This window comes from Anarhichas minor, unplaced genomic scaffold (assembly GCF_050575085.1).
Source record: "Anarhichas minor isolate MPS153535 unplaced genomic scaffold, ASM5057508v1 ptg000028l, whole genome shotgun sequence".
NCBI lineage: Eukaryota > Metazoa > Chordata > Actinopteri > Perciformes > Anarhichadidae > Anarhichas > Anarhichas minor.
In genome coordinates, this window is record NW_027466474.1 from 17,417,396 (window position 1) to 17,688,290 (window position 270,895).

The following is a 270,895-nucleotide window of genomic DNA, read 5'->3' on the forward strand; positions in this document are numbered from 1 at the left end:
CTTGATTTGTGCTTGTGGGGACACCAGGTTGGAGGAGATGTTAATTTGATTCAGCCACCGGCTGTTGTTGCAACGGGGGAAAACGCCACCAGGAGCAAGGCGGCATCCGTCTTTATCTTAACGGCAAATTAGATATCCCGCTGATATTATGGCTGCTGTTGAAATTCGCCGTCTCTTTTGCCTCCGTCTTTCTATCTCTCACTAAGACATAAGACCGTCTTTATTTCTCTTGACTCCTCTTGTCCTCCAGCATTTCATTTCTTTCTTTTCCTGTTTGTCTGTTCCTTGTGACTGGGAGAGGGGGGGGGACACTTTTCAAAGCTGTAGGCTTGGTGTGACACACACACACACACACACACCTGCTCAGAATGCTACAGAACGAACTTTTCATCGTCCTGATTCACCTCCTCAAATCAATTCAAAGATAAAGTGACAGGTCCCACAGCGTAGTGCACCGTAGCCTTTTGTAAAGCAGTTGTCCCTCATTACTTAACCTGTGACTCACTCTATCTCTCTCGCTCTCGCTCTCGCTCACACACACACACAAGGCAGAGAGGACTAATGAAATGCACATTGTGGCTTCATTCTGTCATTTCAGAGGAGCCGGAGCAGTGGTGCCTGGTGGCTCGGCGGACTGGGACAGATGCCTCGTTGTGATAGCGCTGCTTTTGGTTCAGGTTCAGGTCATTCCCTCTGCCTTTAACTCACATCACCCATCCCTCTATTTTGTGCAGAGTATCTGCAGTTTTCAGAACTGCCAAATGTAAAAGTTATTGCTATATGCTGAGCATTTACCTTGTGTCATAGCTTTCCTACCACGGGGTCTTATTCTTGGCGACCCCTGCTGTTGCCTGTTCAGCAGTGTTTCTTATAATTCACCTCACCTCACTGTGTGGCTGACAGCTTGGCCATCAGTGCGCCCTGGTAACACCTGGGCCTGGTGTTTCTGGCCAATACAATCAGGGCCCCATTACTCTCTCTCTTTCCCTGCAGGCACTCTTCTGGTTATGTGCTGGCTTTAGTACAATTCTCACCGCCTATACTACTGACACTAGGCCACTGACGTACAATTCCCAATGTCTTTTGATGTTTCTTCAATGATTTACCTAAATTATCATGTTGTCTCCTACTTTGTCATGGTCTAGAGCTGGGTTGTGACAACTAAAACTGGTCACACTAGCTGTCTTAGAAAAGGTTTCATGAACCTCGGATCATAGTCTTTTCTCACCAGATGACAAATCAGCACCCTCTGTTATAAGTTAAGGCTGTAATACATTTTTTATATCAACTATGAATCAAATGACTACATGTTATATATGTATGTTGTCCTGGAACACTGTCACAACTCTGCAGTTTCCCTCATCTCTATACGGAGCATTTTTGCTTTGGTTTTACAACATAGAGCTATACTGTTTGGGTTCACTCTCACTGCTCTCATCCGCTTCGTTTCCAGATGCAAGCAGCTGCTAATAAATCAACTGCACACAACCTAACATCCCCTCTTCAGCGATACATCAAAGTTGGTGATTTAGCAGCTCAAGACTCAGATAATCCCCTGAGGAGTGGTAGAGACAAAAAACAGATCAAAAAGGGAGTAAATATTGGACCTAGATTCGCTAGGTCGTCAGAAAAACTCCATATGATTGCAAATGTTGAGTCCATATCTGCTGGATGTGTCCATAAGCAACACCTGTAAAGGTGATGGATAGAAGTGACAGTGTTGTATTTGCATTTAGTTTCTGCAGAGGCCAAACAGATCAGTAATGGAGGCTTCATATTTACTGCTCTGCAGGTCTGAGACAATAACTACATTTGAATAGATAATTAATAAAAAGTTTGATCTGAGAAAAACTCAAACACAGTCCATCAGGATGGAGAGAACCCTGTGTTTAAACGTGATGGAAGCAGGTAAAGTGACTGATATAGTGAATTGGTACCACCTGTTTCTCTTTGACATAAATCATGTACACAAACACATTTATGCATCAACATTTTAAATGTTTTGTGTGATTAACATACTGAAATAAGTAAATTTGAGCCTGTACTGGGCTGGATTAATTAAGGGTTGATTCTTACCAAAATCCTTAAACTTTTCAAAAGTTTGAGGTTCTGCCTTTTTGTTGTTGTTTTTTATTCATCATTTATCACCATTCAAAGGCACCAGCTCAGGTATGTCACTTCCATCTGTAGCAGCTCATCCAATTTGGGTACAGTGATGAAATCTAACACACCCTGCACCAGTCTTTACCGAGATTACTACCAGGACATCTGTGCTTTTGTGCACACCAAGCTGCTGGCTGTAATTAATCAAAACTTATTCCACACAACTTCCAGTTTATAGAGGTCATATCGTCACAATTCTATTCTAAAGGACACAGAGATCCCAGTGGTCCATCCTGCTCCAGGCTTTCTGTTCGCCCTACGTCGCTGAACTTCCCTTAGGATGCTACATTTCCAACAAGTTTCCCAAAAGTCCAGCCTGAGGTATCCTTTTTGTAATTGCTGGAGAAATATCTAGGTCTTTGGCTGTAACACACAGCACGATGGGCTCGTGGATTATCGTGGTTGTAATTGTTTTTGATTAAATTTAATAGCTGTGTCACAAGAAACCTTTTTTTCTTTTGTTGAAAATCCAGATATCTCAGGTTGAGTCTTTGCTGCTTTAGACTATCCCACCTAAAAGAAAACACAATTTTGGGTAGAGTTGAACTTAGGCTCTCGGAAGATTGCCATCCAGCAACCTTAAAGCTGTAGTACTTTGACTTGTCCCCCCGTAGAACACCTCGGGGTGGAAATGCAATTGATCTGTCTGCTACTTTGACGTTGACCTGAAATCGACAGGGTAGAGTGTGAATATAAAAGCCAACATGATCGCATCCCTACTGGTCATATTTTGCCGGTTGGGCAACATCGCTAAAACGATGCCACCACTCTACTTCTTAATTGCCACTGATGTCTAGTCCAAAGAAAAGTCTACAGGAAGTCGGAATAAAGCTTTAAGAGACTGCATTTGGAGGCTGATATTGTCATAGCATTTATGATTTTGACCTTGTGGTTTATTTGCTCACACAGCTGTGTAAGAATCAGGTAGCCTATGATTTATGTTCCATGCTAACTTTATAATATGATCTATATTATTCATTTTCGCAAGAAACGTACTTATCATATCCCCAAGCGTGATTGTTTCCTTAATAACATTGTTTTGTCTGACTAGTCTTGTCATTGCCACACTGACAACATTTCTATGGATATTATAGAAATTACTGTCGGACACTGTACAAATTACCTGCAAATAAGAATTGCTGTGTTTTCGTTACCTTAGAATGAGCCTTTTACATCCACATAGAGAGCGGGTCTTCTTCACGGAGCTGGCCACCGTGATTCTAAGGTAGCCCAGGACGGACACACAAGCTCTGGCTCTAGATCATTTTAATTATTCATTATTTTCACATTTTCACATCAGCCACCGAAGTTCTCCTACACACTTGGCACACGCCAGAAGTTTCAGTTAGTCGCAGTCTGCAACCTCACCGCTAGATGCCGCCAAATACCGCAAACTGCATGTTTCAAGCACAGTTTATTATTAGCACTTTTTATTCTCTTAAAGCCAAGCTATTTGGCTGTAAAACATATCTGAACTGCTTCACAAACTTCAGCGCAGGCCTAGAATGTGCACTCTACGTTGTAAAATGAAAGAAAGAAAATAGTCAAAAATGGAATTAAAACAAAATTTGGATCAGCCAGGGCAGCCATAATAACTGAGAATACACCTGCACCTCAGTACAGAAATAACAGAGACTGTTTAATGAAGAGAACACAAAGACAGCTTTTCACGGATATCGTCGGAATCATACAAGGATATTATTGGCCAGCTTACGATCCATATCATGTCCTGACCAAGTCTAAAACTAGGATGTAAAAGATCGTAAGTTTAAAATTGACAGCTGATGTCGAGGACATGCATGGACCGGAAGTTGAATGAAGCTGAATAAAGTCCAATTTTAAAATTTGTATTTTATATTGTTATAATAAAAAGCTCAACCCTCAGTGTTTGATTCTCAATGAGGACGCAACAGCTTTTACTTTGAGCTTCAGAGGTGACAGACAGACGACAGCCAATAATGTCCCAGTCAAAGGTAGTTTAAGTTTGCTGTGTTCTGCAGACTTCTGGCAATCACACACTCTCCATAGAGTTCTCAAGAGCCTGACTATTAATCTAAGAGAGTGTGTGCGTGTGTGTGTTTAGTTAAGTGGTGCCATCAATCTTCATTGAGCTCCTTCAGGGGAGGGAGTGAGACTACCTTTCTTTATCAGCCATCACACATGTCCATCTGTCCCCATCTGTCAGAGAGAGTGACGGAGACACACAGAGGGAAAGAGAGAGTGTGTGTGCATGTGTGTGTGAGAGTTTAGTTAAGGCCAAAAGAGAGTGCCTGCTTAATTGGCCTTCGCGGGGCAGGGGATGTGTCAGAGTCGGGCTGTGTGTGTGTGTGTGAAGTATTTATGAGGACTGGCATTGGTCTTTTGTAGACCCATGATGAAAAAGCCCCGTTTCATTCTTCTGTTTCATCTCTATTACCTGCCAGTTTCCCTGCTATCAGGAGGCGATTAACCTTAGCGTCGCACAAAGACTAGAAACACAGAAAAACAGCTGGCTTGGCTCTCTTTAAAAAAAGTAAAAAATGCCCACCAGCATTGTAAAGCTCACTGATTACCATGTTTGGTAAATCAGTATATATTTCTTTTTAGGGGGAGTTTCAGTGCTGTAACTATATTTATTAGTGAACAAAACAGCTGGTCTTGTGCGGTTTCCAGGCAACTGGAGCTTATACACTGTGCCCAGCACCCAGCAGCAGACAGACAAAGTTAGCACCTAGCTGGTGAATGATGAATATTTTTGGGAACAGAACGCAAATGAGAGTGAATACGTTCATCAAATGATTCTAATGTTGCAATATAACTGCCAGATGTCGGCAACAACTTACAACTTAATGTTAGATAGTTGTGTGGTGGCCCGTTCTTCATTCCTCTTCCTCTGTACTGAGCCACGTTATGGGGCTCTGTTTCTGACTCACACGTTGAACCATCTAAATAATGACTCTTGCAGACGCTGCTTTCTTTGCCGTCACTTGATTGATTTTATTTTCTCTTTTGACAAATTGAACCAAAATATAATCTGTTAAACGTGAGGTCAAAGACTGTCCCGATGCCCCTTTCCACACAAAGGAAAACCAACCCTCGAGACTCAGTCCCACCCCTTCCTCTTATGCCAGCTGATCCTCATCTGGTTAATCACGGAAGTTCCTAAAGAAAAGTAATTATACTGAATCCAAAATGTAGCCTTCGTTCATAAATTAAAGGAGTCACACAAATATATTAGCAAAAATGAGAAATTATGATTTGTAATCAAAACTAAAAATATGGCTCTAACAAGTTGTGATGGGCAGGTAACACCTTGCATGGTAGAATGATGGTGAATGATGACATGTAGTGTTAAAGCGCTTTGATTGGTCAGAAGACATTAAAAGCGCTATACAAGTACAGTCCATTTACCATTCAAAAGGGTGAGTGTTGTGTGTTTACAGCTTGTTTTCCGCTGCCCCCCAGGAGTTAGTTATTGCAGGATTAAAAGTGTGACGCTGGAGCGCAGAAGTGATTAGCTTAGCATAGCTCAAAAATGGAAGCACGGGGAAACCATCCAGTAGTACAAAACCATGTAAGAAAATAGACACGTTTTTATAACTAGATTAAATGTCTTTTAGAATATGTGGTAATTTTGGTGATGCCTGTCACAACTACAGTGCAAATTCTCCGTGCCAAGTTGTCAAATACGGCAGCTTGGTCACTGGCCCTACACATCAAACCGCGACGCTCTACATGGCCGTAGTTATAGCGTGGAGTAAAGAAGGAAATCAGGTGACGAAGGATAAAAACAAAGGACTTTCACCCAGGAGACTTTAAACAAGTTGTTTCCTTTGTAAAGACAGTGTACTTGGAAAACTGACGCTAAAGGGGTACGTAGAGCATCACAGTTTGAAGTCTAGGGTCACTGACTAAGCTGCTGTGACATGTTGGGAGTGGGAACGTACCGATAAATACATAACCACGGCTACCAGTGCCAACAATCAATAGAAAGATTGCTTGTATTACAGAAAATAACCACTTATTTCGATGTATCTAGTGATCAGTGGAATACAGTGAGGAGTGGCACCCGTCACCCCGAGCACAGAGTGAGTCAAACTTTACAATTCATTGCAAAGCAGAGAAGGGCAAACCACATGTGGAAGCCACAATTTGAGACAACAGGCCTGTTGGGAAGAGATTTGTTTTTTTGCTGGCTAAAGTAATCATTACCACAGCGTTTCTGTAATGCTGCCTTTTTCAGTCATGCTTACATTGTGTGTGTGGGGACAATTCTGTCCTGTTTTAATAGCAGGCCTCTTTAAAGTGAACGTTTGGCAAACCTAGTTTTAAGTCATGTAACCATTGATTCATTAAAAACATGCATTTGTGATCAAATAAATAGTATCAGATACAAAGACTTTGGGTGAATTGCACTCAATCCGCGTGGCTATCTTTACCTCAGAATGTTTTCCATCTCTCATCCTTATTTTATTAGGGGGGGCTCTAAAATAAAAAGGCAGAGACGGTAGCCGTCTCAGAATTGGCTGTTTTCGTTGCTGGGTCGTGAGAAGGGATTTTCAGCTGCGTTGGGAGTCAGTGTGCGGTGACTGATTCAAATACACAGCGGACGTCCGCACCGGGTCCCGACACACACACACACACACACACACACACACACACACACACACACACACACACACACACACACACACACACACACACACACACACACACACACACACACTTTGTGATCTAGAATATCACATGCAGCGTTTTCGGGGTCAGAGTTCGGTTCACGCTGCAGGCCAGTTTTGCATTGCAGAGAACATCTTAACACTGCTGTATGCTGTGAGCGTGAGATAGTGAGATGAATAGAGGCGTGTGTGTGAAAAAGGTATATGTGATATAAGTATCCACAGGGCAGTATATGTACATCAGAGAGGGATGCAGCACAGTTAAAAGAAACGGCATGAGGAGGTTGGAGGCTGTCCAGTGTGTATTGGTCAGTGAAGGGGCAGCATGTGATACCGAAGTGATTGCGTGCTCTATTTAAGTATGTGATCAGAAAACATGTATGGTAGTTTCACCTCAGTTACGTGTTGTATGTTTCCCTCAAGAAATGCTAGATTTGATATATTGTGCGTTTTTTCCATCACAAATCTCCTATGTCGAGTTCAAGCGCCAAAGAATTTCTGTGTAACTCATTAACGCAGCATCTGTCATAATAAATGTTAACCACTAATCATTCACTTGTCTCTCCTGATTGAAATACAGTTTTTCGTATCTGCATCATCACCACTGCACTGAATCAAAACACAAACCGGCCAGACAAAGCTTAGGTCGACTGGAACACTTCATGACGTTCACAATAAAAATGGCCAAAAGCGAGTCTCAGTTTAACTTTGGAGGGGTGTGTGTAAAAACTCTATGACCACCGGCCAGTTTGGATTGGAATGGATCACCGCTTACACCACTCCAGCTTCCTCTCCATTTTCCTCTCGTGTACCAGCAGAGATTTTAAGATAAAAACTGTTGACTGTGTTGGGAACATAGAGGAGCGTGTTTGGTTTATCAGCATCTAAGAAACTAAATTCTTGACATCAATAGAAATATTAATGTCAGTAACAATTATTAATGATTATTAATAACAACGGGGCACCACCCTGCGAACAGGGACCAATAACCAAACAATAAAACTAAGTCTCATAATTAGCGTTCACTCATAATGTCAATAGTCTGAGTACTATTACACATTCAGAGTGAAAGTGAAGGTTTAAGTTCGAGCACAGGCCACTACATCCAGTTATTATTACACACATATGCACAAGTAATCACAGACGACTGCTCTTTAAAATATAACAGAGTTTATTAAATAAAATAATAAATGATCAAATCAAGTACTATCAAAATCAACAAACACTATCATACAATTATATATCTAATACCTAAAGTCAAATGAATAAAGTGGGGTAAGGATATGTATATAGATATATGTACATGTGTGAGTGTGTGGAAACAAAGGGGGGGGGCCTACTCAAACAGTGATGGTACGTAACCTAAAAAGGGGCGTGTGAGCCTACAAGCAAAGATGGCGGAGTCTATTGACCCGCGACAAGATAGCTGAGAGGTGGCTACGTGTAACCACGTGGGACGGCGCACAATGTGGGTTGGGACAATAGATTACGCGACCACGTGTCTGAGAGGTTCACCCAAAATCAGTGAATCGAACTATGTGTGTGCGGGTTAGTAGGAAGAGGGAGAGAGGGAGAGAGGGAGAGAGAGAGCGAGAGAGGGGAGCTCGGTGCTGCAGTGAGAATGTGAGGAACAGCTGATCACTCGTAAACTCTGCGGTCGGATTCTGAACCGACCGGTCACGCTTGTACGGTGATAGTTGCGGTTCTAGATCTCACTCACAGAGCCGATTTAAAGAAGAGAATAAAACCAAAAACAAAATAAAATAATCCCCAAAACAAACAGATCTTTATCACCGCGGTGAGATGCGAGTATTGCTCTCTTATCACCCCGAAACTCGGTCGGCGAGACGAGGCTACGCCACCGTGGTTTTGGTCTTTGAAATGATAAAATCACAACCTCCACATCCACTAGCAGCGACGGATCTAATGCAAACAGTTATAGCAGGAAATACACAATATAACGGGACTCCGTGGTCCGCGATGCTTGCGCAATAACACTTTATAACACGACCGTAACTTAACGTAACAAGATACAGGAATAACAACGACATAACGAATAGGCTAAATTAAGCTAATGCTATGCTAAGCTAAGCTAGGCCCAGATACCAGTAACTCTTACTTGTAGAAGCTTTGTTCGGTGGGGTACGTTTCCCGTGGTGGGGATCACTCGGTCCTCGAGTAGCTGCTGGCTCTCGGTGGTGCGGCCTCGGGGCTGGCTGGCGCAGACTCGGCCTCCTCGCTGCAGAGAGGGGCTTTTTAACTTCGGCTGAGGGACGAGGTTTGGGTCGTCCTTCCCGGAAATCTTCGGCGAGGAACGATTGTTACCTTCTGCCGGCGGTGTGTACACAAAAAGGGTGGGAGAACGGGGCATAGAAGTTATCCGTTCTCGCACTACAGGATCCAAAACTCAAAATAAAACACAGTCTGTTCGACCAGCGAATGTTGCATGTGACCTGATAGGATTTGATGAGGCCGCGGTTCCTCGTGGATCTTCTTGTCCCCTGGACGAGTCCGGAGTGAAGAGGCCTTGTGGACCTCCTGACACCAGCGCGTGTCCGGGGTGAAGAGAGCCTTGTGGATCTCCTTACACCAGCGGTGTCTGGACGGAAGAGAGCGAATGGCGTTTCCTGCTCGCTTATAAACCAGGTCTCGAACAGTGGGGGGCCATTTCTTGGCCAATGGGGGGCCAGGATCAAGTTTTGGCTGTGCTGGGAGGTGTAGTCATTCATCTTGGAGTTTCCATCAGACGTTGTATGACAGGACGGAGCATGGGTGCTTCTAGACTAGGGCCAGATCCCAACAACTGTTTCACGACCAATCTCCTCTCACTCCCGTCCAGGCAAGGTTAGCTATTTACTTTTGTGTTCCAGTCTTTGTGCTAAGCTAGGCTAAATAGATCTCATGAAAATGAATATCGATCTTCTAATGTGACTCTGATCAGGAGTGTCTTGTCCTCTCAATTAGGGAACACAGTTCTTGCTTTGTGGCCCTGAATCAAGATGTTTGTTTAAAACCAGATCACCAACAACACTTGTCAAGTGAAACCCGATATGTATTGGCAGACTGAGTAGAAATTGGCAGGAAATTGTGCTTCCTTTACTCCGGATTTTGTTCTCTGGTGCTCCGACCCAGAGGTGAGAGGAATTTATTCCTCCCTCCGGTGTGGATTGAGAGTATGCGAGACATACAGTGGAAATACTGTCTTTAAAATGTTAAATGCTGTCAGTTTAACCACCACAAACCTTAAGAGCGCTCGCAGGTGTTCAGTGCAGAGAGATCTGATCGGGCTTTGTGAGCTCAGTGGGTGTGGTTCCCACACCAGCATCTGCCCGGGAGGCATTTCAGAGTTGCAGGGTCCGTCTTGCACCTTTTCGTCTTCATTTATTATCGTGTTTGATTGTTGCATCCCCCCCCGTTCATTTTCGAAATGGCTGCAGGTTCAGCAGGGTGTCAGTCACACTAATTTCATCTGCACCTATCGTCACAATCAATTTTGTTTGTTGACACGGTGAATTATCGAAGCAGGAAGGAAACAGAAACAAATAATCGCTTGAACCTGGCGACCTGCTGAAAACAGGGACGAGTAAGGAAGGAAAGCACAAGTGTGTATGAGATATAATACTATAATATAAAGATATAATATAAAAATGTCGATACATATATACATAACATACGGTGACATTTCATTTTAGTTGCTGATCTTATCTTAAAATGTGCTGGGTTAATGGCGCGCTGTAATATGTGTGTGGCTGTGATGCTTTGCCGCTTCAGCGCAGCAACATGAACATGGAGGCAAACCAGTTTGGGCAGCGCCGGTGTCAGAGGGACAATTGGAGTAGTCACAGCTGGTGTCTCGTACTCACACACCAATTTCAGCCTGTCAGACTCAGTACGGACGACGGCCAGGAGCACAACAGGAGGTCCGGTAGTGGAGAGTAGACACACCTGCCCACTGTGTGTCGCCTCCACTCTGCCAGCTGCCAGACCGGAGCAGCCGTTCCATCTGGCATATGTCTCGCATTCAAATGAGAACGTATAAGCAGACACAGTGTGTCAGGTGGACATGGAGCACATTTACACCTGAGGCTGCAGTCTTGTAGTAATGTACAGTTATTATCTTCATCCATTTTAACACACTGTATGTGTCAGTCCAAACTGCTTGGGCAGATTTGTTGGTTTGATCCAACAACACGAGGGTGTAGGTACCCATATACATAGGGTGGGGACCAGTGGTGGGCCGTCAGGACCAGCTAAGCCTTCTCTGCTGGCCGAAACAGAATCACAAAGTTATAGCTATAATTGAATACATTTTCACAAATACACTACATGTATTATAATTTCTTTCCCATTAGCTTATTTTCTCATTGCACAGCTCCTGTCTTCCTCTGTTGCTCTGCTTCCAGCCTGCAGCGCTGCTTCCAGCACAGCTTGTTTTAAGGAGAGCTTTTATCCAATCAGATTCAGCCTCTATGTCTCTATGTAAGGAGAGAGGCCCGATGTCCTCTAGGTAGACTTTGCAGATAAAAGTACATGGGGACGATATTGTTGATTGTCATAGTCTTCAACCAATCAGATCTTTAGTTTGACATGTTGGGCGTATTCTTTGACGTGCCACTGCTACCCAGGTAGCCTGCTAAGTACATCTGCATTAACGTGCGCCGTGATTGGTCAGTGGGCCAGCGTGACTTTTGTCAAACAGAAAGCTAGCTAGCAGATCTTAGTGTTTAGTAAGAGTTCAGGTTGAAACATATGTAAGTTATGACATTTTGCTTGGTGTAGATTCTTTTTTTTTTTTAACCTAGCTTTGTTTTTTAACACTCAATGGCTGAAGGGGGAGAAATGGATTTAGGAGTTACTGACTTTGTTAACAAAGAAATGAGGATGGACTTTGTCTTTGAGTGAAGGCAGCTTTGGTAAGTGAACTGCTTTTGTTTTTTTACATCTGCAGTAGCGTTACTACTGTGTTCATTTGTCTATCATGTCGTTTTTATGAATAATATGAATGGCTCGCGCTCTAGCGCTGCAGTGTTGCTGGATTGATTTGTTGCTTTGTTGTCATATAAATACATGTGACTGGTTCTTGTGAGTTTGTGTTAATTACATTGATTCTGACTTGTCCGTTAATGACGAAGCATCCCGTCATCGCGGGGTTAGGTTCGGACATTTGATTCTCTGTTTGCGCTTTTGTTTTCTTTTACAAAGCAAGAATGATGATCTGGAGAAATGGGGATTGTGTGGCGATTGCTTTAGCCCTGTTTGAATCAGTAGCTGCTGTAGTTTCCCCGCTAAGCTAGTTTAGCTTAGCCTCGCTGAAGACACGTGCGGTGCTTCAGCTGTTTTTTGTTATTGTTCCTGGTTCAAAGGGTCACACAGCCCGTTGTCTCCTACGTGAGCGCAGTCCACTGAAAACATTATATTTCCCACAATTTAAGCTTCTGCATTTTCCAAATGCACTAGTATTATTCAAACGTGTTTTTGGTTCGTAAGCCTCGTACCAAACGGTTTAATACGAATATGTGTATTGTTACACCCCTAACAAATAACTGTAGCTTGCGCGTCATAATGAGATTATTAGGAGCTGGTTCAAGTGTAGTAGGACAGCACAGAAGGCCCAGGTATAAAATGCACGGCCCGCCACTGGTGGGGACATATTTTGGGAGGACAGAATTGTTGACCAATTATCGCGCAAACTCGTTCCCATCATCTTTGGAGTGAAGTCGTATTAGATCACTCGGATGTGCCCTCCCAGAAGCTGCGTCTCCAAGATGAACTAGCATGCTAGCATTTGATTGGCTGAGAGGGAGGGGGCTATCTGAAGGCTCGCGTCTTGTGCGGATAGCGTACTCACTGCAAGACACGGAGGACGCAAGAGCTGATCGTTGTGCTTCAGTTTTTTTGCACTTGTGAAAAGTTTGGACTGGGCGTCATTGGTCTAACCAGCAGCTCTGTGTCACTGTCTCTGTGTCCCTCTCACATTGACGTGAATAAGTGCCAGGTGTACATTTAAAAAAGTTACTTGCCCAAACAAAAGACAATAAGGGGACAGAAAAGAAAATCATTTCTAAATGTGTTATGACTCAGCAGAGATGACATTAAATGAAAAAAGTTGATCTACAGGAGAATAAATATTTAAGCGCCAGAGAGAGCAATTAAATATTGAGCAATAAGAGCCTTACTGCCTTATGTTCCATTCCATCCGCCTAAATTTAGTGTTTTTACATAAATAAAGACATTTCCATCATAAATTGGTGCAGAGAAAATCACCAGAGTGCAAGAAATGCAAGTGTTCGATGCTCAATATGTTATGGGGGAGGACCCCAGATCCCACCTTTTAAAATGTGTCCTCCACAATGTAGAAACCAAAACCACGCCACAGCAGCAGCAGCAGCAGCATCATTAAAACACGCACACACCTGTGGGCTCTGAACACGAATGATTCGCCAGTGTGGTGTCTTTTTCTTGTCTTTACTGATCCTCTGTGGTCACACATAACGACTATGTGCTGACATCATTTGTCTTCAATAAACTTACTTAAATAAACGTACTTAAAACACCACTTGGATGTGTCCCAATTAAGATAAGAACATGAACTTTTGTTCTTGTTGTTGTTTGGTAGGAGAAATGAGAGTACAGTGAGGAATTAAAGTCATGAATTAGACTGGTGTCTCAGTGACGGATAAGATCTCATGTGGCATCCTGCCAACCTCTCCAATCACAGTTATATGAAATAATCTTGGATCCGAGGCCAAGAGACAGAAATCAAAAGAGAAATGAAAAGAAATGAAAGAAGTGAGGGAAAGTAATGAAGAGAAAAGAAAAATGGCAGCTGAAGAGAAAAAAGGAGGGCTGAGCCGTCGCCAGAATGAGTCATCAGGAGGACAAAAAGAGAAAAAAGAGTGAGAATAAAAAATGAAGGGGAAACACTTTTAGAAGGACTGAGAGAATGCAGAGCGGTGTGAGCTTTAATGAGAGAATGTGGAGGAGAGAAAAGCGAACGGGGACAGGTCTACATATGGAGCATTGATATGGAGAGGAGACAGCAGAGATAAACAGAGAATGATAGAGACCAGATCTAGCCTGACAGTACGGTCCAGTGGCTGACTGCTGTTGACAGGAAGGAGGGAAGAAGAGGACAGGATTTTCCACTCTCTGAGAAACAACAGATACACGAAAGTAAATTAATAACGCGATGGGCCATCTGTTCTTCGTCTGACCCCTTGTAACCGGTCTAAAGGTTTTGAAGCCTCAGTCAGTAGCAGCTTTATGTTGCCCCCTGCCGAAACCAGGCTGCCTTTTCTCAGTAGCGATTCATCACAGTGAAATCCCCTCTTCTCCTCTTGAGTTTGCTTACTTTACTTACCTTTTGATTCAAGTAAAGTGGCACCTATGAAAGACTTACTGCGACTTAGTGCGTTAACCCCCCCCCTCCATGGTCATCTCAACCCCTCTCCCTCAACGCTCTAATAACCTTTGACCTCGCCACTCCAGCCAGAACAAAGCCTCCCACTTATGGCTGTGGACTCATTTTGTCAAGATGGCCCCCGCTGTCACCTTCTTCAAACCAAATTACAGTCACTCACAGGCCCCCTCTCGAAGCACTTCTGACAAGAGCGTCACAGAAGTAAGGCCACGGTGGCTCTCGTCAACAGAGTCTACAAGTGCTACTGTGTGATGGGATATACCAGCCTCATGGAAATGGGTTAGAGGAGACCTGCTTCACCCACCAGTAGGTTGAAAAGGCTGTTAGCATCTAATCACCTTGGTGATCACCAATACAAGAGGATGAGGCTGAACTCCGATACCTAACATACTTAACTTGCGGACATGACTATGTTAAGTAACAAGCAGGTTTATTTGATACAAAGCCATGATCTTTTCCTAAACCTAACCAAGTAGGTTTACTGCCTAAAGCTCAATCTCAGAACCCATCGGCTATCGGTCTGAAGATGGATAAGCCTCTGGAGGCAAGGGGCTATATTTCTCGGATTTAAATATTGCTCCTGTGACTGATTGTTCTAAACTCTTTAGTTGGCTTCTCTGATTGCTCTTTGTGGAACCATGAACATTGACAGTTGACTAATTAGCTTAGAGTGTTTTCAGAACAACTGGGCGGAGCAGGAGCAGTTCCCTAAAAACAAGGTAGTGTGGCCGAGTGGTCGAAGGCGCTGGTTTTAAGCTCCAGTCTCTGTGGAGGCGTGGGTTCAAATCCCACCACTGCCATTCTTTCTGGACTTTACTTTAAGATTATTGGAAGAAATGCATACACATACCCATTGTTGTGTTTGTGCATCTTCACTTAAGTTAATGTGTGTGCCCAGTAAGTGCTCATTGTAATTACTTCACGGCAGAGTGGTTCAATGCTTACTTCTATCCATACTCACATTGTCATGTTCTCAAATGCCTAGGCATTCATTCCAACTAGTGTGTTCGTGAAATATCTTGTGTCTGCATTGCTTAAGTGGACACTTTCAAGATTCTTATTTGGAATTGGGGAAATCACTAGAAACAAGTTCGCTGCAACATCCAAGAAATGCATATTTTTGTAACCAGTCAGCTGCTGAAATATTGGTTCCCACTGATTCCCAAAGATTTCCACGACAACTAAAACATATTTACAAGTCCCACTCCCCAAAAAAGCAAGCAGAGTGGCGCAGCGGAAGCGTGCTGGGCCCATAACCCAGATGTCGATGGATCGAAACCATCCTCTGCTATTTGTAAGTGCTTTAGATAAGGTGAATTTGTCTATACTTTCAATCCATTCTCATAATTCAATGTTTTCAGTTGACTAAGCAGCCATTGCCCCAAGTGTATGAAGGAAATGTTTTCTCCCTTCAGTGCTGCAGTGGACATCAAATATTCGTCTCAAGAAGCTGATGCAAATGTAGCATTTACAGGTAGTGTGGCCGAGTGGTCAAAGGCGCTGGATTAAGGCTCCAGTCTCTCAGGAGGCGTGGGTTCAAATCCCACCACTGCCATTAACAATGAAAGGTACCTGGTAAAGCCAAAGATGTGATTCTCTGACCTCATACTGACTTGCATGCATTGCTAAGTGAACTTGTGTGAAGCAACAATCATTAGCAGAAGGATGAGTGGTGATTCCATGCTGGATCTACCCTTTCCATCATACTCAAGTTGCCATGCTTTTAGATAACTAATCAATCATTGCCCAAAGTGTTAAACTTGAAACAGGCATTCGCAGTGCAATGGAAAACCTTGCTAACGGTCAATGTCTTATTCATTTCAGTTTGCAAACACTTGTCAAAGTGAGGTCAACTGTTAAATGTTGCTCCTGTGACTGATTGTTCTAAACTATTTAGTTGGCTTCTCTGATTGCTCTTTGTGGAACTATGAACATTGACAGTTGACTAATTAGCTTAGAGTGTTTTCAGAACAACTGGGCGGAGCAGGAGCAATTCCCTAAAAATAAGGTAGTGTGGCCGAGTTGTCGAAGGCGCTGGTTTTAAGCTCCAGTCTCTGTGGAGGCGTGGGTTCAAATCCCGCCATTCTTTCTGGACTTTACTTTAAGATTATTGGAAGAAATGCATACACATACCCATTGTTGTGTTTGTGCATCTTCACTTAAGTTAATGTGTGTGCCCAGTAAGTGCTCATTGTAATTACTTCACGGCAGAGTGGTTCAATGCTTACTTCTATCCATACTCACATTGTCATGTTCTCAAATGCCTAGGCATTCATTCCAACTAGTGTGTTCGTGAAATATCTTGTGTCTGCATTGCTTAAGTGGACACTTTCAAGATTCTTATTTGGAATTGGGGAAATCACTAGAAACAAGTTCGCTGCAACATCCAAGAAATGCATATTTTTGTAACCAGTCAGCTGCTGAAATATTGGTTCCCACTGATTCCCAAAGATTTCCACGACAACTAAAACATATTTACAAGTCCCACTCCCCAAAAAAGCAAGCAGAGTGGCGCAGCGGAAGCGTGCTGGGCCCATAACCCAGATGTCGATGGATTGAAACCATCCTCTGCTATTTGTAAATGCTTTAGATAAGGTGAATTTGTCTATACTTTCAATCCATTCTCATAATTCAATGTTTTCAGTTGACTAAGCAGCCATTGCCCCAAGTGTATGAAGGAAATGTTTTCTCCCTTCAGTGCTGCAGTGGACATCAAATATTCGTCTCAAGAAGCTGATGCAAATGTAGCATTTACAGGTAGTGTGGCCGAGTGGTCAAAGGCGCTGGATTAAGGCTCCAGTCTCTCAGGAGGCGTGGGTTCAAATCCCACCACTGCCATTAACAATGAAAGGTACCTGGTAAAGCCAAAGATGTGATTCTCTGACCTCATACTGACTTGCATGCATTGCTAAGTGAACTTGTGTGAAGCAACAATCATTAGCAGAAGGATGAGTGGTGATTCCATGCTGGATCTACCCTTTCCATCATACTCAAGTTGCCATGCTTTTAGATAACTAATCAATCATTGCCCAAAGTGTTAAACTTGAAACAGGCATTCGCAGTGCAATGGAAAACCTTGCTAACGGTCAATGTCTTATTCATTTCAGTTTGCAAACACTTGTCAAAGTGAGGTCAACTGTTAAATGTTGCTCCTGTGACTGATTGTTCTAAACTATTTAGTTGGCTTCTCTGATTGCTCTTTGTGGAACTATGAACATTGACAGTTGACTAATTAGCTTAGAGTGTTTTCAGAACAACTGGGCGGAGCAGGAGCAATTCCCTAAAAACAAGGTAGTGTGGCCGAGTGGTCGAAGGCGCTGGTTTTAAGCTCCAGTCTCTGTGGAGGCGTGGGTTCAAATCCCGCCATTCTTTCTGGACTTTACTTTAAGATTATTGGAAGAAATGCATACACATACCCATTGTTGTGTTTGTGCATCTTCACTTAAGTTAATGTGTGTGCCCAGTAAGTGCTCATTGTAATTACTTCACGGCAGAGTGGTTCAATGCTTACTTCTATCCATACTCACATTGTCATGTTCTCAAATGCCTAGGCATTCATTCCAACTAGTGTGTTCGTGAAATATCTTGTGTCTGCATTGCTTAAGTGGACACTTTCAAGATTCTTATTTGGAATTGGGGAAATCACTAGAAACAAGTTCGCTGCAACATCCAAGAAATGCATATTTTTGTAACCAGTCAGCTGCTGAAATATTGGTTCCCACTGATTCCCAAAGATTTCCACGACAACTAAAACATATTTACAAGTCCCACTCCCCAAAAAAGCAAGCAGAGTGGCGCAGCGGAAGCGTGCTGGGCCCATAACCCAGATGTCGATGGATTGAAACCATCCTCTGCTATTTGTAAATGCTTTAGATAAGGTGAATTTGTCTATACTTTCAATCCATTCTCATAATTCAATGTTTTCAGTTGACTAAGCAGCCATTGCCCCAAGTGTATGAAGGAAATGTTTTCTCCCTTCAGTGCTGCAGTGGACATCAAATATTCGTCTCAAGAAGCTGATGCAAATGTAGCATTTACAGGTAGTGTGGCCGAGTGGTCAAAGGCGCTGGATTAAGGCTCCAGTCTCTCAGGAGGCGTGGGTTCAAATCCCACCACTGCCATTAACAATGAAAGGTACCTGGTAAAGCCAAAGATGTGATTCTCTGACCTCATACTGACTTGCATGCATTGCTAAGTGAACTTGTGTGAAGCAACAATCATTAGCAGAAGGATGAGTGGTGATTCCATGCTGGATCTACCCTTTCCATCATACTCAAGTTGCCATGCTTTTAGATAACTAATCAATCATTGCCCAAAGTGTTAAACTTGAAACAGGCATTCGCAGTGCAATGGAAAACCTTGCTAACGGTCAATGTCTTATTCATTTCAGTTTGCAAACACTTGTCAAAGTGAGGTCAACTGTTAAATGTTGCTCCTGTGACTGATTGTTCTAAACTATTTAGTTGGCTTCTCTGATTGCTCTTTGTGGAACTATGAACATTGACAGTTGACTAATTAGCTTAGAGTGTTTTCAGAACAACTGGGCGGAGCAGGAGCAATTCCCTAAAAACAAGGTAGTGTGGCCGAGTGGTCGAAGGCGCTGGATTTAGGCTCCAGTCTCTGTGGAGGCGTGGGTTCAAATCCTGCCATTCTTTCTGGACTTTACTTTAAGATTATTGGAAGAAATGCATACACATACCCATTGTTGTGTTTGTGCATCTTCACTTAAGTTAATGTGTGTGCCCAGTAAGTGCTCATTGTAATTACTTCACGGCAGAGTGGTTCAATGCTTACTTCTATCCATACTCACATTGTCATGTTCTCAAATGCCTAGGCATTCATTCCAACTAGTGTGTTCGTGAAATATCTTGTGTCTGCATTGCTTAAGTGGACACTTTCAAGATTCTTATTTGGAATTGGGGAAATCACTAGAAACAAGTTCGCTGCAACATCCAAGAAATGCATATTTTTGTAACCAGTCAGCTGCTGAAATATTGGTTCCCACTGATTCCCAAAGATTTCCACGACAACTAAAACATATTTACAAGTCCCACTCCCCAAAAAAGCAAGCAGAGTGGCGCAGCGGAAGCGTGCTGGGCCCATAACCCAGATGTCGATGGATCGAAACCATCCTCTGCTATTTGTAAATGCTTTAGATAAGGTGAATTTGTCTATACTTTCAATCCATTCTCATAATTCAATGTTTTCAGTTGACTAAGCAGCCATTGCCCCAAGTGTATGAAGGAAATGTTTTCTCCCTTCAGTGCTGCAGTGGACATCAAATATTCGTCTCAAGAAGCTGATGCAAATGTAGCATTTACAGGTAGTGTGGCCGAGTGGTCAAAGGCGCTGGATTAAGGCTCCAGTCTCTCAGGAGGCGTGGGTTCAAATCCCACCACTGCCATTAACAATGAAAGGTACCTGGTAAATCCAAAGATGTGATTCTCTGACCTCATACTGACTTGCATGCATTGCTAAGTGAACTTGTGTGAAGCAACAATCATTAGCAGAAGGATGAGTGGTGATTCCATGCTGGATCTACCCTTTCCATCATACTCAAGTTGCCATGCTTTTAGATAACTAATCAATCATTGCCCAAAGTGTTAAACTTGAAACAGGCATTCGCAGTGCAATGGAAAACCTTGCTAACGGTCAATGTCTTATTCATTTCAGTTTGCAAACACTTGTCAAAGTGAGGTCAACTGTTAAATGTTGCTCCTGTGACTGATTGTTCTAAACTATTTAGTTGGCTTCTCTGATTGCTCTTTGTGGAACTATGAACATTGACAGTTGACTAATTAGCTTAGAGTGTTTTCAGAACAACTGGGCGGAGCAGGAGCAATTCCCTAAAAACAAGGTAGTGTGGCCGAGTGGTCGAAGGCGCTGGTTTTAAGCTCCAGTCTCTGTGGAGGCGTGGGTTCAAATCCCGCCATTCTTTCTGGACTTTACTTTAAGATTATTGGAAGAAATGCATACACATACCCATTGTTGTGTTTGTGCATCTTCACTTAAGTTAATGTGTGTGCCCAGTAAGTGCTCATTGTAATTACTTCACGGCAGAGTGGTTCAATGCTTACTTCTATCCATACTCACATTGTCATGTTCTCAAATGCCTAGGCATTCATTCCAACTAGTGTGTTCGTGAAATATCTTGTGTCTGCATTGCTTAAGTGGACACTTTCAAGATTCTTATTTGGAATTGGGGAAATCACTAGAAAGAAGTTCGCTGCAACATCCAAGAAATGCATATTTTTGTAACCAGTCAGCTGCTGAAATATTGGTTCCCACTGATTCCCAAAGATTTCCACGACAACTAAAACATATTTACAAGTCCCACTCCCCAAAAAAGCAAGCAGAGTGGCGCAGCGGAAGCGTGCTGGGCCCATAACCCAGATGTCGATGGATCGAAACCATCCTCTGCTATTTGTAAATGCTTTAGATAAGGTGAATTTGTCTATACTTTCAATCCATTCTCATAATTCAATGTTTTCAGTTGACTAAGCAGCCATTGCCCCAAGTGTATGAAGGAAATGTTTTCTCCCTTCAGTGCTGCAGTGGACATCAAATATTCGTCTCAAGAAGCTGATGCAAATGTAGCATTTACAGGTAGTGTGGCCGAGTGGTCAAAGGCGCTGGATTAAGGCTCCAGTCTCTCAGGAGGCGTGGGTTCAAATCCCACCTCTGCCATTAACAATGAAAGGTACCTGGTAAAGCCAAAGATGTGATTCTCTGACCTCATACTGACTTGCATGCATTGCTAAGTGAACTTGTGTGAAGCAACAATCATTAGCAGAAGGATGAGTGGTGATTCCATGCTGGATCTACCCTTTCCATCATACTCAAGTTGCCATGCTTTTAGATAACTAATCAATCATTGCCCAAAGTGTTAAACTTGAAACAGGCATTCGCAGTGCAATGGAAAACCTTGCTAACGGTCAATGTCTTATTCATTTCAGTTTGCAAACACTTGTCAAAGTGAGGTCAACTGTTAAATGTTGCTCCTGTGACTGATTGTTCTAAACTATTTAGTTGGCTTCTCTGATTGCTCTTTGTGGAACCATGAACATTGACAGTTGACTAATTAGCTTAGAGTGTTTTCAGAACAACTGGGCGGAGCAGGAGCAATTCCCTAAAAACAAGGTAGTGTGGCCGAGTGGTCGAAGGCGCTGGTTTTAAGCTCCAGTCTCTGTGGAGGCGTGGGTTCAAATCCCACCACTGCCATTCTTTCTGGACTTTACTTTAAGATTATTGGAAGAAATGCATACACATACCCATTGTTGTGTTTGTGCATCTTCACTTAAGTTAATGTGTGTGCCCAGTAAGTGCTCATTGTAATTACTTCACGGCAGAGTGGTTCAATGCTTACTTCTATCCATACTCACATTGTCATGTTCTCAAATGCCTAGGCATTCATTCCAACTAGTGTGTTCGTGAAATATCTTGTGTCTGCATTGCTTAAGTGGACACTTTCAAGATTCTTATTTGGAATTGGGGAAATCATTAGAAACAAGTTCGCTGCAACATCCAAGAAATGCATATTTTTGTAACCAGTCAGCTGCTGAAATATTGGTTCCCACTGATTCCCAAAGATTTCCACGACAACTAAAACATATTTACAAGTCCCACTCCCCAAAAAAGCAAGCAGAGTGGCGCAGCGGAAGCGTGCTGGGCCCATAACCCAGATGTCGATGGATCGAAACCATCCTCTGCTATTTGTAAATGCTTTAGATAAGGTGAATTTGTCTATACTTTCAATCCATTCTCATAATTCAATGTTTTCAGTTGACTAAGCAGCCATTGCCCCAAGTGTATGAAGGAAATGTTTTCTCCCTTCAGTGCTGCAGTGGACATCAAATATTCGTCTCAAGAAGCTGATGCAAATGTAGCATTTACAGGTAGTGTGGCCGAGTGGTCAAAGGCGCTGGATTAAGGCTCCAGTCTCTCAGGAGGCGTGGGTTCAAATCCCACCACTGCCATTAACAATGAAAGGTACCTGGTAAAGCCAAAGATGTGATTCTCTGACCTCATACTGACTTGCATGCATTGCTAAGTGAACTTGTGTGAAGCAACAATCATTAGCAGAAGGATGAGTGGTGATTCCATGCTGGATCTACCCTTTCCATCATACTCAAGTTGCCATGCTTTTAGATAACTAATCAATCATTGCCCAAAGTGTTAAACTTGAAACAGGCATTCGCAGTGCAATGGAAAACCTTGCTAACGGTCAATGTCTTATTCATTTCAGTTTGCAAACACTTGTCAAAGTGAGGTCAACTGTTAAATGTTGCTCCTGTGACTGATTGTTCTAAACTATTTAGTTGGCTTCTCTGATTGCTCTTTGTGGAACTATGAACATTGACAGTTGACTAATTAGCTTAGAGTGTTTTCAGAACAACTGGGCGGAGCAGGAGCAATTCCCTAAAAACAAGGTAGTGTGGCCGAGTGGTCGAAGGCGCTGGTTTTAAGCTCCAGTCTCTGTGGAGGCGTGGGTTCAAATCCCGCCATTCTTTCTGGACTTTACTTTAAGATTATTGGAAGAAATGCATACACATACCCATTGTTGTGTTTGTGCATCTTCACTTAAGTTAATGTGTGTGCCCAGTAAGTGCTCATTGTAATTACTTCACGGCAGAGTGGTTCAATGCTTACTTCTATCCATACTCACATTGTCATGTTCTCAAATGCCTAGGCATTCATTCCAACTAGTGTGTTCGTGAAATATCTTGTGTCTGCATTGCTTAAGTGGACACTTTCAAGATTCTTATTTGGAATTGGGGAAATCACTAGAAACAAGTTCGCTGCAACATCCAAGAAATGCATATTTTTGTAACCAGTCAGCTGCTGAAATATTGGTTCCCACTGATTCCCAAAGATTTCCACGACAACTAAAACATATTTACAAGTCCCACTCCCCAAAAAAGCAAGCAGAGTGGCGCAGCGGAAGCGTGCTGGGCCCATAACCCAGATGTCGATGGATCGAAACCATCCTCTGCTATTTGTAAATGCTTTAGATAAGGTGAATTTGTCTATACTTTCAATCCATTCTCATAATTCAATGTTTTCAGTTGACTAAGCAGCCATTGCCCCAAGTGTATGAAGGAAATGTTTTCTCCCTTCAGTGCTGCAGTGGACATCAAATATTCGTCTCAAGAAGCTGATGCAAATGTAGCATTTACAGGTAGTGTGGCCGAGTGGTCGAAGGCGCTGGATTTAGGCTCCAGTCTCTGTGGAGGCGTGGGTTCAAATCCTGCCATTCTTTCTGGACTTTACTTTAAGATTATTGGAAGAAATGCATACACATACCCATTGTTGTGTTTGTGCATCTTCACTTAAGTTAATGTGTGTGCCCAGTAAGTGCTCATTCTAATTACTTCACGGCAGAGTGGTTCAATGCTTACTTCTATCCATACTCACATTGTCATGTTCTCAAATGCCTAGGCATTCATTCCAACTAGTGTGTTCGTGAAATATCTTGTGTCTGCATTGCTTAAGTGGACACTTTCAAGATTCTTATTTGGAATTGGGGAAATCACTAGAAACAAGTTCGCTGCAACATCCAAGAAATGCATATTTTTGTAACCAGTCAGCTGCTGAAATATTGGTTCCCACTGATTCCCAAAGATTTCCACGACAACTAAAACATATTTACAAGTCCCACTCCCCAAAAAAGCAAGCAGAGTGGCGCAGCGGAAGCGTGCTGGGCCCATAACCCAGATGTCGATGGATCGAAACCATCCTCTGCTATTTGTAAATGCTTTAGATAAGGTGACTTTGTCTATACTTTCAATCCATTCTCATAATTCAATGTTTTCAGTTGACTAAACAGCCATTGCCCCAAGTGTATGAAGGAAATGTTTTCTCCCTTCAGTGCTGCAGTGGACATCAAATATTCGTCTCAAGAAGCTGATGCAAATGTAGCATTTATAGGTAGTGTGGCCGAGTGGTCAAAGGCGCTGGATTAAGGCTCCAGTCTCTCAGGAGGCGTGGGTTCAAATCCCACCACTGCCATTAACAATGAAAGGTACCTGGTAAAGCCAAAGATGTGATTCTCTGACCTCATACTGACTTGCATGCATTGCTAAGTGAACTTGTGTGAAGCAACAATCATTAGCAGAAGGATGAGTGGTGATTCCATGCTGGATCTACCCTTTCCATCATACTCAAGTTGCCATGCTTTTAGATAACTAATCAATCATTGCCCAAAGTGTTAAACTTGAAACAGGCATTCGCAGTGCAATGGAAAACCTTGCTAACGGTCAATGTCTTATTCATTTCAGTTTGCAAACACTTGTCAAAGTGAGGTCAACTGTTAAATGTTGCTCCTGTGACTGATTGTTCTAAACTATTTAGTTGGCTTCTCTGATTGCTCTTTGTGGAACTATGAACATTGACAGTTGACTAATTAGCTTAGAGTGTTTTCAGAACAACTGGGCGGAGCAGGAGCAATTCCCTAAAAACAAGGTAGTGTGGCCGAGTGGTCGAAGGCGCTGGATTTAGGCTCCAGTCTCTGTGGAGGCGTGGGTTCAAATCCTGCCATTCTTTCTGGACTTTACTTTAAGATTATTGGAAGAAATGCATACACATACCCATTGTTGTGTTTGTGCATCTTCACTTAAGTTAATGTGTGTGCCCAGTAAGTGCTCATTGTAATTACTTCACGGCAGAGTGGTTCAATGCTTACTTCTATCCATACTCACATTGTCATGTTCTCAAATGCCTAGGCATTCATTCCAACTAGTGTGTTCGTGAAATATCTTGTGTCTGCATTGCTTAAGTGGACACTTTCAAGATTCTTATTTGGAATTGGGGAAATCACTAGAAACAAGTTCGCTGCAACATCCAAGAAATGCATATTTTTGTAACCAGTCAGCTGCTGAAATATTGGTTCCCACTGATTCCCAAAGATTTCCACGACAACTAAAACATATTTACAAGTCCCACTCCCTAAAAAAGCAAGCAGAGTGGCGCAGCGGAAGCGTGCTGGGCCCATAACCCAGATGTCGATGGATCGAAACCATCCTCTGCTATTTGTAAATGCTTTAGATAAGGTGAATTTGTCTATACTTTCAATCCATTCTCATAATTCAATGTTTTCAGTTGACTAAGCAGCCATTGCCCCAAGTGTATGAAGGAAATGTTTTCTCCCTTCAGTGCTGCAGTGGACATCAAATATTCGTCTCAAGAAGCTGATGCAAATGTAGCATTTACAGGTAGTGTGGCCGAGTGGTCAAAGGCGCTGGATTAAGGCTCCAGTCTCTCAGGAGGCGTGGGTTCAAATCCCACCACTGCCATTAACAATGAAAGGTACCTGGTAAAGCCAAAGATGTGATTCTCTGACCTCATACTGACTTGCATGCATTGCTAAGTGAACTTGTGTGAAGCAACAATCATTAGCAGAAGGATGAGTGGTGATTCCATGCTGGATCTACCCTTTCCATCATACTCAAGTTGCCATGCTTTTAGATAACTAATCAATCATTGCCCAAAGTGTTAAACTTGAAACAGGCATTCGCAGTGCAATGGAAAACCTTGCTAACGGTCAATGTCTTATTCATTTCAGTTTGCAAACACTTGTCAAAGTGAGGTCAACTGTTAAATGTTGCTCCTGTGACTGATTGTTCTAAACTATTTAGTTGGCTTCTCTGATTGCTCTTTGTGGAACCATGAACATTGACAGTTGACTAATTAGCTTAGAGTGTTTTCAGAACAACTGGGCGGAGCAGGAGCAATTCCCTAAAAACAAGGTAGTGTGGCCGAGTGGTCGAAGGCGCTGGTTTTAAGCTCCAGTCTCTGTGGAGGCGTGGGTTCAAATCCCACCACTGCCATTCTTTCTGGACTTTACTTTAAGATTATTGGAAGAAATGCATACACATACCCATTGTTGTGTTTGTGCATCTTCACTTAAGTTAATGTGTGTGCCCAGTAAGTGCTCATTGTAATTACTTCACGGCAGAGTGGTTCAATGCTTACTTCTATCCATACTCACATTGTCATGTTCTCAAATGCCTAGGCATTCATTCCAACTAGTGTGTTCGTGAAATATCTTGTGTCTGCATTGCTTAAGTGGACACTTTCAAGATTCTTATTTGGAATTGGGGAAATCACTAGAAACAAGTTCGCTGCAACATCCAAGAAATGCATATTTTTGTAACCAGTCAGCTGCTGAAATATTGGTTCCCACTGATTCCCAAAGATTTCCACGACAACTAAAACATATTTACAAGTCCCACTCCCCAAAAAAGCAAGCAGAGTGGCGCAGCGGAAGCGTGCTGGGCCCATAACCCAGATGTCGATGGATCGAAACCATCCTCTGCTATTTGTAAATGCTTTAGATAAGGTGAATTTGTCTATACTTTCAATCCATTCTCATAATTCAATGTTTTCAGTTGACTAAGCAGCCATTGCCCCAAGTGTATGAAGGAAATGTTTTCTCCCTTCAGTGCTGCAGTGGACATCAAATATTCGTCTCAAGAAGCTGATGCAAATGTAGCATTTACAGGTAGTGTGGCCGAGTGGTCGAAGGCGCTGGATTTAGGCTCCAGTCTCTGTGGAGGCGTGGGTTCAAATCCTGCCATTCTTTCTGGACTTTACTTTAAGATTATTGGAAGAAATGCATACACATACCCATTGTTGTGTTTGTGCATCTTCACTTAAGTTAATGTGTGTGCCCAGTAAGTGCTCATTGTAATTACTTCACGGCAGAGTGGTTCAATGCTTACTTCTATCCATACTCACATTGTCATGTTCTCAAATGCCTAGGCATTCATTCCAACTAGTGTGTTCGTGAAATATCTTGTGTCTGCATTGCTTAAGTGGACACTTTCAAGATTCTTATTTGGAATTGGGGAAATCACTAGAAACAAGTTCGCTGCAACATCCAAGAAATGCATATTTTTGTAACCAGTCAGCTGCTGAAATATTGGTTCCCACTGATTCCCAAAGATTTCCACGACAACTAAAACATATTTACAAGTCCCACTCCCCAAAAAAGCAAGCAGAGTGGCGCAGCGGAAGCGTGCTGGGCCCATAACCCAGATGTCGATGGATCGAAACCATCCTCTGCTATTTGTAAATGCTTTAGATAAGGTGAATTTGTCTATACTTTCAATCCATTCTCATAATTCAATGTTTTCAGTTGACTAAGCAGCCATTGCCCCAAGTGTATGAAGGAAATGTTTTCTCCCTTCAGTGCTGCAGTGGACATCAAATATTCGTCTCAAGAAGCTGATGCAAATGTAGCATTTACAGGTAGTGTGGCCGAGTGGTCAAAGGCGCTGGATTAAGGCTCCAGTCTCTCAGGAGGCGTGGGTTCAAATCCCACCACTGCCATTAACAATGAAAGGTACCTGGTAAAGCCAAAGATGTGATTCTCTGACCTCATACTGACTTGCATGCATTGCTAAGTGAACTTGTGTGAAGCAACAATCATTAGCAGAAGGATGAGTGGTGATTCCATGCTGGATCTACCCTTTCCATCATACTCAAGTTGCCATGCTTTTAGATAACTAATCAATCATTGCCCAAAGTGTTAAACTTGAAACAGGCATTCGCAGTGCAATGGAAAACCTTGCTAACGGTCAATGTCTTATTCATTTCAGTTTGCAAACACTTGTCAAAGTGAGGTCAACTGTTAAATGTTGCTCCTGTGACTGATTGTTCTAAACTATTTAGTTGGCTTCTCTGATTGCTCTTTGTGGAACTATGAACATTGACAGTTGACTAATTAGCTTAGAGTGTTTTCAGAACAACTGGGCGGAGCAGGAGCAATTCCTTAAAAACAAGGTAGTGTGGCCGAGTGGTCGAAGGCGCTGGTTTTAAGCTCCAGTCTCTGTGGAGGCGTGGGTTCAAATCCCTCCACTGCCATTCTTTCTGGACTTTACTTTAAGATTATTGGAAGAAATGCATACACATACCCATTGTTGTGTTTGTGCATCTTCACTTAAGTTAATGTGTGTGCCCAGTAAGTGCTCATTGTAATTACTTCACGGCAGAGTGGTTCAATGCTTACTTCTATCCATACTCACATTGTCATGTTCTCAAATGCCTAGGCATTCATTCCAACTAGTGTGTTCGTGAAATATCTTGTGTCTGCATTGCTTAAGTGGACACTTTCAAGATTCTTATTTGGAATTGGGGAAATCACTAGAAACAAGTTCGTTGCAACATCCAAGAAATGCATATTTTTGTAACCAGTCAGCTGCTGAAATATTGGTTCCCACTGATTCCCAAAGATTTCCACGACAACTAAAACATATTTACAAGTCCCACTCCCCAAAAAAGCAAGCAGAGTGGCGCAGCGGAAGCGTGCTGGGCCCATAACCCAGATGTCGATGGATCGAAACCATCCTCTGCTATTTGTAAATGCTTTAGATAAGGTGAATTTGTCTATACTTTCAATCCATTCTCATAATTCAATGTTTTCAGTTGACTAAGCAGCCATTGCCCCAAGTGTATGAAGGAAATGTTTTCTCCCTTCAGTGCTGCAGTGGACATCAAATATTCGTCTCAAGAAGCTGATGCAAATGTAGCATTTACAGGTAGTGTGGCCGAGTGGTCAAAGGCGCTGGATTAAGGCTCCAGTCTCTCAGGAGGCGTGGGTTCAAATCCCACCACTGCCATTAACAATGAAAGGTACCTGGTAAAGCCAAAGATGTGATTCTCTGACCTCATACTGACTTGCATGCATTGCTAAGTGAACTTGTGTGAAGCAACAATCATTAGCAGAAGGATGAGTGGTGATTCCATGCTGGATCTACCCTTTCCATCATACTCAAGTTGCCATGCTTTTAGATAACTAATCAATCATTGCCCAAAGTGTTAAACTTGAAACAGGCATTCGCAGTGCAATGGAAAACCTTGCTAACGGTCAATGTCTTATTCATTTCAGTTTGCAAACACTTGTCAAAGTGAGGTCAACTGTTAAATGTTGCTCCTGTGACTGATTGTTCTAAACTATTTAGTTGGCTTCTCTGATTGCTCTTTGTGGAACTATGAACATTGACAGTTGACTAATTAGCTTAGAGTGTTTTCAGAACAACTGGGCGGAGCAGGAGCAATTCCTTAAAAACAAGGTAGTGTGGCCGAGTGGTCGAAGGTGCTGGTTTTAAGCTCCAGTCTCTGTGGAGGCGTGGGTTCAAATCCCTCCACTGCCATTCTTTCTGGACTTTACTTTAAGATTATTGGAAGAAATGCATACACATACCCATTGTTGTGTTTGTGCATCTTCACTTAAGTTAATGTGTGTGCCCAGTAAGTGCTCATTGTAATTACTTCACGGCAGAGTGGTTCAATGCTTACTTCTATCCATAATCACATTGTCATGTTCTCAAATGCCTAGGCATTCATTCCAACTAGTGTGTTCGTGAAATATCTTGTGTCTGCATTGCTTAAGTGGACACTTTCAAGATTCTTATTTGGAATTGGGGAAATCACTAGAAACAAGTTCGCTGCAACATCCAAGAAATGCATATTTTTGTAACCAGTCAGCTGCTGAAATATTGGTTCCCACTGATTCCCAAAGATTTCCACGACAACTAAAACATATTTACAAGTCCCACTCCCCAAAAAAGCAAGCAGAGTGGCGCAGCGGAAGCGTGCTGGGCCCATAACCCAGATGTCGATGGATCGAAACCATCCTCTGCTATTTGTAAATGCTTTAGATAAGGTGAATTTGTCTATACTTTCAATCCATTCTCATAATTCAATGTTTTCAGTTGACTAAGCAGCCATTGCCCCAAGTGTATGAAGGAAATGTTTTCTCCCTTCAGTGCTGCAGTGGACATCAAATATTCGTCTCAAGAAGCTGATGCAAATGTAGCATCCACAGGTAGTGTGGCCGAGTGGTCAAAGGCGCTGGATTAAGGCTCCAGTCTCTCAGGAGGCGTGGGTTCAAATCCCACCACTGCCATTAACAATGAAAGGTACCTGGTAAAGCCAAAGATGTGATTCTCTGACCTCATACTGATTTGCATGCATTGCTAAGTGAACTTGTGTGAAGCAACAATCATTAGCAGAAGGATGAGTGGTGATTCCATGCTGGATCTACCCTTTCCATCATACTCAAGTTGCCATGCTTTTAGATAACTAATCAATCATTGCCCAAAGTGTTAAACTTGAAACAGGCATTCGCAGTGCAATGGAAAACCTTGCTAACGGTCAATGTCTTATTCATTTCAGTTTGCAAACACTTGTCAAAGTGAGGTCAACTGTTAAATGTTGCTCCTGTGACTGATTGTTCTAAACTATTTAGTTGGCTTCTCTGATTGCTCTTTGTGGAACTATGAACATTGACAGTTGACTAATTAGCTTAGAGTGTTTTCAGAACAACTGGGCGGAGCAGGAGCAATTCCCTAAAAACAAGGTAGTGTGGCCGAGTGGTCGAAGGCGCTGGATTTAGGCTGCAGTCTCTGTGGAGGCGTGGGTTCAAATCCTGCCATTCTTTCTGGACTTTACTTTAAGATTATTGGAAGAAATGCATACACATACCCATTGTTGTGTTTGTGCATCTTCACTTAAGTTAATGTGTGTGCCCAGTAAGTGCTCATTGTAATTACTTCACGGCAGAGTGGTTCAATGCTTACTTCTATCCATACTCACATTGTCATGTTCTCAAATGCCTAGGCATTCATTCCAACTAGTGTGTTCGTGAAATATCTTGTGTCTGCATTGCTTAAGTGGACACTTTCAAGATTCTTATTTGGAATTGGGGAAATCACTAGAAACAAGTTCGCTGCAACATCCAAGAAATGCATATTTTTGTAACCAGTCAGCTGCTGAAATATTGGTTCCCACTGATTCCCAAAGATTTCCACGACAACTAAAACATATTTACAAGTCCCACTCCCCAAAAAAGCAAGCAGAGTGGCGCAGCGGAAGCGTGCTGGGCCCATAACCCAGATGTCGATGGATCGAAACCATCCTCTGCTATTTGTAAATGCTTTAGATAAGGTGAATTTGTCTATACTTTCAATCCATTCTCATAATTCAATGTTTTCAGTTGACTAAGCAGCCATTGCCCCAAGTGTATGAAGGAAATGTTTTCTCCCTTCAGTGCTGCAGTGGACATCAAATATTCGTCTCAAGAAGCTGATGCAAATGTAGCATTTACAGGTAGTGTGGCCGAGTGGTCAAAGGCGCTGGATTAAGGCTCCAGTCTCTCAGGAGGCGTGGGTTCAAATCCCACCACTGCCATTAACAATGAAAGGTACCTGGTAAAGCCAAAGATGTGATTCTCTGACCTCATACTGACTTGCATGCATTGCTAAGTGAACTTGTGTGAAGCAACAATCATTAGCAGAAGGATGAGTGGTGATTCCATGCTGGATCTACCCTTTCCATCATAATCAAGTTGCCATGCTTTTAGATAACTAATCAATCATTGCCCAAAGTGTTAAACTTGAAACAGGCATTCGCAGTGCAATGGAAAACCTTGCTAACGGTCAATGTCTTATTCATTTCAGTTTGCAAACACTTGTCAAAGTGAGGTCAACTGTTAAATGTTGTCCTGTGACTGATTGTTCTAAACTATTTAGTTGGCTTCTCTGATTGCTCTTTGTGGAACTATGAACATTGACAGTTGACTAATTAGCTTAGAGTGTTTTCAGAACAACTGGGCGGAGCAGGAGCAATTCCCTAAAAACAAGGTAGTGTGGCCGAGTGGTCGAAGGCGCTGGTTTTAAGCTCCAGTCTCTGTGGAGGCGTGGGTTCAAATCCCGCCATTCTTTCTGGACTTTACTTTAAGATTATTGGAAGAAATGCATACACATACCCATTGTTGTGTTTGTGCATCTTCACTTAAGTTAATGTGTGTGCCCAGTAAGTGCTCATTGTAATTACTTCACGGCAGAGTGGTTCAATGCTTACTTCTATCCATACTCACATTGTCATGTTCTCAAATGCCTAGGCATTCATTCCAACTAGTGTGTTCGTGAAATATCTTGTGTCTGCATTGCTTAAGTGGACACTTTCAAGATTCTTATTTGGAATTGGGGAAATCACTAGAAACAAGTTCGCTGCAACATCCAAGAAATGCATATTTTTGTAACCAGTCAGCTGCTGAAATATTGGTTCCCACTGATTCCCAAAGATTTCCACGACAACTAAAACATATTTACAAGTCCCACTCCCCAAAAAAGCAAGCAGAGTGGCGCAGCGGAAGCGTGCTGGGCCCATAACCCAGATGTCGATGGATCGAAACCATCCTCTGCTATTTGTAAGTGCTTTAGATAAGGTGAATTTGTCTATACTTTCAACTCATTCTCATAATTCAATGTTTTCAGTTGACTAAGCAGCCATTGCCCCAAGTGTATGAAGGAAATGTTTTCTCCCTTCAGTGCTGCAGTGGACATCAAATATTCGTCTCAAGAAGCTGATGCAAATGTAGCATTTACAGGTAGTGTGGCCGAGTGGTCAAAGGCGCTGGATTAAGGCTCCAGTCTCTCAGGAGGCGTGGGTTCAAATCCCACCACTACCATTAACAATGAAAGGTACCTGGTAAAGCCAAAGATGTGATTCTCTGACCTCATACTGACTTGCATGCATTGCTAAGTGAACTTGTGTGAAGCAACAATCATTAGCAGAAGGATGAGTGGTGATTCCATGCTGGATCTACCCTTTCCATCATACTCAAGTTGCCATGCTTTTAGATAACTAATCAATCATTGCCCAAAGTGTTAAACTTGAAACAGGCATTCGCAGTGCAATGGAAAACCTTGCTAACGGTCAATGTCTTATTCATTTCAGTTTGCAAACACTTGTCAAAGTGAGGTCAACTGTTAAATGTTGCTCCTGTGACTGATTGTTCTAAACTATTTAGTTGGCTTCTCTGATTGCTCTTTGTGGAACTATGAACATTGACAGTTGACTAATTAGCTTAGAGTGTTTTCAGAACAACTGGGCGGAGCAGGAGCAATTCCCTAAAAACAAGGTAGTGTGGCCGAGTGGTCGAAGGCGCTGGTTTTAAGCTCCAGTCTCTGTGGAGGCGTGGGTTCAAATCCCGCCATTCTTTCTGGACTTTACTTTAAGATTATTGGAAGAAATGCATACACATACCCATTGTTGTGTTTGTGCATCTTCACTTAAGTTAATGTGTGTGCCCAGTAAGTGCTCATTGTAATTACTTCACGGCAGAGTGGTTCAATGCTTACTTCTATCCATACTCACATTGTCATGTTCTCAAATGCCTAGGCATTCATTCCAACTAGTGTGTTCGTGAAATATCTTGTGTCTGCATTGCTTAAGTGGACACTTTCAAGATTCTTATTTGGAATTGGGGAAATCACTAGAAACAAGTTCGCTGCAACATCCAAGAAATGCATATTTTTGTAACCAGTCAGCTGCTGAAATATTGGTTCCCACTGATTCCCAAAGATTTCCACGACAACTAAAACATATTTACAAGTCCCACTCCCCAAAAAAGCAAGCAGAGTGGCGCAGCGGAAGCGTGCTGGGCCCATAACCCAGATGTCGATGGATCGAAACCATCCTCTGCTATTTGTAAATGCTTTAGATAAGGTGAATTTGTCTATACTTTCAATCCATTCTCATAATTCAATGTTTTCAGTTGACTAAGCAGCCATTGCCCCAAGTGTATGAAGGAAATGTTTTCTCCCTTCAGTGCTGCAGTGGACATCAAATATTCGTCTCAAGAAGCTGATGCAAATGTAGCATTTACAGGTAGTGTGGCCGAGTGGTCAAAGGCGCTGGATTAAGGCTCCAGTCTCTCAGGAGGCGTGGGTTCAAATCCCACCACTGCCATTAACAATGAAAGGTACCTGGTAAAGCCAAAGATGTGATTCTCTGACCTCATACTGACTTGCATGCATTGCTAAGTGAACTTGTGTGAAGCAACAATCATTAGCAGAAAGATGAGTGGTGATTCCATGCTGGATCTACCCTTTCCATCATACTCAAGTTGCCATGCTTTTAGATAACTAATCAATCATTGCCCAAAGTGTTAAACTTGAAACAGGCATTCGCAGTGCAATGGAAAACCTTGCTAACGGTCAATGTCTTATTCATTTCAGTTTGCAAACACTTGTCAAAGTGAGGTCAACTGTTAAATGTTGCTCCTGTGACTGATTGTTCTAAACTATTTAGTTGGCTTCTCTGATTGCTCTTTGTGGAACTATGAACATTGACAGTTGACTAATTAGCTTAGAGTGTTTTCAGAACAACTGGGCGGAGCAGGAGCAATTCCCTAAAAACAAGGTAGTGTGGCCGAGTGGTCGAAGGCGCTGGATTTAGGCTCCAGTCTCTGTGGAGGCGTGGGTTCAAATCCTGCCATTCTTTCTGGACTTTACTTTAAGATTATTGGAAGAAATGCATACACATACCCATTGTTGTGTTTGTGCATCTTCACTTAAGTTAATGTGTGTGCCCAGTAAGTGCTCATTGTAATTACTTCACGGCAGAGTGGTTCAATGCTTACTTCTATCCATACTCACATTGTCATGTTCTCAAATGCCTAGGCATTCATTCCAACTAGTGTGTTCGTGAAATATCTTGTGTCTGCATTGCTTAAGTGGACACTTTCAAGATTCTTATTTGGAATTGGGGAAATCACTAGAAACAAGTTCGCTGCAACATCCAAGAAATGCATATTTTTGTAACCAGTCAGCTGCTGAAATATTGGTTCCCACTGATTCCCAAAGATTTCCACGACAACTAAAACATATTTACAAGTCCCACTCCCCAAAAAAGCAAGCAGAGTGGCGCAGCGGAAGCGTGCTGGGCCCATAACCCAGATGTCGATGGATCGAAACCATCCTCTGCTATTTGTAAATGCTTTAGATAAGGTGAATTTGTCTATACTTTCAATCCATTCTCATAATTCAATGTTTTCAGTTGACTAAGCAGCCATTGCCCCAAGTGTATGAAGGAAATGTTTTCTCCCTTCAGTGCTGCAGTGGACATCAAATATTCGTCTCAAGAAGCTGATGCAAATGTAGCATTTACAGGTAGTGTGGCCGAGTGGTCAAAGGCACTGGATTAAGGCTCCAGTCTCTCAGGAGGCGTGGGTTCAAATCCCACCACTGCCATTAACAATGAAAGGTACCTGGTAAAGCCAAAGATGTGATTCTCTGACCTCATACTGACTTGCATGCATTGCTAAGTGAACTTGTGTGAAGCAACAATCATTAGCAGAAGGATGAGTGGTGATTCCATGCTGGATCTACCCTTTCCATCATACTCAAGTTGCCATGCTTTTAGATAACTAATCAATCATTGCCCAAAGTGTTAAACTTGAAACAGGCATTCGCAGTGCAATGGAAAACCTTGCTAACGGTCAATGTCTTATTCATTTCAGTTTGCAAACACTTGTCAAAGTGAGGTCAACTGTTAAATGTTGCTCCTGTGACTGATTGTTCTAAACTATTTAGTTGGCTTCTCTGATTGCTCTTTGTGGAACTATGAACATTGACAGTTGACTAATTAGCTTAGAGTGTTTTCAGAACAACTGGGCGGAGCAGGAGCAATTCCCTAAAAACAAGGTAGTGTGGCCGAGTGGTCGAAGGCGCTGGTTTTAAGCTCCAGTCTCTGTGGAGGCGTGGATTCAAATCCCGCCATTCTTTCTGGACTTTACTTTAAGATTATTGGAAGAAATGCATACACATACCCATTGTTGTGTTTGTGCATCTTCACTTAAGTTAATGTGTGTGCCCAGTAAGTGCTCATTGTAATTACTTCACGGCAGAGTGGTTCAATGCTTACTTCTATCCATACTCACATTGTCATGTTCTCAAATGCCTAGGCATTCATTCCAACTAGTGTGTTCGTGAAATATCTTGTGTCTGCATTGCTTAAGTGGACACTTTCAAGATTCTTATTTGGAATTGGGGAAATCACTAGAAACAAGTTCGCTGCAACATCCAAGAAATGCATATTTTTGTAACCAGTCAGCTGCTGAAATATTGGTTCCCACTGATTCCCAAAGATTTCCACGACAACTAAAACATATTTACAAGTCCCACTCCCCAAAAAAGCAAGCAGAGTGGCGCAGCGGAAGCGTGCTGGGCCCATAACCCAGATGTCGATGGATCGAAACCATCCTCTGCTATTTGTAAATGCTTTAGATAAGGTGAATTTGTCTATACTTTCAATCCATTCTCATAATTCAATGTTTTCAGTTGACTAAGCAGCCATTGCCCCAAGTGTATGAAGGAAATGTTTTCTCCCTTCAGTGCTGCAGTGGACATCAAATATTCGTCTCAAGAAGCTGATGCAAATGTAGCATTTACAGGTAGTGTGGCCGAGTGGTCAAAGGCGCTGGATTAAGGCTCCAGTCTCTCAGGAGGCGTGGGTTCAAATCCCACCACTGCCATTAACAATGAAAGGTACCTGGTAAAGCCAAAGATGTGATTCTCTGACCTCATACTGACTTGCATGCATTGCTAAGTGAACTTGTGTGAAGCAACAATCATTAGCAGAAAGATGAGTGGTGATTCCATGCTGGATCTACCCTTTCCATCATACTCAAGTTGCCATGCTTTTAGATAACTAATCAATCATTGCCCAAAGTGTTAAACTTGAAACAGGCATTCGCAGTGCAATGGAAAACCTTGCTAACGGTCAATGTCTAATTCATTTCAGTTTGCAAACACTTGTCAAAGTGAGGTCAACTGTTAAATGTTGCTCCTGTGACTGATTGTTCTAAACTATTTAGTTGGCTTCTCTGATTGCTCTTTGTGGAACTATGAACATTGACAGTTGACTAATTAGCTTAGAGTGTTTTCAGAACAACTGGGCGGAGCAGGAGCAATTCCCTAAAAACAAGGTAGTGTGGCCGAGTGGTCGAAGGCGCTGGATTTAGGCTCCAGTCTCTGTGGAGGCGTGGGTTCAAATCCTGCCATTCTTTCTGGACTTTACTTTAAGATTATTGGAAGAAATGCATACACATACCCATTGTTGTGTTTGTGCATCTTCACTTAAGTTAATGTGTGTGCCCAGTAAGTGCTCATTGTAATTACTTCACGGCAGAGTGGTTCAATGCTTACTTCTATCCATACTCACATTGTCATGTTCTCAAATGCCTAGGCATTCATTCCAACTAGTGTGTTCGTGAAATATCTTGTGTCTGCATTGCTTAAGTGGACACTTTCAAGATTCTTATTTGGAATTGGGGAAATCACTAGAAACAAGTTCGCTGCAACATCCAAGAAATGCATATTTTTGTAACCAGTCAGCTGCTGAAATATTGGTTCCCACTGATTCCCAAAGATTTCCACGACAACTAAAACATATTTACAAGTCCCACTCCCCAAAAAAGCAAGCAGAGTGGCGCAGCGGAAGCGTGCTGGGCCCATAACCCAGATGTCGATGGATCGAAACCATCCTCTGCTATTTGTAAATGCTTTAGATAAGGTGAATTTGTCTATACTTTCAATCCATTCTCATAATTCAATGTTTTCAGTTGACTAAGCAGCCATTGCCCCAAGTGTATGAAGGAAATGTTTTCTCCCTTCAGTGCTGCAGTGGACATCAAATATTCGTCTCAAGAAGCTGATGCAAATGTAGCATTTACAGGTAGTGTGGCCGAGTGGTCAAAGGCACTGGATTAAGGCTCCAGTCTCTCAGGAGGCGTGGGTTCAAATCCCACCACTGCCATTAACAATGAAAGGTACCTGGTAAAGCCAAAGATGTGATTCTCTGACCTCATACTGACTTGCATGCATTGCTAAGTGAACTTGTGTGAAGCAACAATCATTAGCAGAAGGATGAGTGGTGATTCCATGCTGGATCTACCCTTTCCATCATACTCAAGTTGCCATGCTTTTAGATAACTAATCAATCATTGCCCAAAGTGTTAAACTTGAAACAGGCATTCGCAGTGCAATGGAAAACCTTGCTAACGGTCAATGTCTTATTCATTTCAGTTTGCAAACACTTGTCAAAGTGAGGTCAACTGTTAAATGTTGCTCCTGTGACTGATTGTTCTAAACTATTTAGTTGGCTTCTCTGATTGCTCTTTGTGGAACTATGAACATTGACAGTTGACTAATTAGCTTAGAGTGTTTTCAGAACAACTGGGCGGAGCAGGAGCAATTCCCTAAAAACAAGGTAGTGTGGCCGAGTGGTCGAAGGCGCTGGATTTAGGCTCCAGTCTCTGTGGAGGCGTGGGTTCAAATCCTGCCATTCTTTCTGGACTTTACTTTAAGATTATTGGAAGAAATGCATACACATACCCATTGTTGTGTTTGTGCATCTTCACTTAAGTTAATGTGTGTGCCCAGTAAGTGCTCATTGTAATTACTTCACGGCAGAGTGGTTCAATGCTTACTTCTATCCATACTCACATTGTCATGTTCTCAAATGCCTAGGCATTCATTCCAACTAGTGTGTTCGTGAAATATCTTGTGTCTGCATTGCTTAAGTGGACACTTTCAAGATTCTTATTTGGAATTGGGGAAATCACTAGAAACAAGTTCGCTGCAACATCCAAGAAATGCATATTTTTGTAACCAGTCAGCTGCTGAAATATTGGTTCCCACTGATTCCCAAAGATTTCCACGACAACTAAAACATATTTACAAGTCCCACTCCCCAAAAAAGCAAGCAGAGTGGCGCAGCGGAAGCGTGCTGGGCCCATAACCCAGATGTCGATGGATCGAAACCATCCTCTGCTATTTGTAAATGCTTTAGATAAGGTGAATTTGTCTATACTTTCAATCCATTCTCATAATTCAATGTTTTCAGTTGACTAAGCAGCCATTGCCCCAAGTGTATGAAGGAAATGTTTTCTCCCTTCAGTGCTGCAGTGGACATCAAATATTCGTCTCAAGAAGCTGATGCAAATGTAGCATTTACAGGTAGTGTGGCCGAGTAGTCAAAGGCGCTGGATTAAGACTCCAGTCTCTCAGGAGGCGTGGGTTCAAATCCCACCACTGCCATTAACAATGAAAGGTACCTGGTAAAGCCAAAGATGTGATTCTCTGACCTCATACTGACTTGCATGCATTGCTAAGTGAACTTGTGTGAAGCAACAATCATTAGCAGAAGGATGAGTGGTGATTCCATGCTGGATCTACCCTTTCCATCATACTCAAGTTGCCATGCTTTTAGATAACTAATCAATCATTGCCCAAAGTGTTAAACTTGAAACAGGCATTCGCAGTGCAATGGAAAACCTTGCTAACGGTCAATGTCTTATTCATTTCAGTTTGCAAACACTTGTCAAAGTGAGGTCAACTGTTAAATGTTGCTCCTGTGACTGATTGTTCTAAACTATTTAGTTGGCTTCTCTGATTGCTCTTTGTGGAACTATGAACATTGACAGTTGACTAATTAGCTTAGAGTGTTTTCAGAACAACTGGGCGGAGCAGGAGCAATTCCTTAAAAACAAGGTAGTGTGGCCGAGTGGTCGAAGGCGCTGGTTTTAAGCTCCAGTCTCTGTGGAGGCGTGGGTTCAAATCCCACCACTGCCATTCTTTCTGGACTTTACTTTAAGATTATTGGAAGAAATGCATACACATACCCATTGTTGTGTTTGTGCATCTTCACTTAAGTTAATGTGTGTGCCCAGTAAGTGCTCATTGTAATTACTTCACGGCAGAGTGGTTCAATGCTTACTTCTATCCATACTCACATTGTCATGTTCTCAAATGCCTAGGCATTCATTCCAACTAGTGTGTTCGTGAAATATCTTGTGTCTGCATTGCTTAAGTGGACACTTTCAAGATTCTTATTTGGAATTGGGGAAATCACTAGAAACAAGTTCGCTGCAACATCCAAGAAATGCATATTTTTGTAAACAGTCAGCTGCTGAAATATTGGTTCCCACTGATTCCCAAAGATTTCCACGACAACTAAAACATATTTACAAGTCCCACTCCCCAAAAAAGCAAGCAGAGTGGCGCAGCGGAAGCGTGCTGGGCCCATAACCCAGATGTCGATGGATCGAAACCATCCTCTGCTATTTGTAAATGCTTTAGATAAGGTGAATTTGTCTATACTTTCAATCCATTCTCATAATTCAATGTTTTCAGTTGACTAAGCAGCCATTGCCCCAAGTGTATGAAGGAAATGTTTTCTCCCTTCAGTGCTGCAGTGGACATCAAATATTCGTCTCAAGAAGCTGATGCAAATGTAGCATTTACAGGTAGTGTGGCCGAGTGGTCAAAGGCGCTGGATTAAGACTCCAGTCTCTCAGGAGGCGTGGGTTCAAATCCCACCACTGCCATTAACAATGAAAGGTACCTGGTAAAGCCAAAGATGTGATTCTCTGACCTCATACTGACTTGCATGCATTGCTAAGTGAACTTGTGTGAAGCAACAATCATTAGCAGAAGGATGAGTGGTGATTCCATGCTGGATCTACCCTTTCCATCATACTCAAGTTGCCATGCTTTTAGATAACTAATCAATCATTGCCCAAAGTGTTAAACTTGAAACAGGCATTCGCAGTGCAATGGAAAACCTTGCTAACGGTCAATGTCTTATTCATTTCAGTTTGCAAACACTTGTCAAAGTGAGGTCAACTGATAAATGTTGCTCCTGTGACTGATTGTTCTAAACTATTTAGTTGGCTTCTCTGATTGCTCTTTGTGGAACTATGAACATTGACAGTTGACTAATTAGCTTAGAGTGTTTTCAGAACAACTGGGCGGAGCAGGAGCAATTCCCTAAAAACAAGGTAGTGTGGCCGAGTGGTCGAAGGCGCTGGTTTTAAGCTCCAGTCTCTGTGGAGGCGTGGGTTCAAATCCCACCACTGCCATTCTTTCTGGACTTTACTTTAAGATTATTGGAAGAAATGCATACACATACCCATTGTTGTGTTTGTGCATCTTCACTTAAGTTAATGTGTGTGCCCAGTAAGTGCTCATTGTAATTACTTCACGGCAGAGTGGTTCAATGCTTACTTCTATCCATACTCACATTGTCATGTTCTCAAATGCCTAGGCATTCATTCCAACTAGTGTGTTCGTGAAATATCTTGTGTCTGCATTGCTTAAGTGGACACTTTCAAGATTCTTATTTGGAATTGGGGAAATCACTAGAAACAAGTTCGCTGCAACATCCAAGAAATGCATATTTTTGTAACCAGTCAGCTGCTGAAATATTGGTTCCCACTGATTCCCAAAGATTTCCACGACAACTAAAACATATTTACAAGTCCCACTCCCCAAAAAAGCAAGCAGAGTGGCGCAGCGGAAGTGTGCTGGGCCCATAACCCAGATGTCGATGGATCGAAACCATCCTCTGCTATTTGTAAATGCTTTAGATAAGGTGAATTTGTCTATACTTTCAATCCATTCTCATAATTCAATGTTTTCAGTTGACTAAGCAGCCATTGCCCCAAGTGTATGAAGGAAATGTTTTCTCCCTTCAGTGCTGCAGTGGACATCAAATATTCGTCTCAAGAAGCTGATGCAAATGTAGCATTTACAGGTAGTGTGGCCGAGTGGTCGAAGGCGCTGGATTAAGGCTCCAGTCTCTCAGGAGGTGTGGGTTCAAATCCCACCACTGCCATTAACAATGAAAGGTACCTGGTAAAGCCAAAGATGTGATTCTCTGACCTCATACTGACTTGCATGCGTTGCTAAGTGAACTTGTGTGAAGCAACAATCATTAGCAGAAGGATGAGTGGTGATTCCATGCTGGATCTACCCTTTCCATCATACTCAAGTTGCCATGCTTTTAGATAACTAATCAATCATTGCCCAAAGTGTTAAACTTGAAACAGGCATTCGCAGTGCAATGGAAAACCTTGCTAACGGTCAATGTCTTATTCATTTCAGTTTGCAAACACTTGTCAAAGTGAGGTCAACTGATAAATGTTGCTCCTGTGACTGATTGTTCTAAACTATTTAGTTGGCTTCTCTGATTGCTCTTTGTGGAACTATGAACATTGACAGTTGACTAATTAGCTTAGAGTGTTTTCAGAACAACTGGGCGGAGCAGGAGCAATTCCCTAAAAACAAGGTAGTGTGGCCGAGTGGTCGAAGGCGCTGGTTTTAAGCTCCAGTCTCTGTGGAGGCGTGGGTTCAAATCCCACCACTGCCATTCTTTCTGGACTTTACTTTAAGATTATTGGAAGAAATGCATACACATACCCATTGTTGTGTTTGTGCATCTTCACTTAAGTTAATGTGTGTGCCCAGTAAGTGCTCATTGTAATTACTTCACGGCAGAGTGGTTCAATGCTTACTTCTATCCATACTCACATTGTCATGTTCTCAAATGCCTAGGCATTCATTCCAACTAGTGTGTTCGTGAAATATCTTGTGTCTGCATTGCTTAAGTGGACACTTTCAAGATTCTTATTTGGAATTGGGGAAATCACTAGAAACAAGTTCGCTGCAACATCCAAGAAATGCATATTTTTGTAAACAGTCAGCTGCTGAAATATTGGTTCCCACTGATTCCCAAAGATTTCCACGACAACTAAAACATATTTACAAGTCCCACTCCCCAAAAAAGCAAGCAGAGTGGCGCAGCGGAAGCGTGCTGGGCCCATGACCCAGATGTCGATGGATCGAAACCATCCTCTGCTATTTGTAAATGCTCTAGATAAGGTGAATTTGTCTATACTTTCAATCCATTCTCATAATTCAATGTTTTCAGTTGACTAAGCAGCCATTGCCCCAAGTGTATGAAGGAAATGTTTTCTCCCTTCAGTGCTGCAGTGGACATCAAATATTCGTCTCAAGAAGCTGATGCAAATGTAGCATTTACAGGTAGTGTGGCCGAGTGGTCGAAGGCGCTGGATTAAGGCTCCAGTCTCTCAGGAGGTGTGGGTTCAAATCCCACCACTGCCATTAACAATGAAAGGTACCTGGTAAAGCCAAAGATGTGATTCTCTGACCTCATACTGACTTGCATGCGTTGCTAAGTGAACTTGTGTGAAGCAACAATCATTAGCAGAAGGATGAGTGGTGATTCCATGCTGGATCTACCCTTTCCATCATACTCAAGTTGCCATGCTTTTAGATAACTAATCAATCATTGCCCAAAGTGTTAAACTTGAAACAGGCATTCGCAGTGCAATGGAAAACCTTGCTAACGGTCAATGTCTTATTCATTTCAGTTTGCAAACACTTGTCAAAGTGAGGTCAACTGATAAATGTTGCTCCTGTGACTGATTGTTCTAAACTATTTAGTTGGCTTCTCTGATTGCTCTTTGTGGAACTATGAACATTGACAGTTGACTAATTAGCTTAGAGTGTTTTCAGAACAACTGGGCGGAGCAGGAGCAATTCCCTAAAAACAAGGTAGTGTGGCCGAGTGGTCGAAGGCGCTGGTTTTAAGCTCCAGTCTCTGTGGAGGCGTGGGTTCAAATCCCACCACTGCCATTCTTTCTGGACTTTACTTTAAGATTATTGGAAGAAATGCATACACATACCCATTGTTGTGTTTGTGCATCTTCACTTAAGTTAATGTGTGTGCCCAGTAAGTGCTCATTGTAATTACTTCACGGCAGAGTGGTTCAATGCTTACTTCTATCCATACTCACATTGTCATGTTCTCAAATGCCTAGGCATTCATTCCAACTAGTGTGTTCGTGAAATATCTTGTGTCTGCATTGCTTAAGTGGACACTTTCAAGATTCTTATTTGGAATTGGGGAAATCACTAGAAACAAGTTCGCTGCAACATCCAAGAAATGCATATTTTTGTAAACAGTCAGCTGCTGAAATATTGGTTCCCACTGATTCCCAAAGATTTCCACGACAACTAAAACATATTTACAAGTCCCACTCCCCAAAAAAGCAAGCAGAGTGGCGCAGCGGAAGCGTGCTGGGCCCATGACCCAGATGTCGATGGATCGAAACCATCCTCTGCTATTTGTAAATGCTCTAGATAAGGTGAATTTGTCTATACTTTCAATCCATTCTCATAATTCAATGTTTTCAGTTGACTAAGCAGCCATTGCCCCAAGTGTATGAAGGAAATGTTTTCTCCCTTCAGTGCTGCAGTGGACATCAAATATTCGTCTCAAGAAGCTGATGCAAATGTAGCATTTACAGGTAGTGTGGCCGAGTGGTCGAAGGCGCTGGATTAAGGCTCCAGTCTCTCAGGAGGCGTGGGTTCAAATCCCACCACTGCCATTAACAATGAAAGGTACCTGGTAAAGCCAAAGATGTGATTCTCTGACCTCATACTGACTTGCATGCGTTGCTAAGTGAACTTGTGTGAAGCAACAATCATTAGCAGAAGGATGAGTGGTGATTCCATGCTGGATCTACCCTTTCCATCATACTCAAGTTGCCATGCTTTTAGATAACTAATCAATCATTGCCCAAAGTGTTAAACTTGAAACAGGCATTCGCAGTGCAATGGAAAACCTTGCTAACGGTCAATGTCTTATTCATTTCAGTTTGCAAACACTTGTCAAAGTGAGGTCAACTGTTAAATGTTGCTCCTGTGACTGATTGTTCTAAACTATTTAGTTGGCTTCTCTGATTGCTCTTTGTGGAACTATGAACATTGACAGTTGACTAATTAGCTTAGAGTGTTTTCAGAACAACTGGGCGGAGCAGGAGCAATTCCCTAAAAACAAGGTAGTGTGGCCGAGTGGTCGAAGGCGCTGGTTTTAAGCTCCAGTCTCTGTGGAGGCGTGGGTTCAAATCCCACCACTGCCATTCTTTCTGGACTTTACTTTAAGATTATTGGAAGAAATGCATACACATACCCATTGTTGTGTTTGTGCATCTTCACTTAAGTTAATGTGTGTGCCCAGTAAGTGCTCATTGTAATTACTTCACGGCAGAGTGGTTCAATGCTTACTTCTATCCATACTCACATTGTCATGTTCTCAAATGCCTAGGCATTCATTCCAACTAGTGTGTTCGTGAAATATCTTGTGTCTGCATTGCTTAAGTGGACACTTTCAAGATTCTTATTTGGAATTGGGGAAATCACTAGAAACAAGTTCGCTGCAACATCCAAGAAATGCATATTTTTGTAACCAGTCAGCTGCTGAAATATTGGTTCCCACTGATTCCCAAAGATTTCCACGACAACTAAAACATATTTACAAGTCCCACTCCCCAAAAAAGCAAGCAGAGTGGCGCAGCGGAAGTGTGCTGGGCCCATAACCCAGATGTCGATGGATCGAAACCATCCTCTGCTATTTGTAAATGCTTTAGATAAGGTGAATTTGTCTATACTTTCAATCCATTCTCATAATTCAATGTTTTCAGTTGACTAAGCAGCCATTGCCCCAAGTGTATGAAGGAAATGTTTTCTCCCTTCAGTGCTGCAGTGGACATCAAATATTCGTCTCAAGAAGCTGATGCAAATGTAGCATTTACAGGTAGTGTGGCCGAGTGGTCAAAGGCGCTGGATTAAGGCTCCAGTCTCTCAGGAGGCGTGGGTTCAAATCCCACCACTGCCATTAACAATGAAAGGTACCTGGTAAAGCCAAAGATGTGATTCTCTGACCTCATACTGACTTGCATGCATTGCTAAGTGAACTTGTGTGAAGCAACAATCATTAGCAGAAGGATGAGTGGTGATTCCATGCTGGATCTACCCTTTCCATCATACTCAAGTTGCCATGCTTTTAGATAACTAATCAATCATTGCCCAAAGTGTTAAACTTGAAACAGGCATTCGCAGTGCAATGGAAAACCTTGCTAACGGTCAATGTCTTATTCATTTCAGTTTGCAAACACTTGTCAAAGTGAGGTCAACTGTTAAATGTTGCTCCTGTGACTGATTGTTCTAAACTATTTAGTTGGCTTCTCTGATTGCTCTTTGTGGAACTATGAACATTGACAGTTGACTAATTAGCTTAGAGTGTTTTCAGAACAACTGGGCGGAGCAGGAGCAATTCCTTAAAAACAAGGTAGTGTGGCCGAGTGGTCGAAGGCGCTGGTTTTAAGCTCCAGTCTCTGTGGAGGCGTGGGTTCAAATCCCACCACTGCCATTCTTTCTGGACTTTACTTTAAGATTATTGGAAGAAATGCATACACATACCCATTGTTGTGTTTGTGCATCTTCACTTAAGTTAATGTGTGTGCCCAGTAAGTGCTCATTGTAATTACTTCACGGCAGAGTGGTTCAATGCTTACTTCTATCCATACTCACATTGTCATGTTCTCAAATGCCTAGGCATTCATTCCAACTAGTGTGTTCGTGAAATATCTTGTGTCTGCATTGCTTAAGTGGACACTTTCAAGATTCTTATTTGGAATTGGGGAAATCACTAGAAACAATTTCGCTGCAACATCCAAGAAATGCATATTTTTGTAACCAGTCAGCTGCTGAAATATTGGTTCCCACTGATTCCCAAAGATTTCCACGACAACTAAAACATATTTACAAGTCCCACTCCCCAAAAAAGCAAGCAGAGTGGCGCAGCGGAAGCGTGCTGGGCCCATAACCCAGATGTCGATGGATCGAAACCATCCTCTGCTATTTGTAAATGCTTTAGATAAGGTGAATTTGTCTATACTTTCAATCCATTCTCATAATTCAATGTTTTCAGTTGACTAAGCAGCCATTGCCCCAAGTGTATGAAGGAAATGTTTTCTCCCTTCAGTGCTGCAGTGGACATCAAATATTCGTCTCAAGAAGCTGATGCAAATGTAGCATTTACAGGTAGTGTGGCCGAGTGGTCAAAGGCGCTGGATTAAGGCTCCAGTCTCTCAGGAGGCGTGGGTTCAAATCCCACCACTGCCATTAACAATGAAAGGTACCTGGTAAAGCCAAAGATGTGATTCTCTGACCTCATACTGACTTGCATGCATTGGTAAGTGAACTTGTGTGAAGCAACAATCATTAGCAGAAGGATGAGTGGTGATTCCATGCTGGATCTACCCTTTCCATCATACTCAAGTTGCCATGCTTTTAGATAACTAATCAATCATTGCCCAAAGTGTTAAACTTGAAACAGGCATTCGCAGTGCAATGGAAAACCTTGCTAACGGTCAATGTCTTATTCATTTCAGTTTGCAAACACTTGTCAAAGTGAGGTCAACTGTTAAATGTTGCTCCTGTGACTGATTGTTCTAAACTATTTAGTTGGCTTCTCTGATTGCTCTTTGTGGAACTATGAACATTGACAGTTGACTAATTAGCTTAGAGTGTTTTCAGAACAACTGGGCGGAGCAGGAGCAATTCCTTAAAAACAAGGTAGTGTGGCCGAGTGGTCGAAGGCGCTGGTTTTAAGCTCCAGTCTCTGTGGAGGCGTGGGTTCAAATCCCACCACTGCCATTCTTTCTGGACTTTACTTTAAGATTATTGGAAGAAATGCATACACATACCCATTGTTGTGTTTGTGCATCTTCACTTAAGTTAATGTGTGTGCCCAGTAAGTGCTCATTGTAATTACTTCACGGCAGAGTGGTTCAATGCTTACTTCTATCCATACTCACATTGTCATGTTCTCAAATGCCTAGGCATTCATTCCAACTAGTGTGTTCGTGAAATATCTTGTGTCTGCATTGCTTAAGTGGACACTTTCAAGATTCTTATTTGGAATTGGGGAAATCACTAGAAACAAGTTCGCTGCAACATCCAAGAAATGCATATTTTTGTAACCAGTCAGCTGCTGAAATATTGGTTCCCACTGATTCCCAAAGATTTCCACGACAACTAAAACATATTTACAAGTCCCACTCCCCAAAAAAGCAAGCAGAGTGGCGCAGCGGAAGCGTGCTGGGCCCATAACCCAGATGTCGATGGATCGAAACCATCCTCTGCTATTTGTAAGTGCTTTAGATAAGGTGAATTTGTCTATACTTTCAATCCATTCTCATAATTCAATGTTTTCAGTTGACTAAGCAGCCATTGCCCCAAGTGTATGAAGGAAATGTTTTCTCCCTTCAGTGCTGCAGTGGACATCAAATATTCGTCTCAAGAAGCTGATGCAAATGTAGCATTTACAGGTAGTGTGGCCGAGTGGTCAAAGGCGCTGGATTAAGGCTCCAGTCTCTCAGGAGGCGTGGGTTCAAATCCCACCACTGCCATTAACAATGAAAGGTACCTGGTAAAGCCAAAGATGTGATTCTCTGACCTCATACTGACTTGCATGCATTGCTAAGTGAACTTGTGTGAAGCAACAATCATTAGCAGAAGGATGAGTGGTGATTCCATGATGGATCTACCCTTTCCATCATACTCAAGTTGCCATGCTTTTAGATAACTAATCAATCATTGCCCAAAGTGTTAAACTTGAAACAGGCATTCGCAGTGCAATGGAAAACCTTGCTAACGGTCAATGTCTTATTCATTTCAGTTTGCAAACACTTGTCAAAGTGAGGTCAACTGTTAAATGTTGCTCCTGTGACTGATTGTTCTAAACTATTTAGTTGGCTTCTCTGATTGCTCTTTGTGGAACTATGAACATTGACAGTTGACTAATTAGCTTAGAGTGTTTTCAGAACAACTGGGCGGAGCAGGAGCAATTCCTTAAAAACAAGGTAGTGTGGCCGAGTGGTCGAAGGCGCTGGTTTTAAGCTCCAGTCTCTGTGGAGGCGTGGGTTCAAATCCCACCACTGCCATTCTTTCTGGACTTTACTTTAAGATTATTGGAAGAAATGCATACACATACCCATTGTTGTGTTTGTGCATCTTCACTTAAGTTAATGTGTGTGCCCAGTAAGTGCTCATTGTAATTACTTCACGGCAGAGTGGTTCAATGCTTACTTCTATCCATACTCACATTGTCATGTTCTCAAATGCCTAGGCATTCATTCCAACTAGTGTGTTCGTGAAATATCTTGTGTCTGCATTGCTTAAGTGGACACTTTCAAGATTCTTATTTGGAATTGGGGAAATCACTAGAAACAAGTTCGCTGCAACATCCAACAAATGCATATTTTTGTAACCAGTCAGCTGCTGAAATATTGGTTCCCACTGATTCCCAAAGATTTCCACGACAACTAAAACATATTTACAAGTCCCACTCCCCAAAAAAGCAAGCAGAGTGGCGCAGCGGAAGCGTGCTGGGCCCATGACCCAGATGTCGATGGATCGAAACCATCCTCTGCTATTTGTAAATGCTTTAGATAAGGTGAATTTGTCTATACTTTCAATCCATTCTCATAATTCAATGTTTTCAGTTGACTAAGCAGCCATTGCCCCAAGTGTATGAAGGAAATGTTTTCTCCCTTCAGTGCTGCAGTGGACATCAAATATTCGTCTCAAGAAGCTGATGCAAATGTAGCATTTACAGGTAGTGTGGCCGAGTGGTCAAAGGCGCTGGATTAAGGCTCCAGTCTCTCAGGAGGCATGGGTTCAAATCCCACCACTGCCATTAACAATGAAAGGTACCTGGTAAAGCCAAAAATGTGATTCTCTGACCTCATACTGACTTGCATGCGTTGCTAAGTGAACTTGTGTGAAGTAACAATCATTAGCAGAAGGATGAGTGGTGATTCCATGCTGGATCTACCCTTTCCATCATACTCAAGTTGCCATGCTTTTAGATAACTAATCAATCATTGCCCAAAGTGTTAAACTTGAAACAGGCATTCGCAGTGCAATGGAAAACCTTGCTAACGGTCAATGTCTTATTCATTTCAGTTTGCAAACACTTGTCAAAGTGAGGTCAACTGATAAATGTTGCTCCTGTGACTGATTGTTCTAAACTATTTAGTTGGCTTCTCTGATTGCTCTTTGTGGAACTATGAACATTGACAGTTGACTAATTAGCTTAGAGTGTTTTCAGAACAACTGGGCGGAGCAGGAGCAATTCCTTAAAAACAAGGTAGTGTGGCCGAGTGGTCGAAGGCGCTGGTTTTAAGCTCCAGTCTCTGTGGAGGCGTGGGTTCAAATCCCACCACTGCCATTCTTTCTGGACTTTACTTTAAGATTATTGGAAGAAATGCATACACATACCCATTGTTGTGTTTGTGCATCTTCACTTAAGTTAATGTGTGTGCCCAGTAAGTGCTCATTGTAATTACTTCACGGCAGAGTGGTTCAATGCTTACTTCTATCCATACTCACATTGTCATGTTCTCAAATGCCTAGGCATTCATTCCAACTAGTGTGTTCGTGAAATATCTTGTGTCTGCATTGCTTAAGTGGACACTTTCAAGATTCTTATTTGGAATTGGGGAAATCACTAGAAACAAGTTCGCTGCAACATCCAAGAAATGCATATTTTTGTAACCAGTCAGCTGCTGAAATATTGGTTCCCACTGATTCCCAAAGATTTCCACGACAACTAAAACATATTTACAAGTCCCACTCCCCAAAAAAGCAAGCAGAGTGGCGCAGCGGAAGCGTGCTGGGCCCATAACCCAGATGTTGATGGATCGAAACCATCCTCTGCTATTTGTAAATGCTTTAGATAAGGTGAATTTGTCTATACTTTCAATCCATTCTCATAATTCAATGTTTTCAGTTGACTAAGCAGCCATTGCCCCAAGTGTATGAAGGAAATGTTTTCTCCCTTCAGTGCTGCAGTGGACATCAAATATTCGTCTCAAGAAGCTGATGCAAATGTAGCATTTACAGGTAGTGTGGCCGAGTGGTCAAAGGCGCTGGATTAAGGCTCCAGTCTCTCAGGAGGCGTGGGTTCAAATCCCACCACTGCCATTAACAATGAAAGGTACCTGGTAAAGCCAAAGATGTGATTCTCTGACCTCATACTGACTTGCATGCATTGCTAAGTGAACTTGTGTGAAGCAACAATCATTAGCAGAAGGATGAGTGGTGATTCCATGCTGGATCTACCCTTTCCATCATACTCAAGTTGCCATGCTTTTAGATAACTAATCAATCATTGCCCAAAGTGTTAAACTTGAAACAGGCATTCGCAGTGCAATGGAAAACCTTGCTAACGGTCAATGTCTTATTCATTTCAGTTTGCAAACACTTGTCAAAGTGAGGTCAACTGTTAAATGTTGCTCCTGTGACTGATTGTTCTAAACTATTTAGTTGGCTTCTCTGATTGCTCTTTGTGGAACTATGAACATTGACAGTTGACTAATTAGCTTAGAGTGTTTTCAGAACAACTGGGCGGAGCAGGAGCAATTCCCTAAAAACAAGGTAGTGTGGCCGAGTGGTCGAAGGCGCTGGATTTAGGCTCCAGTCTCTGTGGAGGCGTGGGTTCAAATCCTGCCATTCTTTCTGGACTTTACTTTAAGATTATTGGAAGAAATGCATACACATACCCATTGTTGTGTTTGTGCATCTTCACTTAAGTTAATGTGTGTGCCCAGTAAGTGCTCATTGTAATTACTTCACGGCAGAGTGGTTCAATGCTTACTTCTATCCATACTCACATTGTCATGTTCTCAAATGCCTAGGCATTCATTCCAACTAGTGTGTTCGTGAAATATCTTGTGTCTGCATTGCTTAAGTGGACACTTTCAAGATTCTTATTTGGAATTGGGGAAATCACTAGAAACAAGTTCGCTGCAACATCCAAGAAATGCATATTTTTGTAACCAGTCAGCTGCTGAAATATTGGTTCCCACTGATTCCCAAAGATTTCCACGACAACTAAAACATATTTACAAGTCCCACTCCCCAAAAAAGCAAGCAGAGTGGCGCAGCGGAAGCGTGCTGGGCCCATAACCCAGATGTCGATGGATCGAAACCATCCTCTGCTATTTGTAAATGCTTTAGATAAGGTGAATTTGTCTATACTTTCAATCCATTCTCATAATTCAATGTTTTCAGTTGACTAAGCAGCCATTGCCCCAAGTGTATGAAGGAAATGTTTTCTCCCTTCAGTGCTGCAGTGGACATCAAATATTCGTCTCAAGAAGCTGATGCAAATGTAGCATTTACAGGTAGTGTGGCCGAGTGGTCAAAGGCGCTGGATTAAGGCTCCAGTCTCTCAGGAGGCGTGGGTTCAAATCCCACCACTGCCATTAACAATGAAAGGTACCTGGTAAAGCCAAAGATGTGATTCTCTGACCTCATACTGACTTGCATGCATTGCTAAGTGAACTTGTGTGAAGCAACAATCATTAGCAGAAGGATGAGTGGTGATTCCATGCTGGATCTACCCTTTCCATCATACTCAAGTTGCCATGCTTTTAGATAACTAATCAATCATTGCCCAAAGTGTTAAACTTGAAACAGGCATTCGCAGTGCAATGGAAAACCTTGCTAACGGTCAATGTCTTATTCATTTCAGTTTGCAAACACTTGTCAAAGTGAGGTCAACTGTTAAATGTTGCTCCTGTGACTGATTGTTCTAAACTATTTAGTTGGCTTCTCTGATTGCTCTTTGTGGAACTATGAACATTGACAGTTGACTAATTAGCTTAGAGTGTTTTCAGAACAACTGGGCGGAGCAGGAGCAATTCCCTAAAAACAAGGTAGTGTGGCCGAGTGGTCGAAGGCGCTGGTTTTAAGCTCCAGTCTCTGTGGAGGCGTGGGTTCAAATCCCACCACTGCCATTCTTTCTGGACTTTACTTTAAGATTATTGGAAGAAATGCATACACATACCCATTGTTGTGTTTGTGCATCTTCACTTAAGTTAATGTGTGTGCCCAGTAAGTGCTCATTGTAATTACTTCACGGCAGAGTGGTTCAATGCTTACTTCTATCCATACTCACATTGTCATGTTCTCAAATGCCTAGGCATTCATTCCAACTAGTGTGTTCGTGAAATATCTTGTGTCTGCATTGCTTAAGTGGACACTTTCAAGATTCTTATTTGGAATTGGGGAAATCACTAGAAACAAGTTCGCTGCAACATCCAAGAAATGCATATTTTTGTAACCAGTCAGCTGCTGAAATATTGGTTCCCACTGATTCCCAAAGATTTCCACGACAACTAAAACATATTTACAAGTCCCACTCCCCAAAAAAGCAAGCAGAGTGGCGCAGCGGAAGCGTGCTGGGCCCATAACCCAGATGTCGATGGATCGAAACCATCCTCTGCTATTTGTAAATGCTTTAGATAAGGTGAATTTGTCTATACTTTCAATCCATTCTCATAATTCAATGTTTTCAGTTGACTAAGCAGCCATTGCCCCAAGTGTATGAAGGAAATGTTTTCTCCCTTCAGTGCTGCAGTGGACATCAAATATTCGTCTCAAGAAGCTGATGCAAATGTAGCATTTACAGGTAGTGTGGCCGAGTGGTCGAAGGCGCTGGATTTAGGCTCCAGTCTCTGTGGAGGCGTGGGTTCAAATCCTGCCATTCTTTCTGGACTTTACTTTAAGATTATTGGAAGAAATGCATACACATACCCATTGTTGTGTTTGTGCATCTTCACTTAAGTTAATGTGTGTGCCCAGTAAGTGCTCATTGTAATTACTTCACGGCAGAGTGGTTCAATGCTTACTTCTATCCATACTCACATTGTCATGTTCTCAAATGCCTAGGCATTCATTCCAACTAGTGTGTTCGTGAAATATCTTGTGTCTGCATTGCTTAAGTGGACACTTTCAAGATTCTTATTTGGAATTGGGGAAATCACTAGAAACAAGTTCGCTGCAACATCCAAGAAATGCATATTTTTGTAACCAGTCAGCTGCTGAAATATTGGTTCCCACTGATTCCCAAAGATTTCCACGACAACTAAAACATATTTACAAGTCCCACTCCCCAAAAAAGCAAGCAGAGTGGCGCAGCGGAAGCGTGCTGGGCCCATAACCCAGATGTCGATGGATCGAAACCATCCTCTGCTATTTGTAAATGCTTTAGATAAGGTGAATTTGTCTATACTTTCAATCCATTCTCATAATTCAATGTTTTCAGTTGACTAAGCAGCCATTGCCCCAAGTGTATGAAGGAAATGTTTTCTCCCTTCAGTGCTGCAGTGGACATCAAATATTCGTCTCAAGAAGCTGATGCAAATGTAGCATTTACAGGTAGTGTGGCCGAGTGGTCAAAGGCGCTGGATTAAGGCTCCAGTCTCTCAGGAGGCGTGGGTTCAAATCCCACCACTGCCATTAACAATGAAAGGTACCTGGTAAAGCCAAAGATGTGATTCTCTGACCTCATACTGACTTGCATGCATTGCTAAGTGAACTTGTGTGAAGCAACAATCATTAGCAGAAGGATGAGTGGTGATTCCATGCTGGATCTACCCTTTCCATCATACTCAAGTTGCCATGCTTTTAGATAACTAATCAATCATTGCCCAAAGTGTTAAACTTGAAACAGGCATTCGCAGTGCAATGGAAAACCTTGCTAACGGTCAATGTCTTATTCATTTCAGTTTGCAAACACTTGTCAAAGTGAGGTCAACTGTTAAATGTTGCTCCTGTGACTGATTGTTCTAAACTATTTAGTTGGCTTCTCTGATTGCTCTTTGTGGAACTATGAACATTGACAGTTGACTAATTAGCTTAGAGTGTTTTCAGAACAACTGGGCGGAGCAGGAGCAATTCCCTAAAAACAAGGTAGTGTGGCCGAGTGGTCGAAGGCGCTGGATTTAGGCTCCAGTCTCTGTGGAGGCGTGGGTTCAAATCCTGCCATTCTTTCTGGACTTTACTTTAAGATTATTGGAAGAAATGCATACACATACCCATTGTTGTGTTTGTGCATCTTCACTTAAGTTAATGTGTGTGCCCAGTAAGTGCTCATTGTAATTACTTCACGGCAGAGTGGTTCAATGCTTACTTCTATCCATACTCACATTGTCATGTTCTCAAATGCCTAGGCATTCATTCCAACTAGTGTGTTCGTGAAATATCTTGTGTCTGCATTGCTTAAGTGGACACTTTCAAGATTCTTATTTGGAATTGGGGAAATCACTAGAAACAAGTTCGCTGCAACATCCAAGAAATGCATATTTTTGTAACCAGTCAGCTGCTGAAATATTGGTTCCCACTGATTCCCAAAGATTTCCACGACAACTAAAACATATTTACAAGTCCCACTCCCCAAAAAAGCAAGCAGAGTGGCGCAGCGGAAGCGTGCTGGGCCCATAACCCAGATGTCGATGGATCGAAACCATCCTCTGCTATTTGTAAATGCTTTAGATAAGCTGAATTTGTCTATACTTTCAATCCATTCTCATAATTCAATGTTTTCAGTTGACTAAGCAGCCATTGCCCCAAGTGTATGAAGGAAATGTTTTCTCCCTTCAGTGCTGCAGTGGACATCAAATATTCGTCTCAAGAAGCTGATGCAAATGTAGCATTTACAGGTAGTGTGGCCGAGTGGTCAAAGGCGCTGGATTAAGGCTCCAGTCTCTCAGGAGGCGTGGGTTCAAATCCCACCACTGCCATTAACAATGAAAGGTACCTGGTAAAGCCAAAGATGTGATTCTCTGACCTCATACTGACTTGCATGCATTGCTAAGTGAACTTGTGTGAAGCAACAATCATTAGCAGAAGGATGAGTGGTGATTCCATGCTGGATCTACCCTTTCCATCATACTCAAGTTGCCATGCTTTTAGATAACTAATCAATCATTGCCCAAAGTGTTAAACTTGAAACAGGCATTCGCAGTGCAATGGAAAACCTTGCTAACGGTCAATGTCTTATTCATTTCAGTTTGCAAACACTTGTCAAAGTGAGGTCAACTGTTAAATGTTGCTCCTGTGACTGATTGTTCTAAACTATTTAGTTGGCTTCTCTGATTGCTCTTTGTGGAACTATGAACATTGACAGTTGACTAATTAGCTTAGAGTGTTTTCAGAACAACTGGGCGGAGCAGGAGCAATTCCCTAAAAACAAGGTAGTGTGGCCGAGTGGTCGAAGGCGCTGGTTTTAAGCTCCAGTCTCTGTGGAGGCGTGGGTTCAAATCCTGCCATTCTTTCTGGACTTTACTTTAAGATTATTGGAAGAAATGCATACACATACCCATTGTTGTGTTTGTGCATCTTCACTTAAGTTAATGTGTGTGCCCAGTAAGTGCTCATTGTAATTACTTCACGGCAGAGTGGTTCAATGCTTACTTCTATCCATACTCACATTGTCATGTTCTCAAATGCCTAGGCATTCATTCCAACTAGTGTGTTCGTGAAATATCTTGTGTCTGCATTGCTTAAGTGGACACTTTCAAGATTCTTATTTGGAATTGGGGAAATCACTAGAAACAAGTTCGCTGCAACATCCAAGAAATGCATATTTTTGTAACCAGTCAGCTGCTGAAATATTGGTTCCCACTGATTCCCAAAGATTTCCACGACAACTAAAACATATTTACAAGTCCCACTCCCCAAAAAAGCAAGCAGAGTGGCGCAGCGGAAGCGTGCTGGGCCCATAACCCAGATGTCGATGGATCGAAACCATCCTCTGCTATTTGTAAGTGCTTTAGATAAGGTGAATTTGTCTATACTTTCAATCCATTCTCATAATTCAATGTTTTCAGTTGACTAAGCAGCCATTGCCCCAAGTGTATGAAGGAACTGTTTTCTCCCTTCAGTGCTGCAGTGGACATCAAATATTCGTCTCAAGAAGCTGATGCAAATGTAGCATTTACAGGTAGTGTGGCCGAGTGGTCAAAGGCGCTGGATTAAGGCTCCAGTCTCTCAGGAGGCGTGGGTTCAAATCCCACCACTGCCATTAACAATGAAAGGTACCTGGTAAAGCCAAAGATGTGATTCTCTGACCTCATACTGACTTGCATGCATTGCTAAGTGAACTTGTGTGAAGCAACAATCATTAGCAGAAGGATGAGTGGTGATTCCATGCTGGATCTACCCTTTCCATCATACTCAAGTTGCCATGCTTTTAGATAACTAATCAATCATTGCCCAAAGTGTTAAACTTGAAACAGGCATTCGCAGTGCAATGGAAAACCTTGCTAACGGTCAATGTCTTATTCATTTCAGTTTGCAAACACTTGTCAAAGTGAGGTCAACTGTTAAATGTTGCTCCTGTGACTGATTGTTCTAAACTATTTAGTTGGCTTCTCTGATTGCTCTTTGTGGAACTATGAACATTGACAGTTGACTAATTAGCTTAGAGTGTTTTCAGAACAACTGGGCGGAGCAGGAGCAATTCCTTAAAAACAAGGTAGTGTGGCCGAGTGGTCGAAGGCGCTGGTTTTAAGCTCCAGTCTCTGTGGAGGCGTGGGTTCAAATCCCTCCACTGCCATTCTTTCTGGACTTTACTTTAAGATTATTGGAAGAAATGCATACACATACCCATTGTTGTGTTTGTGCATCTTCACTTAAGTTAATGTGTGTGCCCAGTAAGTGCTCATTGTAATTACTTCACGGCAGAGTGGTTCAATGCTTACTTCTATCCATACTCACATTGTCATGTTCTCAAATGCCTAGGCATTCATTCCAACTAGTGTGTTCGTGAAATATCTTGTGTCTGCATTGCTTAAGTGGACACTTTCAAGATTCTTATTTGGAATTGGGGAAATCACTAGAAACAAGTTCGCTGCAACATCCAAGAAATGCATATTTTTGTAACCAGTCAGCTGCTGAAATATTGGTTCCCACTGATTCCCAAAGATTTCCACGACAACTAAAACATATTTACAAGTCCCACTCCCCAAAAAAGCAAGCAGAGTGGCGCAGCGGAAGCGTGCTGGGCCCATAACCCAGATGTCGATGGATCGAAACCATCCTCTGCTATTTGTAAATGCTTTAGATAAGGTGAATTTGTCTATACTTTCAATCCATTCTCATAATTCAATGTTTTCAGTTGACTAAGCAGCCATTGCCCCAAGTGTATGAAGGAAATGTTTTCTCCCTTCAGTGCTGCAGTGGACATCAAATATTCGTCTCAAGAAGCTGATGCAAATGTAGCATTTACGGGTAGTGTGGCCGAGTGGTCAAAGGCGCTGGATTAAGGCTCCAGTCTCTCAGGAGGCGTGGGTTCAAATCCCACCACTGCCATTAACAATGAAAGGTACCTGGTAAAGCCAAAGATGTGATTCTCTGACCTCATACTGACTTGCATGCATTGCTAAGTGAACTTGTGTGAAGCAACAATCATTAGCAGAAGGATGAGTGGTGATTCCATGCTGGATCTACCCTTTCCATCATACTCAAGTTGCCATGCTTTTAGATAACTAATCAATCATTGCCCAAAGTGTTAAACTTGAAACAGGCATTCGCAGTGCAATGGAAAACCTTGCTAACGGTCAATGTCTTATTCATTTCAGTTTGCAAACACTTGTCAAAGTGAGGTCAACTGTTAAATGTTGCTCCTGTGACTGATTGTTCTAAACTATTTAGTTGGCTTCTCTGATTGCTCTTTGTGGAACTATGAACATTGACAGTTGACTAATTAGCTTAGAGTGTTTTCAGAACAACTGGGCGGAGCAGGAGCAATTCCCTAAAAACAAGGTAGTGTGGCCGAGTGGTCGAAGGCGCTGGATTTAGGCTCCAGTCTCTGTGGAGGCGTGGGTTCGAATCCTGCCATTCTTTCTGGACTTTACTTTAAGATTATTGGAAGAAATGCATACACATACCCATTGTTGTGTTTGTGCATCTTCACTTAAGTTAATGTGTGTGCCCAGTAAGTGCTCATTGTAATTACTTCACGGCAGAGTGGTTCAATGCTTACTTCTATCCATACTCACATTGTCATGTTCTCAAATGCCTAGGCATTCATTCCAACTAGTGTGTTCGTGAAATATCTTGTGTCTGCATTGCTTAAGTGGACACTTTCAAGATTCTTATTTGGAATTGGGGAAATCACTAGAAACAAGTTCGCTGCAACATCCAAGAAATGCATATTTTTGTAACCAGTCAGCTGCTGAAATATTGGTTCCCACTGATTCCCAAAGATTTCCACGACAACTAAAACATATTTACAAGTCCCACTCCCCAAAAAAGCAAGCAGAGTGGCGCAGCGGAAGCGTGCTGGGCCCATAACCCAGATGTCGATGGATCGAAACCATCCTCTGCTATTTGTAAATGCTTTAGATAAGGTGAATTTGTCTATACTTTCAATCCATTCTCATAATTCAATGTTTTCAGTTGACTAAGCAGCCATTGCCCCAAGTGTATGAAGGAAATGTTTTCTCCCTTCAGTGCTGCAGTGGACATCAAATATTCGTCTCAAGAAGCTGATGCAAATGTAGCATTTACAGGTAGTGTGGCCGAGTGGTCAAAGGCGCTGGATTAAGGCTCCAGTCTCTCAGGAGGCGTGGGTTCAAATCCCACCACTGCCATTAACAATGAAAGGTACCTGGTAAAGCCAAAGATGTGATTCTCTGACCTCATACTGACTTGCATGCATTGCTAAGTGAACTTGTGTGAAGCAACAATCATTAGCAGAAGGATGAGTGGTGATTCCATGCTGGATCTACCCTTTCCATCATACTCAAGTTGCCATGCTTTTAGATAACTAATCAATCATTGCCCAAAGTGTTAAACTTGAAACAGGCATTCGCAGTGCAATGGAAAACCTTGCTAACGGTCAATGTCTTATTCATTTCAGTTTGCAAACACTTGTCAAAGTGAGGTCAACTGTTAAATGTTGCTCCTGTGACTGATTGTTCTAAACTATTTAGTTGGCTTCTCTGATTGCTCTTTGTGGAACTATGAACATTGACAGTTGACTAATTAGCTTAGAGTGTTTTCAGAACAACTGGGCGGAGCAGGAGCAATTCCCTAAAAACAAGGTAGTGTGGCCGAGTGGTCGAAGGCGCTGGATTTAGGCTCCAGTCTCTGTGGAGGCGTGGGTTCAAATCCTGCCATTCTTTCTGGACTTTACTTTAAGATTATTGGAAGAAATGCATACACATACCCATTGTTGTGTTTGTGCATCTTCACTTAAGTTAATGTGTGTGCCCAGTAAGTGCTCATTGTAATTACTTCACGGCAGAGTGGTTCAATGCTTACTTCTATCCATACTCACATTGTCATGTTCTCAAATGCCTAGGCATTCATTCCAACTAGTGTGTTCGTGAAATATCTTGTGTCTGCATTGCTTAAGTGGACACTTTCAAGATTCTTATTTGGAATTGGGGAAATCACTAGAAACAAGTTCGCTGCAACATCCAAGAAATGCATATTTTTGTAACCAGTCAGCTGCTGAAATATTGGTTCCCACTGATTCCCAAAGATTTCCACGACAACTAAAACATATTTACAAGTCCCACTCCCCAAAAAAGCAAGCAGAGTGGCGCAGCGGAAGCGTGCTGGGCCCATAACCCAGATGTCGATGGATCGAAACCATCCTCTGCTATTTGTAAATGCTTTAGATAAGCTGAATTTGTCTATACTTTCAATCCATTCTCATAATTCAATGTTTTCAGTTGACTAAGCAGCCATTGCCCCAAGTGTATGAAGGAAATGTTTTCTCCCTTCAGTGCTGCAGTGGACATCAAATATTCGTCTCAAGAAGCTGATGCAAATGTAGCATTTACAGGTAGTGTGGCCGAGTGGTCAAAGGCGCTGGATTAAGGCTCCAGTCTCTCAGGAGGCGTGGGTTCAAATCCCACCACTGCCATTAACAATGAAAGGTACCTGGTAAAGCCAAAGATGTGATTCTCTGACCTCATACTGACTTGCATGCATTGCTAAGTGAACTTGTGTGAAGCAACAATCATTAGCAGAAGGATGAGTGGTGATTCCATGCTGGATCTACCCTTTCCATCATACTCAAGTTGCCATGCTTTTAGATAACTAATCAATCATTGCCCAAAGTGTTAAACTTGAAACAGGCATTCGCAGTGCAATGGAAAACCTTGCTAACGGTCAATGTCTTATTCATTTCAGTTTGCAAACACTTGTCAAAGTGAGGTCAACTGTTAAATGTTGCTCCTGTGACTGATTGTTCTAAACTATTTAGTTGGCTTCTCTGATTGCTCTTTGTGGAACTATGAACATTGACAGTTGACTAATTAGCTTAGAGTGTTTTCAGAACAACTGGGCGGAGCAGGAGCAATTCCCTAAAAACAAGGTAGTGTGGCCGAGTGGTCGAAGGCGCTGGTTTTAAGCTCCAGTCTCTGTGGAGGCGTGGGTTCAAATCCTGCCATTCTTTCTGGACTTTACTTTAAGATTATTGGAAGAAATGCATACACATACCCATTGTTGTGTTTGTGCATCTTCACTTAAGTTAATGTGTGTGCCCAGTAAGTGCTCATTGTAATTACTTCACGGCAGAGTGGTTCAATGCTTACTTCTATCCATACTCACATTGTCATGTTCTCAAATGCCTAGGCATTCATTCCAACTAGTGTGTTCGTGAAATATCTTGTGTCTGCATTGCTTAAGTGGACACTTTCAAGATTCTTATTTGGAATTGGGGAAATCACTAGAAACAAGTTCGCTGCAACATCCAAGAAATGCATATTTTTGTAACCAGTCAGCTGCTGAAATATTGGTTCCCACTGATTCCCAAAGATTTCCACGACAACTAAAACATATTTACAAGTCCCACTCCCCAAAAAAGCAAGCAGAGTGGCGCAGCGGAAGCGTGCTGGGCCCATAACCCAGATGTCGATGGATCGAAACCATCCTCTGCTATTTGTAAGTGCTTTAGATAAGGTGAATTTGTCTATACTTTCAATCCATTCTCATAATTCAATGTTTTCAGTTGACTAAGCAGCCATTGCCCCAAGTGTATGAAGGAACTGTTTTCTCCCTTCAGTGCTGCAGTGGACATCAAATATTCGTCTCAAGAAGCTGATGCAAATGTAGCATTTACAGGTAGTGTGGCCGAGTGGTCAAAGGCGCTGGATTAAGGCTCCAGTCTCTCAGGAGGCGTGGGTTCAAATCCCACCACTGCCATTAACAATGAAAGGTACCTGGTAAAGCCAAAGATGTGATTCTCTGACCTCATACTGACTTGCATGCATTGCTAAGTGAACTTGTGTGAAGCAACAATCATTAGCAGAAGGATGAGTGGTGATTCCATGCTGGATCTACCCTTTCCATCATACTCAAGTTGCCATGCTTTTAGATAACTAATCAATCATTGCCCAAAGTGTTAAACTTGAAACAGGCATTCGCAGTGCAATGGAAAACCTTGCTAACGGTCAATGTCTTATTCATTTCAGTTTGCAAACACTTGTCAAAGTGAGGTCAACTGTTAAATGTTGCTCCTGTGACTGATTGTTCTAAACTATTTAGTTGGCTTCTCTGATTGCTCTTTGTGGAACTATGAACATTGACAGTTGACTAATTAGCTTAGAGTGTTTTCAGAACAACTGGGCGGAGCAGGAGCAATTCCTTAAAAACAAGGTAGTGTGGCCGAGTGGTCGAAGGCGCTGGTTTTAAGCTCCAGTCTCTGTGGAGGCGTGGGTTCAAATCCCTCCACTGCCATTCTTTCTGGACTTTACTTTAAGATTATTGGAAGAAATGCATACACATACCCATTGTTGTGTTTGTGCATCTTCACTTAAGTTAATGTGTGTGCCCAGTAAGTGCTCATTGTAATTACTTCACGGCAGAGTGGTTCAATGCTTACTTCTATCCATACTCACATTGTCATGTTCTCAAATGCCTAGGCATTCATTCCAACTAGTGTGTTCGTGAAATATCTTGTGTCTGCATTGCTTAAGTGGACACTTTCAAGATTCTTATTTGGAATTGGGGAAATCACTAGAAACAAGTTCGCTGCAACATCCAAGAAATGCATATTTTTGTAACCAGTCAGCTGCTGAAATATTGGTTCCCACTGATTCCCAAAGATTTCCACGACAACTAAAACATATTTACAAGTCCCACTCCCCAAAAAAGCAAGCAGAGTGGCGCAGCGGAAGCGTGCTGGGCCCATAACCCAGATGTCGATGGATCGAAACCATCCTCTGCTATTTGTAAATGCTTTAGATAAGGTGAATTTGTCTATACTTTCAATCCATTCTCATAATTCAATGTTTTCAGTTGACTAAGCAGCCATTGCCCCAAGTGTATGAAGGAAATGTTTTCTCCCTTCAGTGCTGCAGTGGACATCAAATATTCGTCTCAAGAAGCTGATGCAAATGTAGCATTTACGGGTAGTGTGGCCGAGTGGTCAAAGGCGCTGGATTAAGGCTCCAGTCTCTCAGGAGGCGTGGGTTCAAATCCCACCACTGCCATTAACAATGAAAGGTACCTGGTAAAGCCAAAGATGTGATTCTCTGACCTCATACTGACTTGCATGCATTGCTAAGTGAACTTGTGTGAAGCAACAATCATTAGCAGAAGGATGAGTGGTGATTCCATGCTGGATCTACCCTTTCCATCATACTCAAGTTGCCATGCTTTTAGATAACTAATCAATCATTGCCCAAAGTGTTAAACTTGAAACAGGCATTCGCAGTGCAATGGAAAACCTTGCTAACGGTCAATGTCTTATTCATTTCAGTTTGCAAACACTTGTCAAAGTGAGGTCAACTGTTAAATGTTGCTCCTGTGACTGATTGTTCTAAACTATTTAGTTGGCTTCTCTGATTGCTCTTTGTGGAACTATGAACATTGACAGTTGACTAATTAGCTTAGAGTGTTTTCAGAACAACTGGGCGGAGCAGGAGCAATTCCCTAAAAACAAGGTAGTGTGGCCGAGTGGTCGAAGGCGCTGGATTTAGGCTCCAGTCTCTGTGGAGGCGTGGGTTCAAATCCTGCCATTCTTTCTGGACTTTACTTTAAGATTATTGGAAGAAATGCATACACATACCCATTGTTGTGTTTGTGCATCTTCACTTAAGTTAATGTGTGTGCCCAGTAAGTGCTCATTGTAATTACTTCACGGCAGAGTGGTTCAATGCTTACTTCTATCCATACTCACATTGTCATGTTCTCAAATGCCTAGGCATTCATTCCAACTAGTGTGTTCGTGAAATATCTTGTGTCTGCATTGCTTAAGTGGACACTTTCAAGATTCTTATTTGGAATTGGGGAAATCACTAGAAACAAGTTCGCTGCAACATCCAAGAAATGCATATTTTTGTAACCAGTCAGCTGCTGAAATATTGGTTCCCACTGATTCCCAAAGATTTCCACGACAACTAAAACATATTTACAAGTCCCACTCCCCAAAAAAGCAAGCAGAGTGGCGCAGCGGAAGCGTGCTGGGCCCATAACCCAGATGTCGATGGATCGAAACCAGCCTCTGCTATTTGTAAATGCTTTAGATAAGGTGAATTTGTCTATACTTTCAATCCATTCTCATAATTCAATGTTTTCAGTTGACTAAGCAGCCATTGCCCCAAGTGTATGAAGGAAATGTTTTCTCCCTTCAGTGCTGCAGTGGACATCAAATATTCGTCTCAAGAAGCTGATGCAAATGTAGCATTTACAGGTAGTGTGGCCGAGTGGTCAAAGGCGCTGGATTAAGGCTCCAGTCTCTCAGGAGGCGTGGGTTCAAATCCCACCACTGCCATTAACAATGAAAGGTACCTGGTAAAGCCAAAGATGTGATTCTCTGACCTCATACTGACTTGCATGCATTGCTAAGTGAACTTGTGTGAAGCAACAATCATTAGCAGAAGGATGAGTGGTGATTCCATGCTGGATCTACCCTTTCCATCATACTCAAGTTGCCATGCTTTTAGATAACTAATCAATCATTGCCCAAAGTGTTAAACTTGAAACAGGCATTCGCAGTGCAATGGAAAACCTTGCTAACGGTCAATGTCTTATTCATTTCAGTTTGCAAACACTTGTCAAAGTGAGGTCAACTGTTAAATGTTGCTCCTGTGACTGATTGTTCTAAACTATTTAGTTGGCTTCTCTGATTGCTCTTTGTGGAACTATGAACATTGACAGTTGACTAATTAGCTTAGAGTGTTTTCAGAACAACTGGGCGGAGCAGGAGCAATTCCCTAAAAACAAGGTAGTGTGGCCGAGTGGTCGAAGGCGCTGGATTTAGGCTCCAGTCTCTGTGGAGGCGTGGGTTCAAATCCTGCCATTCTTTCTGGACTTTACTTTAAGATTATTGGAAGAAATGCATACACATACCCATTGTTGTGTTTGTGCATCTTCACTTAAGTTAATGTGTGTGCCCAGTAAGTGCTCATTGTAATTACTTCACGGCAGAGTGGTTCAATGCTTACTTCTATCCATACTCACATTGTCATGTTCTCAAATGCCTAGGCATTCATTCCAACTAGTGTGTTCGTGAAATATCTTGTGTCTGCATTGCTTAAGTGGACACTTTCAAGATTCTTATTTGGAATTGGGGAAATCACTAGAAACAAGTTCGCTGCAACATCCAAGAAATGCATATTTTTGTAACCAGTCAGCTGCTGAAATATTGGTTCCCACTGATTCCCAAAGATTTCCACGACAACTAAAACATATTTACAAGTCCCACTCCCCAAAAAAGCAAGCAGAGTGGCGCAGCGGAAGCGTGCTGGGCCCATAACCCAGATGTCGATGGATCGAAACCATCCTCTGCTATTTGTAAATGCTTTAGATAAGGTGAATTTGTCTATACTTTCAATCCATTCTCATAATTCAATGTTTTCAGTTGACTAAGCAGCCATTGCCCCAAGTGTATGAAGGAAATGTTTTCTCCCTTCAGTGCTGCAGTGGACATCAAATATTCGTCTCAAGAAGCTGATGCAAATGTAGCATTTACAGGTAGTGTGGCCGAGTGGTCAAAGGCGCTGGATTAAGGCTCCAGTCTCTCAGGAGGCGTGGGTTCAAATCCCACCACTGCCATTAACAATGAAAGGTACCTGGTAAAGCCAAAGATGTGATTCTCTGACCTCATACTGACTTGCATGCATTGCTAAGTGAACTTGTGTGAAGCAACAATCATTAGCAGAAGGATGAGTGGTGATTCCATGCTGGATCTACCCTTTCCATCATACTCAAGTTGCCATGCTTTTAGATAACTAATCAATCATTGCCCAAAGTGTTAAACTTGAAACAGGCATTCGCAGTGCAATGGAAAACCTTGCTAACGGTCAATGTCTTATTCATTTCAGTTTGCAAACACTTGTCAAAGTGAGGTCAACTGTTAAATGTTGCTCCTGTGACTGATTGTTCTAAACTATTTAGTTGGCTTCTCTGATTGCTCTTTGTGGAACTATGAACATTGACAGTTGACTAATTAGCTTAGAGTGTTTTCAGAACAACTGGGCGGAGCAGGAGCAATTCCCTAAAAACAAGGTAGTGTGGCCGAGTGGTCGAAGGCGCTGGATTTAGGCTCCAGTCTCTGTGGAGGCGTGGGTTCAAATCCTGCCATTCTTTCTGGACTTTACTTTAAGATTATTGGAAGAAATGCATACACATACCCATTGTTGTGTTTGTGCATCTTCACTTAAGTTAATGTGTGTGCCCAGTAAGTGCTCATTGTAATTACTTCACGGCAGAGTGGTTCAATGCTTACTTCTATCCATACTCACATTGTCATGTTCTCAAATGCCTAGGCATTCATTCCAACTAGTGTGTTCGTGAAATATCTTGTGTCTGCATTGCTTAAGTGGACACTTTCAAGATTCTTATTTGGAATTGGGGAAATCACTAGAAACAAGTTCGCTGCAACATCCAACAAATGCATATTTTTGTAACCAGTCAGCTGCTGAAATATTGGTTCCCACTGATTCCCAAAGATTTCCACGACAACTAAAACATATTTACAAGTCCCACTCCCCAAAAAAGCAAGCAGAGTGGCGCAGCGGAAGCATGCTGGGCCCGTAACCCAGATGTCGATGGATCGAAACCATCATCTGCTATTTGTAAATGCTTTAGATAAGGTGAATTTGTCTATACTTTCAATCCATTCTCATAATTCAATGTTTTCAGTTGACTAAGCAGCCATTGCCCCAAGTGTATGAAGGAAATGTTTTCTCCCTTCAGTGCTGCAGTGGACATCAAATATTCGTCTCAAGAAGCTGATGCAAATGTAGCATTTACAGGTAGTGTGGCCGAGTGGTCAAAGGCGCTGGATTAAGGCTCCAGTCTCTCAGGAGGCGTGGGTTCAAATCCCACCACTGCCATTAACAATGAAAGGTACCTGGTAAAGCCAAAGATGTGATTCTCTGACCTCATACTGACTTGCATGCATTGCTAAGTGAACTTGTGTGAAGCAACAATCATTAGCAGAAGGATGAGTGGTGATTCCATGCTGGATCTACCCTTTCCATCATACTCAAGTTGCCATGCTTTTAGATAACTAATCAATCATTGCCCAAAGTGTTAAACTTGAAACAGGCATTCGCAGTGCAATGGAAAACCTTGCTAACGGTCAATGTCTTATTCATTTCAGTTTGCAAACACTTGTCAAAGTGAGGTCAACTGTTAAATGTTGCTCCTGTGACTGATTGTTCTAAACTATTTAGTTGGCTTCTCTGATTGCTCTTTGTGGAACTATGAACATTGACAGTTGACTAATTAGCTTAGAGTGTTTTCAGAACAACTGGGCGGAGCAGGAGCAATTCCCTAAAAACAAGGTAGTGTGGCCGAGTGGTCGAAGGCGCTGGATTTAGGCTCCAGTCTCTGTGGAGGCGTGGGTTCAAATCCTGCCATTCTTTCTGGACTTTACTTTAAGATTATTGGAAGAAATGCATACACATACCCATTGTTGTGTTTGTGCATCTTCACTTAAGTTAATGTGTGTGCCCAGTAAGTGCTCATTGTAATTACTTCACGGCAGAGTGGTTCAATGCTTACTTCTATCCATACTCACATTGTCATGTTCTCAAATGCCTAGGCATTCATTCCAACTAGTGTGTTCGTGAAATATCTTGTGTCTGCATTGCTTAAGTGGACACTTTCAAGATTCTTATTTGGAATTGGGGAAATCACTAGAAACAAGTTCGCTGCAACATCCAACAAATGCATATTTTTGTAACCAGTCAGCTGCTGAAATATTGGTTCCCACTGATTCCCAAAGATTTCCACGACAACTAAAACATATTTACAAGTCCCACTCCCCAAAAAAGCCAGCAGAGTGGCGCAGCGGAAGCGTGCTGGGCCCATAACCCAGATGTCGATGGATCGAAACCAACCTCTGCTATTTGTAAGTGCTTTAGATAAGGTGAATTTGTCTATACTTTCAATCCATTCTCATAATTCAATGTTTTCAGTTGACTAAGCAGCCATTGCCCCAAGTGTATGAAGGAAATGTTTTCTCCCTTCAGTGCTGCAGTGGACATCAAATATTCGTCTCAAGAAGCTGATGCAAATGTAGCATTTACAGGTAGTGTGGCCGAGTGGTCAAAGGCGCTGGATTAAGGCTCCAGTCTCTCAGGAGGCGTGGGTTCAAATCCCACCACTGCCATTAACAATGAAAGGTACCTGGTAAAGCCAAAGATGTGATTCTCTGACCTCATACTGACTTGCATGCATTGCTAAGTGAACTTGTGTGAAGCAACAATCATTAGCAGAAGGATGAGTGGTGATTCCATGCTGGATCTACCCTTTCCATCATACTCAAGTTGCCATGCTTTTAGATAACTAATCAATCATTGCCCAAAGTGTTAAACTTGAAACAGGCATTCGCAGTGCAATGGAAAACCTTGCTAACGGTCAATGTCTTATTCATTTCAGTTTGCAAACACTTGTCAAAGTGAGGTCAACTGTTAAATGTTGCTCCTGTGACTGATTGTTCTAAACTATTTAGTTGGCTTCTCTGATTGCTCTTTGTGGAACTATGAACATTGACAGTTGACTAATTAGCTTAGAGTGTTTTCAGAACAACTGGGCGGAGCAGGAGCAATTCCCTAAAAACAAGGTAGTGTGGCCGAGTGGTCGAAGGCGCTGGATTTAGGCTCCAGTCTCTGTGGAGGCGTGGGTTCAAATCCTGCCATTCTTTCTGGACTTTACTTTAAGATTATTGGAAGAAATGCATACACATACCCATTGTTGTGTTTGTGCATCTTCACTTAAGTTAATGTGTGTGCCCAGTAAGTGCTCATTGTAATTACTTCACGGCAGAGTGGTTCAATGCTTACTTCTATCCATACTCACATTGTCATGTTCTCAAATGCCTAGGCATTCATTCCAACTAGTGTGTTCGTGAAATATCTTGTGTCTGCATTGCTTAAGTGGACACTTTCAAGATTCTTATTTGGAATTGGGGAAATCACTAGAAACAAGTTCGCTGCAACATCCAACAAATGCATATTTTTGTAACCAGTCAGCTGCTGAAATATTGGTTCCCACTGATTCCCAAAGATTTCCACGACAACTAAAACATATTTACAAGTCCCACTCCCCAAAAAAGCAAGCAGAGTGGCGCAGCGGAAGCGTGCTGGGCCCATAACCCAGATGTCGATGGATCGAAACCATCCTCTGCTATTTGTAAATGCTTTAGATAAGGTGAATTTGTCTATACTTTCAATCCATTCTCATAATTCAATGTTTTCAGTTGACTAAGCAGCCATTGCCCCAAGTGTATGAAGGAAATGTTTTCTCCCTTCAGTGCTGCAGTGGACATCAAATATTCGTCTCAAGAAGCTGATGCAAATGTAGCATTTACAGGTAGTGTGGCCGAGTGGTCAAAGGCGCTGGATTAAGGCTCCAGTCTCTCAGGAGGCGTGGGTTCAAATCCCACCACTGCCATTAACAATGAAAGGTACCTGGTAAAGCCAAAGATGTGATTCTCTGACCTCATACTGACTTGCATGCATTGCTAAGTGAACTTGTGTGAAGCAACAATCATTAGCAGAAGGATGAGTGGTGATTCCATGCTGGATCTACCCTTTCCATCATACTCAAGTTGCCATGCTTTTAGATAACTAATCAATCATTGCCCAAAGTGTTAAACTTGAAACAGGCATTCGCAGTGCAATGGAAAACCTTGCTAACGGTCAATGTCTTATTCATTTCAGTTTGCAAACACTTGTCAAAGTGAGGTCAACTGTTAAATGTTGCTCCTGTGACTGATTGTTCTAAACTATTTAGTTGGCTTCTCTGATTGCTCTTTGTGGAACTATGAACATTGACAGTTGACTAATTAGCTTAGAGTGTTTTCAGAACAACTGGGCGGAGCAGGAGCAATTCCCTAAAAACAAGGTAGTGTGGCCGAGTGGTCGAAGGCGCTGGTTTTAAGCTCCAGTCTCTGTGGAGGCGTGGGTTCAAATCCCACCACTGCCATTCTTTCTGGACTTTACTTTAAGATTATTGGAAGAAATGCATACACATACCCATTGTTGTGTTTGTGCATCTTCACTTAAGTTAATGTGTGTGCCCAGTAAGTGCTCATTGTAATTACTTCACGGCAGAGTGGTTCAATGCTTACTTCTATCCATACTCACATTGTCATGTTCTCAAATGCCTAGGCATTCATTCCAACTAGTGTGTTCGTGAAATATCTTGTGTCTGCATTGCTTAAGTGGACACTTTCAAGATTCTTATTTGGAATTGGGGAAATCACTAGAAACAAGTTCGCTGCAACATCCAAGAAATGCATATTTTTGTAACCAGTCAGCTGCTGAAATATTGGTTCCCACTGATTCCCAAAGATTTCCACGACAACTAAAACATATTTACAAGTCCCACTCCCCAAAAAAGCAAGCAGAGTGGCGCAGCGGAAGCGTGCTGGGCCCATAACCCAGATGTTGATGGATCGAAACCATCCTCTGCTATTTGTAAATGCTTTAGATAAGGTGAATTTGTCTATACTTTCAATCCATTCTCATAATTCAATGTTTTCAGTTGACTAAGCAGCCATTGCCCCAAGTGTATGAAGGAAATGTTTTCTCCCTTCAGTGCTGCAGTGGACATCAAATATTCGTCTCAAGAAGCTGATGCAAATGTAGCATTTACAGGTAGTGTGGCCGAGTGGTCAAAGGCGCTGGATTAAGGCTCCAGTCTCTCAGGAGGCGTGGGTTCAAATCCCACCACTGCCATTAACAATGAAAGGTACCTGGTAAAGCCAAAGATGTGATTCTCTGACCTCATACTGACTTGCATGCATTGCTAAGTGAACTTGTGTGAAGCAACAATCATTAGCAGAAGGATGAGTGGTGATTCCATGCTGGATCTACCCTTTCCATCATACTCAAGTTGCCATGCTTTTAGATAACTAATCAATCATTGCCCAAAGTGTTAAACTTGAAACAGGCATTCGCAGTGCAATGGAAAACCTTGCTAACGGTCAATGTCTTATTCATTTCAGTTTGCAAACACTTGTCAAAGTGAGGTCAACTGTTAAATGTTGCTCCTGTGACTGATTGTTCTAAACTATTTAGTTGGCTTCTCTGATTGCTCTTTGTGGAACTATGAACATTGACAGTTGACTAATTAGCTTAGAGTGTTTTCAGAACAACTGGGCGGAGCAGGAGCAATTCCCTAAAAACAAGGTAGTGTGGCCGAGTGGTCGAAGGCGCTGGTTTTAAGCTCCAGTCTCTGTGGAGGCGTGGGTTCAAATCCCGCCATTCTTTCTGGACTTTACTTTAAGATTATTGGAAGAAATGCATACACATACCCATTGTTGTGTTTGTGCATCTTCACTTAAGTTAATGTGTGTGCCCAGTAAGTGCTCATTGTAATTACTTCACGGCAGAGTGGTTCAATGCTTACTTCTATCCATACTCACGTTGTCATGTTCTCAAATGCCTAGGCATTCATTCCAACTAGTGTGTTCGTGAAATATCTTGTGTCTGCATTGCTTAAGTGGACACTTTCAAGATTCTTATTTGGAATTGGGGAAATCACTAGAAACAAGTTCGCTGCAACATCCAAGAAATGCATATTTTTGTAACCAGTCAGCTGCTGAAATATTGGTTCCCACTGATTCCCAAAGATTTCCACGACAATTAAAACATATTTACAAGTCCCACTCCCCAAAAAAGCAAGCAGAGTGGCGCAGCGGAAGCGTGCTGGGCCCATAACCCAGATGTCGATGGATCGAAACCATCCTCTGCTATTTGTAAATGCTTTAGATAAGGTGAATTTGTCTATACTTTCAATCCATTCTCATAATTCAATGTTTTCAGTTGACTAAGCAGCCATTGCCCCAAGTGTATGAAGGAAATGTTTTCTCCCTTCAGTGCTGCAGTGGACATCAAATATTCGTCTCAAGAAGCTGATGCAAATGTAGCATTTACAGGTAGTGTGGCCGAGTGGTCAAAGGCGCTGGATTAAGGCTCCAGTCTCTCAGGAGGCGTGGGTTCAAATCCCACCACTGCCATTAACAATGAAAGGTACCTGGTAAAGCCAAAGATGTGATTCTCTGACCTCATACTGACTTGCATGCATTGCTAAGTGAACTTGTGTGAAGCAACAATCATTAGCAGAAGGATGAGTGGTGATTCCATGCTGGATCTACCCTTTCCATCATACTCAAGTTGCCATGCTTTTAGATAACTAATCAATCATTGCCCAAAGTGTTAAACTTGAAACAGGCATTCGCAGTGCAATGGAAAACCTTGCTAACGGTCAATGTCTTATTCATTTCAGTTTGCAAACACTTGTCAAAGTGAGGTCAACTGTTAAATGTTGCTCCTGTGACTGATTGTTCTAAACTATTTAGTTGGCTTCTCTGATTGCTCTTTGTGGAACTATGAACATTGACAGTTGACTAATTAGCTTAGAGTGTTTTCAGAACAACTGGGCGGAGCAGGAGCAATTCCTTAAAAACAAGGTAGTGTGGCCGAGTGGTCGAAGGCGCTGGTTTTAAGCTCCAGTCTCTGTGGAGGCGTGGGTTCAAATCCCTCCACTGCCATTCTTTCTGGACTTTACTTTAAGATTATTGGAAGAAATGCATACACATACCCATTGTTGTGTTTGTGCATCTTCACTTAAGTTAATGTGTGTGCCCAGTAAGTGCTCATTGTAATTACTTCACGGCAGAGTGGTTCAATGCTTACTTCTATCCATACTCACATTGTCATGTTCTCAAATGCCTAGGCATTCATTCCAACTAGTGTGTTCGTGAAATATCTTGTGTCTGCATTGCTTAAGTGGACACTTTCAAGATTCTTATTTGGAATTGGGGAAATCACTAGAAACAAGTTCGCTGCAACATCCAAGAAATGCATATTTTTGTAACCAGTCAGCTGCTGAAATATTGGTTCCCACTGATTCCCAAAGATTTCCACGACAACTAAAACATATTTACAAGTCCCACTCCCCAAAAAAGCAAGCAGAGTGGCGCAGCGGAAGCGTGCTGGGCCCATAACCCAGATGTCGATGGATCGAAACCATCCTCTGCTATTTGTAAATGCTTTAGATAAGGTGAATTTGTCTATACTTTCAATCCATTCTCATAATTCAATGTTTTCAGTTGACTAAGCAGCCATTGCCCCAAGTGTATGAAGGAAATGTTTTCTCCCTTCAGTGCTGCAGTGGACATCAAATATTCGTCTCAAGAAGCTGATGCAAATGTAGCATTTACAGGTAGTGTGGCCGAGTGGTCAAAGGCGCTGGATTAAGGCTCCAGTCTCTCAGGAGGCGTGGGTTCAAATCCCACCACTGCCATTAACAATGAAAGGTACCTGGTAAAGCCAAAGATGTGATTCTCTGACCTCATACTGACTTGCATGCATTGCTAAGTGAACTTGTGTGAAGCAACAATCATTAGCAGAAGGATGAGTGGTGATTCCATGCTGGATCTACCCTTTCCATCATACTCAAGTTGCCATGCTTTTAGATAACTAATCAATCATTGCCCAAAGTGTTAAACTTGAAACAGGCATTCGCAGTGCAATGGAAAACCTTGCTAACGGTCAATGTCTTATTCATTTCAGTTTGCAAACACTTGTCAAAGTGAGGTCAACTGTTAAATGTTGCTCCTGTGACTGATTGTTCTAAACTATTTAGTTGGCTTCTCTGATTGCTCTTTGTGGAACTATGAACATTGACAGTTGACTAATTAGCTTAGAGTGTTTTCAGAACAACTGGGCGGAGCAGGAGCAATTCCCTAAAAACAAGGTAGTGTGGCCGAGTGGTCGAAGGCGCTGGTTTTAAGCTCCAGTCTCTGTGGAGGCGTGGGTTCAAATCCCGCCATTCTTTCTGGACTTTACTTTAAGATTATTGGAAGAAATGCATACACATACCCATTGTTGTGTTTGTGCATCTTCACTTAAGTTAATGTGTGTGCCCAGTAAGTGCTCATTGTAATTACTTCACGGCAGAGTGGTTCAATGCTTACTTCTATCCATACTCACATTGTCATGTTCTCAAATGCCTAGGCATTCATTCCAACTAGTGTGTTCGTGAAATATCTTGTGTCTGCATTGCTTAAGTGGACACTTTCAAGATTCTTATTTGGAATTGGGGAAATCACTAGAAACAAGTTCGCTGCAACATCCAAGAAATGCATATTTTTGTAACCAGTCAGCTGCTGAAATATTGGTTCCCACTGATTCCCAAAGATTTCCACGACAACTAAAACATATTTACAAGTCCCACTCCCCAAAAAAGCAAGCAGAGTGGCGCAGCGGAAGCGTGCTGGGCCCATAACCCAGATGTCGATGGATCGAAACCATCCTCTGCTATTTGTAAATGCTTTAGATAAGGTGAATTTGTCTATACTTTCAATCCATTCTCATAATTCAATGTTTTCAGTTGACTAAGCAGCCATTGCCCCAAGTGTATGAAGGAAATGTTTTCTCCCTTCAGTGCTGCAGTGGACATCAAATATTCGTCTCAAGAAGCTGATGCAAATGTAGCATTTACAGGTAGTGTGGCCGAGTGGTCAAAGGCGCTGGATTAAGGCTCCAGTCTCTCAGGAGGCGTGGGTTCAAATCCCACCACTGCCATTAACAATGAAAGGTACCTGGTAAAGCCAAAGATGTGATTCTCTGACCTCATACTGACTTGCATGCATTGCTAAGTGAACTTGTGTGAAGCAACAATCATTAGCAGAAGGATGAGTGGTGATTCCATGCTGGATCTACCCTTTCCATCATACTCAAGTTGCCATGCTTTTAGATAACTAATCAATCATTGCCCAAAGTGTTAAACTTGAAACAGGCATTCGCAGTGCAATGGAAAACCTTGCTAACGGTCAATGTCTTATTCATTTCAGTTTGCAAACACTTGTCAAAGTGAGGTCAACTGTTAAATGTTGCTCCTGTGACTGATTGTTCTAAACTATTTAGTTGGCTTCTCTGATTGCTCTTTGTGGAACTATGAACATTGACAGTTGACTAATTAGCTTAGAGTGTTTTCAGAACAACTGGGCGGAGCAGGAGCAATTCCCTAAAAACAAGGTAGTGTGGCCGAGTGGTCGAAGGCGCTGGATTTAGGCTGCAGTCTCTGTGGAGGCGTGGGTTCAAATCCTGCCATTCTTTCTGGACTTTACTTTAAGATTATTGGAAGAAATGCATACACATACCCATTGTTGTGTTTGTGCATCTTCACTTAAGTTAATGTGTGTGCCCAGTAAGTGCTCATTGTAATTACTTCACGGCAGAGTGGTTCAATGCTTACTTCTATCCATACTCACATTGTCATGTTCTCAAATGCCTAGGCATTCATTCCAACTAGTGTGTTCGTGAAATATCTTGTGTCTGCATTGCTTAAGTGGACACTTTCAAGATTCTTATTTGGAATTGGGGAAATCACTAGAAACAAGTTCGCTGCAACATCCAAGAAATGCATATTTTTGTAACCAGTCAGCTGCTGAAATATTGGTTCCCACTGATTCCCAAAGATTTCCACGACAACTAAAACATATTTACAAGTCCCACTCCCCAAAAAAGCAAGCAGAGTGGCGCAGCGGAAGCGTGCTGGGCCCATAACCCAGATGTCGATGGATCGAAACCATCCTCTGCTATTTGTAAGTGCTTTAGATAAGGTGAATTTGTCTATACTTTCAACTCATTCTCATAATTCAATGTTTTCAGTTGACTAAGCAGCCATTGCCCCAAGTGTATGAAGGAAATGTTTTCTCCCTTCAGTGCTGCAGTGGACATCAAATATTCGTCTCAAGAAGCTGATGCAAATGTAGCATTTACAGGTAGTGTGGCCGAGTGGTCAAAGGCGCTGGATTAAGGCTCCAGTCTCTCAGGAGGCGTGGGTTCAAATCCCACCACTACCATTAACAATGAAAGGTACCTGGTAAAGCCAAAGATGTGATTCTCTGACCTCATACTGACTTGCATGCATTGCTAAGTGAACTTGTGTGAAGCAACAATCATTAGCAGAAGGATGAGTGGTGATTCCATGCTGGATCTACCCTTTCCATCATACTCAAGTTGCCATGCTTTTAGATAACTAATCAATCATTGCCCAAAGTGTTAAACTTGAAACAGGCATTCGCAGTGCAATGGAAAACCTTGCTAACGGTCAATGTCTTATTCATTTCAGTTTGCAAACACTTGTCAAAGTGAGGTCAACTGTTAAATGTTGCTCCTGTGACTGATTGTTCTAAACTATTTAGTTGGCTTCTCTGATTGCTCTTTGTGGAACTATGAACATTGACAGTTGACTAATTAGCTTAGAGTGTTTTCAGAACAACTGGGCGGAGCAGGAGCAATTCCCTAAAAACAAGGTAGTGTGGCCGAGTGGTCGAAGGCGCTGGTTTTAAGCTCCAGTCTCTGTGGAGGCGTGGGTTCAAATCCCGCCATTCTTTCTGGACTTTACTTTAAGATTATTGGAAGAAATGCATACACATACCCATTGTTGTGTTTGTGCATCTTCACTTAAGTTAATGTGTGTGCCCAGTAAGTGCTCATTGTAATTACTTCACGGCAGAGTGGTTTAATGCTTACTTCTATCCATACTCACATTGTCATGTTCTCAAATGCCTAGGCATTCATTCCAACTAGTGTGTTCGTGAAATATCTTGTGTCTGCATTGCTTAAGTGGACACTTTCAAGATTCTTATTTGGAATTGGGGAAATCACTAGAAACAAGTTCGCTGCAACATCCAAGAAATGCATATTTTTGTAACCAGTCAGCTGCTGAAATATTGGTTCCCACTGATTCCCAAAGATTTCCACGACAACTAAAACATATTTACAAGTCCCACTCCCCAAAAAAGCAAGCAGAGTGGCGCAGCGGAAGCGTGCTGGGCCCATAACCCAGATGTCGATGGATCGAAACCATCCTCTGCTATTTGTAAATGCTTTAGATAAGGTGAATTTGTCTATACTTTCAATCCATTCTCATAATTCAATGTTTTCAGTTGACTAAGCAGCCATTGCCCCAAGTGTATGAAGGAAATGTTTTCTCCCTTCAGTGCTGCAGTGGACATCAAATATTCGTCTCAAGAAGCTGATGCAAATGTAGCATTTACAGGTAGTGTGGCCGAGTGGTCAAAGGCGCTGGATTAAGGCTCCAGTCTCTCAGGAGGCGTGGGTTCAAATCCCACCACTGCCATTAACAATGAAAGGTACCTGGTAAAGCCAAAGATGTGATTCTCTGACCTCATACTGACTTGCATGCATTGCTAAGTGAACTTGTGTGAAGCAACAATCATTAGCAGAAGGATGAGTGGTGATTCCATGCTGGATCTACCCTTTCCATCATACTCAAGTTGCCATGCTTTTAGATAACTAATCAATCATTGCCCAAAGTGTTAAACTTGAAACAGGCATTCGCAGTGCAATGGAAAACCTTGCTAACGGTCAATGTCTTATTCATTTCAGTTTGCAAACACTTGTCAAAGTGAGGTCAACTGTTAAATGTTGCTCCTGTGACTGATTGTTCTAAACTATTTAGTTGGCTTCTCTGATTGCTCTTTGTGGAACTATGAACATTGACAGTTGACTAATTAGCTTAGAGTGTTTTCAGAACAACTGGGCGGAGCAGGAGCAATTCCCTAAAAACAAGGTAGTGTGGCCGAGTGGTCGAAGGCGCTGGATTTAGGCTGCAGTCTCTGTGGAGGCGTGGGTTCAAATCCTGCCATTCTTTCTGGACTTTACTTTAAGATTATTGGAAGAAATGCATACACATACCCATTGTTGTGTTTGTGCATCTTCACTTAAGTTAATGTGTGTGCCCAGTAAGTGCTCATTGTAATTACTTCACGGCAGAGTGGTTCAATGCTTACTTCTATCCATACTCACATTGTCATGTTCTCAAATGCCTAGGCATTCATTCCAACTAGTGTGTTCGTGAAATATCTTGTGTCTGCATTGCTTAAGTGGACACTTTCAAGATTCTTATTTGGAATTGGGGAAATCACTAGAAACAAGTTCGCTGCAACATCCAAGAAATGCATATTTTTGTAACCAGTCAGCTGCTGAAATATTGGTTCCCACTGATTCCCAAAGATTTCCACGACAACTAAAACATATTTACAAGTCCCACTCCCCAAAAAAGCAAGCAGAGTGGCGCAGCGGAAGCGTGCTGGGCCCATAACCCAGATGTCGATGGATCGAAACCATCCTCTGCTATTTGTAAGTGCTTTAGATAAGGTGAATTTGTCTATACTTTCAACTCATTCTCATAATTCAATGTTTTCAGTTGACTAAGCAGCCATTGCCCCAAGTGTATGAAGGAAATGTTTTCTCCCTTCAGTGCTGCAGTGGACATCAAATATTCGTCTCAAGAAGCTGATGCAAATGTAGCATTTACAGGTAGTGTGGCCGAGTGGTCAAAGGCGCTGGATTAAGGCTCCAGTCTCTCAGGAGGCGTGGGTTCAAATCCCACCACTACCATTAACAATGAAAGGTACCTGGTAAAGCCAAAGATGTGATTCTCTGACCTCATACTGACTTGCATGCATTGCTAAGTGAACTTGTGTGAAGCAACAATCATTAGCAGAAGGATGAGTGGTGATTCCATGCTGGATCTACCCTTTCCATCATACTCAAGTTGCCATGCTTTTAGATAACTAATCAATCATTGCCCAAAGTGTTAAACTTGAAACAGGCATTCGCAGTGCAATGGAAAACCTTGCTAACGGTCAATGTCTTATTCATTTCAGTTTGCAAACACTTGTCAAAGTGAGGTCAACTGTTAAATGTTGCTCCTGTGACTGATTGTTCTAAACTATTTAGTTGGCTTCTCTGATTGCTCTTTGTGGAACTATGAACATTGACAGTTGACTAATTAGCTTAGAGTGTTTTCAGAACAACTGGGCGGAGCAGGAGCAATTCCCTAAAAACAAGGTAGTGTGGCCGAGTGGTCGAAGGCGCTGGTTTTAAGCTCCAGTCTCTGTGGAGGCGTGGGTTCAAATCCCGCCATTCTTTCTGGACTTTACTTTAAGATTATTGGAAGAAATGCATACACATACCCATTGTTGTGTTTGTGCATCTTCACTTAAGTTAATGTGTGTGCCCAGTAAGTGCTCATTGTAATTACTTCACGGCAGAGTGGTTTAATGCTTACTTCTATCCATACTCACATTGTCATGTTCTCAAATGCCTAGGCATTCATTCCAACTAGTGTGTTCGTGAAATATCTTGTGTCTGCATTGCTTAAGTGGACACTTTCAAGATTCTTATTTGGAATTGGGGAAATCACTAGAAACAAGTTCGCTGCAACATCCAAGAAATGCATATTTTTGTAACCAGTCAGCTGCTGAAATATTGGTTCCCACTGATTCCCAAAGATTTCCACGACAACTAAAACATATTTACAAGTCCCACTCCCCAAAAAAGCAAGCAGAGTGGCGCAGCGGAAGCGTGCTGGGCCCATAACCCAGATGTCGATGGATCGAAACCATCCTCTGCTATTTGTAAATGCTTTAGATAAGGTGAATTTGTCTATACTTTCAATCCATTCTCATAATTCAATGTTTTCAGTTGACTAAGCAGCCATTGCCCCAAGTGTATGAAGGAAATGTTTTCTCCCTTCAGTGCTGCAGTGGACATCAAATATTCGTCTCAAGAAGCTGATGCAAATGTAGCATTTACAGGTAGTGTGGCCGAGTGGTCAAAGGCGCTGGATTAAGGCTCCAGTCTCTCAGGAGGCGTGGGTTCAAATCCCACCACTGCCATTAACAATGAAAGGTACCTGGTAAAGCCAAAGATGTGATTCTCTGACCTCATACTGACTTGCATGCATTGCTAAGTGAACTTGTGTGAAGCAACAATCATTAGCAGAAGGATGAGTGGTGATTCCATGCTGGATCTACCCTTTCCATCATACTCAAGTTGCCATGCTTTTAGATAACTAATCAATCATTGCCCAAAGTGTTAAACTTGAAACAGGCATTCGCAGTGCAATGGAAAACCTTGCTAACGGTCAATGTCTTATTCATTTCAGTTTGCAAACACTTGTCAAAGTGAGGTCAACTGTTAAATGTTGCTCCTGTGACTGATTGTTCTAAACTATTTAGTTGGCTTCTCTGATTGCTCTTTGTGGAACTATGAACATTGACAGTTGACTAATTAGCTTAGAGTGTTTTCAGAACAACTGGGCGGAGCAGGAGCAATTCCCTAAAAACAAGGTAGTGTGGCCGAGTGGTCGAAGGCGCTGGATTTAGGCTGCAGTCTCTGTGGAGGCGTGGGTTCAAATCCTGCCATTCTTTCTGGACTTTACTTTAAGATTATTGGAAGAAATGCATACACATACCCATTGTTGTGTTTGTGCATCTTCACTTAAGTTAATGTGTGTGCCCAGTAAGTGCTCATTGTAATTACTTCACGGCAGAGTGGTTCAATGCTTACTTCTATCCATACTCACATTGTCATGTTCTCAAATGCCTAGGCATTCATTCCAACTAGTGTGTTCGTGAAATATCTTGTGTCTGCATTGCTTAAGTGGACACTTTCAAGATTCTTATTTGGAATTGGGGAAATCACTAGAAACAAGTTCGCTGCAACATCCAAGAAATGCATATTTTTGTAACCAGTCAGCTGCTGAAATATTGGTTCCCACTGATTCCCAAAGATTTCCACGACAACTAAAACATATTTACAAGTCCCACTCCCCAAAAAAGCAAGCAGAGTGGCGCAGCGGAAGCGTGCTGGGCCCATAACCCAGATGTCGATGGATCGAAACCATCCTCTGCTATTTGTAAGTGCTTTAGATAAGGTGAATTTTTCTATACTTTCAACTCATTCTCATAATTCAATGTTTTCAGTTGACTAAGCAGCCATTGCCCCAAGTGTATGAAGGAAATGTTTTCTCCCTTCAGTGCTGCAGTGGACATCAAATATTCGTCTCAAGAAGCTGATGCAAATGTAGCATTTACAGGTAGTGTGGCCGAGTGGTCAAAGGCGCTGGATTAAGGCTCCAGTCTCTCAGGAGGCGTGGGTTCAAATCCCACCACTACCATTAACAATGAAAGGTACCTGGTAAAGCCAAAGATGTGATTCTCTGACCTCATACTGACTTGCATGCATTGCTAAGTGAACTTGTGTGAAGCAACAATCATTAGCAGAAGGATGAGTGGTGATTCCATGCTGGATCTACCCTTTCCATCATACTCAAGTTGCCATGCTTTTAGATAACTAATCAATCATTGCCCAAAGTGTTAAACTTGAAACAGGCATTCGCAGTGCAATGGAAAACCTTGCTAACGGTCAATGTCTTATTCATTTCAGTTTGCAAACACTTGTCAAAGTGAGGTCAACTGTTAAATGTTGCTCCTGTGACTGATTGTTCTAAACTATTTAGTTGGCTTCTCTGATTGCTCTTTGTGGAACTATGAACATTGACAGTTGACTAATTAGCTTAGAGTGTTTTCAGAACAACTGGGCGGAGCAGGAGCAATTCCCTAAAAACAAGGTAGTGTGGCCGAGTGGTCGAAGGCGCTGGTTTTAAGCTCCAGTGTCTGTGGAGGCGTGGGTTCAAATCCCGCCATTCTTTCTGGACTTTACTTTAAGATTATTGGAAGAAATGCATACACATACCCATTGTTGTGTTTGTGCATCTTCACTTAAGTTAATGTGTGTGCCCAGTAAGTGCTCATTGTAATTACTTCACGGCAGAGTGGTTTAATGCTTACTTCTATCCATACTCACATTGTCATGTTCTCAAATGCCTAGGCATTCATTCCAACTAGTGTGTTCGTGAAATATCTTGTGTCTGCATTGCTTAAGTGGACACTTTCAAGATTCTTATTTGGAATTGGGGAAATCACTAGAAACAAGTTCGCTGCAACATCCAAGAAATGCATATTTTTGTAACCAGTCAGCTGCTGAAATATTGGTTCCCACTGATTCCCAAAGATTTCCACGACAACTAAAACATATTTACAAGTCCCACTCCCCAAAAAAGCAAGCAGAGTGGCGCAGCGGAAGCGTGCTGGGCCCATAACCCAGATGTCGATGGATCGAAACCATCCTCTGCTATTTGTAAATGCTTTAGATAAGGTGAATTTGTCTATACTTTCAATCCATTCTCATAATTCAATGTTTTCAGTTGACTAAGCAGCCATTGCCCCAAGTGTATGAAGGAAATGTTTTCTCCCTTCAGTGCTGCAGTGGACATCAAATATTCGTCTCAAGAAGCTGATGCAAATGTAGCATTTACAGGTAGTGTGGCCGAGTGGTCAAAGGCGCTGGATTAAGGCTCCAGTCTCTCAGGAGGCGTGGGTTCAAATCCCACCACTGCCATTAACAATGAAAGGTACCTGGTAAAGCCAAAGATGTGATTCTCTGACCTCATACTGACTTGCATGCATTGCTAAGTGAACTTGTGTGAAGCAACAATCATTAGCAGAAGGATGAGTGGTGATTCCATGCTGGATCTACCCTTTCCATCATACTCAAGTTGCCATGCTTTTAGATAACTAATCAATCATTGCCCAAAGTGTTAAACTTGAAACAGGCATTCGCAGTGCAATGGAAAACCTTGCTAACGGTCAATGTCTTATTCATTTCAGTTTGCAAACACTTGTCAAAGTGAGGTCAACTGTTAAATGTTGCTCCTGTGACTGATTGTTCTAAACTATTTAGTTGGCTTCTCTGATTGCTCTTTGTGGAACTATGAACATTGACAGTTGACTAATTAGCTTAGAGTGTTTTCAGAACAACTGGGCGGAGCAGGAGCAATTCCCTAAAAACAAGGTAGTGTGGCCGAGTGGTCGAAGGCGCTGGATTTAGGCTGCAGTCTCTGTGGAGGCGTGGGTTCAAATCCTGCCATTCTTTCTGGACTTTACTTTAAGATTATTGGAAGAAATGCATACACATACCCATTGTTGTGTTTGTGCATCTTCACTTAAGTTAATGTGTGTGCCCAGTAAGTGCTCATTGTAATTACTTCACGGCAGAGTGGTTCAATGCTTACTTCTATCCATACTCACATTGTCATGTTCTCAAATGCCTAGGCATTCATTCCAACTAGTGTGTTCGTGAAATATCTTGTGTCTGCATTGCTTAAGTGGACACTTTCAAGATTCTTATTTGGAATTGGGGAAATCACTAGAAACAAGTTCGCTGCAACATCCAAGAAATGCATATTTTTGTAACCAGTCAGCTGCTGAAATATTGGTTCCCACTGATTCCCAAAGATTTCCACGACAACTAAAACATATTTACAAGTCCCACTCCCCAAAAAAGCAAGCAGAGTGGCGCAGCGGAAGCGTGCTGGGCCCATAACCCAGATGTCGATGGATCGAAACCATCCTCTGCTATTTGTAAGTGCTTTAGATAAGGTGAATTTGTCTATACTTTCAACTCATTCTCATAATTCAATGTTTTCAGTTGACTAAGCAGCCATTGCCCCAAGTGTATGAAGGAAATGTTTTCTCCCTTCAGTGCTGCAGTGGACATCAAATATTCGTCTCAAGAAGCTGATGCAAATGTAGCATTTACAGGTAGTGTGGCCGAGTGGTCAAAGGCGCTGGATTAAGGCTCCAGTCTCTCAGGAGGCGTGGGTTCAAATCCCACCACTACCATTAACAATGAAAGGTACCTGGTAAAGCCAAAGATGTGATTCTCTGACCTCATACTGACTTGCATGCATTGCTAAGTGAACTTGTGTGAAGCAACAATCATTAGCAGAAGGATGAGTGGTGATTCCATGCTGGATCTACCCTTTCCATCATACTCAAGTTGCCATGCTTTTAGATAACTAATCAATCATTGCCCAAAGTGTTAAACTTGAAACAGGCATTCGCAGTGCAATGGAAAACCTTGCTAACGGTCAATGTCTTATTCATTTCAGTTTGCAAACACTTGTCAAAGTGAGGTCAACTGTTAAATGTTGCTCCTGTGACTGATTGTTCTAAACTATTTAGTTGGCTTCTCTGATTGCTCTTTGTGGAACTATGAACATTGACAGTTGACTAATTAGCTTAGAGTGTTTTCAGAACAACTGGGCGGAGCAGGAGCAATTCCCTAAAAACAAGGTAGTGTGGCCGAGTGGTCGAAGGCGCTGGATTTAGGCTCCAGTCTCTGTGGAGGCGTGGGTTCAAATCCTGCCATTCTTTCTGGACTTTACTTTAAGATTATTGGAAGAAATGCATACACATACCCATTGTTGTGTTTGTGCATCTTCACTTAAGTTAATGTGTGTGCCCAGTAAGTGCTCATTGTAATTACTTCACGGCAGAGTGGTTCAATGCTTACTTCTATCCATACTCACATTGTCATGTTCTCAAATGCCTAGGCATTCATTCCAACTAGTGTGTTCGTGAAATATCTTGTGTCTGCATTGCTTAAGTGGACACTTTCAAGATTCTTATTTGGAATTGGGGAAATCACTAGAAACAAGTTCGCTGCAACATCCAAGAAATGCATATTTTTGTAACCAGTCAGCTGCTGAAATATTGGTTCCCACTGATTCCCAAAGATTTCCACGACAACTAAAACATATTTACAAGTCCCACTCCCCAAAAAAGCAAGCAGAGTGGCGCAGCGGAAGCGTGCTGGGCCCATAACCCAGATGTCGATGGATCGAAACCATCCTCTGCTATTTGTAAATGCTTTAGATAAGGTGAATTTGTCTATACTTTCAATCCATTCTCATAATTCAATGTTTTCAGTTGACTAAGCAGCCATTGCCCCAAGTGTATGAAGGAAATGTTTTCTCCCTTCAGTGCTGCAGTGGACATCAAATATTCGTCTCAAGAAGCTGATGCAAATGTAGCATTTACAGGTAGTGTGGCCGAGTGGTCAAAGGCACTGGATTAAGGCTCCAGTCTCTCAGGAGGCGTGGGTTCAAATCCCACCACTGCCATTAACAATGAAAGGTACCTGGTAAAGCCAAAGATGTGATTCTCTGACCTCATACTGACTTGCATGCATTGCTAAGTGAACTTGTGTGAAGCAACAATCATTAGCAGAAGGATGAGTGGTGATTCCATGCTGGATCTACCCTTTCCATCATACTCAAGTTGCCATGCTTTTAGATAACTAATCAATCATTGCCCAAAGTGTTAAACTTGAAACAGGCATTCGCAGTGCAATGGAAAACCTTGCTAACGGTCAATGTCTTATTCATTTCAGTTTGCAAACACTTGTCAAAGTGAGGTCAACTGTTAAATGTTGCTCCTGTGACTGATTGTTCTAAACTATTTAGTTGGCTTCTCTGATTGCTCTTTGTGGAACTATGAACATTGACAGTTGACTAATTAGCTTAGAGTGTTTTCAGAACAACTGGGCGGAGCAGGAGCAATTCCCTAAAAACAAGGTAGTGTGGCCGAGTGGTCGAAGGCGCTGGATTTAGGCTCCAGTCTCTGTGGAGGCGTGGGTTCAAATCCTGCCATTCTTTCTGGACTTTACTTTAAGATTATTGGAAGAAATGCATACACATACCCATTGTTGTGTTTGTGCATCTTCACTTAAGTTAATGTGTGTGCCCAGTAAGTGCTCATTGTAATTACTTCACGGCAGAGTGGTTCAATGCTTACTTCTATCCATACTCACATTGTCATGTTCTCAAATGCCTAGGCATTCATTCCAACTAGTGTGTTCGTGAAATATCTTGTGTCTGCATTGCTTAAGTGGACACTTTCAAGATTCTTATTTGGAATTGGGGAAATCACTAGAAACAAGTTCGCTGCAACATCCAAGAAATGCATATTTTTGTAACCAGTCAGCTGCTGAAATATTGGTTCCCACTGATTCCCAAAGATTTCCACGACAACTAAAACATATTTACAAGTCCCACTCCCCAAAAAAGCAAGCAGAGTGGCGCAGCGGAAGCGTGCTGGGCCCATAACCCAGATGTCGATGGATCGAAACCATCCTCTGCTATTTGTAAATGCTTTAGATAAGGTGAATTTGTCTATACTTTCAATCCATTCTCATAATTCAATGTTTTCAGTTGACTAAGCAGCCATTGCCCCAAGTGTATGAAGGAAATGTTTTCTCCCTTCAGTGCTGCAGTGGACATCAAATATTCGTCTCAAGAAGCTGATGCAAATGTAGCATTTACAGGTAGTGTGGCCGAGTGGTCAAAGGCACTGGATTAAGGCTCCAGTCTCTCAGGAGGCGTGGGTTCAAATCCCACCACTGCCATTAACAATGAAAGGTACCTGGTAAAGCCAAAGATGTGATTCTCTGACCTCATACTGACTTGCATGCATTGCTAAGTGAACTTGTGTGAAGCAACAATCATTAGCAGAAGGATGAGTGGTGATTCCATGCTGGATCTACCCTTTCCATCATACTCAAGTTGCCATGCTTTTAGATAACTAATCAATCATTGCCCAAAGTGTTAAACTTGAAACAGGCATTCGCAGTGCAATGGAAAACCTTGCTAACGGTCAATGTCTTATTCATTTCAGTTTGCAAACACTTGTCAAAGTGAGGTCAACTGTTAAATGTTGCTCCTGTGACTGATTGTTCTAAACTATTTAGTTGGCTTCTCTGATTGCTCTTTGTGGAACTATGAACATTGACAGTTGACTAATTAGCTTAGAGTGTTTTCAGAACAACTGGGCGGAGCAGGAGCAATTCCCTAAAAACAAGGTAGTGTGGCCGAGTGGTCGAAGGCGCTGGTTTTAAGCTCCAGTCTCTGTGGAGGCGTGGGTTCAAATCCCGCCATTCTTTCTGGACTTTACTTTAAGATTATTGGAAGAAATGCATACACATACCCATTGTTGTGTTTGTGCATCTTCACTTAAGTTAATGTGTGTGCCCAGTAAGTGCTCATTGTAATTACTTCACGGCAGAGTGGTTCAATGCTTACTTCTATCCATACTCACATTGTCATGTTCTCAAATGCCTAGGCATTCATTCCAACTAGTGTGTTCGTGAAATATCTTGTGTCTGCATTGCTTAAGTGGACACTTTCAAGATTCTTATTTGGAATTGGGGAAATCACTAGAAACAAGTTCGCTGCAACATCCAAGAAATGCATATTTTTGTAACCAGTCAGCTGCTGAAATATTGGTTCCCACTGATTCCCAAAGATTTCCACGACAACTAAAACATATTTACAAGTCCCACTCCCCAAAAAAGCAAGCAGAGTGGCGCAGCGGAAGCGTGCTGGGCCCATAACCCAGATGTCGATGGATCGAAACCATCCTCTGCTATTTGTAAATGCTTTAGATAAGGTGAATTTGTCTATACTTTCAATCCATTCTCATAATTCAATGTTTTCAGTTGACTAAGCAGCCATTGCCCCAAGTGTATGAAGGAAATGTTTTCTCCCTTCAGTGCTGCAGTGGACATCAAATATTCGTCTCAAGAAGCTGATGCAAATGTAGCATTTACAGGTAGTGTGGCCGAGTGGTCAAAGGCGCTGGATTAAGGCTCCAGTCTCTCAGGAGGCGTGGGTTCAAATCCCACCACTGCCATTAACAATGAAAGGTACCTGGTAAAGCCAAAGATGTGATTCTCTGACCTCATACTGACTTGCATGCATTGCTAAGTGAACTTGTGTGAAGCAACAATCATTAGCAGAAAGATCAGTGGTGATTCCATGCTGGATCTACCCTTTCCATCATACTCAAGTTGCCATGCTTTTAGATAACTAATCAATCATTGCCCAAAGTGTTAAACTTGAAACAGGCATTCGCAGTGCAATGGAAAACCTTGCTAACGGTCAATGTCTTATTCATTTCAGTTTGCAAACACTTGTCAAAGTGAGGTGAACTGTTAAATGTTGCTCCTGTGACTGATTGTTCTAAACTATTTAGTTGGCTTCTCTGATTGCTCTTTGTGGAACTATGAACATTGACAGTTGACTAATTAGCTTAGAGTGTTTTCAGAACAACTGGGCGGAGCAGGAGCAATTCCCTAAAAACAAGGTAGTGTGGCCGAGTGGTCGAAGGCGCTGGATTTAGGCTCCAGTCTCTGTGGAGGCGTGGGTTCAAATCCTGCCATTCTTTCTGGACTTTACTTTAAGATTATTGGAAGAAATGCATACACATACCCATTGTTGTGTTTGTGCATCTTCACTTAAGTTAATGTGTGTGCCCAGTAAGTGCTCATTGTAATTACTTCACGGCAGAGTGGTTCAATGCTTACTTCTATCCATACTCACATTGTCATGTTCTCAAATGCCTAGGCATTCATTCCAACTAGTGTGTTCGTGAAATATCTTGTGTCTGCATTGCTTAAGTGGACACTTTCAAGATTCTTATTTGGAATTGGGGAAATCACTAGAAACAAGTTCGCTGCAACATCCAAGAAATGCATATTTTTGTAACCAGTCAGCTGCTGAAATATTGGTTCCCACTGATTCCCAAAGATTTCCACGACAACTAAAACATATTTACAAGTCCCACTCCCCAAAAAAGCAAGCAGAGTGGCGCAGCGGAAGCGTGCTGGGCCCATAACCCAGATGTCGATGGATCGAAACCATCCTCTGCTATTTGTAAATGCTTTAGATAAGGTGAATTTGTCTATTCTTTCAATCCATTCTCATAATTCAATGTTTTCAGTTGACTAAGCAGCCATTGCCCCAAGTGTATGAAGGAAATGTTTTCTCCCTTCAGTGCTGCAGTGGACATCAAATATTCGTCTCAAGAAGCTGATGCAAATGTAGCATTTACAGGTAGTGTGGCCGAGTGGTCAAAGGCACTGGATTAAGGCTCCAGTCTCTCAGGAGGCGTGGGTTCAAATCCCACCACTGCCATTAACAATGAAAGGTACCTGGTAAAGCCAAAGATGTGATTCTCTGACCTCATACTGACTTGCATGCATTGCTAAGTGAACTTGTGTGAAGCAACAATCATTAGCAGAAGGATGAGTGGTGATTCCATGCTGGATCTACCCTTTCCATCATACTCAAGTTGCCATGCTTTTAGATAACTAATCAATCATTGCCCAAAGTGTTAAACTTGAAACAGGCATTCGCAGTGCAATGGAAAACCTTGCTAACGGTCAATGTCTTATTCATTTCAGTTTGCAAACACTTGTCAAAGTGAGGTCAACTGTTAAATGTTGCTCCTGTGACTGATTGTTCTAAACTATTTAGTTGGCTTCTCTGATTGCTCTTTGTGGAACTATGAACATTGACAGTTGACTAATTAGCTTAGAGTGTTTTCAGAACAACTGGGCGGAGCAGGAGCAATTCCCTAAAAACAAGGTAGTGTGGCCGAGTGGTCGAAGGCGCTGGATTTAGGCTCCAGTCTCTGTGGAGGCGTGGGTTCAAATCCTGCCATTCTTTCTGGACTTTACTTTAAGATTATTGGAAGAAATGCATACACATACCCATTGTTGTGTTTGTGCATCTTCACTTAAGTTAATGTGTGTGCCCAGTAAGTGCTCATTGTAATTACTTCACGGCAGAGTGGTTCAATGCTTACTTCTATCCATACTCACATTGTCATGTTCTCAAATGCCTAGGCATTCATTCCAACTAGTGTGTTCGTGAAATATCTTGTGTCTGCATTGCTTAAGTGGACACTTTCAAGATTCTTATTTGGAATTGGGGAAATCACTAGAAACAAGTTCGCTGCAACATCCAAGAAATGCATATTTTTGTAACCAGTCAGCTGCTGAAATATTGGTTCCCACTGATTCCCAAAGATTTCCACGACAACTAAAACATATTTACAAGTCCCACTCCCCAAAAAAGCAAGCAGAATGGCGCAGCGGAAGCGTGCTGGGCCCATAACCCAGATGTCGATGGATCGAAACCATCCTCTGCTATTTGTAAATGCTTTAGATAAGGTGAATTTGTCTATACTTTCAATCCATTCTCATAATTCAATGTTTTCAGTTGACTAAGCAGCCATTGCCCCAAGTGTATGAAGGAAATGTTTTCTCCCTTCAGTGCTGCAGTGGACATCAAATATTCGTCTCAAGAAGCTGATGCAAATGTAGCATTTACAGGTAGTGTGGCCGAGTGGTCAAAGGCGCTGGATTAAGACTCCAGTCTCTCAGGAGGCGTGGGTTCAAATCCCACCACTGCCATTAACAATGAAAGGTACCTGGTAAAGCCAAAGATGTGATTCTCTGACCTCATACTGACTTGCATGCATTGCTAAGTGAACTTGTGTGAAGCAACAATCATTAGCAGAAGGATGAGTGGTGATTCCATGCTGGATCTACCCTTTCCATCATACTCAAGTTGCCATGCTTTTAGATAACTAATCAATCATTGCCCAAAGTGTTAAACTTGAAACAGGCATTCGCAGTGCAATGGAAAACCTTGCTAACGGTCAATGTCTTATTCATTTCAGTTTGCAAACACTTGTCAAAGTGAGGTCAACTGTTAAATGTTGCTCCTGTGACTGATTGTTCTAAACTATTTAGTTGGCTTCTCTGATTGCTCTTTGTGGAACTATGAACATTGACAGTTGACTAATTAGCTTAGAGTGTTTTCAGAACAACTGGGCGGAGCAGGAGCAATTCCTTAAAAACAAGGTAGTGTGGCCGAGTGGTCGAAGGCGCTGGTTTTAAGCTACAGTCTCTGTGGAGGCGTGGGTTCAAATCCCACCACTGCCATTCTTTCTGGACTTTACTTTAAGATTATTGGAAGAAATGCATACACATACCCATTGTTGTGTTTGTGCATCTTCACTTAAGTTAATGTGTGTGCCCAGTAAGTGCTCATTGTAATTACTTCACGGCAGAGTGGTTCAATGCTTACTTCTATCCATACTCACATTGTCATGTTCTCAAATGCCTAGGCATTCATTCCAACTAGTGTGTTCGTGAAATATCTTGTGTCTGCATTGCTTAAGTGGACACTTTCAAGATTCTTATTTGGAATTGGGGAAATCACTAGAAACAAGTTCGCTGCAACATCCAACAAATGCATATTTTTGTAAACAGTCAGCTGCTGAAATATTGGTTCCCACTGATTCCCAAAGATTTCCACGACAACTAAAACATATTTACAAGTCCCACTCCCCAAAAAAGCAAGCAGAGTGGCGCAGCGGAAGCGTGCTGGGCCCATGACCCAGATGTCGATGGATCGAAACCATCCTCTGCTATTTGTAAATGCTCTAGATAAGGTGAATTTGTCTATACTTTCAATCCATTCTCATAATTCAATGTTTTCAGTTGACTAAGCAGCCATTGCCCCAAGTGTATGAAGGAAATGTTTTCTCCCTTCAGTGCTGCAGTGGACATCAAATATTCGTCTCAAGAAGCTGATGCAAATGTAGCATTTACAGGTAGTGTGGCCGAGTGGTCGAAGGCGCTGGATTAAGGCTCCAGTCTCTCAGGAGGCGTGGGTTCAAATCCCACCACTGCCATTAACAATGAAAGGTACCTGGTAAAGCCAAAGATGTGATTCTCTGACCTCATACTGACTTGCATGCGTTGCTAAGTGAACTTGTGTGAAGCAACAATCATTAGCAGAAGGATGAGTGGTGATTCCATGCTGGATCTACCCTTTCCATCATACTCAAGTTGCCATGCTTTTAGATAACTAATCAATCATTGCCCAAAGTGTTAAACTTGAAACAGGCATTCGCAGTGCAATGGAAAACCTTGCTAACGGTCAATGTCTTATTCATTTCAGTTTGCAAACACTTGTCAAAGTGAGGTCAACTGATAAATGTTGCTCCTGTGACTGATTGTTCTAAACTATTTAGTTGGCTTCTCTGATTGCTCTTTGTGGAACTATGAACATTGACAGTTGACTAATTAGCTTAGAGTGTTTTCAGAACAACTGGGCGGAGCAGGAGCAATTCCCTAAAAACAAGGTAGTGTGGCCGAGTGGTCGAAGGCGCTGGTTTTAAGCTCCAGTCTCTGTGGAGGCGTGGGTTCAAATCCCACCACTGCCATTCTTTCTGGACTTTACTTTAAGATTATTGGAAGAAATGCATACACATACCCATTGTTGTGTTTGTGCATCTTCACTTAAGTTAATGTGTGTGCCCAGTAAGTGCTCATTGTAATTACTTCACGGCAGAGTGGTTCAATGCTTACTTCTATCCATACTCACATTGTCATGTTCTCAAATGCCTAGGCATTCATTCCAACTAGTGTGTTCGTGAAATATCTTGTGTCTGCATTGCTTAAGTGGACACTTTCAAGATTCTTATTTGGAATTGGGGAAATCACTAGAAACAAGTTCGCTGCAACATCCAAGAAATGCATATTTTTGTAACCAGTCAGCTGCTGAAATATTGGTTCCCACTGATTCCCAAAGATTTCCACGACAACTAAAACATATTTACAAGTCCCACTCCCCAAAAAAGCAAGCAGAGTGGCGCAGCGGAAGCGTGCTGGGCCCATAACCCAGATGTCGATGGATCGAAACCATCCTCTGCTATTTGTAAATGCTTTAGATAAGGTGAATTTGTCTATACTTTCAATCCATTCTCATAATTCAATGTTTTCAGTTGACTAAGCAGCCATTGCCCCAAGTGTATGAAGGAAATGTTTTCTCCCTTCAGTGCTGCAGTGGACATCAAATATTCGTCTCAAGAAGCTGATGCAAATGTAGCATTTACAGGTAGTGTGGCCGAGTGGTCAAAGGCGCTGGATTAAGGCTCCAGTCTCTCAGGAGGCGTGGGTTCAAATCCCACCACTGCCATTAACAATGAAAGGTACCTGGTAAAGCCAAAGATGTGATTCTCTGACCTCATACTGACTTGCATGCATTGCTAAGTGAACTTGTGTGAAGCAACAATCATTAGCAGAAGGATGAGTGGTGATTCCATGCTGGATCTACCCTTTCCATCATACTCAAGTTGCCATGCTTTTAGATAACTAATCAATCATTGCCCAAAGTGTTAAACTTGAAACAGGCATTCGCAGTGCAATGGAAAACCTTGCTAACGGTCAATGTCTTATTCATTTCAGTTTGCAAACACTTGTCAAAGTGAGGTCAACTGTTAAATGTTGCTCCTGTGACTGATTGTTCTAAACTATTTAGTTGGCTTCTCTGATTGCTCTTTGTGGAACTATGAACATTGACAGTTGACTAATTAGCTTAGAGTGTTTTCAGAACAACTGGGCGGAGCAGGAGCAATTCCCTAAAAACAAGGTAGTGTGGCCGAGTGGTCGAAGGCGCTGGATTTAGGCTCCAGTCTCTGTGGAGGCGTGGGTTCAAATCCTGCCATTCTTTCTGGACTTTACTTTAAGATTATTGGAAGAAATGCATACACATACCCATTGTTGTGTTTGTGCATCTTCACTTAAGTTAATGTGTGTGCCCAGTAAGTGCTCATTGTAATTACTTCACGGCAGAGTGGTTCAATGCTTACTTCTATCCATACTCACATTGTCATGTTCTCAAATGCCTAGGCATTCATTCCAACTAGTGTGTTCGTGAAATATCTTGTGTCTGCATTGCTTAAGTGGACACTTTCAAGATTCTTATTTGGAATTGGGGAAATCACTAGAAACAAGTTCGCTGCAACATCCAAGAAATGCATATTTTTGTAACCAGTCAGCTGCTGAAATATTGGTTCCCACTGATTCCCAAAGATTTCCACGACAACTAAAACATATTTACAAGTCCCACTCCCCAAAAAAGCAAGCAGAGTGGCGCAGCGGAAGCGTGCTGGGCCCATAACCCAGATGTCGATGGATCGAAACCATCCTCTGCTATTTGTAAATGCTTTAGATAAGGTGAATTTGTCTATACTTTCAATCCATTCTCATAATTCAATGTTTTCAGTTGACTAAGCAGCCATTGCCCCAAGTGTATGAAGGAAATGTTTTCTCCCTTCAGTGCTGCAGTGGACATCAAATATTCGTCTCAAGAAGCTGATGCAAATGTAGCATTTACAGGTAGTGTGGCCGAGTGGTCAAAGGCGCTGGATTAAGGCTCCAGTCTCTCAGGAGGCGTGGGTTCAAATCCCACCACTGCCATTAACAATGAAAGGTACCTGGTAAAGCCAAAGATGTGATTCTCTGACCTCATACTGACTTGCATGCATTGCTAAGTGAACTTGTGTGAAGCAACAATCATTAGCAGAAGGATGAGTGGTGATTCCATGCTGGATCTACCCTTTCCATCATACTCAAGTTGCCATGCTTTTAGATAACTAATCAATCATTGCCCAAAGTGTTAAACTTGAAACAGGCATTCGCAGTGCAATGGAAAACCTTGCTAACGGTCAATGTCTTATTCATTTCAGTTTGCAAACACTTGTCAAAGTGAGGTCAACTGTTAAATGTTGCTCCTGTGACTGATTGTTCTAAACTATTTAGTTGGCTTCTCTGATTGCTCTTTGTGGAACTATGAACATTGACAGTTGACTAATTAGCTTAGAGTGTTTTCAGAACAACTGGGCGGAGCAGGAGCAATTCCCTAAAAACAAGGTAGTGTGGCCGAGTGGTCGAAGGCGCTGGATTTAGGCTCCAGTCTCTGTGGAGGCGTGGGTTCAAATCCTGCCATTCTTTCTGGACTTTACTTTAAGATTATTGGAAGAAATGCATACACATACCCATTGTTGTGTTTGTGCATCTTCACTTAAGTTAATGTGTGTGCCCAGTAAGTGCTCATTGTAATTACTTCACGGCAGAGTGGTTCAATGCTTACTTCTATCCATACTCACATTGTCATGTTCTCAAATGCCTAGGCATTCATTCCAACTAGTGTGTTCGTGAAATATCTTGTGTCTGCATTGCTTAAGTGGACACTTTCAAGATTCTTATTTGGAATTGGGGAAATCACTAGAAACAAGTTCGCTGCAACATCCAAGAAATGCATATTTTTGTAACCAGTCAGCTGCTGAAATATTGGTTCCCACTGATTCCCAAAGATTTCCACGACAACTAAAACATATTTACAAGTCCCACTCCCCAAAAAAGCAAGCAGAGTGGCGCAGCGGAAGCGTGCTGGGCCCATAACCCAGATGTCGATGGATCGAAACCATCCTCTGCTATTTGTAAATGCTTTAGATAAGGTGAATTTGTCTATACTTTCAATCCATTCTCATAATTCAATGTTTTCAGTTGACTAAGCAGCCATTGCCCCAAGTGTATGAAGGAAATGTTTTCTCCCTTCAGTGCTGCAGTGGACATCAAATATTCGTCTCAAGAAGCTGATGCAAATGTAGCATTTACAGGTAGTGTGGCCGAGTGGTCAAAGGCGCTGGATTAAGGCTCCAGTCTCTCAGGAGGCGTGGGTTCAAATCCCACCACTGCCATTAACAATGAAAGGTACCTGGTAAAGCCAAAGATGTGATTCTCTGACCTCATACTGACTTGCATGCATTGCTAAGTGAACTTGTGTGAAGCAACAATCATTAGCAGAAGGATGAGTGGTGATTCCATGCTGGATCTACCCTTTCCATCATACTCAAGTTGCCATGCTTTTAGATAACTAATCAATCATTGCCCAAAGTGTTAAACTTGAAACAGGCATTCGCAGTGCAATGGAAAACCTTGCTAACGGTCAATGTCTTATTCATTTCAGTTTGCAAACACTTGTCAAAGTGAGGTCAACTGTTAAATGTTGCTCCTGTGACTGATTGTTCTAAACTATTTAGTTGGCTTCTCTGATTGCTCTTTGTGGAACTATGAACATTGACAGTTGACTAATTAGCTTAGAGTGTTTTCAGAACAACTGGGCGGAGCAGGAGCAATTCCCTAAAAACAAGGTAGTGTGGCCGAGTGGTCGAAGGCGCTGGATTTAGGCTCCAGTCTCTGTGGAGGCGTGGGTTCGAATCCTGCCATTCTTTCTGGACTTTACTTTAAGATTATTGGAAGAAATGCATACACATACCCATTGTTGTGTTTGTGCATCTTCACTTAAGTTAATGTGTGTGCCCAGTAAGTGCTCATTGTAATTACTTCACGGCAGAGTGGTTCAATGCTTACTTCTATCCATACTCACATTGTCATGTTCTCAAATGCCTAGGCATTCATTCCAACTAGTGTGTTCGTGAAATATCTTGTGTCTGCATTGCTTAAGTGGACACTTTCAAGATTCTTATTTGGAATTGGGGAAATCACTAGAAACAAGTTCGCTGCAACATCCAAGAAATGCATATTTTTGTAACCAGTCAGCTGCTGAAATATTGGTTCCCACTGATTCCCAAAGATTTCCACGACAACTAAAACATATTTACAAGTCCCACTCCCCAAAAAAGCAAGCAGAGTGGCGCAGCGGAAGCGTGCTGGGCCCATAACCCAGATGTCGATGGATCGAAACCATCCTCTGCTATTTGTAAGTGCTTTAGATAAGGTGAATTTGTCTATACTTTCAATCCATTCTCATAATTCAATGTTTTCAGTTGACTAAGCAGCCATTGCCCCAAGTGTATGAAGGAAATGTTTTCTCCCTTCAGTGCTGCAGTGGACATCAAATATTCGTCTCAAGAAGCTGATGCAAATGTAGCATTTACGGGTAGTGTGGCCGAGTGGTCAAAGGCGCTGGATTAAGGCTCCAGTCTCTCAGGAGGCGTGGGTTCAAATCCCACCACTGCCATTAACAATGAAAGGTACCTGGTAAAGCCAAAGATGTGATTCTCTGACCTCATACTGACTTGCATGCATTGCTAAGTGAACTTGTGTGAAGCAACAATCATTAGCAGAAGGATGAGTGGTGATTCCATGCTGGATCTACCCTTTCCATCATACTCAAGTTGCCATGCTTTTAGATAACTAATCAATCATTGCCCAAAGTGTTAAACTTGAAACAGGCATTCGCAGTGCAATGGAAAACCTTGCTAACGGTCAATGTCTTATTCATTTCAGTTTGCAAACACTTGTCAAAGTGAGGTCAACTGTTAAATGTTGCTCCTGTGACTGATTGTTCTAAACTATTTAGTTGGCTTCTCTGATTGCTCTTTGTGGAACTATGAACATTGACAGTTGACTAATTAGCTTAGAGTGTTTTCAGAACAACTGGGCGGAGCAGGAGCAATTCCTTAAAAACAAGGTAGTGTGGCCGAGTGGTCGAAGGCGCTGGTTTTAAGCTCCAGTCTCTGTGGAGGCGTGGGTTCAAATCCCTCCACTGCCATTCTTTCTGGACTTTACTTTAAGATTATTGGAAGAAATGCATACACATACCCATTGTTGTGTTTGTGCATCTTCACTTAAGTTAATGTGTGTGCCCAGTAAGTGCTCATTGTAATTACTTCACGGCAGAGTGGTTCAATGCTTACTTCTATCCATACTCACATTGTCATGTTCTCAAATGCCTAGGCATTCATTCCAACTAGTGTGTTCGTGAAATATCTTGTGTCTGCATTGCTTAAGTGGACACTTTCAAGATTCTTATTTGGAATTGGGGAAATCACTAGAAACAAGTTCGCTGCAACATCCAAGAAATGCATATTTTTGTAACCAGTCAGCTGCTGAAATATTGGTTCCCACTGATTCCCAAAGATTTCCACGACAACTAAAACATATTTACAAGTCCCACTCCCCAAAAAAGCAAGCAGAGTGGCGCAGCGGAAGCGTGCTGGGCCCATAACCCAGATGTCGATGGATCGAAACCATCCTCTGCTATTTGTAAATGCTTTAGATAAGGTGAATTTGTCTATACTTTCAATCCATTCTCATAATTCAATGTTTTCAGTTGACTAAGCAGCCATTGCCCCAAGTGTATGAAGGAAATGTTTTCTCCCTTCAGTGCTGCAGTGGACATCAAATATTCGTCTCAAGAAGCTGATGCAAATGTAGCATCTACAGGTAGTGTGGCCGAGTGGTCAAAGGCGCTGGATTAAGGCTCCAGTCTCTCAGGAGGCGTGGGTTCAAATCCCACCACTGCCATTAACAATGAAAGGTACCTGGTAAAGCCAAAGATGTGATTCTCTGACCTCATACTGACTTGCATGCGTTGGTAAGTGAACTTGTGTGAAGCAACAATCATTAGCAGAAGGATGAGTGGTGATTCCATGCTGGATCTACCCTTTCCATCATACTCAAGTTGCCATGCTTTTAGATAACTAATCAATCATTGCCCAAAGTGTTAAACTTGAAACAGGCATTCGCAGTGCAATGGAAAACCTTGCTAACGGTCAATGTCTTATTCATTTCAGTTTGCAAACACTTGTCAAAGTGAGGTCAACTGATAAATGTTGCTCCTGTGACTGATTGTTCTAAACTATTTAGTTGGCTTCTCTGATTGCTCTTTGTGGAACTATGAACATTGACAGTTGACTAATTAGCTTAGAGTGTTTTCAGAACAACTGGGCGGAGCAGGAGCAATTCCCTAAAAACAAGGTAGTGTGGCCGAATGGTCGAAGGCGCTGGTTTTAAGCGCCAGTCTCTGTGGAGGCGTGGGTTCAAATCCTGCCATTCTTTCTGGACTTTACTTTAAGATTATTGGAAGAAATGCATACACATACCCATTGTTGTGTTTGTGCATCTTCACTTAAGTTAATGTGTGTGCCCAGTAAGTGCTCATTGTAATTACTTCACGGCAGAGTGGTTCAATGCTTACTTCTATCCATACTCACATTGTCATGTTCTCAAATGCCTAGGCATTCATTCCAACTAGTGTGTTCGTGAAATATCTTGTGTCTGCATTGCTTAAGTGGACACTTTCAAGATTCTTATTTGGAATTGGGGAAATCACTAGAAACAAGTTCGCTGCAACATCCAAGAAATGCATATTTTTGTAACCAGTCAGCTGCTGAAATATTGGTTCCCACTGATTCCCAAAGATTTCCACGACAACTAAAACATATTTACAAGTCCCACTCCCCAAAAAAGCAAGCAGAGTGGCGCAGCGGAAGCGTGCTGGGCCCATAACCCAGATGTCGATGGATCGAAACCATCCTCTGCTATTTGTAAATGCTTTAGATAAGGTGAATTTGTCTATACTTTCAATCCATTCTCATAATTCAATGTTTTCAGTTGACTAAGCAGCCATTGCCCCAAGTGTATGAAGGAAATGTTTTCTCCCTTCAGTGCTGCAGTGGACATCAAATATTCGTCTCAAGAAGCTGATGCAAATGTAGCATCTACAGGTAGTGTGGCCGAGTGGTCAAAGGCGCTGGATTAAGGCTCCAGTCTCTCAGGAGGCGTGGGTTCAAATCCCACCACTGCCATTAACAATGAAAGGTACCTGGTAAAGCCAAAGATGTGATTCTCTGACCTCATACTGACTTGCATGCGTTGGTAAGTGAACTTGTGTGAAGCAACAATCATTAGCAGAAGGATGAGTGGTGATTCCATGCTGGATCTACCCTTTCCATCATACTCAAGTTGCCATGCTTTTAGATAACTAATCAATCATTGCCCAAAGTGTTAAACTTGAAACAGGCATTCGCAGTGCAATGGAAAACCTTGCTAACGGTCAATGTCTTATTCATTTCAGTTTGCAAACACTTGTCAAAGTGAGGTCAACTGATAAATGTTGCTCCTGTGACTGATTGTTCTAAACTATTTAGTTGGCTTCTCTGATTGCTCTTTGTGGAACTATGAACATTGACAGTTGACTAATTAGCTTAGAGTGTTTTCAGAACAACTGGGCGGAGCAGGAGCAATTCCCTAAAAACAAGGTAGTGTGGCCGAGTGGTCGAAGGCGCTGGTTTTAAGCGCCAGTCTCTGTGGAGGCGTGGGTTCAAATCCTGCCATTCTTTCTGGACTTTACTTTAAGATTATTGGAAGAAATGCATACACATACCCATTGTTGTGTTTGTGCATCTTCACTTAAGTTAATGTGTGTGCCCAGTAAGTGCTCATTGTAATTACTTCACGGCAGAGTGGTTCAATGCTTACTTCTATCCATACTCACATTGTCATGTTCTCAAATGCCTAGGCATTCATTCCAACTAGTGTGTTCGTGAAATATCTTGTGTCTGCATTGCTTAAGTGGACACTTTCAAGATTCTTATTTGGAATTGGGGAAATCACTAGAAACAAGTTCGCTGCAACATCCAAGAAATGCATATTTTTGTAACCAGTCAGCTGCTGAAATATTGGTTCCCACTGATTCCCAAAGATTTCCACGACAACTAAAACATATTTACAAGTCCCACTCCCCAAAAAAGCAAGCAGAGTGGCGCAGCGGAAGCGTGCTGGGCCCATAACCCAGATGTCGATGGATCGAAATCATCCTCTGCTATTTGTAAATGCTTTAGATAAGGTGAATTTGTCTATACTTTCAATCCATTCTCATAATTCAATGTTTTCAGTTGACTAAGCAGCCATTGCCCCAAGTGTATGAAGGAAATGTTTTCTCCCTTCAGTGCTGCAGTGGACATCAAATATTCGTCTCAAGAAGCTGATGCAAATGCAGCATTTACAGGTAGTGTGGCCGAGTGGTCAAAGGCGCTGGATTAAGGCTCCAGTCTCTCAGGAGGCGTGGGTTCAAATCCCACCACTGCCATTAACAATGAAAGGTACCTGGTAAAGCCAAAGATGTGATTCTCTGACCTCATACTGACTTGCATGCATTGCTAAGTGAACTTGTGTGAAGCAACAATCATTAGCAGAAGGATGAGTGGTGATTCCATGCTGGATCTACCCTTTCCATCATACTCAAGTTGCCATGCTTTTAGATAACTAATCAATCATTGCCCAAAGTGTTAAACTTGAAACAGGCATTCGCAGTGCAATGGAAAACCTTGCTAACGGTCAATGTCTTATTCATTTCAGTTTGCAAACACTTGTCAAAGTGAGGTCAACTGTTAAATGTTGCTCCTGTGACTGATTGTTCTAAACTATTTAGTTGGCTTCTCTGATTGCTCTTTGTGGAACTATGAACATTGACAGTTGACTAATTAGCTTAGAGTGTTTTCAGAACAACTGGGCGGAGCAGGAGCAATTCCCTAAAAACAAGGTAGTGTGGCCGAGTGGTCGAAGGCGCTGGATTTAGGCTCCAGTCTCTGTGGAGGCGTGGGTTCAAATCCTGCCATTCTTTCTGGACTTTACTTTAAGATTATTGGAAGAAATGCATACACATACCCATTGTTGTGTTTGTGCATCTTCACTTAAGTTAATGTGTGTGCCCAGTAAGTGCTCATTGTAATTACTTCACGGCAGAGTGGTTCAATGCTTACTTCTATCCATACTCACATTGTCATGTTCTCAAATGCCTAGGCATTCATTCCAACTAGTGTGTTCGTGAAATATCTTGTGTCTGCATTGCTTAAGTGGACACTTTCAAGATTCTTATTTGGAATTGGGGAAATCACTAGAAACAAGTTCGCTGCAACATCCAAGAAATGCATATTTTTGTAACCAGTCAGCTGCTGAAATATTGGTTCCCACTGATTCCCAAAGATTTCCACGACAACTAAAACATATTTACAAGTCCCACTCCCCAAAAAAGCAAGCAGAGTGGCGCAGCGGAAGCGTGCTGGGCCCATAACCCAGATGTCGATGGATCGAAACCAGCCTCTGCTATTTGTAAATGCTTTAGATAAGGTGAATTTGTCTATACTTTCAATCCATTCTCATAATTCAATGTTTTCAGTTGACTAAGCAGCCATTGCCCCAAGTGTATGAAGGAAATGTTTTCTCCCTTCAGTGCTGCAGTGGACATCAAATATTCGTCTCAAGAAGCTGATGCAAATGTAGCATTTACAGGTAGTGTGGCCGAGTGGTCAAAGGCGCTGGATTAAGGCTCCAGTCTCTCAGGAGGCGTGGGTTCAAATCCCACCACTGCCATTAACAATGAAAGGTACCTGGTAAAGCCAAAGATGTGATTCTCTGACCTCATACTGACTTGCATGCATTGCTAAGTGAACTTGTGTGAAGCAACAATCATTAGCAGAAGGATGAGTGGTGATTCCATGCTGGATCTACCCTTTCCATCATACTCAAGTTGCCATGCTTTTAGATAACTAATCAATCATTGCCCAAAGTGTTAAACTTGAAACAGGCATTCGCAGTGCAATGGAAAACCTTGCTAACGGTCAATGTCTTATTCATTTCAGTTTGCAAACACTTGTCAAAGTGAGGTCAACTGTTAAATGTTGCTCCTGTGACTGATTGTTCTAAACTATTTAGTTGGCTTCTCTGATTGCTCTTTGTGGAACTATGAACATTGACAGTTGACTAATTAGCTTAGAGTGTTTTCAGAACAACTGGGCGGAGCAGGAGCAATTCCCTAAAAACAAGGTAGTGTGGCCGAGTGGTCGAAGGCGCTGGATTTAGGCTCCAGTCTCTGTGGAGGCGTGGGTTCAAATCCTGCCATTCTTTCTGGACTTTACTTTAAGATTATTGGAAGAAATGCATACACATACCCATTGTTGTGTTTGTGCATCTTCACTTAAGTTAATGTGTGTGCCCAGTAAGTGCTCATTGTAATTACTTCACGGCAGAGTGGTTCAATGCTTACTTCTATCCATACTCACATTGTCATGTTCTCAAATGCCTAGGCATTCATTCCAACTAGTGTGTTCGTGAAATATCTTGTGTCTGCATTGCTTAAGTGGACACTTTCAAGATTCTTATTTGGAATTGGGGAAATCACTAGAAACAAGTTCGCTGCAACATCCAAGAAATGCATATTTTTGTAACCAGTCAGCTGCTGAAATATTGGTTCCCACTGATTCCCAAAGATTTCCACGACAACTAAAACATATTTACAAGTCCCACTCCCCAAAAAAGCAAGCAGAGTGGCGCAGCGGAAGCGTGCTGGGCCCATAACCCAGATGTCGATGGATCGAAACCATCCTCTGCTATTTGTAAATGCTTTAGATAAGGTGAATTTGTCTATACTTTCAATCCATTCTCATAATTCAATGTTTTCAGTTGACTAAGCAGCCATTGCCCCAAGTGTATGAAGGAAATGTTTTCTCCCTTCAGTGCTGCAGTGGACATCAAATATTCGTCTCAAGAAGCTGATGCAAATGTAGCATTTACAGGTAGTGTGGCCGAGTGGTCAAAGGCGCTGGATTAAGGCTCCAGTCTCTCAGGAGGCGTGGGTTCAAATCCCACCACTGCCATTAACAATGAAAGGTACCTGGTAAAGCCAAAGATGTGATTCTCTGACCTCATACTGACTTGCATGCATTGCTAAGTGAACTTGTGTGAAGCAACAATCATTAGCAGAAGGATGAGTGGTGATTCCATGCTGGATCTACCCTTTCCATCATACTCAAGTTGCCATGCTTTTAGATAACTAATCAATCATTGCCCAAAGTGTTAAACTTGAAACAGGCATTCGCAGTGCAATGGAAAACCTTGCTAACGGTCAATGTCTTATTCATTTCAGTTTGCAAACACTTGTCAAAGTGAGGTCAACTGTTAAATGTTGCTCCTGTGACTGATTGTTCTAAACTATTTAGTTGGCTTCTCTGATTGCTCTTTGTGGAACTATGAACATTGACAGTTGACTAATTAGCTTAGAGTGTTTTCAGAACAACTGGGCGGAGCAGGAGCAATTCCCTAAAAACAAGGTAGTGTGGCCGAGTGGTCGAAGGCGCTGGATTTAGGCTCCAGTCTCTGTGGAGGCGTGGGTTCAAATCCTGCCATTCTTTCTGGACTTTACTTTAAGATTATTGGAAGAAATGCATACACATACCCATTGTTGTGTTTGTGCATCTTCACTTAAGTTAATGTGTGTGCCCAGTAAGTGCTCATTGTAATTACTTCACGGCAGAGTGGTTCAATGCTTACTTCTATCCATACTCACATTGTCATGTTCTCAAATGCCTAGGCATTCATTCCAACTAGTGTGTTCGTGAAATATCTTGTGTCTGCATTGCTTAAGTGGACACTTTCAAGATTCTTATTTGGAATTGGGGAAATCACTAGAAACAAGTTCGCTGCAACATCCAAGAAATGCATATTTTTGTAACCAGTCAGCTGCTGAAATATTGGTTCCCACTGATTCCCAAAGATTTCCACGACAACTAAAACATATTTACAAGTCCCACTCCCCAAAAAAGCAAGCAGAGTGGCGCAGCGGAAGCGTGCTGGGCCCATAACCCAGATGTCGATGGATCGAAACCATCCTCTGCTATTTGTAAATGCTTTAGATAAGGTGAATTTGTCTATACTTTCAATCCATTCTCATAATTCAATGTTTTCAGTTGACTAAGCAGCCATTGCCCCAAGTGTATGAAGGAAATGTTTTCTCCCTTCAGTGCTGCAATGGACATCAAATATTCGTCTCAAGAAGCTGATGCAAATGTAGCATTTACAGGTAGTGTGGCCGAGTGGTCAAAGGCGCTGGATTAAGGCTCCAGTCTCTCAGGAGGCGTGGGTTCAAATCCCACCACTGCCATTAACAATGAAAGGTACCTGGTAAAGCCAAAGATGTGATTCTCTGACCTCATACTGACTTGCATGCATTGCTAAGTGAACTTGTGTGAAGCAACAATCATTAGCAGAAGGATGAGTGGTGATTCCATGCTGGATCTACCCTTTCCATCATACTCAAGTTGCCATGCTTTTAGATAACTAATCAATCATTGCCCAAAGTGTTAAACTTGAAACAGGCATTCGCAGTGCAATGGAAAACCTTGCTAACGGTCAATGTCTTATTCATTTCAGTTTGCAAACACTTGTCAAAGTGAGGTCAACTGTTAAATGTTGCTCCTGTGACTGATTGTTCTAAACTATTTAGTTGGCTTCTCTGATTGCTCTTTGTGGAACTATGAACATTGACAGTTGACTAATTAGCTTAGAGTGTTTTCAGAACAACTGGGCGGAGCAGGAGCAATTCCCTAAAAACAAGGTAGTGTGGCCGAGTGGTCGAAGGCGCTGGATTTAGGCTCCAGTCTCTGTGGAGGCGTGGGTTCAAATCCTGCCATTCTTTCTGGACTTTACTTTAAGATTATTGGAAGAAATGCATACACATACCCATTGTTGTGTTTGTGCATCTTCACTTAAGTTAATGTGTGTGCCCAGTAAGTGCTCATTGTAATTACTTCACGGCAGAGTGGTTCAATGCTTACTTCTATCCATACTCACATTGTCATGTTCTCAAATGCCTAGGCATTCATTCCAACTAGTGTGTTCGTGAAATATCTTGTGTCTGCATTGCTTAAGTGGACACTTTCAAGATTCTTATTTGGAATTGGGGAAATCACTAGAAACAAGTTCGCTGCAACATCCAACAAATGCATATTTTTGTAACCAGTCAGCTGCTGAAATATTGGTTCCCACTGATTCCCAAAGATTTCCACGACAACTAAAACATATTTACAAGTCCCACTCCCCAAAAAAGCAAGCAGAGTGGCGCAGCGGAAGCGTGCTGGGCCCATAACCCAGATGTCGATGGATCGAAACCAGCCTCTGCTATTTGTAAATGCTTTAGATAAGGTGAATTTGTCTATACTTTCAATCCATTCTCATAATTCAATGTTTTCAGTTGACTAAGCAGCCATTGCCCCAAGTGTATGAAGGAAATGTTTTCTCCCTTCAGTGCTGCAGTGGACATCAAATATTCGTCTCAAGAAGCTGATGCAAATGTAGCATTTACAGGTAGTGTGGCCGAGTGGTCAAAGGCGCTGGATTAAGGCTCCAGTCTCTCAGGAGGCGTGGGTTCAAATCCCACCACTGCCATTAACAATGAAAGGTACCTGGTAAAGCCAAAGATGTGATTCTCTGACCTCATACTGACTTGCATGCATTGCTAAGTGAACTTGTGTGAAGCAACAATCATTAGCAGAAGGATGAGTGGTGATTCCATGCTGGATCTACCCTTTCCATCATACTCAAGTTGCCATGCTTTTAGATAACTAATCAATCATTGCCCAAAGTGTTAAACTTGAAACAGGCATTCGCAGTGCAATGGAAAACCTTGCTAACGGTCAATGTCTTATTCATTTCAGTTTGCAAACACTTGTCAAAGTGAGGTCAACTGTTAAATGTTGCTCCTGTGACTGATTGTTCTAAACTATTTAGTTGGCTTCTCTGATTGCTCTTTGTGGAACTATGAACATTGACAGTTGACTAATTAGCTTAGAGTGTTTTCAGAACAACTGGGCGGAGCAGGAGCAATTCCCTAAAAACAAGGTAGTGTGGCCGAGTGGTCGAAGGCGCTGGATTTAGGCTCCAGTCTCTGTGGAGGCGTGGGTTCAAATCCTGCCATTCTTTCTGGACTTTACTTTAAGATTATTGGAAGAAATGCATACACATACCCATTGTTGTGTTTGTGCATCTTCACTTAAGTTAATGTGTGTGCCCAGTAAGTGCTCATTGTAATTACTTCACGGCAGAGTGGTTCAATGCTTACTTCTATCCATACTCACATTGTCATGTTCTCAAATGCCTAGGCATTCATTCCAACTAGTGTGTTCGTGAAATATCTTGTGTCTGCATTGCTTAAGTGGACACTTTCAAGATTCTTATTTGGAATTGGGGAAATCACTAGAAACAAGTTCGCTGCAACATCCAAGAAATGCATATTTTTGTAACCAGTCAGCTGCTGAAATATTGGTTCCCACTGATTCCCAAAGATTTCCACGACAACTAAAACATATTTACAAGTCCCACTCCCCAAAAAAGCAAGCAGAGTGGCGCAGCGGAAGCGTGCTGGGCCCATAACCCAGATGTCGATGGATCGAAACCATCCTCTGCTATTTGTAAATGCTTTAGATAAGCTGAATTTGTCTATACTTTCAATCCATTCTCATAATTCAATGTTTTCAGTTGACTAAGCAGCCATTGCCCCAAGTGTATGAAGGAAATGTTTTCTCCCTTCAGTGCTGCAGTGGACATCAAATATTCGTCTCAAGAAGCTGATGCAAATGTAGCATTTACAGGTAGTGTGGCCGAGTGGTCAAAGGCGCTGGATTAAGGCTCCAGTCTCTCAGGAGGCGTGGGTTCAAATCCCACCACTGCCATTAACAATGAAAGGTACCTGGTAAAGCCAAAGATGTGATTCTCTGACCTCATACTGACTTGCATGCATTGCTAAGTGAACTTGTGTGAAGCAACAATCATTAGCAGAAGGATGAGTGGTGATTCCATGCTGGATCTACCCTTTCCATCATACTCAAGTTGCCATGCTTTTAGATAACTAATCAATCATTGCCCAAAGTGTTAAACTTGAAACAGGCATTCGCAGTGCAATGGAAAACCTTGCTAACGGTCAATGTCTTATTCATTTCAGTTTGCAAACACTTGTCAAAGTGAGGTCAACTGTTAAATGTTGCTCCTGTGACTGATTGTTCTAAACTATTTAGTTGGCTTCTCTGATTGCTCTTTGTGGAACTATGAACATTGACAGTTGACTAATTAGCTTAGAGTGTTTTCAGAACAACTGGGCGGAGCAGGAGCAATTCCCTAAAAACAAGGTAGTGTGGCCGAGTGGTCGAAGGCGCTGGTTTTAAGCTCCAGTCTCTGTGGAGGCGTGGGTTCAAATCCTGCCATTCTTTCTGGACTTTACTTTAAGATTATTGGAAGAAATGCATACACATACCCATTGTTGTGTTTGTGCATCTTCACTTAAGTTAATGTGTGTGCCCAGTAAGTGCTCATTGTAATTACTTCACGGCAGAGTGGTTCAATGCTTACTTCTATCCATACTCACATTGTCATGTTCTCAAATGCCTAGGCATTCATTCCAACTAGTGTGTTCGTGAAATATCTTGTGTCTGCATTGCTTAAGTGGACACTTTCAAGATTCTTATTTGGAATTGGGGAAATCACTAGAAACAAGTTCGCTGCAACATCCAAGAAATGCATATTTTTGTAACCAGTCAGCTGCTGAAATATTGGTTCCCACTGATTCCCAAAGATTTCCACGACAACTAAAACATATTTACAAGTCCCACTCCCCAAAAAAGCAAGCAGAGTGGCGCAGCGGAAGCGTGCTGGGCCCATAACCCAGATGTCGATGGATCGAAACCATCCTCTGCTATTTGTAAATGCTTTAGATAAGGTGAATTTGTCTATACTTTCAATCCATTCTCATAATTCAATGTTTTCAGTTGACTAAGCAGCCATTGCCCCAAGTGTATGAAGGAAATGTTTTCTCCCTTCAGTGCTGCAGTGGACATCAAATATTCGTCTCAAGAAGCTGATGCAAATGTAGCATTTACGGGTAGTGTGGCCGAGTGGTCAAAGGCGCTGGATTAAGGCTCCAGTCTCTCAGGAGGCGTGGGTTCAAATCCCACCACTGCCATTAACAATGAAAGGTACCTGGTAAAGCCAAAGATGTGATTCTCTGACCTCATACTGACTTGCATGCATTGCTAAGTGAACTTGTGTGAAGCAACAATCATTAGCAGAAGGATGAGTGGTGATTCCATGCTGGATCTACCCTTTCCATCATACTCAAGTTGCCATGCTTTTAGATAACTAATCAATCATTGCCCAAAGTGTTAAACTTGAAACAGGCATTCGCAGTGCAATGGAAAACCTTGCTAACGGTCAATGTCTTATTCATTTCAGTTTGCAAACACTTGTCAAAGTGAGGTCAACTGTTAAATGTTGCTCCTGTGACTGATTGTTCTAAACTATTTAGTTGGCTTCTCTGATTGCTCTTTGTGGAACTATGAACATTGACAGTTGACTAATTAGCTTAGAGTGTTTTCAGAACAACTGGGCGGAGCAGGAGCAATTCCTTAAAAACAAGGTAGTGTGGCCGAGTGGTCGAAGGCGCTGGTTTTAAGCTCCAGTCTCTGTGGAGGCGTGGGTTCAAATCCCTCCACTGCCATTCTTTCTGGACTTTACTTTAAGATTATTGGAAGAAATGCATACACATACCCATTGTTGTGTTTGTGCATCTTCACTTAAGTTAATGTGTGTGCCCAGTAAGTGCTCATTGTAATTACTTCACGGCAGAGTGGTTCAATGCTTACTTCTATCCATACTCACATTGTCATGTTCTCAAATGCCTAGGCATTCATTCCAACTAGTGTGTTCGTGAAATATCTTGTGTCTGCATTGCTTAAGTGGACACTTTCAAGATTCTTATTTGGAATTGGGGAAATCACTAGAAACAAGTTCGCTGCAACATCCAAGAAATGCATATTTTTGTAACCAGTCAGCTGCTGAAATATTGGTTCCCACTGATTCCCAAAGATTTCCACGACAACTAAAACATATTTACAAGTCCCACTCCCCAAAAAAGCAAGCAGAGTGGCGCAGCGGAAGCGTGCTGGGCCCATAACCCAGATGTCGATGGATCGAAACCAGCCTCTGCTATTTGTAAATGCTTTAGATAAGGTGAATTTGTCTATACTTTCAATCCATTCTCATAATTCAATGTTTTCAGTTGACTAAGCAGCCATTGCCCCAAGTGTATGAAGGAAATGTTTTCTCCCTTCAGTGCTGCAGTGGACATCAAATATTCGTCTCAAGAAGCTGATGCAAATGTAGCATTTACAGGTAGTGTGGCCGAGTGGTCAAAGGCGCTGGATTAAGGCTCCAGTCTCTCAGGAGGCGTGGGTTCAAATCCCACCACTGCCATTAACAATGAAAGGTACCTGGTAAAGCCAAAGATGTGATTCTCTGACCTCATACTGACTTGCATGCATTGCTAAGTGAACTTGTGTGAAGCAACAATCATTAGCAGAAGGATGAGTGGTGATTCCATGCTGGATCTACCCTTTCCATCATACTCAAGTTGCCATGCTTTTAGATAACTAATCAATCATTGCCCAAAGTGTTAAACTTGAAACAGGCATTCGCAGTGCAATGGAAAACCTTGCTAACGGTCAATGTCTTATTCATTTCAGTTTGCAAACACTTGTCAAAGTGAGGTCAACTGTTAAATGTTGCTCCTGTGACTGATTGTTCTAAACTATTTAGTTGGCTTCTCTGATTGCTCTTTGTGGAACTATGAACATTGACAGTTGACTAATTAGCTTAGAGTGTTTTCAGAACAACTGGGCGGAGCAGGAGCAATTCCCTAAAAACAAGGTAGTGTGGCCGAGTGGTCGAAGGCGCTGGATTTAGGCTCCAGTCTCTGTGGAGGCGTGGGTTCAAATCCTGCCATTCTTTCTGGACTTTACTTTAAGATTATTGGAAGAAATGCATACACATACCCATTGTTGTGTTTGTGCATCTTCACTTAAGTTAATGTGTGTGCCCAGTAAGTGCTCATTGTAATTACTTCACGGCAGAGTGGTTCAATGCTTACTTCTATCCATACTCACATTGTCATGTTCTCAAATGCCTAGGCATTCATTCCAACTAGTGTGTTCGTGAAATATCTTGTGTCTGCATTGCTTAAGTGGACACTTTCAAGATTCTTATTTGGAATTGGGGAAATCACTAGAAACAAGTTCGCTGCAACATCCAAGAAATGCATATTTTTGTAACCAGTCAGCTGCTGAAATATTGGTTCCCACTGACTCCCAAAGATTTCCACGACAACTAAAACATATTTACAAGTCCCACTCCCCAAAAAAGCAAGCAGAGTGGCGCAGCGGAAGCGTGCTGGGCCCATAACCCAGATGTCGATGGATCGAAACCATCCTCTGCTATTTGTAAATGCTTTAGATAAGGTGAATTTGTCTATACTTTCAATCCATTCTCATAATTCAATGTTTTCAGTTGACTAAGCAGCCATTGCCCCAAGTGTATGAAGGAAATGTTTTCTCCCTTCAGTGCTGCAGTGGACATCAAATATTCGTCTCAAGAAGCTGATGCAAATGTAGCATTTACAGGTAGTGTGGCCGAGTGGTCAAAGGCGCTGGATTAAGGCTCCAGTCTCTCAGGAGGCGTGGGTTCAAATCCCACCACTGCCATTAACAATGAAAGGTACCTGGTAAAGCCAAAGATGTGATTCTCTGACCTCATACTGACTTGCATGCATTGCTAAGTGAACTTGTGTGAAGCAACAATCATTAGCAGAAGGATGAGTGGTGATTCCATGCTGGATCTACCCTTTCCATCATACTCAAGTTGCCATGCTTTTAGATAACTAATCAATCATTGCCCAAAGTGTTAAACTTGAAACAGGCATTCGCAGTGCAATGGAAAACCTTGCTAACGGTCAATGTCTTATTCATTTCAGTTTGCAAACACTTGTCAAAGTGAGGTCAACTGTTAAATGTTGCTCCTGTGACTGATTGTTCTAAACTATTTAGTTGGCTTCTCTGATTGCTCTTTGTGGAACTATGAACATTGACAGTTGACTAATTAGCTTAGAGTGTTTTCAGAACAACTGGGCGGAGCAGGAGCAATTCCCTAAAAACAAGGTAGTGTGGCCGAGTGGTCGAAGGCGCTGGATTTAGGCTCCAGTCTCTGTGGAGGCGTGGGTTCAAATCCTGCCATTCTTTCTGGACTTTACTTTAAGATTATTGGAAGAAATGCATACACATACCCATTGTTGTGTTTGTGCATCTTCACTTAAGTTAATGTGTGTGCCCAGTAAGTGCTCATTGTAATTACTTCACGGCAGAGTGGTTCAATGCTTACTTCTATCCATACTCACATTGTCATGTTCTCAAATGCCTAGGCATTCATTCCAACTAGTGTGTTCGTGAAATATCTTGTGTCTGCATTGCTTAAGTGGACACTTTCAAGATTCTTATTTGGAATTGGGGAAATCACTAGAAACAAGTTCGCTGCAACATCCAACAAATGCATATTTTTGTAACCAGTCAGCTGCTGAAATATTGGTTCCCACTGATTCCCAAAGATTTCCACGACAACTAAAACATATTTACAAGTCCCACTCCCCAAAAAAGCCAGCAGAGTGGCGCAGCGGAAGCGTGCTGGGCCCATAACCCAGATGTCGATGGATCGAAACCATCCTCTGCTATTTGTAAGTGCTTTAGATAAGGTGAATTTGTCTATACTTTCAATCCATTCTCATAATTCAATGTTTTCAGTTGACTAAGCAGCCATTGCCCCAAGTGTATGAAGGAAATGTTTTCTCCCTTCAGTGCTGCAGTGGACATCAAATATTCGTCTCAAGAAGCTGATGCAAATGTAGCATTTACAGGTAGTGTGGCCGAGTGGTCAAAGGCGCTGGATTAAGGCTCCAGTCTCTCAGGAGGCGTGGGTTCAAATCCCACCACTGCCATTAACAATGAAAGGTACCTGGTAAAGCCAAAGATGTGATTCTCTGACCTCATACTGACTTGCATGCATTGCTAAGTGAACTTGTGTGAAGCAACAATCATTAGCAGAAGGATGAGTGGTGATTCCATGCTGGATCTACCCTTTCCATCATACTCAAGTTGCCATGCTTTTAGATAACTAATCAATCATTGCCCAAAGTGTTAAACTTGAAACAGGCATTCGCAGTGCAATGGAAAACCTTGCTAACGGTCAATGTCTTATTCATTTCAGTTTGCAAACACTTGTCAAAGTGAGGTCAACTGTTAAATGTTGCTCCTGTGACTGATTGTTCTAAACTATTTAGTTGGCTTCTCTGATTGCTCTTTGTGGAACTATGAACATTGACAGTTGACTAATTAGCTTAGAGTGTTTTCAGAACAACTGGGCGGAGCAGGAGCAATTCCCTAAAAACAAGGTAGTGTGGCCGAGTGGTCGAAGGCGCTGGATTTAGGCTCCAGTCTCTGTGGAGGCGTGGGTTCAAATCCTGCCATTCTTTCTGGACTTTACTTTAAGATTATTGGAAGAAATGCATACACATACCCATTGTTGTGTTTGTGCATCTTCACTTAAGTTAATGTGTGTGCCCAGTAAGTGCTCATTGTAATTACTTCACGGCAGAGTGGTTCAATGCTTACTTCTATCCATACTCACATTGTCATGTTCTCAAATGCCTAGGCATTCATTCCAACTAGTGTGTTCGTGAAATATCTTGTGTCTGCATTGCTTAAGTGGACACTTTCAAGATTCTTATTTGGAATTGGGGAAATCACTAGAAACAAGTTCGCTGCAACATCCAACAAATGCATATTTTTGTAACCAGTCAGCTGCTGAAATATTGGTTCCCACTGATTCCCAAAGATTTCCACGACAACTAAAACATATTTACAAGTCCCACTCCCCAAAAAAGCAAGCAGAGTGGCGCAGCGGAAGCGTGCTGGGCCCATAACCCAGATGTCGATGGATCGAAACCATCCTCTGCTATTTGTAAATGCTTTAGATAAGGTGAATTTGTCTATACTTTCAATCCATTCTCATAATTCAATGTTTTCAGTTGACTAAGCAGCCATTGCCCCAAGTGTATGAAGGAAATGTTTTCTCCCTTCAGTGCTGCAGTGGACATCAAATATTCGTCTCAAGAAGCTGATGCAAATGTAGCATTTACAGGTAGTGTGGCCGAGTGGTCAAAGGCGCTGGATTAAGGCTCCAGTCTCTCAGGAGGCGTGGGTTCAAATCCCACCACTGCCATTAACAATGAAAGGTACCTGGTAAAGCCAAAGATGTGATTCTCTGACCTCATACTGACTTGCATGCATTGCTAAGTGAACTTGTGTGAAGCAACAATCATTAGCAGAAGGATGAGTGGTGATTCCATGCTGGATCTACCCTTTCCATCATACTCAAGTTGCCATGCTTTTAGATAACTAATCAATCATTGCCCAAAGTGTTAAACTTGAAACAGGCATTCGCAGTGCAATGGAAAACCTTGCTAACGGTCAATGTCTTATTCATTTCAGTTTGCAAACACTTGTCAAAGTGAGGTCAACTGTTAAATGTTGCTCCTGTGACTGATTGTTCTAAACTATTTAGTTGGCTTCTCTGATTGCTCTTTGTGGAACTATGAACATTGACAGTTGACTAATTAGCTTAGAGTGTTTTCAGAACAACTGGGCGGAGCAGGAGCAATTCCCTAAAAACAAGGTAGTGTGGCCGAGTGGTCGAAGGCGCTGGATTTAGGCTCCAATCTCTGTGGAGGCGTGGGTTCAAATCCTGCCATTCTTTCTGGACTTTACTTTAAGATTATTGGAAGAAATGCATACACATACCCATTGTTGTGTTTGTGCATCTTCACTTAAGTTAATGTGTGTGCCCAGTAAGTGCTCATTGTAATTACTTCACGGCAGAGTGGTTCAATGCTTACTTCTATCCATACTCACATTGTCATGTTCTCAAATGCCTAGGCATTCATTCCAACTAGTGTGTTCGTGAAATATCTTGTGTCTGCATTGCTTAAGTGGACACTTTCAAGATTCTTATTTGGAATTGGGGAAATCACTAGAAACAAGTTCGCTGCAACATCCAAGAAATGCATATTTTTGTAACCAGTCAGCTGCTGAAATATTGGTTCCCACTGATTCCCAAAGATTTCCACGACAACTAAAACATATTTACAAGTCCCACTCCCCAAAAAAGCAAGCAGAGTGGCGCAGCGGAAGCGTGCTGGGCCCATAACCCAGATGTCGATGGATCGAAACCATCCTCTGCTATTTGTAAATGCTTTAGATAAGGTGAATTTGTCTATACTTTCAATCCATTCTCATAATTCAATGTTTTCAGTTGACTAAGCAGCCATTGCCCCAAGTGTATGAAGGAAATGTTTTCTCCCTTCAGTGCTGCAGTGGACATCAAATATTCGTCTCAAGAAGCTGATGCAAATGTAGCATTTACAGGTAGTGTGGCCGAGTGGTCAAAGGCGCTGGATTAAGGCTCCAGTCTCTCAGGAGGCGTGGGTTCAAATCCCACCACTGCCATTAACAATGAAAGGTACCTGGTAAAGCCAAAGATGTGATTCTCTGACCTCATACTGACTTGCATGCATTGCTAAGTGAACTTGTGTGAAGCAACAATCATTAGCAGAAGGATGAGTGGTGATTCCATGCTGGATCTACCCTTTCCATCATACTCAAGTTGCCATGCTTTTAGATAACTAATCAATCATTGCCCAAAGTGTTAAACTTGAAACAGGCATTCGCAGTGCAATGGAAAACCTTGCTAACGGTCAATGTCTTATTCATTTCAGTTTGCAAACACTTGTCAAAGTGAGGTCAACTGTTAAATGTTGCTCCTGTGACTGATTGTTCTAAACTATTTAGTTGGCTTCTCTGATTGCTCTTTGTGGAACTATGAACATTGACAGTTGACTAATTAGCTTAGAGTGTTTTCAGAACAACTGGGCGGAGCAGGAGCAATTCCCTAAAAACAAGGTAGTGTGGCCGAGTGGTCGAAGGCGCTGGATTTAGGCTCCAGTCTCTGTGGAGGCGTGGGTTCAAATCCTGCCATTCTTTCTGGACTTTACTTTAAGATTATTGGAAGAAATGCATACACATACCCATTGTTGTGTTTGTGCATCTTCACTTAAGTTAATGTGTGTGCCCAGTAAGTGCTCATTGTAATTACTTCACGGCAGAGTGGTTCAATGCTTACTTCTATCCATACTCACATTGTCATGTTCTCAAATGCCTAGGCATTCATTCCAACTAGTGTGTTCGTGAAATATCTTGTGTCTGCATTGCTTAAGTGGACACTTTCAAGATTCTTGTTTGGAATTGGGGAAATCACTAGAAACAAGTTCGCTGCAACATCCAAGAAATGCATATTTTTGTAACCAGTCAGCTGCTGAAATATTGGTTCCCACTGATTCCCAAAGATTTCCACGACAACTAAAACATATTTACAAGTCCCACTCCCCAAAAAAGCAAGCAGAGTGGCGCAGCGGAAGCGTGCTGGGCCCATAACCCAGATGTCGATGGATCGAAACCATCCTCTGCTATTTGTAAATGCTTTAGATAAGGTGAATTTGTCTATACTTTCAATCCATTCTCATAATTCAATGTTTTCAGTTGACTAAGCAGCCATTGCCCCAAGTGTATGAAGGAAATGTTTTCTCCCTTCAGTGCTGCAGTGGACATCAAATATTCGTCTCAAGAAGCTGATGCAAATGTAGCATTTACAGGTAGTGTGGCCGAGTGGTCAAAGGCGCTGGATTAAGGCTCCAGTCTCTCAGGAGGCGTGGGTTCAAATCCCACCACTGCCATTAACAATGAAAGGTACCTGGTAAAGCCAAAGATGTGATTCTCTGACCTCATACTGACTTGCATGCATTGCTAAGTGAACTTGTGTGAAGCAACAATCATTAGCAGAAGGATGAGTGGTGATTCCATGCTGGATCTACCCTTTCCATCATACTCAAGTTGCCATGCTTTTAGATAACTAATCAATCATTGCCCAAAGTGTTAAACTTGAAACAGGCATTCGCAGTGCAATGGAAAACCTTGCTAACGGTCAATGTCTTATTCATTTCAGTTTGCAAACACTTGTCAAAGTGAGGTCAACTGTTAAATGTTGCTCCTGTGACTGATTGTTCTAAACTATTTAGTTGGCTTCTCTGATTGCTCTTTGTGGAACTATGAACATTGACAGTTGACTAATTAGCTTAGAGTGTTTTCAGAACAACTGGGCGGAGCAGGAGCAATTCCCTAAAAACAAGGTAGTGTGGCCGAGTGGTCGAAGGCGCTGGTTTTAAGCTCCAGTCTCTGTGGAGGCGTGGGTTCAAATCCCGCCATTCTTTCTGGACTTTACTTTAAGATTATTGGAAGAAATGCATACACATACCCATTGTTGTGTTTGTGCATCTTCACTTAAGTTAATGTGTGTGCCCAGTAAGTGCTCATTGTAATTACTTCACGGCAGAGTGGTTCAATGCTTACTTCTATCCATACTCACGTTGTCATGTTCTCAAATGCCTAGGCATTCATTCCAACTAGTGTGTTCGTGAAATATCTTGTGTCTGCATTGCTTAAGTGGACACTTTCAAGATTCTTATTTGGAATTGGGGAAATCACTAGAAACAAGTTCGCTGCAACATCCAAGAAATGCATATTTTTGTAACCAGTCAGCTGCTGAAATATTGGTTCCCACTGATTCCCAAAGATTTCCACGACAATTAAAACATATTTACAAGTCCCACTCCCCAAAAAAGCAAGCAGAGTGGCGCAGCGGAAGCGTGCTGGGCCCATAACCCAGATGTCGATGGATCGAAACCATCCTCTGCTATTTGTAAATGCTTTAGATAAGGTGAATTTGTCTATACTTTCAATCCATTCTCATAATTCAATGTTTTCAGTTGACTAAGCAGCCATTGCCCCAAGTGTATGAAGGAAATGTTTTCTCCCTTCAGTGCTGCAGTGGACATCAAATATTCGTCTCAAGAAGCTGATGCAAATGTAGCATTTACAGGTAGTGTGGCCGAGTGGTCAAAGGCGCTGGATTAAGGCTCCAGTCTCTCAGGAGGCGTGGGTTCAAATCCCACCACTGCCATTAACAATGAAAGGTACCTGGTAAAGCCAAAGATGTGATTCTCTGACCTCATACTGACTTGCATGCATTGCTAAGTGAACTTGTGTGAAGCAACAATCATTAGCAGAAGGATGAGTGGTGATTCCATGCTGGATCTACCCTTTCCATCATACTCAAGTTGCCATGCTTTTAGATAACTAATCAATCATTGCCCAAAGTGTTAAACTTGAAACAGGCATTCGCAGTGCAATGGAAAACCTTGCTAACGGTCAATGTCTTATTCATTTCAGTTTGCAAACACTTGTCAAAGTGAGGTCAACTGATAAATGTTGCTCCTGTGACTGATTGTTCTAAACTATTTAGTTGGCTTCTCTGATTGCTCTTTGTGGAACTATGAACATTGACAGTTGACTAATTAGCTTAGAGTGTTTTCAGAACAACTGGGCGGAGCAGGAGCAATTCCCTAAAAACAAGGTAGTGTGGCCGAGTGGTCGAAGGCGCTGGATTTAGGCTCCAGTCTCTGTGGAGGCGTGGGTTCAAATCCTGCCATTCTTTCTGGACTTTACTTTAAGATTATTGGAAGAAATGCATACACATACCCATTGTTGTGTTTGTGCATCTTCACTTAAGTTAATGTGTGTGCCCAGTAAGTGCTCATTGTAATTACTTCACGGCAGAGTGGTTCAATGCTTACTTCTATCCATACTCACATTGTCATGTTCTCAAATGCCTAGGCATTCATTCCAACTAGTGTGTTCGTGAAATATCTTGTGTCTGCATTGCTTAAGTGGACACTTTCAAGATTCTTATTTGGAATTGGGGAAATCACTAGAAACAAGTTCGCTGCAACATCCAAGAAATGCATATTTTTGTAACCAGTCAGCTGCTGAAATATTGGTTCCCACTGATTCCCAAAGATTTCCACGACAACTAAAACATATTTACAAGTCCCACTCCCCAAAAAAGCAAGCAGAGTGGCGCAGCGGAAGCGTGCTGGGCCTATAACCCAGATGTCGATGGATCGAAACCATCCTCTGCTATTTGTAAATGCTTTAGATAAGGTGAATTTGTCTATACTTTCAATCCATTCTCATAATTCAATGTTTTCAGTTGACTAAGCAGCCATTGCCCCAAGTGTATGAAGGAAATGTTTTCTCCCTTCAGTGCTGCAGTGGACATCAAATATTCGTCTCAAGAAGCTGATGCAAATGTAGCATTTACAGGTAGTGTGGCCGAGTGGTCAAAGGCACTGGATTAAGGCTCCAGTCTCTCAGGAGGCGTGGGTTCAAATCCCACCACTGCCATTAACAATGAAAGGTACCTGGTAAAGCCAAAGATGTGATTCTCTGACCTCATACTGACTTGCATGCATTGCTAAGTGAACTTGTGTGAAGCAACAATCATTAGCAGAAGGATGAGTGGTGATTCCATGCTGGATCTACCCTTTCCATCATACTCAAGTTGCCATGCTTTTAGATAACTAATCAATCATTGCCCAAAGTGTTAAACTTGAAACAGGCATTCACAGTGCAATGGAAAACCTTGCTAACGGTCAATGTCTTATTCATTTCAGTTTGCAAACACTTGTCAAAGTGAGGTCAACTGTTAAATGTTGCTCCTGTGACTGATTGTTCTAAACTATTTAGTTGGCTTCTCTGATTGCTCTTTGTGGAACTATGAACATTGACAGTTGACTAATTAGCTTAGAGTGTTTTCAGAACAACTGGGCGGAGCAGGAGCAATTCCCTAAAAACAAGGTAGTGTGGCCGAGTGGTCGAAGGCGCTGGTTTTATGCTCCAGTCTCTGTGGAGGCGTGGGTTCAAATCCCACCACTGCCATTCTTTCTGGACTTTACTTTAAGATTATTGGAAGAAATGCATACACATACCCATTGTTGTGTTTGTGCATCTTCACTTAAGTTAATGTGTGTGCCCAGTAAGTGCTCATTGTAATTACTTCACGGCAGAGTGGTTCAATGCTTACTTCTATCCATACTCACATTGTCATGTTCTCAAATGCCTAGGCATTCATTCCAACTAGTGTGTTCGTGAAATATCTTGTGTCTGCATTGCTTAAGTGGACACTTTCAAGATTCTTATTTGGAATTGGGGAAATCACTAGAAACAAGTTCGCTGCAACATCCAACAAATGCATATTTTTGTAACCAGTCAGCTGCTGAAATATTGGTTCCCACTGATTCCCAAAGATTTCCACGACAACTAAAACATATTTACAAGTCCCACTCCCCAAAAAAGCAAGCAGAGTGGCGCAGCGGAAGCGTGCTGGGCCCATAACCCAGATGTCGATGGATCGAAACCATCCTCTGCTATTTGTAAGTGCTTTAGATAAGGTGAATTTGTCTATACTTTCAATCCATTCTCATAATTCAATGTTTTCAGTTGACTAAGCAGCCATTGCCCCAAATGTATGAAGGAAATGTTTTCTCCCTTCAGTGCTGCAGTGGACATCAAATATTCGTCTCAAGAAGCTGATGCAAATGTAGCATTTACAGGTAGTGTGGCCGAGTGGTCAAAGGCGCTGGATTAAGGCTCCAGTCTCTCAGGAGGCGTGGGTTCAAATCCCACCACTGCCATTAACAATGAAAGGTACCTGGTAAAGCCAAAGATGTGATTCTCTGACCTCATACTGACTTGCATGCATTGCTAAGTGAACTTGTGTGAAGCAACAATCATTAGCAGAAGGATGAGTGGTGATTCCATGCTGGATCTACCCTTTCCATCATACTCAAGTTGCCATGCTTTTAGATAACTAATCAATCATTGCCCAAAGTGTTAAACTTGAAACAGGCATTCGCAGTGCAATGGAAAACCTTGCTAACGGTCAATGTCTTATTCATTTCAGTTTGCAAACACTTGTCAAAGTGAGGTCAACTGTTAAATGTTGCTCCTGTGACTGATTGTTCTAAACTATTTAGTTGGCTTCTCTGATTGCGCTTTGTGGAACTATGAACATTGACAGTTGACTAATTAGCTTAGAGTGTTTTCAGAACAACTGGGCGGAGCAGGAGCAATTCCCTAAAAACAAGGTAGTGTGGCCGAGTGGTCGAAGGCGCTGGTTTTAAGCTCCAGTCTCTGTGGAGGCGTGGGTTCAAATCCCGCCATTCTTTCTGGACTTTACTTTAAGATTATTGGAAGAAATGCATACACATACCCATTGTTGTGTTTGTGCATCTTCACTTAAGTTAATGTGTGTGCCCAGTAAGTGCTCATTGTAATTACTTCACGGCAGAGTGGTTCAATGCTTACTTCTATCCATACTCACATTGTCATGTTCTCAAATGCCTAGGCATTCATTCCAACTAGTGTGTTCGTGAAATATCTTGTGTCTGCATTGCTTAAGTGGACACTTTCAAGATTCTTATTTGGAATTGGGGAAATCACTAGAAACAAGTTCGCTGCAACATCCAACAAATGCATATTTTTGTAACCAGTCAGCTGCTGAAATATTGGTTCCCACTGATTCCCAAAGATTTCCACGACAACTAAAATATATTTACAAGTCCCACTCCCCAAAAAAGCAAGCAGAGTGGCGCAGCGGAAGCGTGCTGGGCCCATAACCCAGATGTCGATGGATCGAAACCATCCTCTGCTATTTGTAAGTGCTTTAGATAAGGTGAATTTGTCTATACTTTCAATCCATTCTCATAATTCAATGTTTTCAGTTGACTAAGCAGCCATTGCCCCAAGTGTATGAAGGAAATGTTTTCTCCCTTCAGTGCTGCAGTGGACATCAAATATTCGTCTCAAGAAGCTGATGCAAATGTAGCATTTACAGGTAGTGTGGCCGAGTGGTCAAAGGCGCTGGATTAAGGCTCCAGTCTCTCAGGAGGCGTGGGTTCAAATCCCACCACTGCCATTAACAATGAAAGGTACCTGGTAAAGCCAAAGATGTGATTCTCTGACCTCATACTGACTTGCATGCATTGCTAAGTGAACTTGTGTGAAGCAACAATCATTAGCAGAAGGATGAGTGGTGATTCCATGCTGGATCTACCCTTTCCATCATACTCAAGTTGCCATGCTTTTAGATAACTAATCAATCATTGCCCAAAGTGTTAAACTTGAAACAGGCATTCGCAGTGCAATGGAAAACCTTGCTAACGGTCAATGTCTTATTCATTTCAGTTTGCAAACACTTGTCAAAGTGAGGTCAACTGTTAAATGTTGCTCCTGTGACTGATTGTTCTAAACTATTTAGTTGGCTTCTCTGATTGCTCTTTGTGGAACTATGAACATTGACAGTTGACTAATTAGCTTAGAGTGTTTTCAGAACAACTGGGCGGAGCAGGAGCAATTCCTTAAAAACAAGGTAGTGTGGCCGAGTGGTCGAAGGCGCCGGTTTTAAGCTCCAGTCTCTGTGGAGGCGTGGGTTCAAATCCCTCCACTGCCATTCTTTCTGGACTTTACTTTAAGATTATTGGAAGAAATGCATACACATACCCATTGTTGTGTTTGTGCATCTTCACTTAAGTTAATGTGTGTGCCCAGTAAGTGCTCATTGTAATTACTTCACGGCAGAGTGGTTCAATGCTTACTTCTATCCATACTCACATTGTCATGTTCTCAAATGCCTAGGCATTCATTCCAACTAGTGTGTTCGTGAAATATCTTGTGTCTGCATTGCTTAAGTGGACACTTTCAAGATTCTTATTTGGAATTGGGGAAATCACTAGAAACAAGTTCGCTGCAACATCCAACAAATGCATATTTTTGTAACCAGTCAGCTGCTGAAATATTGGTTCCCACTGATTCCCAAAGATTTCCACGACAACTAAAACATATTTACAAGTCCCACTCCCCAAAAAAGCAAGCAGAGTGGCGCAGCGGAAGCGTGCTAGGCCCATAACCCAGATGTCGATGGATCGAAACCATCCTCTGCTATTTGTAAATGCTTTAGATAAGGTGAATTTGTCTATACTTTCAATCCATTCTCATAATTCAATGTTTTCAGTTGACTAAGCAGCCATTGCCCCAAGTGTATGAAGGAAATGTTTTCTCCCTTCAGTGCTGCAGTGGACATCAAATATTCGTCTCAAGAAGCTGATGCAAATGTAGCATCTACAGGTAGTGTGGCCGAGTGGTCAAAGGCGCTGGATTAAGGCTCCAGTCTCTCAGGAGGCGTGGGTTCAAATCCCACCACTGCCATTAACAATGAAAGGTACCTGGTAAAGCCAAAGATGTGATTCTCTGACCTCATACTGACTTGCATGCGTTGCTAAGTGAACTTGTGTGAAGCAACAATCATTAGCAGAAGGATGAGTTGTGATTCCATGCTGGATCTACCCTTTCCATCATACTCAAGTTGCCATGCTTTTAGATAACTAATCAATCATTGCCCAAAGTGTTAAACTTGAAACAGGCATTCGCAGTGCAATGGAAAACCTTGCTAACGGTCAATGTCTTATTCATTTCAGTTTGCAAACACTTGTCAAAGTGAGGTCAACTGATAAATGTTGCTCCTGTGACTGATTGTTCTAAACTATTTAGTTGGCTTCTCTGATTGCTCTTTGTGGAACTATGAACATTGACAGTTGACTAATTAGCTTAGAGTGTTTTCAGAACAACTGGGCGGAGCAGGAGCAATTCCCTAAAAACAAGGTAGTGTGGTCGAAGGCGCTGGATTTAGGCTCCAGTCTCTGTGGAGGCGTGGGTTCAAATCCTGCCATTCTTTCTGGACTTTACTTTAAGATTATTGGAAGAAATGCATACACATACCCATTGTTGTGTTTGTGCATCTTCACTTAAGTTAATGTGTGTGCCCAGTAAGTGCTCATTGTAATTACTTCACGGCAGAGTGGTTCAATGCTTACTTCTATCCATACTCACATTGTCATGTTCTCAAATGCCTAGGCATTCATTCCAACTAGTGTGTTCGTGAAATATCTTGTGTCTGCATTGCTTAAGTGGACACTTTCAAGATTCTTATTTGGAATTGGGGAAATCACTAGAAACAAGTTCGCTGCAACATCCAAGAAATGCATATTTTTGTAACCAGTCAGCTGCTGAAATATTGGTTCCCACTGATTCCCAAAGATTTCCACGACAACTAAAACATATTTACAAGTCCCACTCCCCAAAAAAGCAAGCAGAGTGGCGCAGCGGAAGCGTGCTGGGCCTATAACCCAGATGTCGATGGATCGAAACCATCCTCTGCTATTTGTAAATGCTTTAGATAAGGTGAATTTGTCTATACTTTCAATCCATTCTCATAATTCAATGTTTTCAGTTGACTAAGCAGCCATTGCCCCAAGTGTATGAAGGAAATGTTTTCTCCCTTCAGTGCTGCAGTGGACATCAAATATTCGTCTCAAGAAGCTGATGCAAATGTAGCATTTACAGGTAGTGTGGCCGAGTGGTCAAAGGCGCTGGATTAAGGCTCCAGTCTCTCAGGAGGCGTGGGTTCAAATCCCACCACTGCCATTAACAATGAAAGGTACCTGCTAAAGCCAAAGATGTGATTCTCTGACCTCATACTGACTTGCATGCATTGCTAAGTGAACTTGTGTGAAGCAACAATCATTAGCAGAAGGATGAGTGGTGATTCCATGCTGGATCTACCCTTTCCATCATACTCAAGTTGCCATGCTTTTAGATAACTAATCAATCATTGCCCAAAGTGTTAAACTTGAAACAGGCATTCGCAGTGCAATGGAAAACCTTGCTAACGGTCAATGTCTTATTCATTTCAGTTTGCAAACACTTGTCAAAGTGAGGTCAACTGTTAAATGTTGCTCCTGTGACTGATTGTTCTAAACTATTTAGTTGGCTTCTCTGATTGCTCTTTGTGGAACTATGAACATTGACAGTTGACTAATTAGCTTAGAGTGTTTTCAGAACAACTGGGCGGAGCAGGAGCAATTCCCTAAAAACAAGGTAGTGTGGCCGAGTGGTCGAAGGCGCCGGTTTTAAGCTCCAGTCTCTGTGGAGGCGTGGGTTCAAATCCCACCACTGCCATTCTTTCTGGACTTTACTTTAAGATTATTGGAAGAAATGCATACACATACCCATTGTTGTGTTTGTGCATCTTCACTTAAGTTAATGTGTGTGCCCAGTAAGTGCTCATTGTAATTACTTCACGGCAGAGTGGTTCAATGCTTACTTCTATCCATACTCACATTGTCATGTTCTCAAATGCCTAGGCATTCATTCCAACTAGTGTGTTCGTGAAATATCTTGTGTCTGCATTGCTTAAGTGGACACTTTCAAGATTCTTATTTGGAATTGGGGAAATCACTAGAAACAAGTTCGCTGCAACATCCAAGAAATGCATATTTTTGTAACCAGTCAGCTGCTGAAATATTGGTTCCCACTGATTCCCAAAGATTTCCACGACAACTAAAACATATTTACAAGTCCCACTCCCCAAAAAAGCAAGCAGAGTGGCGCAGCGGAAGCGTGCTAGGCCCATAACCCAGATGTCGATGGATCGAAACCATCCTCTGCTATTTGTAAATGCTTTAGATAAGGTGAATTTGTCTATACTTTCAATCCATTCTCATAATTCAATGTTTTCAGTTGACTAAGCAGCCATTGCCCCAAGTGTATGAAGGAAATGTTTTCTCCCTTCAGTGCTGCAGTGGACATCAAATATTCGTCTCAAGAAGCTGATGCAAATGTAGCATCTACAGGTAGTGTGGCCGAGTGGTCAAAGGCGCTGGATTAAGGCTCCAGTCTCTCAGGAGGCGTGGGTTCAAATCCCACCACTGCCATTAACAATGAAAGGTACCTGGTAAAGCCAAAGATGTGATTCTCTGACCTCATACTGACTTGCATGCGTTGCTAAGTGAACTTGTGTGAAGCAACAATCATTAGCAGAAGGATGAGTGGTGATTCCATGCTGGATCTACCCTTTCCATCATACTCAAGTTGCCATGCTTTTAGATAACTAATCAATCATTGCCCAAAGTGTTAAACTTGAAACAGGCATTCGCAGTGCAATGGAAAACCTTGCTAACGGTCAATGTCTTATTCATTTCAGTTTGCAAACACTTGTCAAAGTGAGGTCAACTGATAAATGTTGCTCCTGTGACTGATTGTTCTAAACTATTTAGTTGGCTTCTCTGATTGCTCTTTGTGGAACTATGAACATTGACAGTTGACTAATTAGCTTAGAGTGTTTTCAGAACAACTGGGCGGAGCAGGAGCAATTCCCTAAAAACAAGGTAGTGTGGCCGAGTGGTCGAAGGCGCTGGATTTAGGCTCCAGTCTCTGTGGAGGCGTGGGTTCAAATCCTGCCATTCTTTCTGGACTTTACTTTAAGATTATTGGAAGAAATGCATACACATACCCATTGTTGTGTTTGTGCATCTTCACTTAAGTTAATGTGTGTGCCCAGTAAGTGCTCATTGTAATTACTTCACGGCAGAGTGGTTCAATGCTTACTTCTATCCATACTCACATTGTCATGTTCTCAAATGCCTAGGCATTCATTCCAACTAGTGTGTTCGTGAAATATCTTGTGTCTGCATTGCTTAAGTGGACACTTTCAAGATTCTTATTTGGAATTGGGGAAATCACTAGAAACAAGTTCGCTGCAACATCCAACAAATGCATATTTTTGTAACCAGTCAGCTGCTGAAATATTGGTTCCCACTGATTCCCAAAGATTTCCACGACAACTAAAACATATTTACAAGTCCCACTCCCCAAAAAAGCAAGCAGAGTGGCGCAGCGGAAGCGTGCTGGGCCCATAACCCAGATGTCGATGGATCGAAACCATCCTCTGCTATTTGTAAGTGCTTTAGATAAGGTGAATTTGTCTATACTTTCAATCCATTCTCATAATTCAATGTTTTCAGTTGACTAAGCAGCCATTGCCCCAAGTGTATGAAGGAAATGTTTTCTCCCTTCAGTGCTGCAGTGGACATCAAATATTCGTCTCAAGAAGCTGATGCAAATGTAGCATTTACAGGTAGTGTGGCCGAGTGGTCAAAGGCGCTGGATTAAGGCTCCAGTCTCTCAGGAGGCGTGGGTTCAAATCCCACCACTGCCATTAACAATGAAAGGTACCTGGTAAAGCCAAAGATGTGATTCTCTGACCTCATACTGACTTGCATGCATTGCTAAGTGAACTTGTGTGAAGCAACAATCATTAGCAGAAGGATGAGTGGTGATTCCATGCTGGATCTACCCTTTCCATCATACTCAAGTTGCCATGCTTTTAGATAACTAATCAATCATTGCCCAAAGTGTTAAACTTGAAACAGGCATTCGCAGTGCAATGGAAAACCTTGCTAACGGTCAATGTCTTATTCATTTCAGTTTGCAAACACTTGTCAAAGTGAGGTCAACTGTTAAATGTTGCTCCTGTGACTGATTGTTCTAAACTATTTAGTTGGCTTCTCTGATTGCTCTTTGTGGAACTATGAACATTGACAGTTGACTAATTAGCTTAGAGTGTTTTCAGAACAACTGGGCGGAGCAGGAGCAATTCCTTAAAAACAAGGTAGTGTGGCCGAGTGGTCGAAGGCGCTGGTTTTAAGCTCCAGTCTCTGTGGAGGCGTGGGTTCAAATCCCTCCACTGCCATTCTTTCTGGACTTTACTTTAAGATTATTGGAAGAAATGCATACACATACCCATTGTTGTGTTTGTGCATCTTCACTTAAGTTAATGTGTGTGCCCAGTAAGTGCTCATTGTAATTACTTCACGGCAGAGTGGTTCAATGCTTACTTCTATCCATACTCACATTGTCATGTTCTCAAATGCCTAGGCATTCATTCCAACTAGTGTGTTCGTGAAATATCTTGTGTCTGCATTGCTTAAGTGGACACTTTCAAGATTCTTATTTGGAATTGGGGAAATCACTAGAAACAAGTTCGCTGCAACATCCAAGAAATGCATATTTTTGTAACCAGTCAGCTGCTGAAATATTGGTTCCCACTGATTCCCAAAGATTTCCACGACAACTAAAACATATTTACAAGTCCCACTCCCCAAAAAAGCAAGCAGAGTGGCGCAGCGGAAGCGTGCTGGGCCCATAACCCAGATGTCGATGGATCGAAACCATCCTCTGCTATTTGTAAATGCTTTAGATAAGGTGAATTTGTCTATACTTTCAATCCATTCTCATAATTCAATGTTTTCAGTTGACTAAGCAGCCATTGCCCCAAGTGTATGAAGGAAATGTTTTCTCCCTTCAGTGCTGCAGTGGACATCAAATATTCGTCTCAAGAAGCTGATGCAAATGTAGCATCTACAGGTAGTGTGGCCGAGTGGTCAAAGGCGCTGGATTAAGGCTCCAGTCTCTCAGGAGGCGTGGGTTCAAATCCCACCACTGCCATTAACAATGAAAGGTACCTGGTAAAGCCAAAGATGTGATTCTCTGACCTCATACTGACTTGCATGCGTTGGTAAGTGAACTTGTGTGAAGCAACAATCATTAGCAGAAGGATGAGTGGTGATTCCATGCTGGATCTACCCTTTCCATCATACTCAAGTTGCCATGCTTTTAGATAACTAATCAATCATTGCCCAAAGTGTTAAACTTGAAACAGGCATTCGCAGTGCAATGGAAAACCTTGCTAACGGTCAATGTCTTATTCATTTCAGTTTGCAAACACTTGTCAAAGTGAGGTCAACTGATAAATGTTGCTCCTGTGACTGATTGTTCTAAACTATTTAGTTGGCTTCTCTGATTGCTCTTTGTGGAACTATGAACATTGACAGTTGACTAATTAGCTTAGAGTGTTTTCAGAACAACTGGGCGGAGCAGGAGCAATTCCCTAAAAACAAGGTAGTGTGGCCGAGTGGTCGAAGGCGCTGGTTTTAAGCTCCAGTCTCTGTGGAGGCGTGGGTTCAAATCCCACCACTGCCATTCTTTCTGGACTTTACTTTAAGATTATTGGAAGAAATGCATACACATACCCATTGTTGTGTTTGTGCATCTTCACTTAAGTTAATGTGTGTGCCCAGTAAGTGCTCATTGTAATTACTTCACGGCAGAGTGGTTCAATGCTTACTTCTATCCATACTCACATTGTCATGTTCTCAAATGCCTAGGCATTCATTCCAACTAGTGTGTTCGTGAAATATCTTGTGTCTGCATTGCTTAAGTGGACACTTTCAAGATTCTTATTTGGAATTGGGGAAATCACTAGAAACAAGTTCGCTGCAACATCCAAGAAATGCATATTTTTGTAACCAGTCAGCTGCTGAAATATTGGTTCCCACTGATTCCCAAAGATTTCCACGACAACTAAAACATATTTACAAGTCCCACTCCCCAAAAAAGCAAGCAGAGTGGCGCAGCGGAAGCGTGCTGGGCCCATAACCCAGATGTCGATGGATCGAAACCATCCTCTGCTATTTGTAAATGCTTTAGATAAGGTGAATTTGTCTATACTTTCAATCCATTCTCATAATTCAATGTTTTCAGTTGACTAAGCAGCCATTGCCCCAAGTGTATGAAGGAAATGTTTTCTCCCTTCAGTGCTGCAGTGGACATCAAATATTCGTCTCAAGAAGCTGATGCAAATGTAGCATCTACAGGTAGTGTGGCCGAGTGGTCAAAGGCGCTGGATTAAGGCTCCAGTCTCTCAGGAGGCGTGGGTTCAAATCCCACCACTGCCATTAACAATGAAAGGTACCTGGTAAAGCCAAAGATGTGATTCTCTGACCTCATACTGACTTGCATGCATTGCTAAGTGAACTTGTGTGAAGCAACAATCATTAGCAGAAGGATGAGTGTTGATTCCATGCTGGATCTACCCTTTCCATCATACTCAAGTTGCCATGCTTTTAGATAACTAATCAATCATTGCCCAAAGTGTTAAACTTGAAACAGGCATTCGCAGTGCAATGGAAAACCTTGCTAACGGTCAATGTCTTATTCATTTCAGTTTGCAAACACTTGTCAAAGTGAGGTCAACTGTTAAATGTTGCTCCTGTGACTGATTGTTCTAAACTATTTAGTTGGCTTCTCTGATTGCTCTTTGTGGAACTATGAACATTGACAGTTGACTAATTAGCTTAGAGTGTTTTCAGAACAACTGGGCGGAGCAGGAGCAATTCCCTAAAAACAAGGTAGTGTGGCCGAGTGGTCGAAGGCGCCGGTTTTAAGCTCCAGTCTCTGTGGAGGCGTGGGTTCAAATCCCGCCATTCTTTCTGGACTTTACTTTAAGATTATTGGAAGAAATGCATACACATACCCATTGTTGTGTTTGTGCATCTTCACTTAAGTTAATGTGTGTGCCCAGTAAGTGCTCATTGTAATTACTTCACGGCAGAGTGGTTCAATGCTTACTTCTATCCATACTCACATTGTCATGTTCTCAAATGCCTAGGCATTCATTCCAACTAGTGTGTTCGTGAAATATCTTGTGTCTGCATTGCTTAAGTGGACACTTTCAAGATTCTTATTTGGAATTGGGGAAATCACTAGAAACAAGTTCGCTGCAACATCCAAGAAATGCATATTTTTGTAACCAGTCAGCTGCTGAAATATTGGTTCCCACTGATTCCCAAAGATTTCCACGACAACTAAAACATATTTACAAGTCCCACTCCCCAAAAAAGCAAGCAGAGTGGCGCAGCGGAAGCGTGCTAGGCCCATAACCCAGATGTCGATGGATCGAAACCATCCTCTGCTATTTGTAAATGCTTTAGATAAGGTGAATTTGTCTATACTTTCAATCCATTCTCATAATTCAATGTTTTCAGTTGACTAAGCAGCCATTGCCCCAAGTGTATGAAGGAAATGTTTTCTCCCTTCAGTGCTGCAGTGGACATCAAATATTCGTCTCAAGAAGCTGATGCAAATGTAGCATCTACAGGTAGTGTGGCCGAGTGGTCAAAGGCGCTGGATTAAGGCTCCAGTCTCTCAGGAGGCGTGGGTTCAAATCCCACCACTGCCATTAACAATGAAAGGTACCTGGTAAAGCCAAAGATGTGATTCTCTGATCTCATACTGACTTGCATGCGTTGCTAAGTGAACTTGTGTGAAGCAACAATCATTAGCAGAAGGATGAGTGGTGATTCCATGCTGGATCTACCCTTTCCATCATACTCAAGTTGCCATGCTTTTAGATAACTAATCAATCATTGCCCAAAGTGTTAAACTTGAAACAGGCATTCGCAGTGCAATGGAAAACCTTGCTAACGGTCAATGTCTTATTCATTTCAGTTTGCAAACACTTGTCAAAGTGAGGTCAACTGATAAATGTTGCTCCTGTGACTGATTGTTCTAAACTATTTAGTTGGCTTCTCTGATTGCTCTTTGTGGAACTATGAACATTGACAGTTGACTAATTAGCTTAGAGTGTTTTCAGAACAACTGGGCGGAGCAGGAGCAATTCCCTAAAAACAAGGTAGTGTGGCCGAGTGGTCGAAGGCGCTGGATTTAGGCTCCAGTCTCTGTGGAGGCGTGGGTTCAAATCCTGCCATTCTTTCTGGACTTTACTTTAAGATTATTGGAAGAAATGCATACACATACCCATTGTTGTGTTTGTGCATCTTCACTTAAGTTAATGTGTGTGCCCAGTAAGTGCTCATTGTAATTACTTCACGGCAGAGTGGTTCAATGCTTACTTCTATCCATACTCACATTGTCATGTTCTCAAATGCCTAGGCATTCATTCCAACTAGTGTGTTCGTGAAATATCTTGTGTCTGCATTGCTTAAGTGGACACTTTCAAGATTCTTATTTGGAATTGGGGAAATCACTAGAAACAAGTTCGCTGCAACATCCAAGAAATGCATATTTTTGTAACCAGTCAGCTGCTGAAATATTGGTTCCCACTGATTCCCAAAGATTTCCACGACAACTAAAACATATTTACAAGTCCCACTCCCCAAAAAAGCAAGCAGAGTGGCGCAGCGGAAGCGTGCTGGGCCTATAACCCAGATGTCGATGGATCGAAACCATCCTCTGCTATTTGTAAATGCTTTAGATAAGGTGAATTTGTCTATACTTTCAATCCATTCTCATAATTCAATGTTTTCAGTTGACTAAGCAGCCATTGCCCCAAGTGTATGAAGGAAATGTTTTCTCCCTTCAGTGCTGCAGTGGACATCAAATATTCGTCTCAAGAAGCTGATGCAAATGTAGCATTTACAGGTAGTGTGGCCGAGTGGTCAAAGGCGCTGGATTAAGGCTCCAGTCTCTCAGGAGGCGTGGGTTCAAATCCCACCACTGCCATTAACAATGAAAGGTACCTGGTAAAGCCAAAGATGTGATTCTCTGACCTCATACTGACTTGCATGCATTGCTAAGTGAACTTGTGTGAAGCAACAATCATTAGCAGAAGGATGAGTGGTGATTCCATGCTGGATCTACCCTTTCCATCATACTCAAGTTGCCATGCTTTTAGATAACTAATCAATCATTGCCCAAAGTGTTAAACTTGAAACAGGCATTCGCAGTGCAATGGAAAACCTTGCTAACGGTCAATGTCTTATTCATTTCAGTTTGCAAACACTTGTCAAAGTGAGGTCAACTGTTAAATGTTGCTCCTGTGACTGATTGTTCTAAACTATTTAGTTGGCTTCTCTGATTGCTCTTTGTGGAACTATGAACATTGACAGTTGACTAATTAGCTTAGAGTGTTTTCAGAACAACTGGGCGGAGCAGGAGCAATTCCCTAAAAACAAGGTAGTGTGGCCGAGTGGTCGAAGGCGCTGGATTTAGGCTCCAGTCTCTGTGGAGGCGTGGGTTCAAATCCTGCCATTCTTTCTGGACTTTACTTTAAGATTATTGGAAGAAATGCATACACATACCCATTGTTGTGTTTGTGCATCTTCACTTAAGTTAATGTGTGTGCCCAGTAAGTGCTCATTGTAATTACTTCACGGCAGAGTGGTTCAATGCTTACTTCTATCCATACTCACATTGTCATGTTCTCAAATGCCTAGGCATTCATTCCAACTAGTGTGTTCGTGAAATATCTTGTGTCTGCATTGCTTAAGTGGACACTTTCAAGATTCTTATTTGGAATTGGGGAAATCACTAGAAACAAGTTCGCTGCAACATCCAAGAAATGCATATTTTTGTAACCAGTCAGCTGCTGAAATATTGGTTCCCACTGATTCCCAAAGATTTCCACGACAACTAAAACATATTTACAAGTCCCACTCCCCAAAAAAGCAAGCAGAGTGGCGCAGCGGAAGCGTGCTGGGCCCATAACCCAGATGTCGATGGATCGAAACCATCCTCTGCTATTTGTAAATGCTTTAGATAAGGTGAATTTGTCTATACTTTCAATCCATTCTCATAATTCAATGTTTTCAGTTGACTAAGCAGCCATTGCCCCAAGTGTATGAAGGAAATGTTTTCTCCCTTCAGTGCTGCAGTGGACATCAAATATTCGTCTCAAGAAGCTGATGCAAATGTAGCATCTACAGGTAGTGTGGCCGAGTGGTCAAAGGCGCTGGATTAAGGCTCCAATCTCTCAGGAGGCGTGGGTTCAAATCCCACCACTGCCATTAACAATGAAAGGTACCTGGTAAAGCCAAAGATGTGATTCTCTGACCTCATACTGACTTGCATGCGTTGGTAAGTGAACTTGTGTGAAGCAACAATCATTAGCAGAAGGATGAGTGGTGATTCCATGCTGGATCTACCCTTTCCATCATACTCAAGTTGCCATGCTTTTAGATAACTAATCAATCATTGCCCAAAGTGTTAAACTTGAAACAGGCATTCGCAGTGCAATGGAAAACCTTGCTAACGGTCAATGTCTTATTCATTTCAGTTTGCAAACACTTGTCAAAGTGAGGTCAACTGATAAATGTTGCTCCTGTGACTGATTGTTCTAAACTATTTAGTTGGCTTCTCTGATTGCTCTTTGTGGAACTATGAACATTGACAGTTGACTAATTAGCTTAGAGTGTTTTCAGAACAACTGGGCGGAGCAGGAGCAATTCCCTAAAAACAAGGTAGTGTGGCCGAGTGGTCGAAGGTGCTGGTTTTAAGCTCCAGTCTCTGTGGAGGCGTGGGTTCAAATCCCACCACTGCCATTCTTTCTGGACTTTACTTTAAGATTATTGGAAGAAATGCATACACATACCCATTGTTGTGTTTGTGCATCTTCACTTAAGTTAATGTGTGTGCCCAGTAAGTGCTCATTGTAATTACTTCACGGCAGAGTGGTTCAATGCTTACTTCTATCCATACTCACATTGTCATGTTCTCAAATGCCTAGGCATTCATTCCAACTAGTGTGTTCGTGAAATATCTTGTGTCTGCATTGCTTAAGTGGACACTTTCAAGATTCTTATTTGGAATTGGGGAAATCACTAGAAACAAGTTCGCTGCAACATCCAACAAATGCATATTTTTGTAACCAGTCAGCTGCTGAAATATTGGTTCCCACTGATTCCCAAAGATTTCCACGACAACTAAAACATATTTACAAGTCCCACTCCCCAAAAAAGCAAGCAGAGTGGCGCAGCGGAAGCGTGCTGGGCCCATAACCCAGATGTCGATGGATCGAAACCATCCTCTGCTATTTGTAAGTGCTTTAGATAAGGTGAATTTGTCTATACTTTCAATCCATTCTCATAATTCAATGTTTTCAGTTGACTAAGCAGCCATTGCCCCAAGTGTATGAAGGAAATGTTTTCTCCCTTCAGTGCTGCAGTGGACATCAAATATTCGTCTCAAGAAGCTGATGCAAATGTAGCATTTACAGGTAGTGTGGCCGAGTGGTCAAAGGCGCTGGATTAAGGCTCCAGTCTCTCAGGAGGCGTGGGTTCAAATCCCACCACTGCCATTAACAATGAAAGGTACCTGGTAAAGCCAAAGATGTGATTCTCTGACCTCATACTGACTTGCATGCATTGCTAAGTGAACTTGTGTGAAGCAACAATCATTAGCAGAAGGATGAGTGGTGATTCCATGCTGGATCTACCCTTTCCATCATACTCAAGTTGCCATGCTTTTAGATAACTAATCAATCATTGCCCAAAGTGTTAAACTTGAAACAGGCATTCGCAGTGCAATGGAAAACCTTGCTAACGGTCAATGTCTTATTCATTTCAGTTTGCAAACACTTGTCAAAGTGAGGTCAACTGTTAAATGTTGCTCCTGTGACTGATTGTTCTAAACTATTTAGTTGGCTTCTCTGATTGCTCTTTGTGGAACTATGAACATTGACAGTTGACTAATTAGCTTAGAGTGTTTTCAGAACAACTGGGCGGAGCAGGAGCAATTCCCTAAAAACAAGGTAGTGTGGCCGAGTGGTCGAAGGCGCTGGATTTAGGCTCCAGTCTCTGTGGAGGCGTGGGTTCAAATCCTGCCATTCTTTCTGGACTTTACTTTAAGATTATTGGAAGAAATGCATACACATACCCATTGTTGTGTTTGTGCATCTTCACTTAAGTTAATGTGTGTGCCCAGTAAGTGCTCATTGTAATTACTTCACGGCAGAGTGGTTCAATGCTTACTTCTATCCATACTCACATTGTCATGTTCTCAAATGCCTAGGCATTCATTCCAACTAGTGTGTTCGTGAAATATCTTGTGTCTGCATTGCTTAAGTGGACACTTTCAAGATTCTTATTTGGAATTGGGGAAATCACTAGAAACAAGTTCGCTGCAACATCCAAGAAATGCATATTTTTGTAACCAGTCAGCTGCTGAAATATTGGTTCCCACTGATTCCCAAAGATTTCCACGACAACTAAAACATATTTACAAGTCCCACTCCCCAAAAAAGCAAGCAGAGTGGCGCAGCGGAAGCGTGCTGGGCCCATAACCCAGATGTCGATGGATCGAAACCATCCTCTGCTATTTGTAAATGCTTTAGATAAGGTGAATTTGTCTATACTTTCAATCCATTCTCATAATTCAATGTTTTCAGTTGACTAAGCAGCCATTGCCCCAAGTGTATGAAGGAAATGTTTTCTCCCTTCAGTGCTGCAGTGGACATCAAATATTCGTCTCAAGAAGCTGATGCAAATGTAGCATTTACAGGTAGTGTGGCCGAGTGGTCAAAGGCGCTGGATTAAGGCTCCAGTCTCTCAGGAGGCGTGGGTTCAAATCCCACCACTGCCATTAACAATGAAAGGTACCTGGTAAAGCCAAAGATGTGATTCTCTGACCTCATACTGACTTGCATGCATTGCTAAGTGAACTTGTTTGAAGCAACAATCATTAGCAGAAGGATGAGTGGTGATTCCATGCTGGATCTACCCTTTCCATCATACTCAAGTTGCCATGTTTTTAGATAACTAATCAATCATTGCCCAAAGTGTTAAACTTGAAACAGGCATTCGCAGTGCAATGGAAAACCTTGCTAACGGTCAATGTCTTATTCATTTCAGTTTGCAAACACTTGTCAAAATGAGGTCAACTGTTAAATGTTGCTCCTGTGACTGATTGTTCTAAACTATTTAGTTGGCTTCTCTGATTGCTCTTTGTGGAACTATGAACATTGACAGTTGACTAATTAGCTTAGAGTGTTTTCAGAACAACTGGGCGGAGCAGGAGCAATTCCCTAAAAACAAGGTAGTGTGGCCGAGTGGTCGAAGGCGCTGGATTTAGGCTCCAGTCTCTGTGGAGGCGTGGGTTCAAATCCTGCCATTCTTTCTGGACTTTACTTTAAGATTATTGGAAGAAATGCATACACATACCCATTGTTGTGTTTGTGCATCTTCACTTAAGTTAATGTGTGTGCCCAGTAAGTGCTCATTGTAATTACTTCATGGCAGAGTGGTTCAATGCTTACTTCTATCCATACTCACATTGTCATGTTCTCAAATGCCTAGGCATTCATTCCCACTAGTGTGTTCGTGAAATATCTTGTGTCTGCATTGCTTAAGTGGACACTTTCAAGATTCTTAATTTGAATTGGGGAAATCACTAGAAACAAGTTCGCTGCAACATCCAAGAAATGCATATTTTTGTAACCAGTCAGCTGCTGAAATATTGGTTCCCACTGATTCCCAAAGATTTCCACGACAACTAAAACATATTTACAAGTCCCACTCCCCAAAAAAGCAAGCAGAGTGGCGCAGCGGAAGCGTGCTGGGCCCATAACCCAGATGTCGATGGATCGAAACCATCCTCTGCTATTTGTAAATGCTTTAGATAAGGTGAATTTGTCTATACTTTCAATCCATTCTCATAATTCAATGTTTTCAGTTGACTAAGCAGCCATTGCCCCAAGTGTATGAAGGAAATGTTTTCTCCCTTCAGTGCTGCAGTGGACATCAAATATTCGTCTCAAGAAGCTGATGCAAATGTAGCATTTACAGGTAGTGTGGCCGAGTGGTCAAAGGCGCTGGATTAAGGCTCCAGTCTCTCAGGAGGCGTGGGTTCAAATCCCACCACTGCCATTAACAATGAAAGGTACCTGGTAAAGCCAAAGATGTGATTCTCTGACCTCATACTGACTTGCATGCATTGCTAAGTGAACTTGTGTGAAGCAACAATCATTAGCAGAAGGATGAGTGGTGATTCCATGCTCGCTCTTCCCTTTCCATCATACTCAAGTTGCCATGTTTTTAGATAACTAATCAATCATTGCCCAAAGTGTTAAATTTGAAACAGGCATTCGCAGTGCAATGGAAAACCTTGCTAACGGTCAATGTCTTATTCATTTCAGTTTGCAAACACTTGTCAAAATGAGGTCAACTGTTAAATGTTGCTCCTGTGACTGATTGTTCTAAACTATTTAGTTGGCTTCTCTGATTGCTCTTTGTGGAACTATGAACATTGACAGTTGACTAATTAGCTTAGAGTGTTTTCAGAACAACTGGGCGGAGCAGGAGCAATTCCCTAAAAACAAGGTAGTGTGGCCGAGTGGTCGAAGGCGCTGGATTTAGGCTCCAGTCTCTGTGGAGGCGTGGGTTCAAATCCCACCACTGCCATTCTTTCTGGACTTTACTTTAAGATTATTGGAAGAAATGCATACACATACTCATTGTTGTGTTTGTGCATCTTCACTTAAGTTAATGTGTGTGCCCAGTAAGTGCTCATTGTAATTACTTCATGGCAGAGTGGTTCAATGCTTACTTCTATCCATACTCACATTGTCATGTTCTCAAATGCCTAGGCATTCATTCCCACTAGTGTGTTCGTGAAATATCTTGTGTCTGCATTGCTTAAGTGGACACTTTCAAGATTCTTATTTGGAATTGGGGAAATCACTAGAAACAAGTTCGCTGCAACATCCAACAAATGCATATTTTTGTAACCAGTCAGCTGCTGAAATATTGGTTCCCACTGATTCCCAAAGATTTCCACGACAACTAAAACATATTTACAAGTCCCGCTCCCCAAAAAAGCAAGCAGAATGGCGCAGCGGAAGCGTGCTGGGCCCATAACCCAGATGTCGATGGATCGAAACCATCGTCTGCTATTTGTAAATGCTTTAGATAAGGTGAATTTGTCTATACTTTCAATCCATTCTCATAATTCAATGTTTTCAGTTGACTAAGCAGCCATTGCCCCAAGTGTATGAAGGAAATGTTTTCTCCCTTCAGTGCTGCAGTGGACATCAAATATTCGTCTCAAGAAGCTGATGCAAATGTAGCATTTACAGGTAGTGTGGCCGAGTGGTCAAAGGCGCTGGATTAAGGCTCCAGTCTCTCAGGAGGTGTGGGTTCAAATCCCACCACTGCCATTAACAATGAAAGGTACCTGGTAAAGCCAAAGATGTGATTCTCTGACCTCATACTGACTTGCATGCATTGCTAAGTGAACTTGTGTGAAGCAACAATCATTAGCAGAAGGATGAGTGGTGATTCCATGCTCGCTCTTCCCTTTCCATCATACTCAAGTTGCCATGTTTTTAGATAACTAATCAATCATTGCCCAAAGTGTTAAATTTGAAACAGGCATTCGCAGTGCAATGGAAAACCTTGCTAACGGTCAATGTCTTATTCATTTCAGTTTGCAAACACTTGTCAAAATGAGGTCAACTGTTAAATGTTGCTCCTGTGACTGATTGTTCTAAACTATTTAGTTGGCTTCTCTGATTGCTCTTTGTGGAACTATGAACATTGACAGTTGACTAATTAGCTTAGAGTGTTTTCAGAACAACTGGGCGGAGCAGGAGCAATTCCCTAAAAACAAGGTAGTGTGGCCGAGTGGTCGAAGGCGCTGGATTTAGGCTCCAGTCTCTGTGGAGGCGTGGGTTCAAATCCCACCACTGCCATTCTTTCTGGACTTTACTTTAAGATTATTGGAAGAAATGCATACACATACTCATTGTTGTGTTTGTGCATCTTCACTTAAGTTAATGTGTGTGCCCAGTAAGTGCTCATTGTAATTACTTCATGGCAGAGTGGTTCAATGCTTACTTCTATCCATACTCACATTGTCATGTTCTCAAATGCCTAGGCATTCATTCCCACTAGTGTGTTCGTGAAATATCTTGTGTCTGCATTGCTTAAGTGAACACTTTCAAGATTCTTATTTGGAATTGGGGAAATCACTAGAAACAAGTTCGCTGCAACATCCAACAAATGCATATTTTTGTAACCAGTCAGCTGCTGAAATATTGGTTCCCACTGATTCCCAAAGATTTCCACGACAACTAAAACATATTTACAAGTCCCACTCCCCAAAAAAGCAAGCAGAATGGCGCAGCGGAAGCGTGCTGGGCCCATAACCCAGATGTCGATGGATCGAAACCATCGTCTGCTATTTGTAAATGCTTTAGATAAGGTGAATTTGTCTATACTTTCAATCCATTCTCATAATTCAATGTTTTCAGTTGACTAAGCAGCCATTGCCCCAAGTGTATGAAGGAAATGTTTTCTCCCTTCAGTGCTGCAGTGGACATCAAATATTCGTCTCAAGAAGCTGATGCAAATGTAGCATTTACAGGTAGTGTGGCCGAGTGGTCAAAGGCGCTGGATTAAGGCTCCAGTCTCTCAGGAGGCGTGGGTTCAAATCCCACCACTGCCATTAACAATGAAAGGTACCTGGTAAAGCCAAAGATGTGATTCTCTGACCTCATACTGACTTGCATGCATTGCTAAGTGAACTTGTGTGAAGCAACAATCATTAGCAGAAGGATGAGTGGTGATTCCATGCTGGATCTACCCTTTCCATCATACTCAAGTTGCCATGCTTTTAGATAACTAATCAATCATTGCCCAAAGTGTTAAACTTGAAACAGGCATTCGCAGTGCAATGGAAAACCTTGCTAACGGTCAATGTCTTATTCATTTCAGTTTGCAAACACTTGTCAAAATGAGGTCAACTGTTAAATGTTGCTCCTGTGACTGATTGTTCTAAACTATTTAGTTGGCTTCTCTGATTGCTCTTTGTGGAACTATGAACATTGACAGTTGACTAATTAGCTTAGAGTGTTTTCAGAACAACTGGGCGGAGCAGGAGCAATTCCCTAAAAACAAGGTAGTGTGGCCGAGTGGTCGAAGGCGCTGGATTTAGGCTCCAGTCTCTGTGGAGGCGTGGGTTCAAATCCCACCACTGCCATTCTTTCTGGACTTTACTTTAAGATTATTGGAAGAAATGCATACACATACTCATTGTTGTGTTTGTGCATCTTCACTTAAGTTAATGTGTGTGCCCAGTAAGTGCTCATTGTAATTATTTCATGGCAGAGTGGTTCAATGCTTACTTCTATCCATACTCACATTGTCATGTTCTCAAATGCCTAGGCATTCATTCCCACTAGTGTGTTCGTGAAATATCTTGTGTCTGCATTGCTTAAGTGGACACTTTCAAGATTCTTATTTGGAATTGGGGAAATCACTAGAAACAAGTTCGCTGCAACATCCAAGAAATGCATATTTTTGTAACCAGTCAGCTGCTGAAATATTGGTTCCCACTGATTCCCAAAGATTTCCACGACAACTAAAACATATTTACAAGTCCCACTCCCCAAAAAAGCAAGCAGAGTGGCGCAGCGGAAGCGTGCTGGGCCCATAACCCAGATGTCGATGGATCGAAACCATCCTCTGCTATTTGTAAGTGCTTTAGATAAGGTGAATTTGTCTATACTTTCAATCCATTCTCATAATTCAATGTTTTCAGTTGACTAAGCAGCCATTGCCCCAAGTGTATGAAGGAAATGTTTTCTCCCTTCAGTGCTGCAGTGGACATCAAATATTCGTCTCAAGAAGCTGATGCAAATGTAGCATTTACAGGTAGTGTGGCCGAGTGGTCAAAGGCGCTGGATTAAGGCTCCAGTCTCTCAGGAGGTGTGGGTTCAAATCCCACCACTGCCATTAACAATGAAAGGTACCTGGTAAAGCCAAAGATGTGATTCTCTGACCTCATACTGACTTGCATGCATTGCTAAGTGAACTTGTGTGAAGCAACAATCATTAGCAGAAGGATGAGTGGTGATTCCATGCTCGCTCTTCCCTTTCCATCATACTCAAGTTGCCATGTTTTTAGATAACTAATCAATCATTGCCCAAAGTGTTAAATTTGAAACAGGCATTCGCAGTGCAATGGAAAACCTTGCTAACGGTCAATGTCTTATTCATTTCAGTTTGCAAACACTTGTCAAAATGAGGTCAACTGTTAAATGTTGCTCCTGTGACTGATTGTTCTAAACTATTTAGTTGGCTTCTCTGATTGCTCTTTGTGGAACTATGAACATTGACAGTTGACTAATTAGCTTAGAGTGTTTTCAGAACAACTGGGCGGAGCAGGAGCAATTCCCTAAAAACAAGGTAGTGTGGCCGAGTGGTCGAAGGCGCTGGATTTAGGCTCCAGTCTCTGTGGAGGCGTGGGTTCAAATCCCACCACTGCCATTCTTTCTGGACTTTACTTTAAGATTATTGGAAGAAATGCATACACATACTCATTGTTGTGTTTGTGCATCTTCACTTAAGTTAATGTGTGTGCCCAGTAAGTGCTCATTGTAATTACTTCATGGCAGAGTGGTTCAATGCTTACTTCTATCCATACTCACATTGTCATGTTCTCAAATGCCTAGGAATTCATTCCCACTAGTGTGTTCGTGAAATATCTTGTGTCTGCATTGCTTAAGTGGACACTTTCAAGATTCTTATTTGGAATTGGGGAAATCACTAGAAACAAGTTCGCTGCAACATCCAAGAAATGCATATTTTTGTAACCAGTCAGCTGCTGAAATATTGGTTCCCACTGATTCCCAAAGATTTCCACGACAACTAAAACATATTTACAAGTCCCACTCCCCAAAAAAGCAAGCAGAGTGGCGCAGCGGAAGCGTGCTGGGCCCATAACCCAGATGTCGATGGATCGAAACCATCCTCTGCTATTTGTAAGTGCTTTAGATAAGGTGAATTTGTCTATACTTTCAATCCATTCTCATAATTCAATGTTTTCAGTTGACTAAGCAGCCATTGCCCCAAGTGTATGAAGGAAATGTTTTCTCCCTTCAGTGCTGCAGTGGACATCAAATATTCGTCTCAAGAAGCTGATGCAAATGTAGCATTTACAGGTAGTGTGGCCGAGTGGTCAAAGGCGCTGGATTAAGGCTCCAGTCTCTCAGGAGGTGTGGGTTCAAATCCCACCACTGCCATTAACAATGAAAGGTACCTGGTAAAGCCAAAGATGTGATTCTCTGACCTCATACTGACTTGCATGCATTGCTAAGTGAACTTGTGTGAAGCAACAATCATTAGCAGAAGGATGAGTGGTGATTCCATGCTCGCTCTTCCCTTTCCATCATACTCAAGTTGCCATGTTTTTAGATAACTAATCAATCATTGCCCAAAGTGTTAAATTTGAAACAGGCATTCGCAGTGCAATGGAAAACCTTGCTAACAGTCAATGTCTTATTCATTTCAGTTTGCAAACACTTGTCAAAATGAGGTCAACTGTTAAATGTTGCTCCTGTGACTGATTGTTCTAAACTATTTAGTTGGCTTCTCTGATTGCTCTTTGTGGAACTATGAACATTGACAGTTGACTAATTAGCTTAGAGTGTTTTCAGAACAACTGGGCGGAGCAGGAGCAATTCCCTAAAAACAAGGTAGTGTGGCCGAGTGGTCGAAGGCGCTGGATTTAGGCTCCAGTCTCTGTGGAGGCGTGGGTTCAAATCCCACCACTGCCATTCTTTCTGGACTTTACTTTAAGATTATTGGAAGAAATGCATACACATACTCATTGTTGTGTTTGTGCATCTTCACTTAAGTTAATGTGTGTGCCCAGTAAGTGCTCATTGTAATTACTTCATGGCAGAGTGGTTCAATGCTTACTTCTATCCATACTCACATTGTCATGTTCTCAAATGCCTAGGCATTCATTCCCACTAGTGTGTTCGTGAAATATCTTGTGTCTGCATTGCTTAAGTGGACACTTTCAAGATTCTTATTTGGAATTGGGGAAATCACTAGAAACAAGTTCGCTGCAACATCCAAGAAATGCATATTTTTGTAACCAGTCAGCTGCTGAAATATTGGTTCCCACTGATTCCCAAAGATTTCCACGACAACTAAAACATATTTACAAGTCCCACTCCCCAAAAAAGCAAGCAGAGTGGCGCAGCGGAAGCGTGCTGGGCCCATAACCCAGATGTCGATGGATCGAAACCATCGTCTGCTATTTGTAAGTGCTTTAGATAAGGTGAATTTGTCTATACTTTCAATCCATTCTCATAATTCAATGTTTTCAGTTGACTAAGCAGCCATTGCCCCAAGTGTATGAAGGAAATGTTTTCTCCCTTCAGTGCTGCAGTGGACATCAAATATTCGTCTCAAGAAGCTGATGCAAATGTAGCATTTACAGGTAGTGTGGCCGAGTGGTCAAAGGCGCTGGATTAAGGCTCCAGTCTCTCAGGAGGCGTGGGTTCAAATCCCACCACTGCCATTAACAATGAAAGGTACCTGGTAAAGCCAAAGATGTGATTCTCTGACCTCATACTGACTTGCATGCATTGCTAAGTGAACTTGTGTGAAGCAACAATCATTAGCAGAAGGATGAGTGGTGATTCCATGCTCGCTCTTCCCTTTCCATCATACTCAAGTTGCCATGTTTTTAGATAACTAATCAATCATTGCCCAAAGTGTTAAATTTGAAACAGGCATTCGCAGTGCAATGGAAAACCTTGCTAACAGTCAATGTCTTATTCATTTCAGTTTGCAAACACTTGTCAAAATGAGGTCAACTGTTAAATGTTGCTCCTGTGACTGATTGTTCTAAACTATTTAGTTGGCTTCTCTGATTGCTCTTTGTGGAACTATGAACATTGACAGTTGACTAATTAGCTTAGAGTGTTTTCAGAACAACTGGGCGGAGCAGGAGCAATTCCCTAAAAACAAGGTAGTGTGGCCGAGTGGTCGAAGGCGCTGGATTTAGGCTCCAGTCTCTGTGGAGGCGTGGGTTCAAATCCCACCACTGCCATTCTTTCTGGACTTTACTTTAAGATTATTGGAAGAAATGCATACACATACTCATTGTTGTGTTTGTGCATCTTCACTTAAGTTAATGTGTGTGCCCAGTAAGTGCTCATTGTAATTACTTCATGGCAGAGTGGTTCAATGCTTACTTCTATCCATACTCACATTGTCATGTTCTCAAATGCCTAGGCATTCATTCCCACTAGTGTGTTCGTGAAATATCTTGTGTCTGCATTGCTTAAGTGGACACTTTCAAGATTCTTATTTGGAATTGGGGAAATCACTAGAAACAAGTTCGCTGCAACATCCAACAAATGCATATTTTTGTAACCAGTCAGCTGCTGAAATATTGGTTCCCACTGATTCCCAAAGATTTCCACGACAACTAAAACATATTTACAAGTCCCACTCCCCAAAAAAGCAAGCAGAGTGGCGCAGCGGAAGCGTGCTGGGCCCATAACCCAGATGTCGATGGATCGAAACCATCCTCTGCTATTTGTAAGTGCTTTAGATAAGGTGAATTTGTCTATACTTTCAATCCATTCTCATAATTCAATGTTTTCAGTTGACTAAGCAGCCATTGCCCCAAGTGTATGAAGGAAATGTTTTCTCCCTTCAGTGCTGCAGTGGACATCAAATATTCGTCTCAAGAAGCTGATGCAAATGTAGCATTTACAGGTAGTGTGGCCGAGTGGTCAAAGGCGCTGGATTAAGGCTCCAGTCTCTCAGGAGGTGTGGGTTCAAATCCCACCACTGCCATTAACAATGAAAGGTACCTGGTAAAGCCAAAGATGTGATTCTCTGACCTCATACTGACTTGCATGCATTGCTAAGTGAACTTGTGTGAAGCAACAATCATTAGCAGAAGGATGAGTGGTGATTCCATGCTCGCTCTTCCCTTTCCATCATACTCAAGTTGCCATGTTTTTAGATAACTAATCAATCATTGCCCAAAGTGTTAAATTTGAAACAGGCATTCGCAGTGCAATGGAAAACCTTGCTAACAGTCAATGTCTTATTCATTTCAGTTTGCAAACACTTGTCAAAATGAGGTCAACTGTTAAATGTTGCTCCTGTGACTGATTGTTCTAAACTATTTAGTTGGCTTCTCTGATTGCTCTTTGTGGAACTATGAACATTGACAGTTGACTAATTAGCTTAGAGTGTTTTCAGAACAACTGGGCGGAGCAGGAGCAATTCCCTAAAAACAAGGTAGTGTGGCCGAGTGGTCGAAGGCGCTGGATTTAGGCTCCAGTCTCTGTGGAGGCGTGGGTTCAAATCCCACCACTGCCGTTCTTTCTGGACTTTACTTTAAGATTATTGGAAGAAATGCATACACATACTCATTGTTGTGTTTGTGCATCTTCACTTAAGTTAATGTGTGTGCCCAGTAAGTGCTCATTGTAATTACTTCATGGCAGAGTGGTTCAATGCTTACTTCTATCCATACTCACATTGTCATGTTCTCAAATGCCTAGGCATTCATTCCCACTAGTGTGTTCGTGAAATATCTTGTGTCTGCATTGCTTAAGTGGACACTTTCAAGATTCTTATTTGGAATTGGGGAAATCACTAGAAACAAGTTCGCTGCAACATCCAACAAATGCATATTTTTGTAACCAGTCAGCTGCTGAAATATTGGTTCCCACTGATTCCCAAAGATTTCCACGACAACTAAAACATATTTACAAGTCCCACTCCCCAAAAAAGCAAGCAGAATGGCGCAGCGGAAGCGTGCTGGGCCCATAACCCAGATGTCGATGGATCGAAACCATCGTCTGCTATTTGTAAATGCTTTAGATAAGGTGAATTTGTCTATACTTTCAATCCATTCTCATAATTCAATGTTTTCAGTTGACTAAGCAGCCATTGCCCCAAGTGTATGAAGGAAATGTTTTCTCCCTTCAGTGCTGCAGTGGACATCAAATATTCGTCTCAAGAAGCTGATGCAAATGTAGCATTTACAGGTAGTGTGGCCGAGTGGTCAAAGGCGCTGGATTAAGGCTCCAGTCTCTCAGGAGGCGTGGGTTCAAATCCCACCACTGCCATTAACAATGAAAGGTACCTGGTAAAGCCAAAGATGTGATTCTCTGACCTCATACTGACTTGCATGCATTGCTAAGTGAACTTGTGTGAAGCAACAATCATTAGCAGAAGGATGAGTGGTGATTCCATGCTCGCTCTTCCCTTTCCATCATACTCAAGTTGCCATGTTTTTAGATAACTAATCAATCATTGCCCAAAGTGTTAAATTTGAAACAGGCATTCGCAGTGCAATGGAAAACCTTGCTAACGGTCAATGTCTTATTCATTTCAGTTTGCAAACACTTGTCAAAATGAGGTCAACTGTTAAATGTTGCTCCTGTGACTGATTGTTCTAAACTATTTAGTTGGCTTCTCTGATTGCTCTTTGTGGAACTATGAACATTGACAGTTGACTAATTAGCTTAGAGTGTTTTCAGAACAACTGGGCGGAGCAGGAGCAATTCCCTAAAAACAAGGTAGTGTGGCCGAGTGGTCGAAGGTGCTGGATTTAGGCTCCAGTCTCTGTGGAGGCGTGGGTTCAAATCCCACCACTGCCATTCTTTCTGGACTTTACTTTAAGATTATTGGAAGAAATGCATACACATACTCATTGTTGTGTTTGTGCATCTTCACTTAAGTTAATGTGTGTGCCCAGTAAGTGCTCATTGTAATTACTTCATGGCAGAGTGGTTCAATGCTTACTTCTATCCATACTCACATTGTCATGTTCTCAAATGCCTAGGCATTCATTCCCACTAGTGTGTTCGTGAAATATCTTGTGTCTGCATTGCTTAAGTGGACACTTTCAAGATTCTTATTTGGAATTGGGGAAATCACTAGAAACAAGTTCGCTGCAACATCCAACAAATGCATATTTTTGTAACCAGTCAGCTGCTGAAATATTGGTTCCCACTGATTCCCAAAGATTTCCACGACAACTAAAACATATTTACAAGTCCCACTCCCCAAAAAAGCAAGCAGAATGGCGCAGCGGAAGCGTGCTGGGCCCATAACCCAGATGTCGATGGATCGAAACCATCGTCTGCTATTTGTAAATGCTTTAGATAAGGTGAATTTGTCTATACTTTCAATCCATTCTCATAATTCAATGTTTTCAGTTGACTAAGCAGCCATTGCCCCAAGTGTATGAAGGAAATGTTTTCTCCCTTCAGTGCTGCAGTGGACATCAAATATTCGTCTCAAGAAGCTGATGCAAATGTAGCATTTACAGGTAGTGTGGCCGAGTGGTCAAAGGCGCTGGATTAAGGCTCCAGTCTCTCAGGAGGCGTGGGTTCAAATCCCACCACTGCCATTAACAATGAAAGGTACCTGGTAAAGCCAAAGATGTGATTCTCTGACCTCATACTGACTTGCATGCATTGCTAAGTGAACTTGTGTGAAGCAACAATCATTAGCAGAAGGATGAGTGGTGATTCCATGCTGGATCTACCCTTTCCATCATACTCAAGTTGCCATGCTTTTAGATAACTAATCAATCATTGCCCAAAGTGTTAAACTTGAAACAGGCATTCGCAGTGCAATGGAAAACCTTGCTAACGGTCAATGTCTTATTCATTTCAGTTTGCAAACACTTGTCAAAGTGAGGTCAACTGTTAAATGTTGCTCCTGTGACTGATTGTTCTAAACTATTTAGTTGGCTTCTCTGATTGCTCTTTGTGGAACTATGAACATTGACAGTTGACTAATTAGCTTAGAGTGTTTTCAGAACAACTGGGCGGAGCAGGAGCAATTACCTAAAAACAAGGTAGTGTGGCCGAGTGGTCGAAGGCGCTGGATTTAGGCTCCAGTCTCTGTGGAGGCGTGGGTTCAAATCCCACCACTGCCATTCTTTCTGGACTTTACTTTAAGATTATTGGAAGAAATGCATACACATACTCATTGTTGTGTTTGTGCATCTTCACTTAAGTTAATGTGTGTGCCCAGTAAGTGCTCATTGTAATTACTTCATGGCAGAGTGGTTCAATGCTTACTTCTATCCATACTCACATTGTCATGTTCTCAAATGCCTAGGCATTCATTCCCACTAGTGTGTTCGTGAAATATCTTGTGTCTGCATTGCTTAAGTGGACACTTTCAAGATTCTTATTTGGAATTGGGGAAATCACTAGAAACAAGTTCGCTGCAACATCCAACAAATGCATATTTTTGTAACCAGTCAGCTGCTGAAATATTGGTTCCCACTGATTCCCAAAGATTTCCACGACAACTAAAACATATTTACAAGTCCCACTCCCCAAAAAAGCAAGCAGAGTGGCGCAGCGGAAGCGTGCTGGGCCCATAACCCAGATGTCGATGGATCGAAACCATCCTCTGCTATTTGTAAATGCTTTAGATAAGGTGAATTTGTCTATACTTTCAATCCATTCTCATAATTCAATGTTTTCAGTTGACTAAGCAGCCATTGCCCCAAGTGTATGAAGGAAATGTTTTCTCCCTTCAGTGCTGCAGTGGACATCAAATATTCGTCTCAAGAAGCTGATGCAAATGTAGCATTTACAGGTAGTGTGGCCGAGTGGTCAAAGGCGCTGGATTAAGGCTCCAGTCTCTCAGGAGGCGTGGGTTCAAATCTCACCACTGCCATTAACAATGAAAGGTACCTGGTAAAGCCAAAGATGTGATTCTCTGACCTCATACTGACTTGCATGCATTGCTAAGTGAACTTGTGTGAAGCAACAATCATTAGCAGAAGGATGAGTGGTGATTCCATGCTCGCTCTTCCCTTTCCATCATACTCAAGTTGTCACGTTTTTAGATAACTAATCAATCATTGCCCAAAGTGTTAAATTTGAAACAGGCATTCGCAGTGCAATGGAAAACCTTGCTAACGGTCAATGTCTTATTCATTTCAGTTTGCAAACACTTGTCAAAATGAGGTCAACTGTTAAATGTTGCTCCTGTGACTGATTGTTCTAAACTATTTAGTTGGCTTCTCTGATTGCTCTTTGTGGAACTATGAACATTGACAGTTGACTAATTAGCTTAGAGTGTTTTCAGAACAACTGGGCGGAGCAGGAGCAATTCCCTAAAAACAAGGTAGTGTGGCCGAGTGGTCGAAGGCGCTGGATTTAGGCTCCAGTCTCTGTGGAGGCGTGGGTTCAAATCCCACCACTGCCATTCTTTCTGGACTTTACTTTAAGATTATTGGAAGAAATGCATACACATACTCATTGTTGTGTTTGTGCATCTTCACTTAAGTTAATGTGTGTGCCCAGTAAGTGCTCATTGTAATTACTTCATGGCAGAGTGGTTCAATGCTTACTTCTATCCATACTCACATTGTCATGTTCACTAGAAACAAGTTCGCTGCAACATCCAAGAAATGCATATTTTTGTAACCAGTCAGCTGCTGAAATATTGGTTCCCACTGATTCCCAAAGATTTCCACGACAACTAAAACATATTTACAAGTCCCACTCCCCAAAAAAGCAAGCAGAGTGGCGCAGCGGAAGCGTGCTGGGCCCATAACCCAGATGTCGATGGATCGAAACCATCCTCTGCTATTTGTAAGTGCTTTAGATAAGGTGAATTTGTCTATACTTTCAATCCATTCTCATAATTCAATGTTTTCAGTTGACTAAGCAGCCATTGCCCCAAGTGTATGAAGGAAATGTTTTCTCCCTTCAGTGCTGCAGTGGACATCAAATATTCGTCTCAAGAAGCTGATGCAAATGTAGCATTTACAGGCAGTGTGGCCGAGTGGTCAAAGGCGCTGGATTAAGGCTCCAGTCTCTCAGGAGGCGTGGGTTCAAATCCCACCACTGCCATTAACAATGAAAGGTACCTGGTAAAGCCAAAGATGTGATTCTTTGACCTCATACTGACTTGCATGCATTGCTAAGTGAACTTGTGTGAAGCAACAATCATTAGCAGAAGGATGAGTGGTGATTCCATGCTGGATCTACCCTTTCCATCATACTCAAGTTGCCATGCTTTTAGATAACTAATCAATCATTGCCCAAAGTGTTAAACTTGAAACAGGCATTCGCAGTGCAATGGAAAACCTTGCTAACGGTCAATGTCTTATTCATTTCAGTTTGCAAACACTTGTCAAAATGAGGTCAACTGTTAAATGTTGCTCCTGTGACTGATTGTTCTAAACTATTTAGTTGGCTTCTCTGATTGCTCTTTGTGGAACTATGAACATTGACAGTTGACTAATTAGCTTAGAGTGTTTTCAGAACAACTGGGCGGAGCAGGAGCAATTCCCTAAAAACAAGGTAGTGTGGCCGAGTGGTCGAAGGCGCTGGATTTAGGCTCCAGTCTCTGTGGAGGCGTGGGTTCAAATCCCACCACTGCCATTCTTTCTGGACTTTACTTTAAGATTATTGGAAGAAATGCATACACATACTCATTGTTGTGTTTGTGCATCTTCACTTAAGTTAATGTGTGTGCCCAGTAAGTGCTCATTGTAATTACTTCATGGCAGAGTGGTTCAATGCTTACTTCTATCCATACTCACATTGTCATGTTCACTAGAAACAAGTTCGCTGCAACATCCAAGAAATGCATATTTTTGTAACCAGTCAGCTGCTGAAATATTGGTTCCCACTGATTCCCAAAGATTTCCACGACAACTAAAACATATTTACAAGTCCCACTCCCCAAAAAAGCAAGCAGAGTGGCGCAGCGGAAGCTTGCTGGGCCCATAACCCAGATGTCGATGGATCGAAACCATCCTCTGCTATTTGTAAGTGCTTTAGATAAGGTGAATTTGTCTATACTTTCAATCCATTCTCATAATTCAATGTTTTCAGTTGACTAAGCAGCCATTCCCCCAAGTGTATGAAGGAAATGTTTTCTCCCTTCAGTGCTGCAGTGGACATCAAATATTCGTCTCAAGAAGCTGATGCAAATGTAGCATTTACAGGTAGTGTGGCCGAGTGGTCAAAGGCGCTGGATTAAGGCTCCAGTCTCTCAGGAGGCGTGGGTTCAAATCCCACCACTGCCATTAACAATGAAAGGTACCTGGTAAAGCCAAAGATGTGATTCTCTGACCTCATACTGACTTGCATGCATTGCTAAGTGAACTTGTGTGAAGCAACAATCATTAGCAGAAGGATGAGTGGTGATTCCATGCTGGATCTACCCTTTCCATCATACTCAAGTTGCCATGCTTTTAGATAACTAATCAATCATTGCCCAAAGTGTTAAACTTGAAACAGGCATTCGCAGTGCAATGGAAAACCTTGCTAACGGTCAATGTCTTATTCATTTCAGTTTGCAAACACTTGTCAAAGTGAGGTCAACTGTTAAATGTTGCTCCTGTGACTGATTGTTCTAAACTATTTAGTTGGCTTCTCTGATTGCTCTTTGTGGAACTATGAACATTGACAGTTGACTAATTAGCTTAGAGTGTTTTCAGAACAACTGGGCGGAGCAGGAGCAATTACCTAAAAACAAGGTAGTGTGGCCGAGTGGTCGAAGGTGCTGGATTTAGGCTCCAGTCTCTGTGGAGGCGTGGGTTCAAATCCCACCACTGCCATTCTTTCTGGACATTACTTTAAGATTATTGGAAGAAATGCATACACATACTCATTGTTGTGTTTGTGCATCTTCACTTAAGTTAATGTGTGTGCCCAGTAAGTGCTCATTGTAATTACTTCATGGCAGAGTGGTTCAATGCTTACTTCTATCCATACTCACATTGTCATGTTCTCAAATGCCTAGGCATTCATTCCCACTAGTGTGTTCGTGAAATATCTTGTGTCTGCATTGCTTAAGTGGACACTTTCAAGATTCTTATTTGGAATTGGGGAAATCACTAGAAACAAGTTCGCTGCAACATCCAAGAAATGCATATTTTTGTAACCAGTCAGCTGCTGAAATATTGGTTCCCACTGATTCCCAAAGATTTCCACGACAACTAAAACATATTTACAAGTCCCACTCCCCAAAAAAGCAAGCAGAGTGGCGCAGCGGAAGCGTGCTGGGCCCATAACCCAGATGTCGATGGATCGAAACCATCCTCTGCTATTTGTAAGTGCTTTAGATAAGGTGAATTTGTCTATACTTTCAATCCATTCTCATAATTCAATGTTTTCAGTTGACTAAGCAGCCATTGCCCCAAGTGTATGAAGGAAATGTTTTCTCCCTTCAGTGCTGCAGTGGACATCAAATATTCGTCTCAAGAAGCTGATGCAAATGTAGCATTTACAGGTAGTGTGGCCGAGTGGTCAAAGGCGCTGGATTAAGGCTCCAGTCTCTCAGGAGGCGTGGGTTCAAATCCCACCACTGCCATTAACAATGAAAGGTACCTGGTAAAGCCAAAGATGTGATTCTCTGACCTCATACTGACTTGCATGCATTGCTAAGTGAACTTGTGTGAAGCAACAATCATTAGCAGAAGGATGAGTGGTGATTCCATGCTGGATCTACCCTTTCCATCATACTCAAGTTGCCATGTTTTTAGATAACTAATCAATCATTGCCCAAAGTGTTAAACTTGAAACAGGCATTCGCAGTGCAATGGAAAACCTTGCTAACGGTCAATGTCTCATTCATTTCAGTTTGCAAACACTTGTCAAAGTGAGGTCAACTGTTAAATGTTGCTCCTGTGACTGATTGTTCTAAACTATTTAGTTGGCTTCTCTGATTGCTCTTTGTGGAACTATGAACATTGACAGTTGACTAATTAGCTTAGAGTGTTTTCAGAACAACTGGGCGGAGCAGGAGCAATTACCTATAAAAAGGTAGTGTGGCCGAGTGGTCGAAGGCGCTGGATTTAGGCTCCAGTCTCTGTGGAGGCGTGGGTTCAAATCCCACCACTGCCATTCTTTTTGGACTTTACTTTAAGATTATTGGAAGAAATGCATACACATACTCATTGTTGTGTTTGTGCATCTTCACTTAAGTTAATGTGTGTGCCCAGTAAGTGCTCATTGTAATTACTTCATGGCAGAGTGGTTCAATGCTTACTTCTATCCATACTCACATTGTCATGTTCTCAAATGCCTAGGCATTCATTCCCACTAGTGTGTTCGTGAAATATCTTGTGTCTGCATTGCTTAAGTGGACACTTTCAAGATTCTTATTTGGAATTGGGGAAATCACTAGAAACAAGTTCGCTGCAACATCCAACAAATGCATATTTTTGTAACCAGTCAGCTGCTGAAATATTGGTTCCCACTGATTCCCAAAGATTTCCACGACAACTAAAACATATTTACAAGTCCCATTCCCCAAAAAAGCAAGCAGAGTGGCGCAGCGGAAGCGTGCTGGGCCCATAACCCAGATGTCGATGGATCGAAACCATCCTCTGCTATTTGTAAATGCTTTAGATAAGGTGACTTTGTCTATACTTTCAATCCATTCTCATAATTCAGTGTTTTCAGTTGACTAAGCAGCCATTGCCCCAAGTGTATGAAGGAAATGTTTTCTCCCTTCAGTGCTGCAGTGGACATCAAATATTCGTCTCAAGAAGCTGATGCAAATGTAGCGTTTGCAGGTAGTGTGGCCGAGTGGTCAAAGGCGCTGGATTAAGGCTCCAGTCTCTCAGGAGGCGTGGGTTCAAATCCCACCACTGCCATTAACAATGAAAGGTACCTGGTAAAGCCAAAGATGTGATTCTCTGACCTCATACTGACTTGCATGCATTGCTAAGTGAACTTGTGTGAAGCAACAATCTTTCGCAGAAGGATGATTGGTGATTCCATGCTGGATCTACCCTTTCCATCATACTCAAGTTGCCATGTTTTTAGATAACTAATCAATCATTGCCCAAAGTGTTAAACTTGAAACAGGCATTCGCAGTGCAATGGAAAACCTTGCTAACGGTCAATGTCTTATTCATTTCAGTTTGCAAACACTTGTCAAAATGAGGTCAACTGTTAAATGTTGCTCCTGTGACTGATTGTTCTAAACTATTTAGTTGGCTTCTCTGATTGCTCTTTGTGGAACTATGAACATTGACAGTTGACTAATTAGCTTAGAGTGTTTTCAGAACAACTGGGCGGAGCAGGAGCAATTCCCTAAAAACAAGGTAGTGTGGCCGAGTGGTCGAAGGCGCTGGATTTAGGCTCCAGTCTCTGTGGAGGCGTGGGTTCAAATCCCACCACTGCCATTCTTTCTGGACTTTACTTTAAGATTATTGGAAGAAATGCATACACATACTCATTGTTGTGTTTGTGCATCTTCACTTAAGTTAATGTGTGTGCCCAGTAAGTGCTCATTGTAATTACTTCATGGCAGAGTGGTTCAATGCTTACTTCTATCCATACTCACATTGTCATGTTCTCAAATGCCTAGGCATTCATTCCCACTAGTGTGTTCGTGAAATATCTTGTGTCTGCATTGCTTAAGTGGACACTTTCAAGATTCTTATTTGGAATTGGGGAAATCACTAGAAACAAGTTCGCTGCAACATCCAACAAATGCATATTTTTGTAACCAGTCAGCTGCTGAAATATTGGTTCCCACTGATTCCCAAAGATTTCCACGACAACTAAAACATATTTACAAGTCCCACTCCCCAAAAAAGCAAGCAGAATGGCGCAGCGGAAGCGTGCTGGGCCCATAACCCAGATGTCGATGGATCGAAACCATCGTCTGCTATTTGTAAATGCTTTAGATAAGGTGAATTTGTCTATACTTTCAATCCATTCTCATAATTCAATGTTTTCAGTTGACTAAGCAGCCATTGCCCCAAGTGTATGAAGGAAATGTTTTCTCCCTTCAGTGCTGCAGTGGACATCAAATATTCGTCTCAAGAAGCTGATGCAAATGTAGCATTTACAGGTAGTGTGGCCGAGTGGTCAAAGGCGCTGGATTAAGGCTCCAGTCTCTCAGGAGGCGTGGGTTCAAATCCCACCACTGCCATTAACAATGAAAGGTACCTGGTAAAGCCAAAGATGTGATTCTCTGACCTCATACTGACTTGCATGCATTGCTAAGTGAACTTGTGTGAAGCAACAATCATTAGCAGAAGGATGAGTGGTGATTCCATGCTCGCTCTTCCCTTTCCATCATACTCAAGTTGCCATGTTTTTAGATAACTAATCAATCATTGCCCAAAGTGTTAAATTTGAAACAGGCATTCGCAGTGCAATGGAAAACCTTGCTAACGGTCAATGTCTTATTCATTTCAGTTTGCAAACACTTGTCAAAATGAGGTCAACTGTTAAATGTTGCTCCTGTGACTGATTGTTCTAAACTATTTAGTTGGCTTCTCTGATTGCTCTTTGTGGAACTATGAACATTGACAGTTGACTAATTAGCTTAGAGTGTTTTCAGAACAACTGGGCGGAGCAGGAGCAATTCCCTAAAAACAAGGTAGTGTGGCCGAGTGGTCGAAGGCGCTGGATTTAGGCTCCAGTCTCTGTGGAGGCGTGGGTTCAAATCCCACCACTGCCATTCTTTCTGGACTTTACTTTAAGATTATTGGAAGAAATGCATACACATACTCATTGTTGTGTTTGTGCATCTTCACTTAAGTTAATGTGTGTGCCCAGTAAGTGCTCATTGTAATTACTTCATGGCAGAGTGGTTCAATGCTTACTTCTATCCATACTCACATTGTCATGTTCTCAAATGCCTAGGCATTCATTCCCACTAGTGTGTTCGTGAAATATCTTGTGTCTGCATTGCTTAAGTGGACACTTTCAAGATTCTTATTTGGAATTGGGGAAATCACTAGAAACAAGTTCGCTGCAACATCCAACAAATGCATATTTTTGTAACCAGTCAGCTGCTGAAATATTGGTTCCCACTGATTCCCAAAGATTTCCACGACAACTAAAACATATTTACAAGTCCCACTCCCCAAAAAAGCAAGCAGAATGGCGCAGCGGAAGCGTGCTGGGCCCATAACCCAGATGTCGATGGATCGAAACCATCGTCTGCTATTTGTAAATGCTTTAGATAAGGTGAATTTGTCTATACTTTCAATCCATTCTCATAATTCAATGTTTTCAGTTGACAAAGCAGCCATTGCCCCAAGTGTATGAAGGAAATGTTTTCTCCCTTCAGTGCTGCAGTGGACATCAAATATTCGTCTCAAGAAGCTGATGCAAATGTAGCATTTACAGGTAGTGTGGCCGAGTGGTCAAAGGCGCTGGATTAAGGCTCCAGTCTCTCAGGAGGCGTGGGTTCAAATCCCACCACTGCCATTAACAATGAAAGGTACCTGGTAAAGCCAAAGATGTGATTCTCTGACCTCAAACTGACTTGCATGCATTGCTAAGTGAACTTGTGTGAAGCAACAATCATTAGCAGAAGGATGAGTGGTGATTCCATGCTGGATCTACCCTTTCCATCATACTCAAGTTGCCATGCTTTTAGATAACTAATCAATCATTGCCCAAAGTGTTAAACTTGAAACAGGCATTCGCAGTGCAATGGAAAACCTTGCTAACGGTCAATGTCTTATTCATTTCAGTTTGCAAACACTTGTCAAAGTGAGGTCAACTGTTAAATGTTGCTCCTGTGACTGATTGTTCTAAACTATTTAGTTGGCTTCTCTGATTGCTCTTTGTGGAACTATGAACATTGACAGTTGACTAATTAGCTTAGAGTGTTTTCAGAACAACTGGGCGGAGCAGGAGCAATTACCTAAAAACAAGGTAGTGTGGCCGAGTGGTCGAAGGCGCTGGATTTAGGCTCCAGTCTCTGTGGAGGCGTGGGTTCAAATCCCACCACTGCCATTCTTTCTGGACTTTACTTTAAGATTATTGGAAGAAATGCATACACATACTCATTGTTGTGTTTGTGCATCTTCACTTAAGTTAATGTGTGTGCCCAGTAAGTGCTCATTGTAATTACTTCATGGCAGAGTGGTTCAATGCTTACTTCTATCCATACTCACATTGTCATGTTCTCAAATGCCTAGGCATTCATTCCCACTAGTGTGTTCGTGAAATATCTTGTGTCTGCATTGCTTAAGTGGACACTTTCAAGATTCTTATTTGGAATTGGGGAAATCACTAGAAACAAGTTCGCTGCAACATCCAAGAAATGCATATTTTTGTAACCAGTCAGCTGCTGAAATATTGGTTCCCACTGATTCCCAAAGATTTCCACGACAACTAAAACATATTTACAAGTCCCACTCCCCAAAAAAGCAAGCAGAGTGGCGCAGCGGAAGCGTGCTGGGCCCATAACCCAGATGTCGATGGATCGAAACCATCCTCTGCTATTTGTAAATGCTTTAGATAAGGTGAATTTGTCTATACTTTCAATCCATTCTCATAATTCAATGTTTTCAGTTGACTAAGCAGCCATTGCCCCAAGTGTATGAAGGAAATGTTTTCTCCCTTCAGTGCTGCAGTGGACATCAAATATTCGTCTCAAGAAGCTGATGCAAATGTAGCATTTACAGGTAGTGTGGCCGAGTGGTCAAAGGCGCTGGATTAAGGCTCCAGTCTCTCAGGAGGCGTGGGTTCAAATCTCACCACTGCCATTAACAATGAAAGGTACCTGGTAAAGCCAAAGATGTGATTCTCTGACCTCATACTGACTTGCATGCATTGCTAAGTGAACTTGTGTGAAGCAACAATCATTAGCAGAAGGATGAGTGGTGATTCCATGCTCGCTCTTCCCTTTCCATCATACTCAAGTTGCCATGTTTTTAGATAACTAATCAATCATTGCCCAAAGTGTTAAATTTGAAACAGGCATTCGCAGTGCAATGGAAAACCTTGCTAACGGTCAATGTCTTATTCATTTCAGTTTGCAAACACTTGTCAAAATGAGGTCAACTGTTAAATGTTGCTCCTGTGACTGATTGTTCTAAACTATTTAGTTGGCTTCTCTGATTGCTCTTTGTGGAACTATGAACATTGACAGTTGACTAATTAGCTTAGAGTGTTTTCAGAACAACTGGGCGGAGCAGGAGCAATTCACTAAAAACAAGGTAGTGTGGCCGAGTGGTCGAAGGCGCTGGATTTAGGCTCCAGTCTCTGTGGAGGCGTGGGTTCAAATCCCACCACTGCCATTCTTTCTGGACTTTACTTTAAGATTATTGGAAGAAATGCATACACATACTCATTGTTGTGTTTGTGCATCTTCACTTAAGTTAATGTGTGTGCCCAGTAAGTGCTCATTGTAATTACTTCATGGCAGAGTGGTTCAATGCTTACTTCTATCCATACTCACATTGTCATGTTCACTAGAAACAAGTTCGCTGCAACATCCAAGAAATGCATATTTTTGTAACCAGTCAGCTGCTGAAATATTGGTTCCCACTGATTCCCAAAGATTTCCACGACAACTAAAACATATTTACAAGTCCCACTCCCCAAAAAAGCAAGCAGAGTGGCGCAGCGGAAGCGTGCTGGGCCCATAACCCAGATGTCGATGGATCGAAACCATCCTCTGCTATTTGTAAGTGCTTTAGATAAGGTGAATTTGTCTATACTTTCAATCCATTCTCATAATTCAATGTTTTCAGTTGACTAAGCAGCCATTGCCCCAAGTGTATGAAGGAAATGTTTTCTCCCTTCAGTGCTGCAGTGGACATCAAATATTCGTCTCAAGAAGCTGATGCAAATGTAGCATTTACAGGTAGTGTGGCCGAGTGGTCAAAGGCGCTGGATTAAGGCTCCAGTCTCTCAGGAGGTGTGGGTTCAAATCCCACCACTGCCATTAACAATGAAAGGTACCTGGTAAAGCCAAAGATGTGATTCTCTGACCTCATACTGACTTGCATGCATTGCTAAGTGAACTTGTGTGAAGCAACAATCATTAGCAGAAGGATGAGTGGTGATTCCATGCTCGCTCTTCCCTTTCCATCATACTCAAGTTGCCATGTTTTTAGATAACTAATCAATCATTGCCCAAAGTGTTAAATTTGAAACAGGCATTCGCAGTGCAATGGAAAACCTTGCTAACGGTCAATGTCTTATTCATTTCAGTTTGCAAACACTTGTCAAAATGAGGTCAACTGTTAAATGTTGCTCCTGTGACTGATTGTTCTAAACTATTTAGTTGGCTTCTCTGATTGCTCTTTGTGGAACTATGAACATTGACAGTTGACTAATTAGCTTAGAGTGTTTTCAGAACAACTGGGCGGAGCAGGAGCAATTCCCTAAAAACAAGGTAGTGTGGCCGAGTGGTCGAAGGCGCTGGATTTAGGCTCCAGTCTCTGTGGAGGCGTGGGTTCAAATCCCACCACTGCCATTCTTTCTGGACTTTACTTTAAGATTATTGGAAGAAATGCATACACATACTCATTGTTGTGTTTGTGCATCTTCACTTAAGTTAATGTGTGTGCCCAGTAAGTGCTCATTGTAATTACTTCATGGCAGAGTGGTTCAATGCTTACTTCTATCCATACTCACATTGTCATGTTCACTAGAAACAAGTTCGCTGCAACATCCAACAAATGCATATTTTTGTAACCAGTCAGCTGCTGAAATATTGGTTCCCACTGATTCCCAAAGATTTCCACGACAACTAAAACATATTTACAAGTCCCACTCCCCAAAAAAGCAAGCAGAGTGGCGCAGCGGAAGCGTGCTGGGCCCATAACCCAGATGTCGATGGATCGAAACCATCCTCTGCTATTTGTAAATGCTTTAGATAAGGTGACTTTGTCTATACTTTCAATCCATTCTCATAATTCAGTGTTTTCAGTTGACTAAGCAGCCATTGCCCCAAGTGTATGAAGGAAATGTTTTCTCCCTTCAGTGCTGCAGTGGACATCAAATATTCGTCTCAAGAAGCTGATGCAAATGTAGCGTTTGCAGGTAGTGTGGCCGAGTGGTCAAAGGAGCTGGATTAAGGCTCCAGTCTCTCAGGAGGCGTGGGTTCAAATCCCACCACTGCCATTAACAATGAAAGGTACCTGGTAAAGCCAAAGATGTGATTCTCTGACCTCATACTGACTTGCATGCATTGCTAAGTGAACTTGTGTGAAGCAACAATCATTAGCAGAAGGATGAGTGGTGATTCCATGCTGGATCTACCCTTTCCATCATACTCAAGTTGCCATGTTTTTAGATAACTAATCAATCATTGCCCAAAGTGTTAAACTTGAAACAGGCATTCGCAGTGCAATGGAAAACCTTGCTAACGGTCAATGTCTCATTCATTTCAGTTTGCAAACACTTGTCAAAGTGAGGTCAACTGTTAAATGTTGCTCCTGTGACTGATTGTTCTAAACTATTTAGTTGGCTTCTCTGATTGCTCTTTGTGGAACTATGAACATTGACAGTTGACTAATTAGCTTAGAGTGTTTTCAGAACAACTGGGCGGAGCAGGAGCAATTACCTAAAAACAAGGTAGTGTGGCCGAGTGGTCGAAGGCGCTGGATTTAGGCTCCAGTCTCTGTGGAGGCGTGGGTTCAAATCCCACCACTGCCATTCTTTCTGGACTTTACTTTAAGATTATTGGAAGAAATGCATACACATACCCATTGTTGTGTTTGTGCATCTTCACTTAAGTTAATGTGTGTGCCCAGTAAGTGCTCATTGTAATTACTTCATGGCAGAGTGGTTCAATGCTTACTTCTATCCATACTCACATTGCCATGTTCTCAAATGCCTAGGCATTCATTCCCACTAGTGTGTTCGTGAAATATCTTGTGTCTGCATTGCTTAAGTGGACACTTTCAAGATTCTTATTTGGAATTGGGGAAATCACTAGAAACAAGTTCGCTGCAACATCCAACAAATGCATATTTTTGTAACCAGTCAGCTGCTGAAATATTGGTTCCCACTGATTCCCAAAGATTTCCACGACAACTAAAACATATTTACAAGTCCCACTCCCCAAAAAAGCAAGCAGAGTGGCGCAGCGGAAGCGTGCTGGGCCCATAACCCAGATGTCGATGGATCGAAACCATCCTCTGCTATTTGTAAATGCTTTAGATAAGGTGACTTTGTCTATACTTTCAATCCATTCTCATAATTCAGTGTTTTCAGTTGACTAAGCAGCCATTGCCCCAAGTGTATGAAGGAAATGTTTTCTCCCTTCAGTGCTGCAGTGGACATCAAATATTCGTCTCAAGAAGCTGATGCAAATGTAGCGTTTGCAGGTAGTGTGGCCGAGTGGTCAAAGGAGCTGGATTAAGGCTCCAGTCTCTCAGGAGGCGTGGGTTAAACTTAAAGTGTTAAACTTGAAACAGGCATTCGCAGTGCAATGGAAAACCTTGCTAACGGTCAATGTCTCATTCATTTCAGTTTGCAAACACTTGTCAAAGTGAGGTCAACTGTTAAATGTTGCTCCTGTGACTGATTGTTCTAAACTATTTAGTTGGCTTCTCTGATTGCTCTTTGTGGAACTATGAACATTGACAGTTGACTAATTAGCTTAGAGTGTTTTCAGAACAACTGGGCGGAGCAGGAGCAATTACCTAAAAACAAGGTAGTGTGGCCGAGTGGTCGAAGGCGCTGGATTTAGGCTCCAGTCTCTGTGGAGGCGTGGGTTCAAATCCCACCACTGCCATTCTTTCTGGACTTTACTTTAAGATTATTGGAAGAAATGCATACACATACCCATTGTTGTGTTTGTGCATCTTCACTTAAGTTAATGTGTGTGCCCAGTAAGTGCTCATTGTAATTACTTCACGGCAGAGTGGTTCAATGCTTACTTCTATCCATACTCACATTGCCATGTTCTCAAATGCCTAGGCATTCATTCCCACTAGTGTGTTCGTGAAATATCTTGTGTCTGCATTGCTTAAGTGGACACTTTCAAGATTCTTATTTGGAATTGGGGAAATCACTAGAAACAAGTTCGCTGCAACATCCAACAAATGCATATTTTTGTAACCAGTCAGCTGCTGAAATATTGGTTCCCACTGATTCCCAAAGATTTCCACGACAACTAAAACATATTTACAAGTCCCATTCCCCAAAAAAGCAAGCAGAGTGGCGCAGCGGAAGCGTGCTGGGCCCATAACCCAGATGTCGATGGATCGAAACCATCCTCTGCTATTTGTAAATGCTTTAGATAAGGTGACTTTGTCTATACTTTCAATCCATTCTCATAATTCAGTGTTTTCAGTTGACTAAGCAGCCATTGCCCCAAGTGTATGAAGGAAATGTTTTCTCCCTTCAGTGCTGCAGTGGACATCAAATATTCGTCTCAAGAAGCTGATGCAAATGTAGCGTTTGCAGGTAGTGTGGCCGAGTGGTCAAAGGCGCTGGATTAAGGCTCCAGTCTCTCAGGAGGCGTGGGTTCAAATCCCACCACTGCCATTAACAATGAAAGATACCTGGTAAAGCCAAAGATGTGATTCTCTGACCTCATACTGACTTGCATGCATTGCTAAGTGAACTTGTGTGAAGCAACAATCTTTTGCAGAAGGATGAGTGGTGATTCCATGCTGGATCTACCCTTTCCATCATACTCAAGTTGCCATGTTTTTAGATAACTAATCAATCATTGCCCAAAGTGTTAAACTTGAAACAGGCATTCGCAGTGCAATGGAAAACCTTGCTAACGGTCAATGTCTCATTCATTTCAGTTTGCAAACACTTGTCAAAGTGAGGTCAACTGTTAAATGTTGCTCCTGTGACTGATTGTTCTAAACTATTTAGTTGGCTTCTCTGATTGCTCTTTGTGGAACTATGAACATTGACAGTTGACTAATTAGCTTAGAGTGTTTTCAGAACAACTGGGCGGAGCAGGAGCAATTACCTAAAAACAAGGTAGTGTGGCCGAGTGGTCGAAGGCGCTGGATTTAGGCTCCAGTCTCTGTGGAGGCGTGGGTTCAAATCCCACCACTGCCATTCTTTCTGGACTTTACTTTAAGATTATTGGAAGAAATGCATACACATACCCATTGTTGTGTTTGTGCATCTTCACTTAAGTTAATGTGTGTGCCCAGTAAGTGCTCATTGTAATTACTTCACGGCAGAGTGGTTCAATGCTTACTTCTATCCATACTCACATTGCCATGTTCTCAAATGCCTAGGCATTCATTCCCACTAGTGTGTTCGTGAAATATCTTGTGTCTGCATTGCTTAAGTGGACACTTTCAAGATTCTTATTTGGAATTGGGGAAATCACTAGAAACAAGTTCGCTGCAACATCCAACAAATGCATATTTTTGTAACCAGTCAGCTGCTGAAATATTGGTTCCCACTGATTCCCAAAGATTTCCACGACAACTAAAACATATTTACAAGTCCCATTCCCCAAAAAAGCAAGCAGAGTGGTGCAGCGGAAGCGTGCTGGGCCCATAACCCAGATGTCGATGGATCGAAACCATCCTCTGCTATTTGTAAATGCTTTAGATAAGGTGACTTTGTCTATACTTTCAATCCATTCTCATAATTCAGTGTTTTCAGTTGACTAAGCAGCCATTGCCCCAAGTGTATGAAGGAAATGTTTTCTCCCTTCAGTGCTGCAGTGGACATCAAATATTCGTCTCAAGAAGCTGATGCAAATGTAGCGTTTGCAGGTAGTGTGGCCGAGTGGTCAAAGGCGCTGGATTAAGGCTCCAGTCTCTCAGGAGGCGTGGGTTCAAATCCCACCACTGCCATTAACAATGAAAGGTACCTGGTAAAGCCGAAGATGTGATTCTCTGACCTCATACTGACTTGCATGCATTGCTAAGTGAACTTGTGTGAAGCAACAATCTTTCGCAGAAGGATGAGTGGTGATTCCATGCTGGATCTACCCTTTCCATCATACTCAAGTTGCCATGTTTTTAGATAACTAATCAATCATTGCCCAAAGTGTTAAACTTGAAACAGGCATTCGCAGTGCAATGGAAAACCTTGCTAACGGTCAATGTCTCATTCATTTCAGTTTGCAAACACTTGTCAAAGTGAGGTCAACTGTTAAATGTTGCTCCTGTGACTGATTGTTCTAAACTATTTAGTTGGCTTCTCTGATTGCTCTTTGTGGAACTATGAACATTGACAGTTGACTAATTAGCTTAGAGTGTTTTCAGAACAACTGGGCGGAGCAGGAGCAATTACCTAAAAACAAGGTAGTGTGGCCGAGTGGTCGAAGGCGCTGGATTTAGGCTCCAGTCTCTGTGGAGGCGTGGGTTCAAATCCCACCACTGCCATTCTTTCTGGACTTTACTTTAAGATTATTGGAAGAAATGCATACACATACCCATTGTTGTGTTTGTGCATCTTCACTTAAGTTAATGTGTGTGCCCAGTAAGTGCTCATTGTAATTACTTCACGGCAGAGTGGTTCAATGCTTACTTCTATCCATACTCACATTGCCATGTTCTCAAATGCCTAGGCATTCATTCCCACTAGTGTGTTCGTGAAATATCTTGTGTCTGCATTGCTTAAGTGGACACTTTCAAGATTCTTATTTGGAATTGGGGAAATCACTAGAAACAAGTTCGCTGCAACATCCAACAAATGCATATTTTTGTAACCAGTCAGCTGCTGAAATATTGGTTCCCACTGATTCCCAAAGATTTCCACGACAACTAAAACATATTTACAAGTCCCATTCCCCAAAAAAGCAAGCAGAGTGGTGCAGCGGAAGCGTGCTGGGCCCATAACCCAGATGTCGATGGATCGAAACCATCCTCTGCTATTTGTAAATGCTTTAGATAAGGTGACTTTGTCTATACTTTCAATCCATTCTCATAATTCAGTGTTTTCAGTTGACTAAGCAGCCATTGCCCCAAGTGTATGAAGGAAATGTTTTCTCCCTTCAGTGCTGCAGTGGACATCAAATATTCGTCTCAAGAAGCTGATGCAAATGTAGCGTTTGCAGGTAGTGTGGCCGAGTGGTCAAAGGCGCTGGATTAAGGCTCCAGTCTCTCAGGAGGCGTGGGTTCAAATCCCACCACTGCCATTAACAATGAAAGGTACCTGGTAAAGCCGAAGATGTGATTCTCTGACCTCATACTGACTTGCATGCATTGCTAAGTGAACTTGTGTGAAGCAACAATCTTTCGCAGAAGGATGAGTGGTGATTCCATGCTGGATCTACCCTTTCCATCATACTCAAGTTGCCATGTTTTTAGATAACTAATCAATCATTGCCCAAAGTGTTAAACTTGAAACAGGCATTCGCAGTGCAATGGAAAACCTTGCTAACGGTCAATGTCTCATTCATTTCAGTTTGCAAACACTTGTCAAAGTGAGGTCAACTGTTAAATGTTGCTCCTGTGACTGATTGTTCTAAACTATTTAGTTGGCTTCTCTGATTGCTCTTTGTGGAACTATGAACATTGACAGTTGACTAATTAGCTTAGAGTGTTTTCAGAACAACTGGGCGGAGCAGGAGCAATTCCCTAAAAACAAGGTAGTGTGGCCGAGTGGTCGAAGGCGCTGGATTTAGGCTCCAGTCTCTGTGGAGGCGTGGGTTCAAATCCCACCACTGCCATTCTTTCTGGACTTTACTTTAAGATTATTGGAAGAAATGTATACACATACCCATTGTTGTGTTTGTGCATCTTCACTTAAGTTAATGTGTGTGCCCAGTAAGTGCTCATTGTAATTACTTCACGGCAGAGTGGTTCAATGCTTACTTCTATCCATACTCACATTGCCATGTTCTCAAATGCCTAGGCATTCATTCCCACTAGTGTGTTCGTGAAATATCTTGTGTCTGCATTGCTTAAGTGGACACTTTCAAGATTCTTATTTGGAATTGGGGAAATCACTAGAAACAAGTTCGCTGCAACATCCAACAAATGCATATTTTTGTAACCAGTCAGCTGCTGAAATATTGGTTCCCACTGATTCCCAAAGATTTCCACGACAACTAAAACATATTTACAAGTCCCACTCCCCAAAAAAGCAAGCAGAGTGGCGCAGCGGAAGCGTGCTGGGCCCATAACCCAGATGTCGATGGATCGAAACCATCCTCTGCTATTTGTAAATGCTTTAGATAAGGTGACTTTGTCTATACTTTCAATCCATTCTCATAATTCAGTGTTTTCAGTTGACTAAGCAGCCATTGCCCCAAGTGTATGAAGGAAATGTTTTCTCCCTTCAGTGCTGCAGTGGACATCAAATATTCGTCTCAAGAAGCTGATGCAAATGTAGCGTTTGCAGGTAGTGTGGCCGAGTGGTCAAAGGAGCTGGATTAAGGCTCCAGTCTCTCAGGAGGCGTGGGTTCAAATCCCACCACTGCCATTAACAATGAAAGGTACCTGGTAAAGCCAAAGATGTGATTCTCTGACCTCATACTGACTTGCATGCATTGCTAAGTGAACTTGTGTGAAGCAACAATCATTAGCAGAAGGATGAGTGGTGATTCCATGCTGGATCTACCCTTTCCATCATACTCAAGTTGCCATGTTTTTAGATAACTAATTAATCATTGCCCAAAGTGTTAAACTTGAAACAGGCATTCGCAGTGCAATGGAAAACCTTGCTAACGGTCAATGTCTCATTCATTTCAGTTTGCAAACACTTGTCAAAGTGAGGTCAACTGTTAAATGTTGCTCCTGTGACTGATTGTTCTAAACTATTTAGTTGGCTTCTCTGATTGCTCTTTGTGGAACTATGAACATTGACAGTTGACTAATTAGCTTAGAGTGTTTTCAGAACAACTGGGCGGAGCAGGAGCAATTACCTAAAAACAAGGTAGTGTGGCCGAGTGGTCGAAGGCGCTGGATTTAGGCTCCAGTCTCTGTGGAGGCGTGGGTTCAAATCCCACCACTGCCATTCTTTCTGGACTTTACTTTAAGATTATTGGAAGAAATGCATACACATACCCATTGTTGTGTTTGTGCATCTTCACTTAAGTTAATGTGTGTGCCCAGTAAGTGCTCATTGTAATTACTTCACGGCAGAGTGGTTCAATGCTTACTTCTATCCATACTCACATTGCCATGTTCTCAAATGCCTAGGCATTCATTCCCACTAGTGTGTTCGTGAAATATCTTGTGTCTGCATTGCTTAAGTGGACACTTTCAAGATTCTTATTTGGAATTGGGGAAATCACTAGAAACAAGTTCGCTGCAACATCCAACAAATGCATATTTTTGTAACCAGTCAGCTGCTGAAATATTGGTTCCCACTGATTCCCAAAGATTTCCACGACAACTAAAACATATTTACAAGTCCCACTCCCCAAAAAAGCAAGCAGAGTGGCGCAGCGGAAGCGTGCTGGGCCCATAACCCAGATGTCGATGGATCGAAACCATCCTCTGCTATTTGTAAATGCTTTAGATAAGGTGACTTTGTCTATACTTTCAATCCATTCTCATAATTCAGTGTTTTCAGTTGACTAAGCAGCCATTGCCCCAAGTGTATGAAGGAAATGTTTTCTCCCTTCAGTGCTGCAGTGGACATCAAATATTCGTCTCAAGAAGCTGATGCAAATGTAGCGTTTGCAGGTAGTGTGGCCGAGTGGTCAAAGGAGCTGGATTAAGGCTCCAGTCTCTCAGGAGGCGTGGGTTCAAATCCCACCACTGCCATTAACAATGAAAGGTACCTGGTAAAGCCAAAGATGTGATTCTCTGACCTCATACTGACTTGCATGCATTGCTAAGTGAACTTGTGTGAAGCAACAATCATTAGCAGAAGGATGAGTGGTGATTCCATGCTGGATCTACCCTTTCCATCATACTCAAGTTGCCATGTTTTTAGATAACTAATCAATCATTGCCCAAAGTGTTAAACTTGAAACAGGCATTCGCAGTGCAATGGAAAACCTTGCTAACGGTCAATGTCTCATTCATTTCAGTTTGCAAACACTTGTCAAAGTGAGGTCAACTGTTAAATGTTGCTCCTGTGACTGATTGTTCTAAACTATTTAGTTGGCTTCTCTGATTGCTCTTTGTGGAACTATGAACATTGACAGTTGACTAATTAGCTTAGAGTGTTTTCAGAACAACTGGGCGGAGCAGGAGCAATTACCTAAAAACAAGGTAGTGTGGCCGAGTGGTCGAAGGCGCTGGATTTAGGCTCCAGTCTCTGTGGAGGCGTGGGTTCAAATCCCACCACTGCCATTCTTTCTGGACTTTACTTTAAGATTATTGGAAGAAATGCATACACATACCCATTGTTGTGTTTGTGCATCTTCACTTAAGTTAATGTGTGTGCCCAGTAAGTGCTCATTGTAATTACTTCACGGCAGAGTGGTTCAATGCTTACTTCTATCCATACTCACATTGCCATGTTCTCAAATGCCTAGGCATTCATTCCCACTAGTGTGTTCGTGAAATATCTTGTGTCTGCATTGCTTAAGTGGACACTTTCAAGATTCTTATTTGGAATTGGGGAAATCACTAGAAACAAGTTCGCTGCAACATCCAACAAATGCATATTTTTGTAACCAGTCAGCTGCTGAAATATTGGTTCCCACTGATTCCCAAAGATTTCCACGACAACTAAAACATATTTACAAGTCCCACTCCCCAAAAAAGCAAGCAGAGTGGCGCAGCGGAAGCGTGCTGGGCCCATAACCCAGATGTCGATGGATCGAAACCATCCTCTGCTATTTGTAAATGCTTTAGATAAGGTGACTTTGTCTATACTTTCAATCCATTCTCATAATTCAGTGTTTTCAGTTGACTAAGCAGCCATTGCCCCAAGTGTATGAAGGAAATGTTTTCTCCCTTCAGTGCTGCAGTGGACATCAAATATTCGTCTCAAGAAGCTGATGCAAATGTAGCGTTTGCAGGTAGTGTGGCCGAGTGGTCAAAGGAGCTGGATTAAGGCTCCAGTCTCTCAGGAGGCGTGGGTTCAAATCCCACCACTGCCATTAACAATGAAAGGTACCTGGTAAAGCCAAAGATGTGATTCTCTGACCTCATACTGACTTGCATGCATTGCTAAGTGAACTTGTGTGAAGCAACAATCATTAGCAGAAGGATGAGTGGTGTTTCCATGCTGGATCTACCCTTTCCATCATACCCAAGTTGCCATGTTTTTAGATAACTAATCAATCATTGCCCAAAGTGTTAAACTTGAAACAGGCATTCGCAGTGCAATGGAAAACCTTGCTAACGGTCAATGTCTCATTCATTTCAGTTTGCAAACACTTGTCAAAGTGAGGTCAACTGTTAAATGTTGCTCCTGTGACTGATTGTTCTAAACTATTTAGTTGGCTTCTCTGATTGCTCTTTGTGGAACTATGAACATTGACAGTTGACTAATTAGCTTAGAGTGTTTTCAGAACAACTGGGCGGAGCAGGAGCAATTACCTAAAAACAAGGTAGTGTGGCCGAGTGGTCGAAGGCGCTGGATTTAGGCTCCAGTCTCTGTGGAGGCGTGGGTTCAAATCCCACCACTGCCATTCTTTCTGGACTTTACTTTAAGATTATTGGAAGAAATGCATACACATACCCATTGTTGTGTTTGTGCATCTTCACTTAAGTTAATGTGTGTGCCCAGTAAGTGCTCATTGTAATTACTTCACGGCAGAGTGGTTCAATGCTTACTTCTATCCATACTCACATTGCCATGTTCTCAAATGCCTAGGCATTCATTCCCACTAGTGTGTTCGTGAAATATCTTGTGTCTGCATTGCTTAAGTGGACACTTTCAAGATTCTTATTTGGAATTGGGGAAATCACTAGAAACAAGTTCGCTGCAACATCCAACAAATGCATATTTTTGTAACCAGTCAGCTGCTGAAATATTGGTTCCCACTGATTCCCAAAGATTTCCACGACAACTAAAACATATTTACAAGTCCCACTCCCCAAAAAAGCAAGCAGAGTGGCGCAGCGGAAGCGTGCTGGGCCCATAACCCAGATGTCGATGGATCGAAACCATCCTCTGCTATTTGTAAATGCTTTAGATAAGGTGACTTTGTCTATACTTTCAATCCATTCTCATAATTCAGTGTTTTCAGTTGACTAAGCAGCCATTGCCCCAAGTGTATGAAGGAAATGTTTTCTCCCTTCAGTGCTGCAGTGGACATCAAATATTCGTCTCAAGAAGCTGATGCAAATGTAGCGTTTGCAGGTAGTGTGGCCGAGTGGTCAAAGGAGCTGGATTAAGGCTCCAGTCTCTCAGGAGGCGTGGGTTCAAATCCCACCACTGCCATTAACAATGAAAGGTACCTGGTAAAGCCAAAGATGTGATTCTCTGACCTCATACTGACTTGCATGCATTGCTAAGTGAACTTGTGTGAAGCAACAATCATTAGCAGAAGGATGAGTGGTGTTTCCATGCTGGATCTACCCTTTCCATCATACCCAAGTTGCCATGTTTTTAGATAACTAATCAATCATTGCCCAAAGTGTTAAACTTGAAACAGGCATTCGCAGTGCAATGGAAAACCTTGCTAACGGTCAATGTCTCATTCATTTCAGTTTGCAAACACTTGTCAAAGTGAGGTCAACTGTTAAATGTTGCTCCTGTGACTGATTGTTCTAAACTATTTAGTTGGCTTCTCTGATTGCTCTTTGTGGAACTATGAACATTGACAGTTGACTAATTAGCTTAGAGTGTTTTCAGAACAACTGGGCGGAGCAGGAGCAATTACCTAAAAACAAGGTAGTGTGGCCGAGTGGTCGAAGGCGCTGGATTTAGGCTCCAGTCTCTGTGGAGGCGTGGGTTCAAATCCCACCACTGCCATTCTTTCTGGACTTTACTTTAAGATTATTGGAAGAAATGCATACACATACCCATTGTTGTGTTTGTGCATCTTCACTTAAGTTAATGTGTGTGCCCAGTAAGTGCTCATTGTAATTACTTCACGGCAGAGTGGTTCAATGCTTACTTCTATCCATACTCACATTGCCATGTTCTCAAATGCCTAGGCATTCATTCCCACTAGTGTGTTCGTGAAATATCTTGTGTCTGCATTGCTTAAGTGGACACTTTCAAGATTCTTATTTGGAATTGGGGAAATCACTAGAAACAAGTTCGCTGCAACATCCAACAAATGCATATTTTTGTAACCAGTCAGCTGCTGAAATATTGGTTCCCACTGATTCCCAAAGATTTCCACGACAACTAAAACATATTTACAAGTCCCACTCCCCAAAAAAGCAAGCAGAGTGGCGCAGCGGAAGCGTGCTGGGCCCATAACCCAGATGTCGATGGATCGAAACCATCCTCTGCTATTTGTAAATGCTTTAGATAAGGTGACTTTGTCTATACTTTCAATCCATTCTCATAATTCAGTGTTTTCAGTTGACTAAGCAGCCATTGCCCCAAGTGTATGAAGGAAATGTTTTCTCCCTTCAGTGCTGCAGTGGACATCAAATATTCGTCTCAAGAAGCTGATGCAAATGTAGCGTTTGCAGGTAGTGTGGCCGAGTGGTCAAAGGAGCTGGATTAAGGCTCCAGTCTCTCAGGAGGCGTGGGTTCAAATCCCACCACTGCCATTAACAATGAAAGGTACCTGGTAAAGCCAAAGATGTGATTCTCTGACCTCATACTGACTTGCATGCATTGCTAAGTGAACTTGTGTGAAGCAACAATCATTAGCAGAAGGATGAGTGGTGTTTCCATGCTGGATCTACCCTTTCCATCATACCCAAGTTGCCATGTTTTTAGATAACTAATCAATCATTGCCCAAAGTGTTAAACTTGAAACAGGCATTCGCAGTGCAATGGAAAACCTTGCTAACGGTCAATGTCTCATTCATTTCAGTTTGCAAACACTTGTCAAAGTGAGGTCAACTGTTAAATGTTGCTCCTGTGACTGATTGTTCTAAACTATTTAGTTGGCTTCTCTGATTGCTCTTTGTGGAACTATGAACATTGACAGTTGACTAATTAGCTTAGAGTGTTTTCAGAACAACTGGGCGGAGCAGGAGCAATTACCTAAAAACAAGGTAGTGTGGCCGAGTGGTCGAAGGCGCTGGATTTAGGCTCCAGTCTCTGTGGAGGCGTGGGTTCAAATCCCACCACTGCCATTCTTTCTGGACTTTACTTTAAGATTATTGGAAGAAATGCATACACATACCCATTGTTGTGTTTGTGCATCTTCACTTAAGTTAATGTGTGTGCCCAGTAAGTGCTCATTGTAATTACTTCACGGCAGAGTGGTTCAATGCTTACTTCTATCCATACTCACATTGCCATGTTCTCAAATGCCTAGGCATTCATTCCCACTAGTGTGTTCGTGAAATATCTTGTGTCTGCATTGCTTAAGTGGACACTTTCAAGATTCTTATTTGGAATTGGGGAAATCACTAGAAACAAATTCGCTGCAACATCCAACAAATGCATATTTTTGTAACCAGTCAGCTGCTGAAATATTGGTTCCCACTGATTCCCAAAGATTTCCACGACAACTAAAACATATTTACAAGTCCCACTCCCCAAAAAAGCAAGCAGAGTGGCGCAGCGGAAGCGTGCTGGGCCCATAACCCAGATGTCGATGGATCGAAACCATCCTCTGCTATTTGTAAATGCTTTAGATAAGGTGACTTTGTCTATACTTTCAATCCATTCTCATAATTCAGTGTTTTCAGTTGACTAAGCAGCCATTGCCCCAAGTGTATGAAGGAAATGTTTTCTCCCTTCAGTGCTGCAGTGGACATCAAATATTCGTCTCAAGAAGCTGATGCAAATGTAGCGTTTGCAGGTAGTGTGGCCGAGTGGTCAAAGGCGCTGGATTAAGGCTCCAGTCTCTCAGGAGGCGTGGGTTCAAATCCCACCACTGCCATTAACAATGAAAGGTACCTGGTAAAGCCAAAGATGTGATTCTCTGACCTCATACTGACTTGCATGCATTGCTAAGTGAACTTGTGTGAAGCAACAATCATTAGCAGAAGGATGAGTGGTGATTCCATGCTGGATCTACCCTTTCCATCATACTCAAGTTGCCATGTTTTTAGATAACTAATCAATCATTGCCCAAAGTGTTAAACTTGAAACAGGCATTCGCAGTGCAATGGAAAACCTTGCTAACGGTCAATGTCTCATTCATTTCAGTTTGCAAACACTTGTCAAAGTGAGGTCAACTGTTAAATGTTGCTCCTGTGACTGATTGTTCTAAACTATTTAGTTGGCTTCTCTGATTGCTCTTTGTGGAACTATGAACATTGACAGTTGACTAATTAGCTTAGAGTGTTTTCAGAACAACTGGGCGGAGCAGGAGCAATTACCTAAAAACAAGGTAGTGTGGCCGAGTGGTCGAAGGCGCTGGATTTAGGCTCCAGTCTCTGTGGAGGCGTGGGTTCAAATCCCACCACTGCCATTCTTTCTGGACTTTACTTTAAGATTATTGGAAGAAATGCATACACATACCCATTGTTGTGTTTGTGCATCTTCACTTAAGTTAATGTGTGTGCCCAGTAAGTGCACATTGTAATTACTTCACGGCAGAGTTGTTCAATGCTTACTTCTATCAATACTCACATTGCCATGTTCTCAAATGCCTAGGCATTCATTCCCACTAATGTGTTCGTGAAATATCTTGTGTCTGCATTGCTTAAGTGGACACTTTCAAGATTCTTATTTGGAATTGGGGAAATCACTAGAAACAAGTTCGCTGCAACATCCAACAAATGCATATTTTTGTAACCAGTCAGCTGCTGAAATATTGGTTCCCACTGATTCTCAAAGATTTCCACGACAACTAAAACATATTTACAAGTCCCACTCCCCAAAAAAGCAAGCAGAGTGGCGCAGCGGAAGCGTGCTGGGCCCATAACCCAGATGTCGATGGATTGAAACCATCCTCTGCTATTTGTAAATGCTTTAGATAAGGTGACTTTGTCTATACTTTCAATCCATTCTCATAATTCAGTGTTTTCAGTTGACTAAGCAGCCATTGCCCCAAGTGTATGAAGGAAATGTTTTCTCCCTTCAGTGCTGCAGTGGACATCAAATATTCGTCTCAAGAAGCTGATGCAAATGTAGCGTTTGCAGGTAGTGTGGCCGAGTGGTCAAAGGCGCTGGATTAAGGCTCCAGTCTCTCAGGAGGCGTGGGTTCAAATCCCACCACTGCCATTAACAATGAAAGGTACCTGGTAAAGCCAAAGATGTGATTCTCTGACCTCATACTGACTTGCATGCATTGCTAAGTGAACTTGTGTGAAGCAACAATCATTAGCAGAAGGATGAGTGGTGATTCCATGCTGGATCTACCCTTTCCATCATACTCAAGTTGCCATGTTTTTAGATAACTAATCAATCATTGCCCAAAGTGTTAAACTTGAAACAGGCATTCGCAGTGCAATGGAAAACCTTGCTAACGGTCAATGTCTCATTCATTTCAGTTTGCAAACACTTGTCAAAGTGAGGTCAACTGTTAAATGTTGCTCCTGTGACTGATTGTTCTAAACTATTTAGTTGGCTTCTCTGATTGCTCTTTGTGGAACTATGAACATTGACAGTTGACTAATTAGCTTAGAGTGTTTTCAGAACAACTGGGCGGAGCAGGAGCAATTACCTAAAAACAAGGTAGTGTGGCCGAGTGGTCGAAGGCGCTGGATTTAGGCTCCAGTCTCTGTGGAGGCGTGGGTTCAAATCCCACCACTGCCATTCTTTCTGGACTTTACTTTAAGATTATTGGAAGAAATGCATACACATACCCATTGTTGTGTTTGTGCATCTTCACTTAAGTTAATGTGTGTGCCCAGTAAGTGCTCATTGTAATTACTTCACGGCAGAGTGGTTCAATGCTTACTTCTATCCATACTCACATTGCCATGTTCTCAAATGCCTAGGCATTCATTCCCACTAGTGTGTTCGTGAAATATCTTGTGTCTGCATTGCTTAAGTGGACACTTTCAAGATTCTTATTTGGAATTGGGGAAATCACTAGAAACAAGTTCGCTGCAACATCCAACAAATGCATATTTTTGTAACCAGTCAGCTGCTGAAATATTGGTTCCCACTGATTCCCAAAGATTTCCACGACAACTAAAACATATTTACAAGTCCCACTCCCCAAAAAAGCAAGCAGAGTGGCGCAGCGGAAGCGTGCTGGGCCCATAACCCAGATGTCGATGGATCGAAACCATCCTCTGCTATTTGTAAATGCTTTAGATAAGGTGACTTTGTCTATACTTTCAATCCATTCTCATAATTCAGTGTTTTCAGTTGACTAAGCAGCCATTGCCCCAAGTGTATGAAGGAAATGTTTTCTCCCTTCAGTGCTGCAGTGGACATCAAATATTCGTCTCAAGAAGCTGATGCAAATGTAGCGTTTGCAGGTAGTGTGGCCGAGTGGTCAAAGGAGCTGGATTAAGGCTCCAGTCTCTCAGGAGGCGTGGGTTCAAATCCCACCACTGCCATTAACAATGAAAGGTACCTGGTAAAGCCAAAGATGTGATTCTCTGACCTCATACTGACTTGCATGCATTGCTAAGTGAACTTGTGTGAAGCAACAATCATTAGCAGAAGGATGAGTGGTGATTCCATGCTGGATCTACCCTTTCCATCATACTCAAGTTGCCATGTTTTTAGATAACTAATCAATCATTGCCCAAAGTGTTAAACTTGAAACAGGCATTCGCAGTGCAATGGAAAACCTTGCTAACGGTCAATGTCTCATTCATTTCAGTTTGCAAACACTTGTCAAAGTGAGGTCAACTGTTAAATGTTGCTCCTGTGACTGATTGTTCTAAACTATTTAGTTGGCTTCTCTGATTGCTCTTTGTGGAACTATGAACATTGACAGTTGACTAATTAGCTTAGAGTGTTTTCAGAACAACTGGGCGGAGCAGGAGCAATTACCTAAAAACAAGGTAGTGTGGCCGAGTGGTCGAAGGCGCTGGATTTAGGCTCCAGTCTCTGTGGAGGCGTGGGTTTAAATCCCACCACTGCCATTCTTTCTGGACTTTACTTTAAGATTATTGGAAGAAATGCATACACATACCCATTGTTGTGTTTGTGCATCTTCACTTAAGTTAATGTGTGTGCCCAGTAAGTGCACATTGTAATTACTTCACGGCAGAGTTGTTCAATGCTTACTTCTATCCATACTCACATTGCCATGTTCTCAAATGCCTAGGCATTCATTCCCACTAATGTGTTCGTGAAATATCTTGTGTCTGCATTGCTTAAGTGGACACTTTCAAGATTCTTATTTGGAATTGGGGAAATCACTAGAAACAAGTTCGCTGCAACATCCAACAAATGCATATTTTTGTAACCAGTCAGCTGCTGAAATATTGGTTCCCACTGATTCCCAAAGATTTCCACGACAACTAAAACATATTTACAAGTCCCACTCCCCAAAAAAGCAAGCAGAGTGGCGCAGCGGAAGCGTGCTGGGCCCATAACCCAGATGTCGATGGATCGAAACCATCCTCTGCTATTTGTAAATGCTTTAGATAAGGTGACTTTGTCTATACTTTCAATCCATTCTCATCATTCAGTGTTTTCAGTTGACTAAGCAGCCATTGCCCCAAGTGTATGAAGGAAATGTTTTCTCCCTTCAGTGCTGCAGTGGACATCAAATATTCGTCTCAAGAAGCTGATGCAAATGTAGCGTTTGCAGGTAGTGTGGCCGAGTGGTCAAAGGCGCTGGATTAAGGCTCCAGTCTCTCAGGAGGCGTGGGTTCAAATCCCACCACTGCCATTAACAATGAAAGGTACCTGGTAAAGCCAAAGATGTGATTCTCTGACCTCATACTGACTTGCATGCATTGCTAAGTGAACTTGTGTGAAGCAACAATCATTAGCAGAAGGATGAGTGGTGATTCCATGCTGGATCTACCCTTTCCATCATACTCAAGTTGCCATGTTTTTAGATAACTAATCAATCATTGCCCAAAGTGTTAAACTTGAAACAGGCATTCGCAGTGCAATGGAAAACCTTGCTAACGGTCAATGTCTCATTCATTTCAGTTTGCAAACACTTGTCAAAGTGAGGTCAACTGTTAAATGTTGCTCCTGTGACTGATTGTTCTAAACTATTTAGTTGGCTTCTCTGATTGCTCTTTGTGGAACTATGAACATTGACAGTTGACTAATTAGCTTAGAGTGTTTTCAGAACAACTGGGCGGAGCAGGAGCAATTCCCTAAAAACAAGGTAGTGTGGCCGAGTGGTCGAAGGTGCTGGATTTAGGCTCCAGTCTCTGTGGAGGCGTGGGTTCAAATCCCACCAATGCCATTCTTTCTGGACTTTACTTTAAGATTATTGGAAGAAATGCATACACATACCCATTGTTGTGTTTGTGCATCTTCACTTAAGTTAATGTGTGTGCCCAGTAAGTGCTCATTGTAATTACTTCACGGCAGAGTGGTTCAATGCTTACTTCTATCCATACTCACATTGCCATGTTCTCAAATGCCTAGGCATTCATTCCCACTAGTGTGTTCGTGAAATATCTTGTGTCTGCATTGCTTAAGTGGACACTTTCAAGATTCTTATTTGGAATTGGGGAAATCACTAGAAACAAGTTCGCTGCAACATCCAACAAATGCATATTTTTGTAACCAGTCAGCTGCTGAAATATTGGTTCCCACTGATTCCCAAAGATTTCCACGACAACTAAAACATATTTACAAGTCCCACTCCCCAAAAAAGCAAGCAGAGTGGCGCAGCGGAAGCGTGCTGGGCCCATAACCCAGATGTCGATGGATCGAAACCATCCTCTGCTATTTGTAAATGCTTTAGATAAGGTGAATTTGTCTATACTTTCAATCCATTCTCATAATTCAGTGTTTTCAGTTGACTAAGCAGCCATTGCCCCAAGTGTATGAAGGAAATGTTTTCTCCCTTCAGTGCTGCAGTGGACATCAAATATTCGTCTCAAGAAGCTGATGCAAATGTAGCGTTTGCAGGTAGTGTGGCCGAGTGGTCAAAGGCGCTGGATTAAGGCTCCAGTCTCTCAGGAGGCGTGGGTTCAAATCCCACCACTGCCATTAACAATGAAAGGTACCTGGTAAAGCCAAAGATGTGATTCTCTGACCTCATACTGACTTGCATGCATTGCTAAGTGAACTTGTGTGAAGCAACAATCATTAGCAGAAGGATGAGTGGTGATTACATGCTGGATCTACCCTTTCCATCATACTCAAGTTGCCATGTTTTTAGATAACTAATCAATCATTGCCCAAAGTGTTAAACTTGAAACAGGCATTCGCAGTGCAATGGAAAACCTTGCTAACGGTCAATGTCTCATTCATTTCAGTTTGCAAACACTTGTCAAAGTGAGGTCAACTGTTAAATGTTGCTCCTGTGACTGATTGTTCTAAACTATTTAGTTGGCTTCTCTGATTGCTCTTTGTGGAACTATGAACATTGACAGTTGACTAATTAGCTTAGAGTGTTTTCAGAACAACTGGTCGGAGCAGGAGCAATTACCTAAAAACAAGGTAGTGTGGCCGAGTGGTCGAAGGCGCTGGATTTAGGCTCCAGTCTCTGTGGAGGCGTGGGTTCAAATCCCACCACTGCCATTCTTTCTGGACTTTACTTTAAGATTATTGGAAGAAATGCATACACATACCCATTGTTGTGTTTGTGCATCTTCACTTAAGTTAATGTGTGTGCCCAGTAAGTGCTCATTGTAATTACTTCACGGCAGAGTGGTTCAATGCTTACTTCTATCCATACTCACATTGCCATGTTCTCAAATGCCTAGGCATTCATTCCCACTAGTGTGTTCGTGAAATATCTTGTGTCTGCATTGCTTAAGTGGACACTTTCAAGATTCTTATTTGGAATTGGGGAAATCACTAGAAACAAGTTCGCTGCAACATCCAACAAATGCATATTTTTGTAACCAGTCAGCTGCTGAAATATTGGTTCCCACTGATTCCCAAAGATTTCCACGACAACTAAAACATATTTACAAGTCCCACTCCCCAAAAAAGCAAGCAGAGTGGCGCAGCGGAAGCGTGCTGGGCCCATAACCCAGATGTCGATGGATCGAAACCATCCTCTGCTATTTGTAAATGCTTTAGATAAGGTGAATTTGTCTATACTTTCAATCCATTCTCATAATTCAGTGTTTTCAGTTGACTAAGCAGCCATTGCCCCAAGTGTATGAAGGAAATGTTTTCTCCCTTCAGTGCTGCAGTGGACATCAAATATTCGTCTCAAGAAGCTGATGCAAATGTAGCGTTTGCAGGTAGTGTGGCCGAGTGGTCAAAGGCGCTGGATTAAGGCTCCAGTCTCTCAGGAGGCGTGGGTTCAAATTCCACCACTGCCATTAACAATGAAAGGTACCTGGTAAAGCCAAAGATGTGATTCTCTGACCTCATACTGACTTGCATGCATTGCTAAGTGAACTTGTGTGAAGCAGCAATCTTTCGCAGAAGGATGAGTGGTGATTCCATGCTGGATCTACCCTTTCCATCATACTCAAGTTGCCATGTTTTTAGATAACTAATCAATCATTGCCCAAAGTGTTAAACTTGAAACAGGCATTCGCAGTGCAATGGAAAACCTTGCTAACGGTCAATGTCTCATTCATTTCAGTTTGCAAACACTTGTCAAAGTGAGGTCAACTGTTAAATGTTGCTCCTGTGACTGATTGTTCTAAACTATTTAGTTGGCTTCTCTGATTGCTCTTTGTGGAACTATGAACATTGACAGTTGACTAATTAGCTTAGAGTGTTTTCAGAACAACTGGGCGGAGCAGGAGCAATTCCCTAAAAACAAGGTAGTGTGGCCGAGTGGTCGAAGGCGCTGGATTTAGGCTCCAGTCTCTGTGGAGGCGTGGGTTCAAATCCCACCACTGCCATTCTTTCTGGACTTTACTTTAAGATTATTGGAAGAAATGCATACACATACCCATTGTTGTGTTTGTGCATCTTCACTTAAGTTAATGTGTGTGCCCAGTAAGTGCACATTGTAATTACTTCACGGCAGAGTTGTTCAATGCTTACTTCTATCCATACTCACATTGCCATGTTCTCAAATGCCTAGGCATTCATTCCCACTAGTGTGTTCGTGAAATATCTTGTGTCTGCATTGCTTAAGTGGACACTTTCAAGATTCTTATTTGGAATTGGGGAAATCACTAGAAACAAGTTCGCTGCAACATCCAACAAATGCATATTTTTGTAACCAGTCAGCTGCTGAAATATTGGTTCCCACTGATTCCCAAAGATTTCCACGACAACTAAAACATATTTACAAGTCCCACTCCCCAAAAAAGCAAGCAGAGTGGCGCAGCGGAAGCGTGCTGGGCCCATAACCCAGATGTCGATGGATCGAAACCATCCTCTGCTATTTGTAAATGCTTTAGATAAGGTGAATTTGTCTATACTTTCAATCCATTCTCATAATTCAGTGTTTTCAGTTGACTAAGCAGCCATTGCCCCAAGTGTATGAAGGAAATGTTTTCTCCCTTCAGTGCTGCAGTGGACATCAAATATTCGTCTCAAAAAGCTGATGCAAATGTAACGTTTGCAGGTAGTGTGGCCGAGTGGTCAAAGGCGCTGGATTAAGGCTCCAGTCTCTCAGGAGGCGTGGGTTCAAATCCCACCACTGCCATTAACAATGAAAGGTACCTGGTAAAGCCAAAGATGTGATTCTCTGACCTCATACTGACTTGCATGCATTGCTAAGTGAACTTGTGTGAAGCAGCAATCTTTCGCAGAAGGATGAGTGGTGATTCCATGCTGGATCTACCCTTTCCATCATACTCAAGTTGCCATGTTTTTAGATAACTAATCAATCATTGCCCAAAGTGTTAAACTTGAAACAGGCATTCGCAGTGCAATGGAAAACCTTGCTAACGGTCAATGTCTTATTCATTTCAGTTTGCAAACACTTGTCAAAGTGAGGTCAACTGTTAAATGTTGCTCCTGTGACTGATTGTTCTAAACTATTTAGTTGGCTTCTCTGATTGCTCTTTGTGGAACTATGAACATTGACAGTTGACTAATTAGCTTAGAGTGTTTTCAGAACAACTGGGCGGAGCAGGAGCAATTCGCTAAAAACAAGGTAGTGTGGCCGAGTGGTCGAAGGCGCTGGATTTAGGCTCCAGTCTCTGTGGAGGCGTGGGTTCAAATCCCACCACTGCCATTCTTTCTGGACTTTACTTTAAGATTATTGGAAGAAATGCATACACATACCCATTGTTGTGTTTGTGCATCTTCACTTAAGTTAATGTGTGTGCCCAGTAAGTGCACATTGTAATTACTTCACGGCAGAGTTGTTCAATGCTTACTTCTATCCATACTCACATTGCCATATTCTCAAATGCCTAGGCATTCATTCCCACTAGTGTGTTCGTGAAATATCTTGTGTCTGCATTGCTTAAGTGGACACTTTCAAGATTCTTATTTGGAATTGGGGAAATCACTAGAAACAAGTTCGCTGCAACATCCAACAAATGCATATTTTTGTAACCAGTCAGCTGCTGAAATATTGGTTCCCACTGATTCCCAAAGATTTCCACGACAACTAAAACATATTTACAAGTCCCACTCCCCAAAAAAGCAAGCAGAGTGGCGCAGCGGAAGCGTGCTGGGCCCATAACCCAGATGTCGATGGATCGAAACCATCCTCTGCTATTTGTAAATGCTTTAGATAAGGTGAATTTGTCTATACTTTCAATCCATTCTCATAATTCAGTGTTTTCAGTTGACTAAGCAGCCATTGCCCCAAGTGTATGAAGGAAATGTTTTCTCCCTTCAGTGCTGCAGTGGACATCAAATATTCGTCTCAAGAAGCTGATGCAAATGTAGCGTTTGCAGGTAGTGTGGCCGAGTGGTCAAAGGCGCTGGATTAAGGCTCCAGTCTCTCAGGAGGCGTGGGTTCAAATCCCACCACTGCCATTAACAATGAAAGGTACCTGGTAAAGCCAAAGATGTGATTCTCTGACCTCATACTGACTTGCATGCATTGCTAAGTGAACTTGTGTGAAGCAACAATCATTAGCAGAAGGATGAGTGGTGATTACATGCTGGATCTACCCTTTCCATCATACTCAAGTTGCCATGTTTTTAGATAACTAATCAATCATTGCCCAAAGTGTTAAACTTGAAACAGGCATTCGCAGTGCAATGGAAAACCTTGCTAACGGTCAATGTCTCATTCATTTCAGTTTGCAAACACTTGTCAAAGTGAGGTCAACTGTTAAATGTTGCTCCTGTGACTGATTGTTCTAAACTATTTAGTTGGCTTCTCTGATTGCTCTTTGTGGAACTATGAACATTGACAGTTGACTAATTAGCTTAGAGTGTTTTCAGAACAACTGGTCGGAGCAGGAGCAATTACCTAAAAACAAGGTAGTGTGGCCGAGTGGTCGAAGGCGCTGGATTTAGGCTCCAGTCTCTGTGGAGGCGTGGGTTCAAATCCCACCACTGCCATTCTTTCTGGACTTTACTTTAAGATTATTGGAAGAAATGCATACACATACCCATTGTTGTGTTTGTGCATCTTCACTTAAGTTAATGTGTGTGCCCAGTAAGTGCTCATTGTAATTACTTCACGGCAGAGTGGTTCAATGCTTACTTCTATCCATACTCACATTGCCATGTTCTCAAATGCCTAGGCATTCATTCCCACTAGTGTGTTCGTGAAATATCTTGTGTCTGCATTGCTTAAGTGGACACTTTCAAGATTCTTATTTGGAATTGGGGAAATCACTAGAAACAAGTTCGCTGCAACATCCAACAAATGCATATTTTTGTAACCAGTCAGCTGCTGAAATATTGGTTCCCACTGATTCCCAAAGATTTCCACGACAACTAAAACATATTTACAAGTCCCACTCCCCAAAAAAGCAAGCAGAGTGGCGCAGCGGAAGCGTGCTGGGCCCATAACCCAGATGTCGATGGATCGAAACCATCCTCTGCTATTTGTAAATGCTTTAGATAAGGTGAATTTGTCTATACTTTCAATCCATTCTCATAATTCAGTGTTTTCAGTTGACTAAGCAGCCATTGCCCCAAGTGTATGAAGGAAATGTTTTCTCCCTTCAGTGCTGCAGTGGACATCAAATATTCGTCTCAAAAAGCTGATGCAAATGTAGCGTTTGCAGGTAGTGTGGCCGAGTGGTCAAAGGCGCTGGATTAAGGCTCCAGTCTCTCAGGAGGCGTGGGTTCAAATCCCACCACTGCCATTAACAATGAAAGGTACCTGGTAAAGCCAAAGATGTGATTCTCTGACCTCATACTGACTTGCATGCATTGCTAAGTGAACTTGTGTGAAGCAGCAATCTTTCGCAGAAGGATGAGTGGTGATTCCATGCTGGATCTACCCTTTCCATCATACTCAAGTTGCCATGTTTTTAGATAACTAATCAATCATTGCCCAAAGTGTTAAACTTGAAACAGGCATTCGCAGTGCAATGGAAAACCTTGCTAACGGTCAATGTCTCATTCATTTCAGTTTGCAAACACTTGTCAAAGTGAGGTCAACTGTTAAATGTTGCTCCTGTGACTGATTGTTCTAAACTATTTAGTTGGCTTCTCTGATTGCTCTTTGTGGAACTATGAACATTGACAGTTGACTAATTAGCTTAGAGTGTTTTCAGAACAACTGGGCGGAGCAGGAGCAATTCCCTAAAAACAAGGTAGTGTGGCCGAGTGGTCGAAGGCGCTGGATTTAGGCTCCAGTCTCTGTGGAGGCGTGGGTTCAAATCCCACCACTGCCATTCTTTCTGGACTTTACTTTAAGATTATTGGAAGAAATGCATACACATACCCATTGTTGTGTTTGTGCATCTTCACTTAAGTTAATGTGTGTGCCCAGTAAGTGCACATTGTAATTACTTCACGGCAGAGTTGTTCAATGCTTACTTCTATCCATACTCACATTGCCATGTTCTCAAATGCCTAGGCATTCATTCCCACTAGTGTGTTCGTGAAATATCTTGTGTCTGCATTGCTTAAGTGGACACTTTCAAGATTCTTATTTGGAATTGGGGAAATCACTAGAAACAAGTTCGCTGCAACATCCAACAAATGCATATTTTTGTAACCAGTCAGCTGCTGAAATATTGGTTCCCACTGATTCCCAAAGATTTCCACGACAACTAAAACATATTTACAAGTCCCACTCCCCAAAAAAGCAAGCAGAGTGGCGCAGCGGAAGCGTGCTGGGCCCATAACCCAGATGTCGATGGATCGAAACCATCCTCTGCTATTTGTAAATGCTTTAGATAAGGTGAATTTGTCTATACTTTCAATCCATTCTCATAATTCAGTGTTTTCAGTTGACTAAGCAGCCATTGCCCCAAGTGTATGAAGGAAATGTTTTCTCCCTTCAGTGCTGCAGTGGACATCAAATATTCGTCTCAAGAAGCTGATGCAAATGTAGCGTTTGCAGGTAGTGTGGCCGAGTGGTCAAAGGCGCTGGATTAAGGCTCCAGTCTCTCAGGAGGCGTGGGTTCAAATCCCACCACTGCCATTAACAATGAAAGGTACCTGGTGAAGCCAAAGATGTGATTCTCTGACCTCATACAGACTTGCATGCATTGCTAAGTGAACTTGTGTGAAGCAACAATCATTAGCAGAAGGATGAGTGGTGATTACATGCTGGATCTACCCTTTTCATCATACTCAAGTTGCCATGTTTTTAGATAACTAATCAATCATTGCCCAAAGTGTTAAACTTGAAACAGGCATTCGCAGTGCAATGGAAAACCTTGCTAACGGTCAATGTCTTATTCATTTCAGTTTGCAAACACTTGTCAAAGTGAGGTCAACTGTTAAATGTTGCTCCTGTGACTGATTGTTCTAAACTATTTAGTTGGCTTCTCTGATTGCTCTTTGTGGAACTATGAACATTGACAGTTGACTAATTAGCTTAGAGTGTTTTCAGAACAACTGGGCGGAGCAGGAGCAATTCCCTAAAAACAAGGTAGTGTGGCCGAGTGGTCGAAGGTGCTGGATTTAGGCTCCAGTCTCTGTGGAGGCGTGGGTTCAAATCCCACCACTGCCATTCTTTCTGGACTTTACTTTAAGATTATTGGAAGAAATGCATACACATACCCATTGTTGTGTTTGTGCATCTTCACTTAAGTTAATGTGTGTGCCCAGTAAGTGCTCATTGTAATTACTTCACGGCAGAGTGGTTCAATGCTTACTTCTATCCATACTCACATTGCCATGTTCTCAAATGCCTAGGCATTCATTCCCACTAGTGTGTTCGTGAAATATCTTGTGTCTGCATTGCTTAAGTGGACACTTTCAAGATTCTTATTTGGAATTGGGGAAATCACTAGAAACAAGTTCGCTGCAACATCCAACAAATGCATATTTTTGTAACCAGTCAGCTGCTGAAATATTGGTTCCCACTGATTCCCAAAGATTTCCACGACAACTAAAACATATTTACAAGTCCCACTCCCCAAAAAAGCAAGCAGAGTGGCGCAGCGGAAGCGTGCTGGGCCCATAACCCAGATGTCGATGGATCGAAACCATCCTCTGCTATTTGTAAATGCTTTAGATAAGGTGAATTTGTCTATACTTTCAATCCATTCTCATAATTCAGTGTTTTCAGTTGACTAAGCAGCCATTGCCCCAAGTGTATGAAGGAAATGTTTTCTCCATTCAGTGCTGCAGTGGACATCAAATATTCGTCTCAAGAAGCTGATGCAAATGTAGCGTTTGCAGGTAGTGTGGCCGAGTGGTCAAAGGCGCTGGATTAAGGCTCCAGTCTCTCAGGAGGCGTGGGTTCAAATTCCACCACTGCCATTAACAATGAAAGGTACCTGGTAAAGCCAAAGATGTGATTCTCTGACCTCATACTGACTTGCATGCATTGCTAAGTGAACTTGTGTGAAGCAGCAATCTTTCGCAGAAGGATGAGTGGTGATTCCATGCTGGATCTACACTTTCCATCATACTCAAGTTGCCATGTTTTTAGATAACTAATCAATCATTGCCCAAAGTGTTAAACTTGAAACAGGCATTCGCAGTGCAATGGAAAACCTTGCTAACGGTCAATGTCTCATTCATTTCAGTTTGCAAACACTTGTCAAAGTGAGGTCAACTGTTAAATGTTGCTCCTGTGACTGATTGTTCTAAACTATTTAGTTGGCTTCTCTGATTGCTCTTTGTGGAACTATGAACATTGACAGTTGACTAATTAGCTTAGAGTGTTTTCAGAACAACTGGGCGGAGCAGGAGCAATTCCCTAAAAACAAGGTAGTGTGGCCGAGTGGTCGAAGGCGCTGGATTTAGGCTCCAGTCTCTGTGGAGGCGTGGGTTCAAATCCCACCACTGCCATTCTTTCTGGACTTTACTTTAAGATTATTGGAAGAAATGCATACACATACCCATTGTTGTGTTTGTGCATCTTCACTTAAGTTAATGTGTGTGCCCAGTAAGTGCACATTGTAATTACTTCACGGCAGAGTTGTTCAATGCTTACTTCTATCCATACTCACATTGCCATATTCTCAAATGCCTAGGCATTCATTCCCACTAGTGTGTTCGTGAAATATCTTGTGTCTGCATTGCTTAAGTGGACACTTTCAAGATTCTTATTTGGAATTGGGGAAATCACTAGAAACAAGTTCGCTGCAACATCCAACAAATGCATATTTTTGTAACCAGTCAGCTGCTGAAATATTGGTTCCCACTGATTCCCAAAGATTTCCACGACAACTAAAACATATTTACAAGTCCCACTCCCCAAAAAAGCAAGCAGAGTGGCGCAGCGGAAGCGTGCTGGGCCCATAACCCAGATGTCGATGGATCGAAACCATCCTCTGCTATTTGTAAATGCTTTAGATAAGGTGAATTTGTCTATACTTTCAATCCATTCTCATAATTCAGTGTTTTCAGTTGACTAAGCAGCCATTGCCCCAAGTGTATGAAGGAAATGTTTTCTCCCTTCAGTGCTGCAGTGGACATCAAATATTCGTCTCAAAAAGCTGATGCAAATGTAGCGTTTGCAGGTAGTGTGGCCGAGTGGTCAAAGGCGCTGGATTAAGGCTCCAGTCTCTCAGGAGGCGTGGGTTCAAATCCCACCACTGCCATTAACAATGAAAGGTACCTGGTGAAGCCAAAGATGTGATTCTCTGACCTCATACAGACTTGCATGCATTGCTAAGTGAACTTGTGTGAAGCAACAATCATTAGCAGAAGGATGAGTGGTGATTACATGCTGGATCTACCCTTTTCATCATACTCAAGTTGCCATGTTTTTAGATAACTAATCAATCATTGCCCAAAGTGTTAAACTTGAAACAGGCATTCGCAGTGCAATGGAAAACCTTGCTAACGGTCAATGTCTTATTCATTTCAGTTTGCAAACACTTGTCAAAGTGAGGTCAACTGTTAAATGTTGCTCCTGTGACTGATTGTTCTAAACTATTTAGTTGGCTTCTCTGATTGCTCTTTGTGGAACTATGAACATTGACAGTTGACTAATTAGCTTAGAGTGTTTTCAGAACAACTGGGCGGAGCAGGAGCAATTCCCTAAAAACAAGGTAGTGTGGCCGAGTGGTCGAAGGTGCTGGATTTAGGCTCCAGTCTCTGTGGAGGCGTGGGTTCAAATCCCACCACTGCCATTCTTTCTGGACTTTACTTTAAGATTATTGGAAGAAATGCATACACATACCCATTGTTGTGTTTGTGCATCTTCACTTAAGTTAATGTGTGTGCCCAGTAAGTGCTCATTGTAATTACTTCACGGCAGAGTGGTTCAATGCTTACTTCTATCCATACTCACATTGCCATGTTCTCAAATGCCTAGGCATTCATTCCCACTAGTGTGTTCGTGAAATATCTTGTGTCTGCATTGCTTAAGTGGACACTTTCAAGATTCTTATTTGGAATTGGGGAAATCACTAGAAACAAGTTCGCTGCAACATCCAACAAATGCATATTTTTGTAACCAGTCAGCTGCTGAAATATTGGTTCCCACTGATTCCCAAAGATTTCCACGACAACTAAAACATATTTACAAGTCCCACTCCCCAAAAAAGCAAGCAGAGTGGCGCAGCGGAAGCGTGCTGGGCCCATAACCCAGATGTCGATGGATCGAAACCATCCTCTGCTATTTGTAAATGCTTTAGATAAGGTGACTTTGTCTATACTTTCAATCCATTCTCATAATTCAGTGTTTTCAGTTGACTAAGCAGCCATTGCCCCAAGTGTATGAAGGAAATGTTTTCTCCCTTCAGTGCTGCAGTGGACATCAAATATTCGTCTCAAGAAGCTGATGCAAATGTAGCGTTTGCAGGTAGTGTGGCCGAGTGGTCAAAGGCGCTGGATTAAGGCTCCAGTCTCTCAGGAGGCGTGGGTTCAAATCCCACCACTGCCATTAACAATGAAAGGTACCTGGTAAAGCCAAAGATGTGATTCTCTGACCTCATACTGACTTGCATGCATTGCTAAGTGAACTTGTGTGAAGCAACAATCTTTCGCAGAAGGATGAGTGGTGATTCCATGCTGGATCTACCCTTTCCATCATACTCAAGTTGCCATGTTTTTAGATAACTAATCAATCATTGCCCAAAGTGTTAAACTTGAAACAGGCATTCGCAGTGCAATGGAAAACCTTGCTAACGGTCAATGTCTCATTCATTTCAGTTTGCAAACACTTGTCAAAGTGAGGTCAACTGTTAAATGTTGCTCCTGTGACTGATTGTTCTAAACTATTTAGTTGGCTTCTCTGATTGCTCTTTGTGGAACTATGAACATTGACAGTTGACTAATTAGCTTAGAGTGTTTTCAGAACAACTGGGCGGAGCAGGAGCAATTCCCTAAAAACAAGGTAGTGTGGCCGAGTGGTCGAAGGCGCTGGATTTAGGCTCCAGTCTCTGTGGAGGCGTGGGTTCAAATCCCACCACTGCCATTCTTTCTGGACTTTACTTTAAGATTATTGGAAGAAATGCATACACATACCCATTGTTGTGTTTGTGCATCTTCACTTAAGTTAATGTGTGTGCCCAGTAAGTGCTCATTGTAATTACTTCACGGCAGAGTGGTTCAATGCTTACTTCTATCCATACTCACATTGCCATGTTCTCAAATGCCTAGGCATTCATTCCCACTAGTGTGTTCGTGAAATATCTTGTGTCTGCATTGCTTAAGTGGACACTTTCAAGATTCTTATTTGGAATTGGGGAAATCACTAGAAACAAGTTCGCTGCAACATCCAACAAATGCATATTTTTGTAACCAGTCAGCTGCTGAAATATTGGTTCCCACTGATTCCCAAAGATTTCCACGACAACTAAAACATATTTACAAGTCCCACTCCCCAAAAAAGCAAGCAGAGTGGCGCAGCGGAAGCGTGCTGGGCCCATAACCCAGATGTCGATGGATCGAAACCATCCTCTGCTATTTGTAAATGCTTTAGATAAGGTGAATTTGTCTATACTTTCAATCCATTCTCATAATTCAGTGTTTTCAGTTGACTAAGCAGCCATTGCCCCAAGTGTATGAAGGAAATGTTTTCTCCATTCAGTGCTGCAGTGGACATCAAATATTCGTCTCAAGAAGCTGATGCAAATGTAGCGTTTGCAGGTAGTGTGGCCGAGTGGTCAAAGGCGCTGGATTAAGGCTCCAGTCTCTCAGGAGGCGTGGGTTCAAATCCCACCACTGCCATTAACAATGAAAGGTACCTGGTAAAGCCAAAGATGTGATTCTCTGACCTCATACTGACTTGCATGCATTGCTAAGTGAACTTGTGTGAAGCAACAATCTTTCGCAGAAGGATGAGTGGTGATTCCATGCTGGATCTACCCTTTCCATCATACTCAAGTTGCCATGTTTTTAGATAACTAATCAATCATTGCCCAAAGTGTTAAACTTGAAACAGGCATTCGCAGTGCAATGGAAAACCTTGCTAACGGTCAATGTCTCATTCATTTCAGTTTGCAAACACTTGTCAAAGTGAGGTCAACTGTTAAATGTTGCTCCTGTGACTGATTGTTCTAAACTATTTAGTTGGCTTCTCTGATTGCTCTTTGTGGAACTATGAACATTGACAGTTGACTAATTAGCTTAGAGTGTTTTCAGAACAACTGGGCGGAGCAGGAGCAATTCCCTAAAAACAAGGTAGTGTGGCCGAGTGGTCGAAGGCGCTGGATTTAGGCTCCAGTCTCTGTGGAGGCGTGGGTTCAAATCCCACCACTGCCATTCTTTCTGGACTTTACTTTAAGATTATTGGAAGAAATGCATACACATACCCATTGTTGTGTTTGTGCATCTTCACTTAAGTTAATGTGTGTGCCCAGTAAGTGCTCATTGTAATTACTTCACGGCAGAGTGGTTCAATGCTTACTTCTATCCATACTCACATTGCCATGTTCTCAAATGCCTAGGCATTCATTCCCACTAGTGTGTTCGTGAAATATCTTGTGTCTGCATTGCTTAAGTGGACACTTTCAAGATTCTTATTTGGAATTGGGGAAATCACTAGAAACAAGTTCGCTGCAACATCCAACAAATGCATATTTTTGTAACCAGTCAGCTGCTGAAATATTGGTTCCCACTGATTCCCAAAGATTTCCACGACAACTAAAACATATTTACAAGTCCCACTCCCCAAAAAAGCAAGCAGAGTGGCGCAGCGGAAGCGTGCTGGGCCCATAACCCAGATGTCGATGGATCGAAACCATCCTCTGCTATTTGTAAATGCTTTAGATAAGGTGAATTTGTCTATACTTTCAATCCATTCTCATAATTCAGTGTTTTCAGTTGACTAAGCAGCCATTGCCCCAAGTGTATGAAGGAAATGTTTTCTCCATTCAGTGCTGCAGTGGACATCAAATATTCGTCTCAAGAAGCTGATGCAAATGTAGCGTTTGCAGGTAGTGTGGCCGAGTGGTCAAAGGCGCTGGATTAAGGCTCCAGTCTCTCAGGAGGCGTGGGTTCAAATTCCACCACTGCCATTAACAATGAAAGGTACCTGGTAAAGCCAAAGATGTGATTCTCTGACCTCATACTGACTTGCATGCATTGCTAAGTGAACTTGTGTGAAGCAGCAATCTTTCGCAGAAGGATGAGTGGTGATTCCATGCTGGATCTACACTTTCCATCATACTCAAGTTGCCATGTTTTTAGATAACTAATCAATCATTGCCCAAAGTGTTAAACTTGAAACAGGCATTCGCAGTGCAATGGAAAACCTTGCTAACGGTCAATGTCTCATTCATTTCAGTTTGCAAACACTTGTCAAAGTGAGGTCAACTGTTAAATGTTGCTCCTGTGACTGATTGTTCTAAACTATTTAGTTGGCTTCTCTGATTGCTCTTTGTGGAACTATGAACATTGACAGTTGACTAATTAGCTTAGAGTGTTTTCAGAACAACTGGGCGGAGCAGGAGCAATTCCCTAAAAACAAGGTAGTGTGGCCGAGTGGTCGAAGGCGCTGGATTTAGGCTCCAGTCTCTGTGGAGGCGTGGGTTCAAATCCCACCACTGCCATTCTTTCTGGACTTTACTTTAAGATTATTGGAAGAAATGCATACACATACCCATTGTTGTGTTTGTGCATCTTCACTTAAGTTAATGTGTGTGCCCAGTAAGTGCACATTGTAATTACTTCACGGCAGAGTTGTTCAATGCTTACTTCTATCCATACTCACATTGCCATGTTCTCAAATGCCTAGGCATTCATTCCCACTAGTGTGTTCGTGAAATATCTTGTGTCTGCATTGCTTAAGTGGACACTTTCAAGATTCTTATTTGGAATTGGGGAAATCACTAGAAACAAGTTCGCTGCAACATCCAAGAAATGCATATTTTTGTAACCAGTCAGCTGCTGAAATATTGGTTCCCACTGATTCCCAAAGATTTCCACGACAACTAAAACATATTTACAAGTCCCACTCCCCAAAAAAGCAAGCAGAGTGGCGCAGCGGAAGCGTGCTGGGCCCATAACCCAGATGTCGATGGATCGAAACCATCCTCTGCTATTTGTAAATGCTTTAGATAAGGTGAATTTGTCTATACTTTCAATCCATTCTCATAATTCAGTGTTTTCAGTTGACTAAGCAGCCATTGCCCCCAAGTGTATGAAGGAAATGTTTTCTCCCTTCAGTGCTGCAGTGGACATCAAATATTCGTCTCAAAAAGCTGATGCAAATGTAGCGTTTGCAGGTAGTGTGGCCGAGTGGTCAAAGGCGCTGGATTAAGGCTCCAGTCTCTCAGGAGGCGTGGGTTCAAATCCCACCACTGCCATTAACAATGAAAGGTACCTGGTAAAGCCAAAGATGTGATTCTCTGACCTCATACTGACTTGCATGCATTGCTAAGTGAACTTGTGTGAAGCAGCAATCTTTCGCAGAAGGATGAGTGGTGATTCCATGCTGGATCTACCCTTTCCATCATACTCAAGTTGCCATGTTTTTAGATAACTAATCAATCATTGCCCAAAGTGTTAAACTTGAAACAGGCATTCGCAGTGCAATGGAAAACCTTGCTAACGGTCAATGTCTCATTCATTTCAGTTTGCAAACACTTGTCAAAGTGAGGTCAACTGTTAAATGTTGCTCCTGTGACTGATTGTTCTAAACTATTTAGTTGGCTTCTCTGATTGCTCTTTGTGGAACTATGAACATTGACAGTTGACTAATTAGCTTAGAGTGTTTTCAGAACAACTGGGCGGAGCAGGAGCAATTCCCTAAAAACAAGGTAGTGTGGCCGAGTGGTCGAAGGTGCTGGATTTAGGCTCCAGTCTCTGTGGAGGCGTGGGTTCAAATCCCACCACTGCCATTCTTTCTGGACTTTACTTTAAGATTATTGGAAGAAATGCATACACATACCCATTGTTGTGTTTGTGCATCTTCACTTAAGTTAATGTGTGTGCCCAGTAAGTGCTCATTGTAATTACTTCACGGCAGAGTGGTTCAATGCTTACTTCTATCCATACTCACATTGCCATGTTCTCAAATGCCTAGGCATTCATTCCCACTAGTGTGTTCGTGAAATATCTTGTGTCTGCATTGCTTAAGTGGACACTTTCAAGATTCTTATTTGGAATTGGGGAAATCACTAGAAACAAGTTCGCTGCAACATCCAACAAATGCATATTTTTGTAACCAGTCAGCTGCTGAAATATTGGTTCCCACTGATTCCCAAAGATTTCCACGACAACTAAAACATATTTACAAGTCCCACTCCCCAAAAAAGCAAGCAGAGTGGCGCAGCGGAAGCGTGCTGGGCCCATAACCCAGATGTCGATGGATCGAAACCATCCTCTGCTATTTGTAAATGCTTTAGATAAGGTGACTTTGTCTATACTTTCAATCCATTCTCATAATTCAGTGTTTTCAGTTGACTAAGCAGCCATTGCCCCAAGTGTATGAAGGAAATGTTTTCTCCCTTCAGTGCTGCAGTGGACATCAAATATTCGTCTCAAGAAGCTGATGCAAATGTAGCGTTTGCAGGTAGTGTGGCCGAGTGGTCAAAGGCGCTGGATTAAGGCTCCAGTCTCTCAGGAGGCGTGGGTTCAAATCCCACCACTGCCATTAACAATGAAAGGTACCTGGTAAAGCCAAAGATGTGATTCTCTGACCTCATACTGACTTGCATGCATTGCTAAGTGAACTTGTGTGAAGCAACAATCTTTCGCAGAAGGATGAGTGGTGATTCCATGCTGGATCTACCCTTTCCATCATACTCAAGTTGCCATGTTTTTAGATAACTAATCAATCATTGCCCAAAGTGTTAAACTTGAAACAGGCATTCGCAGTGCAATGGAAAACCTTGCTAACGGTCAATGTCTCATTCATTTCAGTTTGCAAACACTTGTCAAAGTGAGGTCAACTGTTAAATGTTGCTCCTGTGACTGATTGTTCTAAACTATTTAGTTGGCTTCTCTGATTGCTCTTTGTGGAACTATGAACATTGACAGTTGACTAATTAGCTTAGAGTGTTTTCAGAACAACTGGGCGGAGCAGGAGCAATTCCCTAAAAACAAGGTAGTGTGGCCGAGTGGTCGAAGGTGCTGGATTTAGGCTCCAGTCTCTGTGGAGGCGTGGGTTCAAATCCCACCACTGCCATTCTTTCTGGACTTTACTTTAAGATTATTGGAAGAAATGCATACACATACCCATTGTTGTGTTTGTGCATCTTCACTTAAGTTAATGTGTGTGCCCAGTAAGTGCTCATTGTAATTACTTCACGGCAGAGTGGTTCAATGCTTACTTCTATCCATACTCACATTGCCATGTTCTCAAATGCCTAGGCATTCATTCCCACTAGTGTGTTCGTGAAATATCTTGTGTCTGCATTGCTTAAGTGGACACTTTCAAGATTCTTATTTGGAATTGGGGAAATCACTAGAAACAAGTTCGCTGCAACATCCAACAAATGCATATTTTTGTAACCAGTCAGCTGCTGAAATATTGGTTCCCACTGATTCCCAAAGATTTCCACGACAACTAAAACATATTTACAAGTCCCACTCCCCAAAAAAGCAAGCAGAGTGGCGCAGCGGAAGCGTGCTGGGCCCATAACCCAGATGTCGATGGATCGAAACCATCCTCTGCTATTTGTAAATGCTTTAGATAAGGTGAATTTGTCTATACTTTCAATCCATTCTCATAATTCAGTGTTTTCAGTTGACTAAGCAGCCATTGCCCCAAGTGTATGAAGGAAATGTTTTCTCCATTCAGTGCTGCAGTGGACATCAAATATTCGTCTCAAGAAGCTGATGCAAATGTAGCGTTTGCAGGTAGTGTGGCCGAGTGGTCAAAGGCGCTGGATTAAGGCTCCAGTCTCTCAGGAGGCGTGGGTTCAAATTCCACCACTGCCATTAACAATGAAAGGTACCTGGTAAAGCCAAAGATGTGATTCTCTGACCTCATACTGACTTGCATGCATTGCTAAGTGAACTTGTGTGAAGCAGCAATCTTTCGCAGAAGGATGAGTGGTGATTCCATGCTGGATCTACACTTTCCATCATACTCAAGTTGCCATGTTTTTAGATAACTAATCAATCATTGCCCAAAGTGTTAAACTTGAAACAGGCATTCGCAGTGCAATGGAAAACCTTGCTAACGGTCAATGTCTCATTCATTTCAGTTTGCAAACACTTGTCAAAGTGAGGTCAACTGTTAAATGTTGCTCCTGTGACTGATTGTTCTAAACTATTTAGTTGGCTTCTCTGATTGCTCTTTGTGGAACTATGAACATTGACAGTTGACTAATTAGCTTAGAGTGTTTTCAGAACAACTGGGCGGAGCAGGAGCAATTCCCTAAAAACAAGGTAGTGTGGCCGAGTGGTCGAAGGCGCTGGATTTAGGCTCCAGTCTCTGTGGAGGCGTGGGTTCAAATCCCACCACTGCCATTCTTTCTGGACTTTACTTTAAGATTATTGGAAGAAATGCATACACATACCCATTGTTGTGTTTGTGCATCTTCACTTAAGTTAATGTGTGTGCCCAGTAAGTGCACATTGTAATTACTTCACGGCAGAGTTGTTCAATGCTTACTTCTATCCATACTCACATTGCCATATTCTCAAATGCCTAGGCATTCATTCCCACTAGTGTGTTCGTGAAATATCTTGTGTCTGCATTGCTTAAGTGGACACTTTCAAGATTCTTATTTGGAATTGGGGAAATCACTAGAAACAAGTTCGCTGCAACATCCAACAAATGCATATTTTTGTAACCAGTCAGCTGCTGAAATATTGGTTCCCACTGATTCCCAAAGATTTCCACGACAACTAAAACATATTTACAAGTCCCACTCCCCAAAAAAGCAAGCAGAGTGGCGCAGCGGAAGCGTGCTGGGCCCATAACCCAGATGTCGATGGATCGAAACCATCCTCTGCTATTTGTAAATGCTTTAGATAAGGTGAATTTGTCTATACTTTCAATCCATTCTCATAATTCAGTGTTTTCAGTTGACTAAGCAGCCATTGCCCCAAGTGTATGAAGGAAATGTTTTCTCCCTTCAGTGCTGCAGTGGACATCAAATATTCGTCTCAAAAAGCTGATGCAAATGTAGCGTTTGCAGGTAGTGTGGCCGAGTGGTCAAAGGCGCTGGATTAAGGCTCCAGTCTCTCAGGAGGCGTGGGTTCAAATCCCACCACTGCCATTAACAATGAAAGGTACCTGGTGAAGCCAAAGATGTGATTCTCTGACCTCATACAGACTTGCATGCATTGCTAAGTGAACTTGTGTGAAGCAACAATCATTAGCAGAAGGATGAGTGGTGATTACATGCTGGATCTACCCTTTTCATCATACTCAAGTTGCCATGTTTTTAGATAACTAATCAATCATTGCCCAAAGTGTTAAACTTGAAACAGGCATTCGCAGTGCAATGGAAAACCTTGCTAACGGTCAATGTCTTATTCATTTCAGTTTGCAAACACTTGTCAAAGTGAGGTCAACTGTTAAATGTTGCTCCTGTGACTGATTGTTCTAAACTATTTAGTTGGCTTCTCTGATTGCTCTTTGTGGAACTATGAACATTGACAGTTGACTAATTAGCTTAGAGTGTTTTCAGAACAACTGGGCGGAGCAGGAGCAATTCCCTAAAAACAAGGTAGTGTGGCCGAGTGGTCGAAGGTGCTGGATTTAGGCTCCAGTCTCTGTGGAGGCGTGGGTTCAAATCCCACCACTGCCATTCTTTCTGGACTTTACTTTAAGATTATTGGAAGAAATGCATACACATACCCATTGTTGTGTTTGTGCATCTTCACTTAAGTTAATGTGTGTGCCCAGTAAGTGCTCATTGTAATTACTTCACGGCAGAGTGGTTCAATGCTTACTTCTATCCATACTCACATTGCCATGTTCTCAAATGCCTAGGCATTCATTCCCACTAGTGTGTTCGTGAAATATCTTGTGTCTGCATTGCTTAAGTGGACACTTTCAAGATTCTTATTTGGAATTGGGGAAATCACTAGAAACAAGTTCGCTGCAACATCCAACAAATGCATATTTTTGTAACCAGTCAGCTGCTGAAATATTGGTTCCCACTGATTCCCAAAGATTTCCACGACAACTAAAACATATTTACAAGTCCCACTCCCCAAAAAAGCAAGCAGAGTGGCGCAGCGGAAGCGTGCTGGGCCCATAACCCAGATGTCGATGGATCGAAACCATCCTCTGCTATTTGTAAATGCTTTAGATAAGGTGACTTTGTCTATACTTTCAATCCATTCTCATAATTCAGTGTTTTCAGTTGACTAAGCAGCCATTGCCCCAAGTGTATGAAGGAAATGTTTTCTCCCTTCAGTGCTGCAGTGGACATCAAATATTCGTCTCAAGAAGCTGATGCAAATGTAGCGTTTGCAGGTAGTGTGGCCGAGTGGTCAAAGGCGCTGGATTAAGGCTCCAGTCTCTCAGGAGGCGTGGGTTCAAATCCCACCACTGCCATTAACAATGAAAGGTACCTGGTAAAGCCAAAGATGTGATTCTCTGACCTCATACTGACTTGCATGCATTGCTAAGTGAACTTGTGTGAAGCAACAATCTTTCGCAGAAGGATGAGTGGTGATTCCATGCTGGATCTACCCTTTCCATCATACTCAAGTTGCCATGTTTTTAGATAACTAATCAATCATTGCCCAAAGTGTTAAACTTGAAACAGGCATTCGCAGTGCAATGGAAAACCTTGCTAACGGTCAATGTCTCATTCATTTCAGTTTGCAAACACTTGTCAAAGTGAGGTCAACTGTTAAATGTTGCTCCTGTGACTGATTGTTCTAAACTATTTAGTTGGCTTCTCTGATTGCTCTTTGTGGAACTATGAACATTGACAGTTGACTAATTAGCTTAGAGTGTTTTCAGAACAACTGGGCGGAGCAGGAGCAATTCCCTAAAAACAAGGTAGTGTGGCCGAGTGGTCGAAGGCGCTGGATTTAGGCTCCAGTCTCTGTGGAGGCGTGGGTTCAAATCCCACCACTGCCATTCTTTCTGGACTTTACTTTAAGATTATTGGAAGAAATGCATACACATACCCATTGTTGTGTTTGTGCATCTTCACTTAAGTTAATGTGTGTGCCCAGTAAGTGCTCATTGTAATTACTTCACGGCAGAGTGGTTCAATGCTTACTTCTATCCATACTCACATTGCCATGTTCTCAAATGCCTAGGCATTCATTCCCACTAGTGTGTTCGTGAAATATCTTGTGTCTGCATTGCTTAAGTGGACACTTTCAAGATTCTTATTTGGAATTGGGGAAATCACTAGAAACAAGTTCGCTGCAACATCCAACAAATGCATATTTTTGTAACCAGTCAGCTGCTGAAATATTGGTTCCCACTGATTCCCAAAGATTTCCACGACAACTAAAACATATTTACAAGTCCCACTCCCCAAAAAAGCAAGCAGAGTGGCGCAGCGGAAGCGTGCTGGGCCCATAACCCAGATGTCGATGGATCGAAACCATCCTCTGCTATTTGTAAATGCTTTAGATAAGGTGAATTTGTCTATACTTTCAATCCATTCTCATAATTCAGTGTTTTCAGTTGACTAAGCAGCCATTGCCCCAAGTGTATGAAGGAAATGTTTTCTCCATTCAGTGCTGCAGTGGACATCAAATATTCGTCTCAAGAAGCTGATGCAAATGTAGCGTTTGCAGGTAGTGTGGCCGAGTGGTCAAAGGCGCTGGATTAAGGCTCCAGTCTCTCAGGAGGCGTGGGTTCAAATCCCACCACTGCCATTAACAATGAAAGGTACCTGGTAAAGCCAAAGATGTGATTCTCTGACCTCATACTGACTTGCATGCATTGCTAAGTGAACTTGTGTGAAGCAACAATCTTTCGCAGAAGGATGAGTGGTGATTCCATGCTGGATCTACCCTTTCCATCATACTCAAGTTGCCATGTTTTTAGATAACTAATCAATCATTGCCCAAAGTGTTAAACTTGAAACAGGCATTCGCAGTGCAATGGAAAACCTTGCTAACGGTCAATGTCTCATTCATTTCAGTTTGCAAACACTTGTCAAAGTGAGGTCAACTGTTAAATGTTGCTCCTGTGACTGATTGTTCTAAACTATTTAGTTGGCTTCTCTGATTGCTCTTTGTGGAACTATGAACATTGACAGTTGACTAATTAGCTTAGAGTGTTTTCAGAACAACTGGGCGGAGCAGGAGCAATTCCCTAAAAACAAGGTAGTGTGGCCGAGTGGTCGAAGGCGCTGGATTTAGGCTCCAGTCTCTGTGGAGGCGTGGGTTCAAATCCCACCACTGCCATTCTTTCTGGACTTTACTTTAAGATTATTGGAAGAAATGCATACACATACCCATTGTTGTGTTTGTGCATCTTCACTTAAGTTAATGTGTGTGCCCAGTAAGTGCTCATTGTAATTACTTCACGGCAGAGTGGTTCAATGCTTACTTCTATCCATACTCACATTGCCATGTTCTCAAATGCCTAGGCATTCATTCCCACTAGTGTGTTCGTGAAATATCTTGTGTCTGCATTGCTTAAGTGGACACTTTCAAGATTCTTATTTGGAATTGGGGAAATCACTAGAAACAAGTTCGCTGCAACATCCAACAAATGCATATTTTTGTAACCAGTCAGCTGCTGAAATATTGGTTCCCACTGATTCCCAAAGATTTCCACGACAACTAAAACATATTTACAAGTCCCACTCCCCAAAAAAGCAAGCAGAGTGGCGCAGCGGAAGCGTGCTGGGCCCATAACCCAGATGTCGATGGATCGAAACCATCCTCTGCTATTTGTAAATGCTTTAGATAAGGTGAATTTGTCTATACTTTCAATCCATTCTCATAATTCAGTGTTTTCAGTTGACTAAGCAGCCATTGCCCCAAGTGTATGAAGGAAATGTTTTCTCCATTCAGTGCTGCAGTGGACATCAAATATTCGTCTCAAGAAGCTGATGCAAATGTAGCGTTTGCAGGTAGTGTGGCCGAGTGGTCAAAGGCGCTGGATTAAGGCTCCAGTCTCTCAGGAGGCGTGGGTTCAAATTCCACCACTGCCATTAACAATGAAAGGTACCTGGTAAAGCCAAAGATGTGATTCTCTGACCTCATACTGACTTGCATGCATTGCTAAGTGAACTTGTGTGAAGCAGCAATCTTTCGCAGAAGGATGAGTGGTGATTCCATGCTGGATCTACACTTTCCATCATACTCAAGTTGCCATGTTTTTAGATAACTAATCAATCATTGCCCAAAGTGTTAAACTTGAAACAGGCATTCGCAGTGCAATGGAAAACCTTGCTAACGGTCAATGTCTCATTCATTTCAGTTTGCAAACACTTGTCAAAGTGAGGTCAACTGTTAAATGTTGCTCCTGTGACTGATTGTTCTAAACTATTTAGTTGGCTTCTCTGATTGCTCTTTGTGGAACTATGAACATTGACAGTTGACTAATTAGCTTAGAGTGTTTTCAGAACAACTGGGCGGAGCAGGAGCAATTCCCTAAAAACAAGGTAGTGTGGCCGAGTGGTCGAAGGCGCTGGATTTAGGCTCCAGTCTCTGTGGAGGCGTGGGTTCAAATCCCACCACTGCCATTCTTTCTGGACTTTACTTTAAGATTATTGGAAGAAATGCATACACATACCCATTGTTGTGTTTGTGCATCTTCACTTAAGTTAATGTGTGTGCCCAGTAAGTGCACATTGTAATTACTTCACGGCAGAGTTGTTCAATGCTTACTTCTATCCATACTCACATTGCCATGTTCTCAAATGCCTAGGCATTCATTCCCACTAGTGTGTTCGTGAAATATCTTGTGTCTGCATTGCTTAAGTGGACACTTTCAAGATTCTTATTTGGAATTGGGGAAATCACTAGAAACAAGTTCGCTGCAACATCCAAGAAATGCATATTTTTGTAACCAGTCAGCTGCTGAAATATTGGTTCCCACTGATTCCCAAAGATTTCCACGACAACTAAAACATATTTACAAGTCCCACTCCCCAAAAAAGCAAGCAGAGTGGCGCAGCGGAAGCGTGCTGGGCCCATAACCCAGATGTCGATGGATCGAAACCATCCTCTGCTATTTGTAAATGCTTTAGATAAGGTGAATTTGTCTATACTTTCAATCCATTCTCATAATTCAGTGTTTTCAGTTGACTAAGCAGCCATTGCCCCCAAGTGTATGAAGGAAATGTTTTCTCCCTTCAGTGCTGCAGTGGACATCAAATATTCGTCTCAAAAAGCTGATGCAAATGTAGCGTTTGCAGGTAGTGTGGCCGAGTGGTCAAAGGCGCTGGATTAAGGCTCCAGTCTCTCAGGAGGCGTGGGTTCAAATCCCACCACTGCCATTAACAATGAAAGGTACCTGGTAAAGCCAAAGATGTGATTCTCTGACCTCATACTGACTTGCATGCATTGCTAAGTGAACTTGTGTGAAGCAGCAATCTTTCGCAGAAGGATGAGTGGTGATTCCATGCTGGATCTACCCTTTCCATCATACTCAAGTTGCCATGTTTTTAGATAACTAATCAATCATTGCCCAAAGTGTTAAACTTGAAACAGGCATTCGCAGTGCAATGGAAAACCTTGCTAACGGTCAATGTCTCATTCATTTCAGTTTGCAAACACTTGTCAAAGTGAGGTCAACTGTTAAATGTTGCTCCTGTGACTGATTGTTCTAAACTATTTAGTTGGCTTCTCTGATTGCTCTTTGTGGAACTATGAACATTGACAGTTGACTAATTAGCTTAGAGTGTTTTCAGAACAACTGGGCGGAGCAGGAGCAATTCCCTAAAAACAAGGTAGTGTGGCCGAGTGGTCGAAGGTGCTGGATTTAGGCTCCAGTCTCTGTGGAGGCGTGGGTTCAAATCCCACCACTGCCATTCTTTCTGGACTTTACTTTAAGATTATTGGAAGAAATGCATACACATACCCATTGTTGTGTTTGTGCATCTTCACTTAAGTTAATGTGTGTGCCCAGTAAGTGCTCATTGTAATTACTTCACGGCAGAGTGGTTCAATGCTTACTTCTATCCATACTCACATTGCCATGTTCTCAAATGCCTAGGCATTCATTCCCACTAGTGTGTTCGTGAAATATCTTGTGTCTGCATTGCTTAAGTGGACACTTTCAAGATTCTTATTTGGAATTGGGGAAATCACTAGAAACAAGTTCGCTGCAACATCCAACAAATGCATATTTTTGTAACCAGTCAGCTGCTGAAATATTGGTTCCCACTGATTCCCAAAGATTTCCACGACAACTAAAACATATTTACAAGTCCCACTCCCCAAAAAAGCAAGCAGAGTGGCGCAGCGGAAGCGTGCTGGGCCCATAACCCAGATGTCGATGGATCGAAACCATCCTCTGCTATTTGTAAATGCTTTAGATAAGGTGACTTTGTCTATACTTTCAATCCATTCTCATAATTCAGTGTTTTCAGTTGACTAAGCAGCCATTGCCCCAAGTGTATGAAGGAAATGTTTTCTCCCTTCAGTGCTGCAGTGGACATCAAATATTCGTCTCAAGAAGCTGATGCAAATGTAGCGTTTGCAGGTAGTGTGGCCGAGTGGTCAAAGGCGCTGGATTAAGGCTCCAGTCTCTCAGGAGGCGTGGGTTCAAATCCCACCACTGCCATTAACAATGAAAGGTACCTGGTAAAGCCAAAGATGTGATTCTCTGACCTCATACTGACTTGCATGCATTGCTAAGTGAACTTGTGTGAAGCAACAATCTTTCGCAGAAGGATGAGTGGTGATTCCATGCTGGATCTACCCTTTCCATCATACTCAAGTTGCCATGTTTTTAGATAACTAATCAATCATTGCCCAAAGTGTTAAACTTGAAACAGGCATTCGCAGTGCAATGGAAAACCTTGCTAACGGTCAATGTCTCATTCATTTCAGTTTGCAAACACTTGTCAAAGTGAGGTCAACTGTTAAATGTTGCTCCTGTGACTGATTGTTCTAAACTATTTAGTTGGCTTCTCTGATTGCTCTTTGTGGAACTATGAACATTGACAGTTGACTAATTAGCTTAGAGTGTTTTCAGAACAACTGGGCGGAGCAGGAGCAATTCCCTAAAAACAAGGTAGTGTGGCCGAGTGGTCGAAGGCGCTGGATTTAGGCTCCAGTCTCTGTGGAGGCGTGGGTTCAAATCCTGCCATTCTTTCTGGACTTTACTTTAAGATTATTGGAAGAAATGCATACACATACCCATTGTTGTGTTTGTGCATCTTCACTTAAGTTAATGTGTGTGCCCAGTAAGTGCTCATTGTAATTACTTCACGGCAGAGTGGTTCAATGCTTACTTCTATCCATACTCACATTGCCATGTTCTCAAATGCCTAGGCATTCATTCCCACAAGTGTGTTCGTGAAATATCTTGTGTCTGCATTGCTTAAGTGGACACTTTCAAGATTCTTATTTGGAATTGGGGAAATCACTAGAAACACGTTCGCTGCAACATCCAACAAATGCATATTTTTGTAACCAGTCAGCTGCTGAAATATTGGTTCCCACTGATTCCCAAAGATTTCCACGACAACTAAAACATATTTACAAGTCCCACTCCCCAAAAAAGCAAGCAGAGTGGCGCAGCGGAAGTGTGCTGGGCCCATAACCCAGATGTCGATGGATCGAAACCATCCTCTGCTATTTGTAAATGCTTTAGATAAGGTGAATTTGTCTATACTTTCAATCCATTCTCATAATTCAGTGTTTTCAGTTGACTAAGCAGCCATTGCCCCAAGTGTATGAAGGAAATGTTTTCACCCTTCAGTGCTGCAGTGGACATCAAATATTCGTCTCAAGAAGCTGATGCAAATGTAGCGTTTGCAGGTAGTGTGGCCGAGTGGTCAAAGGCGCTGGATTAAGGCTCCAGTCTGTCAGGAGGCGTGTGTTCAAATCCCACCACTGCCATTAACAATGAAAGGTACCTGGTAAAGCGAAAGATGTGATTCTCTGACCTCATACTAACTTGCATGCATTGCTAAGTGAACTTGTGTGAAGCAACAATCATTAGCAGAAGGATGAGTGGTTATTCCATGCTGGATCTACCCTTTCCATCATACTCAAGTTGCCATGTTTTTAGATAACTAATCAATCATTGCCCAAAGTGTTAAACTTGAAACAGGCATTCGCAGTGCAATGGAAAACCTTGCTAACGGTCAATGTCTTATTCATTTCAGTTTGCAAACACTTGTCAAAATGAGGTCAACTGTTAAATGTTGCTCCTGTGACTGATTGTTCTAAACTATTTAGTTGGCTTCTCTGATTGCTCTTTGTGGAACTATGAACATTGACAGTTGACTAATTAGCTTAGAGTGTTTTCAGAACAACTGGGCGGAGCAGGAGCAATTCCCTAAAAACAAGGTAGTGTGGCCGAGTGGTCGAAGGCGCTGGTTTTAAGTTCCAGTCTCTATGGAGGCGTGGGTTCAAATCCAGCCATTCTTTCTGGACTTTACTTTAAGATTATTGGAAGAAATGCATACACATCTGCACAAATCTGCGATGCAGTCATTTAACATCATACACTACCTCACCTGAAAGTACACAACGTATTTCCGCTTTGCCTCCCCGTGACTGCACGCAGCCAATGGCTGCATTTAAATAATGAGTTTAAAATCTCATCAGGAAACGTCTGAAATGAAAATGTGCTTCTTTGTACTTTGGGGCGGATTACAGTTTGGGGGGATGATGGCTGTACAAATCACACACAGATCAGATCATATCCCTAATCTGCCAATCCTTCCTTTGCTATCTTTTTCATCCCACAATCAACGCCCAGATTTTCACACAGCCCCCGACATCAGCCAATCTTATAGATAATCATTCTATAATTGTAACTCCAATACTTTTCCAGCTGCTCTCTGCGTATATATATATATCTGTTGTGGGTCTGAGGAAATGTCCAGCTCCTGTCCTTCCCTCAGGCTAAATGCCTTGTCCTTGCTGTCCTTTGGGGTCACATGTCCCACCTGCGGTGAACATTTCACATCCCTGCCAGCGTGCATTGGGGTTAATTAAAAAGGTGATGCCAGATGTTCCAAGCGACAGAAATCTATTGTTTCTGAAGTAAACAGGTGGTTGTCGGTGCAGTAATGGTCCCCTGAGGAAATCACATGTTTTGCCCTTAAAACAACTGAAACATTTGCGAGACGAGACGGTTTTAGAAACACCAATCGTGATTTGTTGCAGAGCCAAAGAGAGTTAATTATTAGTGGGAAGGGCTTTGAGAGGTGATCGCGAGAGGGAACACACACACTTGAGTATTGGAAAAACGCTGCATAGCATCACATATTGATGACTTTAGGAATGATCTAAATTCATTCAAAAGACAAAGAGGCGCAGCTCGTGGAACGTAAATGGATGTAATAAACAGACGGACCGGGTCGATCAAGCTCTTATTCGTCATTGATTTAACCCAGCTAGTCCAACTTTCACTTGCAACAGGGATCTGTAGATCAAGCAGAGGGGTGGAAAAAAAAGAGGTTTACATATTCAACAATGAAGGTGTGTATTTGGTGCTCATGTCAAATACGCTGGGAAAACAGGACTTTTACAGAAACCCACAGAAAAACCATATTGAAACAGTTGAAAGCGCCCCTCTTGCACAGTAAAATGTTCAATAACTACATATATATATATATATATCACCGGTTATTGTATGATTGTGTTTTGTTTTGTCATTGCCATCTCTCCAGCCACATGGCTAAAAAAAATAAAATGGAGAAATCCATGGACCTCAGAACCCAGCCAGGCGGTACCGAAATGCTTTGATGTACTTTTCCAGAGAAAGCAATTGTTTGCTTGTTGAAGTGACAGTTTGTGTTTCACTCCAGCTTCGATTCATTGCTTCGTGAGTGACAAGAAGAGAAGGACCAGATAATGTCGGGTAACAAAGGAAAATAGCTCCACAAGAGTTCTTTGTATTATCAGGGATTTTGGTTTTTCTCTGAGCAGCAAGTTTATTGTAACTTTAGCTCCCAGTTGCCCCCCCCCCCCACCCCCAACAAAAAAACAATGAATAAAAAAGCTTAATCTAAATGTTTTGGAAATGACTGCGTCATATTTCTCAGCAACATCCTTCCTGAATATGTAACATTCATTGTTCTTTCATTATGAATTTGTTCCCTCAGCACATTAAACATGATATTGTTCTTTTAAATCTTATAATTCCTACTTAAAAAGTAGAGAGTAGACTTGCTTGGTATCCCTAAAAGGACCATTTGTTCTCAGTTTGCAGTGCCACCTGATTAATATACTCAGGACCAGCCATGAAATTGTTTTCCCCTACAAACACTGGTTCCATTTTGTTGTCGGTAGTCAAGAGGACACGAGGAGCTCTTTGGAGAGTCTCGTTAAGTGTTGAGCAGGCGGGGAACGGGCAGGAGGGGCTGGATGAGCTGACGGTAGTGTGCCGTTTGAGACCAAGCATGTCAGAGCTGAATGCCTCAGGAGAGGCTACACCTGTGCAGGAGCGAGCCAGAGAAACATCTAGTAATAATAAAATAATAAAATAAACAGCAGTTTATCTGTGTGTATTTCTCAAAGGAAAAGTTCAAAATGTTTTGGATATGCACGTATTCTTTGTGTTTGGCCTGAGCTTAGCATACAGACTGGAGGTAAGGGTCTACTAGCTAAACTATCTCTGTCCAAAGTAAAACAACTAAACAATCAACATCTATAAAGCTGTCTTATCCACACAATGCTACTTGTTGTGCCAATGAAGGTAGTTGTCAACCAATTCAATGTATCCTCATGCAACGGTTCGTATGATAATCTTTTGGGGGTTTTCCTATGACAGCCAGCTACTTTTGTCAATTCTGCGCGTTACATGCATTTAGTCTTTTCAAAATAAACTTCCTTCTTCACAGGAAACAACTTGGTAAGTTTTAGGCAACAAAACCACTCAGTTAAGTTTAAGCAACACACCTACTTAGTTAGGTTAGTGGAAACATTGTCATTTGGGTACAAATTACTACGAAATTGCCTGTACTGAAGAAGTATGCAGGCTACGTGACAAATAAATCAACATTGACGTCTAATTTCACATGTGGAACAGACAGCTCTCTCCTGGGTGACAGGTCGCTATTTGTGGGCGTGTGTGGTCTAGCTGATGATTACGTGGATTGCAGTTTTTGTTTTCGTCATCTACGATTTACAGCGCATTATTTTTCAAAATATGGCTACGAACGCCGGGTGAGAACAGCCTCACTGATTGCAGGGTCGGCGGTTTGAACTCCGGTGTCCTTGAGCAAGACAATGAAGCCAAAATTGCTCCCAACAGTTTATTCACGTGCCCAGTAGCAGCTTTAGCGCAGGTTGTCAGGTCCCCAGAGGATAGATCCTCATGACCTTTATGATGTGACTCTTTCTTTAGTGATTTAGACATTTTGTGGTCTTGACAACTGTGCAAAAGGTTGCAATTAAATGTTTCACACACATTCATGTCCCACTTAAGATGAATTGTAATCCCTTTTGGGGATCCCTTTACTTTTCATGTAGCTCCATCTTCTGTTGCATCTTGTCCAGTACTTTGGTTGTATTTGGTTGCTTTGTTTTCCAAAATGAAAGACACTCCCATCAGTCTTTGCTGTGCTTTGTGTTCAATGCTAATCAAGTGTTAGCACATTGCATTCTAAACTAAGATGGTGAACATGGTAAACATTATACAAAACATCAGCATGTCAAATCCGTCACTGTGAGCATGCTATCGTCAGCATTTAGGGAGCGTTTCATTAAAAGAGTGGAGCCTTGGTCTGGTTTGACATTGCGTTTACACTTTATGCTAAGCTAGGCTAACCAGTGCTGCACTCAGTGCACATGATATCGATATACTGTAAATCTTATTATCTCACTCTTAGAAAGAAAAAAAGTGTAATTCCCGAAAATGCTCAACCATTCCTTTGTTTATTCTCTTTTTTGGTTGGTTTTCGTCTTTTGCTTCCCCCTTATATCCTCTCCTCACTTTCTCCGTCCTCTTTATTTATCCTCTCACCTACACATCCTTCTCGTTCCCTCCAATTTCTTCTCTCATGCCTTCTTCTCCCCTCCATTTCTTCCCACATCTTCTCTCTTTACTCGTAAATCCTCCTCTGTTTTTGTTCTTTTTCTCTCCAAATTCGCTAGGTCTTCTGTTGCGCTCCTCCAAAACCCTGGGAACAGGAGATAAGGAGGTGGAGGAGGAGGGAGAGCCCCTCCTCGGGGTCTTTTCTCTCATACTCGCTCAATCCTAAACCCTTCGATCTCTCTCTTTGCCCAGGTGCATGAGTTTCTCCTTCATTTTTACTGTGATCTCGTTTTCTCTTTACCTCATTTTCTCATTCATTTTCCTGATATATACAGAAATTTCTCTCCTTATGTTTTCTCCTTCTACTTCCTGTCTCTCCATATCTATGATTCTGAGCAATGTTGCCCCCCCCCTCTTTCCCCCTTGTCTCTCCCTTTCTGCTCGTCTTCCCCCTCTCTCTCTATCTTTCTCTCTGATCATAGCTGTGCCCTTGTGCAGTAAGCTGTGTGATGCTTCAAAAGAGCAACAGTAAGTCTACTTTTCTCCCGATGGCGACGTCTTTCTAGCTGAACGCCGAGACGTTCCAGCAAAAGACTCGGCAAGGGAAAGAAACAAGAGAGAGGAGAGTGCGGAGATGTAAAAAAAGATGAGAAGACAAAGAGACAAATTAAACAGAGAACTCAACAACAAAAAAAGAGAGAAAATCCAGAATGAGAGCAAAAAGAATGCGTGGCAATGTTTTTAAGCATCACAGCGTGAGGGGCGCTCATTTGTCAGAAAGGCGATTGGATGGAGTTGTCTTGCAGAATACATCTGAATAAATCATAAAAAGAGAAGCCGTCTTTACTGCAGGGCTTTCTGGAGTTCATGTGCAATCATTGCATGTTATTTCAATATTTCATCTCTCAGTATTGTTGATGGAGATATCAGACAGTAAACATTACCAATACAACACTTCTGATGTGTAGAATATGTTCACATCTGAACATCAAAGACATTTGAATAACTTATATAGATAACAATATGGAGGCCCTGAGAGGAAAGTGAGGAAATGATATTCTGAAGATGTATCTGGTCTGGTTTCAATTGTTTTCTCTCCTGTGTTTATGACTTAAGAACAGGAAGAACTCACTTAGAAAATCAACCACCGTAGCATCAGTACAAGGAGTAACCACATTATGTCACACAGATGTTATCAATGTTTACCCCTTTCCTACTTGCAGAGACTGTAAACAAACACACAAATACAAATTTCTGAAACACACACCAGCAATAGATCTCAACAAAACATCACTTTGGAGGGTCAATTTGTTTCACCATCTCAGAACAAAGTAGAGAAAACTCACTCAACTAGTACTTTCACTTACGTAGCCTCTTACGCTAGCTTCTTCTATCCACAGACCCAGGAGTTTAATTTAAGCACTGGAAATTCAAATGAAGCACAATCTCTCTTGGAGTTCCTGTATCTGTATCTGAGCATTTAGAATCTAATATGTCCCCCGCCGCTCTGACTGGCTTTATAGCAGAACTCCAACGCTTGACATTGGGAGGTTTGAACTTGGCAGAGATCTTGGCTGGGCCACATTGTTTTTTCCCAGAGCCTGTAAAGGGAGTCTCAAAGACAGACTTTCTCATTAGTAAGAGAGTCAGCTGGCTGCACACGACAGGCTGGATTATGGTGAGACACTGGGAGGGAGAGGGAGGACGGGGGGAAAGTGGGATGAAACTCCACCACACTGAAAAGAAAGTGCATGTAAAAAGCAATTTTATTTTAAAAAAAGCAATATAAAAAAGCTATATATATATTTGCATAGTTAAACAAGAATACAGCTGTGTTTAACTACAATTAAAATGTCTTTCTACAAAAGTCGAAACATGAAGTTATATTTTCTTTGTATCATTTCTGCAGGAACAGCAACATGTACATTTTCATTATTATTATTATTTATATTTTAAAAGCCTATTAGATGACATTTTCTGACCATATACAATTAAGGAAACCATTCCGGGGTGTTGTTATTTTCATAGTTTTTGCCAGTGTTGCTACAGGTTGTGATAACATTGTACTCACCACAGTGATGCTGGAATCTCGCGACCCTGTGACATTGCTGCAACGCATTCTGAGGGGGGCAAAGACACACAAGCAGCCACGTGGTAATAATATGTTGTTGAGCAGGAGAAGTGAATGCACAGAACTACACCCTTGTTTTCTCCTCCAAATAAATTGGCTTATCTGAGAGAGTATTGCCCTTATTCTCAACGATGGGCATGTTGGACAAAACTATGAGAAAAGAAACAACAACTAAATTGTAAGAACTTGAAGATAAATCTGTGCTCATGATCAGAACTGAAAATGTGCGTAGAGCTTTTTTTTCTGCTTCTGTTTATACAAGCATTACAAATATAAACAAACCCTTAATTTAACTGCATCAGAACACATGCAACAGCTTTAATTATTTCATGTTAGTCCTTGTATTAGGAGCTCTGTCAATCAATTTGAACATTATGTAGAGTTTCAGTCCATATTTTGGTCAAGGCACACTTATTTTATCAACAAAATATCGTTCATTTTGCCATTAAATGAAATTAAATAATTCATTAGCTTGTTAAACAACACTTTTTTTCAGCCACAATATGAGTCATACTGTATATTTGCACTTTATTATGACGTCCACAATGGTAACACTGAATTTCAAACATTTTATTTGCCGTGTAGAAACACAGCTACAAGGACAATTTGAAGTGTTTATTACACAGCATTTGTCAGCAATTGCCTTCTATGAAGGCATTTGTCATATTATACTTCTTCATTATCTGTTTGTATACCAGCTTTCACTTTTGGGAACCCGCAAGACGAGTTATAGTTGTTAATAAAATACATTGATACATTCTTATATTCGCTTATAACTATATTTGTGAGTTAAACCATCGATTATTTATATGCTGCCTATAAATGCTAAATATGGGGATTTAGTGTTAAATGTTACCAGATTATAGTTTTACTTTATCAGGTACTGAAGCTACTGTTATTCAACATGACTCAACACCATTAACCAGCTATTAAACTCATACATCATTATCCTGCTTTAGTTTTTTTTTAAATACAGATTGATGCAATAGCATTAATTATTCAACATAACCTGTCAGCATCATTTCCAGATGCAATGAATCGTGGTTATTGCAGTTTGCTGTTAAATGAAGGGACGTTGCCATTGTTTTTTTTTGTGTGTGTAGTTTATCATTATTCTACACCTGTTTCTATGTGTGCACTTGTTTTTATTGACGAGCACATTCTCAGCTTAGCGGAGTCAAATCTTTTATGTAAACCAGAAGGACGAGTTCAGTGTTTGGACACCAGCTTTGCTCCTCAAAGCACCCAAAATAAAGCTCAAACTAAGTTGACTCGAGTGCTACTCAAATATATAACTAGAACTTTGGAAACCCTGATCTTATCTCTTCTGTTCTTTTACCGAGTTCTATATAATGAATTGATCGGAGGATGGTGAACCTGCACCTCATCACAAATCTAAGAGTTTCACTAGTTCGTGATGTATTTTTGCTGGAGAAAAAAAGAAAGCATTGAGACAGGGGCTAAAGTAACGTCCTTAAGAAGAATCCTTTCACACCAAGGTTGACTGTTCAAACCACGTGCTGTTTGTGCTGAAGAAAATATTACAGTATACAGTTGAAGGATGCTCCTCTTTACTTTATTATTTACTGTTCCACTGAGTCGTGTCTTGCGATCCTATTTTTTTGTTACAGTGCTTTCAAAAGGTACCATTTTGTTTGTGTGTGTGTGTGTACAGAGAGCAGCCCCAAGTTTTATAACCTGAATGGGCTGACAAATGAGTGCGAAGTGGGAAGAAAGAAACCAGGACAGGCACATGTGATTTTTCTTTTTTGTTCTCTTTGGTGATTCATTGGGTCAAGAGAAATCCCGGTTGTTACCGAGGTTTGGAACAAAGTTAGAGAATCAATAACATCCCCTCCCTGTGTGCGTAGTGTTGATAGCTCCTTTTGCCTGGCCAAGAAGGAAATTGGCAAGACTGCTCCTTCCTTTTCTTTTTTCCCTCATGAGAATAGGGAACACAAACCACAAAAAGACAGATTTACCACAAGGGCAAACTTTCAAACTGAAGCACGCAGTAAGTCCAACCATGGGAAGCCATGACTGTGTTATAGGCCAAGCCCAGTGGGTCTTTGCATAGATTAAAAATGATGTATTGAGTGGCCGTCATTTTGAAAGTTGCGTGGAACAAGAGTTACGTGATGTAATAACACGGCACAGTCTCACGGCAGTTCGTGAAATAGTTGCAAAATGCAATCTATTGGTTTTGCGTACAGGGACACGAATTGTCTATTTTTTTGGGGCGCTCAGCACAGAAACAATGCCAATGGAGAACCAATTAGGATTCTGTTTGTGGTGGACACACAAATGTAATGCATCCATGTGACTGAGATAAACCCAACGTTTATTTTGCTGCTGAAACCCCAGCTGTACGTAGTTATCATGAGCACAACCGTGATGTTTTCCCTAAACCTAACACTGTTTGTTTTTTTTGTCAGTTTTCATTTGAAGCCCATCCAGGATGTTTTTTCCTAAACCTAATTAAGTGGTTTTGTTGCCTAAACCCAACATTCCTTGCGAAGTGTAACGTCGTCCAGACTGACAGAAAAAGAAGTTGTGCCGAGCGACGCAAACAAATGGACAATTCGTGTCTTATCTCTCCAACTGGTTCCCGGTAACATTTTCTTAAAGTGACAGGGTAGACGTGGGATTATTCTTCCTTTTTTCTTGGTAAAACCTACTGACTGTAGGCTTGTTACGTCACTTTATGATATTACGTAACGTTACGTTAGAAAGTCCGCTAAAGGCTGTTATTATTAATATACATTGTTAGGGTTGTTGCGTTACCATATTGCGTTATTGTCTTAACACCGACCATAATCTTTCTAACCTTAACAGTGCACCGTTATCGCCTGAAAACAGATGAACATGGACGGAGACAGAATGCCAAAAGAATCGATGGGGGAGGGGAGAGAAATAGATGAACAGGGAAAGGAAAGAAAGAAGAAGAGGTCGATGCTTTATCAGTGTTCCCAGACCCTAAAATCCCTTTTGGCTCAACATCAAGATAATTGCAGTTGCCGCTCTTTTTTTTCCCCTCCAAGTGCTGTAACAATTGATTGTTACAGTTCAATTAATTAATATATTTCCTTGTTGTAATTGCAGACTCATTCCCACACACTCTCTATGGATATCTTCGCACACAGAGGCTTTTTGCTTTTGTGCAGAGAAGATATAGAGAGCACAAAAGAGAGAGTAAAGTGAGAGATGGAGGAAGCGTTATCTCACAGCATTGGTTGTGATGAATTCATTATTAATGGCTGCATTCCATTTGGGTGTAGTGTCTTGGTGTTGTGAATGCTGGCTCACTGTGATGGCTTACTGGCACACCTACATGGAACAGAGCCATCGTTAATGTTTTTAGTTATGTGAGTGATTTTTTGCTATTACAAGTCAAAATCACTCCTGGATTTCTTTGTGTTATGTGAATTAAAACTAAAAGTAGTTATTTTTGAAGTTTTAATTTGTACTGAGTCTCATTTTTCTTAAAACATGTGAAAGAACGTTAACCTGACCACGTGTTTTGTTACACAGAATCATCTGAGAAGCCGTCAACTGTTGGGAAAAGGGCAGGCATAAGATACTTGTCAGGTGATTGGATGAATCATCTGTCAATTAAACTCTTAACAAAGCCAGTTGGTGCTTTTGCGGTGTGCAGGTTTGCTCTGACCCGTAGCTAGTGTTACAGGCTTCAGAGAAAAACCCGGGACGTGAGTGAGTTCAGTTTGTTCAGCCGGTTGTTCTGTCTTTTTATTTCGGCCATCTTTGCTTCATGTCTAAAATCATCAGGTTGTCGCCTGATAATAACACACAACGAGAGCAGGTCTTTCCAACAAACACCAATGTGACCATATACATTTGTAGATGTCCGTTAGAATGAGTGGGTTAACGACAACATACCACGAAGAACGGAACAAAACAATGAAAATAAGACCCAGGTTGTAAAAAAACACTGCATTTTAGAGCTTTCAATCCAGCCACAGACCCCTCATCACTCATGGGTGATGTTACCTCCCAGGCCTTTGTAATAAGTATTGGAGTCTGATGTGTTTGTCTTTATAGCCAATAAGCACAGGGACTCCCATATCCTTCGTGTGAACTGAGGTGCACCTCCACTCTTTTTCCTCCTCGTGTCCCTTGTGTATCGTTTTATTCGTCAAGGCCTTTCCCTCCGCCCACTCCTCTCCACACGCCTCCGCTCTTTCTTTCTTTCCGTGTCCCTCCGGCTGCTCATTGAGGCCGGACATTGAAGTAAGATCCTCAGTTAGCGACAGCCCACCTCTTCTCCCACACATGCACCTTCGTCAGAGCCCATGCAGACACGGAAGCACGACTCCCTTTCAAGTCTTCCTTCGAGTCACCAGAGTGCACATTAATATGAATACATACCTCATTATTCCACATTCAAAGAGTTCAGCCCGCCACTCAAATGGGAACGGGATAAAGCGGTGCTTTGCATAGAGCAAAGACAATTATCTGAAGTGTGTGGGCACACTTTTGTGGCGGAAAGATGAACAGACAAACTTATAGGCAGAGGGACGAAATGAGTTGAGCCTTTACTTTTTTTTTATTACCCTAAACAAGTGAAATATATTTGACTGCCTTTCACTTTGTATAAATACAAGTCAGCCTGTATGAAGACGTTTCTGGCAACAAGTGTAGTTCTCTTGATATCAATGAATTGAAAGGCATTTTTCTTCTTTATTGGTGCTGCCACAGTGCTTCAAGCTCAGCAGTATTGGAAACAAATGAAATTATCTCACCGAACTGGCAGAGATAGTCTCTTGCTTTTATAAACATGAAATTCCAGTATTGAATATGATTTTCAATTACTTAAGGGGGAGTTTTTGCAGAGTAGGCTACAATTTGCTATCAGTGTCAGCCTCCTAATCTCGCTCTCTTTGGATCGTACTTATTCTTATCAGAGTGCACACTGTGAACAAAGCACTGGTGTATTAGTGGTTTTCTTATTGTGCTAAATGATGAACAGGGGAGGCTTTTATTTTGAAGGATACAGGTTAACACATCAGGTGTACTATCGTATAAAACCCAAAGTGTTATTTTCTTTAAACTTACGTTATCTAAGTTAGTTACGTTAGTTACATTAGTAACATTACGCTTGTGACGTTTGCGGCGTTTTCACCTTGTTACATTGTTTACAAACGTATTTTACTTTAAGTTCTTATTTTAAGCCCAACCACGATGTTCTTCCTAAACCTAACCTAAGTGGTTCTGTTGCCTACACATAACTGCGACTGTCTCAGAGTAAAAAGGTTGCGTTACATGACAGGCAAATAGCCTAAAACGCGTAATAATGACAACAATATCAGAAATGTAGGAAATTTCCTGCTACTTGTACGCCTTCCCGTGAGATCGAGTCGGTTCACGGTACTACGCCAGTACAGACAGTATTAATGCAAGAGAGACCCTTTGAATGCTTTGTTTGTATACAGTTGCAGAGGGGCAATGGAATGAATTGCTGAAAAAAACGGTGTGGCACTCGTCCCCGATGCAACATCGACAGCAAAGCAATGGCTTTGAGTGACCAAAAAAAAAATCATTAAAATGTGTCTGATGAGTTTATAATTCTTGTAGTTAACAGGCATACTAGCCGTGCACACAAACACTGCAGGATGAATGAGTGAGAAACAGCTGTATTACTCACAGCGGTTGAGAGTGAAGGATGAGAGTCGGTCCTTCACAGCCTCCGTGACTCAGCGATCATCAATCACTCCAGATTCAAAAGGAAATCCCCTTCAGTCCAACAGCAGCTATGAACAACCTTTAACGTGTGTGTGTGTGTGTGTGTGTGTGTGTGTGTGTGTGTGTGTGTGTGTGTGTGTGTTCATGTGTGGTCAAAGTTCTTGCACATTCATCTTTGCTTTTAAACATCGAGGTATTCTGTGCAGCATGTTCTGTGTTTGAATTTCAAGGTAGATGGAGGCACTACCTCCCTTCATGCATTGTTAGATGGAAACATCCATCGCCATGGATACTGACAGACTTGCTGTTTACATGTTCTGTGACGTTGTGTAAAGCCAGCATGAAAAAGCCATTTGAAGAAAACTGTTCATGTGCGTCACAAAAATTAGATTTGATAACTTGTGTGTGGATGATTTGAACTCTTTCGATGAAGAGTTTAATAAATCAAGTGCACACTGACTTGTTGGGAGGATTTTTTTCATCCATTTTCCCTCCAGAAAAAGTGAATGTGTTAAGAGCCTCAGTGCGTGTTTTGTTTTTCAGTTTGTCTTTCCCACACCTGTCCACCAGGTGCCAATAGCGTGATCCCCACGCACCTGTGGCTCATTACCTCGTCAGTCCCTCTGACCCGCTGCCCGCTCCGCCAGCTGCACCTCATTCATTACTAGTCGCCGCGTGCAGTCAGTGTTTTGGCAGCTTGTCCAAGCTCCCGACCCGCCAGTCTGTCCTTAATGGTAAAGACTCGGAATGTGACAGAGGCAAACAATCACGCCGTCAATCCAAAATGCAGTTTTCTGCTCGTGTGTATTGTTGTTGATCATTCGGTTCACAGTAAGACAAATCTGTGCCGGAGCTGCTTATTATTGGAGTGCTATTTCAACTATGTTTTTTTTTTTTAAAGCTGCAAATCACTTTTGTTAATAGTAAATGATTGTCCACCCCTCTCAGATCACACTTTCTTGGCCGACTAAACTGTTGTGGGGCACAATCCCACTGTTGCACTGGCATGCCTTGTTGAACTCAGGTTTAATCCTGAGTCCAAAGAGAGCAAAAGACAAAGAGCCCTAATTAGGTCCTAAAAGGTGTAAAAATAAATCTGGAGTTACTTCCCGAGAGATTAGGGATCAGCTATTCATGTGAAGGGTTGTCAGGGGGTTAAAGGAAACACTTGTGCGCTTGCTCTATGGGCTCCACAGCTACGGAAAATCCTGGAAATGAATGTGCCACTGAGCAACTTTCACTGGAAAGAACGAGGCCCCACCTCCAACGCCGTATCCAGTTCTCTTTATCCATCCATGGGCAGCAATGACTACATTATTCACTTCAGATAAATATCTTTAACATTTGTTGTCAAGTTGCTTTCTTTTTTAAACAGGGTCCGAGTCAAAAACAAATAAAGTAAACAACAGCCAATGTGCTTTTCCTCCACAAGCCACAAGCACTATCCAACTTTTCCCTGGCATTTTTTTTTTCCCCAACTCGGGGCGTCTGCCAAAAATGATTGCCATTGCCCCCCCCCCCCCCCCCCCCACACACACACACACAAAATACAGTAGCATACTGTACCTAATTGTATGGAACCCAGCTGAATCACTTTGATGGAAGGTAACATTAGGCCAAATATGACAGTGGCACTATAAACTGAGTTAACAGCCTATGATGACATTGACAAAGTAATTGCACTTCATGACGATTAATCACCTCAGGCCGATGCCAAACAAAAGGTTGACATCGGTGCATATTATGATCCGGCATACAGCGCTGAACTCAACGATGTTACACATCAAGTACTGAAGTACTCCTGCAAATATGATAAAAAGCCTTTTGTCTCTCCAGAGGGAGCTGTGTGAGGTCTGAAAAATGTCTTCAAGTGATGTCACTCGATGTCAGTTGGGGCTGAACTTTACAGGTGTGCAAAGTAGAAAAATCAAGAGGTGTGGATTAATTAAGGAAGCTATAGCAGCTACTAGCATGACACGCTAACGTTTCAGACAGAACTGCCAGTGGTCGGGTTGCATTGTGGTTAACGTAGGCTGCATTGATTTTGATACTGTTTGTTTTAAACTGTCCGACTTGTGTCCAACAGTAGAAAATTAGTGGAGGAGCGATCTTTTAAAATCACAGCGCTTCAGATTTTGGAAAACAACACTGATTTTCATGAATAAGGTTCTTCCTCTGATCAGTGCTTTGAATCATTTATGTTAGCGTGTACTTATTCAGTTGAACATCCTCACAATATACAATCAAGGGCTTTTTGCATTGGTTTATCCTGAGAAACTAGCAAACGTGTAAAGAAGTGATTTCTCTTCTCAACAGCAAAAACTCATTAGGCCCCTCGGAATAAGCCTCAATGTTCACCTTTTTTAAACTTCTCAAGGATTATCTTTCAAACTTTTAACAAAGAATAAACTCCATGAATGTATTCCAGGCTTTTTTTTACACATAATTAAGTGAAAATTGACTGAGCTCCATGCTGTCCACCAGTCATAACCACATTCACACTCACACACATTCATACCTGGCAGCTGCTCAACACCACCGCAGTGTGCTGCACTCTGCCTTTTGTTCATTCTCCTCCCTCAGCCTGTATTTTTGTCTCCAGCTGCTGCAAAGATTCAAACCGGCAACTTTCCGCTCGCGTGCGCTCTTTTTCGAACTGCAAGACCACCAGTGCCACCTGCGCAATATGCTTCCTGTTAAATGGTGTGGGTAAAGGTGGATCTGCGAGGAAAAGGGTGCAGGGATAAGCGCTGCGGCTGGAAGCACTCTGCATCGTTAATTATAAGTGGAGGAATGATCAGGCCATTGGTTCCAATTTGTCTTCCTGGTTTTTGAGATAATGAGCCTCTTTCTTTATGTTGCTCAATTCACCGGACAACACACACACACATAACTGCACACGCACGATGCTTAAACACACAGACATTTTTGCACACACACTTGTGCACATGCGCACACACACACATACACACATGCTTTCTCACGCCATATATTCACACACACGCCATTAAGTTAATTAACCAATACATCTTTTCCGAGACCTGGCCATATCTATCAGAGTGGATATATAGTTACTCACGGGAGACGACACACAATGGCCTGAAACAACAAAGAGTTTTCAAGAAACTTATCTTGTTTCCACGCGAATCAGAGGAGGAGGAGGAGGAGACAGAGGGGAAGAGAGAGAGAATGAGAGGCTGGAATGGGACAGAATCAGAGATAACACACACACACTACCTGCCATAGACTATTATGTCTCTACTGGCAGTTGCACAGTGCAGCCCTGTGCCTACATCACAACTGGTTTATTGTTGCACGCTGAGATAGCTCAACACACTGCAGTAGTACAGATGGTACATGTGTGTGTGTGTGTGTGTGTGTGTGTGTGTGTGTGTGAATGAGATAGATGATGAGAATGAGAGAGAAAGAAGGAGTGTGTGTGTGTGAGGGAGGAGGGTCACCGGGCATTTTGTTACATGCAGTGTCTTTTCTTGTTAGGTTTTGTAAAAAGAGCGTGGTTGACGTTTACTTGACTGACTAAACAACCCACATGACAAGCAACTGAAGTAGATCAAATGTTCTTCATAGATCCTAATTCTGCTCTCAAAGTGCACCAGACTGACAAATCTAACTTTAATGTGTACACATTTTAGGGAGGGAGTGAAAGAGGACAGAAAGAAGGGAGGAAGATGCCACATATGGAAGGAGAGAAAGAGAGAAGGAAGATGGAAAAAGAGGAGAAAGTGAAAAAAAAAAGCAAGCTTTCAATCTGAAGGCCTGGACATGACTATCGTTTAAAATGGCAACATTTTGCAGTTTAATCAATTAATTCCAATGCAATTAGTCACTAGCAGTTTGTGCTTGGGCTAAATCCACTGGGTACTTTTTCGTTACTGAAGAATAGGGGCCCTGTGGACATCGGAGGCGTCGTTATTGATGCCGCGTTCGCAGGTTAATCTTGCTGATTCCAGGAGTTTGGGTGTTTCCATGTGGCTCTGAAGAGAAGATGCACGAGTTTGGTCGCAAACTACAATTCCCCGACTTGTTCCCACGCTCACACTGGATGAAGTAAATTAACTGTGAGAGTAAAAAGTAAAGTAGCTATTTCTTTGCAGTGTATAGTGTTGTGCTTACCACCAAGGACACCACTGGGAACACATCTTCCCTTACGACCCATCACAGGCAGTTGTTTCACGGAGCAGTAGGGGAGGCAGCATTGCTGCAACGGTGTTTCTTTGCCGTTTGGGGAGGACAGTATTTATTGACACTAAAACTAACTGTAAAACAGAGGACTTATATGAGTTCTTGTTGGGAGTACGTCCGCTTTTATCTCGTGTTAATACAGTGGGGCTACCAGTGGTGCCAGGTCAGGAAAATTCTAAACTTTGTTTGAAAAGTTAGTGCTTTCTAAGCTGACGACAGGTTAGTTCGTTAGATGCGTGGTTATGAATATTCCTTGACATGTTCTATCATCATGGAGGTTGTTTGTCAATGCAGGCACTCTTTGAGTGTTTGCCACATACTTAAAGAGTTACCTCAGTGGTTGAAAATGAACCTATTTTGGTTTCTGGCTCCCTGGACCCTACTACATTTACACTTTCTCTATTTACCACCAGAGACTGAAATGGCCATTTATCCTCTGTTTTACCAGTGTCAGACTTCCACTTACATCCGTCCATCCGCCCATTATCTGTAACCACTTATCCTTTACAGCAGGGGTGTCAAACTCATTTTCACTCCGGGCCACATCAGCATCATGGTTTCCCTCAAAGGGCCGGTTGTAACTGTAAGACTGTATAACTGTAACTACTCCTAACATATTGTTAAATAACTGTCTCTGCTTTTCATTATTGTTTATTCAAGTGTAAAAATATTGTACATGCAGTTATATAAATGTAAAATGATATTTATGCACATTTCTGCAACATAAATCATTTTAATTTAGGTTTAATAAACCCACATTACTCTATCAAAGATCAAACTTTTAAAGAAAATAACAAAGACAAATATCATCAAACACAAGTTATTACATTAACTTTGTTCAAAGCTATTTTTGTCACCTCTCTGCATCACTAATGTCCCTCCCTGCCGTCGTCCCGTGCATGGCAGCTACATCCGAGAGCTCCTCACTGACAGTCAGGTCTGCCTTGAGCCTCTTACAAACATTGATAGATGATGTATCTCGTCTCTTAGCTAGCTGTGTTGTTAGATTGCTGCTAGTTCCTGAACTCGGTCTGCGATGGTGTTTCTTCACAAACTGACATTTGTAAAAGTCTGTATCTGGTCGGAGCTCACCTGCTCACATACCTTTAGCATGCACTGGGCTGTAGCTTTTGTAAATATATTCTGCTGTGCTTTTAATTCTTGGACAATTTTATGTTTTTCTTGGAGGCTAAATTTAGCTCCGTGTTTGGTGTCAAAATGCTGACGTGAATTGTATCTTTCATCACCGACACGCATCATAACACAGAAGACAGACCCGTTTTTCTCCCTGAAGCACAGACATGTATTCGCTTTCCCATCTTAAATTACATCTTCTTCCCTCTGCATCAATTTTTCTCTTCGTGGACATTTTGTGATTATTTGTCGATCTTTTTCAACTCAATCACTTGTTGGAAAACCGCTTTACGGGCTGTTCCCTCTCCTGTCCACCTGTTGTGATAGTTTTAATGTCAGTACACAGACAACATGCTATCTCATAATTTCAACTTTCTATCTCATAATTTCGACCATGGGGATATTTTTATTTTCAAGTCCAACTTAAAATTTATTTTCCAAAATAAAAAAAATTTAAAAACTATTTATTTTTTTGCTGGTGGATTCGCGGGCCACATAAAATGACGTGGCGGAGTTTGATACGTGTGCTTTACAGGATCGCAGGTTGCTGAAGCCAATTCCAGCCGACATTGACGAGAGGTGGGATGCACCTTCGACAGGTCGCCAGACTATCACACACACTCTGGGACAGGCCACCCTTCAGCTCACATTCACATGTTACAGGAAAACCCACGCTAACACATGCACTTCCAGGCCAGCCAGTAGGTTAGAACCCTTCTTGCTCTGAGGCACCAACGTGCAGCCCTTCCTAACTTACATATGATCATATTTCAATTATATTGTTAATCATCATATTTTTATGTTTCATTCTGCCAAAAGCGGACGCTGCCTTTGAGATGATGGGATCCAAGTCTGATGAAGCCTGTCGGAGGCACAAATCGGAGCTGTGGCAAATTCAAAACACTACATTGTTGCAGTTGTGAAGAAAACACAATGATGGGTGTTGAATTTATCCAAACCCGGAATCTGAGCGTGAATTAGTCTCGAGAGTGTGATCTTCAGCTTCTTTTAATTTCTTCTCTTTCTTAAAAAAGAACCAGATGTTTTATTCTTCCTACCGATAAGTCAAGCAGGAAAGTTTTGTGTCCCTTGAGTTGTGGAAGTTCCTCTACTGTGACTCACCTAACATTGCCTACGGAGACTGTGAATGGGATGTTTCTCTTGATTGATGGAACTTGTTCACAATCCACACAGCGACGCACGGCTGACAGCATGTTTATTCACTGGATTTTATCTGCTGGTATAACTTTTTCCAGAGACGTTGTTATAGCGCCCCATTAGAGTGCAATGATTCTATCAGATATACTAAGATGAGGGTCAAACTCGTTTAAGCCTGTGCCATTTAAAAAAAAAAAAGATTTTGCAAAGCAAAGGCCCGATGACCTTGCCTCCATTTTAAACTGCTACTCTGACTCAGGATTTAAAAGTTGATTTAATGGAGAGAAAGCGACAGAAAACCGATATTACAAATAGAGCCAGTAAGGACTTACACACACACTCAGAAACAGGCGGACAAATGAATAATAGCCCTGTAAGGACTTACGATCCTCGGTGTTACCCATTCAACGAAGGTCAGCCTGCAGTAGAAATGATGGGATTAGATTCAGTAGTTTATCTTGCCGCGAAAATGTAGTTCTAAAGTAAACTCTTACACAAGACACAGTGGCCGTCCATTTATTCGCTGCACGCAGCGACACAAAGTGTGGGTGTGCTTTACTGTAGTGAGCGGCAGATGATATCCTTGAAATACACGTTATATAAAACTCCTTCCACGCAAAGCAAGCATTCAATCCAGAGAGCTCTAGGATATACAATTAGTTTGTAATATGATTAGGGAAGGATGTAATACAATGTGATTTAATTTGACAGAGTGGGCTCAAGCCAAAGAGAGAGAGAGGAGGAAAAGGAAAGGTCTCTATTCTTTTTTTGTGGCATGATGGGATCAGGTTTTTCTATTAGCGCCGTAGTGATGACAGCTCTACAATGCCATCCGTTGGCGCTCAAACTCAACTGAAGGCTGGAGATAAGCGCTTCAGCCTTCTACCCACCGCTCCGTCCCTGCCTGGATCGCTCTCCCTTTCTCTCTGATTTGAAAGTGGATTTGTAAGGAGGCGATAAGAAGAGCGAGTGAGCGCACCCTCTTTTATTTCCTCTCCCGCTAATTCCTGGTGTGTCTCCCTCTGTGCATGTCTCACCTTGCTTATTCTTAAGGTTCTCATGTTCTCCTACAGTCTTGCACTCGTGCATTCAGTCAGCAACCTGCTGCCGTATCCCCTGCTCTAAGTCCTTTGCTTTGACATTCAGTCGTCCTGGTTTCTGATAACTGGACTGGAAGACGGGAGATAAGAGGACCGGCTTGTTTCCTGCTGCTAGATCCCAGATCATTCTCTTCACTGGATTTGCCTCCCGCTTGCTTCTCTTTTGCCATTCTGTACAAAACTGGCTCAGGAACTGAAGATAAGACGGACAATGAACCTCTTTACCCCTGTCAATCCCTATCAAAACGTGCACTTTTCAGAAAAGTTTTACAGAGTTGACAGGTTTAAATTGACCCTTCTCTAATTCTCGCACTCGAACGCAGGCGTGGTCCTTGGTTGGAGCTGGCCAATGCTACGCTAAAAGAAAGCTCCAACCATGGTCCGACATCTCTCCAGCTCCGCTTCACAGACACTTAGGCAATGGTTTCAGATTTTTCTTCATTTTCAGGATGACTTTGTTAATTTAGAGCCATAATTAATCGTTGTGTAATAGTGATACTTAGTGGTTGGAGTTAGGTCTCAAAAACATTTGTAAAACGGGCTTAGCAAAGGGTCAATTGCTATTTCGGTCCTGGTATTCCTCTTCCCTACAAGATGGGCTTTAAATAAAAAAGCATGATCAGTAAATTTGATCATCTGACTCTTCATTTAAAGCACACCCTCAGGTCAAACTGTCAATCCGTCCAACAACATTTATGACGAAAACCTGTAAAACTAATGGCATCCACATCAGTATCAGCTGTATTATATGTTTAGTGTTAATTAGTAATTGTAAGTAGCTAATTAGCATGCTAACACAGTTAACTAAGACAGCAAACATGATACACGTTATACTTATGGAAAGTGTGCATAAAGGGATCAAAATATCTGAGAGAAAGCCCTCAAGCACTTGAATGCTGATTAAGGCAGCTGTGATGGCCCAGCTCAGGTCCAGGGAGGCAGGTAGGGATCTCTGGTGGACCTGCAAGACAACGCAGGTCTGGTAACACCAGGGGGCCAGCTCTTTATAGTTTCACGAAAAAAAAACAAGTCAATGCACAAAGACGGGAATATGCATACACATTCTCTTCAACAGATTTATGAAGCTGCACATACACGTTATTCTGTTAAATAATTGTTGGCATGCTCATGTAAGCATTTAGCTCGCAGCACTGCTTTGCTAAGCACAGCCTCACAGAGCCGCTAGCCAGTCTTCATGACGTGGAGAACTTTAACATAATGACACATTCTCAAATCTATCTGTCTCCACGTCCAGGCCAGGGGAAATGTGTGTCTCTCAGCATCAATTTGCATCTTAATCTTAACATTAAGGTGCAAGTGGATGACAATGACTGTCATGATCACTGTCACTCTTTTGCTTGGTCACATGGTTCAAATCACTCCGGCAAGGCAAGGCAACTTTATTTATAGAGCACATTTCATAACAGAGAAACTCAACATGCTGAAAAAATTAAATAAACAGCAAACATATGTAATACAGTGCTATAACAATAAGGAAAAGAAAAGATGGTTCCTGTTGAAATGATAATCCAGTTTACTTTAATTATTACAGTTTATTTTGTTTTTCAGGTGGTAGAATTATAATATTCTTGTGTTTGATATGGTATTTCTAAAGTGAGGGTCAGCGTCCAGGATGACAGCCAGGTTTGTGACCTGCTCACTAGCTTATGTGATGAAATGTCAAATGTTAATTCCTTCTGTAAAGTCCTCCTAGTTAAAAATGTACTTTATCATTTCTTATTTCCAATTTGTAATATTTGAATTTTGTTTATCATTTAACGATCCTGTTGAGTATGTGTGAATTTTATCTAAATTAGTCATTTTTATTTAGCATTATTTTTATTAATGTTTCCTGCTAAAATGACGTCTCACCTCTTCTGCACCTCCTGAGCTTCCTTAGTCCCGTTTTCTCCTCACAATGGTCTTTTGCACTGCTGAGGGTAAGTTGTGTGGAATAATGCTGTTGCACTATTTTGTTGGTTTCTTTAAAAATGGAACCGTTTATGTTGCACAATTTAATAGCTGCTAATATGATCACGTTATCCAGCTGTTACGTGTCATTTTGACCGTTAAAATATGAGTTTTGTTTTTTTCATTTGGCCTTTTAGGCGCCATTTGCAGTATCTCAGGCCGCCCTGTCATATAAAAAACGAAACAAAAACGTAGCTCCACGTAGCTTGTAAATTTTGTTTTTTTGCATGTTTAGGAGCAGATGTGTAGAGAGAGAGAACTTAAGGCAATTTATGTGTTTTATTGTCTTCTGCAGGTGTGTTTTCCTTTGTTTAATGTTATAATTTTCATGGTTTCTGTTTAGTCACTCCACCCCATGCACCTGTTTATTTTGTCCACTTATTTTGTCGCTGTTTTACCTATTGTATATTAGTTTTTTTATGGTTTTAAAATGAAATATTGTTATAATTTAGGTTGAATGTTTTCCTGTCAATTGTAATAGCTCTTGACTAGTATTATTACATAGAAATGTGATGCAGTAAGCTAGTAAACACTGTATATTTGAGTCGTCTCGTTCCATGCCCTATCCACGTCTGTTACATTTACACTGTTTTTTGGAACCAACAAGGACAAGTTTCTGATTTATTTGTGATTAACAGTAGAAAAACAAAAGAAAGAAAAGCCATCCAATATTCTTTGCCTTTAATACATTTTATCATGTTGTTAACTGGTCTTTAGGAGAAAGAGAGATATCGTGCTGTTTGTCATCTGTCATGACTGACAGTGGCATCATGTATAGATTAAAAAGTAGTGGGCAGATGATTGAGCCTTGAGGGACACCAGAGATCATTTGGCACTCTTTTGATTTAAAATTGTTAATGGACACTGTTAGGCTGGCCACACAGCGGCTGGACTTTGGAAGCAGGAGGACTGACAATGAGATTATGTGCAAACCAACCAGGCGTTTATTTCACCGACAATAACGACAAATACATGGGACAGCTCTTTACATGGTGGACCACGGACAGCATGTGGTCCTGGCCGCGACACATGGTACCTCCCAGAACTATAAAATGATGCTCTTGTACCCTGGGGACTCTTTTAGGCCTAACACCCTGGAGAGGAGAGACAGCAGAGGTAAGTGCTTTGAATGTACATGTTATATGACAGCACTATTAAACAACAGTTTCTATTCAATCCTTTTGGTAAAGATAAACAAACTAATAATATGTTTGTTGATATCTGATGTATATCCGATATCCAATGGAGCCTCTGTATTAATATTGAATGGTCTATGGTCCAAGTTGTTCAATTGTCAACTGCCGTTTAGTACTTTGTTTTTGGAGCTTTTTTCTCTTGTGCCTATATCACACACTCAATCATGTGCCATGAAGGCCCTAGAGAACTTTTAGCACAAATGGCGATGTCGTTCATGAGTTTCTTTTAACGAAATGTATCCAAGCTAATGACACAGTGTGGTTATTGTAAAGTGAAAGCTATTTGATTATAGGGATAATAAAGGTTAATCAGTAAACATTCACCCAGAGAATCTGTGAAATCACTTGATGTTGTCAAACAACGTCCAAAGATGTGTCCTTCTGTAAGCTACATATTTGTTAGTGTGTACTGTATGTGCCTTAGTGTGTTCACCCAAGGCTGCAACGCATGCACAATGTGCACTTCAAAGCCTTATGAGTCAATGGCCACTGACAGAGATGGATGTTTGTAACAAGGTCAAGGTGTAGCCACACTGTATTTCAACTATCCATGGTTTATGTAACACTTTAAATTCAGCATCTATCAAACAATCCCTTTCAATGACGCTAGATTGGAAGCAAGGCTGGATGGTAAACTGAGTGAGATTGAGTTTTTCTTCATCTACTCTGTGGACAATGACCCGTTTGAACCTGGCTGTCTTATTTTTTACTCTGTGCTGAACATACTTCCATGGACACTTGCTCAGAGGAGAGAGAGCCGTTTCTGAGATACCGCCTGTAGAAAACTTAGTTACGCTAGAGATCATCTTGTGATGGTATCACATCAACCGCTACACCAAATGAGGCTATGGGGTGCAAAGTAGGGAGGCCAGTGGCCACTTCTCCACCTCCTACCGCCCTATTTCCGACAGCCTTGTATTTCTATATCATATCCAATGATCTTATCTTCCTGCGAAACAAAATATGAAGTGTGCTCAAGTAAGCTAGAACCTAATCTCCCCACCAATAAAATCATGACATCCATCCATCCATCAGTCTGCGACTTTTAGCAACAAGGGAGATGTGTGTGGAGCCACAGTCCTCTGTTGCTCCGTATCGTGCAACTTTCTCAGCCTGTCAATTTTTTAGCAGTCCAATCAAATGCAAAGGATTTGATTTAAATCCCTTTTCGTAACTGTACAGAGTTCAAATGTTCAGTTTCACTTAGGAATACGTCACAGTAGAAAAACTATTGAAAGAGTAATTCCAGCTTATTACATGTATAACTCGGGTCATAGCATATAGTTATAGCTGTTGAACTCACTAAAGGAGTAGCTGATACCTGGGAAAAGGTCACACTGGTCAGATGATCAGACAAATCCCTAGGTTAACTAAACTCATCTGGGAGAGAGAGCAGAGGCGAATGGTCAAATGATTACCCAAACTATGCAATGTAAACATTCATCACAGATTTGTGATGGATGTCACTTTTCTCATTCCATACATTCTGTATTTATGGGCACGTAGTGTTCCTGCATGCTATCACCAAACCTTTGGGTGTGCTCATTTTTTGGTTTCAGTAGTCTGGCTGAACTGTTTGTGTGCGATGGGGTAAAAACAGGTTGGTGAGGGCAAGACCGAACCAAACCAATAAAGTTGTGAGCCGTACGAACCAAACCGACAAGTTACAGGAGCTGAAAAGCTCATTCGAGTCGGAATATAATTCTCCCTAGCGACATCACTACAACATTCACATACAAGTAATGTGTTATTCATTGTTAATAAAAAAAACATAAAATTGGAGCAGCTTTAAAGAGAATAAGGCAAAAATTAAGTAAACACACAAAGCAATAAATATGATCAGAAAGTGTGTATTCCTCACAGATAAGCGATTCAATTGTAATTTGGAGCAGCTCAAGTGATGGAGTGGATTGGCCACTAACCGTAGGGTTGTTGGTTTGAATACATGGCTCCATTTGTCCACGGGTCCTTCAACTTGATATTGACCAAATTACTCCCAATGTATATCTATGTAAAAAGTATTAATCTTATCCCAAAGGTGCCTATATATTCTGTTGCATCCCCATTCCATCTGCCTCAGTTCTGAACCAGTGCCCGTATTTACCCATTACTCTAGAACTGATTAATGATGACACGGATAGATGACTGTATCAAAAACAGTCCAGGCAGTATACTAGAAAATTGGAAGATGAAGACATAAATTAATTTTGATGTGTAATTACATGCAACAGTCGCTATAAACAAAGTGTTTCTGATCAGAGAAAGAGAAAACAAAAGATGAATTTCTGATGTGTTCCATATGATGATGATCCAGAAATGGGACACATGGGAGAGGGGAAAGACATTTAGCATTTCTCAAAATGGACGTTTGCCGTTTACACTTGTCAATACCTACCTTTCATAACTAAACGACAGAAGAGGTCATTTGCAATGACTCGAAAAACGACATACGAACTTTGTGAATGACCTCGCATTTATATGGCGCCTTTCGACCACTCAAAGCACTTCACACTACATGGCTACATTCACAAATGCATTCATACAGTGATGGCAGGAGCTGCCATGCAACATGCCAAACGGCACATCATGATCTAATGTAAATGCTCATTCACACACACTGGTGTCACAGCCTTAATCAGGAGCAATCTGGGGTTCAGTATCATGCGTATGGACACGTTGACATGCGGACCGGAGAAGTCGGGTATCGAACGGCCGATCTTCCGATTAGTGAATGACCCGCTCCATCTCCTGAGCCTAAGTTTAGGCAAAAAAATCTACTTGGTTAGGTTGAGGAGAAGATTATGGTTTCAGTTTTAAATAAGTATATTTGTTGCGTTGCGTAATATGTGAAATTAGTACTTACGTAGTTAGCATGTTATAACTTAACTTAAAATAACTCAAGATGTTGACTTTTGGTTTCACATGGGACAGTTTCTATGCAATAAGCTGCCTGCACAGATGACCTACTGTATACGGCCATTTTTTTTCTGCGAGGACAACTTGGATTAAGAGCCGTACAAATGGAGAACCTTAAGTGACGGAGAGCTTGGGGGGGGAGGAACACACACAGTGGCCAGTTGCTGGCTTGTGGGTGGTCTCTGGGCAAGGTAACAAACACACACTCCACTGCTACAGCCCTGCCAGCAATCACTAATCAGCCTCTCACCGCATGAGCCCCCGCTCTCTGGACCTGAGAGGAAGGAAGGTGACGACGTCTCCCGCGGTGTTCTGAATTGCTCCGATGCCGGGAGCGGCCCCCTGAACGCCGCCGCTGTTGAAATTCAGCAGCTTCGTCTTTTACTGTGAAGATTTGCTTTTGTGTAAGTGGACAAGGCCAGAGGAGTGAGTGATGAGCGTGAGTAGAATAAGAGATGTGGACGAATGGACTCCACACCCTCACCTGAACCGTGATTGGCTGCCTTTTGTGTTTCTACATGAGAATCAGTCAAAGATGCAAATCACAGGGAGAATGTCTCCTCATCGCCATCACTTCATTAGATGAACAGGTGTTTTTGACCAACTAGGAGCCGATCTTAAGGTTCAAATATGTAAATTCTGCAAGAAAATGTTCCTCCTCCTTCATATGAAAACACACCCATGCTCAATTCAATTGGTCTGGTTTGAACAGTAATTCATGGTGTCTCATGTTAGTCAATGTAACCTAGACTCAACTGTGTGACTGACATCATTGAGTCAGAGGCATAAGCTTGATTGTTGTATGCATATGCATTATTAAAAATAAATCCAAACACAACGGGTCCAAACACCTGACCAGTTGACGGGATCAGGTGTTTTGGAGTAAACCTTCTGGCTTGGGTTGGGTTAATTTGTTAAAATGTAACTCTGACGTTTCAAATGGTCTGCGTTGATGGGGGCCATCTGTTGCAAGTAGATATACAATGCATTCTGGGAAAAGGGAAAAGAGATGTTAATGCGTTGCATTTAACGGTCACATCATGGTTTGGGGCCCGGTCGGGCCCACCACCCGCAGGGATAAGCATCGGGGTCGGGTGCAATGCAGACCGGGCGGCGGGTCAGGCGGGAGGCCTGGGCGAGCCGATCGCCGGCAGCATAGACTAGCTCTAGGGACGTGGAACGTCACCTCGCTAGCGGGGAAAGAGCCAGAGCTGGTGCAGGAGGTGGAGCGGTACCAGCTAGATATAGTTGGACTCACCTCCTTACACAGCGCTGGCTCTGGAACCAAGCTCCTGGAGAGGGGTTGGACTTTGTCCTTTTCCGGAGTTGCCCAGGGTGAGAGGTGCCGGGCAGGAGTGGGGATACTCACGAGCCCCCGGCTGAGCGCCGCTGTGTTGGAGTTCTCCCCGGAGAACGAGAGGGTCGCCTCCATGCGCCTACGGGTTGCGGGGAGCAAGGCTCTGACTGTGGTTTGTGCTTATGCACCAAACAGCAGTTCAGAGTATCCGGCCTTCTTGGAGTCGGTGGGAGGGGTCCTGGAAAGGGCGCCGCCAACCGACTCCATAGTTCTCCTGGGGGACTTCAACGCTCACGTGGGCAATGATGGAGAAACCTGGCGGGGGGTGAATGGGAGGAACAGCTTGCCCGATCTGAACCCGAATGGTGTTTTGTTATTGGACTTCTGTGCGTGCCATGGTTTGGCCATAACAAACACCATGTTTCGAACATAAGGTGGCTCATAAGTGTACCTGGTACCAGAACACCTTAGGCCGGAGATCAATGATCGACTTTGTAATCGTATCATTTGATTTGCGGCCGTATGTCTTGGACACTCGGGTGAAGAGAGGAGCAGAGCTGTCAACTAATCACCACCTGGTGGTGAGTTGGATCAGATGGCAGGGGAACCGGTTGGAAAGACCCGGCAAGCCCAAACGTGTAGTGAGGGTGAACTGGGAACGTCTGGCGGAGGACCCTGTCCGGGAGGTCTTTGACTCCCACCTCCGGAAGAACTTCTCACACATCCCGAGGGAGGTTGGGGACATGGAATCTGAATGGACCATGTTCAAAGCCTCTATTGTGGATGCGGCCGCTAGGAGCTGTGGCCGGAAGGTCATCGGTGCCTGTCGTGGCGGCAACCCGAGAACCCGGTGGTGGACACCGGAGGTGAGGGAAGCTGTCAAGCTGAAGAAGGAGACCTTCAAGGCCTGGTTGGCCCAGGGGTCTCCCGAAGCAGCTGACAGGTACCGGCAGGCCAGAAGGGCTGCAGCTGCGGTGGTCGCGAATGCTAAAACTCGGGCATGGGAGGAGTTCGGGGAGGCTATGGAGAAGGACTTTCGGTTGGCCTCAAGAAGGTTCTGGCAAACCATCCGACGACTCAGGAAGGGAAAGCAGGGCTTACCCCAGGCTGTTCTCAGCAGGGGGGGGGGAACTGCTGACCCGGACAGGGGACATCGTCGGGCGGTGGAAAGAGCACTTTGAGGAACTCCTAAACCCGACCAACATGTCCTCTGCAGAGGAGGCAGCGCCTGAAGATCTAGGGGGAGGCTCACCCATATCCCTGGCAGAGGCCGCTGAGGTAGTCAAAAAGCTCCTCGGTGGCAAGGTGCCGGGGGTGGATGAGATCTGCCCTGAGATGCTGAAAGCGCTGGACATAGTTGGGCTGTCCTGGCTGACACGCCTCTTCAATGTCGCATGGGGGTCGGGATCAGTGCCCATGGACTGGCAGACCGGGGTGGTGGTTCCCATTTTCAAAAAGGGGGACCAGAGAGTGTGCTCGAATTACCGGGGTATCACACTACTCAGCCTCCCGGGGAAGGCTTATGCCAGGGTGCTGGAAAGGAGGCTCCGACCATTTGTCGAACCTCAGATTCAAGAGGAGCAATGCGGATTCCGTCCCGGCCGTGGAACAGTGGACCAGCTCTTTACCCTCGCAAGACTACTGGAGGGGTTCTGGGAGTTTGCCCAACCAGTCTACATGTGCTTTGTGGACTTGGAGAAGGCTTTCGACCGGGTCCCTCGGGGGTTCTTGTGGGGGGTGCTGCGGGAGTATGGGGTGCCAGACCCATTACAACGGGCGATCCGGTCTCTGTACGACTGCAGTAGGAGCTGTGTCCGCATTCTCGGCAATAAGTCAGACACGTTCCCGGTGGGTGTTGGCCTCCGCCAGGGCTGCCCTTTGTCTCCGTTCCTGTTCGTGACTTTCATGGACAGGATATCTAGGCACAGCCGGGGGGTGGAGAACGTCAGGTTTGGGGGTCTCGGGATCGCCTCTCTGCTGTTTGCAGATGATGTGGTCCTGTTAGCCTCCTCGGATCGTGACCTCCAGCATTCACTGGGGCGGTTTGCAGCCGAGTGTGAAGCGGCGGGGATGAGAGTTAGCACCTCTACATCTGAGGCCATGGTGCTCTGCCGGAAACCGGTGGATTGCTCCCTCCAGGTGGGGACGGAGTGCCTACCTCAAGCGAAGGAGTTCAAGTATCTCGGGGTCTTGTTCACGAGTGAGGGTAAGATGGAGCGGGAGATCGACAGACGGATCGGTGCGGCTGCAGCAGTAAAGCAGGCGCTGCACCAGACCGTCTTGGTGAAGAGGGAGCTGAGCCGGAAGGCAAAGCTCTCAATTTACCACTCGGTCTACGTTCCTACCCTCACCTATGGTCACGAACTCTGGGTCGTGACCGAAATGACAAGGTCACGGCTACAAGCGGCCGAAATGAGCTTCCTCCGTAGGGTGGCCGGGCTCAGCCTTAGAGATAGGGTAAGGAGCTCGGTCATCAGGAGGGAGCTTGGAGTCGAGCCGCTACTCCTTCGCGTCGAAAGGAGTCAGCTGAGGTGGTTCGGGCATCTAATTAGGATGCCTCCTGGACGCCTCCCACTGGAGGTTTTCCAGGCACGTCCTACTGGGAAGAGACCCCGGGGAAGACCCAGAACACGCTGGAGGGATTACATCTCCCAGCTGGCCTGGGAACGCCTCGGGATCCCCCAGAATGAGCTGGAACATGTTGCCGGTGAGAGGGAGGTCTGGGTCGGCCTGCTTGCCCTGCTGCCACCGCGACCCGACCCCGGATAAGCGGTGGAAAATGGATGGATGGATGGATGGGGCTGAACCAAAGGGATGATCTCTTTCCATTTTAGACACTCATCTAAAGCGGGGGGGGGGGGGGGGGGGGGGGGGGGTCTGGCTTGAATCACCTCTCCTCTTTTTCTTTCATTAATTATCAATTATTTTATTGATTGTTCTTCGTCAAGGCTTTGAAATGTGTGCATAGAAATTCACATTGAACATTTGGCAAGCTGCACCGACATAAACATTTTAGCACCCTGATTTACCAAGCCACACCTGACATCAAAATGTCTCGTAAAAGAAAGATTTACCCCGAGCACAGACAGTTTCAAGAGAGCTGGGCGATTGATTGTTTTCCATGGAGTTTAATGCGACCGCTAGCTGCCTGTCTCATCTGCAAAGGGGACGGTTGACCGTCTGAGAGAAATACAGTCTCAGGTGTGAGGTAGAGGAGAGGGGAGAGGAGCCCCTCAGCTTCAGACATAGCTAACAAAAAAAAAAAAGTGGACTGAAGTATCAAAGCAGCCCACCTAGGAGAAAACAACATGGCCCTTGGCAGTTTAAGACCCTTGTTCTAGATGCACCCTCAGGACAAAATGTCAACATTGAACACAAGATACAGACGGGTGATAAATAAGTAATTAAATGGAGTAGAGAAGCATAACAAACACAGATGCCTCCATACAGTTGCCCGAGGCCTCACTGAGTAGAAGAACGATGTGGATCACAATGCTTTGGCCCTCAAAGTCACCAGATCTCGACCCAACTCAACTTGTTATTCATCCCTTCAGCAGAGTTCAGTCCGGTAGGCAGCCCAACACCTTACCAAGATATACGTGGTTGTTGTGGTTTCCTTTCGTTTATCTTATTATCTGCGGAAACTATGACATTTGCAAAGAATATTAAACCTTCCTTATTTTGGTGAACAGTTGCCGAACTACACATCCAGCAGACATGGAGCAGCATTAGCATTCATTTGGAGTCGTGTTTTTGGTAACCCGATGGATGTATATCCAATATTCACTCTCCTGTTTTTGGTCTCTACCAACTCATGAGGGAAATATCAGACTATTGAGCTGCAAAATGTTCGATTCAATGTTTCTGATAGGTGCTGGACAGATAGTACACAGTGTGGTTTTGAGAGCTGTCTGCTTTGGATGGACGCTGTTGATGAGAGCGGTGCAGATCATGAAACCAAAATAATGAGCTGGAAGAACACTGGCAATTTTCTTTGTTTGTTGGGACAAACTTTAGCCAGTGATCCGTCGTTATTACTGAATATGAATTTGTGCATTAATTAATGAATTCCAAAAGAGATAAACCCTTCAGATTCAAATGACTAGATGATCTTCCCTCGAGTGGCACTTTCACTCTCTCAAACTTCACAACTTTCATCCGACTGCAATAAATAGATTGTGAGTTTTAGTCTCATGTGCCTGTCTGGTGCATTAGACTCCAGAACACAAGAATAAGCTACCTATCACAGTCTAAACAGCCCAGGCTCTAATGTGTATTTAAGGGGAAACACAACAACAGAATCTGAACTTAAAATCAACTTTCATCAATAATATAGCTCTAAATTGATCTCACAAATCCTGATTTTTTTTTATCTCACATTTTAACAGCAGGAAGGATCTCCTGCTGAAAAATACCTTTACTGTCTGCAAATCCTTTATCGGAGAAGCTTTGTTCTTTGAAAGTCACCTCACCACTTATTTTCCCCCAAAAACACGATTCTATCCTCAGTAACATGTCTGGATTGTAAGCAAAGATCTGAAGACGACGTTGCACTTTCATTTAAAAATAATAAAAAGAAATCTTCAATAACTTTGCCGGAGATGGATTTTTTTTATTAAACAGCAGAACAGCTCACATCGGAATCATCTGGACTGCAGACATAAAGAGATGGAAGCAGCTTGTTGCTGGAACAATGATTAACTTTTATGGGTTTTCTTTTATGGTTTCCACTGACTAGGAAGGAGTTAGAGAAGAAAAAGAAGGGAATATAGGAGAGACTGAGGATGTATTAAAGAACACGCAGAGTTCCTGGAGGATTAGTGTTTTGGTCAACTTTCCCATTTAGTGCTGAAAACACTTCACACCAACACTTTAGCACGCTCAGTGGAGTAACTCAATGGCTACATGCCAACACTTAAGAGCGCACTGCGAGGCTCACTTATGTGTTGTTGTGTTTTTTTCACCCTTTTTGTGCCAGCGGGTTATCTTGCTGGCTTTTGGCTTTTCATAGCTCACAGCTTTGAGACAGCTTGTGGTGTTGTGACGTCATTTTGGAAATCACAGAAAAACGTTCCCCTTCAGTAGAGGTCAGAAAGCAGGTATTATTTTGTATTATATTAGGATGCCTAACACTTTCAGGCCAAGGCAAAACTAGCCTTTCAGCGAGCTCGGATACATGTGCATTTGTTTGAATGTTGATTCATGTACAGTGTCTCTATTAAATAAAATTAAAATAAATGTAATATTTAACAACGAGCACTCCTGTTGTTAAGAGGAGCCGGACAGTCTACACTTTGATTAATGACATTAGGACCAATCATTTTTGGGAAAAGTGGGGAACGGTAAATTCTCTTAAAAAAAAATCATCAAGCTCAACTTTTGTAAGACATGTTTAACATGTTAAAATATTCAAGTGATGCCTGGCACTGATGTTATAAAATGCACATTTCAAAGCATTTATTCAACAAAAGGTAATAACTGGTGATACCAAAATAATCACTTCATACAGGCTACAGTATTGTGAGGAGCATAGATTAAGTCAAAAAGTGCATGTTCACCGCCCTAGTCATAGGGCTGCCAAGTTTTTCATTGAGTGAGATTCGGTATCGGTGAAGTCGGTGCATTTTATGGCTCCTTTGACCTTTAACCTTAAGAATTGTGGAAACAGCATCCTGCTTAATGGGCATCAACAGAACATTGTCAATCAGCAAAGTTCCTTTTTGCGTCAAAAAGTGTCTGTATACCAACTCACTGAAGCTTTTCCATTATTTCCATTTGATGAGATGGCTTCCCGAGAGGGCACATGCTGTTATAGCTGCACAGAAATGAATTTGCAAACATAAATTAGTTTAGTTCTATGTGTAATTTACTTCATATCAGTGACATCCCACAGTTGAGGTATTTCTAGATATGAAGCTAGTGTAGACATTCTGATATCACAAGTACTGTTAATATCTAAATAAGTTAACTTTAATAATGGTTCCATTTAGTTAAAGATATTTCTTCATATTACTCATAAGACGTAGCCACTCAGAGAGGAAAAAGGTGGAGACAGTGGTGTAAGCTGGAGAGAGCAGAACATAAAAGAGAGAATAAAAGAAAGAGCAGAAAGAATGAGAGACACAGAATGACAAAGAGGATAAGGAAATCTTGCCACGAAGCTGCTCTTCTACCCAGGCTTCTCCTGGATGAGTCACCGTCAGGCTGCGTCTGCCCACCGCCGCTGGAAAATTCTGTTTGACGAAGCGCCAGCGCCTCACTAATCCGAGCCCTTTGGCAATGGGGGTCAGTGGAATCAAACCGCTATAAAGAGAGAAACAAAGGCGGCTTTTCTTCGGCGTAGTCGATAACCTGAAACTCCATTTGACCTCCTACTTAGCCGATATCCTGGAAAGACCTTCATTATTTCTCTGAGTATTGTTTATTTCAAAGCTGTGAATACAATTTTGTTCAGGTGGTATTAACGGGGAAAAGAGGGCGGCTGCGGATAAAGTCTAACAACAGAGTTTTAAAAGGAAAGTTTGTTTCTTTTGGCCTGAGGTGCTATGTTACTTGTGTAAGGGGCTGAGGGGCAGGCTAGTTAGAGGAATCTACATTCCAGCCAGAGGGCTCCATCCACTCCTTCAGGAGAGCATTGAGATCAGGTGTGGGAAGAGACACACCTGGAAATGATCTCCTCATCGGGGAGATGAACAAATGTCAAACAGGGAAACATGATGCAAGAGGAGGAGAGTCGCTTCTCCCTAAGATCTCCAGGGTTGGAGAAAGTTGAGACCGGTAAGTCGGCTAGCGGCCCGGCTCTAGTTTTGTGATAGAGCTCTGGACTGAGCTAGGTTTTCTGAAAACCTGCGGAACTGCATGATTAGCGCCACCGCTATATGAACATCTCCCTCAAATACAATAAACTCTCTAGAGGGACAAGCGAGTAATATATTTTGAACACCCCCAGACGTTGCTACCGTTTAACCTTCTATTCCGTCCAAAAGCGCAGTTGACCTACCTATTACGACGAAGCTAAGAACTTCTGACTTAAGGAGTCCCATCGAGGGAAGTGCCTCATCCATCAGATCAATAGTCATTTCTCAGAGCTGATGTCCCCACAGATTAGTCGACATAATGTCCTGTTTGCCCCATGAAACGCACACCACGGGACATGTCGGTGTCTCACAGTAGGTCTGTGTGTGTGTGTGTGTGTGTGTGAGAGAGAGAGAGAATGACAAAGTGAGTGATAAAATGGTGTGTTTGTCCTCTGCGGGGTCATAAAGTTAACAGCCATAACCAACATCATAAAGACTGATCACAGGAAGTCTGACTTCCCTGAGGCTTACACACACACACACACACGCTAACATAAAAATACACATATCTGCCTCACACACTGCAGATCAATCCATCACAGTAACGCCACCTTGTACAGCATCGGCTGCATGCAGCAGGTAACAACTGCTTCTGCAATAGTCTGTTCCTCTGGAAGGATAGGAGAAGCGGATATTGGAGGAGCCCGTTAAATAAAATAAATAACGTCCCTCTGTGAGTAACATAATCCCATCTGTAAAACTCAGCTTCAACAGTACAAAAGCTTTGATTGCCTCTAAACAAAAAGAAGTCTTTATCAGCCCTGACGGCATGAAGGGTAGAAAAACGATTGCTGCTCTGGTGTCTTGTTTGATTACAGAAGGGACTTTGGTGTTAAAAATTCATTACGGTTTCACTGGTGTGTTTCGACTGATGACTAAAGGCTGTAATTTATATTTTGCAAATCAGGAATTTGATGGAATTGTTGGATGAACATTCATTCCATTCTCTCTGAAAAATAAAACTTGTTTCTCCTTTTCCAACTTCCTCTGGAAACTTTTTTGACATTAAATAAATATTGGTCCACCTGTCTGCACTGCTGTTCAAAATGTTCAAAACAGCGCTGCAAAAATATGGGTAACACCAACAGCCACCACACCGAAAACTGGAACCTCTAGATTACTAGCATTATTTAAAAAAAAAAAAAACTAAACATCTTTCTGTTCAGTTGAATAATAGTATGAATAAATCTGTTGTCACGCTATTAAATCATGAAAGAGTGTATGCACATCGCTGCCTGTCAGGTCCCTTATGAGCGGCTCCAGTAGAGGTACTGGAAGGCACACACAGCACTGGTGTGTGATGGACACAGTGCAGTTCTAAAACTAACTTTGGATACTTGCAGAAAGGAAACTACAGGAACTCCAATGTAGAAAAAAAGGATAGATGTATTATGTATCAGGTGAGGTTTCAATCTTCTCCAATGTGTTTATTCTTCTGTCTTTTAAAAAGGGGACGTCTTGCTGATTTCACGTGTCAAAGTCAATTAAGCAGTCGCAAAGAGTTCTACACAGCCTGTGAAAACCGTTGCATTTTTCTTGTCTTTTCCTCTGTTTTTTTCTTTTTTGGTCCCTTGCGACAATGCAACACGCTATAAAAACATTTTCATATCGTCTTATCAAGTTTTTAGGTGGATGTCCGATCAGTGTTGATGAACTGCCTTGTTGTCTTCACTTGTACTGCAAACTAGCTACGTTTCCAACAGTGAAAAAATCCATAACATGCAGAGCATGAATATAAGTACAATATTAACTCACATCCATCAGGTGGTCAGAAACCCTTTTCAGAGCTGTGTTGGTCTCCATCAATATATCAAATGTTGGCTAAATGCTCCACAGTCATCCCCACTTAGTTGCTAACATTGTCTGTCTGCCTTTTGGTGCTGGGGAGACAGTGTACAGCGGGTTTATCGGAGCCTTTTCAGAGCTATCAGAGCTGCAAACAGCTCCCTGCTGCATCTTAAGTCGAGGTTGATGAAGGTAAAGTTTTGGACCGTGAAGCCACTGCAGAGCTGGGTGATAATTATCTGTGTGTTAGTCACTACAAGCGACACCTCTCACACCACCAACTGTATTGCACATCATTGTAAGGGCAAGAGTAAATCTCTGGAGTCCTCTTTAATTGGACTGTATATCAAAAACCACAATTAGAAGAACTGGAGAGCTTTTACCACCACCATTTACCACGATGTAGAGCTATAACAGAAAGATAACAGTACTAACTGCCAATTCTGACTTAATATTCTGCATAAAAGACGTAGAGTAGAGGGCCGGACTGTCAGTTGGGGAGTGCATTGCAGCTTTTGATATGCTAGGATGACGCCATGATGTGGCAGAATTCAGAAAAGTCAGCCTCTCCCCTCCCCGATAGTAAGCGTGCATATACTAAGTCCTTTTCACCTCAAACCAAGTAAACCAGGCTAACCAATGAAGACATCGTCGGTTTTAGTAATTCAAGATAATATCAAATAGCATTTAACAGAGCGTCAATAGTTCTCAACAATATCGTCTATCCCTGACAAGGTCTTTCAGTCAGTCTCTTTGATTTTGAAATTGATAGCTGTCAGTTTCCTGCTCAGGACCCCATAGCTGGCTATGATCCCTGCAGCCACATGACCAGACAGTAGTTTTCCACCAGCAGCTATGTTTTTCGAAGTCCACAAAATGCAAAATGTCACTGAAACGCAGAGAAAACAAAGACAAACTTCTCTGTTCTCTGTGTTTGCTTGTCACTGTGGCCCCATTACAACGACCGGCTGCCACTGACTCATAAGGGCCATTCTGTTTTCTTTCCCTCGCAGAAAAACACTGCAGGTAAACAATCTACCGGGATGCCCTGTGAGGTGCTTTGGATAAAGTGCCCACCAAATGGCAGATGTGTAGGTGGTGACCTGTCTTGCAGAGACGATTGTGTCAGAGCTGGAGATGAGGAGGGTGTTTTTTCTTTATTTCTTTTTTTTTTGCCACCTTTATCTGACACTATTAGGTCTCAAAACTTTGGCGTTTGCTCAGCATGCCGACGAGAGCGTCCATGTAAAGATAAGTTCCTCTCCATGCCTCTGCAGATTGTGTGCTCTCCGAGAGAGAGAGAGAGAGAGAGAGAGAGAGAGAGACAGAGAGAGAGTGATTGGCGTGAAAGCCTCTTATAAGGATCCTGAAAGAACGAGACAACGATGACAACTGAGAGACGGAAACGCTGCGGGATGACAACAATACACAGACGCACATGCAAACACACACACACACGCACCTAAATCTCCTCTCCCTCACCTTCACGCTGACTTAAACTTCGGCGGCTAATGAAGTCGAAAGCCTCTCCTTCAGTATTACTGATCAACATTAACGCTGTGTGTGTGTGTGCGTGTGACCGCGTGTTCGTCTGTGTGTTTATGAGTGTGGGTTTGCATTCTCTGGGGCTGAATAGATCTATGAGAAAATGTTTTTTTCCACCTTGCCTCACCGGCTTCTCTGCTCCGGTAGCCACAGCAACAACTCGTTCTCCACACAAGAGAGGAAAAGATTCGCAGTATGAGAGACGCAGACTTTGTAGGTTATGGATGCACGAGCGTGCGAAGGATCGTCTTTGTTTAATGAACAATCTGTTATGTTCATTTCCCACTTGAACCTCAAGTTCGTCCTTACATGTCCCCGCAGCCTCCTTCACTATCTGGCCCGACTCTTCCTGTATATACTTGGCCTCTTTGTAGAGTTCATCTCACATTAAGTCTGCGTTTCTTCACTCTCACCCAGACGTCCAGGAGATCACCACAGAGGTAATATTGCTGCTGTCTCCACTGCAGACGGCTCCAACTGGAACTGCTCTCCAAGGCCTTCAGCTGTGCTCTCATGAGAGTGATTCTAATCATTCCTTTATCCTCACACTTGCATTAGCTTAGCTGTGGGTTAGTGCTTCAGACATAACATTTCAACATTTTTGAAGCTGCATGCGAGACCTGTGAACGTGCCCTGAGCAGCGTCCCACTGGTTGAGTGGGGGTTATGTTGACAGATTGAGAGTAGGTGACCTGTAGTGAGACATTTAAGCCTATTGGCTGAGTAGAATCAATTTATTTGTCTGCAAAAAAAGGCGCGTTTTGCCTTGGATGTTACACGTGCTACATTCGGTACCCAACCTGGCGGCGGTGGACAGACATCGTCAGAAGTCCGGTGACTGCAAGGCATGGATACAGCCTCCCCATTACATTACGACCTTACAACATTACGGTTGGGCCTACAAGGTTTCTGCAGCGTACGGACAAATTGCTTAAAGCTTAGAAAGAAATGAGCGTAGGCTGAAGGGGGGGATAAAAGTGCTATCAGCCCACAGCTAAAACAGTCTTATCCGTCTCTCTTCATGTGGACTATTTTTAACTTCCCCCTTAATCCTTTCGCTCTTTGATGAGGAGGGGGTTTATCTTTTTTTTTTGTGAGGTGACAGACAAAAGAAAACCACTTATTAGAAAAGTCCAACATCATTACAACAGACGTTAGTCATATGCAGAAACACCTATGGAATCACAAACACACACCACACTCGTACAGTTGCAGTACTTTTTGGGCCCAGAGTGCATGAATGCATGAATACACGCATATCATTGTATTAATGCATGGATATGGGTCCCTGTATTAGTATCCAAGTGACTTTATATTTATATATGCACTTGAACTTTTATGTGTGTGTGTGTGTGTGTGTCTTTGATCAAGGCCACCAGAGTTAACACTAAGCTTGCTCCTGTCTGTCACAGAGGCTAATCATGGGCTTAATAGAGCAAGTGGGGAAATGTTTGATTTTATATATAGAACGAGACACACACACACACACACACACACACACACTTTTACTAGTTTCACACAGAAAAAGCCCACACAGCCGCGTATTACATTATGGATTACAAGTCCTCTTGCTTTAGATAAGAGTGTGGCACAAGGCAAATAAAAGACTCACTTCTTTAATCTGTATCGTGTAATATGTAGTCTGATTCCTGGTAGCTTAGAGATGTAATTGGCCAACAATGACAGCGGGGACGTTGCTTGCTTGACTTCAGAAAGCTTGCAGAATACACATTTGCAGAGTTTGATGTAGGCTGACTGTATGCGGGAGGCCAGCGGCAGCGTAGGAGTGCAATCTAACAGACTTGGAGAACTAAAAGCAATAACATAAAAGGATTTCTGCATGCTTAGATCTATGCCAGTGACTCGACACTGGGTGCTCTGATTAAAGTCAACTGAGCTGAGCAGAAGAAACTCTGATGGACCTCTGCGAGCACAGCTCCCTGCATGTCATTCGCACTAGCTTACTGTAAGTCAAAGTGACTGGTGGAGGAGTCTCTTGATTGTATTCCTAAAAAGAGTTGCGAGGCCAATGAAGACGGAGAGTCTCGTTAGCCATGCTAACAAAGACGTAAGGATTAGCATAGAGTGAAATCTTGACAACTATTGGATGGGCAACATTTTGTCTCAAGAAGATGAAAGAGGGTATCAACCTGGCTTTTTATCTAGGGCAACCAACAGCTCAAATCTTCGCTTGTCCTAAACTTCAGTTCCTTACAGGATACCCCTAAAAGCTGTTTTCTTCCTACTCACATGAGTAGCTACATTCTTTTTTCAATCGGGCTCTGAAGTCTCTGTTCACGAGGCGTTTCAGCAGCCTTTTTCTCTGATCAATCTTACACACGTCTGATGGAACAGATACACTTCTCAAGTGTATCTCAAGCCTATTTTCATACAAGTTCTCATATTATGGGCGTAACTGCGGTGGTTGTGTGTGATGCTTAAGCCCCCAGGAAGAGCGCTGGGCTTTAAAGCAAGTTTTACCGAGTGGCTAAAAGGTGGAATTACAATTTCTGGTCCGTCACGTGATGCCATAAGTCCCAAAAATACTTTTTCCCATAGACTTACATTGGGAAAGAGACGACTGTAACTCAAAAGATAGCTTCACAGTATGAACACATTAAAAGCCCTTTATTAAATGATTAGGTCCTAAAAGTTGTAAAATGCACTAATAACCGAATCCAGAGTTATTTTCCTTCGTCCGTTCATGTGAATAAGCCCGAGAACTAGGCCGGGCCGAGGGCTGGGAGGCAGGATTAAATAAAAAAATCAATAGTGCACATGCTCTATGGGCCCCATAGTGAGGAAGAGCCGGATATATTCATCCAAATTCTATAGACAGAAGTTGAAATGATTTTGCTTCACGCACTGAGTAACTTACATGGGAATGAACGGGGCGCTGCCTCCAATGCTGTATCCAGTTCTCTGTACACATCCATGAGGTAGTGAGGCTATGTTCACACTGCAACAGGTTACAATGCTTTTTCAGTGGACTGCGATAACAAGTTGCTTCCACTTTTTTCAGCGCTACAATGATGAATTTAAAAAAAATTGATTTACAAAAGGAAAGGTTTCATTCATCCAACAATGTAGTGTTCTGGTGTGTAATGAGCCTTACAGTTTTTACTGAGCTGCAATGGTTAAGTGGTCATTAAGCAATATGGCATTTTAGTTATTACTGGTCATGCAATATGCAAAGTTTTTTTTGTTGCATTGTTAAGACGTTTGAAACTAAATCTCCTCTTGTGTGCCAGAGGATTTTTCAAATAAAACAGCTAAAAGTGGTAATACTGCAAAAACATAACTAGACAGCACTTGGGGTGTATTAATAGTAACAGCTTATAGATTATCACTTGGATATTAGCATGTTTTCCATCTTTGTGCTATGCATTTCTAAAGCAAATGAAAATGATATAAGACAAGGAGACAGTGATTGAGATGAAAAGAGGTCGGTGAGGGCCGGGACATTATATGGGAGACATGTTGGGAGTCAGATAACGACGAACGACAACAGAACAGAGGAAAGGGAGAAGTAGTGCAGATAATTTTCAACATAATAGGATGTGTGGGTTGAGGATTAGAGTGTGATTTTAGGGATTTCAGAGTAGCTACCTTTGCCTTTTTTTGTGTGTGGGGGTGGTGGGGTTTATTAGAATTCAAATGGAAAACTGAATAACTATCTCCCTCTTTCTATATTATTCTGTCTCTGCCATATTTACCTCACTCTCCACCCTACTCTGCTCCCATTCTCTTTCTCTCTCTACTTTACTTATAATGTAAAACCTTTTCCAAGAGATTTTGATGAACAGTGAAATGTGTGTTCAGTCCTGCCTCTTATGTTTCTATGAAATATTTCTTAAAATGGCAGGTTTTGCCTTTTAGTTTTGCTGGCAATTACTAATAATAACGGGGCACCACCCTGTGAACAGGGACCGATAACCAAACAATAAATTGAGTCTCAAAGTTGGTGTTCACTCAGAATGTCCACAGTCAAAGTACTGTTCTACATTCAGAGTGAACAGTGAAGGTTGAATTCAAGCACAGGCCACTACATCCAGCTGTTATCACACAAGTAATCACAGAAGACTGCTCTTTAAAAAAAAGATGGCGGAGTATAGAGAACTAGACAAAATAGGGGGAGGTGGCTACATACGTAACCACGTGGATCGACGCACAATGTGTGTTGAGACAATAGACCTACGTGTCTGAGATGGTTAGCTAAATCAGTATGTGTGTCTAACTATGTGTGTGCGTGTTAGTAGGAAGAGAGAGAGGGAAAGAAAGGAAAGCCGAGGTCAAAAGCAAGGCGCTTAGCGCCGGCGTAAGATGTAAGAACAGCTTCTCTATCACGTAAAAATAGGTTCGCATCCGGCCAGCCACGTTTATACAGCGATAGTTACAGTTCTAAATCCTACTCACTGAGCCCATTGAAAGAAGAGAAAGCTAAACCGAACAAAATAAAATAATACCCAAAACAAAGCAGATTTCTATCACCGCGGTGCAATACGAATATTGCTTTCTTATCACCCCGAAACCCGGCCGGCGAATCGTAGTTCGGCCCGCCGTGGTTCTGGTCTTTAAAGTAATAAAATCACAATCTCCAAATCCACTAGCAGTGACTGATCTAATGCAACACGGTTACAGCAGGAAATACACAGTATAACGGGACTCAGAGGTCCGCGATGCTTGCACAATAACACGTTCTAAACACTACAAAACAAGCTAAAGGAATAACACACTAAATGACCTAACTAAGCCCAGACACCAGATAAACTCTTACTATGAGGAGTTTTCTTTTGGTCGGATCGGTAGGCCAAGTGGGGAACTCCACTCGGTTGCGCAGCCCCAAGCGTGGCACAAATTAGCCTCAGTCTCTGCAGAGAGGAGGGCTCTTCAGCGACGAAAAAGGGAATTGTCGTCCTTTGGCCGGCACTGTATACATTAATGGTGAGAGAATGGTCGTAGAAGTTATCCGTTCTCTCACTGCAGGATCCAAAAACAAAAATATAAAAACACACTCTATGTTCCTCCAGCGAATTCAACTTGTGACCTAATAGGATTTGTTGAGAGGCAAACGTTTCCTCGTGGACCTCCTGGCACCAAGCGAGCTTGGACGGAAAGGGGAGTTTTGAAACTCGTGCTTGGTTTTATCAGATGCCTGTCCTCAGGTCATAAAACCGGTGGGGGGTCCCTTTTGGCCAATGAGGGGCCAGCATTTAAGTTTGGCTAGAGCTGTTAGGTGTGGTCACCTTCCTTGGAGCCTGGCCTTATCAGCACCCAGATCATGTGCTCCTTTGTTTAAAAGCACATGTGAGGGCCCTGGTCAGCCATGAGGTCAGAGTCAGACCCCAACAGTTTGTTGAAAAAAAAGTAATCTTAACATTAAATTCAGTTGACTTGTGAAGAACCAACTAAAAAGTCTACGAAGTTGTAGGTGGACTCCACTCAGTAAAGCAATTAGTTCAAGGTATCCTCATGAAACACTTTGTACGATATCGTACGAAAAGTTACCCTTCTTTTTTCATGCGTTTTCCTACGAAAGCCGTTGCTGGCTTTCGTAGGAAAATGTGTGAATTTCAGCTCATTACATATGTACGGTCTGTTCAAAATAAACTTCCGTCTTCACAGGAAACTCAGTTAGGTTTGGTCAACTTAGGAAAAGTTGCATGACAAAAAATCATCAACATTCACTTCTCATGGGGATCCAACAGCGGTCTCCTGGCTGAAAGATTGCTGTTTGTTGGACCCATCCACCACCCGTCCCTCCCTCTTGATCTGTGTGCGCTTTAGTGGTCTCTATACTTCGTTGTCCATGATTTTGTCAATCTAGTCTAGCCATAATATCTCCTTGTCTTTTTATCCTAAGCGTTGTCATTGTCAAATTTAAATGTGTAATTTTCAACAATTTCTTTTGAAAAAAACAACATAGGGACTGATACAAATACAATCCCTCTCAATCACCACTTATGACCCGCTAGAAGTGTGTGGTGGTGTCTGTATCAACAGAGACCCTGCCCCTTGGCCTCTGAATTTTGCATCTAACATAATATTAATTTCACTGCTGTGGGAGGCAGATTAATCTCCATCTCTATTCATGCACCATAAACCAATATTAATAAACAGGTTTAATTAAGTGAGCTGCGTCTGAATTTGAGTGGCAAAGAGAAGAGTGCCATCGAAGAGGGAATTCGGAGACTGAATCCTTTCAGTAAATCATCGAGGGCTGCATCTATTTTTGAACATCCTCGTCTCTAAAAGCAGTACATATAGTTCCAAATCATGCAGTCATGTAGATATAGCACACAATAACACATACTGTCAAAAACAATCTGCATATTCATTTGTTAGTAGCTTTTCAAAGGGCACTGTTGATGAAAGATGAAGGAGAAAACATATATTTTTAGTTAACGTTTTTGTCCAGACTAGATTAAACCAAACTGTGTGTTGACATCCATTTCTGGCTTAACGTAGGAGAGGTCATTAATGCTGGTGCACAACATTTCATGAAAGCGAGCTGTGGGGCCACTGTGTGTTCACAGAGCTTTATAGATCTAATGAAAATCCCTCTGTGGTTTTTAGTCCTTAATCCATACAGAGATTTATACATCTGGCTCCAGGCTGTTGGGTACAGAATGGAGGAATATAAGGCCCCTACTTTTGTCACCTCACAGAAAAGTTGGCAGGACACTCCGCTGTAGTATTTCTTATTTATTCAGAGAGGGAGGAGGAGAGACGGAACGACAGATGTAAGGATGTGTGCTGGGAGTTGATCTTTGGCCACCGGGGGTACAAGAGGATCAAAAGGAGGGAATTTACACAGACTTTTGACTGTATTCACACTGCAACTCAGACTATCTCAATTTAGAATGTTTCCCAGCTACAGTCTGTGACTCAATTCAGATCAGAACTGCCAGATAAATGAATAAATGGGGTGTCAATGTTGTCCTGCCTTAGCTCTACATATATTTTACTGGAACTACATGGATTTAATAAGTTGAACAGCTGTCATTAAAAAAAAAGAATTTTTAAAACCACTGCAAAAACAGAAATAAGGGCACAGAGGCTAACCAATATTGCAGCCAGGGCTTGCGTGGCTCCATGAAACGTTATTGGAATTAAATGCTTTACAATTAAAGCTACTCTGCATTTAGTGTCACTGAACTGAGGATACGTGGTGGTGACTTGCAGCACGAGAGAACCATGCCAACAGAAAATGATGAAGATGGAAAGAACACCGCTGCATTTCCACTCAAGTATGATATGTTACGCTTGTGATCCAAGAGCTTTGGCTCCATTTACACTTGTCATTTCGAGTGTCTCTCATCCGGATCAAATCCAGATCTGGACACATTCATTTCCACTTAGCCACATTTTTGAGTCTGTTTGGCCAGATCATATAATCAGGTTGCATTCTGTCGTGGTTTTCCTTGAGCTACATGAAATCACGGTTGGCCCCCCTCCAATTGGTAACTGACAAAATGCCAGAAGAGGAAGAACTTCTGCACTTTAGCAGTTTAATTACCATACTAACAGTTTAGCTAGCTTCAGCTCCACTGCTAGTATTATTGGTTGATTTGTATATTATCATATTGTTCCATAGTCCATTACAATGGCCGTTGGTTTGGATGTGATTAAACATAACATTATTGAGCTGGTGAAATGATTCGTTGTTTTGCCTTATGCCAGGACCAGCTACTTACAGGCCATCACAGGCCTGCTTGTTAACCGGTGTTGGGTTACGTCACTTTTAGATGGCAGTAATCTTATAATGTAATAAATTACTTTTAAAAGTAACTTGTTACGCTAAAGTGTTACCTACTGAGAAAAGTAACTCATTAGAGTGCATTTGCGTGAAAACCCCTCTCCTTGCACAATGTTGTCCATAGGGTGTGTAGACCACAGTACGCCTTCCTTTTGAATGTATTGACTAGGGATGGACCAAATAGTTTGAAAACTTACAGTAACATTGTGTATGATCAACCACCTTCTCTCTCTTTTTCTCTCTCACACACACACACACACACACACACACACACACACACACACACAGCGCTAAGTCCTCAAACCAAAAGTCACATTTTTCTTCTTTTTTTTTAACACAGATGTAATCATTTCGAAATTCACAACATGTTTTAATGTTATGCAATACTCTGATTCAGTGCATATTTGTTGGCATTTAGCCTTTCAAAAAACATGATTTCATCATGGTCAAAAGAGCGTTTGCTTTCCACTTGCCGTGCACAAACGGAGGCTAAAGGGGGCAGTCTAGCAGCAATCTAACAGCACCATGAATTACAATGTATATAACCATGATAAAACAAAAAATAGATTTTTCCCATTTGTTTTTAGGGTTATGATGATGATGTCATGTTTTTGTAATGGATTGTTTATTTGAAAGCACAAGTAAATAACAGATTACGATTTGACATTACTCTTACTCTACATAACAAAAACCTAATCTGAGTACTACTTACCTCCAACACTGTTGTCAACACATAAAAAGATGTACTCGTGTGTCACACACTCGACCGCATGGTCAGCCTGCAGGTCTGCCTCGGTCAAAGCTCAAAGTCGGTTTCAGTCCTGCTAACATTACTCAGATCTGTATACATACTGTCATCATTCACATTGTTAATGAAATAACCACTTAATAAATTTAATCGCTATATGTAACTTCAATTCACAAAATGTTTGTTGAAAGAGCTTTCATCCTGATCATGGGTCCAAACTGCCAAACAGGAAGCAAGCACTTCCAATGGGCTTTATAGCAGTGGGAACTCAGACTGTACCATATTGAGTAGAGTACAGGGGGGGGTTTCGTTGTGTCAGGGAATAGTCCTTTTTAAATACACTAAACAATGCATATTGTAGGAGTTGAAGTTGGTTCAGTTCAGGTGCAAACCTGCTGGGACCGTGCTGCCAGCTGCCCAATAGCCATGGGTCTAGTTTGACCTTACTTTGCCGACTTATGGATTTCATTAAGTTCTTCGGAAAGGTTTTTCTAAATTAATTCATTTTCATTTTTTTGTAGTTTTTTTTCACAACTCAACAAAACCAGCCTGAACTACTTGTTGGTGTGAGTTTCTTTTTGATTTAATACGTTTAAGAGAAACTGGGATCACACATTTTTATTTTTCCCATAATATGTTATAATTCCAAACAAAAAGGTCTAAATCCTGTTTGAGTGATAGGTGTGGCCCTGTTTGCATTAAACCGAAATGTGCAAGCCTTCGTTTATTCAACTATCCAAAAGGATCCCAGTTGCCAACACCAACAAGGCTACAGTATGTAAAGTTTACGGTATGTCCTTCTCCTCGCAAGAAACGACACAAAGAAGACAATAAAATACACATAGTAAATGACAGAACATTGGGGAAATAAATCAAAATGTTTGTGCTCATGCTGGTGTATAAGTTGTAATGAGTGAGTGAGTGAGAGAGAGAAATTGCATCTTTAAATCAGACTTTGCTTTCAAGTACCATTTCCCCCAGAGGCTAGCATGCTATTAAAACGAAATCCCTCTCACAGTCAAAATCAGTGTTAAGAGTTGTTTTTTCCGTGCATGAGCAGTTATTATGTCTGCATCCATTTCACACTCAGCAGTGTGCTGGAACAGTTCAATCACAACTAAAAAGCAGAGGAACGGCATTATTATCTTGCATAATGTCACTGACTAATATGTTTGAAACCACATTAATATGCACACAGAAATGTGGAATTAAAGCGGTGGATGCCATCAATCTCACCAGACGACAGAAGAGCTTCCAGTTAATTGAGATGTCATGGATTTACCCTGCTTGCCTTAATTTAATTCCGGTGTCACTCACCGGTGACCACATTGCACATAAGGCGCTCTATCAAAACACAAGAGCAGACTGTGTGGACTCAAACAGGACTCCATCCAAAAAGGGGGAAGTGTCGATTTTGATAGCAGTTTTCCGAGTACGGAAGTGCTCATTAATGAAAGTCTTTTGTTGCCACTTTGAGTGACTCTAGAACCGCCAAGATGGTCTGAGAGACCGTTTGGGTTTTTATGAAGCACAGTTAGGAACACAGCCTCTGATTGGTCGACTGACTCAACCCAAGGTACCAGGATTTGGCTAACAAATCTTCAGACTCGACTTCTTTTCCTAAAGTAACACAAAAGACACGGTGAAACGAAGCTCTCCGCTGTGCCGTCTTCACTGCAGCAGGGATTCGATCACAGCTTCGGGCTTTGCGGAGTGTTTCCAGCACGGAAATAAATGGATAAATGGTCACGAAAAACATTCAATGTTGGATTTATTTTAGAAAGCTTCTCTGCTAAATGTGAGTCTCTCACGTACGGCGTCTCAGAGATGTTACACTTGGTTGGACCTGACGTCTACAATATACTCTATAAGTTACTATAATATAAGTTATATATTAGTATAACAGTATAACACAGTGCATGTAAGGAAGGAGAAGAAGCAGAGTGTAGTAAAACCATTACAGCAGCAAAAAGAGAAGGCGTCTCTTGGCAACGGTTGCCTAATTAGCTTAAAAGTTGGTGTGCACCTGCACTCTGTCAAACCATGTTTCAACATTTGAAAGTCAGATATTTTTGCACATTATTAGAGTTTCAATTTAAAGTTCCTAAAGTTAGTTTTTTCAAAAGAATACATCAGTTAACGCCTGGTTGGTCTGTAAAGGTCTTTTCAGTGGGAAGCTTGACATTGCACACGGTCCAGATGTGCTCTGTAATCAGGGGTGCAACTCGACACTGCAACTCTGACTGAATCTTCTAGATGAGCAGGAGTAAGGTGTGTTCTGTGTGTGTTCTTATTAATGAGGTTCATATAAAAAAAAGGCTGATTCACACAGACGGGTTGAACCAAAAAGACTTTCATAGATGCTGTGCATAGGCATGTGAATGAGGTGAATGTCACTTTGCAAAGAGAGAATTTCCATCTCCACCCCACTATGAGTGCTCCACTCAGTTGCTCAGCAATGCATGTCATGTCCTCTTGCATGAAAGGATTAGAAATGAATGACACACGTGGCTCCAGCTTATCAAAGTCACGGAATCGACTTCTTGCTCAAGTCCAGTTGATAGTACGTTTCTGCAGCCCTGTGCAAGAGGAGGCATTGTCATTCAGCACTGACTGCACAGAGGGTTAGAGCAGCCGTTTCTTTCTTCGTAAAAGCACAGAACTTTTTTTTCCTTTTAGCCTTAAATGCATTTACAGCACTGATCATGTCAAAGTCTTACCTTTGCCTTGCAGTTCACAGTTCAAATGGCTCAGTGATGCCCATTAGAAATGCAAGGGCTAGTATCCAGTCAGTGTCCTGAAGCAGCGAGGCATCCTCCCCTCTCTTTGATTCAAATCACTGCAAAGCCCTTCCCCCTGCAGAGCCATGGGATTTCAGTGTGTAGTAACGGGTCACATTATTCAGCTGATAGAACCTCGATGGACCCGTGTCCTCAAGTGTTCTGTCCTAAATTGATTTTTATGGATATGAGCTGTAAAATTCAAAATTTCCTTTGATTCCTTTCAGCCCAAGTGTGTCTTAATGAAATAAATGATCAACCTGCAAATCCAAGGACAGAGTTCTCGGTCTGCTACACTCTGGTTTTTACTCTTTTCTTTCATTTTGCCTGAATTGGTTTTCATATCTGTCCATGTGTAAATATATATATAGAGAGAGAGAGAGAGAGAGAGAGTCAGGTTGCACATATAACAAAAAGTATTTATTACCTGATCAAACTAACTGGATCAACTTCTTTATGATTCTAATGTTATGTTGTTCATTCTGTACACATGACATCTATCACACTTCTGTCCATCCTGGGAGAGGGATCCCTCCTCTGTTGCTCTCCCTAAGGTCTCTCCCTCTTTTATCCTGTTAAAGGGTTTTTTGGGGGGAGTTTCTCCTGTGAGGGTTGTGAGGGTTCCGGGACAAGAGGATGTCGCATGTGTACATATTGTAAAGCACTCTGAGGCAAATTTGTAATTTGTGATTGTGGGCTCTACAAAAATAAATTGAATTGAATATTAACAGTAAAATATGTGTAAATGTGCTATTGAGTACTCTCAAAATATTACATCAAATTATCCAAGAAAAGAGCTGAAATGATAATTGGCTGGTGTGTGGTGAACTCGCACACATTTCCTCCACTTGTGTGACCATGGTGACCGGCGTCAGACACGTCTAAAAAGAAAAGGAAGTGGAGGACATTCTCTCTGCTTCTTCCTTCATCCTTTCTGTCAATCCCTGAGTACACAAGTTATTAATTCTCTGTCTCCCTCCCTCCGTCTGTCCCTGATTACACACATTATTAATTAGACGGAGACCTAGGTGGTGACGAAGGAGACGGTGCAGGGCCCCAGCACGCAGCTCGCTCCCAGAGCTCGGTCCTCACTGCGCAGCGCAAAGACCCCGGACAGATGAAATCTCATCTGCTCTGATTGTTTTATTGTACTTTGCTCTTAATTGAATCAAAGTACATGTCTTGAAGCCCCAGTGCGTCTGTGTGGGGGAATTTTTACAGAGAGGATTGAGCCAAAATATAACCTTTATTACATTTCTGTTGGATTTTGACAGAAACCTTCTTCCCGTGTCTGTGAGGGGAGTTGAAGAAATGAGATTTAGGGATGCATTGTGCCATCAAACTGTCATTTACTCCCTGAGTCTGGTAACTTCTTAACCACCTACGTCTCAGGTGGAGAAGGAAAACAGGCTTTCTGACAAGTTTACAAAACCCATCACGAGTCAAAATACAGAATACAGAGGTAAACAAGCTGTCCACACCCTCCAAACACATGTGAAATTCATATTTACGTGTCACTGTCACTCCTAATATCAAAAACTCCGGTGTATGTTTAGGGATGTGTGTGAACGCATGGGCGTGTGTTTGCAGGCACTGAGAGTGTGGTAGTGTGGTCTCGACTAAATAATCTGGAGGTTTACAAACCAAGGACACACACACCTCTCAAATCCCTCTGTGCCTCATCAATATCTCTTTAGTCGGTTGAAAGATTGAGAGGGAAACACTGATTGGAGACACGCATGCATGCACACACACCCTGAGCCATAATAACTTCCACTGTTTCTTTGCACCAGTTATGTGTGAGTGTGAGGTTGTTAACTTCTTGTTGTGTGATCAAATAATCTCAACTCTGAGGTCCACTTTAACTAGCCTTGTTCATTTCATTCATTTTCATTGAATTAGTGGTGCTAATAGCACAAGCAGTGCAAACAACAGTGCCGAGAGAGCTAAACGTGTTAATCTGGAGGGGAAAGGGAGGGCCGGCGCTACAATTCAGGACGGCGCTATACGCTATAATCGTCGTATGAGCGCAGTGCAGAGTGAAGTGCACTGGGACTCACAGGCGCTAACATGTATTTTCTCAGAGACTTCTATACAATCAGTCTTCTTTTTGTAATCAGAGTAGTCGCCCCCTGCTGGCCAGTAGAAATAATGCAAGTTTAACTCAGGTAAGCATTATCCATTATATATTTACTTTGCAAATATTGTTTGCTGTTTTACTGATGCTGTGAATTTTGAATATAGCACATTTAAGGTTTGAAGTGCTCGGGCTTTGTAGAATTAGGGTTATGATTAGGTTTACATCAAGGTATGAGATGATGCTGAGTGATATCTACTGTAATGTTCACTTACTTTTTACTTATTAATTCCCAAGAAAAGCCTGAACTGACTGACATTTTCCACCAAGCTTCCATCTGTCCTATCGTTGCCTGCTGGAAGCCTTAGACTTCCATTGTTTATCAAAACCAATTTAAAAAGCAGCTTGAAGAGACACTGCTGCCTTCACTGATATAATCCATCATATTTCCACTAACATCACTTCACAACACCAAACAATGGAACCGAAGAGGTTCCATTGTACCTGAGCTGGAAACAGATCACTGTGTGTCCAGCTGACATCACCGCCCACCGCCCCTCCACACACACACACACTCTGGCCTGAGTGCTCTCTCACCTTCTCTGCCACCACAACATACCAGTGTGCAGCATGGGACAAATAATGACGTTAAACATGATAATTAGCTGCAATAGGATCGTTGATGATGTTTTGATAATGAAAATGATGGATTGTATTCATTAGTGCAGCAGTTTGTCTCTGCACGAAGAATTGAAAACTATGGGAGCCAATTACTTCACACCTGCAGTAGAACAAGCAGATGAATACATTTCTGCATGATATTAGCGTTATGATTATGAAAGTTGTAGTCCTTAAACCTGCATGACGATTTATTTGGCCACTTTGGGGCAGCAGAATCTTAAATCTAAATAATGTCTATTTAGGGTGGAGCGTTCAATTCTAACATGATACTGGATGGTTTAATGAATGATAATGCATCATATTACCAAATTCTACATCTGCAATGTAACCAGTCTCTCTGTCAGGTAGATGTAGTCTCTCTGTCAGGTAGATGTAGTCTCTCTGTCAGGTAGATGTAGTCTCTCTGTCAGGTAAATGTAGTCTCTCTGTCAGGTAGATGTAGTCTCTCTGTCAGGTAAATGTAGTACTACAATGATTGCATGTGAAGTAAAAGTACACAGTAAGTAGTTTATAGTTGAGTTGCATAAGTGCTCTTTGGCTCTTTTGTAAGTTTTTTCAGGGTACAATAATAACATAATTTAATACTTTTCATGTCTAACGATCATAATAAAACCTATAGTTCTTAGCCGCCCTTTCAGTTGGGCCCCCAGGCAGTTGCCTACCTTGCCTAACGGTAAAATCTGGCACCAGATTTCACCAGTGTTTCTGACTGTGAGTAGCTTGAGTGACTTGGGTGTGTGATACAACTACATTCTGTCATGGCAGCTGTATTGTTGAGGACCTAATGAGGCGCAGTGTGAAGCTGTTTGTATGAGCATTCTTTTTTGAGAATGCTGCAAGCAGAAACACCACAGGCCGAGCATGCGGCCCGTTCTGAACGGGCATGTTCTGAACGGACTATGCACTAGTATCATTCAATAGCACATGCAGCGACGTCAAGAGCTCAGCGTCTGTGCTGTTTCAACTGACGTGCTTTGCCAAATTACCGGAACTATCAATGCCCATCAAGGGACAGGTGCTGGAAATTAGCTTCGACTTTATACACCTGCACAGTACGTCGGACAATGCTGCTGTCAATGTTGCTCTGTCCCTTACAAATTCACTAATATGTAAAATAAAAGTGCACACCGTGACCTGCTGTTTCTTAGTTGTCATTGCTGAGAGACATATTTAGCATTCATGGAGATTTGCCTCTAGCGTAGACCTTACTAAGCCAGTGTCTGATGTGTGTGTGTGCGTGTGTGTGTGTGTGTGTTTGTGATGGTAGGTCCCCATGGTAACCACGTGGAGGAACGGTTCGGTTTGCCACCCGACTCTTTTGAGGCACGCCATCTGGTACCATAGTACAGAAGTGTGTGTGTGTGTGTTTCACAAAGAAGTGAGAATAACTGTGCAGTTTACCAACATGCGCATAACGGATAGAAGCAGAGTGATACTGTGTGCAGCAATTTTCTCCGGGGATATTACCAGTGTGTCTTTGGGGACAGAGAGAGAGAGAGAGAGAGTAATAAGGTGTTATCCACTGACCTTGCAGAGTGGCACCAGGAGGCGAAGCAACATTGGTATTTAGGCACTCAACGGTGCCACAGGGGCAGTCATTTGCTTGTGTATCTGTGTGTGTTCTGCTCACCCATCTGCTGTGTCCACCCCCGGGGGACAACAGCAGCCGTTCTGATTCTCACAAACGCAAACACACACCCACACACACACACACACACACACACACACACACACACACACACACATAGGCAAGGACGGAGAGGATGGGTACATAGAAACAAATTGACAGATTGTGTTTATGATGAAACTGTGATAATTAAACATCTTTGAAGGAGCTCCAGTGTGAGAACAGTAAATAAAAAATGCAGCAGCCCTGGAGCTGATACAGTTCTGCTCCAGAGCATTTCTGCAGGGCAGGTGTAATGATGTTTAATCTTAACTATATCCATTTATTCATTAGTTTGATTAACATGAACACAGTCTGCGAAGACAGGCTGTGTGCTGTATTTCACATTTTCTGCCATCTTGCACGGCAGACTTGACAGAAAGCAAATAGAATGCTTCGCAGCACAACCAGCACATTATTTGTGATAAGCTGCAAACGGCTCGGTGGGGACCGGGCCAGGCGGGGCGGTGCCTGCAGGGCAGATCTGTATCAGTCGGACATCTCCGATTCCGTCGTTCCACTACAGCATGACATCTGCAGGCGGTGTACACGTCTGCATACACAAACACACGGGTGCTCATTTTATAAACCGGCATGTCTGCCCGCAACCAGCATACAGGTTCAGAATGTTGTCCCACGAGGACTAGAATCCACAAAACTGTTCAGTCCCGATAGTGTGTATATTACTATGATATGTGACCAAGACTCTGCTGGCCACCAGCTTCCCCTCTCCTTTCTTTTCACGTTTCTTTCTTTTTTTGATTTGCCTTTTCCATATTTCCTCCTCATTGCATGTTTTTATTGCATTCCGTTTACCATAAGATGTGTAGATTAGACTTTTCAAGCATGTTCTCTTTGGTGTGACAAAGTTTTTTTTAATTGGTGTGTTCGAGTTATTGTGTAAAGTTGCCATTTATTACTCACCCATGCATTCACACTTATCCAGGTCAAACACTGTAGCCAGTGTGCAAAATACCCAGTGAAAATTAGGGGGTCTCGTCTCCCGTCTCGGACCCTCCGAGACCCCCTGTATTTTGCACAACGCTCATACCCAAAAAAGCGAAGCGTTTTTAAAAGTGGCTTCTGTGGCTACGCTCCAGGGCTGCGATGAGAGGCAGGAACTCAGGTCATCCGTATTAAAAAGCTTCTCTGCACGTCACAGATAATTCTGTGCTCGTTCACATGGGCAGTTACCAATTCATACCCTTACCGCCGTGATAAACACCGCTTCCCCTTTCTGCCGCCTTCCCCTCATTGACCCCGAGATACTTGCGGTCCTCTACTTGGGGCAGCAGCTAACTCCCAACCCAAAGGGGACAGCCCAGCTTTTTTCAGGCAAGGTACCGTAGCCTCAGACTTGAAGGTGATGAGTCTCATCCCAACAGCTTCACACTTGGTGCAAACCAGGCCAGCTTTTGCTGAAGGTCAGAGGTCAATGAAGGGAGTCCCCTCGAAAAAAGCAGTATTGTGCCACTTCTCTATTCGATTTCATTCTCCTGAGAACCTGTCATACAGGTGTGCGGGGTCTTACGATTTATTTTGCTGCATTTTTCGACAGTCAGAAAGGAGCACGTATTGAAGAACTGAGCAAATAGAGAAGACAACATTCTGAACAAAGAAGAAGAGCACGGTACGACTGATTCCAAACAGACATTGTATCAATGTAAGTTTCTCATTTGAAAGGGGATGAAATGTACTAAAAGCCCCAAACACTTACACTGTCTGGTGTCAGCATCCTAAACAAAATAGTGACTTGCTGAATGACTGACTGGCTCGATGAAACGCACACACAAGTCCATACACTCCACACAGAATGAAAAAGTGTGATCAGTGACACAGTCCACTTTTAAAAGCCAGGGGAACGCATATGTCAACTGTGAAGGACTTAAAATACTGTGAAGCGCTATGAGTTTATAAGATACATGCACACACACACACACACATGCACATAGAGATAAACAAGAGAAAACACATGTTTAATTCATAGCTTAAACTGAGTGGGACTTATCTGGTTTGTGGGGGCAGTGAAGATAACACAGACACACACCCATAAGACCCGTGCACAGACAAAAAGCACAAAGAGATGCTCAAATGCAAGTTCACACAAATGCATACACACAAACACAAAGATAACGGAGTGCAGCCAAACACACAGAATGGAGACGAGGTCTTTCCATCCTCAGAGAGCAGGGATAAGACAGCTTAGAGACAAAGAGAACTGTAAGATAATGATTTAACTGGCTTTCACTGCAGGGGGGAATAGATTTGATTAGCACTATCAAAATGCCACAGTTTCCAATAGGACACAGATACAGATATGAGCCAGCAAACCGGCTAGGTTTGGCCAGCAGGAGTCGACTCCTCTGGTTGCAAAAAGACGTCAGATTGTATGCTTCTCACTTGATTTGTTATTTCTGTAAGTATTGTGAACATGAGTTTATGGTCTCAATCTTTAGTTTCAAGTCTTCTTCAGTACAGTATGATGTTCATTTAGTAAATGATGGTTAATTTAGAGTAAAATGGACCATAAAGCAGGGTAAGCTTTAAGGCATAGCTACCTTGTGATTGACAGGTCGCTACAAGAACCTTATAGGGTCACTTTCGTTCACTGGTTGCAAAAAACCAAGATGGCGACGGCCAAAATGTCGAACTCCAGGCTTCAGTGCAGTCCACAAGACAATGGGTGACTTTCACGACGACTACGCCCACTTCTTGTACGGTCTATGGCTGCTGCCCATTTACCCTCTGGGCCAAGTAGATACCAATACAGTGCATCCGGAAAGTATTCACAGCGCTTCACTTTTTCCACATTTTGTTATGTTACAGCCTTATTCCAAAATGGATTAAATTCATTATTTTCCTCAACATCCTACACACAACAACCCATAATAACAAAGTGAAAACTGTTTTTTGCAAATCTATTAAAAGTAAAGAACGAAAACATAACATGTACATAAGTATTCACAGCCTTTGCCATGACACTCAAAATTCAGCTCAGGTGCATCCTGTTTCCACTGATCATCCTTGAGATGTTTCTACAACTTGATTGGAGTCCACTTGTGCTAAATTCAGTTGATTGGACATGATTTAGAAAGGCACACACCTGTCTATATAAGGTACCACAGTTGACAGTGCATATCAGAGCATAAACCAAGCCATGAAGTCCAAGGAATTATCTGTAGACCTCCGAGACAGAATTGTATCGAGGCACAGATCTGGTGAAGGGTACAGAAAAATTTCTGCAGCATTGAAAGTCCCAATGAGCACAGTGGCCTCCATCATCCGGAAATGGAAGAAGTTTGGAACCACCAGGACTCTTCCTAGAGTTGGCCGCCCAGCCAGACTGAGCGATCGGGGGAGAAGGGCCTTAGTCAGGGAGGTGACCAGGAACCCGATGGTCACTCTGACAGAGCTCCAGTGTTGTTCTATGAAGAGAGGAGAACCTTCCAGAAGGACAACCATCTCTGCAGCACTCCACAAATCAGGCCTGTTTGGTAGAGTGGCCAGACGGAAACCAGGCACTGCTCATCACCTGGCCAATACCATCCCTTCAGTGAAGCATGGTGGTGGCAGCATCATGCTGTGGGGATGTTTTTCAGCAGGATGAACTGGGAGACTAGTCAGGATTGAGGGAAAGATGAATGCAGCAATGTACAGAGACATCCTCGATGAAAACATGCTCCAGAGCGCTCTGGACCTCAGACTGGGGCGACGGTTCATCTTCCAACAGGACAACGACCCGAAGCACACAGCCAAGATAACAAAGGAGTGGCTTCGGGACAACTCTGTGAATGTCCTTGAGTGGCCCAGCCAGAGCCCTGACTTGAACCCGATTGAACATCTCTGGAGAGATCTGAAAATGGCTGTGCACCGACGCTCCCCATCCAACCTGATGGAACTTGAGAGGTTCTGCAAAGAAGAATGGGAGAAACTGCCCAGAAATAGGTGTGCCAAGCTTGTGGAATCATACCCAAGAAGACTTGAGGCTGTAATTGCTGCCAAAGGTGCTTCAACAAAGTATTGAGCAAAGGCTGTGAATACTTATGTACATGTTATGTTTTCGTTCTTTATTTTTAATAGATTTGCAAAAATTTGCAAAAAACAGTTTTCACTTTGTCATTATGGGTTGTTGTGTGTAGAATGTTGAGGAAAATAATGAATTTAATCCATTTTGGAATAAGGCTGTAACATAACAAAATGTGGAAAAAGTGAAGCGCTCTGTGAATACTTTCCGGATGCACTGTATTTAATAGTTTCATATTAACAGTAAAATTGTGGCTGGGATTCACGCAAAGCAACCGTCGACGTCAGCATTCATTCTTTCGTTGACTGAGCTGATAAAGAACTCGCTTTTTCCCTCCTCATCTTCTTTCTTTGTGTGTGAATGAACAAAATGTAGCAAGTTTTTTTTTTATCATAACGAGGTCTATTTACTTACCAATTACAGTTGCTTTGTTTTCTTCAAACTAGGGTTAGACTGCATGGCCGTTGTGTTCTTAATTAGTTCATTAGCACAGAGTGCACCACATGGAGGCTGCAGTGTTTGTTTGTTGTCAGCGTGTTGTAACCATTTGCTCTAACTCTTGTGTATAAAGATGTGGAGACATTTTCAGTGCTTGCATCACTTCTAATACTATTGCCCATACTATGGAAATTACAAAGTGACTGACGACACCGTTAGCTGCTCGCGGACAAACTGCTGTGAAGGCCAGTGAGTCTTGATCAGACCAAATGAATAATATATGTATACAACAAGGTTATATCAACTTCATATTCAGTTTCATTTACTGTCGCCTAGTTGAGCTTGACAGTTCATTCTTGATCTTGGAAACTGCAGCTGACAAAACAACTAAAGTTAAACGTACTTGCTTGTACTGGAGCTCCAGTGCTATGCTGATGGGGAGTGTGTGCTATGGTCAAAAGCTCCACAACAAGCGAGTACAGGAAGTGGACATTGAGTAGCCTGTAGGGCCTATACATACTGTACAATAGAAAAATACAGTATTTGGTTGCTCTTCAAGTAGCAATATTTCACCTTCATCTTATATGACCTTTTATAGTGTGGGCCTCATCAGCATAGCATGATATTACATAATGCAGCAAATCATTTCCACTTCTCCTAAAGAAAAAGAAAACCATGTATTTGCAGGAATTCTTATAACACTCTTATGAATCATTTTCCAAAACAAAATGCACAAGCACTTCATAAAGGAATTCAAAAATGTTTAGAGCAATCAAACAAGGTGAGAAATATAAGTGTGAGGGAATTAAGGGCATTAGAAGAAGGTCAAACACACCAAGAGGTCTTTGCCGAAGACCAAGGCTATTGATATGAGGGGTTTTTGTATTTATTTTTTTGCGGCATGGTCCTTGGCCTTTATTTTCATAGTGAACATATTCCAACCAGAGATATTTCAGTTCATCACCCGTAAACCTCACGCTCCAACATGAGCTTTAAGAAATGACAAGGTGAAAATCCTCAGGCTGAGAGATCCAATATGGCCGTGAGAAGTACTGGTGGGGAGGGTGCTGGAGACACACCAGGCATATTGCTAGAGGACTTACACGTTCACAGCTATAAATAATAATAAAATAAGCAAATAATAGAGTTTCACTGCATCGTTATGTTTATATTCTAATGATATTTCGATTCCACGTAACCATGCGTTTGTTACCAACAGACTGCACAAGAACACGGCAAAGCAAAAGCAAATTTCAGATTTCTTTATGAATCCATTAAAAAGAGCAAAAGCTAGTGGATCAGAATCAACAACTGACAGAAGCACCAGCGCGGTGGAAGGTGGGCTATTGCACGCAATGTTTGTAAGTTATTAATAACTCACTCGGAACGCTGCTTTGTCACTTTTTGACCCGCACGCCTGAAGCTGTGAGGTTTTCGAAGCCACATGCATCATTACTGCAGCCTGCATTTGTTTTCTCACGTGATTATTATTCCTTTCAAAGAGAACATTGGACGTTCATCAAAGGAGGCTACACAACCTATTTTCTAAAGACCATAATCATGTAACCTAAGAAAACACCAATGTCTATTTTACAGCATATAATTTATGGAGATCTTTTTCATGCGGGTGTGAGGTATGAATGTGAGGAGAAAGCATGCCACGGCATTAAAAGCACATGCCTTTTACACATTAATATTCCCTTTTTGAAAGAGTGTGGATAGCTAAATGCTAAACTACCTGGGAAAAAAAAGACCAAAAATGTTTGATAGAAAATAATGGCACGCCATCCGAAAATAAAAAAAACACAAAATAACCTCATCAGTCATCTGAAAATGCTCCTTCAAGAAAATCATTGGTTTAGTGGGCAAGAGTCCCAGCTAATTCCACAGTTCCCCTGCTGGGGTGGTGACCATTATTGGAAGTATTCCCAGTGGAAATGCTCATAAATCCCTGTTTTCACACACGGCTTTGCAGGGAGGCTGTGTGATATGAATGGAAGGAAATCACGAGAGGTGAGCTTTTACTGTGAAAAGACGCAGCGTATAAATGCGTCGGATTGTTTGAACGTTATTAGTCGACTGTTGGCAAAGATTTTAAGAGATAATGTGTTGTGTATGCGAGTGTGTGTTTTCATCACACCATGCTCACATCATAAATAATATTTCCCTTACCTCCATCACCTCCAACAGGAGATGGATGATGCCTGCCTTGGTTTCCCCATTGATTTACAATTTGGACCAAGTGCCAAAGATAGAGACCGTAGGGCAGGCAAAAAATACACTCATCAGCAATTTCACTGCTAGGAAGAAAAGAAAAGAAGGGAGGAATAAGCCATTTCCCTGCTTTGTTGGCACAACATGGACACTGTTATGGAGCAAAAAACACTTAAAACAATGCTGAATCATGTAAGATCATTATAATGTAATAGATACAGAAGGACAAGAAGAAAACAGATTTAACAGATAATTAAACTGACAGAAATTTGCCTCCTTCACATTACTGTTGTTGCTCTGCATTCAACTCTTTAAAAAAGACTAACACAAATTTGAATATTGGATTTGATTTCTGACATTTGCTTTGTAGAGGCATCACTTTACGGTTATGTGGTTGTTTTTTGTTTTGGACTTACCTTGAGCTTTCTTTCCCTCTACCCGAGAATAATAAGAGAAGATTGATATCAACATCCAATCTGTCTGTGCGTGGAGCTGGACTGAGGAAGTAGTTAGCCTAGCTTAGCATAATGACAAGAACCAACACCTCTGCCGCTCACTAATTGGAAAAAAAAGCAATGTACTTCTGTGAACAGGGCCGCAGCAAAAAGTATATGCTATACAAGGGATGTTTTCACTGCCTTCCCTTGCTGTCAGACAGACCCTATTAGTACACATTACTACGATTTAGCAGTTTAGATTCTTCATTAAAAACAATTGTTGGAAGGAAGGAATAGTTTTTCTACAGCAAACATCTTGAGTCTCAGCAGAAAAGTCACGGATGTAATCAATACCTTTAATCATGGCTGCATTACCTCCTGCTGTGCCATTTCCAGGGTCCTTCTGCCATTCTGGTTCGCTGGCTTAATGGACACTCAAATAGAGCGGAGACCTAATTCACGTGATTACTTACACCTGTGCGAGTCTTGCTGATGTGACAAGTTCAAATGCCAGCAGTGGAAAATGGTCCGTTATGTGTAATAAACAGAACAGAGATGAGATCCATTCACAACCACGGCCAGTGTGTGCTGTGCTTTGCTTCAGGGCACTCGGGCAGCAGTTGAAGGATCAGGGTGCACGTGCCGGTTTTTCCTGTCTGGCATTTGAGTCTAATTACTTTTCAAAAAACGAATTAGTAGCCGTCCGCTGAATGAGAGTACATGCTCTATATTTAGATTTACTTTGTCTCTCTTTTTGTTTTTTCGACTCGCAGTGATTTGAGCACGCTGTAGGCCCTCGGCTCTGCCGGTCTCTCGTGCTCGTGGATTTGACACCACTGCTCTCCTGTGGTCACTGTGTGTAACTGCGGCCGGGTGAAGCGACGGGCCTTTGAGCTGAGAAGAGAGCAGCTTGCATCCCAGAGAGCTTGTATACAGCTCCACAGAACAAAGCCTGTGGATCATCCCCATTTCAGTGGGCTCAGCAACTAGGCGGCACAGCCGGTCGCGCTCTGATCTCTCAGTTAATTCAAATGGAAGATGTGACGTTCTCTCTCTCCCTCAATTTGGTTCGCAATCTTTTTCGTCTCTTTTTTGTGCAATTCTGTCATCTCCCCTTGAATCATCCAGTCTTCCCCTGTTTTCTCCCTGACTCTAAGAAAGTGTGGCTGCACAAGGAGGGATGCCAATACCCCCCTCCCCTTCAATGCCATCTTATTGGATTGGACTGGTATTCTTTGATCAAATGCCTTTAGGGGGGGTGAGATGGGGGAGAGGGCGAATGTGGGAAAACACTTTCAGGGGCCTCTCAGTGTGATCATAAAATAATATGTTCCCACAACTGCAGTCAGATAGATGGGGAGAGAGAGAGCTGGAGGAGGGTGGAGAGAGAGAAGGGAGACCAGGAGGCAGAGAGAAAAAGATAGAGAGGACAGGAAGTAAGAGGGAAGGGGTAAGGAGAGATGGAGGAAAGGCGGGAGAAAGACAGAGAGGAATATTTGTATTGAGAGTCAAGAGTCAAGATGGAGGCTAAAAAGGGTGGAAAGAAGGAGAAGAGAAACAAGAAAAGAGGGGGAAGGAGAGGACAAGACAGAGAAAGAGTGAAAGGGGAAGATTGAGAGAAAGGGGAAATAGCAATCAGAGACGGGAAGGCAGAAAGGAAAGGATGGGGAGAAGAAGAGAGCAGTCAGAATAGAAATGAAATGAGAACAGAGAGTAACAGAGAGAAGAAACTAGGAAAAGAGAAGAGAATATCATAAATAAAATCATGGGGTATAGTCGAGGTGCTAGTTGTCCAAAAATTGTCGGGTTCAAAGCTAACGAGCACAAATTCATTTAAAAAAGTAGAGACCCAAGCAAGACCGACCCGACCGGAATAGACACGAGAATAATTAGACCCAAACCAAAATGAGGTCGACCCCGACAGACACAAACAAAGAGAGATCGCCAGTAGCAGCATGATGCGCTGTCCTAATGATGAATGCAAAGTCAGAAAGAATCTGTTCATGCGCTTGAAAAACAAATCAATAAAAAATAATTTGCACCAACAATAAAAAAAATTCCGAAAACCTGGGCAACAGATGGATCGAAGATATTTGATTCTCTTAACAATTTTCATATCTGTGAATCACATTCAATACAGCAATCATGGTAAACAGCATACACTTTTTACAATAGGCTTCAGATTAACTACAATATTTTGCTGATACTGAGACACAAACCCTGAGACCCACGGCAGTAAAACAAGACTCCACACAACAGTATAATTTCGACCTTGTTCGACGCTGGCCCTGGTCCGGTTTCGGTTCCTCTGAACCCAGTTGATTTGGGAAGACCAAGCACCACCATGTAGCGTAATATCAACCATATCATTAGATAACATATCCTCATACATCGGTTGGTATGATGTCTTCAACACGTGCCAATTTCCGCATGTTACATACATACTTCGTACATACGTCTTCACAGGAAACAACTTAGGTAGGTTTGGGCAAAAAAACTACTGACTTCTGGAGAAGATTTAACCTCCCTTGTTTTTTTTCCCAAGTGTTTCACGTCGGATCCACCGGCTTGATGATTGATACTTATTCATGAGCAGGTGCGCGTTCGTGAGACTTGGACATTAGCATAATCAATGCTGAACTTCTCCAGGGTACCTGTTGGTCTCTGTTTGTGGCCAAGTTTCCTTCACAAAAAATGTCAACCGAAGGGTAAAAGTAAGAATTTCACACGGCTGAGCTCCGGCTGTCAGGAATCAGCGGATGAAACAGAACTGATTTCTTAAATTCTCGTGTAAGAAATATGGCAATAAAAATGAGCTTCTCACTAAATTGGCGAGCCATGCACATCACTCTGATACGCTGAACCGAGTATTACATTTCACAGTTTTAGCTATTCCTTTCTTATTGTAATATATTTCGGTAATGTTTTCAATAAGACATTTCTAGACGACCAAAAGTGTTACAATTAACTTTCATAAACTGAAAACACAATGTGAAAGTGTTAAAGTTCTAAGATGTCCAGACCGGACAACACCCGTCGTAGCATCATGTCAAGGTAGCTCCGCCCTAAAGCATGCTCTGCTTTATGCTCTATTTGACTCTAAATGGACCATAATGTACTAAATGAACATCATGCTGTATTGAAGAAGACTTGAAACTAGAGATTGAGACCATAAACTCATGTTTACAATGTTTACTGAGGTAATAAATCAAGAGAGAAGTAGTCATTTTCTCATAGACTTCTATACAACCAGACTTTTTTTTCCAACCAAGGGAGTCGCCGCCTACTAGCACTTCCCTAATGGCTTCACTCATGAATGTCTAAGCAAGAGAAAATTGGTTATTGCCTCAAGTTCTCGTAAGTGCCACTCAGGAATATAATCTGTTGCAAACGTGGTTCTTGCATGAGGCCCATTGTCAGGGTTGAAGAGGTTTTTGCAGTATATTATATATGTATCAGTGTGACTTGTTTTTTATTTAATGCTTACATAAATGTTCAGAGCATTTGTTCAGTTTTTGGGTTGACTAAATCATCAAATTAAAATACTTATCTAAGGTCGCCTGCACACACAGAATGGGTTTTTGCTTAAGGTTGATGTTGAGTGCCTGTGCCCTTCACATGAACTTCTCTCTTTTCTATTTTCCACCAACGACAGTGTGAAAGGCCCAAAGCGACATCTGTTCTCCCCTTCACCTTAAATATAAAATGTACTCCCATCTTCCATCACCAAAATCAGTCGTTTGATTGCCATCTCTCTTCTTTCTCATCGCCAAGCAACAGTGCACAAAGTAGGCAATCCTGTGTCTCTCTCTCTCTCTTTACTCTGAATTTCTTCTGCAAGTTCTACATGTTCATTTGGGCTAGCTGGTATGAAACTCAAAATGTTGACTAAATTTCATCACATTGTAAAATGTACACATAAAACACATGTTTGTCAACCGTATCGTTAGCAAATCATGAGGTGACCTCAGCTGACACGGTGATGTTTGCCTTTAAATAACTGCACATCAAAATCTCCTATAAAAATGGCATCTCTGCTCTTTCCTAAGATGTATGGCTATTAGTTGGAGCATTCAATATATTTAGGTAGAAAGCACAGATAGTACAAAATATGTTAGCATGCGTCTATTGCTATGCGTAAGGTTTAAGGATGCTTGGTCACGGCCAATGTTATGTTCAGAATTTCTCAAACAAAGGAAAAGAAAAGAAACCCCCCTCCTTGCGTTTCTTCGTCCGTCGCCGAATCAGCTGTTTCAAGTTAAAATCAAAAGGTATTTAATATCTAACAAAAGCAAATGCAGTTGCAAACCGAATCACACTATTAATAACAAAGTATCCCATGGAATAGAGACCTAATGTGTTCTACCGTACAGACCGGTGAAGTCCAGTTAGCTGCCCACCAGAAAACAAGAGGTCTGAAGATGTCCGGAGATCCACAATCCTTTTGTCCCTCAAGAGTCTCTGAAATGTCTCGTATTACACATCGATCAGCTCAGTGATTGGCTGAAACCTGATCTGCTCCTCCTGCCCTGTGACCTGTTGGTCTGCGCAGACACTTCTCCAACAACACCTCCCCCTCCTTGTGTACGTTCTCCTCCTGGGCTCATTCATTACCTTATATGGTCTTGACCTGAGATCCCCTCTCTCACAGACACATGATATATTCAGCCAATCTTCTTCTGGCTTAAAACTTCTACAAGTAAACATTTTGTATCACATAATATTTATCGCTAGGAGCGCCTTTAAACATAGATTTCTCACATCAACCCACAGAGAATTATCATCTAATTCTGCGTGTCCTCTCAGCTCAAGAAGTCCTTTAGCCTTTTTTAACTTGTTTTGGTTTTCTACCCTGCAATCAAGTTGTCTTCAGCTCTAAAAACCTACTGTACACTTCCTGCTAGGCAGACAGCAAATAGCTGGTGAACATAGTGGAGCATTTATCAGCGAAGATATTTCCCATAACATTCAAACAAATTTGACCGCTGAAGTATTTTTGCAGTCGTAGTGTTTTTTCCCGCCCTCAGCTAGTTAGCGATTTTGCGTTTGATGGTATATTGTCTAATTTGAGGTCATTTTGCCTGCATTGGCTAAATGTAATCAACAATTTGTAACACGTTTGCCATATTAATTGTATAAGGTGATAATGTGTCAGTGTTGAGTTTTAACATGTTATGTTGCTCCCAAGAATCAAGTAAAGCTTTAACAGCTTGTAGAATCACATCAGATGTAGCTCGCATCAACCGGTCCAATTCACATCGGCCAAACATGGCCCCCAGGAAGAGCGGCAGGCTTTGAAACAAATTTTACATAGTGGCCAAATGGTGGAATTACAATTTCTGGTGTGTCACATGATGCCATGGGGCCCAAAAATACTTTTTTCTATAGACTTACATTGGGAAAGAGACATCTGTGACTCAAATTCTTTATATATAAAAGAAAAACTTTCTGGAAACACAGCTAGTGAAGCAGTATTAGACTGCATAGACTTAAGTACACACAATGGCAATGATGGAAAACAGCGTAGTCTCTGTTAACTTGGTTTGAGAAATTCAACACTTCTGTATTGCTCAAAAAAATGTGTTTCAACCTGTCTTCCTCTGTCTGTGTGCTCCAGCTCACAGAAAGTCACCAGATTAACAAGTCAATTCTTAAAACATTTATTTATTTCAGTCTATGCCCCAAGTCCATCCTGCAGGGCCCCTAACACACACGCACACACACACACACACACACACACACACACACACACACACACACACACACACACAGCAGCCATAGCTTTAACCAGTGGGGAAGATCTGACTCAGACAGAGAGGCACCATGTATTTATCTGTATAATTACAAGTGTCTCTTCCTCTCCGTCTGTCCCTCTCTGTGTCTCCTTTCATCACCACCTATCATGCGACCCTCTTTCCTTTTCTCCTCTCCTGCCTGTCTACAGTCTGGACGCATCCTTTTTGTCCCACTTTTCCCTCTTTGATTACCTCTTTCATTCTGTCATTGCTATCAATGACTGGTCACAGGCCGCAAGGGGCCACAATCAGCCCCTTGTGGCTCTGGCTGGCTGGCTGGCTGGCAAACTGTCTCTGTGTGTCTTTAAAAAAAAAAAAAAAGACAAGCTCATCCACAGTTCAAAGTGTCTCTGCCTCTTTCTTCCTTTTGTTCTTCTCTGTTATCTCACACTTTTTCTGCCAGCTAGCTGTCTGTACGATGAGATAGGTATAAAATCTAATTCACCCTGCTGAAACAAGTATTAACTAGTTCCCAGTAGAGACGGCTTGACTCTAATCCACAGGCTGTTAGGATGGTGATGGACTGTGTTAGTGTTTTAAGTTGGGGTACGTTTCTTGCTGGAGGCAACAAAGAGAAACGCACTTGCCAAGACGCTTGTCCTGTTGATGGTCGCCTTCAGCACAGTTCTGCTTTATTCTCTTATAGCTAACTTATTTATTTATGTAGCATTGTTCTATTGAAGCCACATTGTAAAATCCATATGTAAAAGGGTATGAAGTGATGAGGTTCATTCTCCACCTTGGAAATAGCAGGTCACCCAACAGTTCCTTTAGTAGCCGTGTTTCAGAGCTTTTGACCATCATCACGCCATCGTCGTTTTTCCAGTTGCCATGGAGCTATAGCTGTATGTGAGTGGATGTTTAAAAGGGAAATCTGGAGCTAGATATTCGGATCAGATTCAGCTCAGTAATTTGTAATCAGGCAATGAAACAATAACTACATTAATTAATTACTTTATTACGTTTAAATCATTTGTCAAGCGAAAATACTAACCATTCACAGGTTTAAGCTTCTCTTGTAAATTAATTGATGATGAAAATGATCATAATCTGAAGTTTGCTATGGAACCTATTTTTTTACAGCACCACAAATTGTTGCTCTCTCAACATAAGGAACAACGCATTCCTCCAGGGCACGAGTTATACAAACACCAACACGCTGTCGTTCCCGCTCTACCTTTGCACACATCAGTTTCTGCTCATTTCATCCATATACAACAACTTGGATAGGTTTTGGAAAAGATCGTGGTTTGGATTCAAATAAGTTTGTTACGTAGTTACGTACGCTATATATACTAAATATAAGACGTGTTACATTAGGTAACTTTGTCAAAATTGATATTTGGTAACACCCTAGATGCCAACAGTAGTCTTCTGGGTTGAAGTCCATTGTTTTTTTTAACCATCCATCCACCCAGAACTAATCCCTACGCAGGCTTTGTCACTCTTTATACTACGTCACTTCCTCCGTTACTCCCACAACAACTACGGTCGCGTAGAGCGTCATCGTTTGACCATGCTACCAAATCTGACCAGTTGGGAGTGAGAACGGACTGACATATATATATATTACATATGAAAGATGAAAATGTGAATTTGCAGGCTGCACATTATCATGTATAGAAATGTACGGTCTCATGCAGTACATACAACCGATAAATGTGTTTTTTTGTTGGACAGCGACAGTGTAACTTCATGAGTCAGTTCAATTTACTGTAGAAATCCCATTGAAATGCAACACTTTAAGAAACACATCCTGACAACATACAGTGCAATGGGTAATGGTTCTGTCAAGGGTCGGGGATCATTCCCAGTACAAGACACACCATGTAAACTCTAAAGCAGCAGGAGTTATGAGATTATGATATTTCCTCTTAAGCAGCCATCAGCATCACATACATTCAGAGTGGATCTTTTCAAAGTGAATGAGCCTTAACTCTCTGTGTGGAATATATTACATCCTCCTTTTTCCTTATGTTGTCAGGCCTCTACTAGGAAGTCATCTCCAGCACAGACATTTTGACAGGATTACCTTACATGCAAAAGCTTTGTACACTGACCCATAATGCACTTTGAGACAAGAAAAAAGAGGATTTACAGAGAAGCCTCAGCAGTGGAGCAACATCTTTGTTGCTTCTGTCGAGTTTACTCTCTATGTACACTAAGCTGGAGGAGTTTTTCCAGCTGATATGAACGCTGCCAGAGCGCTTTGCATCCATCATTTTTTCCTAAACTTGTGAATTTAAGAGAAAACTCTGCAATTAACTCATCGATGCCTTCGGGAAATACAGTTTGCAGATAGCTGGTTTATCAGCCACTTAGCATATTAGCTGGGTGGCTGCGCTCGACTCTGATCACAAAATTGGAAGTCTGTTCAATGCTGATTAAGAATATTTGTGTTACGGCTGCACGACTAATAGTTTGCCCCCAATATGGCAGGCTGGGATGAGAAAAACACTCAATCCCACCTGATATGCCATAGAGGGAGAAAACCCCGGAGTCGCCGAGCACTTGTCCAATTAGGAGATTGAATGTGCAAGAGGTATTCAATGACTTGT

The 270,895-nt window shown here is 42.2% G+C and overlaps 173 non-coding genes across 173 annotated transcripts; all 173 read left to right on the forward strand.

The window, feature by feature from the left end:
* The first annotated feature begins 14,956 nt into the window (after nucleotides 1-14,956).
* On the forward strand, nucleotides 14,957-15,038 carry trnal-uaa (transfer RNA leucine (anticodon UAA)). Its single transcript has one exon. It is a non-coding gene; the product is annotated as a tRNA-Leu (tRNA).
* Nucleotides 15,039-21,377: 6,339 nt separating this feature from the next.
* On the forward strand, nucleotides 21,378-21,459 carry trnal-uaa (transfer RNA leucine (anticodon UAA)). Its single transcript has one exon. It is a non-coding gene; the product is annotated as a tRNA-Leu (tRNA).
* A 4,522-nt stretch (nucleotides 21,460-25,981) lies between these two features.
* trnal-uaa (transfer RNA leucine (anticodon UAA)) lies at nucleotides 25,982-26,063 on the forward strand. The gene has a single exon. It is a non-coding gene; the product is annotated as a tRNA-Leu (tRNA).
* A 1,956-nt stretch (nucleotides 26,064-28,019) lies between these two features.
* Nucleotides 28,020-28,101, forward strand: trnal-uaa (transfer RNA leucine (anticodon UAA)). The gene has a single exon. It is a non-coding gene; the product is annotated as a tRNA-Leu (tRNA).
* Nucleotides 28,102-29,308: 1,207 nt separating this feature from the next.
* trnal-uaa (transfer RNA leucine (anticodon UAA)) lies at nucleotides 29,309-29,390 on the forward strand. The gene has a single exon. It is a non-coding gene; the product is annotated as a tRNA-Leu (tRNA).
* A 3,238-nt stretch (nucleotides 29,391-32,628) lies between these two features.
* On the forward strand, nucleotides 32,629-32,710 carry trnal-aag (transfer RNA leucine (anticodon AAG)). Its single transcript has one exon. It is a non-coding gene; the product is annotated as a tRNA-Leu (tRNA).
* Nucleotides 32,711-39,577: 6,867 nt separating this feature from the next.
* Nucleotides 39,578-39,659, forward strand: trnal-uaa (transfer RNA leucine (anticodon UAA)). The gene has a single exon. It is a non-coding gene; the product is annotated as a tRNA-Leu (tRNA).
* Nucleotides 39,660-40,332: 673 nt separating this feature from the next.
* trnal-aag (transfer RNA leucine (anticodon AAG)) lies at nucleotides 40,333-40,414 on the forward strand. Its single transcript has one exon. It is a non-coding gene; the product is annotated as a tRNA-Leu (tRNA).
* Nucleotides 40,415-40,866: 452 nt separating this feature from the next.
* trnal-uaa (transfer RNA leucine (anticodon UAA)) lies at nucleotides 40,867-40,948 on the forward strand. Its single transcript has one exon. It is a non-coding gene; the product is annotated as a tRNA-Leu (tRNA).
* A 1,207-nt stretch (nucleotides 40,949-42,155) lies between these two features.
* trnal-uaa (transfer RNA leucine (anticodon UAA)) lies at nucleotides 42,156-42,237 on the forward strand. The gene has a single exon. It is a non-coding gene; the product is annotated as a tRNA-Leu (tRNA).
* A 1,207-nt stretch (nucleotides 42,238-43,444) lies between these two features.
* Nucleotides 43,445-43,526, forward strand: trnal-uaa (transfer RNA leucine (anticodon UAA)). Its single transcript has one exon. It is a non-coding gene; the product is annotated as a tRNA-Leu (tRNA).
* Nucleotides 43,527-44,733: 1,207 nt separating this feature from the next.
* On the forward strand, nucleotides 44,734-44,815 carry trnal-uaa (transfer RNA leucine (anticodon UAA)). Its single transcript has one exon. It is a non-coding gene; the product is annotated as a tRNA-Leu (tRNA).
* A 1,207-nt stretch (nucleotides 44,816-46,022) lies between these two features.
* Nucleotides 46,023-46,104, forward strand: trnal-uaa (transfer RNA leucine (anticodon UAA)). Its single transcript has one exon. It is a non-coding gene; the product is annotated as a tRNA-Leu (tRNA).
* Nucleotides 46,105-47,311: 1,207 nt separating this feature from the next.
* trnal-uaa (transfer RNA leucine (anticodon UAA)) lies at nucleotides 47,312-47,393 on the forward strand. The gene has a single exon. It is a non-coding gene; the product is annotated as a tRNA-Leu (tRNA).
* Nucleotides 47,394-48,600: 1,207 nt separating this feature from the next.
* Nucleotides 48,601-48,682, forward strand: trnal-uaa (transfer RNA leucine (anticodon UAA)). The gene has a single exon. It is a non-coding gene; the product is annotated as a tRNA-Leu (tRNA).
* A 1,207-nt stretch (nucleotides 48,683-49,889) lies between these two features.
* On the forward strand, nucleotides 49,890-49,971 carry trnal-uaa (transfer RNA leucine (anticodon UAA)). The gene has a single exon. It is a non-coding gene; the product is annotated as a tRNA-Leu (tRNA).
* A 2,490-nt stretch (nucleotides 49,972-52,461) lies between these two features.
* Nucleotides 52,462-52,543, forward strand: trnal-uaa (transfer RNA leucine (anticodon UAA)). The gene has a single exon. It is a non-coding gene; the product is annotated as a tRNA-Leu (tRNA).
* A 4,522-nt stretch (nucleotides 52,544-57,065) lies between these two features.
* Nucleotides 57,066-57,147, forward strand: trnal-uaa (transfer RNA leucine (anticodon UAA)). The gene has a single exon. It is a non-coding gene; the product is annotated as a tRNA-Leu (tRNA).
* A 673-nt stretch (nucleotides 57,148-57,820) lies between these two features.
* Nucleotides 57,821-57,902, forward strand: trnal-aag (transfer RNA leucine (anticodon AAG)). The gene has a single exon. It is a non-coding gene; the product is annotated as a tRNA-Leu (tRNA).
* A 1,201-nt stretch (nucleotides 57,903-59,103) lies between these two features.
* trnal-aag (transfer RNA leucine (anticodon AAG)) lies at nucleotides 59,104-59,185 on the forward strand. Its single transcript has one exon. It is a non-coding gene; the product is annotated as a tRNA-Leu (tRNA).
* Nucleotides 59,186-60,386: 1,201 nt separating this feature from the next.
* On the forward strand, nucleotides 60,387-60,468 carry trnal-aag (transfer RNA leucine (anticodon AAG)). Its single transcript has one exon. It is a non-coding gene; the product is annotated as a tRNA-Leu (tRNA).
* A 1,201-nt stretch (nucleotides 60,469-61,669) lies between these two features.
* Nucleotides 61,670-61,751, forward strand: trnal-aag (transfer RNA leucine (anticodon AAG)). Its single transcript has one exon. It is a non-coding gene; the product is annotated as a tRNA-Leu (tRNA).
* Nucleotides 61,752-62,203: 452 nt separating this feature from the next.
* On the forward strand, nucleotides 62,204-62,285 carry trnal-uaa (transfer RNA leucine (anticodon UAA)). The gene has a single exon. It is a non-coding gene; the product is annotated as a tRNA-Leu (tRNA).
* Nucleotides 62,286-62,958: 673 nt separating this feature from the next.
* Nucleotides 62,959-63,040, forward strand: trnal-aag (transfer RNA leucine (anticodon AAG)). Its single transcript has one exon. It is a non-coding gene; the product is annotated as a tRNA-Leu (tRNA).
* Nucleotides 63,041-64,241: 1,201 nt separating this feature from the next.
* trnal-aag (transfer RNA leucine (anticodon AAG)) lies at nucleotides 64,242-64,323 on the forward strand. Its single transcript has one exon. It is a non-coding gene; the product is annotated as a tRNA-Leu (tRNA).
* A 1,201-nt stretch (nucleotides 64,324-65,524) lies between these two features.
* trnal-aag (transfer RNA leucine (anticodon AAG)) lies at nucleotides 65,525-65,606 on the forward strand. The gene has a single exon. It is a non-coding gene; the product is annotated as a tRNA-Leu (tRNA).
* Nucleotides 65,607-66,807: 1,201 nt separating this feature from the next.
* trnal-aag (transfer RNA leucine (anticodon AAG)) lies at nucleotides 66,808-66,889 on the forward strand. Its single transcript has one exon. It is a non-coding gene; the product is annotated as a tRNA-Leu (tRNA).
* A 1,201-nt stretch (nucleotides 66,890-68,090) lies between these two features.
* trnal-aag (transfer RNA leucine (anticodon AAG)) lies at nucleotides 68,091-68,172 on the forward strand. The gene has a single exon. It is a non-coding gene; the product is annotated as a tRNA-Leu (tRNA).
* Nucleotides 68,173-69,373: 1,201 nt separating this feature from the next.
* Nucleotides 69,374-69,455, forward strand: trnal-aag (transfer RNA leucine (anticodon AAG)). Its single transcript has one exon. It is a non-coding gene; the product is annotated as a tRNA-Leu (tRNA).
* Nucleotides 69,456-69,907: 452 nt separating this feature from the next.
* On the forward strand, nucleotides 69,908-69,989 carry trnal-uaa (transfer RNA leucine (anticodon UAA)). Its single transcript has one exon. It is a non-coding gene; the product is annotated as a tRNA-Leu (tRNA).
* Nucleotides 69,990-70,662: 673 nt separating this feature from the next.
* On the forward strand, nucleotides 70,663-70,744 carry trnal-aag (transfer RNA leucine (anticodon AAG)). Its single transcript has one exon. It is a non-coding gene; the product is annotated as a tRNA-Leu (tRNA).
* Nucleotides 70,745-71,945: 1,201 nt separating this feature from the next.
* Nucleotides 71,946-72,027, forward strand: trnal-aag (transfer RNA leucine (anticodon AAG)). The gene has a single exon. It is a non-coding gene; the product is annotated as a tRNA-Leu (tRNA).
* Nucleotides 72,028-72,479: 452 nt separating this feature from the next.
* trnal-uaa (transfer RNA leucine (anticodon UAA)) lies at nucleotides 72,480-72,561 on the forward strand. Its single transcript has one exon. It is a non-coding gene; the product is annotated as a tRNA-Leu (tRNA).
* A 673-nt stretch (nucleotides 72,562-73,234) lies between these two features.
* On the forward strand, nucleotides 73,235-73,316 carry trnal-aag (transfer RNA leucine (anticodon AAG)). The gene has a single exon. It is a non-coding gene; the product is annotated as a tRNA-Leu (tRNA).
* Nucleotides 73,317-74,517: 1,201 nt separating this feature from the next.
* On the forward strand, nucleotides 74,518-74,599 carry trnal-aag (transfer RNA leucine (anticodon AAG)). The gene has a single exon. It is a non-coding gene; the product is annotated as a tRNA-Leu (tRNA).
* A 1,201-nt stretch (nucleotides 74,600-75,800) lies between these two features.
* trnal-aag (transfer RNA leucine (anticodon AAG)) lies at nucleotides 75,801-75,882 on the forward strand. The gene has a single exon. It is a non-coding gene; the product is annotated as a tRNA-Leu (tRNA).
* Nucleotides 75,883-77,083: 1,201 nt separating this feature from the next.
* On the forward strand, nucleotides 77,084-77,165 carry trnal-aag (transfer RNA leucine (anticodon AAG)). The gene has a single exon. It is a non-coding gene; the product is annotated as a tRNA-Leu (tRNA).
* Nucleotides 77,166-78,366: 1,201 nt separating this feature from the next.
* Nucleotides 78,367-78,448, forward strand: trnal-aag (transfer RNA leucine (anticodon AAG)). The gene has a single exon. It is a non-coding gene; the product is annotated as a tRNA-Leu (tRNA).
* Nucleotides 78,449-79,649: 1,201 nt separating this feature from the next.
* trnal-aag (transfer RNA leucine (anticodon AAG)) lies at nucleotides 79,650-79,731 on the forward strand. Its single transcript has one exon. It is a non-coding gene; the product is annotated as a tRNA-Leu (tRNA).
* Nucleotides 79,732-80,932: 1,201 nt separating this feature from the next.
* Nucleotides 80,933-81,014, forward strand: trnal-aag (transfer RNA leucine (anticodon AAG)). Its single transcript has one exon. It is a non-coding gene; the product is annotated as a tRNA-Leu (tRNA).
* Nucleotides 81,015-82,215: 1,201 nt separating this feature from the next.
* Nucleotides 82,216-82,297, forward strand: trnal-aag (transfer RNA leucine (anticodon AAG)). Its single transcript has one exon. It is a non-coding gene; the product is annotated as a tRNA-Leu (tRNA).
* A 1,201-nt stretch (nucleotides 82,298-83,498) lies between these two features.
* trnal-aag (transfer RNA leucine (anticodon AAG)) lies at nucleotides 83,499-83,580 on the forward strand. Its single transcript has one exon. It is a non-coding gene; the product is annotated as a tRNA-Leu (tRNA).
* A 3,767-nt stretch (nucleotides 83,581-87,347) lies between these two features.
* Nucleotides 87,348-87,429, forward strand: trnal-aag (transfer RNA leucine (anticodon AAG)). The gene has a single exon. It is a non-coding gene; the product is annotated as a tRNA-Leu (tRNA).
* Nucleotides 87,430-89,913: 2,484 nt separating this feature from the next.
* trnal-aag (transfer RNA leucine (anticodon AAG)) lies at nucleotides 89,914-89,995 on the forward strand. Its single transcript has one exon. It is a non-coding gene; the product is annotated as a tRNA-Leu (tRNA).
* A 452-nt stretch (nucleotides 89,996-90,447) lies between these two features.
* On the forward strand, nucleotides 90,448-90,529 carry trnal-uaa (transfer RNA leucine (anticodon UAA)). The gene has a single exon. It is a non-coding gene; the product is annotated as a tRNA-Leu (tRNA).
* Nucleotides 90,530-91,202: 673 nt separating this feature from the next.
* Nucleotides 91,203-91,284, forward strand: trnal-aag (transfer RNA leucine (anticodon AAG)). Its single transcript has one exon. It is a non-coding gene; the product is annotated as a tRNA-Leu (tRNA).
* A 452-nt stretch (nucleotides 91,285-91,736) lies between these two features.
* trnal-uaa (transfer RNA leucine (anticodon UAA)) lies at nucleotides 91,737-91,818 on the forward strand. Its single transcript has one exon. It is a non-coding gene; the product is annotated as a tRNA-Leu (tRNA).
* A 673-nt stretch (nucleotides 91,819-92,491) lies between these two features.
* Nucleotides 92,492-92,573, forward strand: trnal-aag (transfer RNA leucine (anticodon AAG)). Its single transcript has one exon. It is a non-coding gene; the product is annotated as a tRNA-Leu (tRNA).
* Nucleotides 92,574-93,774: 1,201 nt separating this feature from the next.
* Nucleotides 93,775-93,856, forward strand: trnal-aag (transfer RNA leucine (anticodon AAG)). Its single transcript has one exon. It is a non-coding gene; the product is annotated as a tRNA-Leu (tRNA).
* A 1,201-nt stretch (nucleotides 93,857-95,057) lies between these two features.
* On the forward strand, nucleotides 95,058-95,139 carry trnal-aag (transfer RNA leucine (anticodon AAG)). Its single transcript has one exon. It is a non-coding gene; the product is annotated as a tRNA-Leu (tRNA).
* Nucleotides 95,140-96,340: 1,201 nt separating this feature from the next.
* Nucleotides 96,341-96,422, forward strand: trnal-aag (transfer RNA leucine (anticodon AAG)). The gene has a single exon. It is a non-coding gene; the product is annotated as a tRNA-Leu (tRNA).
* Nucleotides 96,423-96,874: 452 nt separating this feature from the next.
* trnal-uaa (transfer RNA leucine (anticodon UAA)) lies at nucleotides 96,875-96,956 on the forward strand. The gene has a single exon. It is a non-coding gene; the product is annotated as a tRNA-Leu (tRNA).
* A 673-nt stretch (nucleotides 96,957-97,629) lies between these two features.
* trnal-aag (transfer RNA leucine (anticodon AAG)) lies at nucleotides 97,630-97,711 on the forward strand. Its single transcript has one exon. It is a non-coding gene; the product is annotated as a tRNA-Leu (tRNA).
* A 1,201-nt stretch (nucleotides 97,712-98,912) lies between these two features.
* Nucleotides 98,913-98,994, forward strand: trnal-aag (transfer RNA leucine (anticodon AAG)). The gene has a single exon. It is a non-coding gene; the product is annotated as a tRNA-Leu (tRNA).
* A 1,201-nt stretch (nucleotides 98,995-100,195) lies between these two features.
* trnal-aag (transfer RNA leucine (anticodon AAG)) lies at nucleotides 100,196-100,277 on the forward strand. The gene has a single exon. It is a non-coding gene; the product is annotated as a tRNA-Leu (tRNA).
* A 1,201-nt stretch (nucleotides 100,278-101,478) lies between these two features.
* On the forward strand, nucleotides 101,479-101,560 carry trnal-aag (transfer RNA leucine (anticodon AAG)). The gene has a single exon. It is a non-coding gene; the product is annotated as a tRNA-Leu (tRNA).
* A 1,201-nt stretch (nucleotides 101,561-102,761) lies between these two features.
* trnal-aag (transfer RNA leucine (anticodon AAG)) lies at nucleotides 102,762-102,843 on the forward strand. The gene has a single exon. It is a non-coding gene; the product is annotated as a tRNA-Leu (tRNA).
* Nucleotides 102,844-104,044: 1,201 nt separating this feature from the next.
* trnal-aag (transfer RNA leucine (anticodon AAG)) lies at nucleotides 104,045-104,126 on the forward strand. The gene has a single exon. It is a non-coding gene; the product is annotated as a tRNA-Leu (tRNA).
* Nucleotides 104,127-105,327: 1,201 nt separating this feature from the next.
* On the forward strand, nucleotides 105,328-105,409 carry trnal-aag (transfer RNA leucine (anticodon AAG)). Its single transcript has one exon. It is a non-coding gene; the product is annotated as a tRNA-Leu (tRNA).
* Nucleotides 105,410-106,610: 1,201 nt separating this feature from the next.
* On the forward strand, nucleotides 106,611-106,692 carry trnal-aag (transfer RNA leucine (anticodon AAG)). Its single transcript has one exon. It is a non-coding gene; the product is annotated as a tRNA-Leu (tRNA).
* Nucleotides 106,693-107,893: 1,201 nt separating this feature from the next.
* On the forward strand, nucleotides 107,894-107,975 carry trnal-aag (transfer RNA leucine (anticodon AAG)). Its single transcript has one exon. It is a non-coding gene; the product is annotated as a tRNA-Leu (tRNA).
* A 452-nt stretch (nucleotides 107,976-108,427) lies between these two features.
* Nucleotides 108,428-108,509, forward strand: trnal-uaa (transfer RNA leucine (anticodon UAA)). Its single transcript has one exon. It is a non-coding gene; the product is annotated as a tRNA-Leu (tRNA).
* A 673-nt stretch (nucleotides 108,510-109,182) lies between these two features.
* trnal-aag (transfer RNA leucine (anticodon AAG)) lies at nucleotides 109,183-109,264 on the forward strand. Its single transcript has one exon. It is a non-coding gene; the product is annotated as a tRNA-Leu (tRNA).
* A 1,201-nt stretch (nucleotides 109,265-110,465) lies between these two features.
* trnal-aag (transfer RNA leucine (anticodon AAG)) lies at nucleotides 110,466-110,547 on the forward strand. The gene has a single exon. It is a non-coding gene; the product is annotated as a tRNA-Leu (tRNA).
* Nucleotides 110,548-111,748: 1,201 nt separating this feature from the next.
* trnal-aag (transfer RNA leucine (anticodon AAG)) lies at nucleotides 111,749-111,830 on the forward strand. Its single transcript has one exon. It is a non-coding gene; the product is annotated as a tRNA-Leu (tRNA).
* A 1,201-nt stretch (nucleotides 111,831-113,031) lies between these two features.
* On the forward strand, nucleotides 113,032-113,113 carry trnal-aag (transfer RNA leucine (anticodon AAG)). Its single transcript has one exon. It is a non-coding gene; the product is annotated as a tRNA-Leu (tRNA).
* Nucleotides 113,114-114,314: 1,201 nt separating this feature from the next.
* Nucleotides 114,315-114,396, forward strand: trnal-aag (transfer RNA leucine (anticodon AAG)). The gene has a single exon. It is a non-coding gene; the product is annotated as a tRNA-Leu (tRNA).
* A 1,201-nt stretch (nucleotides 114,397-115,597) lies between these two features.
* trnal-aag (transfer RNA leucine (anticodon AAG)) lies at nucleotides 115,598-115,679 on the forward strand. Its single transcript has one exon. It is a non-coding gene; the product is annotated as a tRNA-Leu (tRNA).
* Nucleotides 115,680-116,880: 1,201 nt separating this feature from the next.
* On the forward strand, nucleotides 116,881-116,962 carry trnal-aag (transfer RNA leucine (anticodon AAG)). The gene has a single exon. It is a non-coding gene; the product is annotated as a tRNA-Leu (tRNA).
* Nucleotides 116,963-117,909: 947 nt separating this feature from the next.
* On the forward strand, nucleotides 117,910-117,981 carry trnai-uau (transfer RNA isoleucine (anticodon UAU)). Its single transcript has one exon. It is a non-coding gene; the product is annotated as a tRNA-Ile (tRNA).
* A 716-nt stretch (nucleotides 117,982-118,697) lies between these two features.
* Nucleotides 118,698-118,779, forward strand: trnai-uau (transfer RNA isoleucine (anticodon UAU)). The gene has a single exon. It is a non-coding gene; the product is annotated as a tRNA-Ile (tRNA).
* A 673-nt stretch (nucleotides 118,780-119,452) lies between these two features.
* Nucleotides 119,453-119,534, forward strand: trnal-aag (transfer RNA leucine (anticodon AAG)). Its single transcript has one exon. It is a non-coding gene; the product is annotated as a tRNA-Leu (tRNA).
* A 1,201-nt stretch (nucleotides 119,535-120,735) lies between these two features.
* On the forward strand, nucleotides 120,736-120,817 carry trnal-aag (transfer RNA leucine (anticodon AAG)). The gene has a single exon. It is a non-coding gene; the product is annotated as a tRNA-Leu (tRNA).
* Nucleotides 120,818-121,269: 452 nt separating this feature from the next.
* Nucleotides 121,270-121,351, forward strand: trnal-uaa (transfer RNA leucine (anticodon UAA)). Its single transcript has one exon. It is a non-coding gene; the product is annotated as a tRNA-Leu (tRNA).
* Nucleotides 121,352-122,024: 673 nt separating this feature from the next.
* On the forward strand, nucleotides 122,025-122,106 carry trnal-aag (transfer RNA leucine (anticodon AAG)). Its single transcript has one exon. It is a non-coding gene; the product is annotated as a tRNA-Leu (tRNA).
* Nucleotides 122,107-123,045: 939 nt separating this feature from the next.
* Nucleotides 123,046-123,117, forward strand: trnai-uau (transfer RNA isoleucine (anticodon UAU)). The gene has a single exon. It is a non-coding gene; the product is annotated as a tRNA-Ile (tRNA).
* A 182-nt stretch (nucleotides 123,118-123,299) lies between these two features.
* On the forward strand, nucleotides 123,300-123,381 carry trnal-aag (transfer RNA leucine (anticodon AAG)). The gene has a single exon. It is a non-coding gene; the product is annotated as a tRNA-Leu (tRNA).
* Nucleotides 123,382-123,833: 452 nt separating this feature from the next.
* On the forward strand, nucleotides 123,834-123,915 carry trnal-uaa (transfer RNA leucine (anticodon UAA)). Its single transcript has one exon. It is a non-coding gene; the product is annotated as a tRNA-Leu (tRNA).
* A 673-nt stretch (nucleotides 123,916-124,588) lies between these two features.
* On the forward strand, nucleotides 124,589-124,670 carry trnal-aag (transfer RNA leucine (anticodon AAG)). Its single transcript has one exon. It is a non-coding gene; the product is annotated as a tRNA-Leu (tRNA).
* A 1,201-nt stretch (nucleotides 124,671-125,871) lies between these two features.
* trnal-aag (transfer RNA leucine (anticodon AAG)) lies at nucleotides 125,872-125,953 on the forward strand. Its single transcript has one exon. It is a non-coding gene; the product is annotated as a tRNA-Leu (tRNA).
* A 452-nt stretch (nucleotides 125,954-126,405) lies between these two features.
* On the forward strand, nucleotides 126,406-126,487 carry trnal-uaa (transfer RNA leucine (anticodon UAA)). The gene has a single exon. It is a non-coding gene; the product is annotated as a tRNA-Leu (tRNA).
* A 673-nt stretch (nucleotides 126,488-127,160) lies between these two features.
* trnal-aag (transfer RNA leucine (anticodon AAG)) lies at nucleotides 127,161-127,242 on the forward strand. Its single transcript has one exon. It is a non-coding gene; the product is annotated as a tRNA-Leu (tRNA).
* A 452-nt stretch (nucleotides 127,243-127,694) lies between these two features.
* Nucleotides 127,695-127,776, forward strand: trnal-uaa (transfer RNA leucine (anticodon UAA)). The gene has a single exon. It is a non-coding gene; the product is annotated as a tRNA-Leu (tRNA).
* Nucleotides 127,777-128,449: 673 nt separating this feature from the next.
* trnal-aag (transfer RNA leucine (anticodon AAG)) lies at nucleotides 128,450-128,531 on the forward strand. The gene has a single exon. It is a non-coding gene; the product is annotated as a tRNA-Leu (tRNA).
* A 1,201-nt stretch (nucleotides 128,532-129,732) lies between these two features.
* On the forward strand, nucleotides 129,733-129,814 carry trnal-aag (transfer RNA leucine (anticodon AAG)). Its single transcript has one exon. It is a non-coding gene; the product is annotated as a tRNA-Leu (tRNA).
* A 947-nt stretch (nucleotides 129,815-130,761) lies between these two features.
* Nucleotides 130,762-130,833, forward strand: trnai-uau (transfer RNA isoleucine (anticodon UAU)). The gene has a single exon. It is a non-coding gene; the product is annotated as a tRNA-Ile (tRNA).
* Nucleotides 130,834-131,015: 182 nt separating this feature from the next.
* Nucleotides 131,016-131,097, forward strand: trnal-aag (transfer RNA leucine (anticodon AAG)). Its single transcript has one exon. It is a non-coding gene; the product is annotated as a tRNA-Leu (tRNA).
* Nucleotides 131,098-132,832: 1,735 nt separating this feature from the next.
* On the forward strand, nucleotides 132,833-132,914 carry trnal-uaa (transfer RNA leucine (anticodon UAA)). The gene has a single exon. It is a non-coding gene; the product is annotated as a tRNA-Leu (tRNA).
* Nucleotides 132,915-133,587: 673 nt separating this feature from the next.
* On the forward strand, nucleotides 133,588-133,669 carry trnal-aag (transfer RNA leucine (anticodon AAG)). The gene has a single exon. It is a non-coding gene; the product is annotated as a tRNA-Leu (tRNA).
* Nucleotides 133,670-134,870: 1,201 nt separating this feature from the next.
* On the forward strand, nucleotides 134,871-134,952 carry trnal-aag (transfer RNA leucine (anticodon AAG)). Its single transcript has one exon. It is a non-coding gene; the product is annotated as a tRNA-Leu (tRNA).
* Nucleotides 134,953-136,153: 1,201 nt separating this feature from the next.
* trnal-aag (transfer RNA leucine (anticodon AAG)) lies at nucleotides 136,154-136,235 on the forward strand. Its single transcript has one exon. It is a non-coding gene; the product is annotated as a tRNA-Leu (tRNA).
* A 452-nt stretch (nucleotides 136,236-136,687) lies between these two features.
* Nucleotides 136,688-136,769, forward strand: trnal-uag (transfer RNA leucine (anticodon UAG)). The gene has a single exon. It is a non-coding gene; the product is annotated as a tRNA-Leu (tRNA).
* Nucleotides 136,770-137,976: 1,207 nt separating this feature from the next.
* Nucleotides 137,977-138,058, forward strand: trnal-uag (transfer RNA leucine (anticodon UAG)). Its single transcript has one exon. It is a non-coding gene; the product is annotated as a tRNA-Leu (tRNA).
* Nucleotides 138,059-138,731: 673 nt separating this feature from the next.
* Nucleotides 138,732-138,813, forward strand: trnal-aag (transfer RNA leucine (anticodon AAG)). Its single transcript has one exon. It is a non-coding gene; the product is annotated as a tRNA-Leu (tRNA).
* Nucleotides 138,814-139,265: 452 nt separating this feature from the next.
* trnal-uag (transfer RNA leucine (anticodon UAG)) lies at nucleotides 139,266-139,347 on the forward strand. Its single transcript has one exon. It is a non-coding gene; the product is annotated as a tRNA-Leu (tRNA).
* Nucleotides 139,348-140,554: 1,207 nt separating this feature from the next.
* Nucleotides 140,555-140,636, forward strand: trnal-uag (transfer RNA leucine (anticodon UAG)). Its single transcript has one exon. It is a non-coding gene; the product is annotated as a tRNA-Leu (tRNA).
* Nucleotides 140,637-141,843: 1,207 nt separating this feature from the next.
* On the forward strand, nucleotides 141,844-141,925 carry trnal-uag (transfer RNA leucine (anticodon UAG)). The gene has a single exon. It is a non-coding gene; the product is annotated as a tRNA-Leu (tRNA).
* A 673-nt stretch (nucleotides 141,926-142,598) lies between these two features.
* trnal-aag (transfer RNA leucine (anticodon AAG)) lies at nucleotides 142,599-142,680 on the forward strand. Its single transcript has one exon. It is a non-coding gene; the product is annotated as a tRNA-Leu (tRNA).
* A 452-nt stretch (nucleotides 142,681-143,132) lies between these two features.
* On the forward strand, nucleotides 143,133-143,214 carry trnal-uag (transfer RNA leucine (anticodon UAG)). Its single transcript has one exon. It is a non-coding gene; the product is annotated as a tRNA-Leu (tRNA).
* Nucleotides 143,215-144,421: 1,207 nt separating this feature from the next.
* trnal-uag (transfer RNA leucine (anticodon UAG)) lies at nucleotides 144,422-144,503 on the forward strand. Its single transcript has one exon. It is a non-coding gene; the product is annotated as a tRNA-Leu (tRNA).
* Nucleotides 144,504-145,176: 673 nt separating this feature from the next.
* Nucleotides 145,177-145,258, forward strand: trnal-aag (transfer RNA leucine (anticodon AAG)). The gene has a single exon. It is a non-coding gene; the product is annotated as a tRNA-Leu (tRNA).
* Nucleotides 145,259-145,710: 452 nt separating this feature from the next.
* trnal-uag (transfer RNA leucine (anticodon UAG)) lies at nucleotides 145,711-145,792 on the forward strand. The gene has a single exon. It is a non-coding gene; the product is annotated as a tRNA-Leu (tRNA).
* A 673-nt stretch (nucleotides 145,793-146,465) lies between these two features.
* trnal-aag (transfer RNA leucine (anticodon AAG)) lies at nucleotides 146,466-146,547 on the forward strand. Its single transcript has one exon. It is a non-coding gene; the product is annotated as a tRNA-Leu (tRNA).
* A 452-nt stretch (nucleotides 146,548-146,999) lies between these two features.
* On the forward strand, nucleotides 147,000-147,081 carry trnal-uag (transfer RNA leucine (anticodon UAG)). The gene has a single exon. It is a non-coding gene; the product is annotated as a tRNA-Leu (tRNA).
* A 1,207-nt stretch (nucleotides 147,082-148,288) lies between these two features.
* On the forward strand, nucleotides 148,289-148,370 carry trnal-uag (transfer RNA leucine (anticodon UAG)). The gene has a single exon. It is a non-coding gene; the product is annotated as a tRNA-Leu (tRNA).
* A 568-nt stretch (nucleotides 148,371-148,938) lies between these two features.
* Nucleotides 148,939-149,020, forward strand: trnal-aag (transfer RNA leucine (anticodon AAG)). The gene has a single exon. It is a non-coding gene; the product is annotated as a tRNA-Leu (tRNA).
* A 452-nt stretch (nucleotides 149,021-149,472) lies between these two features.
* On the forward strand, nucleotides 149,473-149,554 carry trnal-uag (transfer RNA leucine (anticodon UAG)). Its single transcript has one exon. It is a non-coding gene; the product is annotated as a tRNA-Leu (tRNA).
* A 568-nt stretch (nucleotides 149,555-150,122) lies between these two features.
* On the forward strand, nucleotides 150,123-150,204 carry trnal-aag (transfer RNA leucine (anticodon AAG)). Its single transcript has one exon. It is a non-coding gene; the product is annotated as a tRNA-Leu (tRNA).
* Nucleotides 150,205-150,656: 452 nt separating this feature from the next.
* Nucleotides 150,657-150,738, forward strand: trnal-uag (transfer RNA leucine (anticodon UAG)). Its single transcript has one exon. It is a non-coding gene; the product is annotated as a tRNA-Leu (tRNA).
* A 673-nt stretch (nucleotides 150,739-151,411) lies between these two features.
* trnal-aag (transfer RNA leucine (anticodon AAG)) lies at nucleotides 151,412-151,493 on the forward strand. Its single transcript has one exon. It is a non-coding gene; the product is annotated as a tRNA-Leu (tRNA).
* Nucleotides 151,494-151,944: 451 nt separating this feature from the next.
* trnal-uag (transfer RNA leucine (anticodon UAG)) lies at nucleotides 151,945-152,026 on the forward strand. Its single transcript has one exon. It is a non-coding gene; the product is annotated as a tRNA-Leu (tRNA).
* A 673-nt stretch (nucleotides 152,027-152,699) lies between these two features.
* trnal-aag (transfer RNA leucine (anticodon AAG)) lies at nucleotides 152,700-152,781 on the forward strand. Its single transcript has one exon. It is a non-coding gene; the product is annotated as a tRNA-Leu (tRNA).
* Nucleotides 152,782-153,233: 452 nt separating this feature from the next.
* trnal-uag (transfer RNA leucine (anticodon UAG)) lies at nucleotides 153,234-153,315 on the forward strand. Its single transcript has one exon. It is a non-coding gene; the product is annotated as a tRNA-Leu (tRNA).
* A 673-nt stretch (nucleotides 153,316-153,988) lies between these two features.
* Nucleotides 153,989-154,070, forward strand: trnal-aag (transfer RNA leucine (anticodon AAG)). Its single transcript has one exon. It is a non-coding gene; the product is annotated as a tRNA-Leu (tRNA).
* Nucleotides 154,071-154,522: 452 nt separating this feature from the next.
* trnal-uag (transfer RNA leucine (anticodon UAG)) lies at nucleotides 154,523-154,604 on the forward strand. The gene has a single exon. It is a non-coding gene; the product is annotated as a tRNA-Leu (tRNA).
* A 673-nt stretch (nucleotides 154,605-155,277) lies between these two features.
* Nucleotides 155,278-155,359, forward strand: trnal-aag (transfer RNA leucine (anticodon AAG)). Its single transcript has one exon. It is a non-coding gene; the product is annotated as a tRNA-Leu (tRNA).
* A 452-nt stretch (nucleotides 155,360-155,811) lies between these two features.
* On the forward strand, nucleotides 155,812-155,893 carry trnal-uag (transfer RNA leucine (anticodon UAG)). The gene has a single exon. It is a non-coding gene; the product is annotated as a tRNA-Leu (tRNA).
* Nucleotides 155,894-157,100: 1,207 nt separating this feature from the next.
* On the forward strand, nucleotides 157,101-157,182 carry trnal-uag (transfer RNA leucine (anticodon UAG)). The gene has a single exon. It is a non-coding gene; the product is annotated as a tRNA-Leu (tRNA).
* A 1,102-nt stretch (nucleotides 157,183-158,284) lies between these two features.
* On the forward strand, nucleotides 158,285-158,366 carry trnal-uag (transfer RNA leucine (anticodon UAG)). Its single transcript has one exon. It is a non-coding gene; the product is annotated as a tRNA-Leu (tRNA).
* Nucleotides 158,367-159,468: 1,102 nt separating this feature from the next.
* Nucleotides 159,469-159,550, forward strand: trnal-uag (transfer RNA leucine (anticodon UAG)). Its single transcript has one exon. It is a non-coding gene; the product is annotated as a tRNA-Leu (tRNA).
* A 1,002-nt stretch (nucleotides 159,551-160,552) lies between these two features.
* Nucleotides 160,553-160,634, forward strand: trnal-uag (transfer RNA leucine (anticodon UAG)). Its single transcript has one exon. It is a non-coding gene; the product is annotated as a tRNA-Leu (tRNA).
* Nucleotides 160,635-161,307: 673 nt separating this feature from the next.
* On the forward strand, nucleotides 161,308-161,389 carry trnal-aag (transfer RNA leucine (anticodon AAG)). Its single transcript has one exon. It is a non-coding gene; the product is annotated as a tRNA-Leu (tRNA).
* Nucleotides 161,390-161,841: 452 nt separating this feature from the next.
* Nucleotides 161,842-161,923, forward strand: trnal-uag (transfer RNA leucine (anticodon UAG)). The gene has a single exon. It is a non-coding gene; the product is annotated as a tRNA-Leu (tRNA).
* Nucleotides 161,924-162,596: 673 nt separating this feature from the next.
* On the forward strand, nucleotides 162,597-162,678 carry trnal-aag (transfer RNA leucine (anticodon AAG)). Its single transcript has one exon. It is a non-coding gene; the product is annotated as a tRNA-Leu (tRNA).
* A 452-nt stretch (nucleotides 162,679-163,130) lies between these two features.
* trnal-uag (transfer RNA leucine (anticodon UAG)) lies at nucleotides 163,131-163,212 on the forward strand. The gene has a single exon. It is a non-coding gene; the product is annotated as a tRNA-Leu (tRNA).
* Nucleotides 163,213-163,885: 673 nt separating this feature from the next.
* trnal-aag (transfer RNA leucine (anticodon AAG)) lies at nucleotides 163,886-163,967 on the forward strand. The gene has a single exon. It is a non-coding gene; the product is annotated as a tRNA-Leu (tRNA).
* A 452-nt stretch (nucleotides 163,968-164,419) lies between these two features.
* trnal-uag (transfer RNA leucine (anticodon UAG)) lies at nucleotides 164,420-164,501 on the forward strand. Its single transcript has one exon. It is a non-coding gene; the product is annotated as a tRNA-Leu (tRNA).
* A 1,207-nt stretch (nucleotides 164,502-165,708) lies between these two features.
* On the forward strand, nucleotides 165,709-165,790 carry trnal-uag (transfer RNA leucine (anticodon UAG)). The gene has a single exon. It is a non-coding gene; the product is annotated as a tRNA-Leu (tRNA).
* A 1,207-nt stretch (nucleotides 165,791-166,997) lies between these two features.
* Nucleotides 166,998-167,079, forward strand: trnal-uag (transfer RNA leucine (anticodon UAG)). The gene has a single exon. It is a non-coding gene; the product is annotated as a tRNA-Leu (tRNA).
* A 1,207-nt stretch (nucleotides 167,080-168,286) lies between these two features.
* Nucleotides 168,287-168,368, forward strand: trnal-uag (transfer RNA leucine (anticodon UAG)). Its single transcript has one exon. It is a non-coding gene; the product is annotated as a tRNA-Leu (tRNA).
* A 1,207-nt stretch (nucleotides 168,369-169,575) lies between these two features.
* On the forward strand, nucleotides 169,576-169,657 carry trnal-uag (transfer RNA leucine (anticodon UAG)). Its single transcript has one exon. It is a non-coding gene; the product is annotated as a tRNA-Leu (tRNA).
* A 1,207-nt stretch (nucleotides 169,658-170,864) lies between these two features.
* On the forward strand, nucleotides 170,865-170,946 carry trnal-uag (transfer RNA leucine (anticodon UAG)). The gene has a single exon. It is a non-coding gene; the product is annotated as a tRNA-Leu (tRNA).
* Nucleotides 170,947-171,619: 673 nt separating this feature from the next.
* trnal-aag (transfer RNA leucine (anticodon AAG)) lies at nucleotides 171,620-171,701 on the forward strand. The gene has a single exon. It is a non-coding gene; the product is annotated as a tRNA-Leu (tRNA).
* Nucleotides 171,702-172,153: 452 nt separating this feature from the next.
* trnal-uag (transfer RNA leucine (anticodon UAG)) lies at nucleotides 172,154-172,235 on the forward strand. The gene has a single exon. It is a non-coding gene; the product is annotated as a tRNA-Leu (tRNA).
* A 673-nt stretch (nucleotides 172,236-172,908) lies between these two features.
* Nucleotides 172,909-172,990, forward strand: trnal-aag (transfer RNA leucine (anticodon AAG)). The gene has a single exon. It is a non-coding gene; the product is annotated as a tRNA-Leu (tRNA).
* Nucleotides 172,991-173,442: 452 nt separating this feature from the next.
* On the forward strand, nucleotides 173,443-173,524 carry trnal-uag (transfer RNA leucine (anticodon UAG)). The gene has a single exon. It is a non-coding gene; the product is annotated as a tRNA-Leu (tRNA).
* Nucleotides 173,525-174,731: 1,207 nt separating this feature from the next.
* trnal-uag (transfer RNA leucine (anticodon UAG)) lies at nucleotides 174,732-174,813 on the forward strand. The gene has a single exon. It is a non-coding gene; the product is annotated as a tRNA-Leu (tRNA).
* Nucleotides 174,814-175,486: 673 nt separating this feature from the next.
* Nucleotides 175,487-175,568, forward strand: trnal-aag (transfer RNA leucine (anticodon AAG)). The gene has a single exon. It is a non-coding gene; the product is annotated as a tRNA-Leu (tRNA).
* A 452-nt stretch (nucleotides 175,569-176,020) lies between these two features.
* On the forward strand, nucleotides 176,021-176,102 carry trnal-uag (transfer RNA leucine (anticodon UAG)). The gene has a single exon. It is a non-coding gene; the product is annotated as a tRNA-Leu (tRNA).
* Nucleotides 176,103-176,775: 673 nt separating this feature from the next.
* On the forward strand, nucleotides 176,776-176,857 carry trnal-aag (transfer RNA leucine (anticodon AAG)). Its single transcript has one exon. It is a non-coding gene; the product is annotated as a tRNA-Leu (tRNA).
* Nucleotides 176,858-177,309: 452 nt separating this feature from the next.
* On the forward strand, nucleotides 177,310-177,391 carry trnal-uag (transfer RNA leucine (anticodon UAG)). The gene has a single exon. It is a non-coding gene; the product is annotated as a tRNA-Leu (tRNA).
* Nucleotides 177,392-178,598: 1,207 nt separating this feature from the next.
* trnal-uag (transfer RNA leucine (anticodon UAG)) lies at nucleotides 178,599-178,680 on the forward strand. Its single transcript has one exon. It is a non-coding gene; the product is annotated as a tRNA-Leu (tRNA).
* A 673-nt stretch (nucleotides 178,681-179,353) lies between these two features.
* On the forward strand, nucleotides 179,354-179,435 carry trnal-aag (transfer RNA leucine (anticodon AAG)). The gene has a single exon. It is a non-coding gene; the product is annotated as a tRNA-Leu (tRNA).
* Nucleotides 179,436-179,887: 452 nt separating this feature from the next.
* Nucleotides 179,888-179,969, forward strand: trnal-uag (transfer RNA leucine (anticodon UAG)). The gene has a single exon. It is a non-coding gene; the product is annotated as a tRNA-Leu (tRNA).
* A 673-nt stretch (nucleotides 179,970-180,642) lies between these two features.
* trnal-aag (transfer RNA leucine (anticodon AAG)) lies at nucleotides 180,643-180,724 on the forward strand. The gene has a single exon. It is a non-coding gene; the product is annotated as a tRNA-Leu (tRNA).
* A 452-nt stretch (nucleotides 180,725-181,176) lies between these two features.
* On the forward strand, nucleotides 181,177-181,258 carry trnal-uag (transfer RNA leucine (anticodon UAG)). The gene has a single exon. It is a non-coding gene; the product is annotated as a tRNA-Leu (tRNA).
* Nucleotides 181,259-181,931: 673 nt separating this feature from the next.
* Nucleotides 181,932-182,013, forward strand: trnal-aag (transfer RNA leucine (anticodon AAG)). Its single transcript has one exon. It is a non-coding gene; the product is annotated as a tRNA-Leu (tRNA).
* A 452-nt stretch (nucleotides 182,014-182,465) lies between these two features.
* Nucleotides 182,466-182,547, forward strand: trnal-uag (transfer RNA leucine (anticodon UAG)). Its single transcript has one exon. It is a non-coding gene; the product is annotated as a tRNA-Leu (tRNA).
* A 673-nt stretch (nucleotides 182,548-183,220) lies between these two features.
* On the forward strand, nucleotides 183,221-183,302 carry trnal-aag (transfer RNA leucine (anticodon AAG)). The gene has a single exon. It is a non-coding gene; the product is annotated as a tRNA-Leu (tRNA).
* A 452-nt stretch (nucleotides 183,303-183,754) lies between these two features.
* On the forward strand, nucleotides 183,755-183,836 carry trnal-uag (transfer RNA leucine (anticodon UAG)). Its single transcript has one exon. It is a non-coding gene; the product is annotated as a tRNA-Leu (tRNA).
* Nucleotides 183,837-185,043: 1,207 nt separating this feature from the next.
* trnal-uag (transfer RNA leucine (anticodon UAG)) lies at nucleotides 185,044-185,125 on the forward strand. The gene has a single exon. It is a non-coding gene; the product is annotated as a tRNA-Leu (tRNA).
* A 673-nt stretch (nucleotides 185,126-185,798) lies between these two features.
* Nucleotides 185,799-185,880, forward strand: trnal-aag (transfer RNA leucine (anticodon AAG)). Its single transcript has one exon. It is a non-coding gene; the product is annotated as a tRNA-Leu (tRNA).
* A 452-nt stretch (nucleotides 185,881-186,332) lies between these two features.
* trnal-uag (transfer RNA leucine (anticodon UAG)) lies at nucleotides 186,333-186,414 on the forward strand. The gene has a single exon. It is a non-coding gene; the product is annotated as a tRNA-Leu (tRNA).
* A 673-nt stretch (nucleotides 186,415-187,087) lies between these two features.
* On the forward strand, nucleotides 187,088-187,169 carry trnal-aag (transfer RNA leucine (anticodon AAG)). Its single transcript has one exon. It is a non-coding gene; the product is annotated as a tRNA-Leu (tRNA).
* Nucleotides 187,170-187,621: 452 nt separating this feature from the next.
* trnal-uag (transfer RNA leucine (anticodon UAG)) lies at nucleotides 187,622-187,703 on the forward strand. Its single transcript has one exon. It is a non-coding gene; the product is annotated as a tRNA-Leu (tRNA).
* Nucleotides 187,704-188,376: 673 nt separating this feature from the next.
* trnal-aag (transfer RNA leucine (anticodon AAG)) lies at nucleotides 188,377-188,458 on the forward strand. Its single transcript has one exon. It is a non-coding gene; the product is annotated as a tRNA-Leu (tRNA).
* A 452-nt stretch (nucleotides 188,459-188,910) lies between these two features.
* On the forward strand, nucleotides 188,911-188,992 carry trnal-uag (transfer RNA leucine (anticodon UAG)). Its single transcript has one exon. It is a non-coding gene; the product is annotated as a tRNA-Leu (tRNA).
* A 1,207-nt stretch (nucleotides 188,993-190,199) lies between these two features.
* trnal-uag (transfer RNA leucine (anticodon UAG)) lies at nucleotides 190,200-190,281 on the forward strand. The gene has a single exon. It is a non-coding gene; the product is annotated as a tRNA-Leu (tRNA).
* Nucleotides 190,282-190,955: 674 nt separating this feature from the next.
* On the forward strand, nucleotides 190,956-191,037 carry trnal-aag (transfer RNA leucine (anticodon AAG)). The gene has a single exon. It is a non-coding gene; the product is annotated as a tRNA-Leu (tRNA).
* A 452-nt stretch (nucleotides 191,038-191,489) lies between these two features.
* On the forward strand, nucleotides 191,490-191,571 carry trnal-uag (transfer RNA leucine (anticodon UAG)). The gene has a single exon. It is a non-coding gene; the product is annotated as a tRNA-Leu (tRNA).
* Nucleotides 191,572-192,244: 673 nt separating this feature from the next.
* trnal-aag (transfer RNA leucine (anticodon AAG)) lies at nucleotides 192,245-192,326 on the forward strand. The gene has a single exon. It is a non-coding gene; the product is annotated as a tRNA-Leu (tRNA).
* A 452-nt stretch (nucleotides 192,327-192,778) lies between these two features.
* Nucleotides 192,779-192,860, forward strand: trnal-uag (transfer RNA leucine (anticodon UAG)). The gene has a single exon. It is a non-coding gene; the product is annotated as a tRNA-Leu (tRNA).
* Nucleotides 192,861-194,067: 1,207 nt separating this feature from the next.
* On the forward strand, nucleotides 194,068-194,149 carry trnal-uag (transfer RNA leucine (anticodon UAG)). The gene has a single exon. It is a non-coding gene; the product is annotated as a tRNA-Leu (tRNA).
* A 673-nt stretch (nucleotides 194,150-194,822) lies between these two features.
* trnal-aag (transfer RNA leucine (anticodon AAG)) lies at nucleotides 194,823-194,904 on the forward strand. Its single transcript has one exon. It is a non-coding gene; the product is annotated as a tRNA-Leu (tRNA).
* Nucleotides 194,905-195,356: 452 nt separating this feature from the next.
* trnal-uag (transfer RNA leucine (anticodon UAG)) lies at nucleotides 195,357-195,438 on the forward strand. The gene has a single exon. It is a non-coding gene; the product is annotated as a tRNA-Leu (tRNA).
* A 673-nt stretch (nucleotides 195,439-196,111) lies between these two features.
* On the forward strand, nucleotides 196,112-196,193 carry trnal-aag (transfer RNA leucine (anticodon AAG)). The gene has a single exon. It is a non-coding gene; the product is annotated as a tRNA-Leu (tRNA).
* A 452-nt stretch (nucleotides 196,194-196,645) lies between these two features.
* trnal-uag (transfer RNA leucine (anticodon UAG)) lies at nucleotides 196,646-196,727 on the forward strand. The gene has a single exon. It is a non-coding gene; the product is annotated as a tRNA-Leu (tRNA).
* A 673-nt stretch (nucleotides 196,728-197,400) lies between these two features.
* On the forward strand, nucleotides 197,401-197,482 carry trnal-aag (transfer RNA leucine (anticodon AAG)). The gene has a single exon. It is a non-coding gene; the product is annotated as a tRNA-Leu (tRNA).
* A 452-nt stretch (nucleotides 197,483-197,934) lies between these two features.
* trnal-uag (transfer RNA leucine (anticodon UAG)) lies at nucleotides 197,935-198,016 on the forward strand. The gene has a single exon. It is a non-coding gene; the product is annotated as a tRNA-Leu (tRNA).
* Nucleotides 198,017-199,223: 1,207 nt separating this feature from the next.
* Nucleotides 199,224-199,305, forward strand: trnal-uag (transfer RNA leucine (anticodon UAG)). Its single transcript has one exon. It is a non-coding gene; the product is annotated as a tRNA-Leu (tRNA).
* A 674-nt stretch (nucleotides 199,306-199,979) lies between these two features.
* Nucleotides 199,980-200,061, forward strand: trnal-aag (transfer RNA leucine (anticodon AAG)). Its single transcript has one exon. It is a non-coding gene; the product is annotated as a tRNA-Leu (tRNA).
* A 452-nt stretch (nucleotides 200,062-200,513) lies between these two features.
* On the forward strand, nucleotides 200,514-200,595 carry trnal-uag (transfer RNA leucine (anticodon UAG)). Its single transcript has one exon. It is a non-coding gene; the product is annotated as a tRNA-Leu (tRNA).
* Nucleotides 200,596-201,268: 673 nt separating this feature from the next.
* On the forward strand, nucleotides 201,269-201,350 carry trnal-aag (transfer RNA leucine (anticodon AAG)). Its single transcript has one exon. It is a non-coding gene; the product is annotated as a tRNA-Leu (tRNA).
* Nucleotides 201,351-270,895: the final 69,545 nt, after the last annotated feature.